The 283,414-nt window shown below is 44.9% G+C and overlaps 6 protein-coding genes and 3 long non-coding RNA genes across 26 annotated transcripts in view; 4 read left to right on the top strand and 5 right to left on the bottom strand.

The window, feature by feature from the left end:
• Positions 1 to 19,836: 19,836 nt before the first annotated feature.
• Positions 19,837 to 32,808, bottom strand: TM2D1 (TM2 domain containing 1). The gene is made up of 6 exons (XM_053985079.1): positions 32,555 to 32,808; positions 31,211 to 31,280; positions 28,624 to 28,732; positions 24,249 to 24,340; positions 21,990 to 22,063; positions 19,837 to 20,787 (listed from the first exon to the last, which is right to left on the bottom strand). The coding sequence occupies exons 1-6, from the start codon at positions 32,675 to 32,677 to the stop codon at positions 20,677 to 20,679; spliced, it is 579 nt and encodes a 192-aa protein (XP_053841054.1). The 5' UTR covers positions 32,678 to 32,808; the 3' UTR covers positions 19,837 to 20,676.
• A 181-nt stretch (positions 32,809 to 32,989) lies between these two features.
• LOC128811440 (uncharacterized) lies at positions 32,990 to 34,624 on the top strand. Its single transcript, XR_008438349.1, has 2 exons — positions 32,990 to 33,163; positions 33,633 to 34,624. It is a non-coding gene; the product is annotated as an uncharacterized LOC128811440 (long non-coding RNA).
• Positions 34,625 to 34,960: 336 nt separating this feature from the next.
• LOC128811441 (uncharacterized) lies at positions 34,961 to 35,648 on the bottom strand. The gene is made up of 2 exons (XR_008438350.1): positions 35,449 to 35,648; positions 34,961 to 35,336 (listed from the first exon to the last, which is right to left on the bottom strand). It is a non-coding gene; the product is annotated as an uncharacterized LOC128811441 (long non-coding RNA).
• Positions 35,649 to 41,371: 5,723 nt separating this feature from the next.
• PATJ (PATJ crumbs cell polarity complex component) lies at positions 41,372 to 175,325 on the top strand. 2 transcript variants are annotated; one of them, XM_053985055.1, is made up of 43 exons: positions 41,372 to 41,411; positions 41,494 to 41,660; positions 43,234 to 43,416; positions 44,718 to 44,857; positions 46,679 to 46,871; positions 48,564 to 48,692; positions 50,317 to 50,529; positions 53,201 to 53,303; positions 54,087 to 54,178; positions 55,443 to 55,575; positions 60,462 to 60,538; positions 62,882 to 62,938; positions 64,316 to 64,450; positions 67,968 to 68,132; positions 68,924 to 69,052; positions 83,498 to 83,707; positions 84,538 to 84,657; positions 87,447 to 87,821; positions 88,984 to 89,104; positions 89,670 to 89,826; positions 90,836 to 90,907; positions 91,778 to 91,955; positions 92,812 to 92,922; positions 93,672 to 93,749; positions 96,809 to 96,926; positions 118,323 to 118,519; positions 125,967 to 126,058; positions 134,351 to 134,423; positions 137,049 to 137,141; positions 141,236 to 141,307; positions 141,614 to 141,731; positions 142,323 to 142,456; positions 154,173 to 154,256; positions 156,271 to 156,464; positions 158,194 to 158,341; positions 159,379 to 159,465; positions 162,605 to 162,722; positions 164,339 to 164,379; positions 164,641 to 164,763; positions 165,815 to 165,919; positions 169,303 to 169,406; positions 170,919 to 171,042; positions 172,660 to 175,325. In XM_053985055.1, the coding sequence occupies exons 1-43, from the start codon at positions 41,390 to 41,392 to the stop codon at positions 172,804 to 172,806; spliced, it is 5,532 nt and encodes a 1,843-aa protein (XP_053841030.1). In that variant the 5' UTR covers positions 41,372 to 41,389; the 3' UTR covers positions 172,807 to 175,325. The 2 variants fall into 2 exon arrangements, with proteins under 2 accessions (XP_053841030.1, XP_053841029.1); XM_053985054.1 differs by having other exon boundaries at positions 54,090 to 54,178; positions 55,443 to 55,581.
• A 3,395-nt stretch (positions 175,326 to 178,720) lies between these two features.
• On the bottom strand, positions 178,721 to 202,477 carry KANK4 (KN motif and ankyrin repeat domains 4). 4 transcript variants are annotated; one of them, XM_053985340.1, is made up of 10 exons: positions 202,422 to 202,477; positions 191,417 to 191,495; positions 188,312 to 190,096; positions 187,251 to 187,362; positions 185,752 to 185,970; positions 185,155 to 185,242; positions 184,574 to 184,793; positions 183,081 to 183,223; positions 181,066 to 181,266; positions 178,721 to 180,112 (listed from the first exon to the last, which is right to left on the bottom strand). In XM_053985340.1, the coding sequence occupies exons 2-10, from the start codon at positions 191,430 to 191,432 to the stop codon at positions 180,023 to 180,025; spliced, it is 2,874 nt and encodes a 957-aa protein (XP_053841315.1). In that variant the 5' UTR covers positions 191,433 to 191,495; positions 202,422 to 202,477; the 3' UTR covers positions 178,721 to 180,022. The 4 variants fall into 4 exon arrangements, with proteins under 4 accessions (XP_053841315.1, XP_053841317.1, XP_053841314.1 ...); XM_053985342.1 differs by lacking the exon at positions 202,422 to 202,477 and adding an exon at positions 194,400 to 194,522 and having other exon boundaries at positions 184,574 to 184,790; XM_053985339.1 differs by lacking the exon at positions 202,422 to 202,477 and adding an exon at positions 194,400 to 194,522.
• Positions 202,478 to 206,627: 4,150 nt separating this feature from the next.
• On the bottom strand, positions 206,628 to 212,284 carry LOC128811582 (uncharacterized). Of its 2 annotated transcripts, none has more exons than XR_008438394.1 (4): positions 211,914 to 212,284; positions 209,020 to 209,131; positions 207,458 to 207,644; positions 206,628 to 206,834 (listed from the first exon to the last, which is right to left on the bottom strand). It is a non-coding gene; the product is annotated as an uncharacterized LOC128811582 (long non-coding RNA). The 2 variants fall into 2 exon arrangements; XR_008438393.1 differs by having other exon boundaries at positions 206,628 to 206,837.
• Positions 212,285 to 213,349: 1,065 nt separating this feature from the next.
• On the top strand, positions 213,350 to 224,553 carry USP1 (ubiquitin specific peptidase 1). 3 transcript variants are annotated; one of them, XM_053985254.1, is made up of 9 exons: positions 213,350 to 213,447; positions 213,623 to 213,801; positions 214,924 to 215,047; positions 215,370 to 215,477; positions 215,971 to 216,131; positions 216,671 to 217,383; positions 218,499 to 218,669; positions 219,781 to 219,982; positions 223,444 to 224,553. In XM_053985254.1, exons 2-9 carry the CDS (start codon positions 213,656 to 213,658, stop codon positions 224,156 to 224,158), a joined length of 2,340 nt encoding a protein of 779 aa, XP_053841229.1. In that variant the 5' UTR covers positions 213,350 to 213,447; positions 213,623 to 213,655; the 3' UTR covers positions 224,159 to 224,553. The 3 variants fall into 3 exon arrangements, with proteins under 3 accessions (XP_053841229.1, XP_053841230.1, XP_053841231.1); XM_053985255.1 differs by having other exon boundaries at positions 213,351 to 213,447; positions 213,651 to 213,801; XM_053985256.1 differs by lacking the exons at positions 213,350 to 213,447; positions 213,623 to 213,801 and adding an exon at positions 213,971 to 214,075.
• Positions 224,554 to 227,346: 2,793 nt separating this feature from the next.
• The window catches only part of DOCK7 (dedicator of cytokinesis 7), a 95,058-nt gene continuing 38,990 nt past the window's right edge, over positions 227,347 to 283,414 (bottom strand). Inside the window, exons 15-51 of one of the 11 annotated variants that reach the window (XM_053985247.1) lie at positions 270,233 to 270,350; positions 269,439 to 269,509; positions 268,579 to 268,717; positions 268,302 to 268,403; positions 267,961 to 268,047; positions 266,965 to 267,196; positions 265,498 to 265,662; positions 263,832 to 264,001; positions 260,094 to 260,186; positions 258,804 to 258,893; positions 257,684 to 257,779; positions 257,448 to 257,588; positions 257,217 to 257,330; positions 255,953 to 256,123; positions 255,102 to 255,241; positions 251,465 to 251,634; positions 250,506 to 250,660; positions 249,694 to 249,876; positions 249,141 to 249,276; positions 248,018 to 248,114; positions 247,545 to 247,562; positions 245,626 to 245,722; positions 244,701 to 244,835; positions 243,926 to 244,078; positions 243,331 to 243,489; positions 242,961 to 243,061; positions 242,022 to 242,214; positions 241,394 to 241,537; positions 240,491 to 240,622; positions 239,901 to 239,915; positions 234,591 to 234,725; positions 233,658 to 233,747; positions 232,606 to 232,842; positions 231,213 to 231,356; positions 230,324 to 230,430; positions 229,203 to 229,370; positions 227,347 to 227,888 (exon numbers count right to left, since the gene is read on the bottom strand). In XM_053985247.1, coding sequence (XP_053841222.1) covers positions 227,846 to 227,888; positions 229,203 to 229,370; positions 230,324 to 230,430; positions 231,213 to 231,356; positions 232,606 to 232,842; positions 233,658 to 233,747; positions 234,591 to 234,725; positions 239,901 to 239,915; positions 240,491 to 240,622; positions 241,394 to 241,537; positions 242,022 to 242,214; positions 242,961 to 243,061; positions 243,331 to 243,489; positions 243,926 to 244,078; positions 244,701 to 244,835; positions 245,626 to 245,722; positions 247,545 to 247,562; positions 248,018 to 248,114; positions 249,141 to 249,276; positions 249,694 to 249,876; positions 250,506 to 250,660; positions 251,465 to 251,634; positions 255,102 to 255,241; positions 255,953 to 256,123; positions 257,217 to 257,330; positions 257,448 to 257,588; positions 257,684 to 257,779; positions 258,804 to 258,893; positions 260,094 to 260,186; positions 263,832 to 264,001; positions 265,498 to 265,662; positions 266,965 to 267,196; positions 267,961 to 268,047; positions 268,302 to 268,403; positions 268,579 to 268,717; positions 269,439 to 269,509; positions 270,233 to 270,350 — 4,741 coding nt within the window. In that variant the 3' untranslated portion in view covers positions 227,347 to 227,845. The remainder of the gene's footprint in view (positions 227,889 to 229,202; positions 229,371 to 230,323; positions 230,431 to 231,212; positions 231,357 to 232,605; positions 232,843 to 233,657; positions 233,748 to 234,590; positions 234,726 to 239,900; positions 239,916 to 240,490; positions 240,623 to 241,393; positions 241,538 to 242,021; positions 242,215 to 242,960; positions 243,062 to 243,330; positions 243,490 to 243,925; positions 244,079 to 244,700; positions 244,836 to 245,625; positions 245,723 to 247,544; positions 247,563 to 248,017; positions 248,115 to 249,140; positions 249,277 to 249,693; positions 249,877 to 250,505; positions 250,661 to 251,464; positions 251,635 to 255,101; positions 255,242 to 255,952; positions 256,124 to 257,216; positions 257,331 to 257,447; positions 257,589 to 257,683; positions 257,780 to 258,803; positions 258,894 to 260,093; positions 260,187 to 263,831; positions 264,002 to 265,497; positions 265,663 to 266,964; positions 267,197 to 267,960; positions 268,048 to 268,301; positions 268,404 to 268,578; positions 268,718 to 269,438; positions 269,510 to 270,232; positions 270,351 to 283,414) is intronic. The other 10 variants (XM_053985242.1, XM_053985241.1, XM_053985248.1 and 7 more) reach the window with 10 other exon arrangements.
• Positions 275,817 to 283,414, top strand: part of ANGPTL3 (angiopoietin like 3) — a 9,851-nt gene continuing 2,253 nt past the window's right edge. The window contains exons 1-6 of the mRNA XM_053985257.1: positions 275,817 to 276,356; positions 277,444 to 277,554; positions 278,365 to 278,482; positions 279,183 to 279,296; positions 280,452 to 280,547; positions 282,102 to 282,374. Coding sequence (XP_053841232.1) covers positions 275,859 to 276,356; positions 277,444 to 277,554; positions 278,365 to 278,482; positions 279,183 to 279,296; positions 280,452 to 280,547; positions 282,102 to 282,374 — 1,210 coding nt within the window. The 5' untranslated portion in view covers positions 275,817 to 275,858. The remainder of the gene's footprint in view (positions 276,357 to 277,443; positions 277,555 to 278,364; positions 278,483 to 279,182; positions 279,297 to 280,451; positions 280,548 to 282,101; positions 282,375 to 283,414) is intronic.

Genomic DNA, 283,414 nt, shown 5'->3' on the forward strand with positions numbered 1-283,414 from the left:
ATGTCCTATTCTACCCTCACAAAGCATTGCTGCCATTCAGGGCAGCCCCAAAGCCACTCGTTTTTCCAGGCTTTTTTAGATTTTTTACAGGATTTGCTCCAGGAGGGACACAGTGTGTGGGCAGGGGCTGCAGCCCACCCTGTGCCACCGAAATAATCATCTGTGGAGGATGAACGGCAGCTCCCTGCCTTGGGCGGCAAAGAAATTGGAAAATATCCCTATAAATGTGATTCATAGAACACAGCACCTGCCTGCACACTGCATTATCCAAACCCATTAGGGTGAGGGAGACGCAGCCAACTATTTTGGGATATGGGGCTTAATTCCCTCTCCCCATTGTTCCTTATTTCCCCACAGGAATTTCATATCCTGACACCTTTTTCCCCCTTCCAAAATTTTTCATGTTGTTACTGGGTGGAAGAGGCCCAACTTTTAGAGAAACTTCAGCTGGATGTTGCATTTATAAATAAATGTGACAAATTTAATAGGGTAGGATAGGTATTTGAATTATTGATTGTTAAATATTTAAGCTGCAAGTCCCCATCCATCAGCGTGTGTGAGAAGGCTTGGGGCAGATTTATGATGCTGGAGTTTTCCTGGTTAGCTGGCACTTGGCATTTCTATTAATTATAGCCCACACATTCGGGTTTTTTTCAGGATTTGTTAGAAGTATTTATAAAAGATGCCCCTATTATACCATTTAAATATTGTTTGTGCAACTGGAACGTGTTTTCTATTGTGGATTAATACCCTGTTTGATTTAGGGGAAAATTAAATTAGAAGGTGTAAGTCTCGGGAGATAAATGCTTTATTTGAGAAGAGTTTCTACCACTGGAAAGCACAAAGTTTTTCTTTTAGATATAAATATTTTGCTCCAGGTGTTTGACTGGGTTTGCAGGTGGGTGGAAAGGCTTTAAAGTGCCCTTGGCAACAGGGAGTAGGAGAGGAGGCACGTGGTGGGGAGGGGGCAGGATGGAATACATCTTATTTATTAATTTTAAGGGATTTAAGGCCTCCCCCTCTAACTATTTCCCTGGGAAGGATGCGAGCCCTGGGGCAGGAAGGGTCTGTGTGAGGGAGGAAACCGCCCAGGGCCGCCAGGTCAATAACGCGCCTCCGAAAAAAATCCCTCCCGAAGTCTGGAGCTGTGTGATGGATTGTAATTGCTCAAGAAGAGCCATTACAGCCCGTTAGGTCAATACTCTGCATTTCCAAAGTGCTTTAATTAATACATGTTTACATCAGGTACAGCAGGGACTTCTCTGGGCCATGGTACCAGGCCAAGAAAGGCTTCAAACTTTCATAATTTGGGCAGGGGGTGCATGAGTTTAGTCTCTTAGTGCTTTACTGCACCTTATCAAAACACATCTTGATGTCATGAGCAGCAAGAAAATCTTCATCCAGCAAGAGCAACACATCCCCTCTCACTGGGGGTCCCACAGGGCAAGAGAGGCCCCTGAGGCTTCACCAACTCGCCCACCACAACCCCCTCATCCTTCCACTCCTGGTTGCTCTTTTAGAGTCACGAAAAGTTGCCAGCATAAAGATAAATTACTGCTGCTCCAGGGGAGTGAGGGATGCTGCCAGTGGGGAAGGTACTCCAGATTATTTTGGAGAGGGTGAGCCACACCCTCCAAAGCATTTTTAAATCATAACTTCTGTTTTCAAGCCACAAGTCACCCGTCCTGCTCGTGGGACCTCAGGGCTCAGCCACCTCCCTCTGTTGCCCACCTTCCTCCTGGGTGCCGCTGTGATCTTGAACATGCAATTAAGTATATGAAGGATATTAATTAAATTAGAATATAATTAAATATAAGGAGGACGTGGACCTGCTGGAGCGAATCTAAAGGAGGCCACAGAGGTGCTCCGAGGGCTGGAGTTCATCTGCTGTGGAGCCAGGCTGGGAGAGCTGGGGGTGCTCACCTGGAGAGGAGAAGGATCCAGGAAGACCTCGGAGTCCCGTCCCTGACTAGAGGCGCCCCAGGAGAGCTGGAGAGGGACTGGGGACAAGGGATGGGGGGACAGGACATAGGGAATGGCTTCCCAGTGCCAGAGGGCAGGGATGGATGGGATATTGGGAAGGAATTCTGGGCTGTGAGTGTGCTGAAGCCCTGGCACAGGGTGCCCGGAGCAGCTGTGGCTGCCCTGGATCCCTGGAAGTGTCCAAAGCCAGGCTGGAGCAACCTGGGATAGTGGAAGGTGTTCCTGCCCATGGCAAGGGGTGGATGAGCTTTAAAATCCCTTCCAACCCAAGCCATTCTGGGATGCTGCGGCCGCACAGAGCTCGGTCCGGTGTTGGGGTCATCAGGACATCACTCATGGGACACTGATTTACCTGCTGGAGTAATTCCAGCAATTACCTGTGCCTTGGTGTGGGAATCAAAGGTGTTCCATCTCTCCTGAATGTGTAGGACTGGGAGCCTCCCAGCCTGGAGGGGCCAGTGACCAGCAGGTACCTCTAAAAACATAAACTCTACAAGCTTATTGATTTTTTTTTTCCTTTTTTTTTTTTTCCCCCTCCGTGCAACCACAAATTACAACCGGCACTGCTAAAAATCACTGGCCTATCCACAAATTTTAATTAAAACCTAAATAAATCATTTTGGGCGCTGCACTTGCACACAAACAATGCGGGAGATGGCACACTTACAGCGGCCTGTCAGCGGCCGCTGACTAATGAGTCGCTGTGAAAATACAACCCCAAGGGCCGGAATTGAAAGCAGATTCCTCGGCTAACGAAGGGCACATGCGGCCCAGCCGTGGCCATCGTGGCAGAAGGCACCAAAACCAGCTCTGGGGGCTGTGGGGGGAAAGAAAAATTTCGTTAAGGCTGCAGGCCGAGGTTTATTAAATAAAGCGCGGCGGGGAAACGCAATAGCGCAGCTGCAGCCTTTTCGCCCGGCGATGGAGTCATGTTTTCCCCTGTCCTTGCAGCAAACAATAACCATATGCTGGGTTTGTTACCAAATGTTTATTTTATTCCTTCATTAGTACACAACGAGGACTTGGAAAAAAGAGGTTTCGTTGCTGCAAGCGCTCGGGAAGAGCTTTTAACCAGGCCCCAGCTGTGCCACGTGGAGCTCGCGGTGCTGCCCAGCGCTGCTTGCAGCGGGTGCTGCTCAAGGCTGTGCTTTGCCATGTGTCACCCACCACGCGTCCCTGTTGGACCCCTGGACCCGGGGGTCCCGCCCCTGGGCGGAGGAGCCAGGATGGATCCATGAATCACATCATTTCTCCCACCCCAGGGCACGGTGCTGTGGGGAGGGCGGCCAAGTGAGACCCGAAAAAAACCTCTTCAACGCTTCTGTCTCTCAAACAAACTCTTCTCCCGTGTTCTAGAAGCTGTCTCTGTCTGATGTGACAGGGAACACCCGGGCCAGGGGTTATGGCTCAGCAGGAGAGAATTCCTGGCTGAGCACCGGAGCAGAGGCCTTGGCATGTGCTGGTGAAGCCACGAGCCAGCAGGGATGAGATCCTCACAAAACCTCACAAAGATCCCTTTTTGTGGCTGACAAAAAGCCTTGGAAATTAAAGCTAATTTTGTGATGGAGCTGTTCCCTTTCTAAGTGCAGTGGCCTTGGCCCAGCTCTCCTCAGGGCACTCGGACTCACTTGTGGCTACTCCTCCAAGGAGGAGCCCAAGGGACACCACTGGTGCCTTCAGGGATCCTCCCTTCATGGACCCCATCCTCCCTGCATGACCCAACCCCTTCATGCACAGATCACCACAGGAAGGTGTCCTCCCAAGGCCAGCATTCCTCTTCCAACCAGAAAATATCCACAAATATTGGCAAAACCCCATTTCCTCAGGGATCATCTCCACCAAACAGTTAAGGCAGAGCTAAGTTTCAAAGTTTGGGTCTTTCCCTGTGAAAGGACTCAGAGTCTCCAGCCAAGAGCTGCATCTCCCACACAGGCATGGAGCTTGGAGCCACAGTTCCTAAAAAACACCCAACAGGACAACTGTCCCTGCAGCAAATGCTGCATTTCCATGTAGCATCTCCCTGTGGCAAAGCATTTCCAGCAAAGGGCAAGGACTTGTCCTGCTCCCAAAATACCCAAAATTATGCTATTTCCACCAAGAATGATGCTGTTACCACCAAGAATGATGCTGTCTCTACCAAGAATGATGCTATTTCCACAGGAATGATGCTATTTCTACCAAGAACAATGCTATTTCCACTCAAGAAGGATGCTGTTTCCTTGGGGGAATGATAGTAACTCATCCCAAAGCCTCCCAAGCAAGGAAATTCCTGGAAATGGAAGCTGGGCCACCTCACTTGCCTTTGCTTTTGGGGTTTTTTTATCCCTCCCTTAAAGCTGCCTTGTGAAAAGAAAGAAAAATAATATGCTATGTGTATGTTGCTCCTGCAATTCAAAACCTGATCTTGACTGAGGAAAAACTACCAAAAAAAAGAAGGGTAAAAAAAAAATCGAACCTCTCCCAACTGCAGAACACGTTCATGGGAAGATGTGGAGCACATGAGGCTGTCCTGGGGAGAAAGTTTGCTAAAAATAACATATGCAGATTATGTACATAAAATGTCATGAAATATCAGCAGAGAAAGCCGTGTGGAGGTTCAGGCTGTTGCAATCACAGCTGAAATGGGCCAGATGAAGGACAGTGTCTGCAGCAGGACCAGAAGTGAGGCCAGCTCCTCTCTCCAGCCAGAGCTCAGGGACCACATCTGACAGAGCCAAACCAGAGTGGAATGGAGCTTATTTTTATGATTTCCTGGCTAGGGAGGGTCAGCTATAGCCCCTGGGCTGCTCTGAAGCCCTGTACCTGCAAAGGATCTGCTCCGAGATTCTCCTAAATCAGAGTAATTTTGCTTAAATATTTAACAATATTTAATATTAAGTGAAGAAGAGGCAGAGCCTGACCTGAGGTCAGGCTGGGCTCGCCACAGGGGCAACAGCAGCACATCCTGATAGCTCTTACATGAGGACAAATTGCAGAACAAAATCCATATTCCAAAATACATGGAAGTGTGTAGCCAGAGGGAGCACTCCCACCTTTCCCATAGCTGGGGGCTCCTGGAGAACTGCTGTGTTTCCGCTAACAGCAGTCATTATCTTACAAAAAGTGAAGAGAACAGAGGAGACAAATTAAATAAAAGATGAATATTTCATGAAAATTGACAGCTAAGAAGAGTTCATCCATTTGGCAATCAGTGGAAATGGCCCAACACCATTTCTACCAGCACAGAGGGATCCAGCAGGACAGCCAGAGGAAGGAATGCCACTGCCCCCACCGTCCTCTCCCAAAATGCAGGGATGATGGATTCATTGCTGCTGAGCTGTGCATCCCCCCTGACACCCCTGCAGCCCAGCCTTGCTGCCTGGGTACGTATTAAAATGAGTTATGTAGGTCACTGTGTGAAAACAAACAGTGCTGTGGATGCATGCAAATAACACAGCAGAACTCCCAGAAAATTTATATCGCAGCCAGAGGACTAAGGAGGGAGCGTGGAAAATGTCAGCCACGTTTTAATGCCACCCCGAAGGGCTCTGGGGGGTCTGGCAGCCCTCGTTAGTGCCTTGGGGAGCCCTGGGATCCTCCCCTCCACCAGCAGAATGAGTTACTGGGATGGTTCCTCTGGCACAGTAATTGGAAGGGATCTGCTTCACCCGGGTTGAGGGATGAGCTGGGTAAAAAAATCACCTTTTTTCTGTGATTTGCTGCAGAAGCAGAGGTGTGGGTCACAGTCACAGCCCAGGGGAACTTCCACAGCTGGAAATCACAGAATCGTGGAATGGTTTGGAATCATGGTTTGGGTTGGGAGGAGCCTTAAAGCTCATCCAGTGCCACCCCTGCCATGAGCAGGGACACCTTCCACTGTCTCAAAGTGCTCCAAGCTCTGTCCAACCTGGCCTTGGGCACTGACAGGGATCCAGGGGCAGCCACAGCTTCACTGGGCACCTGTGCCAGGGCCTGCCCACCCTCACAGGGAACAATTCCCAACATGATGTCCAATATTCCTGTAGAGGATGAGCATTTTCCCAGTGAGGTTTTGGATGTGGGGCAGGAATGCTGGCAAGGTCTTCCACTCCCTGTGGTTTGGAGAGGAGAGGAAAAGGCTGAAATTATCCCAGGATGCAGCACGGGGATGCTCCAGTGGCAGAGCCTGAAGTGGGATTTGCACCCAGTGCCTTTGGACATGCTTGGGTGGGGCAGGCAGAGGAATGACAGGAGTGCCAAATCCTGGAGCCTGATGCTATTTGGGAGGCTGCAGCAACCAGGAATTCCTGTGGGAAAGGACATTTCTCATCATTTCAGCTGTAGAAGCAAGGCTTGAAAATGCACCCTCTGGAGCCAGGAGACAAGGAAAATCAGATAAAATGTACTTCTGTACGGGATTTTGAGGCGAGACTCATGACTTTTTAATGGACTGGACTGATTTCACTCCCGTTGTGTCCCTGCTGGCTGGTGCAGATCCAGCTTCTTGCTGTCCAGCCAAGCCAAGGATCCTTCCCTGCTGCCACAGGGTGCTCTCCCAGCCAGACTCCCACATTTCAGCCACAGGGAAGGGTACAGGGTTCATCTGGACAGGCAAAACCCTACGTAGTTCAGCCAAGAATACATTTGAACTCCTGAGGTCAGCAGTTCAACGCCGTGCTGTTACACCCATCTCGGATATTCCATTCCCTTCCTGAGTCCTCATCAGGAGACAGGCCAGGCACTGATTGATTTGGGGGATCTCTCCTCGGGTCAAAAAGGACTTTACAGTGCAGACTTTACTGCACTGGAAGAGGGCTGAAGAACACGAGCAGCCTGGAGCATCATCCAGCTCCAAAACCAATGCAGGAGCGACAGTGGTGAGGATGTGAGCTTATGGGAGCAGCAGTCTAAGTCACCCCCGTGCCCCCTCCTTCAAAAACACCCTCAAAAACACTTGGTTTGGGAAAACAGAGGTTTTGGGTGCTGGGGGCACTCAGACTTTACCTTCTTACGTGCACAAAATGATGAGTATCTCCCATCCACTGCACGCACCCAGCTTTGCTGGCTGCTGTGGCACAACAGCTTTTAAGGAGAGTCTCGTCTTTGTTCACCTAGGAGAAAATAATTGGTCAAATTTAATTCAAGGAGGGATCAATTAGAACAGGTTGTGATAGACAGTTAGGTCACCAGCAGCTCCTATAAATCGCGGGTAGAATTTCCTCCTTCACCATCTACCAGTTTGATGTAGGAAATGGCTCATTTGCAAGCTAAAGGTTTAATTAGGAGAAAAAAGAAGGTCAGCAGAGATCAGATGTGAATTGCAAAGTGCTAAAGAAGTTTACTGCAGCAACGTATTTATTGAGAGCCGTGCTATAGATCTGCTCCCTCTCTGTCCAGAATGCTAATAGCACCCCTTTGAATTCTTCCTATCCTCAGAAAATTCATCGATAATATCTGGGATGTTTTAAAGCTGTTTGCCACATGGGGTTTTTTAATGATAATCAAGGCTGCCTTACCCATCTAGTTAATTGTGGATCCTTCTTTCCAGGTCAGGTTTCTAGAATGTGACACCCTTTGGGTTGCTGTTTCCTCTCCCTTCCATGGCAATGTGAGCCTGGCAGAGGGTATTTATTGCTCCCCATCACCAAGGACATAGTGACAATGTAAAATGGGCCAGAAATATCAATATGATGAAAATTCATGGCGTTTCTTCCTCACCTCACTGTACCCTGTGTGGTTTTTATGGATGTGTAAACTGCAGGAATAAAAGAGCTCTGCACAAGCTCTCTTAAAAGCAATGGCAGTGACAGCAACGTGATTACACGAGGTTTTGGCTCAGCGGCAACAGCGCTGAGCTGGCCCAAGGCAGCAGAGCCTAAAGTTAAGCCATGCCATTGGTCTCAGCTCCTGGTCCAGCAGAGAGGGGTCCAGGGAGGTTCTGCATTGGATTGGGCTCTGCAGGTTGGGGGAGGAACAGGCTGTCCCTCCGTGTGCCGTTTTGGACACTGGGATGAGCAGGCCACTGTCAGGCTCTGCTGCAGGGGAGATGAGGGGCACCATCTCTTCATCAGCATCAGCAGCTTTAAGCTGGGACAGAATAGATTTAGACTGGATATTGGAAAGGAATTCTCTGTGAGGGTGGGCAGGCCCTGGCACAGCTGCCCCTGCATCCCTGGAAGTGTCCAAGGCAAGGTTGGACAGGGACAGTGGATATTCCTGAGATAGTGGAAGGTGTCCCTGCCCATGGCAGGGGTGGGACTGGGTAGACTTTATGGTCCCTTTCAACCCAAATCATTCTAGGATTTCATGATGTTGTGGTCTCCAGGAGATCCATGAGTGCTCCTTCCTGCTGTCCCTGTTCCTGTGTCTCTGGGGCTTCCCACTGGAGAGGATTGGCGTCGGTGCTCTGGGTGCAGCCCTTAGCTGGGGCCTCTTCAACAGGCACAGATGCAGCTTCCAGCCTGATCTGCTCTGCAGCTGAGGCTGGGAAGGACTCAAAGTCCAGAATCACCAGGGGTCCAGGCATCCCAAACTGTCATCGTGAACACTGTGATTTGGGGCCCCATTAGATGTCACACATGATTAATGGCTCTGCACAGGATACAGCAGGACAAACCCTGCAGAGGTCCAGGGACAGCCACCAAGGTGGAGAGAAATCAAAATGGCAACTGGGCCTGGCTGGAAAGACAAGAGCAATTTTTCCAGTCACTTCCATTTGTTCCAGTATCACTCAGTCCCCCACCCAGTTTGATGTGAGGCTGCAATTCCGCTCTGTGAGAAAGGACGGCTACAGCAGCTCCAACTGCACACTGATGTAATTAAACAGGCAACGTTAATTCCCAGCACCTGAGACTCCAGTCCTGCGTGCAGGGATGAGAACACTGATTTCAATCATTTCGGCAACGCCAGCAGTAGGAACAGGCGGAGGACAGAGGAGGCTCCTCGCTCTTCTGGAGGATCAGAAACTCACCACAATTATCAGTCAACACTTCCAGCTGTCCGCTAAAGGCTAAAGCAAACACATCCCAGCTCTGAGGTGGGAGGCAGCAGAGCTGTAATTATTTCAAAGTTTAACTGCTGCCTCCATTCCAGACACAGACAGGAGACGATCCCGATGTACCCCGCTTCCACCGACAGCGTGTGATGCTCCCTGTGCAGCAGCTCAAGTGGCTTCTAGGATGCTTCAGACTCAGGTGTGAGGTGTAGAAAGCATTAAATTAACCATTTCCTACCTTCAGCAGGCAAAAGCTGCATTACCTTGGACCAGCCATGTTCCCATTAAAATACCAGCTCCTACGAGCCTCGTGAGAGGGGCGGGAGATTCCCTGGGCTCAGCTGAGCCTCTGGGGGAAATCCAGGTGTTCCAACACCCAGATCATGTTTGACGTCATAGAGACATCAGACAGAGGAGGTGGCAGACCTCGCAGTGCCCCTGAATCACTGACTCACATCTCTGTCTGACCTGGTTTAAAAGTAAGGCCTCCAAAATGGGATCCAGCCAAGGGAGCCGTGTGGGGCTTTATCCCGTGGCCTCTTCTGCGACAGCAACGGTGCAGCTCCACCATGGATATGGCTGGATTTATGAAGTAGTCATTATTTTAATAGCACTCATTGACTTAGGGTCAAAAATCTTTTTCCAGCTTTTTTTTTTTTTTTTTACTTAAGGAAAGAGCCCGTATGTCACAATCTCATGCCTCATCTAATTGGGTAAGTGTTTCCTTTGTCCTTGAAACCGAAAAGTAGATGGCGTATCCAGGAGCTACAGAATGAAAAAGCATCTGCCTTTGGTATTTGGCAGGCCTCAATTAAAAACCTGCTGCCTGGGCTATCACTTTTTCTTTAATTCTGACCAAAGTGCTTCTGCTCGGATTCAAGCGGACAGTTCTGAAGGTTGAGCTATGGGAATGCAAAAAAACCCAAATATTTTGGAATAATAATTAATGTTTTATGTACAACAGGAAAGAGTCCCACATCCAGAGGCCCAGAGTCATGCTGGAAGCATGGAAGGACTCAGATCCCCTCTGAGTGTTTCCATAAGCTCCTGCTGGAGCAGAGCTCAGGTCCACGCTTGAGCCCGCTCCCGGCTCCACAAATCCAGAGCTCAATATGCACAAAACACTTCCATCTTTAAAAAATAATTGAAAAGGTGCACTCTGAAGTTCACTGGATCGATCCCACTGAATTTATTTAGAAGACACTTCATTGTGTCAAAGATTTAACGGCGAGGTTACGATGCCCAGCCTTCAGAATGTCAATGCGCTGCAGCGGGAGCGTTGCAGGGAATGCTAAAACCCTCGGCAGAGCACGCCCGAGCAGAACTGCCAGATTTGTGAAATATGAAAATTATTGCACAGAGTTTAGATAAGATGCAGGCTGCTAGGGGAAAAGCAGCACAGGGGCTGGAACTCTGCGTGTGTCTTATGAGTAGTGGGATGAAATTTTGCAGCCTCCCTGCGGATTCCTTGGCCGGCCCCTTACATCCCTTCGAGCCCTCGCTCCCAGGCTGCCCCTTTGGAAATGTGTGTGTCTGGACATGAGCAGTATTTCCCGGCACACTTGATTAAATACCTCCCCTGGTTATTTATTGCACATTAAACAACATCTCTCCTGCACGTACCTTGCTTGGACAAAAGCTCTTTGCTCTCAAGTGCAGAGCTCAGCATGTCGTAGGCCAGAGCTCTGCAAACCTCCGGCAGCACCCATCAGCATTCCCTGCTTATTAAACACCATCTCTGGAACCTGAGAGTTACCCTGCTTTCCTACAGTTTACATTTCTTGGTGCCTGTGATACAGTTTTAATGCAGAACATACCCAAAGGTTTTTCCTTCTCTCTCTCTCTCTCTCTCTGTCCTTGGGGAATCTCCCTGTTTGGTGCTGCGGGAACAATCCCGATCCACCAAAGGACTCCCAGGCTGTAAAGTTTCAAGTGAAGCGGGAGGGCGGGGGAAGGAATGACAAGTCCTTTTTACTGAAATTCTCTCCCCAAATGGATTTGGCAGAGCCGGGCTCTGCTGATCTTAAAGCAAGGTTTATCATTCGTGCAGGCTGCTGCCTGAAGGGGGAAAAGATCTTTGAAGTTGCTGAATGATGGAAGGGTCTCCCCCCTCCTCTCCCTCGCACACATTTTTTAAGGGTGGTGACTGGGAGATGCTCAACTGCCCTGAGTCAGGAAATTACATGACAAATTAAACAATTATGTGTTTTAGTGCTGAGCTTCTATTTAAACATTTAGCATCAAACAAGCTTTTTAGCATGAATTCCACAGGCATTTATACTTTCCCCACCACCTGTAATTCCACACTGGCTTGTTTTCCCCGCATCTCAAGAGCTCCCCTGGTCCAGTATCTACACCTTGAAGATATTTCTTTATCATTTAACTTTATTACAGAAGGCACTACTGCCTGGACACTGTTGGAGTGACAAGGACTATTTCCTTAATTACTGTACATTGATAATAGCATTTACTCTGGCAGCTCCAGAGCTATTCAATCAAGCAAGATTCAATACAAAAAAGCTGATTTGCCAAAAAAGAGATTAGCATAAGTGCCTACAGTCACATTCTATTTTTGAAGGTAAAGCTACTGTGTCTGTGAGCTTTCTTGTGGGAACTTTATAAAGAGAGATTAATCTAGTTTATCTCCTTCAAAACATATTTGGGGAAATCGCAGAGAGTCACTGTTTAGGCTCTTTTGGCAATAATTTTCTATAAACATGTAAAATAAAGACCTGCAAGGAAAGTGCTAATCAGCAGCAGGAAGGTGTAATTTTTTCACTTACGTGGACGTAGACATTTGTGGTGAAAAGCTCCGTGTTCCCCAGTTTGCTGTTGCTGTTCTTTGTCATTTAATCAAGTGGTGACTGTAGCTGTTGCACTTTAAAATTAAATGCTATTATTTATGGTAGAACTTGTGCTGGTTAAAAGTGCAAAGCTCAGCATTGTGTACGTTTGTAAGCAGAAGGTTAAGCAGGACATTTTAAATGGTAAAGCAAAGGGCTTAATCAAGGCTGAAGAGCAAAATGCAGTGGGATAACAGATACAGTAAATAGGCATTAATCACCATACAGGCTTAATCCAGGTCTTAGGCAGTCTTGGGGCTAATTCGAAGACTCACTTACATAAGAACTCGTTCTACCAAGCCCTCAGTAAGTGAATAACTTTATTCTTAGGAGAAAACTTAGCAGTGCTAAAGGCCCTTGCCCTATCAGGCCCGGGTTATATATTTGTAAAATGATCATCACACAATTATTTTGCCTGAAGGGGCTTTTCTGAGTTAGGAGGCACGTGGAGGGGGGTGGTTCAAGAAGGGAAAAACTTGAATCACCAGAGCATAAGGACTCGCTTTTCCATGTGGTTCCCCCCCCCCCCCCCTTGACACTGTCTCTTACTGTGACATCAAAATCCGAGCTAAGTGCTTCTTGCCAAAGTTGGACCAGATAAAATCACGAAGCCAGTATCATCTCATGAGAGACAGCTCACTGTCTTAGTGCCAAATTTAGTGACTACAAATCCAGGCTTAGAACATAGTCCTTCCCCAGCCATAATCCAGCACTTGCACCCTGGATTTGTGTTTAACTACTGATGACCTAAACTTTGGGGCTTAAGAAGATAATTGCACATCCATAGGTGTGGAGCTCACTGAACAGAAGTTCTTTTATTGGATGCTCAGAAAGATTAAAGTTCTTCCACGTTCAACTTTACATCAGAAATTCCAAATCTTTGTGCAAACAGACACCTCTCATGTACTGGCACAGCAGCACACGAGCCCCAGGGTGGATTTTGGCATCCTGGTCAAGCTTGCTTTAGAATCCTGGAATCATGGAATGGTTTGGGATGGAAAGAACCTCAAAGTTCAGCTCTTTCCACCTCCTTCCATGGGCAGGGACACCTTCCACTAGACCAGGCTGCTCAGAGCCCCTTCCAGGCTGGTTTTGAACATTTCCAGTGTGTTCCAGCCCTGAAGAACAGCAGACTCAGGATTAGCACCACACGGCCTACCCTGAGGAAATGAGGAGGGGATGGAAGTGGGGAACGCAGTAGATGTCCACGGTTTATCTGCTCAAGGAACAGCAAGATGAAAAAAAATCCACAAACCTTTAATTGTGAACGTAGGAGAGGGACAGTGATGTAACTGTTCCCAGGGAACACTATTCTTATTTTGTAGAGGGAGGTGAGCCAAGATACTTAAGCTCTAGAGAACCTTTAACACAGGAAGCTATTTATCATAACAAGCTTGGTTGATACTGCTCCCATACTGAACCAATTAGATTAGCCTATTTCGTCATACTTCATAACTTGGGATGATAGGTTTCCAAGCATGGTACAGTGCAGTAATTGAATTTTGATCAAACACACATGGCCCATAACCCAGTATGTGAAACTTTCAGAACAGTTCACAGCTTTTAAATATCCAGTCAACATGTTGCCAAAAGTACAGGATGTACTTGATGCAAGTGGGAGAGGAGGGGGGGAGCACGAGTCCACGCCGTAACTTGGTACAGCTGTAAAACAAACATTTTTTTGTTCCGATTCTGTTCCTACTTTAGCAAAGGAGCTGGGAGGAAGACAGTGAATGTCAAGTAAGTCGTTTTTCTCCCCAGCCCCCACGCCCCTCAGGCACACATTCCCCTTTTAACATTCTTAGATTACCACAACCTTTTAAATTCACTCTACTGTACTTACATACTGTGTTAGACACACCAGCAATTATGGTTGTTAGCATGACACATCCATTGCCTACACTTAGTTAACAAAATAACTTAAAAGTCGCATGCATCAGCCTCTTAATGGGGCTGTAATCAATGGGACCTTGGAATGAAAGCCCTAAAAATTTACCCCCCACCTCTGCATTCCCCAGGTCTCTGCCTTTGCCAGCACAACCCACATGGTGGGCAGTCTTGTCCAGCTCAAGGTGAACACTCAGTTTTTCAGTTCTCAGTGAACTCTTACATCTTCCTGCCGTATTTTCCCCATGGTAAATTCAAGGAACTTTGAAGAAGACCCTGTAAAGGAAACAGAATACATTAATAAATAGCATTCCTATGGCTTTGCTGGCTTGGGGACAAAGCACCCACTGCAGAGCAGGTTTATGGTATGGGAAATGCTGTGCCAGAGTTTCTTAGTAGCTATCCATATCAAAGCTGCTCCCTGGCCTAAAAGGGAATCTGGCATTCTCCAGCAGTGAAGCAGGGCATCACCAACCTCTTCTTATGGTACTGACAACTTCTTCCTCAGTTTTAGAATCATAGATTGGTTTGGATTGGAAGGATCTTAGAGCTGATCCAGGGCCATCCCCTGCCATGGGCAGGGACACCTTCCACAATCCCAGGGTGCTCCAACGTGGCCTTGGGCACTTCCAGGGATCCAGGGGCAGCCACAGCTTCTCTGGGCACCCTGTGCCAGGGCCTGCCCACCCTCCCAGGGAACAATTACTTGTGTGTCTCTAACCTAAATTTCCCCTCTTTCACTTTGAGCCCACTGCTCCTTGTCCTATCTCAAGTTTTGAACACTTTGACCCAAAGGCAGCCCCAGACACCTCAATGCCCCGAGGGGAGAACCACCAGGGCACCCAATATTCATCGAGGTGGTGGCAAATGACATAAAAGCTGGGAATTCCTGCTCCATCCCCCCAGAGAAGGCAGGCTCTGGGGGTTCACCCCAGCACTGCCTGCCTCGGAGGCGTCTCACACACCTGCTCTGAGCACAGCTGTGCACGAGCAGCAGCCACAGGTTCCAAGGGGAGAAACGGTGCTTCTCCCAGGGAACAAAATGCACAGCTCATTTCGTCCTGCTGTTGGTTGGGGACAGGTATTTCCTGACTGCAGCCACCCCCTGGCAGGACAGGGCACAGAGGACGCGCTGGATCTCGTCTCCCTCCCCGCCCCGCTGCCCACTAAGTTATGATACTGCAGAGAAAAAAAGGGAGAAAAAAAAAAAAATTTGGTGCTCAACTTAATCAGACTTGGACCAAATCTCAGCTCAAACCAAGGTTAAATAGTCCTGTTCTAAGGTAGGATTTATATAGCAATTACAGTAATGGAAACTGAGCTTTATAATTCTTATACTGCCTAAAATTCTGCTGTGTCATATGCATCTGCAGAGCCCGAGGAATGTGCTGCTCGGGGAGCACTGCAGTCCTGAAAGCAGCCATTCAAATGGATCATGGAGAGTTATTGGAGCACGTGGATGGCCGAGATTTTTATGAAGCACAAAGAGTTATAATCAGAAATCCTGGGGAAAGCAAGGAGCGGGTATCCGAGACAAGCAGTATTTTTTTTTTTTTTTTTTTTTAATACTTTATTTTGTTGGGAATGTTGGGAACTAGATCTCCATCAGACACGGTGCAAAAAGCATTGAGGGTGTCCTTTTTATCCTTGGATTTCTTTCCCTTTGCTGCAGTCTTAGATCCACAGTGCAAAATGCGTCTTGGCCAGACAGAATCCTCGCAGCCACTTTCCAGCTCGCTCTGTTGTGCAAGGAAAAATACCGGTGTGCTGAGTCTGTGCTGCGATAAAGAACAACCCGGGAAGATTTGGGGATCTGATAGGGGGTTTGGCTCCACCTTCAGGAAGCAGAAGGCAGAGAGACAACGCGGGGTTGAGTTTCAGACACTTCGTACAGAAATCTGGAGCCTGCCATCATTCCTGCCCCCCAAAAAGGGTCCCTGCTCGGATTTATCACAGCATCCCTGATCTGGTGCTGTGACATTTCTACATGAGTGATGCAGCTCTGGAGAGTCCACCTCCTCCTGGAAGAGCTTGAAGGATTGGGGCAGGACGTCCAAAGGGAGCTGATAAATGGACACAAGGCACCAAAAAGCAGCTTTAAGGTGACAAAAAGTTGGGATACGTGGGATGCCACAGGAGTGCATCAAACACCATTAGCCGTTCACACTGTCAGTGCTGAGGGTCCCCAGCAGAATGTGATTTTCTCTTATACTTCACAGAGATTAGGAAGGTTCTCTGGGTATCACAGATGGATTGAGAGGAAGAAAGTGGGAAGAGTCTTGATCATATTTCAGTCTAGCAAAACACTTAAGCATATGCCTAAAGTTAAGCTATTTTTTCTCCTCGGATTCAGGCAGAAGATGCAAACGGAACAATCTCTTATATTTCACTTTTTGGCAGACTCTGATGCTGAACCCAGAACGAGGTAGCTGGTTAAACAGAATGATTTAAATGAATTTAAACGGTGCGTTTTTTTAAAGAAGCCACACAGTGACCACTTACAATAATGAAAATGACAGGGTAGTTAGGGATGACACTGAGTTTGAAAGTGTGTGAGAGGCGTTACTGAAATAATCAGCAATCACACAATTAGCAACAGTCCCGTGAAGCAATGGAAATGCACGGGTCTTGCCTCTGGAATTTCCCCAGCTGGGTGCTTGAGCACCCAACTTTATTGTATTTAACATCACTTTCAGGAGGAAGCAGGTTTGAAAAGTGCAGAGCAAGCAGCAGTGCAGAGATGGCCTAAACACCTAATGAATCTAAAAATAAAAAAAAAACCTCAAAAACACTGAGAGGAGATGGGAGCAGACTGAATAGACAGAGCTGTGCAAGCAAATATAACTGAATATACTCCTGAGGAACAAAGGAAACAATCCTTGATGGGGTGACAACAGATGTTCTCCAAAAAAAAATTCTGAGGGAGCATTTCAAACACAAAGACCTTCCTGTGGAAGTTTTACTGGCAGACGTACAGGAATACATCTTTGGAAATGGAGTAAAAGCTAACATTTAAGGTGTTATCAGGTCCTGAAAGCAGCAGTGATATCTTCATGTAATAAGTGGTGGGTGGTGGTGGAGAGGGAAACGGTGAGGATAACAAAATGCTGCCACAGGAAGTTGCTGTGGCGGAGTTGTGGTTTAAATCCCAGGAGGAATAATCGGTTTATTCTTAAAAAAACCCCATGAAAAGGAGCTCTAGACACAAGTGAGAGATGCACAAGCTAACCCAGCTGAAGGAATGCAACCCAGAGCCATCTATTAGTACAGTCAGCACACTGAAGTGCCACCACTTCGGCACTGTGGGAGCAAATGTGGAGTGCCCAAAGCTGGATGTTTCTCCCAGCTACGGCTCCTTCAGGTCATGGTTAAGCACACTGCAGAAAATCTCAGATTGGTCGTTAAAATAAAGGGGGAAATAGGACAGCTTGTAGAGTAATTTTTGAAATTACTGAATTGCACTGGTGGTTTGGGAAGATCTGGGTTTAATGCCTGGCCTGGATCTGCAGCATCTTCAGTGAACAGTTTTATCTGAGTTTTTAAAGGCTGGGCACCTCAAACTCTTGTTTTAAACTCTAGCCTTTACTTTTTATGTTCTTTATTTTTACTGATACAGAATAATACTTCTCTGCCTAGTTGGAGTGTTGAAAGGATTCCTGACTATCTGCAAGGCCAGCAGATATCATTTTATCTGGGAATGAGGCAGGAGGACGACATACTACATTGTCTAATTGTTTTCATTGCTTTGCAACTGTTTTGGGGAAAACAACCCCGAGAGAAGATTATTGCAGTGCAATCAGAACTACAGAAAGACTGGGATGGACAACTTGATTGACAGGAGAAGGCTAAAGCAGGCAGCAACACAAAAAATCATCATTGGACAGACATTTTGATAAATATTACTGCAGCCAATTTATTATTAACACAGTGGGACAGCTTTACATCTTGCATCACACTTTTCACAGCCCTTATGGTAAACATGCCATATCTGACAATTACAAGATGAAAACAAAGACCTCACTAAGTGTCTCCTGGCCCTGCAGCTTTATCTGCTTGCTCAGTTAACCCTCTCTCCACTTCAGCTGCGCAGCTAAACGAGCAGATAGAAACATATTATAGATATATTAACATTTCCTGTGTGTTCATATAGAGAACACAACCCCAGCAGCAGCCCATGGAATTCCCAAAGGTTAAGCAATCTATGGCACTCATTCCTAAAACATGGGAGAGGATTGGGGCTGAGGTGGGAAGCTGTCAGGACAAGACAGAGGATCAAAGGGAATCCCTTCTGAAGGGAAGAGAGGTCACCCATGGCTGTGTCCTGGCTGCAGGGACAGCCCCAGTGTGAGCACCCCTGGATCACAATCTGGGCTCCAGCAGGGAGGGATCCCACAGCAAGAAAGGATCCCACAGCAGGGAAGGATCCCACAGCGGGAGAGATCCCACAGCAGGGAGGGATCCCACAGCAGGAAAGGATCCCACAGCAGGAAAGGATCCCACAGCAGGGAAGGATCCCACAGCAGGGAAGGATCCCACAGCAGGGAGAGATCCCACAGCAGGGAGGGATCCCACAGCAGGGAGGGATCCCACAGCAGGGAGAGATCCCACAGCAGGGAGGGATCCCACAGCAGGGAGAGATCCCACAGCAGGGAGAGATCCCACAGCAGGAAAGGATCCCACAGCAGGGAAGGATCCCACAGCAGGGAAGGATCCCACAGCAGGAAAGGATCCCACAGCAGGGAGGGATCCCACAGCAGGGAGAGATCCCACAGCAGGGAGAGATCCCACAGCAGGGAGGGATCCCACAGCAGGGAGAGATCCCACAGCAGGAAAGGATCCCACAGCAGGGAGGGATCCCACAGCAGGGAAGGATCCCACAGCAGGGAGGGATCCCACAGCAGGGAAGGATCCCACAGCAGGAAAGGATCCCACAGCAGGGAAGGATCCCACAGCAGGGAAGGATCCCACAGCAGGGAGAGATCCCACAGCAGGAAAGGATCCCACAGCAGCTCTGGTTTCCTGGCTGACACATCTCCTCCTACACAACCACTGCAGCTTGGACCAGCAGCTCTTTCTCTCTGCTGGCTGCTTGGCTTCTGGGATTAGCAATCTCATGGACCTTGGAAATAAAATCCTATTTTCACCTGATTCACACAAAACAGCTCCTGGAATTTTTTTACAGGTAACGAAGCACAACTTGGATTTCTGAAATCACCAAGTCAAGCCCTCTGCTACTTGAACACCTGGAGACACATTTTAGAATGGAATCCTGTGTGCTAAGTCGCCCAAGGCTATTTTTGTATTATAACACCCATGACATCTCCCTATTTTCATAGCTTCATCATCAGCTTCAGGGTTGGAAAAACAAAAAGCAGACAAGTCACAGGATGATCTTGGGCAGGAGATTTTACTTGATTCAAACATCTAATTTCCATCCGCTTCCTGTCTGTTTTTCAAAGTATTTTAGGGAACAAAACTGATGAGCACAAAGAGCATTCAGTGAGAGAGGGAGCAAAGGGAGACAGAACAAATATCAGGCAAGGGAATGGAGCTGACAGAGTGTTCCTGTCTCTTTGAACCCACAAGGAAAATGCATGGCAGGAAGGATTCCAAAACCACATCTTTCTTGCATGAAGGGAAGAATTAACGTTAAGCACAAAGTATTCCTTGTGGTTTATTCTCATTACGTGACATGTCAGGTTATGCTGATTTGGGTTAAAAACAGGATTTCTTTACAAAGCTCTCTGTGCACTGGGCTTAACGTGGGTTAAAAAGAGCCTAAACCCCACAAATTGTGCTTTCATAAATCCACTTAGGAATCTCGTTCTTGGGAATTCCCTTAAAAGTACAGTTTGTGGATATATTAATGAGGTTTAGTTTCACCTGAAAAACAAAAAAAAATAGGCCAAATTTTTGTAAAAAAAAATTACACTGAAGTTTCTATGGCGTGGGTTTTCCCCTCAGTTAGTGCCAGTTTTCATTAGAAGGTGAAGACAATGCTTAAAATTGGTCAAATAGCATGAAGATTTTGTTGACATGTTTTCTGTCTGTGTGTACATACTTTTCCTGAAAGGAACATCCAGTGAAATCCTGGTTGTCCAAAAGACTTTGGTCAAACAGCTTTGAAAGATACTGAATTTATTGCACTGAAAGACAACTGAAAACCCAAAATAAGAGCCTTTTAAGGGCTTTAATAGCACAAAGAATTCACTCTTTTGACACTCTCTAGCTGTAAAACACACACATCAATTTATTTTCAGGAGAAAAAAGGTATTTATTTCACTATGGGTGGTTGCAAGATAGGAAAGGAAAAAAAAATCAAAATAAGCAGAACAATTACTTGTTTTTCTAACCTCAGGGCACCCCAACATCCACCCTCCTTTTTTTGTGATATGTCATCTATAGTTCTATTTTTCACACATCCATATTTCTACTATTGATCAGCACTTGACCAAATATTGCAACTTGGCCAAAATTTAAATAAATAATTGTTTCAATTAACAGAATTGTACAGGGTACACCAGCCTAAGATTTAGGGCTCTTTGGGTTTTAACAGGATGGAAAAAAAAGGCAGTTTAAAGTTAATTTCCAAACTGCCACATGGACAGACCCCCAAGTGCAATCCCGGCCCATCCATGCTAAAACTCTTACTGATTTCAGTGGAATAAATATCTGCGTATTTATTATGAGCATCTCTCTGTAACACTGTAAATGACACAGACACAACATCAGTGCAAATTGCAACAGTCTGCACGTTTCACAGATGATGTAACTCAGCAACAAACCCTCTGCTCCCAGAAACAGAGCAGTCCCAAAGTTCCACCTCTGAGGTAAACTTGTCCACGTGAGGAACTTTCACATTTTATCATCTTTGTTCACCGCGCATTTAACATTCCGTTCTGACGAGGGGCGATGAGCAAATCCTCAGCAATTCCAGCGGACCACTGGATCCAGCTGTAAAAACAAGCTGCACCTATGGATTTGTGCCGCTCCCTGGCAGAGTTAGGGATATTAGGGATAGGTCTGCATTTTCCTGAAGGTTGCATTGGTGATGCTGAGGCGGGTCAGCCTGGCCCCGTAATAATCGATGATGTAACTGGAGCCGTCGGAAGGGCCAACGATCTGCAACAGAAGAAAAGAACCAAGACTTTTCAATATGAAGTGAAATATATACTTTGTGCTAATGTCTCAATTACTGCTAATTTTCCCATCATAAAATTAGTCATGCTTAATTAGTCAAACAGAAACTAGATTTATTTTGAAGTTATGCTGCAGTTTAACTGTTTTAGCGAGCGCTGTCTCAGAAGGAACATTTCCCCTGGGCTTCTAATCAACCAAATTACACAGCCAGGCACTGGGACTCGGCTAATCCGATGAGGATTTGAGGCACAAAACCAGCCTAACAAATGAGTGGGCTCCAAACCACTTTTCCTGAACAAAGGAAGGTCGGCAGCAGAGAATTAGGCTGATGACAAGTGTCTTTGAAATACTGAACAGGTAAGGAATGAAGAGGAGGAGGAAAGATCATGGAGTTTTTGTTCTGGAAGTGCTAAATTGATGTGGAGTCACCAGGGAGATCAACAAGGAGAGATGAAAGATACTCTCAACTGGATCTGTTAAGTGCTCTGGGGCAGGATCACTGCGAGAGCAGAGAAAGGAGCTTGAAAATGCACACAAAAGACAGATCCAAAGTGCACACTTTTAAAATATTTTCCTACAAACCCACAGAAACAACTCCCATACCCACAATGGATTTTGAGTTCATCATAGCTGATTTGCAATTCATGCTAAATGGCTGCGCCGCTGAATAAAACAATTTGGCAATTTCATGATGTCACAAGATGTCACCCCAGCTGGGGATTTAACCCTCATGAATCCCTCAGTCACAGCTCTCTGCTGATGAGGGACTTGAATTTGCAGGAGAGGTGGAAAATGGAAGTGGCAATGTCTTCTTTCATCAGCGTAAAGCACAGGCAAACACAGAACTTGAGGGTTCTGGGAACAGCAGGACATCCCATGCTGAGTCCAACACTCTGCCTCACATAAAGAGGTTCTGACCACTTGAATTTATGGTGCTGTGGCTTCCAAGATATTCATTGTCCCTATTTATAGATGACTAATTTAAGTTTTAATTCCAACAGCAAATATATTGATATTTTGCGTCTATATTCTACAACATCAATCTACAAACAGAGCCAAAATAAATGCCCTGATTTTTCAATATCCAGTGGTTCTTAAGGCCAAAATGCTAACAAAATGTTAGTAATCAAATCAAAGCTTTAAAAAACACAGATTTGTATCCTGTTGTGAAAGCCCTGACTTACCTGCATTGAAATAAGTATGAAATCAATTAGGCTCCCAATTCCACAAAACCCTACAGTGCAGAACTTTAATAAACCTAAAAAAGAAAAGTAAAATTTAAGGTAGCTTTAAGTAATCCCTGGGATTTCATCACTGTTGGCAATCACATCCAAACTCTCCCCTCACCCCACAAAATGTGTTTATATATATACATCTATCTAGAAGCAGACCTAAAGTTAAACTTCTTTAGTTATTAGAGAAAAAAAAAAAACAAACCACATATTCATCTTTCTATATCCTGAATGCACTTTGAAGATTTTAAATATTAACCATTTTTTTACCATCTAAATACTCTTAAACAAGGAAAGGCAAAAGCTGATAATCAGGTTACTGAAATATTCCTTTCACTGAGGCACAGACAGACACCAAGGTGTCCCACAAAGCACCTCCTCTCCCCCAGGGCTGTTTATGGGGCTGCACAGGGGCCAGAGGAGGGGAGGAACTGCATCCACTGCAGGAAGAGCATCCCACTGCCTGGATTTGTCTCTCATGGAAGAAAAGTCCACGTGCATCCTCCCCTGTGAGGCCCTGGCACAGGTGCCCAGAGAAAGCTGTGGCTAAATCCCTGGAAGTGTCCAGGTTGGATGGAGCTCTGCACAACCTGATCCAGTGAAGGTGTCCCTGCCCCTGGAACATGCCAGCTGGGATTTTAGGAACCCAGCAGATTTCTTACCACTGCTGCAGCTCCACCTTACTTAAGGAATGGATGGAGAACTGTTTCTGAACCTGGCATTTATTTCTGGAGTGCAGGGTAAAGTTGGCTTTTTTTCTTCCTCCTCACTTCCCTCCCTACAAGCAGATCACACTGAGAAAATAAATTGCTCTAAAGCACAGAGGGGAAAAAAATAGTGTTGTTCTACAGTAATAACTCCTGGTTCGGTTCACAGTGTGTGGGAGAGGAAGAGGTTGCCTTCCTGATTTCTTTATACTCAATAGCTTGTTTGTATTTGTGTGCTCTTTAAACAAAAGAGAAGGGGAAAAAAATAAACCAAAGAGCATTTACAGTCTTCGTTACACTTGCAAAAAAGATTTCAATGCTATTAACCTTTCTTAACCATTTTTTGCCAAGGCACAGATGACCTGAGAAATCCCTAATCAGTCACAGTAAAGGAATCCAATGGGTTGATTTTTATTCTTTTCGACTCTTACCTATTTGCTTTTCAAAAGATTGAAAATCTGGCTTTGGAAGAGTTTAATTTTAAATATTAACTCTGACTACTGGGTACAGTATAATCCAGTAGGGTTAAAGCATTAGCCATAAAGAACTTCTACAAAATAATTAAGGATTTATGATTCTATAATACCACAATATATTAAAAATAATTACTGCAAATTATTATTCCAAATCCAGTGGTACAAATAAATAATGCACCTTATTGACTGCTTTCAAAAATGTATCTTTTTGTTACACAGATGGACAAAGGAAATGCTAATTATAGAATCACAGGGATAAAAGACATGGATGTTAATCAAGATCACAGAGAAGGACAGATAATGTCATTAAAAAGAGTTGGAATTTAATGGGCAGAAAATAAAATTTCTGGCTGAAGTGACAGCAACACATACAGCTTTTTCCACATCATTGCTCCATCCTATCTACACTTAAATTCACTCCCTTTGTCCAGCTCAGAAACAAGGCCAGTGAAGGCAGTCCTGTCATAATAAGGTATTTCCATTACTTAAAAGCCAGTGGCACCATCATCCTGGGAATGAGGTCCTAAAAACCAGAGAGAGGGTTTATTAGAAATCCCAGCTTCTGCAGAATTGTTATTAATACCATGAGCTATCTTGAAGGTGTGCATTTGCCAGAATAAATTCCATTTCCCAAAACACCAGGTTTACTGTAAAATCTGTCCACTTTTTTCCTGGTCAAGTCTCATTTAAGGCTGGCACGTGAGGCAAAGCCACTTCTGCTCCAGTGCCTCACAAAAAATGCTGTGATAAAGCATCAATGCAAAGCAAAACTTTGAGTAGCAATAACCACATTTATTTATTAGGATTTTATCTGCTGGACACTACATCTCCATTTGTCACCACTCCAACAGAAGAGCAGGCTGAGGATAATGCAGCACTTTGTCTCACTTGATCAGAAGTAAGGATTCTAGTTTTAAATATTAGAACTGTGACTGTCAGCCTTCATTACACAAAATATGAGTATACACATACAAGTCAGTCATAAGAATAAGATTTACCTCAAAGAAAAAATTAAGGAATAAACTTACCTAATGCAGGATATCCTAGATAAAATCTATCTGCTCCCAACCATCCAAGAAATAAGGACAGAGCCACTGCCACTTTGTAGGAGTATCCATTTCTGCCAAAAGAAACAAGCAATGTAGATAATGACTGCAAAATATATCCACTCATACTTTTGACTGTTAAAGTAGTGACTCATTTTCCTCCTGCTCTGGTTTAAAAAAAAAACAACAGACTTGTTATTTATCTTCAATTAACGGCCAGAGAATTGATAATGTTAAGCTTTCAAACTGGGAAGGCATCCTCCATAAAGGAACCTCAGCTGCTGCAACTCAACTGTACTCTTGCAGAATACAGATTATCCTGAAACTAAATGATGATTTCTTGTCAAGACATAATTCAGTTGCTGAACCGTCCCCAGCTTCACAGAGCAGTTCCTAACAGTTCAGCCCTACTGAGACAAGCCCAGGAAGGCAGGAGGTGTGTGAATACTGTCTGCAGGCATTAGTCTCACACGCAGCCAAATGGAGAGGAACAGGACAGGCAGGTGAGATGTCAGCAGAGACAGTAATTGCCACGAGATCTGAAGGAGAAATCAACCATGGCCACCGGCTGAAGAAGCTGCAGGAAGGATTCAACAAAAAGAGTAAGTAGTGGATTCACTCATTACACTGTAAATGGCACAAAGTCACAATGAAAAGAACTGTTGACAGCACAAAGATGCACGGGGGTAGAGAGGCACTCTCAAGTTAAGCTTCCCATGGTTAGTCATACAAAATAAACAGATAGAACAGACTTTTTCAGACTTATCCTAATTGGAACCATTCTTGCCAACAGCTGGAGCGATGCAGCCACCACACCACCTGTTAGTGCAGTCCCTGCTGGAGAACCTTGCAGTAATAAGGGAGCTAAAAACGTATCGCTCCCAATGCTGGAATTGCTGCCTCGGCGAACAGCGAGCTCCTGAACAGCAAACCCAAATGTAATTAGAACTGAAAAATATTCAGTAATTCACTGTTTTGATACGTGCATCACTATGTGCCAGCAATTATTTAATAGGCCCAAATTAAACTCTTGGTTGACAGTTGAATAAAACAGTCTCAAAAAGACAGTAGCTGACAAAAGTCCAAGCACTTTTATTAAGCTTTTTCAATGCCAAGTAGAGACCTACCTTTTTTGCTTATTATCTAAATTTGCTGACTTTAAAACCTAATGGCAACATTAAGTGATTAAACCATGACTTTTACCTCACTATTTGATACTTGGTGTTTATTAGCAACACAGAACACACAGGGCATTCCTGGAACCTAATGTAACAGAAATTATCATCTTTAGAACTGTCTTGATTCTGCTGTAAAGAACACTAATGGGTTTATTTAAAACTTGAGGTAAACTGTTGGAAATTGTTTATCAACTACAAAGTGTCAACAGCCCTCCAAGGACGCTAAAGCATAAAAAGAGCTGTTATATAAAAAATAGGAACATGGTTTAATTTTGCTCCTGATCACAGCTAGTAATAAACTGAGCCCTTGCCTATGCACTGAGGTGCTTCTGAAAGCACAACAGTTTCTGCAACCTCATCAACATCAAACTGACGGGCAGAAGAAATCCAGTATGAAGGGGAAGCATGAGAACACTGTGACAAACAAGGCTGCATCCACTCTGCTGTTTCCTTTGGCTTACTCCTTCAGACAAAAGCATGCACAGAGAGTAAACCAGTGAGTAGGAAAATGACACATCCCGGGCATCTGAAGGAATTTCTACAATTGGGTAAAAAGATGCAATTTCTTGTCAGTTCCTCTTTTGATTTTCTCTTGCTCCTCAGCCTCATCCAACCTTTATTTTTTCTGCATGTGTTTCTTCCAGCTGCCCCATTAAAAACCTTTCCTCCCAGCTCTTCCACAGCAGTTGACAAGAGCAGGTGCTGCTGTAGGTTGCTCTTTCAGGGTCTCTTGGCTCTGCTCAAAGACCTGTCCACACTGAACCCCATGAATTTCACAGAGAATCACTCCACGGCCTCCTTCCCTGGAATGGCAACACTTGAACAACAGACATTTCAACTCTGCAGCATCAGGGCCTGCACATATTAAGTAAAATATACAATAATGCCAATCTGGGGGATTCTAGAATTTGCCAAAAATAAGATGTACCTCCAAAACATCAGATTAAAGCCAAACCTAAGCAATCTTGACTCCCAATACTTCTTTGTTGGAACAACCTTACAAGCTTTTCCTTGAATTACTACTACTAAGATTACCTGAATTTTAACACATTCACTCACACAAACATGGAACATCTCCTGGTCTTGCTCTAAAATAAATGGACCCCAGAACGTAGCCAGAACTAAATTACAGTTTTGGCTACGGACAACTTGCTGATTTGTCCTTCACAAAAGCTGGGGATGGAGAGTCACCTGCTGTCCCCATGCTGGGACAATCCTGCCATGGGAAGATGCCTTCTCAAACTCATTTTCTGGCTAAATGATGTGCAGTTATTTCTACAGTTACAGTTGCTACCAAACTCAGTAGGATGCTGAAAAATCTCCAAAAACCAGTAGAAAAGGCAGGGCTATTGTTGTAATAGTAAGCTGGAGATTCCTGCTTAAAATAATATTTCTAACACTTAGATAACATTCAAAGTGCCTCATAAAAGGTCTGTCAGTGACTGGACCACTTTTTAAATAAGTGTACAGATGAAGGATGGTGATATTAATCTTGCTGCCATTTTTTACAGGTTTTAGGACATTATGAAGGACACCCTTGTATAACTCTATCTACATTCACAGTTGTATTTTACTGGAATTTTCAGTCCAAAAAGGGTTCTCTTCTCTTTCTGCCATACCAGCAGTTGTGGGGCTGGAAAAGTCACAATGAGTTGTTTTGGCAGTGTAACCATTGATTATTCATTATAAGTAATAGTCATGATCAAGTAAAAAATAGTGTAAGAAGGATGACATTTCTCTGCCAACAGACCTGGATTTTAATAAATAATTGTAAAGAAAAGCTACCTTTAAAAAGTGTTTCTAGAAAATATACTAAACCAAAAATATATGTATACAAAAAACCTCCAAACATAGGAATTACCATCTAATCTAAAGAGGAAGCAATTTCACTAAACTAGTATAGCTCATCTTCTCCTCAGCCCCCATCACAGATGGGACTGAAACACAATTGTTTCTGGACAAAAATGTGACTGACGTCTACTTTGCTGGCATTTAAATCTGATTAGATGTAATAATATGTTTTCTTCAGTTTGCTGAGCTTTGACTGCTGAGAAGACTAAATACAGAGAAAATATTTATGAAACTAAGAGGCAGAGCTGTACTTCTGAGTCAGGCAAATTACTGAGCAGCAAGTAGCACATCAGAGTTATCTGCCCACTAGAGTGATAGGGAGTACCCAGTATTTCTGGAGTTTTAATTTCCAAAGATTCCAGTAGGACAAAAGAGAAAGGTTCCAGTGTGAATCCCAGAAAAAGAGGAAACAAATGGTAGTGACAGGTGCTGGCTGATCATTAGCACTGGCCAGTTGGAACATTTACTGTTATCCAGAGCTCTCCATCACTCACAATGTGCTTTAGAAAAACGAGGTCCACCATTCATGTACCAGAAACAGGCTCTTAAAAGACACAGTGGATTGGATTAAACAGAAAAGTTGTTTCAAAACAGAGAACAGTTTCTCTTCTAGATTTTGGGGGGGAACTGCAGAGATCCTGTAGCTCCCCTAAAATTAATGCATAATAGAAGTTCAGCTGCAGCTACAGGCACACTTTAAACTGGCATGAAGCACTGAGCAGCACAGCCCTGTCCAGCCCTCCTTTGTCCTCTCCGTTTTATCCTTGAGTCACCCTCATCCCTGCGCTGGCACGGGCACTTGAAGCCACTGTACTGTGACTCAAACTGGGGAACTGATCCAAGGCAGCTCCCTGATGTCCTGGGGTCTGTCAGGGAACGGGATGGAGGGTGTCCCCAACAGCTCCTTCCAGCAACTGTGCTGATTTTAAGCACACGTGAAATGTGGCCTCAGCATTTGGAGCAAAATTTTGCCAAGTTATAGTACGAAGTAAAGCGAAGGTAAAAGAATAAGGTAAAGCAAAGACACAAACGTAACTAAACAACAAAGAAAATGTACAGACAGACAGATTTCCCTATAAACATGCACATTTAGAGCGACCTGGTCTAGTGGAAGGTGTCCCTGGCCATGGCAGGGGATGGAATGAGATGGGCTTTAAGGTCCCTCCCAAGCTAACCCTTGCCATGACCCTGTGTTGCATCCCTGTAGTGCTTATTAGAGAACTACTGGGCAAAATGTGCATGGTTCTGCCTTACCTCTCTTTTCCTTCTGCCAAAACATCATACAATTTTGGACAAACTTCAGGTTTTCAGAACCAAAGAGTACTCACACATTGCGACACTCAATAGGCTTGTAAAATCCAACTTCATGTCCCGTAAAGACTTTCTCTATGCCAAGGTGATCTTTGCAAGTAATATTTGGTGCTGGCAGACATTGAACTGAGGACAAAAAATTATTTGATATTAAGGGATAATTGACACTCAGAGCAGTTTTCTGACTACACACAAGTGAAACAAATTAAGTTCTACCGTGCAACAGTCTTGATACAAAGCACAGTTCACACACAATAACTTGTTTAAAATATTTTTTTAAGCCAGTCCTACAACTAACTTGTAGTTTTTCTTCGCTACATTTTAAGCAAAATATACAAACCTAATTGCTGCCCCAATTTTGTTGTAATTTCCACTCTGGCTTCAATATGAGGCAATGAGAAATCTGAAGCTGACATACAGAAAACATTTTCATCATGAGAACGGTCAAATATTGGAACCAGTTGCCCAGGGAAGTCATGCCATCACCATCCCTGGAGGTTTTCAAGGTCTGACTGCACAAAGCCCTGAGCAACCTGGTTGGAATTCAGTGCCAACACTGCTTTGAGCAGGAGGTTGGACTATGCAACCTCCTGAAGGGTCTTTCTACCCAAATTATTCCATTATTCTTGACGCTTCGGGGAATCAAAGTGGAAATCACAGCAGAAAGTCACACCTGCTAAAGTTTGCAATATTTTACCAGAATATTAATCACTCTCCAATGCTGTAGTCTGTTGTTTTAAAGGAAAAAATATCTGTCCTTTACCCACTTTCTATCAGCTTTTAGTTCTTGTGAGTCCTGTTGGTTAATTCCAACAAAACTGCAAGCCAGGTTTAACATTCCTTCCAGATTTTCCAGTAATGCACACAGGCAAGAGATGGATTTTTTTAATGCCTATCTGGATTGCATAGGGCCAAAAAATAAAATAAGATTTGAGTTATGTGTGGACTTAAGTGTTATAAAATCTTACATGGATTTTATAGCCAATCCCTGGAAGTGTCCAAGGTTAAACAGGCTTGGAGCAGCCTGGGATAGTTGAAGTTGTCCCTACCCATGGCAGAAGGTAAAATGAGATGATCTTTCAAGTCCCTTCCAACCCAAATCATTCCATGATGCTACTGATCAATGTGCCTAATCCAAGGCAATTACAAAAATATACATTATTTCTTGTAAAGTAAATTAAGCATGGAAGTTTTTACTGTTGTTAGAAGAAACCCATCACAGTTAAAATATATTGATACAGGAAAGGCCACAGTTTTCTTCTCAGTGTCACTCCAAAGACTCCAAACCTTCTACTCAATGACTCCTCTTTGCTGCTTTGAAATAAACCCTTGTTTGTCTGGGTAAGGGATCGCAGAAAGCGATCAGGAATTGTAGTGCTTCAAGTATGATCCAGAAATTAACTTTTTATTACTTAGGTAGTACTGAAAATAAGCAATTCAAATACTGTGAGGGCAAATCTAAAAACTGGTGTGTGTATAAAAATGCTACACAAAGAAACAGTGTTAATTAATTCAGCAACTTGTTCTACTCTGAAGCTTATCTCCTGTTCCAAAGTGCAGTGTATTAAATATAATCACATGGTAATTAGTTAAACAACTGATAATCTTGAGTTATGATCTATCTCAAACTGTGCAGTATTTTTTCTGGCCTCTGACTGCCCATTTATAGTCAGGGACCCAATGTTAAAATGATGGAAAGAACTGAAAAAAATCTTTTAAAAGGATCCATTGTGCAAAGTATTTACATCCAGTGTCTGAAATTATTTGGAAAATCTTCACTATCCCAGAAGAAAGTCATTCAGCACTTATAGGAAGCAAAATATGAACACACATGAATTTTGTGGACTCCCCATCCCTGGAAGTGTCCAAGGCCAGGCTGGACAGGGCTTGGAGCAGCCTGGGGTAGTGGAAGGTGTCCCTGCTCGTGGCAGGGGTGGCACTGGATGAGGTTTAAGGTCCCTTCCAACCCAAACTGTTCTGTAATTCCATTATTTTAAAACAGGGGTGCACATAAAGCGAACTCGCTGTGCTATCAAACGCAGACCATTTATTTCAATGCCTGGCAACATCAAAGAAGTTAAGCACAAGTAGGAAAATAAGTAATCAAGTTATGAATTTTTTTGTTGTACTGTGAAGTATGTCAGAACTGAACATCAAATAAATGTGCTTTCAAAACAGAGCCTCCTGCACCAAAACCTGGTGATGATGGAAGGCATTATGCTGCCTTAAGAAAAAAACCCTTAAAAATTAGAAGATTTTGAAGGCTGTTCTGTCACATGTCAATTCTTTTAATAATTATATGCAAAATCAGTATGACAGGAATGGTTTGCTTTAATCACAGTAGTGCAGGACAGAGCCTAAAGGGTGTAACATACATTGAAGAGATTTACCAGAAACCTCACTTACAAAAGTACCAATCAGAGACAGTGTATTTATTCCTTTTTAGTAAAGCACCCAATCCACACAAGTGTTTTGGGCTTTCAGACTAATGATATTACTAATCCCATCTTTTATAAAGCTCATCAAGTAGATACACAAATGGGTAAATTGAACACTTCCTTGGAAAAAAAGCAGTTAATCAATATATAAGTTAGAAATCCTTACCATATGCCGTGTGATTTGTGCAATTCATTGGTTCTTGTGTGCTATTGTCTATTTTAGGCTCATCACACATATATGTTCAGGTAATTGAGGAAAACACTTTTCGTATCAAACACTACAACAGGTTTAACAGTAATTTATTCCACCCTCTTTAAACCCCGAGGATTTAAGATGCACCTTGATGTTGGTGCCTCCCCATCCCCCAAAAGAGGAGCAGCGCATTACCATGCAGCAAATCTGCTAATCCAATTTAATACACCAATATATCGCATAAGCCTCGCGTTTAATTAGTGCTGCAGTCAGCACTACCTAAAGGAACTACAATATTTATCAGTCACAGCCTCTGTATTTGGAGGCAACAAGGTAGCACACGCCTCATCTGGTCTTGTTCCCTTATTTAAATACCACAGTGCCTTGAAATTGAGGCATTGGGTTGAGGAAATTTCATCTACGGGAACACACAACGAACACGTAAAAATGAGCATCTGAAACACCAGGAATTTGGTGCAGGAACAAACTGAGAAGGAACTGACTTCCAGAGGTCTCAACTCCCACAGCCAAGTAAAGCAGGAGATGAAGCAAGCTCTTCCAAGACTTGCTCTCCTGACGCTTTTGATCATCAAAAACTGTCAGCTGCCATCAACCAACATGTTCTGGGGAGGGCAAGAGGTGCCTTGGAGAGCCAGGAGCCTCACACCTCCTGCTCCTCGGAGCTGTGCAGGGCACAGAAACATACTATTTCCTGAAAAAATTGGCAAAGTCTCCACATCTCGCTCCTGCAAATAATAAATAAGGCAGAGTGGTGGCAGAGCGAGCTCTCTCATCCCATGGCAATCTCTTTGAAGGACATTCCAAGCACGCGCTGGTGCACACACAGTACCACCAGAAATCACAAAATTAATTAGGTTGGAAAAGCCCTCTGAGACCATCGAATCCAACCTGTGACTGATGCCCACCTTATCACCCAGATCAGAGCACCGAGTGCCACAGTCAGTCGTTCTTTGAACACCTCCAGGGATGGCGACTCTGCCACATGTCTGGGCAGCCCCCTCCAATGCCTAATCACCCTTTTTGCGAAGAAATCCCTCCTGATGTCCAACCTGAACAATCCCCTGGCGCATCTTGAGGCCGTGTCCTCAATTCCCGCACCCTGAGGAGCCCTGTCCCGTTCCTGCCAGCCGAGACCTCCTCGGGGCTCCAAACCTGAGGCTTTCCACGACCCCTCCGCCCTGCCCGGCACCTCACGGTCCCCATCGCCCCTTCCCCTCCCCACAAGCGGTGCCCCCGCCTCGCACCGGGCCCACCGCCACAACAACCGCCCCCGATCCGACCCCGGCCCCGCTCAGGATATTGCCCCAGCCGCAGCTCCTCGCACTTGAGCGGCGGCTCCGAGCCCGCCGCTCCCTCCAGGGCTGAGAACCAGAGGAGAAGCAGGACCAGCGCCTCAGCCGCGCCGCTCCGGGCGGCCATGACGGGACCGCCGCCGCCGTCAGCTGACCCGGGGAGGAGCGGAGCGGCCGCGTCGCGGAGAGAGCCCACGCTGGCTGCGGGAAGAAACGGAGGGGGATCCCGAGGTGTTCGTGGCTTGCTGAGGGTACGGGTTAGGCTTTTGGGTGGGCTTAAGGGGTGTTTTGAGTGGTGGTGGGGGTGACCTCATTAAATATGGCGGGCGAGGCTGCGCTGAGGGCAGAACGCGCCCTCACTCAAGATGGCGCTCGCAGCGCCCGGCCTTGGGACGGACGGGGTGGCGCCCCGAGTAAAGATGGCCGCGCCCGCTGCCAGCCCCGCGCTTGCCCGCACTAAAGATGTCGTGTGTGAGGGCCCGCGGCCCCGGCGCCGTGTGGGGATGGTGGGGACGCGTGAGGAGCCCTGAGGCGGCTCTCGCAGCGGGGCTGCGGCCGCTCCGGGTGCTGGCAGCGCGGGCAGGACTCGCCCTGAACCGAGCGGCGTGGCCGGGTGAGGGAGGAACGTGAGGTGAACCCTCCCCGCTCTAGCACCCACGCTATAGCCTTGGCCTACCTGGCGAAATCGCACCTTTGGGTGTACCCGCTGGTGCCTGGAGTTTACTGGGTACTTGAAAAATGTGTTGAAAAAGCCCAGCAGAAGTTAAAGGCGTGAGCTGCCAAACCTGGTTAACCCAGACTGGTGCATCCCCTGTCATCCAGTTGGGCCTGGTGTGCTGACACTGTCTGGCACACCCACAGCAGTCAGATTAAAGAAATAATTTGAAAATCTATTTTCACATAAAACTGCATTGTTAAAAAAGCTCTTTATTTCAATTTTTAAATGAATACCGAATTCCTGGAGCAGGCAAGCTTTTCATCTGCGTTTGCTCTTCACAAGGTATTTTGTGGTGATTGCAAACCTTTCCCTATTCTCAATAACGTGACAGTTATTTATTGTTTTTCTATTGTGGTTATTTCAGGTTTCTTTGGTGTTTGAAGGCATCAGTTTTCCACTTACGAACTGCTAAGGGATCCTGGAGTGTTTACAGGAGATGGAGAGGTCCTTTGGATTAAACACGCCCAGGAAAGGCAACACCACCGTCCCAAGCTTACATCTATGCAAGATGTTTCCTGAAAAACAAGTAGGGCCCTAAAAACTGGAAAACCAAACCTAAAAAGCTGGAAAAGCAACTCTGAAATAGTACTAAGGAGAACATCATCACTAGCCATCCTTTCTGGAAGTCTTTTGGGTTTTCTGGGCATTATTTTGGTGCATGGTGACTTGTCTGGAGCCTGTCAGTACCAAAGAAGGTACCAGATATTCCGAGAATCCGTGGAAGCGCGGATTTGAAACGTGTGGATGGCTGACAAAGAGCTCAGCCAGCCATGTGAAATATTGCCGTCTAACAGCTTTTTGGGAGATTTCACGTAAACTGAATTGGCAGCGTGGAGTTCAGCAGGCAAAGTATGCAAATGAAAATTGATACTCCTCTCAGCAACTGGAAGCGAAAGGGCAGGGCCGGAGCGCGCTCCGGGATGAACTCAGCCCTCGGAGATGGAGACGGAGGTGCACTGATGGGAAAAGTGCCCGGCTCTTCTGTCTGCGGCGCGTCCCTCGCATGGATAAATACACCACTCGCTGTTCATCACTGTCAGGAAAATTGTCACTTCTCACGAGCGCCACATTAATTAAAAGTGAGAGTTAGGGCCGGGGAGCTGAGCGCTCGGAATCCTTTGGAAGGGGGATGGAGTGGTGCGTTCTGAGCGTGTCGTGCGCTCTGGGGCGACTGCTGCCGCTCCGTGAAACGAAACGGGTGCCAGAATGAGGGGAAATCAATCTGAACTCGTGAGAAATTAATTGATTTCCAAACCTCTTGTAGCCCTTACCCCGTTCAGCCAATGGGGCCATGTAAGGTCAGCAGACGGGCTTGTGAAACTGCGTAGCAGAATAAAAATTGTATTTATCGACTTTGATGCGACTATTTTATGTGTGCATGTATATAATTTTAAGAAGTCAGAAAGCAGGCTGATGTACAGGTTTCAGAAAGCACATGCAGTTCACACAATTAATTTCAACTAAAATGGTGCCTGCTAGCAGGAATATAAATAAATATAAAAATATAAACATAAATATTATGTTATATTTACATCCAGTGTCTGAAATTATTTGGAAAACCTTCACTATCTCAGAAGAAAGTCATTCAGCACTTTTAGGAAGCAAAATATGAACACACATGAATTTTGTGGACTCTAATAACTAAATATATTATTAAACATAAATAAAAATATAAATGTATTTATAGAAATATATAATTGTAAATAAAAAAAATTGTTTTTATTGCCATCCTGAACAACATTCTGTGTCTTGTAAGCCACAGTGACACGGTGTGTTTTGGGGTGCTGTGGGGGAAGTCTTGCAATCCCTTTACTCCATCCGAGTTTTCCTATGTTTTTTTGCCATTCCCTTCTGTGAAGCGGCGGGGGCTGCGCTGCTGAGGCTGAGCAGAGCACATTATAATAAAAATATTATTATACCCATATCATTGTACACACTTCACCCGAGGACGTACACCCCTGTGTCCAAAGGGAACAGAGGCCTCACACCAAGCCGGCTCTACGTGCCCCTCTGTAGGGAGTTCAAAACGTAGAATCACGGAGTATCATTGAGTCTGGACACCGATGTGCTGCAAATAAGTGAAAAACAAGCTTTTCTACAATATTTACACGCGCGGCTCGCCTTCACTGCGGAGGCTGGAGGCCACACGGCAGATCCAAGGTACGGCGGGTCAGGCTCACCTGGAAGCTGACCAAAAAGTTCATTTCGGCTCTGAAGCGCAAGCCCTGCACTTCCCGCGGCGGCCAGAGCCCGTGTCCCGCCGGGGCGCTGCCCCCGCGGCGCCGGGAGGGGCCGAGGCCCGGCCGTCCCTCGGGAGGCGGCTCTCCTGCCGCGCCGCCCCGGCTTCCTGCGCCGCAGGTGAGCCGGGATCGCCCCTCGCTTCCCGCTTCCGCCCAGGTGAGCGCCGGCGGCCATCCCGCCGCTCCCGGCATCCCGAGCTCCCCGCATCCCGCCCCCGGCACCGCCGCCTCCCGCCCGCAGGTACCGCGACCGCCCCGCGAATGGCACGGATGGGGTGGGGTGAGACGGGAGGGGGGGGCACGGGCGGTCGGCGTGGACCGCTGCAGGAGCGAATTCCCCTTCGGACACGGCGGTGTGGATCACCGGGTGAAATGTGCGCGTAAAAATCTAAACCCCGTGTTTATCCCGAGTATTCCAGCCTGCCAAGAGGATGGAGCTGGGCTCTGCCTGGTGGTGCCAATCAATAGTACAAGAGGCAGTGGGTAGAAATTGATGCCCAGGAAGTTCCACCTGGATGTGAGGATGAACTTCTTGCCTGTGCGGGTGACAGAGCACTGGAATTGGTTGTCCAGAGAGTGTGTGGAGTCTCCCTCACTGGGGGCATTCCAGAAGTATCTGGACTCAATCCTGTACCTTGTGCTCAGGGATGGCCCTGCTTGAGCAGATGACCCAACTGTGTTTCCTTCCAACCTGACCCATCCTGGAATTCTCTATGGGTTTCCAACCATCTGCTTCCAGAGCCAGACCCGTGAACAGCAGCTTGGCCAGTCTAGCCGTGGCCAGGGTACCAGCCTGCGCTCATCCAGAGCCCCCCATGTGAAAGCCCTTCTGGCACCAGGGACCTGGACAAGTCCCTGACGCCCCAGTGAAGACAGGGCAGGGCTGTGTGACTCCCGATGGCAGCCAAGGGCTCTCCATGGCACTGGAGTCATCCTGGTGTTGTGGTGTGGTGCAAACAGTTTCCATTGCTCCGAGAGGCTGGCTCAGGGTGAGGAGAGGAGGGAAGTAACACACCTGTTGCAACACTTCCCATCAAGTGCCTGTCAGTCGCAGAGCAGGTTTTTACTTTGTTTACGGGTGGTTAATGGGAAAACAGTTCTTCCGCATTCCTTTTTGACTCGTGACCCTTGGAAGTTCAGCATGGTTCCAGGTCTAACAGCTCTGTTCCCCATGATTTGTTAGTTGTGTACACTGTCATCAAAGTACCTAGGATTTATTGAGGATGACAATATTTAGATACTGGAAACGAGTTTTCCACGAGGACAGGTTTCTGAGACCATGTTTTTGCTTCGTGGAGAGCAGCTTTGCCATGAGCTCTGACTTCTGTCAGACAGCAGAGAACCCACACTGGTGCTTCCCTAGAGGCTGAAGTCCACAGGAATTCAGGTTCTGCTTCCTAAATTTACTATGCCTGGAGAGTGAGTGAGGCTTCTCTTGATCTGCACTAAGACTGGTAATCACAGGTGCAGAGTGGTGTATTTTCTTCACTTTCCTCCCCCTGTAGTCACTATTCGTGTGTAAAACTCAGCCTGCCCACGCAGTATTGTTTTTTTTTCAGCAATATTTAGCTGTGACCCACTGCACCTTGGAGATGTGTGGCGTATCAGCGTTCAGGTACTCACAGAAATATTCCGTTTTTTTCCTTCTTTCAAGTGCCTGGGGCAGGCAGTGTATGCCCAACAGCATTTTTGTAAATCCTGCAGCATTGCACATAGCTGAGGTGGTTTCAGAGGAAAGATGTGTACGTGCTATGCTTGGTCTGACTGAATTTTTCTGTACAGTATAAGTAAAACTGAGCAAAACACGTGTTAGAAAAGTGGCTTTTCACAGTATGGAGTCACTTGATGGTGTGTAAACTATAAAATTTTGGATATCTGAAGTTCAGCTGATGGCATGTTAGGACAATTTAGGATTGAGATCACACTAACAAAAGCTGGTTTCCCTTGCTTTTGCTTTTATCAACTTTTAAACTGAAATTTTCCGAGTCAGAGGTCTCCGTGATGAGGAGGATGATATGCACTGTATTAGTCACTCATGATAACAGGGCCAGGAAAAATTCCAACTGCATTAGTGCAGAAAGGTGACTTTGGATCAGGATGAGCCCTTTGGCTGCTGAGGCTGGTTGTGTTAGAAGCCTTTGAGAAACAGCAGCAGTTAGTTAGGCTTTTTGTGGGTTTTAATATCCCCAAAGGTTCCAGCCAGGCTGAGGGGGGAGAACATCCCATAAGGCTGGACTTTTCCTGGAGGGATGCAGGAAAGGGTTGTTGGAGGCCAGGCTGAAGGACGTGGGGCAGAGGTGGTTGTGGCTGGGTGGGGAAAAACAGGCAGAAGAATCTCTGCTGGCTGAACCGTGTCCTCCTCCAGAGCCCAGCAGCAAAGCCCTCAGTTTCCAGCTTCCAGCAGCCCCTTGTGGAGGGCAGGTGTTTGTCGAGGCTGCTGATGGGATGTTGGGATGCCGTGCTCCCCCGTGGCTCTGGGATGTGCCGGGGCTCAGCGCTCCGTGTCTCCGTGCAAGTGGCAGGGGGTGATGGCAGTGGAAGACTTAAACCTTTCAGCTCTTCTGATGACCCTCTGCTGGCACCAGCATGGGGGAATTCCTTTTTCCTTGTGCTGCTTTTGAAGAAGATCCAAGTCTTGGGATTTCATACAAAACCTTCTGAAGCTTTCCCACTCCCTCGGATGCGTTGAGTTCAGCTCTCAGAAGTGAAGACAGTGGAACCCCAGATGGATGCTGTCCTGGGGTTACAAAACACTTAACCTCCTGAAATTCATAATTTTCTTAATGATTTTATGGTTATGTTGGAAATTGTGACATAAATGTTGAACTGATATTTCCAATAAGATAAATAAGCATCCATAGGAGTTGGAGACTGGAGCTGGGATGTGAAGTGCATGAACTGATTTTAACAGGACAAACCAAAGTGTTTTGGATCATTCTTCAAAATTAATATCTAGGAATGGGCTTTCTAATATATCAGCTGTTTGCTGACACTCTGCCTGGACTTAGAGTGTGTTTGGAAAGTGTTTAATGATAAATTGTTTGGGCTCTTAAACATAGAGATCAATAATACGTGGAGTTATGAGTTTCTCTGGTGCCCAAAAGCAGGTCTTAGAGACCTGTCCTCAATTATCCATGACTTGAAAACTCTAAATTAGTTTGTATTTTCAGGGATCCCTTCACACCAGAAGGAGCTGTTTGCTTTAATTCCCACCCCCCAGCTCTATTATGGAAGAAAGGAGAATAAAGAAATACTAAGTATGGTTTTAGCATATTGCACAAAAAAAAGCAATCACTAAAAAGTGTTGCAAGCTGTCTAGAGGGCAGCTCTGATCACGAGGAACCCCAAAGTGCTGTGTAAACTTGAACTGTTATTCAACCACCTGAGATCCACTTGGGCATCCACTGGCACAAGTGGCTCTTAGGGACACTTGGAGCAGCTCAAGCAAGAAGCTGAAACTTCCTTTAATCTTTTTTTTTTTTTTTCCCTCCTGTTTTGTACCTCCTTCTCCGGGGAACTTCTGCCTCAATGGAGCCAAGATCTCTTACCTATAATTCTTCTCCTAAAATTTAAATCCCCAATTTTCTAGGGTCAGTCCCCATTGGATAATTGCTGTTGTTACACCTTCAGCAAAGGAAAAAAGATTAATTTTGGGGATGGTTAGCTCAGCACTTGGATTGGGCACAAAGCTCACCCCACCAAAATGTGAAGGATTCTTTCTGAGTGTTCAGCTCCCTGTTCCAGCTCACTATAGGATCAGCTGAATGGAAAGTGGAAAGGGAAGAATAAATGCATGAAAGAGGGCTGGGGAGCTGGACCAGCCTCTTTGCTTTGGATCTTGGGTGGGCATGGTGCTGTCAGGTCGTCATTATTTCCTGCCATGCTGGCTTTTTTCTCTGGGTTTAATCTTTTCCTCTCCCCACTGCTGCTTTAAAGGTGTTTCAAGCCACTCTTCCTCACTGGAGTTATTTTCCATCCCTTTCTCATTTTGGTTCTCTCACTTTCCTCTTTTAACTGCTGATGAGAGGTAGAAAAACAGAGGAGGGAAGTTAAACCAGGAAGAAAGAACAAATTTTCATATTCTTTGTCCTGATTTGTTAAGGTTCATGCCATATTTTCAGTCGAGGGAAGTTAAGTTTTGTCTTCTGGGTTTAATGAAGACTCAGGAGTGTGTAAGGAAATTATGTTTTCATCTGCTCTTCAGAATCAGCTCTCAGCACAGAATCAAAGGCTGCTGTGCTCTTTAGAAGTGTTTTACTTCGAATGGAAAAGAAAATAAAGCTGCAGCACTTCCAAAAGTGCAGATGCATTCCTGAAAATCTTTCAGGGGGTTGTATGGCTTTGCTGCTTCAACTCTTGCTATGAGTTTGATTTAAAATGACCTCCTAAATCTGTTAGGAGTCTTGCAAAGAGACTCATTCTGCCTGGCCCTGGGTGGAAACCACACAAACCCACGGAGCTCTGCAGGAATTCCTGCAGGAGCCAAAGCTCCTGGGATATGCACAGGAAAGGGTGCATAAATCTGAAATTGTGGTTTGTGACACGCCTCCCTCCACTTCTTTTTTCCAATTAGGTAAATCAACTTAACCTGACTCTGCAGGAGAAGGAAAGCTACTCACCTGCATCATTAATATTTTGGTAAATATAACAGTGTCCTCCCAGAATTCCAGATGTTTTCAGTGTGAGCAGAGACAGCGTCAGAGGCAGGGCTGAAAGGATCAGAGGTCCTGCTGGGAGAGAACCCCTGGAATGTGCTTACCCTGGTCCACCACATGACCCTTGCTCCTCTTGAACTGCAAGACTAAAAAATAAATAAAAAGCTTTTATATAGAGAGAGGGATACGGCTAGTCTTGTTCCAAAATAATTCCAAGTATATTATTCTGGAATTACACACTTATATACAGGATAGAATTAAAATTATGTAAATTGTGCTGTTAAATGGCTGACGTTTTTCAGAGGAGCTTGTACTAAGTGAAGGAAACTTGTTTGGTAGAGCTGCCTTGATAGATTTCAGAATGACAGGCTCCACATCAACTTAATAACATGCAAGCAAGGGTACAAATTTATCATCTCTGCTAATTGCAAGTCTGTTGTTTTTATACTGCCATCTAGGCCTCAGCCCCTGTTGGAGCCCTGTTCTATTTGGCACTGTGGAGGAGCTTGATAAAGAATATTCTGCTCCTTAAAAGCTTAATAAAGGATATTTTGCTGTTCATGTATGTAGAAAAGAGAAAGGCAAACACCTGCAGGAGAAGAGAACAGGCTTCCTTCACCTGTTGCAAATCAGGCTGTGATTAGAACAGACCTTCCTCAGGAATGTGTTGGAACAGGGATTAATATGCCAAATTTTGGGCTTTAACTCTGTGCTGTCCCATGAGTGAAGTTCACTGTTTTATGGGGAAACACAAAGTTCCATCCAGCTGGGCTGAACAATCATGATAAGAATACTGTCTACAAATGATCAGGTGGAAAGTATCTTCTAAATAACAGGTAGATTTTAGCTCTGTGTATATCTGTGAAGATCACAACTTTAATGTCAATATGCAAAATAATTTGGTTGAACGTGTCTCAGTTTTTCTTTTCAGTTTTTTTTTTTTCATAACCTGCATTTTTATTCATATTTGGAAGAGCTGTTCATATTCCTTCCTGTGTGTGTGAAAGGAAAAACATGGAACAAGATAAAATTTTAGGATGTGCTGAGGCTGTGTCAAGAGCTTTTTAAAATACTTGGGGTAAACAACAGGAGTAGTAGTACTTTTTTTATTAAATTTGTTGTAGTTAGCTTAAACTAATTTGTTTAGATCTATCATTAATTAATTTAATTTTTTTTTTTAATCCTCGGCCAGGTTATTCCGATCAACTCCAAAAACACCCCTCAACATGCCCGAAAATCCAGCAGCAGGTACGTGGTCTGAAAATGATTCCTTTTGCTGAGCACTGAGCAAAGAAGCTCCATTCCTAACCTGGACACGTTTGTGGTGCAGATAAGCAGCAGGTGCTGCAGATCCTGGATCGGCTGCAGGCAAAGCTGCAGGAGAAAAGGGATTCCCAGCACCAGGAAAACCTGACTGTCCTACGGAACACCCTCAGGAGCCCCTTGTTCAACCAGATCCTGACTCTGCAGCAATCCATCAAGCAGCTGAAGGAGCAAGTGAGTGCAAAATTACTGCTGTAGGTGTGATGATAACTCTGGGCGAGTGGAGCTTGGATCAGGACGCGTAGGCGCGTGTTAACGAGGGCGCTCTCATTAATAAGCTGTAACGTGGTGTTAGTGAGTGTTGGGCCTTTTTTTTCCTCTTCTGTGGAGCTGGTGTCTGCAGAGGCACTGCTGAAATGAGAAGTGGTTTTGCAACCAAGAGGTCATGGGGCAACGTGCTTTGAAAGGGATGCAGGACAGGCGGGGTTGTGTTGGAAAAGAACATCTGCAAAAGACATCAGCTCCAGTGTTTGGAGTCCTGAGCAGTGTTGGAACTGGGATCCTTTGTTTTTCACTGAAGCTAAGTGCTGTTGATCAGCTCACTGGCAGCATTTTTTCCTCCCTAAAAAACAGCATCACTTAGTCCCTTCTAATTTTTACAAGAATGCTTAACCTGCTTTGGCAAATAAAGTGTAGAAAACCCAGCCTGAAGATTTGCCAAGCTCTGATGCAGCTGTACCCAAGCGAGTTTTAAAATGACTTGGCTTCAGCAGAGGTTGGAACTTCTGTGGTTTGGTTTATAAAGCCAAGTGACGCTTGATTTTGTGGACATGGGCATGGACAAGTGCCACCCTGCAGCTGAGTTAAAATCTTCAGCAAACTGAAAACCAAGGAGTGACCAGCAGGGTGGGTGTCAGGGGGACAAGGCTGTCCCTTGCCAGGTCTATTGCAGATGTTCCTGCCTGGCTGGCCTGGTGGTGCCTGTGCCATTCATTATCCCTCCTTCCCAAGTTCCCACAGGTGCTGCATCCCTTCCTTCCAAGGCTGTGGATGCACGTCTGCAGTCTATTAAAAAAAAATGTATGAAAATGCAAATGTGTCTAAGAAGTGACTGTGACATAGTGGGGTTTGTATTTGGAATGTTCAGAATTCTCTTATCTAGAAAATTTAGGCTTTCTTGAAGTTCTGTTTAAGCGTGGGCACCTTCTTTCAGGATGGGATTTTCCAGTTTATTTTGTCACACTGGGAATATTTTTCATTTCTTCATTATCAGTGAGGACTAGAAGTGCAAGTTCCAGCAGAGATAACATGTTCAGTGATAGTTTGTACCCTAGGCTCTCTTTGGGGAGGGGATAATACAAACCAGGCCTCAGGCTCCTGAATGACTCAAAATATTTGAATTTTTGTGCCAAAATTCTGTGTGGGTTTCCCTAACAGTTGCAGCAGTGCTTGAGAGCCTCTTTAGTGTTTGGTGCTTTTGCATGTGTTGTTTCTGGAATACCAGGGTGAAAAGAGGATAAGGGGCACGGGCAGGGGAGAAGCATGAAAGAAGCAGGGGAAAATAAGTAGAAACACAGCTGAAACATTCAGGGAACTCCTGAAAAACAGTTTAAATTTGATATGGTAGCTTGGTTATAGATTATATATTAACGCTGCCTGACTTATACAGGTGAATAAATTTGTGTGAATGGGCATATATGAACACAGGTTTTTTGCTCCTTTGGCAGCCTGCACATAAAATGTTATTAGTGGAAAACCCTTCCTTTGTTTTCAATAGCTTTTCCACACCTTTGGTCATTTTCAACAGCTCAATTACATGCCTCCTGACCGCTCGGTGGATTTTGATTTTACCAAGAGGGGGCTGTTGGTGTTTGCTGACAAATCAGTCACTGCTGGGACACCTTGCACTTCACCTGGACCCAGAGCATCAGCCTTCACTCCAAACCTGGCAGCTAATGAATTTAACACGATCATCCAGCAAATGGCAAAGGTAAGGCTCCAAGGTTTAGTGAACCAAACTTTTTTTTTTTTTATTTTGGAGCATTTCACGCTGCTTTTTTTGTTGTGTGTCTGGAAGCGTGGTGCCTCCTAACCAGGGTAGAAGTGTTCAGAACTTTTCCCTCTGGAAGATAATGTCAGCAATAGGAAGTGGCTTGGTAGCTTGTTTTATTTTTTTAACTTCCATTGCCAATTTTCTGTTTTACTTTCTACCAAACACACCAATGTAGTAAGGAAGTTTCAGCTGCCAGAAAACATTTTTGGTATTTGATGACACTTAATTGAAAATTTTTCAGCAGAGAGTTGTTTTGATGGAAGCACTTGTTTATCAAGTACATTTTAAATTGGAAATGTACCAACTTTATGAACAGTGCAAAGGATTAAAAAAAACTAGCATGCAATATTTTATTTAACTCTTTATTTAGTATGTCTTAACTTTGCCAGGCAGATGCAGCTGTACCAAATTCCCTAAGAATTTGTACAGGTGCAGACATCCACCCATGTGGGATTGGCATTTATACCACGAATGCATTGTTCTGTGTTATTTTGAACCATTAATTTAATTGCTTAGTCATGCCTTTCTATATTAAGTAACTGTTGCTAATTGACTACCTTAATGTAGCTGTAATATTTTGAGCATTACTCTTCTCATTAGTGTGTCTTTAACTCATCAGAGATAAGATCTAGCAGTAAAGGCTGCACGTTATTTGGAATAAAAGAGCTGTGATAGCAGTGCATTCTCCCAGTAATATTTCCCAGTAAACAACCCCAGCAATTTTGTATTAGAACCTAAAAAAAAGGCAGTTGCAAAAGCAAACTTTTTTTAGCATTAAGTGTGAAGCTGCAGGGAGGGGGAGGAAATTAACTTCTTTATTTAAAAGCTGCAGCCGTTTGAATGCACACCTAAAAAACCAGCATTAAAAGCAAGGGGAGCCAAAAGACAAGTAATTTCGTTTAGCTATACAGCATTTCCAGAAATCCCAAATATATTGCTCTAGACAGCACTTCGTTCATAGTTTTCATCCAGTTTGGAATTCATCTCATAATGTGAATGAAGTGTGAAAGCAGCTCTTAAATTCCCTGAGGTTTCAGAACCACAGAGTGCTTGCGTATCCAATACGTTGCCATATTAAAAATAATAAATGGGGGAGCTTTTATAGAAATAACATATTCAGTATTTTGCCTTTGTTTATTCTTAGGAGGAGAATAATTCTCCCAGTGTTCATAAATTTTCAACTAGCTCATTCTGTTGCATTGAAAATTAGTAAATCATTTTATCTTCTGTTTTATTAGGGAAGACAAATAGAATCAATAACGATTGATAAACCTTCTGTTGGAGGTCTGGGATTTAGTGTGGTTGCCCTTAAAAATCCCAGCCTGGGAGAAGTTGGTATCTTTGTCAAGGAAGTCCAGCCAGGAAGCATAGCTGACAGGTGAGATCTTCATAATTGTGTTGGAAAGTTCTATTTTCCATGAAGGGAAAAGTCATGACCTTCATGTTGAAAACTCAATCAGAATAACATGTTTGTCTGGGTTATCTGCTGGGGTATTTTGGTGCTGGTATCTTGAATTCAGCTGAAATTCATCATCATTGAATTAATCTTTTCAGCTGAAAGGGGCTCATGTTTTGAGGATCAGGTTTTCATATGAGTTTTAAATATCCGAGCCATTCATAAATGGAATTTCCAGAAATCATGGCTCACTTTAGAGAATCTTGAGTCCTGATTAAAAAAACAAGAGAAAACTCAGAAAAGAATACAATGAAAATAAAAAGTAGATTCCATTTTAATTTTTATGCATTGTGTCCCTGAAAGGTTTTTTTTCCCCCGCCCCCTTTTTCCTTTATTTATGTGCCTCTGACAATGCCCTGTTTATAGTTGGTTTTACTGTTTGTTTCCTGTGTAAATTTAGATCCACTCCTCCCAACAGATCCTTGCACAGATGTCATCATAGAATCGAAGCTTCAGGCAGTTTCTTCCTGTATTGTCTGTGGGTTTTCACCCAACAACAAAAGGCAGAGCAATCCTTTAAAAATAAAACGCGATTGTGAAACCACAAGAGTTGGCATGAGACAAACGCAGTGCTTGGAATTATGTCTCAAGAAAAATGTGTCTAGATTTCAAGTCACTGGTGTCACTTTTTAAATAACACATGTCAGGAAGTGCCAACACAGGATGACAAAAAGAGTGGGGAGAGGTTGGAATGATAATGGCGATGGGCCCGCAGAGAACACACCAGAGAACACTTAAAGAAAAGCATATTAAGGCTCTTTCAAAGTGGAGACAGATGGACTGATCCGGATGTCAAAGGAGGGTGAATATCTCACTTTAGGATTTGATGACCTGCTGCTCACTTTCTTTGATGAGAGAATCTGAAATATGGTTAGTGCTCGAAGAAAGTGATTTCTGGGAAACATCTTAAACGTGGCACGATAAAAAGGAAGTTTCAAATGCCTTAGTTAAGATGTGCACTTATATTGTTTCGGAGTTTATAAATTTCCCCAGCATGCTTCCCGTTTTGCTTCTGAGACAAGATCTCCTGGAGACTTTTTTGGATTCCTACAGAGCTTTGAAGGCAGTGTCTGTCTATGTAACAGTTTGGTCTCGTGCTCGGAATGAATATTTAACAAAGGAGATGAGTGATGGTTTCTCTCTTGTCACAAATCTAAATTCATCACTGGGGTGAATTAACTGTGAAATTTATATTATCTCAAGGTAGCAACTGAACTGCGTGTTGCTCCAAGAAAGTTTCATGTCTGAAGCTTGATACTATAAATTTTAAGTAAACTATAAATATGCAGCACATCAATCTTTAGAATAAATAGTGATACAAAACAGCGTCAAAGCCTGAGATGTGGGTTCTTAGAGATGGCATCATGTAGTGCTAAACATAATGAAGAATAGTTCCTAGTTTATTGTGTAACTTCAAAAATACTTTTTTCTGCTTTGTAGTTCAATATCATCAAGAAAGTATAAGGGAATTGCAATTAAATTCTGCCTAGAAGCAAAGTAAAGAAGTGAGCAAATTTCTGTACCATGACAAAGCTGGAACAAAACGTAGCTGGGCAGTTTGGAACAGTGAGGGTGGAATGTAGTGTGTAAGCTGGTGAAGGCGCCCTAATAAGCAGATTTTTAAAACACATAAACATTTAACCTTGCACGACTGCCTGTTTTGCCTGTTCACATTTCAGTTGCAGGAGCCTGATGTGAAGTCACTGTGCTGCATTAAAAAATTGCTTTCAATGTTTTGTTAAGGGATCAAAGACTGAGGGAAAATGACCACATACTGGCCATTAATTGCACGCCATTGGATCAGAACATTTCCCATCAGCACGCCATTGCCCTCCTCCAGCAATCCACAGGATCCCTGCATCTGGTGGTGGCCCGGGAGCCACTTCAAGGGAACAGCAGAACTGCCTTGTTAAGTGATGTAAATCCACCTGAGACTGTGAGTTGTTGTAATACTTGTCAAAATGAGACTTCGAGCTGGGCTGGATTTCTTTTTTTTTTTTCCCCGTGGCTCTTAAGTGTTTGTGTTAGCAAGTTTAACATAGAGGGGTTTTTTCCTTTAATCAGATTTTATATGGGATGACATTTCATTCAGACTCGCCATGCAGTAAGCACAGAGCTTCCATTGCAAAGCTGCGTGGAGCTGTTATAAAGCAGATCCTGGGTTTTTATGGGATAGCAGAAGCTTTAGTAGATCTCCATATCCTTATCAGCAGGGTCTGTTCAGCACAGGCTGGATGAAGCATTTTATGAGAACACCCAGCTGAAACCTACTTGTGCTCAGCAATTAAAGATGCTCTGATTACCTCTTGAAAGAGAGTAAACATAACCTGCCATGAGCACTGCTTGGAACAGCCCAACCAATTTAAACTGGCACTGCTCACACCAAAAAGCCTTGTCTTTGTTTTAAAAAACAATTTATCAATCCCTGTTTATTTATCAGCTTGGTTTTTTTTGGTGGTTTTTTTGGGTGTTTTTTTTCTTTCCATCTGCAAATTTCAGTGATTGGGAAGCCTTTTGTTTTTGTGACAAAGGAGAGCTTTGTCACTGGGACATGTAATAAACCGGGGCTGAACTTCCATCTGTGTTCCACCCATATGGTCCAGGTGGCTTCCCTGAATTTGGACAACTGCACACCTAAATCCAGGGATTGCAATATTGGAATCTGAATTCATTATGCTAGTAGATTCTGATGAAAATCTGGGTAAAAGCAGTGTTTTTCCTTATTCTTAGCAATTATTTCCCTCATGATTATTACAGAGGTAGTGAAATCTGAAGGGTTTAGTGGATAATCAATATTGTTTATTGCACTGAAAATTTTAAAGAATTAAATTTTAACTGCTTTTTCATTGAAAGATCTGCACTGAACAGACTAACAAAATAAAATACAAATATATATCTCTGCAGGGGGTCTTTAAACTTCTTTTATGATATTTAACTGGCTTTGGCAAAGATTTTCAGTATGCTAATAAATCCTTTATTCACAGAAGACTTAAATCTGCCTGCTTTGCTCCATTTGGGCCTGTATGAGATATTAATCTGACAGAAACATTGGCTGGGTTTGGGTTGCTTAACAGCTTTGTTATTTTCAGATTGTCTTGTAGAACATAAGGTCATGGTAGAGTGTAGCTTGGAAATTTGCTTCCAATCCAGTATGGCAGAATATTGTGCTGTGCTATTAATTCAGTGCTGAATGGGGGTGTTCAGAGTGTGTAAGTGAAATAACAGAAATAAGAATTTGGGCAAGGCTGAGTGAAAACGGGGCCAGTGCAAGCTCCTTGCCTCTGTTTTCCCCTCTTGTTTGCAGTACTCTGGATTTATGAAAAACTAAAAGGATGCTTTTCATTTTGGCAGGAAAACCTTAAAATTGCTTTTTCTTAGTCAAGCTTTTTCCTGGTATCCTGTTACCCTGAAAGTGGAGGACAGAAATGTGTGTTTAAAAACAGATGAGAAATCCCACTGCGTGTTTATGAGGAAATGGAGCTGAGTGAACAAAATCCCACAGTTCTCCAGCATGTGGGGTGGAGACAGAAAATTGCTCTGATTAATTCTCCTCGTTCCTGCTGCACGTGGAAGCGAGAAACGTTAATGATGGTCCGAAATTAAAATCTCCTGTTTTTATTAATTGCAGATTCACTGGGGCCACATTGAAGACGTTGAGCTGATTAACGATGGCTCAGGATTAGGCTTTGGAATTGTAGGAGGAAAGTCGAGTGGAGTAGTTGTAAGAACAATTGTTCCTGGGGGATTAGCAGATCGGGTAATTTGTTATATTTTGTCACTTCTTGTTTGATTGCAAAGTGTAATTAACCGCTTTTGACAGTCTTAAAATAAACTAATATACTTAAACAAAAGGAAGCTGGTAGCATCAAAGTCTGAATGCCAGCACATGCTTCATAAATAAATAAAGGTTGAAGGTATGATTGAGGAAAAAGTCAGCACCTGATATAAATTAAGTTGTTCCCCAGACAAGATTTGGCTTTTGTAACATTGTTGAACATGCAAAAATTCTGAAAAGTTGCCTGATATTTGGTATTTTCAGCCTTTGGTCAGTCTGGGGCAGGACAAATACTCTGTAGAATTTGGCACATTTTGCAACATCTGTGGGGACAAACTCCTCAAGTGTCAAGTGAACTGTCAGGCAAGAAAATCTGCCCTCCCAAAGTCACTGCAATGCAGGATTCAGTTCAGAGATTGAAAATGTCCTATTTTCAGTGGGTTTCAGTGAATGGGGGTTTGATCCCTGCCTTGCAGCCTGACCAGTTCAAGGAGGCTCTTAGGTCTGGTGCAAAGCCTTTTGAAGTTGCACAGGCAGAGTTTGCACCTCTGATTGTTTGTCTTTAGAGGCTCGGTGCTGAGTGTTGCTGCATTTCAGGACTAGAACACTTGCAGTAACAAAACAGATTCAGATTTTCAAGCAAATTTGGTGATAAGTTAAAATATCTGCGGACCAGAACCCCTGCAGACAAAAGAGAGAGGCAAAAGCACTTCCTCTTATACAGGATGGAATAAAAGCTGAAAATTTGGAGAGCTTTGCTGGAAGATGTTGGCTTTTTCTCAGCAGTCTCCCTCTGAACCTCTCGTGTATAAATGAGTATATTTTAATTTTTGTCTAGCACCTGTTTTGCTGTAAGGAATAAAGTGTTTTGGCTACCAATGAAGCATGTAAACTAAGAACTCACCACATCATTCTCAGCTGAATGAGACATCATTAAGAACATGTGAAATAATGAGGCATGTACATGTTAAAATTGGATGAGTTTGTAAATGAGTTTGAGTTGGTTCTGGGAATAACTCTGTGATTGCTGTATCAATCAGTGCACCAAAGGTGGTGGAGCTGTGCTGATCAATACCAGCTCAGAATTTGGTGCTAGAAATTCCTGCTTGTGATGGGAATGATGATGCAGGTCATGAATCATAATTATCAGGTAAAAAATGTGTGGAGTCTTGTTGCCTTCAGTGGATTTACTCACTTGAGCTGGAGCTGGTCACATGAGAAAAAAAATTACCAGGCTAATATAGAAGTATGAGGGAAGAACTCTGTAGAAAACTCCTAAATCAAAATGCTGTGCTTACATTCTAACTCCTACCTGATGAGGAGTATTCTGTGAAACAGAGCACACAACAATCTGTGAGATTATAAAACATTGTTGCTGCCTGTTTTCTTCTAAATGAGCAAAACAGTGGGAAAACCAGCACAAAACTGTGCAAACGAGTCCTTGAGTTATTTAAAATGTTGCCACGGTGGTCATTTTCTTCTGGCATTTTCTCACATTGGTTCTCATGGCCCTGAAGATGCCCCTGCACAGTTTCAGTTTTGTGATGGAACAGATACTTTATGGGTGGACTGGAAACACTTTTTGCCATTTCATTTGCGTTTGAAGGACGGGAGGCTGCAGACAGGAGACCACATCCTGCAGATTGGAGGCACCGACGTGCAAGGGATGAGCAGTGAGCAGGTTGCCCAGGTGTTGAGGAACTGTGGGAATTCTGTCAGGATGATCGTTGCAAGGGACCCCAGGTGTGAATTCATGGAGGCTCCACCAGCTCCCGTGAGCTGGCCAGTCAGCGCATTACCTTCCCTTCCAAATGGAAATGTGAGTATCTGCTGCTTCCTTGGGACGTTTTTAAGTGTGTTTGTGGCTTGTGATCAGAAAGGAAGGAGAGAACAGAGAGTTCTTGGGCCCTAAAGTGCTTCTCCTCTCTTGAGTTTCCAGATATATGCTTGTGTTTAAGTGGTCATTATTACAGCCCTGCCTTCTATAATTTTTCCTTTTTCCCTGTATCTTATTAATACCTATAATCTTGGGATTGGAATGACCAGCTTTACAGAATTTATTTCAGAGTGGCTAATTTAATTACCGAGACCATAAACATTATCGATAAGTGGTACTTTTAGTTCTTCTTCTTAGCTCGTTACATTTTTTTCTAATCAATCATTTGCAAGTGGATTTAAAACTGGACTGTGAATTTCCCTAGTCTGAAATCCAGAGAGCCACGGCCACACCAGAATTATTCAGCACAATCATCTTTTTATGAAACATAAGTGTAATGTTTTCATAGTCTACGCTACTGCCTGTGATAGGAAATATATCTAAAAATTTTGAAACTTGTTTTAGCAAATCTTATCATGGTCATATCAAAGTCTCTTGTTTTTGAAGTCATTCTTTTCAGTTTTGAGTAATTAAAATCAACAAATGCTACACTAAGTGTACAGTAGGTCTCGAAACATAAACAAAGCTGTGCTTGTGTACCATCTGCTACTACTGTGCTGCTTAGATTTAGGTGTAGAATCTGAGTAGCCTTTTCTTTCTTGTTTAGTTTCTTGAATATGAGTGAAGAGAGATTTTTTTTGTTTTTGTTTTTGTTTTTTTTTTTTGAAGCACTGTTTTTAATGTCAGAGTAGAAGTCACTTTGCTCCAAACTCACCCCTTTGCTCACCGGGCACAGTCACTGCAAAGGCAGCTCTGTGTTTTACACCCCTGGGAAAATGCTGTGGCTGTGTCACTCAAGGATTTTGGGTCCTTCTCGAGCTCCTCTTCCCCCCAGGGTTCCCCAGGAGGGATCAGTGCAGCAGGAAATGCAGGGTCCAGGAGATGGGAGGGGTGATCTACTGGGCTTGTCCAATATTTGACAAGAGGCTTTCCAAGGGAATCAGCATTCTTGAGGCCCTTCTTTCCTGACTGGATCATATTTTCCAGGGCCTGTATTAGGGGAAAAATAAATAGATTTTTTTTTTTTTTTTTTGGTAGTGGTCGTAATTTTCTTTCCTCCACAAAATACTGTTTTTCTCTCTTCCTGTTGTCACTGATCAGCCCTGAGCACTGTAAATGCTGCAGCCTCCCTAAAATGTGATTCCTTCTTCGTGCCTTTTCAGTGTCCTCCCTGTTCCTGTTTTGCAGTTTAGAGGGGGAAAATTCATTTTCTGAACTAAATAGTGCCTTCATGTTTAGATCTGAAGAAATTCCTCTTCCTCGTGCCAGGAGAAATTTGCAAAGACAAGATTAGTTGTTAATCTGAATGTATTTATTAATTTAGTGATGATTTCAACGATCCCCATTCAGTTTATGTCAGTTTTATAATGGAACTTATCCCTATAATCTAGTTTTTCTCTGGTTTATGAGTACTTTCACTAGCTGTGAGCTTTGGAGTGGAAAATATTTTCCTTTTCTCTTTTTTGTGAAACCAGCAGAAAGGCATTTTTAATAGTTGGTTAGTTATTTTCAGTTTTATATTAATATTTAATTTTCTTTGAATTTCCTGTGTTAGAGAATAACTGAAACTACTTCTGTGTGTGGGCACAAGAAAACAATCTTATTATCTGTACTGTCCAAGATAGCAACAGCAGTGTGTGTGCTGACTGTATTTAGGACTTTGCAGTTTGATTTTTCTGGACTTCATTTCAATTATTTTGCATTCTAGCAGGAGTGTCACTTAGAGAGAGATGTTTATAACCAGAGCACTGACTCTGAGGAGCTTTTTGATTGTGAAACCAGCCGGGCTCTCAAGGCCACAGCTCCATTCCAGGTGCTGCTGTGGGCTTGCTAATAAGTGACAGCACCCAAACTTATCTCCATCTCCATCAGCCTCTTATGGAGCAAGGGAGTTGGAAGGCATTTAATGAGCTTAATGACTTTGCTGGTGGAGGGAGGTGTGTGTGATAAGGAGATAGTGCCCATCGATTTCCCTTCCATTGAGAAGTGAAATAGGCATGGCTGCAGCTCTGGGCTGCTTTTCATATGGGTCCTTCCAAAGCTGATGCTTGGCACGCATTTGATTGAGCTTCTCTTTTTTCACTCCCTTATGAAATGTTTTCCATTTTCCCAGTCCCTTTTTTGCTGTTGGCAGTGACAGGATCCCTCTTGATTTCATCACTTTAACAGACCTTACTCTCATCATCTTTTTTTGATCTCATTGCTCTGTATCTGATTACAGAAAGAAAACAACTCTATGTATTTCAATTTATCCCTTGCAATCCCAGATTTATGTGCTTGATTGTTTTTCTCTTTTGGTCTCACCAGTGTCTTTACTGTTCCCTGTTTGAACTCTTGCCTTGCAGTTCTGAATTTTACTGCTCAGAGGAGAATTGCACAGACATCCCAGGGCCAGCTTTGTAGGGACTTTACAAATGAATTTACATTGCATTTAAACAAAAGGAAAAACAAAATCACTTCTCGCTTCTGAAGGTCTTAATTAACCTGCAATATTGTAATGGCACTGGGAAATCATGAGAATTTTTTTACACATTGTCTTGTGCTTTATTTATAGGATAATTACAACTTTTTTGACACCTATGACGTTGAACTTATAAAAAAGAATGGGCAAAGCCTGGGAATAACAATTGTTGGATATGCTGGCACATGTGATATGGGTGAGTTGTACAGGATTTAGGAAAATGTTGGTCAAGGGCTTCTCAAATACCTTTTATTCACCATGGGGAAAATGAATGGCTCCTGCCTGTGCTAGGATATGGAGACATGAAATTCACTAGAATTACAGATCAGCATCTCATATTTAGTGGGAGTTTGTGACAGGGCAGTGTTAGTGTTTCAGGCCTTTTAAATTTATTTCTTTGTTTTTATTTCCTTGTTCTCATTGGGAGTTAGAATTAATAATCAAACTGCAAACATGACAAAGGACAGCTTTTCTGATTTCCATGTTTCTCTTCTCTTTTTTTTTTTTTAAAGAAAAATCCTTTTTCATTAAGATTTAAAGTACTAAATTCTTTAGCTGTAAGATGATTGAAGTCCTGATCAAAGTCCTTAAGCACATACTTTACTTTTAGCTTAGTTAGTCCTATTGAAATCAAACGCAGCATGGCTTTAAGTGATTGTGGTTTAAAGCCTGGGTAAGCACAAGGATGAATCCATGGAGGATGTGGCCTTTTGTGAGCCATGTTAAGGAAAAAAATTTGAGGTCAGTGTACAGGTGGTTGTGTCAGTGCTGGGGTTTTTTTTTTTTTTTTTCCACCAGAGATCCTCAGTTTTGTGTCAGGCTGTGGGAGTGGTAACGTGCAGATGGTGGTGGTTTAGAGATTCATCACTTTATGGGCAGAAGGAAGTGTGTGAAAAAGGCTGGAATTAAAAAATCTTAATAAGAAAATAAGCAAATTAGCTTAATGCAGTGACTTGTTTCTCTTCCCCCCCCTCCCCAGCAGAACCTTCAGGGATTTTTGTGAAAAGTATAATACCTGGGAGTGCTGCTGACCACAACGGCCAAATTCACGTTCATGACAAAATTGTTGCTGTAAGTAAAACACTGTGCTTATATCTTGCTGTGGAGCTAATACATTTGACATCTCTGTTAAAAGAACAACATAGTAAAGCCCTCCTAAAATTAATTAAACCTCCTCTGCTCTGCAGAAGAAATAATTTGGAGGTTCGTGTTTGTTTAGGTAGACTTGTGACAGAAATGAGCTTTGGCTTGCTGTGGTTAAAGTATTATTTTATATTCAAAGAAATAGTAAATAGTAGTTAACTGTGAAAGAGGCAAGCATTTGGATTAAAGTGTTTCAGAGTGGAGAATCTTGGCTTTTGGCCTGCAGTAAAGATGAGCAGCATTAACTTCTACTTGAATTGAATGGGACTCGAGGATTGTTAAGATTCTGCAAGATGTGGCACATTGTTTGTGTTCCTTAATGGCTCTGGAGCCTAGATACAATCAAAATGTTAATGGTCACAATTTAGGTTTAAAAGCCCAAGCTTTATGTGTAGAAAAATGGAAAAAACATTGAATAACAGTGAATTGAATAATAGCCAATTTTGCATTCACAGCACAAGCAGGAATGAATTCCACAGTCTTTTTGTTTTAAGAGATAATATTTATAGAGATATGATTTTAAATTACTTTTAAAATGTGTGCCATGCCAGACCTTCCAAAGTCAGCTTCTCCTCTGTGAGAGCAAAAATTAATATAACCTTTTATCTGCAGGAAAGGCCCTATTGATGCATGATCTGACAGCGAGGTGAACAGAGTATTTTGGGTGTAAATTAAAATATCTGATAATCTAAGAATTGGGCTGTTTAGGGTGGATTGTAGAAACAGTTGTTTGTAGAGGCTTGTGTGGGGCATGTTAGAAATCCATGAGAAAACCAGAAGTGATAATGAACTGAACAGAATTCCAGGTTGAATAGTCTGCTTGGAACCTTCATCCACAGTCCTTGTCAAGCTGGTTTTGGTAAGCAAAAAAAAAAAAAAAAATAAAATTAAAGGAAAAAATCTGTGCATACTTGTATCAGGTTAGTAAATTCAGTTTTGTGGTTGTCCCCATGAAAACAGAAAGAAGAAATTACTGCTGTGTTTCCTTTTAAAACGCATTTTGGAAATAAATTCTCATCAGTGAAATGTAACAGATTTAATGAGATTGTTTTGCAAATATTGCTGTCTTGGGAGAGTAACCCTGTAATTCCTGCACTAAATAACGTGGCTGTTGCTTACAGCCTGTACTCCACAACGTAGCCTAAGAATGCAGCACAATTACTGTTATTTGGTACAATTTTCTCGTTTTTAGGTGGATGGAGTCAGCATACAGAATTTTACCAACCAAGAAGTGGTAGAGGCACTGAGAAACACAGGACAGACTGTACGTCTCACCTTGCTTAGAAGGAAACCTTCCTTTGCTATTTCCTCAGAAACACCTTCAGGTAGAGGTAATTCTTTTTTGCTAGCAGCTGATTTTGTTTTTCACTTAGTTTACAGTTACCTCATTTAACAGTTTAGGGCTGGATACCACATGATCCTCAGTTTTTTAAATGGTGCACTGTAGAAAATTAAGATGCTTAAAGGAGGAATGGAAAGGAACTAAAATGAGAGATTCAGGAAAATTCAGTGCAGCCAAAAAAAAAAAAAGAAGGAATTAGTGAGGTGGTGTTATTACTTCCTATATTTTGCAGCATATGATTTGGGTTTTTTTAATCTGTTTCCACAGTGCAGCCATTTGTTCCAATCTTTGTGTTCCCTGGAGCTGTAGGGCCTGAAATTAGTGTGGCCACTAAGAATGAGGGAAAACAAGAGCAGAAGGGTAATCTTCACAATGAAAAGCAGCAGAGTCTGCATCGAGCAGGTAGATAGGATACCTTGCAGTGCCTCTTCTGAGTCTGGTTAAAGGCTACCATATTTAATCCATTTTCAACACTGATGGGTTGGCTTAAAACATCTTTAGTTTTTGTCCTAATGCTTTCTGAATGTAATGCTTTATTTAATGTAATTGCAATGCTTTCTGAAGTAAAGATCTACCTCTTGGATCTAACCAACTCTTTCCACAGTCCACAGGTCTGCTGAGAGTGGGTTCTGTGATATCTCAGGGCCTGTAATTCTCTGTCTCTTCTTCCTTGCATAAAATTTGCCCTTTTCCAGTCAGCAGTGGTCCCCTTTGTTTAGGGAGGGATTTTTTAAGGTGACAGTCAGTGGAGGTGCAGCTCTTTTGGTTCTCAGGAATGACTCTCATTAACTCTGGAGAGCTGAAAGCCTCCAGCTCAGTCATTCCTTTTTGTGGTCCTGGTGCTGCACTGATGACCTGAGGTGTGGAGTTTTGTCCTGGGAGAGACTTTATTTATCATCCTCCTGTGCTGCCAGGGCCCTGCACCAGCCTGCTGGGTGAGCAGCATCAGGAGCTGGAACTCCAGGGAATTCATATTCATTTCCTGATCAGTGTTACCTCAGTCACACCCATCTTCATGGCTGGACTCAATAATCGTAGAGATCTTTTCCTGCCTTAATGATTCTGTGATCTTCTTGCCCTCACACGTCTTAAGTCTCCTGCAGAGTATTTTCATAATATTCTTCTGGTTTCCTTCTAGCACATCTCTGAACATGTTGCAGTTTCCTCTCTTGGCACTGCAGTAGCTTCATTAGAGCTCATGTCTTGGGTGCAAAGACTTTGCTGGAGTTCAGAAAAGGCATTTTTTAAAACAAATGGCGTTCAGGCACAGGGGCAGGTCACAAAGGCATGGGCTGCTCTGGCTTTTAGCTGACTTTGGAACCAAGGCTGGAGGTCTTTCCAGAACCTTCAATTCCCCCACAGATTTCTGGGCTCCTCTACAGGAACTTCTGGGTGAATTTATACAGCTTGTGTTAAAGTCAGCATAAATTATCCTTATGCCTTGTAGTTTCTAAGACATGTAGATGTAATAGAGGATTCTAAATTACGGCTGTCAATGAATAGCAATTTTGCTGTGATTGTTGAAGATCTGTCAGTATTAAAGACAACCTGGAAACGAGAGAAATGTAGCAGTTCCTATATTCCATTCTGTTTTACTTTTCTGTCCAAGCCTCGTAACCAGACATCCTTTGTTGTGACTTTTGCGTGTTCCCAGAAATAGGAAGCCAGAACAGAGGTGGTTGAGTAGCTGAGAGTTGAGGTTCTCAAAGCATTGTTTTGCTATGACAGAGGCTGGAAAAGAGCAACACTTTGTCTGTCCTGTGTCACTTACCCTTTTTTTTTTTTTTTTTTACTGTGGGACTTCTATGCATATTTTACTCCTACAGAAATATGATGTATTGAAATTTCACCTTGGAACAGAATTTAATGGCCAAGTTTAAATTCCAAAGATAGGTGCTTATTTTGGATGTGGTGATGGGCACTTCATTATAATGGTGCTAAGGTAAATACTGCTAATTTAAGGCTCTGACTAAACTCTGGAAATGCTTTTAGAAGTTTAATGTAAAAGGTATGTTTTATAAAATGCGTATTACTTCCCTTTAAGCCCAGTTGTGTGAAATTCTTATTAAATTGTGTTTCCTGGGGAGGTATTAAATAGTAATTCTGGCCAGGCAAAGCCATGCTTAAGCAGTCCTGGTACAAAGGCAGCAGGGTTTGGGCTGCAACGTACACAGAGCCTGAAAATCTGTGCTAGCAGAGTGCAGGCAATGAATTTAACAGCTGCAGCCTCTGCAAGCCTGCAGGCTGGGCAGAGGAGGAGAACTGCTCCATCCTGCCTTGCAGGAGTACTCAGAACCCAGAGGGACAATGTTGGGAGTCAGGAGCTTAAGAGGTGTCTGGGGAAAAAGCCCCAGCAGTAGGGCAGGTAAAGGAAGGGCTTTAATGAAGAGCACCCTTGTGTAGTAACTTTGTGAGAGCAGGAGGAAGCTGTGAGAAAAAAAGATCCCAGTTTTGAAGAAGCTGACAATTTTGACCAGAAAAGAAGATTTTTACAATAGGTTTGTGGTTTCTTCTTTATGCTTGCTAATTAGAAATGAGAAACTGCCTGGAAGCGCAGGCAGAAGGACAGGCTAAATATGCTGAAAAGTTGTTGCTAATGAAAGCTGTCCCTGGAAGTGTTTTCATTTCTGAGGCCTTGCACATTATAGAAGACATGGTACATATGTTAGGTCACGAGGAATTCAGCTGGATGAGAGACTAGAAAGAAATTTCCTATTAGCTGCCATGTGGAAAAAGCTGTTGGGGGAAAAAGGAACATTGTAAGTGAATTGAGTGATGCCACTGGAATTGAATATATTCAATCCAAATCCCTTCAGCCCACATTTCTACACTTCTAAGGAAGTCACAAGCAGAGACTTCAAAGTGTATTTGAAAGAAAGAAAGGGGAAAACTTCAAATGGAGATGTGCATCAGCACCTGCTCTGAACAACTTGAGGATTTTGGTAATGTGTTTTGGAAGTGACAAAAAAATCTGTATTCAGCCAGCTGAACACAGCTTACAGTTGCTGAACTGAACTTTGAGCTTGACCCTGAGATTCATTACTCCTGGTGAACCTTGAAATCTATATTTGGCTGCACAGTGGATTTCAGGTGCTTAGGTCCTCTGTGTTCACACTGCTGTAACTCTGTAATAGCAGAAAAAGAGACTCAGGAATTTCTGTCCCTCTGTTTTTCTGCAGCTGTAAGGAGCAAAAGAATGCACTGGTGTTCTGGTTTTGATACAGTTCAGAAGTAAAGACAGTGATGAGCCTGTGCTTGATCATAAATCACACATTAGAAACTTTAATTTTCAATGAAGTTAAAAAACTTTAGCTAGCACTTGAGAATTTTGGGACAATTTGTCTTCCCATTATTTTTTAAGAAGATAATTTATTTCAGAGACTACTGTGGGCTGTATTTACAAACCCAAGTTTTTAATCATGGTGGGGTGTCATTTTGGGAGCAGAAAATAGTTATCAGGATTGCTGGAATTCTCAGATATCTGTGTCTGCTTGAGCCACAGTAGGTTGAAAATCCTCTGGATATTTCCAAGTGACACCTCAGTTGCTGGGCTCTGAGCAGTGTGGTTCCTCTGTGCAAATCAGACAGAATTTGCCTGTCTGGCATGGCTGAAAGTGAGCTGGAGAGAACAGGGGTGGGCTGTGTTGTCGCAGAAGTAAACTTCAATCTTTGTTTTTATTGAGTGGAAAACTTCAAAGTTACAAAAGCGTGTAATGAGGATTGTATTGCAGAGCTTTATCTTTGCAGTCTGCGAAGGTGCTGAAAGCAGAGGCAGCCTGACAATGCCATTTGTGCAGGGTTTTGCTCTTGGTGGGCTCTGAGCTCCTCGTGGTGCCTTCACAATTCCCCCCCCGCCCCGAGGTATTTTACTCACTGGTTTTATGCAGAACCCGGGCTTGTGCTTTACATTCTGAATTTCAGGGCGACACAGCAGCAACGCCGAGTGGTCTGTGCCTTGTCTAGACATCTGACAAACTACTGCAGCCATTCAGTGGGGGGGGAAAAAAAAAAACAAACCAAACCAGTTTTTGGTAATTCAGCCCCCAGATGCTGCTGCTGTCGCTGCTGGATGGAATTTGCTGTAGAGCTTGATTCTTACCAGTTACACATTGCTCCAGCTTGGAACTTTGGAACTTTATATGTGAGCTGAGCTTCTGGCTGAGGTCAAATGCAGGGCAGCCAGTCATTTTCTGCTGTCTAGCTCTGTCAAATTGTCTTACAGGACTGTAACCAACTGCCTTGGTTGCATAAGTAAGAAAGCTGAAAAGATATAAATGTCAAGATAGCCAAGTTCCCACGGAAGACTGGTTTAGAACTGGAGCTTATATTAAAGCTCATGTTACTTACTGGCCTAATTAAAGTAGACAAGGCTTTATACCTGCCAAATGTATAAATAAAGTCTGTGCCTGCATTGTGCTGACACAGCCCCTCGATAACAGCAATATCTTGTCAGGTGTTTTCCTTCTTAAGGGGGCTCATTTGGGTGGGAGATGATGTTTCCCTGGAGTGGGAAGCGTTTTTACGGCAACAAATGATGAAGTTGTGTGAAATTTGTTTTGCAGCCTGAAAGAATGATTTATTTACACTACTGCATGGTACAGAACTCACATCTCATCACCAAGCATCACCTCTCCTGCCTCTCAGCTGCATAAATCACACTTTTACAGGAGCTGACATTTTGCATTGTTTTCCTAAGAAAGACATTTTTGATTTGTGCCGTTTGATAGACTCAGCTTAATGCGCTTCCCTTTTGGGGATTATTCCCTCTAATCTTTTATTTACACTGAATTTTTATTGGAGTATTTAGAAGTAAATGTACTTCTGAATGTACAATATGCTTGAAAATTTAATATTCGCTTTCATACTTAGGAAGAGTCCCGCTCCCTCCAGCACATGATCTGAAATCCAAGTGGGAAAACCTGCTGGGACCAGAATACGAAGTTATGGTATGTTTTATTTCAATAAACTACATTCATGAATGTTATTTCTTTAAATTACAGATCTGTGAGCTTAGCATCACAGGCTGTTTATAGAACAGTTCAGTGTTTGGAACAGATCAGTAACATCAGATTTTCTTTCCTGCAACGTCAGGGCTGAAATGTATGTTATAATGAGTTGGGGGATTTGCCCTTTTATTTTATTCTGTTTATATAGATACTATTGTTATACAAATACAAGACTGGAACAGTGATTTAAGGAAATCAGCTGTCCTGTTAAATCTGCATCACAGCAGCCACTTAAAATATATGGCATTTTTATAATTTCATTCATGATCTATTTATTTTGCTGGGCACTGAATTAAAAAAAGGCTCAGGATAGAACTTCCGTTTTCAGAAGAATCTTACCATTTTATCTGAAGAATGAAAAAATGATTTTCAAACATGCTGGGAAAATACGAAGTAATTCTCAACAGTGTAACTTTGTGGTGCCAGTGTCTAGTAGATATTTCTTCACTTCATATTAAATAATTGCCTAGCAAAAGATTGTTTTGATGAATTTTCACGAGGAGTTGATGGAAATTGTAATTCACTTGTGCTTTTCAGTGCTGGGTGAGCCAGCCAGTACAGATAAAAGCCTTGGGACAGCGTTCTTTCCGAAGCCTGAAAAAATTCTCACCACCACCAAGAAAATGCCCTGTTTGTCTTTGCAATGCTTGTCCAGTTGATTTAGAGACACTTATTTTTACTACTTGGAGTAGCCATCGTTCCAGTCACTCGCTGGGAGATTTAAAGTAGCTTTAAGAATTGCCTTGAGAAACTCGCTTCCCCTCTTTCCATTAGCACTCCTTTAAGATCTGAAGCTCGTGTGAGATTATGTACATGGTGCAATAAATCTGTTTGGCTGCCCACTTCAAGTTGCTTGGTATTCCCACCCTTACATTTCCAGGGGCTGATACTACCTCCCTGAGCACTCTCACACTTCCCACAGAGGATGAAATCCTGCTTTAGTTGGTGAATCCAACCCTTCCAAATCCTTCTTCAGCCGCCGCCGGTGAAATGCCAGCAGTGAAAATGTTAACCATGGGGCCTCTTGAATAACAGAAGGGAGCTCTCCTGGCATCATCCCATTTTGAAAGTAGTTTTTTGGTTCTGGCTGCCTGTGCCTCCCTCCTGTGTTCAGCAGCAATGTCCAGTTTGAGTGACACGCCAGTCCCTGTGTCACACCATCCTGGCTCAGCCCCCAGGTGCCTACAGGGTTCTCTCAGGAGTCTTTATCTTGAGAGGAAATAGCTGTTTGGAGACAGGGCTTGGTGGCCCTGTGCTGCTGGTCCTTTTTGGTGCCAGAGGAAGGAGCTGAGATCCCGAGCTGGGACCGTGTGGTGTCAGGCTGAGGTGCTGCCAGTCATAAATCCATTTAGTTACGTGCATGGACATGAAATGGGTTCTATCTGTCAGGAAAAACACCCTGAGTACTGCAAAACAACATGCTGGAAGCGCTGTTTAAAATTAATCCAGAAGGAAAGTCTAATCTTTATTTAACTAGAAGTTTTCAAAGAAAAGTTACCTGATTTTTTTGCAAGGCTCTGGTTTTTTTGGATCTACCAAGTGTAGTTTTCCTTTAAACATTCAACTTCAGTGTTCCAGATTCCAACCCTGGGCCCTAGATTGGAACTAAATGATCTTTAAGAGCTCTTCCAACCCAAACCATTCCATGATTTTGTCTTAATTACATTTAAAATTGAAGTAAATAACCTTCTAATATTACAAATAAATCTGTTCCGTTAAGGAGGGACAGTACAAGAAAACTGGTGGTGAGCATAGTCATTTTATTAATCTTAAAAAAAGACACTGAAAGGATTTCCTGTCCCTGGTTTAAATAACCCACTTTCCATTCCCATTTGGTAATTAAAGTTATGTATTTCAAGCCAGAAGTTGGTGGGTTAGTCTGGATGGGAGATGGCTGCACTATAGCCCGAGGTAACAACTTAAGCTGTCATACTTTCAAATTCTGACTGGCAAGTCCGTGTGGGTATTTGTGTCAAACATAATGGCATTTTGTGCTTACACAGGATTACTGAACTTGACTAAAATTGGCATTTGGGCTCCGGGAATAGGATAATATTGGAGTCTGCTAATAGTGCATAATCACCACATTCCTACTTGTAAATGTTCTGTGCCTGAAAGATTTTTCTAACATTTGTTTAAAATTATTTTGCATCAATGTGACATTGTTTAAGTGTGGTGTATTTTGCTCATGAGTTGTTCAGTTTTTTTTGCCAGAATTTCATCGTTCTGGTAAAGTCTTTATTTGTCCCACTGTTGAAAAATGTTCTGATGTCCAATTTTTAGGTTGTGAATGTGGATATGCCCTTTAAAGACGATTCAGAGCTCCAGAAGTACTCGAAGGTAAGGCTTGCATGGTGGTTTCCTTCCTGGTGTATGTTGGCAGAGTAATCCTGGGAGGGCAAGACACAGTTCCAGATGTGTTTCAGGAATTTAGTGGTTTTGTGGCTCTATATTTTCCAGAAAAGGCTGCCAATATTCTGCTTATCTCCTGGACTGATCCAATACCTTTTCATAGCACAGGCAAATGAACCTTTTAACTGTTCATTACCAAACCCCCAAACAACAAAAAAACACCCTCAAACCATGCACATAAACCCTAAATTTTTGAGTACTTAATTGCACAGAATGGAGCATAGCTTGAAACTCTGCTGAACAACTTTTTTGTCCCACAGAGAATTTTACTGTAGTGATCCTGGCTCAGGGAAAGGGATGTGCTCTTAAATTAATTTCACTTCTGAGACATTTTCAAGATACCTGTGTAAATACTGTGGAAAAGAGGTTTTTAGATATGTATTTGTGGGGACACTTCAGTGGGGAAGGGCCATAAAGTCATGATCAGACATGGCTCTAAAGGAATGCTGTGGATCAGTGGATTGCTCCTTTTATTTGAATATCCAGAATAATTTGGGAAGCAGGACAGTCAGTGTTTGAACTCCAGTAATAAAAAGCCAGAAAATGTCCGAACTGAAGGAGCAGCTCCTGCTGATCATCTCTTCTCCCCAGGGTGCCATGATTTCTTCTGCTTTTTCTGGATAGCATATCACTTTTATTCTACTTTTCCTGATATTAGCAAACTTAAGGCACTGAGGGCTGGAGTTTCCCTGGAAAAAAATTCCAAATTAGGGAGTCCCAATGGGAAAAGGCTGACACAAAATCAGTGATTTTCCCTTGCAGAGAAAAGGATGTCAGTTTTAGTAACTACGTACAGAGGACACTTCATGGATATTTTTTCTACCTCAAAGTAGTGTAACTCCCAAAGGAGTAAGACAGCTGATCTTGTGGTGAGATTTTAGGGCAATTATGGAATTTATTTTATTCCTTTATTTATTTTACTTCTGTTTTCCTCCAACCCCATGGAAGAGGGGTTGGAACAGGATGATGTTTAAGCTCCCTTCCAACCCAAACCCTTCTGTGATTTGCTGACAACTCATCTTTTGGGTGGTACTTCTCTCTGTATTTTTCCCATTAAATTTAATAGTTTGAGAGTACAGTTCAAATTGCCTTTTTCCCCCCAAGGAACAGACTGGTTGTTTTAATTGGTGCAAATAGTTTGTAAACAGAAGTTATGGACAGTAGTGCTGTAACACAGGTGAGGTCACTGAATCATCTTACTGTGGGTTTGGTTCCATTTGGTGAGCTACTGAATCCTAAATCTGTTCTTATCCTGGTAGATAAAGATTTAGACTTGAATACATATTTATATTTATCTTTTGGCAGCTGTTACCCATCCACACTCTGAGATTAGGAGTTGAGCTGGACACTTTTGATGGACATCATTATATATCATCCATTGCTTCAGATAGCCCAGCTGCAGCACTTGGTCTTCTGCAACTGGAGGATGAACTTCTGGAGGTAAAAAAATAAAACAGAAAATAAAAATTATGTGTTTCCTGTTTGTTTGACCTTCTTAAAATTCTTCTCTTCAGTTCTAGCTTGGCTGCTGTGTGTGCAATAGTATTATTCCAGATTAGTTGTGGGAGCAGAGTTGTGCTTTGGAATTCATTCATTTTCTTCATTGTTCCCTCTCATATTTATGGACAAAATGTCATATTCTTGTGACCTCTCAGTGACTTCATGGGTATTTTTTTCTGAAATGTTTTAACATGAGTATCAAGAGTTACAGGGGTGAGATAATATTGGTGTTGAATTATTTGTAGTCCTGTTGCTCAGTCTTTTGCACAATTTGGCTTTAGCTTTTGTGGTGGATAATCTTTCTGAATATTTGTCACCCCTAAAACATTTACAGCAGTCTTAGGAACAGTGGTTTCAGTTACACAATAAAACTTTTTTGTGGAGTGTTGAAAGATATTTGTGTGTATGAGCAAATGCATCAGTTTGTTTAAATGTGTGTAAAGAGGTATTGGGGCAGCTTTGGAGTTCTCAGAGCCACACCAGACCTATTTTCTCAGGAAAAATAATTATTTGATAAAATAATTCCTATTTTGCGAGTGTGTGTGTGTACATGGATCCATTGGTATCTCAGCATGCAAGTGAAAAGACATTAATTTCTTATTGCATGCTTACTCCTTGTGGAGTATTTTGATATTGGAACCTTTTTTTAGTGGATGCAAAGAACATTTAATGGAAATGGAATTAGGCCTTCTGAAAGATTGATTTGTTAGGTGTACAGCTATTTTGCTTTTACTTCTTCACCCTCTAACATCAAAAATTCATACTGATATCACTAAGACTTAAAACATTTTCTTATTGCTTAATGGAGGAAATCTTGATTCCTGAAGGAAGGGATTAATGGAATGCTGGAAGTGTCGTTTAAATTGCTTGGCCACTAAACCAAAAAAAATTTATAGAAAAAGCAATAATGCAGTGCTATAGAGTAACTTAGGAAACTTTAATTGTGTATATTTAACAGTTTTATGTATTACTCTGTACTCAGAATTAAGTTCACAGGCATGGCCAGACCTAGTGAGTGTAAATTTTTTGCTGCTCCGTAGTTGGGAAAAAGCCCCCAACAAAATAAAAATGTGCTCTGGGGCTAAAGCTATAAGTGCCAGGTTTAGCCCAGACTGTGTTTTTGCAGCCAAGTTATAAATCCCCTTAAATAGGGGTTTGCAGTGGAAAAAGTGACAGCCCCATTCCCCAAACAAGCAGCCTTACCTGGGCCTGATACATTTGGGATTGAAATATGATCAGCAAGGATTTTTTTTTTTTTCCCCCTTCAATGTACAGTGAGGTTGAATGTTGATTATTTTTAATGATGTGTTTGAATTATGACAGACAGCACAATACCCCTCCCCTGCCCTTCATTTCAGCTAATTCCATTGTGTTCTTTTTCAGGAGTAAATTGCTTTTTTGTGCCCTTTTGTTGTACAATTTCCCTGCTATTTGAGGGCTGGCTGGCTGATGTGCTGAATGAGTGGGTGTAGGGCACCTTGCCTGCTCAGAGGCTGATTTCTGGCAGCTGCAGGAGGAGGAATGGGAGTCCCCAGGTCTGCTGGGGAGGGTGCACAGTAGCTCTTCCCCATCCATCACGGGATGCTGAGAAGTGCTGGGAGCTTTCCACCACGCTGCCACTCTCCAAGCATTAAAAAATCCTTACGTGTGGATCCTTCTGCTTAAATAATTAACTAATGGATGAGGCTGTAATTCTTGCAGAAAAAGCCCAGAGCAGTTTGTCTTGCCGTGGTGGAGGCCAGTTCCACCACTCTCCATTTTTCTGCTTGGCTGGGATGTAGAGTGGGAGAGGAGCTCTGTGTTTCCCAGCAGTCCAAACTATATTTACACTGCAAAAAGCACAAAGTGGGGGAGGGGGAAAAATAGAAGTGATCAGGAAGCAAATGTTGGCTAAAGTGGGATTGCTGTGGAGCCTCGAATAAGATTGAATCCCTCTGATCATCAAGATCTGGGAGGTTTATGGAGAGGCTCTGCCTCGAGTGCACACATACAAAGGTGTGTCCATGTCTGGTGAAGGTTTCCATGCTCTCTTTTCTGGGATCAGGTGTGGGTTCCTTTGCAGTGTGGGTATGGAGGGAAGGGCTGAAGGTAATCCTCAGTTATCCCTGCTTGCTGTGCCTTGGTTCCTGCTGTGGAGTGGCTTGGATGAGGTGCTGGATTCTCAAAATCAGTGGCTGCACTCCAGCGGTTGTGGGAGAGGCTTGAGGCAGCCTAAAAGAAATCCCTGGAGCACATGAGGTGTTGGGATTGAGTCCACAGCAGTAATTGGGTTAAAGCCCTGCTATTTGGGGCTGCAGTGCTGGCTAACACAGGTGATTTATGACACCTGCTGGCATCCTGCTGTCCTCCTATTTAGGGACACCCCTGTGGTGCAGAGAGAGGAACCCTCAGGATATAAAGGTTATAAAATAGGTAAAAGAGGATGAATCCCTCTTTTTTTTTTTTTTTTTTCCTGCAGAAATAGAATCACAGAGTTACAGAATGGTTAGGGTTGGAAGGGACGTTGAAGCCCATCCAGTCCCACCTTTGGGACACCTTCCACTATCCCAGGTTGCTCCAAGCCCAGTCCAGCCTGGCCTTGGACATTTCCAAGGATGGCACAGCTACAAAAAAAGTGCTACTGCAGTATCCCATGTTTAAAGCACCTCTATCTATCTATCTATCTATCTATCTATCTATCTATCTATCTTATCTCTCTATTGTTTTTCTTTTTCAAAGTCTGTGGTTTAGAACATCAATTTACAATGATCTGTTATCACTCACAGTCTTGAGTTTATGGTATGGTAGGCTTTGACCCTTGTCAGGCCTTTCTGGTTAATTGCTTACTGTAGTTGGTTTCTTCCTTACTGTACAAACATTCTCACCTGTTTTCTGTAGGATCTGTTTTAGTTTCTGTCACTTTGTTGCATTTTAAATTGGCAAAGTTAGAATCAGAGAATCATTAAGGTTGGAAAACACCTCTAAGGTTGTTGAGCCAAACTTCAAGCTTGTTGTGGTAGTTCTGACTTCAGGTTTTTTGATCGGAGCTCAGAACCTGTGTTTGCTTAAAATATTGTGGGGAAAATTAATTCTTTTATCTTTTAAAATTCAAACACATAAGCCTAACACTGAAAAAAGATCCCCAGCAAAGAAACAGGTGAGAAAGAAATAAGAATTCTAGGAAAGATTTAGGCTTGGAGAAGTGGTGAGCAGAAAAGAAGTTAGAGGAGGCTAGGGAGACATGATGCAGCAGTCACAAGATCTTGGGGGTGAAGGTTTGCAGTAATGTGTATATTCTTCAGAAGCATATGTTAACAAAACCGTGCAAGCCATGCCAGAATCCCCAGGTAAAATCAGACTTTGAGGCTCGGGCGGGGAAAAATGTACGCCAAAAAAAAAAAAAAAAAAAAAAAATTAAAAAAAATCTGGCAGCTATCCTTTAATTCTCTTTGTGTGGATGTGTGGTCCCATTCTGCAGGTGAACGGGGTGCAGCTGTGTGGGAAGTCCCGGCGGGAGGCTGTCACCTTCCTCAAGGAGGTGCCACCCCCGTTCACCCTGGTGTGCTGCCGGCGGCTCTTCGGCGACGGCACCGAGTCCTTGGTGGACGAGCCCCCCGTGGCAGTGTCCCCTCCAGAGCAGAAGGTAACACTTCTCCTGCCACCCACTTGTGCAGAAGGGCTGTAAGTTTTTTGGGGAAATCCGTGTGTTTCTGGGTTTGCGCGGGCTGGTCTTGAGGAGGTTCATTGTCCTGGGAAGAGACAGGGTAGGTAAATCACGGAGCTGCTTTGCTGACTCTACATCCCATTCATCATCCCCACACTTAATAGGTGAGTGAGAGCTCTGAATTACACTAAATCACGTCCTTGCCACCATTAGCTGATTGCTTCCGTGTTCTGAGTAGGTTTTTATAGAACTGGGAGAGAAAAAAAAAAAAAAGATTGAAACTCAAAAGTTTCTTTCTGTCGCAGGAGCTTTAAAGTCTGAAACTAAAGCTTGACACTTGTGGTTGCTCCTGTTTGCAAAAGTATTTACAGCTTGGCTTCTCATCTTTTCTGATTGCCTGGCCTTTCTATTAGCTGTCTGTGGTTAAATCTTTTATGCTATTTATTTTTTCCTTTATGCGTCTAATGGGACAGCTGAAGTTCATCAACGTGTAACAGGTTAGTAATAATCTAACAATTAATTAGACTAATACACGGGTATTTGTGTGCCAGGTTGGGCTCTGATGCTCAAAACATGTAGGCCTGTGCCCAGGGGAGTGCTCAAGGCAACAAGCTGGAGAAAACTCTATTCATAATGCTCAGTGAAGTTTTAATTCCATAAAAGGTCACATTTTAGGGCATGTATGCACCATTAATAATCAAAATATTGAAGGAATAGTGTTTGTAACGAGCTGAGAGAATGGTATTTGAGCCAGAGCTTTTATTTTCCAGGTGAAACCTGAGGAAGACTTCAATCCTGAGGAGGAAGAAGGGGAATTGGCATTATGGTCTCCTGATGTAAAGGTTGTTGAGCTGGAGAAAGACAAAAATGGTTTAGGATTTAGCATTTTGGACTATCAGGTATACTTTTCTGTATAAACTAAATGCTAAAAATCCCTTTGATCCTTTGTCTTTGCACAGTGTCTTAAAATGTTTTGTGATGTTGATTACTAAGTAATGGACTTGACACTTGGGCCTGGGAATTGCAGGGAAAAGTCATGTAATTTGGGGCCAACTCTATAAAGTGTGGAGTGTTCTAAACCTCTGATTGTTGGACATGATAGAGTGCAAAACCTTTCATCAAGCTGCACCCCATAACTCTGAGTTTAATGACTAAATGTTGGGCAAGGTTTTTTTTTTTTTTTTTTGTATTTTGTTCTAACTTAGAATGACTTTTCAGCTGTCAGAGTGGCAAGCGAAGGTTCTTGGGTATTAGTTGGAGATGATTATGTTCTTAATTGTTAAACTTCTTAGAAATTAACAGACAAGTCTTTAGTTGGAGGGAAATGCTACTAAAATTAATGAATCCTTCTTTCAAAAACACTGGCTTCAATTAAAGATGTAGAAACTCTCAAAATCTGTAGTCAGAATGAAACGTTCTTCATGTTTCTAGTCAACATGATATATTTTTTTAAACCTCCAGTCATCATATTTATAAGGAAATAAAATAGCTGGATCACTCTTTATAATAATATACACATCACATCTGAGTGCTGCCTAAACATTGTCGTTTAATGAAATGTGTTCAACTGTTGTACATAAATGTCAAGTGATATAAAATTCACTTTTTGATACAATAAGGCAGGAATTGGGAATGAATTAGAAGGAAAAAAAATATTTGAAGTATTATGCGAACCCATTAATTCTATATTTTAGGAGTGCGATTTAAGATTACTGAAAATAGATCCTGTTAGTCATTTTAGCTGACACATGTTGTGTTGCAGTGCCAGCTCTGCTCTAGAGTTGCTGGGAGTCTTTACAGAGCAGTAATACACAGATTTGCTTTTAAGTTCTCATATAATCAGAATTAATGAAGGCTTTAATAGCAGGCTTTTTATTTACTTATTCGCAGATGCAAATACACGAGCAATGTTGTGGTACTTTCAGCTAAATTTAAATACATTCTAATCAATTCTAAATGAGTGGTAAACCACTTAATCTCAGATCTTTATAATTTCAAGATATTTATGTATAAAGTGTATAAAGTGTGTTCTTTTGTTTGGGATTTGCCTCTTAGATCTTTTACACTTTTCATCATCTGCAGATTAATTTTTATAGAGAGATATCTGTGGCTGTGTGTGTGTTTATGTAAATACATCCATCACATCCTTGAGTGCAAGGCAAAGAAAATAAATAATTGTCCATGCTACAGTGGAAGCAAGGGAAAAAAAAAAACCAAAAAAACAAAACTGTGTGTGGTTCCTGGGAGAGTGTTTGGAATTCTTAACACAGATTTGCTGGGAAGCACAGAATTGCAGCAGTGTTTAATTGTGCCTTAAAGGACCTGGAGACCCTTCTTTAAAAGATGAAAGGTGTTTTTTTTTTAGGCACATACTCTTTGTTTTACAAGAGCAAAATTCAAGCTTTATAATGGCAAATGATACTGCTTGTGCTGTGTGTCCCCTGCTGATCTTGCTCCATTTGAAGAACACAATTCTAAAAAAATTTTTTAAGTGTTTTTCAATGAAGATGGGTCTTGTCATGGCCCATCTTCATCATCAGTGAGTGACCAGCCTTTCTTGGCTGCCACAGTGTTGATGGAGGTCGGGTGGGGAGGAAAATGCTTTTGAAGGGGAGATTTTGTTGGTAATTAACACACAAGGACTGGCTCTGTCCATTACAGAAGTTCAAGGAAAGTTTGGTGTTGCATACCCAGCTTGGAGGAGGTGATGTGACTGTCCTGGGTTTTTAAGATCCAATTATTTCTGTAGCTGGTGGCTGAAATGACACTTCAGAAATACTGGAAGGGCTTCAGGAAGCTCAGTGGGAGCAGGGAAGTGGCATCAGGGTTAAGCAGTGGTGATGCTCTATTGCCCCACCTGACTTTGCCCCACACAGAAGTGGAGCAGCACCCTTGAAATGGTGGATCCCAGCCCCAGGGTGGGACTGGGGCTGTTCCCTGCAGGGTTTAAGCAGCTCTGGAGTCCTGCTCATCCATTTCTGGCAGTGAGAGATGCCAGACACTGCAGAAGCACAAGAATGCTCAGCAGCTACAGACCAGGCTGCTCCCAGTGCTCTGGAAGTTTCTTCCTACTTGCTTTCCCTCTTAAATTTGGTTGTAGAATTAGATGCTGTGCTGAGCACTCCTGTGGTATATAATTTATAATGTTTGCCAGTTTTTGTTTCTCAAAACTGGCTGCATGCTCAGCATAAAGGATGCTGTGCCTCAGTTGTCCTAAATGCTGTGCTTCCCAAGTCATGCTCTGGAAAACAGAATTAATATAAATTCTTTGTGAGGCAGAATAGGAGTCTGAGTACGTGGAAAACTGAATGCTGAGATCGAGAAAATTATTACGCTGGCATATTAATTTTTAATGGGCTGTCTTTCTAATAATGTTTCATCTATCAAATAAATGATAAGCACATCCCAAGTGACTTGCAGGATATTCCCAGAAATGTACAAGCATAATTTCCAATGCCTATATATTTTAATGAACTAATTACAAATTAATTATACCAATTATGCATAATCAATAGTATTTCTACTTTGTCCTGTGTTTTCTTTTCATTGTCTTTAGGGATTTAAAAGCTTAAAATAGAGCTTGAAACTTCCTTTTTTAATAAGGTTCATAAAACTTTGGGGTAGAGTTACCCCTTTTGCTATGACAGGATAGTATTTATATAGGATATTCTTTGTCTTCCTGTGGTCTCCACATGTATTAAAAAAAACCCATTTTTTTCAGCAACCTTTGAATGCTGTAATTTGTAGTTATGTTGTAGGAAGTGTAAAATTTTTGAGACTACTGCTCTGCTGGCAGCAAGGTCAGTACTTGGCCAGAGGGGAGGTGGATGGGAAGCTGATCCTGTGGATTCTTGAAATGATGGATTTCACTGGATTTTTTTTTTTCTTTCATTTAAATAAGAAACACTGAAGACATCTTAAAATGAAATGTCCTATTTTTTTTTTTTTTTTTTCTGTTGTCATCACTGTGTTGGGACCTGGTGAAAGCTCCTAGGCCAGGCACAGCTTTTTCTTGATGGTGCTGTGATGGGAAGACTGCAGAGGTCTCCTGGCCATTAAAAAGCTGTGCTGCTCAGCCTCCTGGCCAGCTCCTCCGTGGAGTAACGCACTCTGCCTCCCTTCATTTCCTTCTCCTTTCACTTGGAGAGGTTGCTCTGCCTTTCACCTCTTCACTAACCTTTATGTGGTGCTGCTGGCACAGGTAGTGCCAAGTGAGCTCTGGTGGGGAGGGAGGGACCCAGGACCTGCTGGTGGAGTGATTTGGGATCACCTGGGATGGAAAGGGGCTGCAGTGAGTGCATTTCGTGTTCTTTGTCAGCAGAGCTGAAAGTATCCAGCTTAACAGTAAATTTGTCTAGCCTGGAACTGATCACAGAATCCCAGAATGGTTTGGGTTGGAAGGGATCTTAACTCTCATCCAGTTCCAAACCCTGCACCTTCCACTAGACCCAGTTGCTCCAAGCCCCATCCAGCCTCCTGGCAGAGCTAAGCCATTGTTTTTGAGACCAGTCCCTTTTCCTTAGAAAGAAATTGAAATGTACATTATCAAGTTAAAACAGAGAAGAGATGCTGTTTAAAAAACAACTGTGACCCCAGGGCATTTAGAGCAAGAGGAAAGAAAAATCCCAAAAGACTTATAGAGAAAATTAAGAGATCCCAGCAGGATAGAAAGTTCTTTGAGCCCTGAAACAGTGTTTACCAAAGACCTGATGTGTTGCAGGCCAATAGATTCTGTCAGTAATGTTTTACAGAAATATTGGAAAAACCACAGGTAGCTGAATTGCAGATTTCTTGAGGCAGTATTGACCAGAAGGTAACTTGAATGGTCTGATGAGCTTTTATCAAATTAAACAAAAAGCTGAATGGACTTTATGTGGAGCTTAATTTACTGTGCTTTGAAGTCAGAGTCTTTTTAAAGCAGCTGTTTCAGAGTGCATGAAACTGGAGAGGGTGAGGGGTGCAGCGGGGAGGTTTGACATTTTACATAACTCTTGGGAAGGACTGTGAGATGCTGTTCCTCCCTGTCTGTGCTGAGAGATCAGTCCCCAGTGCCTGCTTGCTTTGGCACAGTCCAGCTGCCCTGGAGAGCTGTCTGGCTGGAGGAACTCATGGACTCACCTGCTCCAAGTGAAGCAGAAAGAGTCATTTCAGCACTCAGGAGCTTCAGGTTACCCAGAGCTGGAGGAGCAGCGTGGATTGTGCCTGCCTGGGTCAGTGCTCCAGGGATTTTCCTGTGCTCTAGCAATAGGGACCCCACAGCTGCCTTATTCCTGCCTTCCCTTTATTATGAGCAGCAGTTTTTCGTGCTGTAGAACTGAAGTCTCTTTTGCTGCACATTCAGCAGGTTATGTTTTGTCCTTCTCCCAGGGAGCATGGGAAACAATTGTTTTCTCTTTTCTAACGAAATCACTGCATAGTCATTCACGGCAGGAAGTGAAGCAATTTAAGTGTCTCCAAATATCTTTCCTCTTTTCTTTATGCCCCAAACAGGCTCCAGATGTAGAGTTATAAAAAAAAAAAAAAAAAAAAAAGCAAACTGACTTCTTATTTGTAGAAGGTGGTATTCAAGTAGATTATATATATTTTTTTTACTTTCTCGGTCTGTTCAGCAGTGAGATGCAGGCTGGAATGCTTTGACAAGTTGCTGGCTAAACGTTTGCCCTCTTGTGATAATTTGAGCTTTGTCTATTCTTGTGATAAGTTTGTTATGAACAAAGAAGCATATTCATGTCTTTGTTAAACACATTTTCACCTGGTCATGTGATGGAAACCTGTGGCTTACTGGCAAAAGCTGCACAGCTGTATTAAAAAGCAGTTTTACAATGGCTATCAGCTTGGTACTGGGAAAACTGATAAAGGCAGCTTTTCTCCCATCTCTACAACCCATCCACATTCATTAACATCAAAGTTCTGTAAGCCTCAGTACCAACTGTGTTGGTACTCATCTCACGGAGGATTTGCTTCTCTCCCCCTATGGGAAAGTTCTACATCCTTTAAATCATATTAAGCTGCTTCATGTGTAAAATAATTCTTAATAGTGTGTCATGAATTGAATTTCAGTGTAGCTTTTTGAAAAATTCTCTTGGAGTTCAGCTTAAAAACTACTTTCCAGGACCTAAGAGCCGGTGAATGCAGTTGAGCACATTCCTGGAGAAGTTTCTGAGGTGTTCACGATTAGTGGATTCCAAAACCTGCAGTACTAATGCCTTGGGAGAGCAGAGACCACTTTAATAAGAAATCAAAGAGATTTCTGTGTATCTCACCCAAAGATACACACAGACCCACAGGAAGAGATCTGGAGGCAGGAAGTCATTCTAAAGGGCAAGTTAGGGAGGAATCTCGTAGAATTATTCAGGTTGGGAGAGCCCTCTGAGACCTTTCAGTCCAGCTGTTCCCCAGCACTGCCAAGGCTGCCACTGCCCTGTGTCCCCAAGTCCCACATCCACAGGGATTTTAAATCCCTCCAGGGATGGGGACTCCACCCCTGCCCTGGGCAGCTGTGCCAGGGCTGGACAGCTGTGGAATCCTCTGCTACAGACAGCCTTTCAGGGAAGGAATTTTTCTTTGTAGCCAACCTAAATCTCCCCTGGTGCAATTTGGCCATTCCCTCTCCTCCTGTCCCTGTTCCTGGCAGCACAGCCTGACCCCCTTGGCTGTCCCCTCCTGTCAGGAGTTGTGCAGAGCCACAAGGGTCCCCATGAGGCTCCTTTTCTCCAGGCTGAACCCCCTTTCAGCTCTCTCAGCCCCTCCTGGTGCTCCAGCCCCTTCCCAGCTCTGTTCCCTTCTCTGGACACGCTCCAGCCCCTCAATGTCCTTCTTTTTGTGACCTCAGGATTCCAGGTACCTCAGCACTGCCCAGCACAGGGGACAGACACTGCCCTGGTCCTGCTGCCACAGCAGTGCTGACAAAAGCCAGGTACCATTGGCCTTCTTGGCCATCCAAGCCATGCACAGCCAGGTTTTCCAGGAGAATTCTGTGGGAAACAGCGTCAAAGGCTTCACAGAATTCCAGGCAGACACATCCACGGCCTTTCCCCCATCCACACTAAGCAGGTGTTGTGGTTTTGGCTGGGATGGAGTTAATTTCCCTCCTAAGTAGCTGGTGCAGCGCTGTGTTTTGGATTCAGCATGAGAACAATGTTGATAACAGGGTAATGTTTTAGTTGTTGCTAAGTAGCGATTACTCTGAGTCAAGGACTCCTCCGTTTCCCATGCTCTGCCAGTGAGGAGGAGCACCAGAAGCCAGGAGAGGTGATCTGAACTAGCCAGAGGGATATTCCATAGGATATCATGCTCATGATACATGGTTTATGTGATCTATAAATGGGGGGAGTTGGCCAGGAGGGGTGCATCACTGCTCAGGAACAGGCTGGGCAGCAGCATTTGTGCACCACTTCTTTTTCTCAGGTTTTATTCCCCTCTCTCTTTTTGTTATGTCCCTTTTCATTATATTTATTGGTATTAGCATTGCTATTATCTTTGGCTTTATTCAGTTATTAAAGTGTTCTTCTCTCAGCCATGGGTTACCCCAGCCAAGCCCAGGGCAGCAGATTTTGGCTGAGCAGGACCTGCCTTTCACAAAGCTGTGCTGATCCCCAGATCAGCATTCAGTAAAGGACAGAGATTTTCCTAATCCCTCCTTTTGCTGTCTTCTAGAGCAAACTGTAGGACATGCCTCCTGTCCCTGTGAGCTGCAGCAGCTCTGGACAATACCTGAGTTTGCAGAGAAACTGGAGCATTACTGGAAACATCTGTTTTTCTTTGCTTTGTCGCATATCCACGAAATAAATGCTGAGCAGTATTATTGCTATTAACCTTTAGAAATGTTTTCCCTTCTTCCCCCAAATTCTCCAATCTGGTTGTTCTTTTTCATTTCCTGCTAGAAAGAATAGCTTTTAATAAAAACAAAAAACCCCAAACCAAAGAAATTCATTATTATTCCACAGATGTCTTCTGCCTGCGAGAGAAGGCGAGAATTTAAAGGGACAAAGCTGTAGCTGGATTTTCTGTTAACCACTTGGTAAATCTCAGCCAGGCTGAGATCATGTGGATGAGGCTGGAGGAAGCTGTGCTGGCCTGGCAGTGGGCATGTGGAGATGATGGAGCTGTGGGTGTGGAAGAGCTCAGCCCAGACAGCTCACAATTTGTTCTGAAATGATGAGATTTGAGGTATATGGTGGTGCTGATGGATAAGCATGAAGCATCCTGAAAACTCATGGAAGTTATGAGGTGTTCTGTTTTCTTAGTACCTCACCCTGCTGGAAGATGCTGCTCCCCAAATCCAAGGAATCCTGTTGCACGTGGAATTTTCTGTCTGTTCTCAACGTGATTCACTGTAGCCTTAAAATTCTCTGCAACCTTTCTACCAACCCTCCTGTCTGCTCCTTCATCTGCCCTGTTCCTCATCCCTGGAAGTGTTCAAGGCCAGGCTGGATGGCATTCTGAGCCCCCTGGGATAGTGGAAATTGTCCCTGCCCATGGCAGGGGCTGGAATGAGATGAGCTTTAAGTTCCCTTTCAACCCAACCCAGTCTGGCATTCTGTGATTCTTTGGGCCAAATCACTGTTTGCAGATCCTTGTTGCATAAAACCCAGCCTGTCCTCTGTCCCCACTTTTATTTTGCAGCTTTTTCTGCAGCAAGTCTTCCATAATTCATGTGTTTGCTGTTTGTGAAGCAAGGTTTTCATGCAGAGGAGAGCTCTGGTTTGTGTAAAAACACATCCTGAACTTCCTCAGACTTGGACCAGTGCTGAGGCTGGCTCACCTCGCTGGTGTAAGTGCTGCTGGGCTCTCTGCTTGGATTTTGAGTTCAGGAATCCTTTGAGTCTGAAAGCTGATCAAACCCACAACCTGTGCCAGGGCCCACTGAGCACAGGCTGTGTAGGTGATACCATTTATACTTTTTTTCCCTTGGCTTGTTGGTATTTTTTTCTTCTTTCCCACACATCTCTATCCCTTCTTTATCTCATCACACAGTGGCTTTCCTCCACTTCCTTATGAGTTCAGGGATTTTTTTTTTTTCCTTATCTCCGTGGCATTTCCCTGTAGTCAGCACTCAGTGTGTTTTTTCTGGAGCTGGAAAGTCTGAAAGTCTAAGATATTAAGAGAGTCTAATGAATGTAATCCCTGAGACTTTAGCTCTGTCGAGAGCAAATATGAAAGGCGGATAAAACCTTAGATGGATTGAGAAGTTTGATAAATTAAAAGATAGCGACAGGCACCTGAGTCCACTGCACGGTGACGCCGAGAACGCCCGGAGCCGCTGCCTGTCTTTGATCTTTTTGTTTGGGAAGAGCAGTAGTGTGTGAGGTCTTTCCCCTTGGGGTCCCAGGTCCACAGCAGAGGGGTGGGGACTGTGCTGTGCTCTCCAGCCCTGCCAGACCCACGCGGCCGAGTCACCGCCGGCCACCGTGTTCCTTCTTGCTGGGGGAGGCCGATAGGATTTCAGATCCCACATGATGAAAGCCTGGTGTGGGAAACGCATTGTGCCACCTCCTCCTCCTCCTCCTCTTTATTTTGCTGTTCCCTCTCTTCCTTTGGGTGGGGCTCTTTGTGGTTTGCTGCTGGTTTTTTCCCCTTCCCTGCGAATTCCTGTTTCTTTGCTGACATTTCCCACGACAGAAGTTTTGATTAATGCCGGCTGCACACCAGAGCTTCTGAAATTCATTGCTTTATTCCCTCACTGCAGATCAATAAATAGTAATGTTTTATTTTCAGTGCTTTGCCTTACATCACAGCAAAGTTCAGCGTTCCTCCTTGAATACTGCTCTGTATTTAAGTTTGTGTTGCTTCAGCACATCGGCCTGCAGTTTATTTCTCTGAGGCTGTGCGTTGTGTAATCTCCTTCCTGAGCAGTCCTGCTGACTGCAATCCGAGTGGAAGAGGCAGAAACAGGTCTGAAATGCTTCGAATTTCACTCAGATGCAGTGGATCTAACGAAAACCAGTGGAGCACTTCCTCAGGGATGTTTTTCCAGGCCTTAGAGTGCCTTTGGCAGTTCCTACAGCCAACTGCTGTAAACATGTTGGAGTGAGTGAACAGAAGGTTTGGACCTCGAGTCTCACCCCTAAAGTGAGGCCACCTTAAGGAGGGAATCAGACCTCACTCACAGCTGGCTCTCCCTCTCTTCCCTGTCTGTTGGAGGCACTTTGAGAAGGCACAGAAAAAGGGTGCTTGTCAGTCTTGGCTCTTGCATCCCATTGTGGAGGGTGGCTCTGCAAAGGGAACCAGAGGCACTTCACAAAATGAGAGCATGGATGAGTATTTTGAGTAATTTCACAAGGCTGAGCATGCAGGTACATTACTCATGTGCACTTCTACCTTTGTTCTACATAATAGTGAGACAAACATAAAATGCCTCTGCTTCTTTTCACTGTTGACGGGTGTCTTTTCCTTGTTCAGCATCAAAAGTGTTGTGTCTAAGAGTCTTTCAGCCTGGTATCTTATTCACTGAAGAGTTCAAAATATGGATATATGTGTGTTAGACCTGGAAGTGGTCCCATGCAAAATGTAATGAAGCTGGGCTGCTCTGACCTCTGAGCTCCAAGGCGTTTGTTTTGGCTCCCTCACAGAAACCTGCAGTATACAAATTGGCACTTGTAAAAATGTTCAGATAAATCAAAAAAATGGCACAGGGGGGAAAAAAAAGTTTCAAACTGTTTCTTTTGGGATCCTTGGCCGTGCTATTTTGGATGTGTGTTTTTGTGGCAGCAGGCAGTTTGTTGCTTGAAGAAAGCTGAAATATTCTAGGAAGTCGGGCTAGCTGGATTTAGATCTCAAGTGATGCCAAAACTAATATAGCCTGTAACTAAGTGAGAGTGACTTTGCACAGGGAATGTCAGTCACCCGCAGCTTTGTCTCACATTTTCATAGGAGCCTTTAGAAAAAGCAAAACACAAACAAAACCCCAGCAAACGTGGGAGCTGCTCCCATCCAGTGGAGCTGCAGTTTCAGTGCTCCTCATCCTCAGCCCGGGGAGGGGCTGGCTGGATGGATGGGTTCTCAGAGCAGGGAATGCCTGCGGTGGTGGGAGCTGGGCTGGCCTGGAGTGCCCTCTCTAGGCTGCTGCACACCTCACCTTTTGGGAGGGAGAAGGGAGCAGCCAGCATGGTTTATCACTTTTCTTTCCCAGCAGGATGGGCACAGGTCAGCTGCACTGGGTTCTGTCTCAGGTTTGCTTCCTAAGGCATTCTGAGTGCTGGTGTTCGGTGCCCGTGGCAGTGGAAGCCACAATAAAGTTGCAGCTCCAGCGTTGCACGTGGGGCTCTCTTCGCCCCTGGGACTCTTAACATTTTAGCAGAGCTCAGGTTTTTAAGAGATTTCATACTGCCCCAAACCCAGGGATCCCAGAGGCAGCAACTGCAGTGGCCCCTGCCTGACTCTCCACTGCTAAATGGATCCAGAACAAACGAGGCTCTGAAAATAAGGAGAAAAATTTGACACCTGGACTCCGGGAAACATTTGTGGGTTTTGATGAGGAGCGGCGGGGAGAAGGGAAAAGCTATGGTTCAGCGTAGTTAAATATATGGTGTGCTAAGTATGAATAAATTGTGGCTATTTTAAACAAGCTCCTAGAGTCCGTGGCTGGCTCGGGCACAGAGGGGAGGACGGCAGCTGCAGCACAGGAGTTCCTCAGAGGGGGCTACTGGGGGCCACTGTCCTGGGCTGCTGCTGCTGCATGGCAGGGGGCAGCTCTCAGCGTTTACACAAGTGGCAAACGTTCCAACGTGTGATTCTTCTCTTAAAAATGAGCTTTTGGCTTCAGGGGGTTTGTCTCCTCGCTGCTTTGCAGTCCGATTCTTTTCCTCGTTGCTCGTAAATGATTCGTTGGTGTAAAGGAATCCTTCAGGAAAGGTAAAAGTTCCTCTTTAAATGTGCCGAGGCCTGTTCATGGTGATCTTGGAGGTCTTTTCCAGCCTTAATGTTTCTCTGATTCGTGCTCATTTTAACATGGCTAGTTTGCATGGGATTGTCCATTGCACTCCCCTTGTGCTCTGATACAAAGCCACGTGATAATTTCTTGAAATATTGAAATTGTATCACTTCTGGGTTTGGGGGGAAGAGTTGCAAACTCCATCACAGTAAACGAGCCTTCACTTTAAAGTAGAGGCTGAAATGTGCTCCTGCCTGCTGGTGACTAAAAATCACTTTGAGCCAAGTAAAATGAGTGTAGAGCCTCAGGGTAGGTGTGCAGTCACACTGGTGCTCTTTGGTAACTTGGAATGGTTCTAGCTGCTCTGTTAACGTGGAGGCAGCCCTGACATCCCACTGTGGGAGTGAACTTGCCTTTTAACTGTACTAACTTTATACAAACTGTACCTTTTGCACTTAGTATAGAAGGAAAGGCTCTGTTTTTCATCCTGCTGCAAGCACTGCTTTCTTTCAAAAACAAGACAACAGCCCTCACAGCCCAGTGGCACTCACCATTTAGAAAATGTGGGTTTGGTGTTTGCTGTCTTGTTTCAGCAGGTGGTTCTTTAGGGTGTGCTTGGGGTAAAGGGTAAATCATAAGGCAAGGTTTCAAAGAAATCCCAGTGTTCCTTTGGTTTAGATAAGGAAAGCACGGTGCAACCCACCGTTGTGCTAGAATATTAAATTACTGAGAGAATATGGATATATATGATTACACCTTGAAGTTCAGTGGGTCTGTGCCTTCTTGTGCAGCTTTTGTTACATTCCTTGTGGCAATCACGTCGTGATTCAGCCGCTGGTGAGCCCTGAGGTTCTGAGCACTGCTGGTGCTGCTGCTGAGCTCTCACTGTGCAGCTCATCCCGCTCTCCTCTCCCTGTACAATAGCTCCCTCTGCTTGAAATCAGCAGTGGAATTGTTTCCTACTTGCCTGCACAACAGTTTTTAACGTGGGCCCCCTTTTTTAAGATTTCTGCTGCTCTTCATGAAGCAATTCCTGTGCACGGCTTGTGCTCGTGTGAGTTGTGAAGCAGGGAAAATAACCACATTGTCCTCAAAACTTCTCTGCCTGGAGCTGCTTCTTTGCAGGATCTCTCTTCCTTTTGGAACTCTTCTTTCAGCTAAATCATCTCATACCAAAACATGATGATTTATTGAGCAAAACTGTTTTTATTTCAGTGGTGAGTTGAAACAGGACTGCTTCTCCTCAGAGATGTGGTAGTTAGGCCACTGACCCTGCATAGAAACAGCTGATGGTGAGGTTCCCATGTCCTGCTTAAGTGGTTCTGATCCAGAACCCAGAAAAGAACTGATTTAGACCAGACAGAGCAAGGCTTTGAACCTGGTTCAGCCAGCACTGAAAATACTTGGCCAGTCCTTCACTCACAGAATTTTGTCAGCTTATCTGCATGGATGGGAGTGAGTGCTGGGTTTGTTTCGTTCATTTTTTATCAATATAGCTAAGCCAGCAAAAGTCATATTATAAAAGCTGTTGTGTCAGCAAAGGTGTTGTTTTGCTGAGAGAGCATTCACCCATTCAGGGAACCAGCATAAACCTCCCTGGCCACAGCAAGATGAGCCCATGATAGGAAAACTTGCTGGTTTAGTTCTCCAGCAAAGCCTCCCTCATGTGAACAGTGCCTTGCTTGCTGGGAAGGAGCTGTCTGGATCCTGGGTCTGCAGAGGTGTCCAGAAGGTTATTTCTAATTTGCAGTGGAGCAAACCCCCAGGTTAAAACCAATCTAGAAGTCTGTGCTGGTTCCAGGGTTGTTGGGGTTTGCTGGCAAGAACAAAGGGCAGCAGTAACTTCAGTTTTCTACTTTTTGCCTTCACATTTTGGAATCCCTTTGGATTCCTCTTCTGAACTTGCCGGGCTTTGGTTCATTCCTGGAAATCTCCTGAGGGGATGCTGTTGGAAGCTCAGGGAATCCTCCCTCAGCACCAGGTGCAGCAGGTTTGGGCACAGACAACTCGGGCAGCACGAGCACCTTGGCACAGGAGGCAAACACAGGGAGCCTGCTGGGCTTGGCTGCCAGGACAGGACACTCAGGAGGAAACATCTTGTGTGCACTGCGGATAAACTGTAAAATTATAAAATTGTGAAAGGGCAGGATCGAGCAGAAGAACAGGAGAGAATTGTTGGTAATCTTTATTTACTTGAATCCAGCCCCAGCGTGGCTCTTCCTGCTGAACTCTAATTCCACTTCTCTAATTTCAGCCTTTTACAGATATTACAGGCATTGCCTCATATGTTTGCACATACCTTAAAAAACATGTGCCCTTGGAAAGCAGTGTATAGTCATATAAAAATAAAGAGCTTAAAAAGCATTCCTGTTTTCAAATTAACACTGAGGTGCTGAATTCACGGTGGTCTTTGTGATTTGAATTTTGCCCTTTTTTTATCCCTCCCATGCCCTGAATAAGATGCAAGTCCTGAGGGAAAAACAGTCCATGGTTGTGCATTTAGAGACCCAGTGCATTCAAGGAGCATTCCTGAACTTTATGAGCCTCCAGCAAGGGGGAGAAAGGCTGTAATTGCAATCTTAAAAAAACAAATGAGGAAATAAAATATATATAAAAAAATTAAAACCCCATATGTTTTTCTTAATATCCTTCTACCAGTATATAATAATTTACAATTTTATTCGATTGAGAATATTTTTTTAAATAAGTGAAGGCATGATAGAAATGGTACAGGACACAAAGCAAAGGCTAATACAGGATAAAATATTAAGTGAAGTGGATATCTTTGCACCAGTTTACAATGTGTGTAATATTTCGTGCTTGACACTCTCTGTATCCACCACTGCAGTGTTCCTTCAGTAATAATCTTAGTTACTCTTCTGTTGCTGTCTCCTGTTAAGGTGGAGAAAATGTCACTTCTAAGGTGTCACATGGAGTTGACAGAGCAGAAACGCTGCAGTGACACACCCCACATCAACTGCTATTTCTTCAGTATTTGTGGGTGCCATTTGAACTTAATATTTCGAATTACATTTCTGACGTTGCAGTGGTTCCTTTTGCCTCCCTTTCTGCTGCTCCGAAGCCCTCGGGTGACGTGCAGAGTGGTTATTTTCTGTGGCATTAGCCCGTCCCAGGCTGGATGGAGGCTGGTGGAAGGCTGCCAGCGTTGTTGTTCTATTTGCAGCTCGGCCTGGCTGTGTCTGTGTGTGTAAGGAGAGGGCAGGCGGGCTATCGGTCACCTTTCAGATCTTAACATTTCTTAATGGATTAGGCAAGTGATGGAATATCTTCCTTTTTTCACACTCTGGGCCTTGGCAGTGTTAGCAGACAGCGCTTTTTGAACGTCTCAGCGGGCTTCAGTCCCGTGGCATTAGAGGATGAACGTGCTTGAGCGCTCCTTAACGCACTCCAAACAAACATCATCTTTCAAGGCCTTCACTTGGGGCTGTGTTTTGTTATTTTCCCCCCCCAGGATCCCTTGGATCCAGCAGGGACAGCCATTGTGATCAGCTCCCTGGTGGCCGGTGGCGTGGCCGAGCGCGGGGGGCAGATTTTGCCGGGCGACCGCTTGGTGTTCGTCAATGAGAAACACTTGGATGGTGCCACCTTGGCAGAGGCAGTGGAAGTGCTGAAATCTGTGCCCCCGGGTACAGTTTCCCTTGGAATCTGCAAGCCTTTAGTGGTAAGAACTGATTTTAATTTTTTTCTTTTTCTCATTTCATCCCGTGGCGTTTGTAGGTGGGGTTTGTGGGGAGAATTCCGCGTAGGGCACGTGTGCATTTGGGAAACAGCTGAGCTGCCGTGCCTTGAGAGGGCCAAAAGTCCTGGCAAATGGGCAGCTCAGTGTCCAAAACCAGCATGCTCAAGTTCCTCCTTCAAGAACATCCACGTGGAACTGGGAGATGTGCCTGGGCAGACCCATGTGGGCTGTGCACAGGTTCCAGCGCTTCAGCAGCCCAGTTAAATGTGTGCTGGAGCCCATTTCTCTCTCAGACACTGCTGAGTGCTTGCTTGGGCTCCACTGACATCAAAGAAAGCTACTCTGTTTGAAGTCAAGGCTGTAAATTCAAGCAGAATTTCCCTTTTCTGGAATCAAGGCTTTGGAACAGTAGTGTACTGGGGAATGCTGCAGTATTGTTCATCAAGGGCACCCAGGCAAAATTAATTAAAGCCCCAGTTAACAGAAAGTGCTTGAAATTCTAAGTGGTAGAGGAGTTGTGAAATAGGAGTGTAGGAAGGCTGTTAAATATATTATTTCCTTTTTTGAAAATTGGTATTTTGTTTTTCATAACCTTGTATTTGTCTTCCCTTCCTACACATCTCTTTAGGTCTTAGTGCATCTGAACCAATATGTTCAAAGAATAAAAGCTGTTGACTTCTCCATATTTGACTTTCTATTTTTATAATTCTTTTCCAATAGCCGGTTCTCCTTCTCCCTTTTAATTTTTTGAAAGATGTGGGAATTTTTTTGTTGCTGTTTTCCTGACTCATTGTTTGGATTACCTTTCTTAGGGAGAAAGCAGAGAGGAGGAGAGAATGCACGGTGTGGATAATAACAGCATCAAAAGCAGCCCTGGGTCTCCAGAACCAATAGATAACACAAATTTCTCAGTAATACTTGAAGCCCCACAGGTATTTGGTTACTTTTTTGGTCAAACTCCAGTTTATACAGACAGGAAATGATGTTTAAAAGTAAAAAATACAGTATATTTTTCAGATAAGACCAAAAGTATTGGATTCCTTCTATCAGCAAACTGTGCCAAGTGCATTGGGAGCTCTTAACAATGCAGCTCCCAGACTGCCTTATCAAATTTATTATGTCATTAAAATATCTTGGGTTACCTTGGATATGAAATAGGAATGCTGTGTTGTTATTATAATCAGAAGTGGTGGGCTCAGACAGTAAAGTATGGAAGCAGAATGCTTTTAATTGTCATGAAGCAAAACAAAAAAGTAATTCAGAGTATAAGGCACTCTTGAAATACCTTCTTCTTCATAGCCTTCTAATGTTCTCTGGAGTGATTTCTCTACTCTTGCCTCAACTCTCCTCGTCCTTACTATCTGAGAAATAATTCTGTTTATTGTGGGAGGATGTGGCATTAAGGATAGTGAGAAACTCAGATACCAGGGTAATAGGCAATAATGTTGCAGTTCTCACCAGTGCAGGGCTGGAGAGATGTGGATATCTTGTAACTTTCATCTGTTCTCAAGTGTTTTGCAAAAACACTTGCTGGTAAATGTATTCTTTTTACACCAGAAAATACAACACATAAAGGAGCATGCAGAACTGCAACACAGGAGGAAAAAGAAATTCCAGATTTTCTTGTAGTTGAACATGGGTACCTGTCTCTGGATGCAAACCTGTTTTTAATGCTGAAATGGTAGATTAGAAGCACCAAAAGTAGAAGTATTATAGGGTAGATGTAGGTATACTGTGAAGAAATTATCCTGGATGATGATAAATTATATTTACTGATTTTCACAATGTAAAATGGCATTTGTTGCTTTCTGGGGACATAGGAGGGGTTGCAGGGAATTAGAATTTATCCTCTGGCAGCTCAGATTGGTTTTCTACTTCCTAAATAAAACCAATGTCATTAAGTCATTTTAAAGAAAATATTTTATTTAAAGACCTGAAACTGGAACGATCAATCTGGACAAAACACCCGCAGGGGAAGTTACTTGCATTTTGTTTCACTTCATGTGTGACAGCTTTGGTAGTAGCTAAAATTATTTTTTATTATCTTACCTGCTCACACAGGTAGCCAGGGGTGGTGTGTTCTGCTGGCTCCCACTCTGAGACACGTGCAACCAGAATGTCAACCCCAAAATGATGGAATTTGAGGATTTTATTTGCTTCAGTGTCGTGTTTGCAGCGTTCCCTGTGTGCTGGTGGTGTTCTGGTGCTGCAGTGCAGCAGTCAGGGAGGATGCAGAGCAAACTGCTGGGTCAGGGACACAAACCCTGGGTGGTTCTGGGCAGAGAGAGCTGATTTATGTGCCCTGGACTTGGGGAGGTGTTGGGAGAACGACGCTGCAGGAGCCAAGGGAAATGAAGTGAAAATGGAGAGAATTAGGATCTCTTCAGCCTGGGTGTTTTGTGAGATCGAGGTACACAGATCAAATGGATTCAAGGGACATTTAATGCTAATTGAATTAATAAAATGGGCTAATTTCTGGGTTGCTGGTGTTCTACTCTTGTGCCAGCTATTGGCTGCATTGTTTCCTTGTGCTCCTGCCTCTCTCCTGATTTCTCTCCTGCCTCTCACTTGAACTATACAAACATCTCGGCAGTGTCTGGGGGCTTTCCTTCTGTATTTGTACAAATGTAACAAAACAGGATCCTGACACCGAAGGTCAGAAGTGGTGCAGTGCCGTGGGGAGTCTGGCAAGGGGCAGGAAGCAGAAACAAAAACATTTCTGAGGAAGGAGCCCTGAATCTGTCCATTGGTTTTGGAGTCTGGGGGCTTGGGGTGTTGAGGTTGGGTTTGGGGGTTCTTTGGGCCACAGAGACTTGGTGGCTTGAAGGAAAAAAAAAAAAGGGGAAAGCTCTCAGTGTGTGGCAAAAATTCTGGGATAAGTGCAGGGCAGAAGATCCCAGCTGCCTGTGCAGCCTCACAGTGAGCCAATGAACAGCACCCCATTCCATCTGGGAGAAACAGGAGATGTTGGAAGCTGGGGGAGCACGTGACAAATCCCAGAAAAAGAACTGTTGAGTGACATCTTTCAGAGTGGGTTTTAATACCTTTTCCCTTGGTTTTGTTGGGTTTTTTTGGTTTGTTGCTCTGTGGTTTGATCACTGTTCTCCTTAAAACAGGAAAGTAATGAACAGTCATTTATATACTTTTTTTTGGGGGGGTATGTGGGTCTTCCATTTCCCCTCTGCCCCAGGCAGCTCTGTCCAAGTTAGGGACAAGCAAGTATGTCTTTTATTTGTGTTTTTTGGGGTTTTTTTTTAACTTGCTGACACTGTTGCATAAGCAAACTCTTGGGCTGTTTATTTAGCTGATAGCATTTTAAGAAATGTTCATGCATTCATAAAGCAACAGCAGATATGTGTGAAGCACAGAGATACTTTAACTAGATTTATATGTACTTTTTCCTATGGCTGCTTTAGTGTTAATTAACAATTTCTTTCCCTAACTTCAGTCCAGATTGGTTTTTCCGAATGGCTGCAGCAGCATCTAAGCTGTGCGACTTAAATTTCTTTATGTATTGAAAAAAAATAATTGCACTGTCTACTTTGGGTGTTAAAACCATAAGTCAGAGAGTCTATTTTCTTGTAGAAAATGCAGAATGTAGAAGATTTTCACTTTAAAAATCAGGATGTAGTTTTAATGTGGGCAAAAAATGAAGCATAGCTTTAAAAAAGTGGGGTGGAAACATGGGGTAAAATCTGTGCTCCTTTCATGTTCTTTGCAGGGTTTCAGAGACGAGGTACCTTTTAAAGAAGAACTCGTTGATGAGCCCCATTTGGACTTGGGGAGGTCATTTCAGCTCTCTCAGAAGGATGATGAGTATGGGAAGGAGTCCTGGGAGATGTGTGAGTTTCTGAAAGCCAGAGCAGAGGACGTGGAGGAGGAACGGGAAATGTTGGTGGATGAGGAGTATGAGGAGGATTCAGACTTCCTGAAAGGTGATGATGCACCAGGTGGAGAGAAGGCAGCTTCAGACAGGAACCTGGCTACAGAACGATGGGCAAAGCAGCTGGAGGCTGCTGAAAAACAAGATTTAAGATCCAGTGTTAGCCTAAGTGCCAAAGAGTCCCTGGAATATCCATTCAGGAAAGATCAAATGGTAAGGAATGCTGTGCTGGTCTCCGTGCTGAGCACAGATCCCTCAGGGCAGACTCCAAAACTAAACCCTCAGGACTCTCTCTAGGGTTTTAATGACTAGAATTTAATTCATTAAATTTAGAAATTTGATTTATTTACTTGCGTACCGCTAGCAGACACCAGTCTATCTTTTTGCACATTTTGGAAGGTTTTTTAGGTAACTTATTGTCTGTGTATTTGCCTGCTGGAGTGAAATATGTGATTGGTGTATTTACAGGCATCCTGAGTTTGTCTTTTTACCCAAAATCTTGTGGGTTTGGGTTTTTGGTTTTTTTGGGTTTTTTTTGGAAGCCGTGCTGATATGGGGCATGTCAGGAACAGCAGAATGTCACTTCATGGGTTTGAGAGTCCAGAGGCTTCAGTGAAAGGAACTCCCTCTTTTCCTCATTTTTTTTAAACCCCAATCTGTTCCTTCAGCCAGATTGTGTATTTGAGTAAAAAATGATATGGTGGAAGGAATTGTGGCAAGGATAGTGGTGGATTAAGGAGTAGGAGGAGGCAGGTTCAGGTACATTGCAAAACTCTTATTTATGCATCTTTCTCAAGTACTGAGAATTATTTTTTCCTTCTGATTCTTTGTTCATCCCCTCACCAAACAAAAAAGTGATATTATCAGCCTCCCATGCACCAGCTTCTGAGGCGTGTTTGCTTTTATATGAAAAAAAAATGGAGTGGAAAAGGATCTGACGTCACAACCACGGAGAATTTCAGTTTTGTTTGGCTTGTCCCCTTAAGCAGTATGTGTATAAACAGATAAAATGAAGTTTCTACTGACAGTTTTATACCAGAGTGCACAATATTAAATTTATTTGTTTGTTACTTACAAAAAACAAATGAGCAAGAGTAAAGAAATTTTTGTCTGAATTGCAGGTGAGGAGAAAGATACAGTTGCTTTATATTTCAACTGCATATAACATTCCTCATGCCTCTTCTTAATGCAGTGCATAAATGAGCAGTTAGTATTTAAATGAGCAGTTAGTATTTCATAGTTACCTGAATAAATATGAATGTAGCTGAGGAAATGTGTATGTTTGCTGTAAAAATTAATGTTCCTGTCAAATACCCCTGTATAAGTTAATGCCATTGCTTTCTAACTTTAATTACTTCTTTTCTCCTCTGTGAAGTGTGAAGAGAATGCTGCTATAAGGTCACACTTTTCTGGAACCACACCTCCCAGCAGCTACCAAAAAGACATATTTGATACTGAAACTACCCAGTCAGAAGTGAAAACTGAGATGAATTTAGGTTTGTAAGAAGGTTTCTCTTTATCTCATAATTTCGTATTTACAAATTTCATTTTTTTTTACCAAAACAAAAATACTTTCAAATGAGAAAATATTAAAATCAAGAGTTCTGCAGGCTCAAGACAGTCTGGCATTAAATGGGTTTCACCTTTTTAATCTTGCTTCCTCCTCCAAATCTGACCAGTGATAAATAAATAAAAGAAATAAAGTGACAGGCTCTGGGGGTGACTTCAGCACAACCAGAAATTTGCAAGTGATAGAAAATTGCCTCATATCCTGGGTTTGGGATCTGTGCTCAGATTTCTCCTTGTCAGATGGCCACAGATGGATGGTTAGGGTTTGGTGGATTGAGCAGAGAAGTAAATTTTTCAACCTGCCTGAAGTGGCACTCCATGTTTGGGAGGAAGGAGCTCCGAGCCCTGTCCAACCTGGCTTGAACACATTTGGAACCTGGTGGGATAAAGGCTTTAATTCCTAGGGTGGAATAATTGGTGGGTGCCTGGACAGAGGAAGCAAAAGTTCACATCTTCCCCCTTTTTTCACATCTCCCCCCTTTCTTTCTTCAGGGACAAAGCTTCAGAGTGACTCCAAAGGACCTGAGCTTGCTGTTGATTCAGAAGCAGTTGGAAAGGAAGCACTGAAAGAGGAGAATTATGTTTTTCCCAAGAGCCAGGAATCTGGCAGAGTAACCAGCTTAGCTCAGCCTAGAACAGCATCAGGCAGGTATGGAGGAAGATTTCGGGTTTTGAAAGACATGCATTAAATAATCTTAACAGTCCTCTTGCTTTACTCAGCTGAATCATGATGAAAGGCTGTGTGGAATGCTCAGACAGACACAGAGGTCTGTAGCTTTTACAGGAGATGGAGTTTGGCTTAAAACCTGAAAACTTCCCATGTTTCCTCCCTTGACTGCTGGGACAGAGATGTGCAAGTGGCTCTGCCAGCAGTGCAGTGAGGGGAGTGTGGAGCTGGGCTGGAGGAGAGGGATGTAGCCTTTACTCAGGGCTCCTTAAGGAGCCCTCCTCCTGGTTTTCCCTTCCCTTTGTTCTTCCTTTTGGGAAGAGCAGCATTCAGGCAGGGCTCTCAGGCCTCTGCAGGAAACTTTAGTCCTGCCAGTGGTGCTGAGGAACCTTGAGCTGGCATTGCTGTGGATATTTGCTTTATCTGTCCCAGTCCTTCCCCACCACTTTGGGGTCAGTAGGTAGTGGAGCTTTTGGGGCCTGTTGATTCCAATCCTCAGTGCTCCCCTAATTTCATCTGAAATCCTCTCTCAGAGGGAAAGCAGCTCAAAAATAAGGTGAGAGGATTGTTCTGTAGGGTTTAATGGAACACACAGGATCTGTTCTCCCACTCGGATCATGATCTGCTTACTGGTTTTGGCATGTTTATATCTCTCTCCAAGCATCACAGCATATTTATCAGAAAGTAAATGTTAATTGCTTAAATAGTCATTTCCAATGAGTAAATGCAGTGCAGATTTGTGTATCACAGAGCAGCTTATAAATTTGGTCTGCCCATCATGTTTATTTCTGGAGCATTCCTTAAGTACATTTAAACCTAAATACAAAAATTCCTGTCTGGTCTGTTGACTCTGTACATTTGCTTTAAACTGGGCAGTGTGAGAAGGTGTTGCTGTCTCGCAGCCAGATACAAAATATGTGAGGAATTGTGACCTGGCATGGGTGATGCCTCTTTTATTTTTTATTCCTCCCTCCCCTCTGCCCCAAATTAGTGAATTACCCGAGAGAGAAGAAGGAGAAGGAGAAGAAACTCCAAACTTCAGCCACTGGGGACCACCACGGACGTATGTTCATATAATCATATTATTCCTCCCCATTTACCTCATGTCTTTTTTTTCTGTGAGCCACATGAGTTCTTATTGGGTGTTTTTTTTTTTTTTTTCTCTCTCTCCTCCTCTGCCAATAACTTTAGGGTACCTGTGTACCTTGGGCTTTCCTGAAGACAGGGAATTTTTAACAGATGTTCAGCAGAATTCTGCCTTCTATTTATACAGCTGACTTGGGAGAGCTTGGCTGGTTTAGGTTGTGGATGACCTACAAGTTCTTGGTCATTTAATAACTATTAGGTGTGAACAATGCACATAGTGCTGTGCTGTCTCCCTTTCCATGGGTTCCCTGCTAAACCTCCGTGGCAGGATTCCAAATTGCCAAGCCAACCTTTTTAGCCACATCCTTGTTGTATTGTTAACATTTTTAGGTGAATTGTTTTTATGGTCCCAAGTAAAATATGATCAGAAACTTCCTGCTTGAGCTGATGAATATGCACTGAAGTCAGTGCTCAGAAAGTTGTATGAAATACTTCATTATTTGTCTAAAGTGCCACTTGCAGGGCTTCCCATTCCCAGACACTTTGCTCAAGCTGAAAGAGGATGAGTATTTACTTGAAGATCTGACTTTCTCTAAAATAAAAGCCTCTGCCCAGTGGGCATGGATTGGCAGCAGAACTTTGCTCTTCTTGCGGGGTGAGATCTGCTCAGGGTGAAAACTCAGCTCTGTTGAGAGCATTCTCAGGCTTTTGACTTAATCCCTTTACTCTGTTAAATCTTCTTGAAAGACCAGGAGCTTACCTTTTGCCTTGCAAAGGTAGTTGCATTTGTAGTTAAAAAAAAAAAAAACTGTTTGAAGCTCTTGAAACTACCACGTATTTTTTTCAGTGTTGAGATCTTCAGAGACCCTGATGTGTCTCTTGGAATCAGCATTGTTGGTGGACAAACTGTCATAAAGCGCCTGAAGAATGGAGAAGAACTTAAAGGGATCTTTATCAAACAAGTTTTGGAAGACAGCCCAGCAGGAAGAACAAGGGCTTTAAAAACTGGAGATAAAATACTTGAGGTAAATGGAGATAAACCTTCCTTTTTAGTCTAAGAAATAAAAATTGTCTCAAACAGCTTTGGGTGGAGAGTGGAACAAAATACTGCCACCACTTCATGAGGTATTGGCAACACTTTGTTTTGAAAACCAAAGGAAACCTCTGGTGGTGTTTCTTTTTTTTTTTTTTTTTTTTTTTTTTTAAAGGTCTGACTATGGAGCTCTTTTAACGTTCTCCTCTGTATTTAAGAAAAGATGTGTCCTGGTGTCTGAGGGGGGAGTGAAAAAAATGGGAGTGTCCTCCCCCCGTACAAATGAGGAATAAGTTACAGCATATCTATAAGCATAAATTTAATATATACAAGGACATGGAGTGTTCATACTGAATTATGGGCTGTTATTTTGTGTGTGTGGATTTAGAGTAGTTAACTGATAACCACTGTTTGGGATAAATCCCTGATTCTGGCAGGTGCTGTGGGGGAAAATGTCATTCCTGCCTCTCACTGCTGGTTCATTTTTTTTTACTCATTTTTCTCCAAATTAGTACTTCAGAATCTGGGGTGCCAAGCTGATAGTGCTGTTCAGGTTTAGTTTACAAACAAGTAAAATCTGAAAGAGTTAGATCTAATGTTATGTAACACTGTGACAATCTTGCTCCTTATGTTTTTATCTAGAGGAATTGTTTTGGGCAACATATGGCCATCTTTTAATTATGAATACCAAGTAATACACTTTTCTTTAAACCATCATCGAAACATACTTTACAAATAATTACTCTTGACTGTTTTTGATGCCTTCCTCAGATACACTAATCTCCTGCAAGTGTGTGTGATGCCTTGTAATGACTCTGTACCTAATAAAAATAAACACTGTTTGTCAGGTTTCTGGGGTAGACCTACAAAATGCCACCCACAAGGAAGCAGTAGATGCCATCAAGAATGCAGGAAATCCTGTGGTGTTTGTAGTCCAGAGCTTGGCTAATGTACCAAAAGTAAGTTTATTTCTATTTTTATTCCGAAAGTTAGTAAATGCATAGCATGCATCTTATTTTAAACTTGGCTAAACAACTTTCAGCCAGTTCTATCAATTTTTGTGTCCAAGGATGGATCCTTTCAGTCAGTTACAGAGCAATTGATTGATTGATTACTTCTCTGGTCTAATTGGCAACCTCATTTGTCTAATTTACATGGAGTAGATGTAAATCTGTTGACTAGGTGTTAATTCAACTCTCCCACCTGTGTAGTAGGAGTCTGGCCCTATGCGTTTTAATTTGCTCATGTTTCATAATCTAGAAATAAACTCTGTTATCCAGAGGAGCAAAGCTGTAATTAAAATTAGTCAGATTCACACCAGCAGCTCCTTGTGAAATGTGTCACCAGAGGGACCTGAAACAGGGACCTGAAACAGTGACCTGGGAGCAAGTTAATTTCCAAAAGATCTGAGGCATCTCCTCATCTCTGAGGCCAAGGCAAGAAATTTTTCAAAGCCCTCAGGAAGAGCAGGCATACAATTCTACCTGCCTAAAGTACACACAGAAACTCCAAACTTTTGATGTAAGAATGTAAATCAGTAAATCCAGTGAAAGAATGTAATTTCTGGACTGCACTGCAGTGCCCTTTAACACTGGGCAGAATGCAGAGTGCACTTGGGAGCTTTGTTACTGTCAGGAATTGACTTTGGATGCTTGCTTTGCAGCTAAAATTCTCTCCCTAATGTGGGTGATGTTACATTGGTTTTCAGGTGGTTTCTCCTGCCCAGCCTAAGGGAATCAAAGTCAGCAAAGATCAGGATGCAGACAAAGGAAATAAGAGTGATAAGGTATTTATTCCATTCAGTGCTGTACCCAGGTTTTACTAAATCAAATGGTATAATAGCATGTATTCTAACTCTGTGATAAGCTTCCTCCGAAGTCTGAAATTAAACTTGAAGTGTTTTGTTGAAATATCTTTGATTCTACGACTTTTTGCCAAATTCCTGCCAAGCATTCTGACATTTATTCTGTGGGTGTCTGCTGGGTGCTGAAACCCTGTACTTAGCACAGCTCCTCACTGTCATCTGTCTGAAGTACCTGGTTTGCTCCGTGTGGAGGCAAATTGATTCCCTTTGTTCAGCAGAAACAGAGCAATGGCAACATGTACACAAATAATATCCTCAGTGTGAGGCTGCCTGAAATCCAGTGAAATCACCTTATGGGATGATGAAATCCACAGAGTCTCCTGCATTTCCCGCAGCTGTGTAGAATGAGGAAATGACTGCGGGGTCTGTGGCTGCTCAGCTAATTGGGAGGCAGTTACTGCACTGTGACTTCCAAATAACTTCACAGCAGCTTTAAAAGAGGAAAAAAACTCTGTTTGGTAGAAAACAGGGAGTTTGTGTTAATAAGGGAATACAGGAAAAATTTAATTTTTCATTTTCAGCTGTGTCACTCTCATGGCCTTGGTTTTTTCCTGTGAGATTCGTCCTGACTGAGGAGTGTAGTTCAGGTACTTGGAGGGTGTGAGAGCAGCAGGAGCAGAGACAGAATGAGTGCAGACCATAAGTTTTGCCTGGTGCAGTTTAACTACGAATGGATGAAGTTTCCATTTGATCCGACTCAGCACTCTGGTGTTTGTTGGGTACTTGAGAAGACCCTTTTACCTCCAAAAGTTTTTGTAATGCTCCTTTCAGATCCTGTCAGGGACAGGAGCAGCGAGGCTCAGTTATCAGAAAAGGTGTTGAAGACATGCTTTCATGCCAGAGCATAATACTTCCAATGAAGCACTTACAATCCCCTTTTCTTGTGTCTTTTCTATCTACATTTCTAATCTCAAAAGCTCTCATCCTCTGGCAACGTGCTGCCTTTAATCTCCAGCGCTCCGGTGCGTCGCGTTCTGCGGCGTTCCGAGGTTAAAGAGGGAGCCTAATCTTTTTCAGACCTTTTTCATCTATTGCTGCTATAAACTGGTGGGTGGAATATAGAAGAGCTCCAGTGCATAAATATGTAGCTCCTTTTTGGCTTTGAACGTGGGCTCACAAAGCAGTCGTAGTGCACTTCTGTGGGGCCGTCTCGGAGTTGGAAAGAGTTGCTATTAGTGGATTATTAGTCCACATCCCTATGGGGAATCAGTGATATTTCTAGTCCAGTCTTCAGACAGTCACAAAAGAGTTTGGTTTGAAAGCAGCCACATCCAGCTGGAAAACCTGCCTTTTCCAGTATCTTTTCAAATGCTGGAGGTTTTTCTCTGATTTGTTGGCGTTTATCCTCCTCTATTGATCTGTTTGTTTCAAAATGAACACTTTAATTTATATAAAACCACTTAAAACATTAGTGGACGAGCCAGATGTCGACATTATTTTGTTGGTTGGCTGTGTGAACTGTGCTTTTGCCTCTGTGCTGGTACAAAAACGTGGTGCAATGGAGCAGCCAGGCACAATTTTCTCATCTGGCTTTTCACTGGGACAGGAGGGATAAGAGATATTTGTCCCTCTGAGCCATAGAAAACTGCTGGGTAAGCCTGGGTGCCTCGTGTAATTTCACACAGACTTTCTAACAAACGTTTAAGGTCTTAAAAAAGCCAAAGGGTCAACATTTAGACTGTAAGTTATTACTGAATTACAGCGATAATAAAGTGACTCATTTGTCATAGGCAGCTGAGAGTGAGGCTGCAGATTTTCCATCTTTACCTGCTCAGTAAAGTAGAACCCAAGTCCTCCCTTGCCTCCTGGATCATCTGGATTTTGCACACTTCTGTCTGTGCTGGCTTCAAGAAAAAAGTAGGAGGCACCATTAACTGTTAGATCCTTTTGGAAAACAGCTGTTGTGCTTCCAAGTGCTCTCACTACACACTTTTGCTACTGGTGGGTTGAATTAATTCCATTTATTATTGTGTTCTGCACTCAGTGCAGTACTTTCCTGTTACATTTTTTAAATGGATGAGAAGACAGATATTTTTTGCCTCTCCAAATTTTCCACGTATTGCAGCTCACTACCTTGCACCATTCTATACAAATTCAACTTCAAGAATTTAAAAATCAATACGCAGGTTCAGCTTTCATTGCTCACAGTGAAAAAAAAAATGAAATATTATCCTGGGCTTGATGTGTTTGGGTGTTGTGTCATATTTCCCAGCCACAGGAGGAATTAATTACAGGAATTCTGGGTGCTCTAATGGCATCTGCTCCCTGGTGTTCCCTCTCTAAAGTACATCCTGCTATTAGCCGTGGGCTTGCAGGGGATGCAGCTGAGCATCATTTAGTGGAGTCGTGGTGCAAACCAAGGCAGGACCCAGTTCCTTGGAGCTGTAAAACCAATTGCTGAGCTGAGCCAGTGCCTCTCCAGCCTCAGAGCCTGCTCTGTATTCCTGCCATGCGCCGCTATATGCATCATTATAGGAGCTGCCTGTATTTATGTGAGGTAATAGAATTTTATTGGGAGATATAATTCAAAACCTTTATTAAATTTACGCCAAAACACGGACGGACTGTGATGTTTAAATATTCATGTATGGACTAAGAGGATTGAGTTCTTATTTTATATATTTTTTAAATGGATGTTTATCAGCACCAGATAGTTTTGTTATGGAGGCTTATAAGAAACAGGGTGTAACTCAATGTTTGTTTTTAACCCTTGATTAGTGTTCACACTTTGATGTTTATGACAATACACGAGTGTTTTATCAACAAGTAAATGTGCATGCACAATTGTGTTTTAGTTTCTTTTTCCTGATGTTCAGTGTCACTTCTTGCTCTGCTTTCTTGCACAAAAAGCCTTTGCTGCAGAATTTAGCATTGTAATTAAGTGCTGTGTCTGTGCACATGCAATGCAACAGACAATGGGGTTTTTTTTAATGTTCTCAGAGGTTACAAAACATGTAACTCATTGTCTTTGAATCCATCAGAGAAAATATGGGGCTCCACCTCCCATGAAGCTGCCACCTCCTTACAGAGCCCTCGAAAGGCATCACGCAGAGGAGGCTGCTCTGGGTGAAGAGGAGGATGAGGATGCTTGTGCAGAGGGTGAGTAGTGCTCCAATCATTGCATCAGATCACATTTCTGGGACACACTCAGCTGCTGCTAAGCCTTCATGCCTTTTATTGCCTGTGGGAAGTGGTGCTCAGTGTGGCCACAGCATCAGTCCTCAGCCTGGTTTGTAACTTAGATGGTTCTTCCCCCCAGCCAGATCCCAGAGCTCAGCTCTTCTGAAGAGATACAGGAAGGGCTGAGTTTATTTTCAGCCCCAGAACATCCAGGCTGTGTCTGGAGGAGTTGCTTGGGCAGAGATGTCAGCAGTGACTGGAGGTGTTCTGTTTTACTGCTCTGATTTCAGTGGTAGTCGAGCAGTTGTAGGTTGAGGACCACTGGTGCAAAAAACCAGAAATCCTGGAGCTGATCCCAGGCAATGCTGTTCGAGCAAGATGGGTTCCTTTGAAAAGAAAAACCTGCTGATTTATTGTTTTGGTGCTCTGCTGAAGAAAGGATCCCCTGGCTTTGTAGCACTCTGCATGGGAAGGGCTCTGCAGCTGTCCCATTTTGGGTTTGGCAGTGGTTTGTGGTGGTGCTCCCTCTGTGGAAGAGCAGGGACCTGAGGAGTAGGAAGCAGTGCAAGTGGAGAGCTCCTGGCAGCATGATTTAGATTCCAGCTGCTTTTGAATCACAACTTTTGTTAATTACAACTTTGGTTAAATGGAATATTATTATCCATAGCTTATCTTGCAGTAAAATATTTAGGAATACTGAAGTTACAATTAGGAGTCCTAAATTGCTTTCTAAAATCAGTTACCTTCTATATTTTTTTATCTTTATGCTCCTTTCTACCAAATCAGGATAAGGTGAGATGAGGCCTTGACCCACCTGGTCTAGTGGAAAGTGCCCCTGCCCATGGCAGGAGATGGAATGAGATGATCTTTAATGTCCCATCCATCCCTGTAACATTCTGTGATTCTGTGTGGGCTTTAGTTTGTTCGGGGTTTTTTTTGTTGTTTTGTTTTTTTTTTTTTGTGTTTTTTTGGTTGTGTTTTTTTGTTTGGTTGGTTTTTTTTGTTTGTTTTTTTTTTGTTGTTTTGTTTTGTTTGTTGCTTTTTTTTTTTTTTTGCTACAGTGATTTTTCTCATCATCTGTGAGCTCTCAAACCGACTGGGTAAAGCTCCAATTGTAACAAACTCATTCCAGCTCGTTACTGGAGCTCTAATTCCCAATTAAAGGATAGGTGTGATAAGTAGGCTGACACCTGAGTTATTTAATTAAGATATGCCTCAATCCAAGTGCTTGCTGGGCCTAAGTTAATACTTTGCACAGAAGTAATTCCTTATTCATGGGCTTGGTCATTTTTTAGCTCTCCTGCCATCCCTAATGATATTGCTGGCTGAGGCTGGAAGCTGAAGAGGTAAAGCTGCTGCTGATATTAAATCCATCAATCCTACCAGACTTGGCAGCAGCACACAGATCTGTTCAGGGGAATCTCCTCTCTTTCCTTTCTACTGACTGAAGCTGAATGTTTTGCTGTAGCCATCTTTTCCATGAATCTTGGGAAACAGAGATAAATTCTTCCTCACCTCATTCTTTTCCTTTAAAAATTAAGAACAGGCCAAGGAAGCCTAAACTAAGTTTGTGCCTCAGCCCTTGCAGTAAAAAGCATGTTAGAAATGATCCAACTGTACTTAATGACATAAAGCATCTTGGCAGCTGTGGAATGGCATTTTACAGAGTCCCTGTTCTGTGCTCACTTGAAAAACAAAGTTTTCTCTGCAAATTCCAGTACAGTGTTGTTTCTGTGAGCTGCTTGATGCTCATAATTTCTGTCCTGGTTCTTGAGCACCTTTCCCAGAAATGCCAACCCAGACAAGAACTTGTCTTTCTGAGCTGCCCATTTGTATGTTCATATTGCTCTGTTCCTCACCCACTTATCCAACTCATTCTACTGGCTTTGAAGCTCACTAAAAATATATCAACAGGTGATCTGGATTGATTGTCTTCCTTATTTAGAAAATAAGGTTCCTTCCAAAAGGAAGATGTGGTGTCAGCCCAGGTAAATTCACATCATAACCTCTCTTTTATTTGCTTCCTGTGGTTCTCAATCTCTGTCACAGCATGGAAAGCTTTGGAGGGCATTTTGAGGTGGGACAGCTGTTAAACCTGTCCTCTTGTTTTGCTCCTGATGGATTTTACTTTATTTTTTAGCATTCTTATTAACACAGCTGCAGTGTCAGGAACCTGCTCATCAATTTCTTTCAAACTCTGGAAGTACTTTATTTGCTCTGCTTGACATTTTTTGTCCTTGCTTATCACTTCTTTCAACCCTCCCTCTCATCTTTTGTCTCCACATCCTCCATCATTCCCCAGACTGAAAAAGCAGACCATTGTTAGTCTTCCTGCCATATTTGAGAATTTTTCTTTCCTTTCTGTGCCATCCACCTTGCCTCTCCATGTTTTGTCTATTTTCCCCTTAAAGTGGCTGAATAACCTTTTGGTGTTGATTTAATTTCCCCTAAAATCTAAACCCACTTACCTTTTGACAATGCTCCCTTTTATTTCTGCTTTCCCACTGCTGAAACTGTAGCTCTCATTGCTGACCTGGAACCTGAATTCCTGTTTGGAACAAGCAGTCATTTCTTGTACATGTTCTCCCTTCTGTTTCAACCTTCAAGAGTTGGTTTTGATCCAAAGAGGGCAAATCCTTGTTGGGAATAGAGCTGTGAGGTAGTTTTTGGTTTAGAGGAACTCCAGACATGTCTTCTATGTTTCTGTGGTTTAAGAAGTTTAAAGTTCCAGGTGTTTCATTGTTTGCTTTTTTTTTGTGTTTTTTTTTTTTTTTGTTTGTTTTTGTTTTTGTTTTTTTTTTTAATGTGACTCTTGCACCCAAGACCCTTTAGTTTCAGATCTGCTTCTCCTTTGCTTCATGCCCCCAGTATTTCCAACATCATTTCCCAAGTTCTTAGGTGGTTTTTCCTTGACTTTGAAGGCAAGTTGAAAGTTGTATTTCCTCTTGTTTTATTTCTTCTTCTAGTGGCACTGCCAAATCTTTATCTGTACCCAGCCCTAACCCTGTGTGTTGGGTTTGTTTTCTCTTTGCTTTGAGGTTGCTGTTTCAAGGCTTCCAGTTTATGCATGGAAACAGTTTTGCACAACTTGCAGCGTGTCCATCCTGCTGCAAAAGGAGCTTTCAAAATGCTTCATCCTCCAGACCTGAAACATTTTGGAGTTTTCCTTTCCCACAGAATGGCAGAGCCTGTTTTGGAGAAAGAAGTGGTTTTTTTCTTTAGACTTCCCAAATCTGAAAAACACCGGGTTGTGAATGGGATTTTTTTTTTCTTTTTTTTTTCTTTTTTTTTTTAATCAAAACAAGTAAAAGGAGGGGAAGGCACACAAAGGAGCTGTTTGTGCTTGTGAGCAGCTGTGCTGCAGGCATCAGTAGGCACTGGTGTGTTTTCCTGGAGTGGGGATGGCTGGAGCTGTGCTCCAAGAACCTGCTAATGGACTTGTGTGCACCCTGTGGTGGCTTATTGCCATAATGAGGGGTTGGTAGTAAAAAGAAGCAGAGGAAATGGGTGGGCAGAGCAGTCTGTAATGGAATTTTTGGTGAGGTTTTCCTTGGGGGAACTCCTGGCTGTACAATTTAGATATGCTTTCGCGACCGAGTTGCAGCAAACGTAAATTAGACAGGGCAGAGCTGGAAAACCATTCTAGAAAAACTGAAAGGACAACTGTTGAAAGAACTTGGAATCCTTCATTTCAATTGCTGTTATATCTTTAATGGAATCTTTTGTCAGTTAGTTGACTGGGATCGATCTGGTTGGTTTCAAAAAAGTCTAAAATAGTAAAAATAGATGGTAATAAAAATTTTGTGGAAGGTGGCTTGGATAATGGACTAAGCTACTGCTGTGCTCAGACTTCCTGTCTGCAAGGATATTTAACTGTATCTAATAAGGGGATAATAATGCCCCCTTCCTCTTATTTTGTCTCTAGATAATGTAGAAATCAATGAAGCTGTAAGAAAGCATGATGATTTATCTTCCTAAGATGCATTTCTAAGGAACAGTGGTTTCTCTGCTAAAGCAAGAGATTTTAGAACTTCTCTGGTATTTCGACTTTCCATTCTTGACTCAGAGAGTGGGGAGGCCCTGGCATGGAGAAGTTGTGGATTCCCCATCCCTGGAAGTGTCCAAAGCCAGGTTGGGTGAGCTTTAAGGTCCCTTCCTACCCAAATCATTCCATGGTTCTGTGATCCCCCATTGTGATAAGGGTTGGGTTGGGATTGGGCAGCTCTTAACACACGTGAGGTTTTTGGCAGCATCCAGGTGCCAGTGGTGTCTGTGATCAGTGAGAGCAGAAAAATAAATGATGGGAAAAATGGAATTAAAAAAAAAAAAAAGAGATTCCATTGAAAGATGGGAAAAAAGGAATCCAGTTCAGTTGAGACTTTGAGGAGAGTGTGGTCAGGTTCATGGGGTGGGCAGGAACAGGATCTCTGGCAGAGTCTGTGCACTGCTGTGGGTGAGGATTGGCATTTTGGGAAAATGCCAGGATCGTTAACAAATGACTAAATAAAAGCCAACCCACTCATAATTCCTGGGTATCTCACTGTTTGGAGTCTGGTGTATGCAAAGTTGTGCTGAAACAAAGGAAAAGCAGTCCTAACTTTTCATTTTGGGGGGGGGGGATCTGCTGAAAATGTTGATCTTCAGTGGAGGCAGCTCGTGCAGCCAAGCACTGCCTCTCCAATAGATGTCACTGCAATCAACAGCAAACAGAGATGATGCTCAGAGGGGAAGATGTAGCTTGGAGAAAGGCTTCAAGCTTTATGAAAACAAAACGTTGCAAAAGTAGTAATTGCAAGATTTAATGTTCTTAAATATAGTACCAAGTGTGTTTAATACAGTGGATTTCCTTAGATCAGGCAAGAGCCAGGATTAGACAAACAGAGCAGAGACTTTCATTTTTCAGCTCCGTGTTAATCTCTATTTAATGTGACTCTGTGCTGCTAATCTTCTTTTCCCATTCTTGTTCTGACCCATAATTAGCTCAAATACGTGGGGTTTGTAACCTGCCCTAAGATCAGATCCAGAACGTGCTGGGCAGAGCCACAGAGCTGCCCTGCCACACTGGGATGGGTGAGGGAGGTGCTGTCACTGCACTTTGAGGCTCTTGGGTTCGTTTGGGGTTTTGTTGTCGGGCTGGTTTCTTCACTCTCTTTGTGAGTCACACGCACAGTTATCATCTGATGAAGTATTGCGAGAGGAAATTACATTTTTGATGAAGTAATAGTAAAATTGCAGCTGGGACTTCTTGTGGTTTTTTTACTGTGTGCTTGACATAATGCACTGAACAGATGGCTGTGTGTGTGCTGTGAGACATATTCTAAAGGAAGGACAATGAACTTTAAAAATGAACAAATTAATGATATTAACGAAATAACTGAGTATTTTGAGTTGTTTTAAATGTAGCTTTTGGAAGAGAGAATTAGTAGGACTTCCCAAAATAACTAAGTATGTTTATAAATTCAGAGAGAGATTTTATCTTTGCTTTTTTTTTAATTACTAAATGAAGGATTTTGAGTCTTTTCAGTGTTTCAGTTCAGCATTGATTGCAGCGAAACTTAATATTGCTTGTTTGGGGTTTCAACAAAACACAAGTTATGATGAAGTTTGAGCCTTTTTATGCTCGTAATGACAGATTGGTTTTGTTTTCTGACATTAAAAAAAAAAAACAAAACCCAAAACAAAACAATCAAACCCTATGCCACGAGCACATATCAGCGTTGGGAAACCGCAGCGTCGGAGAACAGCGGATTTAATGAAGCCGTTCGTGGGAGAGAAATTAATTTTTAACCCCCGTAGCTTCACAGGAAGAAGGATGCTCAGATAAATAAGATTATTAACTGCTCCTTTGCCATGCAGTGGGTCATTAAGCAGGAAGGTACCTGCAGCTGCCAGGCACACAAGCCACGCTGGGGGGGGACTCGTGTTTGGGGATGGAGATGTCATTCGGATGCTGGCGGAGCACAAACAGCAGCTGGGAGCATCCGTGGGTCAGATGTGGGAATCCAGGGGATCTGCTGCTCCCTGCGTGCTTCCACAGGCAGCTCTCCTCTGCTGGCAGATGTAACTGGGAGCTTGTGGGCAGCCCGAAATTAATATAATTGATGGCATCTCGTAATAGAAACAGACAGACGGTTTGCCCTTAAGGAGAGAAAAATCTCAGCAAAATAGGCCCAAGGTCGTCAGAAGAAAGACAAGCCCTGAGCCTGTGTGTGATGAGGATTTGAGCTGCTCACAGCCCTGAATGTTTGTCAGGAATGCAGATTTCCTGAGTACATGCTGGTACAGCAATGGTACAAGGGGGTTTCCCAGGTAAGGATTCACATCTATCTCTATGTCGTGTTTGTTTCCAGCAAGTCATTTTTAAACATTTTTAGTGATAATTTAGAACTAGTGAAGTGCTGGAGAAAGAAAATAATAGCAGAGGTATTTTTTTTTTTAATTTTCTTTCCTTCAGTCTGAAGCATGGACAAATAGCATGATTGGAATATTGAATGCATTTAATATCTTCAAAATATTTTCTCATGTGTTTGCTTATAAATCATTGCTTCTGCCTGTGCCAGTGCTCAACATTCTTGTATACAAAACTGACTGGAGCACACAGTGCTTAAAGTATAAGAATTCATAGCATTAAATTTCTTGCTGTATAGAATAATCTACTCTTCCATAACTGTTATTGTAATGCAGAGACAGATGGCTGAATTTTCTTCACTTTGCTTGTTAAGAATGTGTTAGGTAAATGTTTTTAGACTAAAATAAAAAGCTGCTGGGAATCTAAACTGAATATTCAGCATTTTCGTGGTAGAAGGAGGCAAAGCAAGAATAAAGCGATGTGATAGTAAACAAATGAGCTATTTGCAATGAAGGATAATCTAATCTTTAAATATTGCCTGAGATTGCATTTGTTCTTAGGTAAGATCTTTTCTTCCAACACCAGCCAGGTACCCAGAGAATAGCACTGAAATGCTCTGCATGAAATACACTGATTTGATGTTATAAGGTTATTACATTGTCTGGGGCTTGGTGCAGGTGGCTGATGTTGTTTGGGATCTTTGATCTCGCTCCGGTGCTACAGATAAGTAATTTCAGATTGAAGATAATGTCTGTGGTGTAAATCTGTAAACACAGGCACAAACTTGCTAAGAGAGGGTGATCCAAGTGGGTCTTTATATATTGCTCTCACCAAAGTACTCTTAATATCACTGCAATGACTTGCAACTAAAAATATGTTAAAAGGATGTAAATATTTAAATAGGTAAATGAAAGGCAGACTCCAGCTCGTAAAAGGTGGTTATGTGTTTATATTCTTGACTAATAATCTGATTTTTAGATTGGAAGATATCTTTCATCATTACCACCGTAAATGATGTTGCTCCAGTGCACAGAGAAAAAAAAAATTAAAAAGAAAACTCCACAGTGCCTCATGTCTTGCCCAGACTAGCACAGCATTGCTTCTAGTTAGAATACAGAGCAGATTATTTGCATAATAGTTCTGTAACAAAATGATCCGCTCGGTTTACGCAGTAGCTGCTCCCAATGCATAGGGGAAGTAAGGCTCTAACAGAAGGGAAATTAAAAAAATGCTAAATGGCAATAATTTTATTCTTTACAGACATTACCTACTTTTGCACAGTATTGCAGCAATTGAGGCAGCTGTCCAGAATCACTTCTTGAACTGTCAGGAGAAAGTTGAATTTATTTTTTGCTTCTCTGTCTGAAGACTTGATTCTCCCTTATTCCCTGTTGTGCCATCACTTTGAGCAGGTGTGTAATTGCTCTTTATCAGGGTAGGTGGCATTTAAAGAGCAATCCAGAGAATTTATCTCTAGGTGTGCTGGCTACAGTACACTGTGACAGACCAGTGAAAATTTGCTTTCTGCCTTGTAATGGCCACATGTGTATTGAAAACTGATTGCAAGCTAAAGACATTAGGAAGGAAATTTATATGCAGATATATCTGTGTGCTGGCTGCATCAGATGAGCATCTCTATTTTATCACCAAATTCAAAACACTTTTGCCATATTGGCTTTAGAGGAGATGTGGCAGCTGGCTGAAGGGCAGGTGGTTCTTTCTGCTGCCCCAGAAGCAATAATGATCCTTTTGTAATCAGTGTGATGATGTGCATGTCTGTTTTCTTCATCAGTGCTTGGAGATCGTGGCTTGTGCTTCCCTCTCCCTGCTTCCCCAAAAAGTTGTTAGAGGAAATGTTATAATCTGAGGTTGCTCAGGAGAGCTGAGGCTGCCCCTGGATCCCTGGAAGTGTCCAAGGCCAGGTTGGACAGGGCTTGGAGCACCCTGGGATAGTGGAAGTGATGCCTCAGGTTTTAGCTTTTATATTTTCACATTCTGAGCTGCTTTAGTGTGTGGGTCTGAGCTTCACATCAGGGGATGCTGAGCTCTCTGCACAGAGCAGGGACACAAAACAATTCCTGCTCCAGCTGGGCACCAAGGACAAATGACCCAAATCTCAGGCCCAGGAGCACAAACAGCGTGGGCTGCAGAGAGAAAAACAAGCAGGATGGGAGTGCCTGGGCTAAAGCTGGAATGGGACAATGAACTGCAAGGTGCAAATGGAGCAGAGCTGATCCCAGTGAGAGCCCCCGGGAGCGCTCGTGCATTTTGGGACCATTTTGGTTCCTCTTGGCTGCAGCCCTGGCTGGGCTCTGGTGCTGCCCAAGGTGGATCCATGGAGGAGATCCTTTCCATAAATCCCTGCTTTATTCTGTGACTCTGCCCAGCCTCTGCTCTAGATCAGCCTTCTCAAGGCATCACACATCCCTGTCTCATCCCATTTTTCCTCTTCCACTCTTCTCCCAGCCCTTCAGCAATACCTCATCAGGCACCACACTGGCAGGCTGGTCCCTCAGTGGCTTTCTGCCGTTGAAAAACAGTGTTTAAAAAATCACATCTTCTATACAAACAGTATTTTAAAATCACGTGATCTACTCTTCTAAGAACTCAATCCTGAAATGAACTCTTGCTCTAAAATTACAGCATTGTCTGCTTAAATCCATTAATGATGCACAACAAAGTTATACTGTGTTAATCCTTAAATGATCTGTCATCTCCCTAAAAGAATTAACAGGTTACAAAATGGACAGAGGAAATTACAGCCAAACCTTATTGTCCCATTCCAGCTTTAGCCCAGGCACTCCCATCCTGCTTGTTTTTCTCCCTCCAGCCCACGCTGTTTGTGCTCCTGGGCCTGAGCTTTGGGTCATTTGTCCTTGGTGCCCAGCTGGAGCAGGAATTATTTTGTCTCCCTGCTCTGTGCAGAGAGCTCAGCATCCCCTGATGTGAAGCCCAGACCCACACACTAAAGCAGCTCAGAATGTGAAAATATAAAAGCCAAAACCTGAGGCACCATGTGATGGATGAGGGAGCAGGGAGAGCTCTGTGCAAGGCTGAGCACGGGCAGCTTGTGAGTGAGGGCTGGGAAAGAGGTGGGAAGGGATTTTGTGAGGAATGGGGAGCTCAGCAGAGCCTTCTGGGGCCAGAAGGATGTGGCTGCTGTTTGTGTGTGCAGGAGGGATGATGGGGATGGGGATGGGGATGGGCAGGCCTTGCACAGGGACACGGGGATGGGGAAGGTTGTGAGGGTTATAATGAGTGGTGCTGTGAGTACTGCAGCTAATGAAGGTTGATTCCTACAGATTTGTGTAGGAAATTCAACTACTTGGGTGTGGAGGAAGGTGTGGGCTCCACTTTGAGCTTTTCCTGTGGTTGAGGCCTTCCTGAGGCTTTCCCTTGAGAGAACTCTCTGACTTTATGAAAGTGTGAGCTCACACCAAAGCCTTTCCCCCACTCAGGGTATTTATAAGGTTTCTCTCCTGCCTGTTTTCATGAACTTTTTATGGCACCTTTGACACCCCTGAGATTTGCTGCCAGTCCAGAGGTTTGGGGGCAGGAGCTTGGATTGCACGGGGGGCAGTTGCATATGCTGTGCTCCTGTAGAAAAACAGAATAAAATTAGCCACCCTATTGCACCTAAGCTTAATTTCTAATAAGAGACTAAAATATAATCAATAAACACTGGAGCATGGCCCCTGGACTGCCATTGGGAAGACCTGGCATCTCTTTGGTGGGTTGCCATCAGTTGGGTGTCTTGCTTGGCCATCTGTCATCAGAGACGTGAGGCATCTTGAGAGCTGTGGAGCTCCACACCACGGTTCCCAGAGGCCAGGTGGCCATGTAAATTTAAAAATAAAATAAAATAGAAAGCAGGATCCATAGACCTCCAGCTTACCCTAAAGACAGTGTTTATTACTAAGTTGTGGATGCATCTGAATCATCTTATTTGAAGGGTAAATTCCATAAGAGGGGGGGGGGAAAATCAATTGAATATCAAGCCAAAAGAGTTACAGTAAAAATTACCATACCCCACTCTTACTTTTCCCTCAGGCGTTTATTTTTTAGCTTTCTCTTAGTTGATTTCCTCCTCCAGTCAGAGTGGAAAAAGTGAGTATTTAATATAGTAAAGTTTATCCATTTAGCTCTTCCTCCTGGATTAATCCTTGGAGATGGATTTCTTTTGCCAGAAGGAAGATGAGAGAGTGCTTGACATACTGCAAGTCTCTGCTCACATGCATCATCAATTTCCTGATTATAATTTGGTTCATTTCAAAATTGCCCAAAGCTTAAGGCATTAATATCTTTATTTCATTAAATACATTGGAGGAGAAGCTATTTGTTGTCTAATAACATATTTTGGTACTAAAGAAAAAAAACAGAAATCATCTCTTCAAGTACTCCGTTCACTTCTTTGTGATACAATTTTTCTTCTGCAGAAAAATGAATACCTTGCTTAGCACCTCATATTTGAAGGAAGGGTGTCTTTTTTTTTTTACTCTTTTGTGGAAGAGAAAACAGGTCTGCCAGCTCTGTCCTTTGGAGAGCTTAAAAATAATCCGAATAGAATTTCTAATAGAAAATATTGTTTTATTTAATCAAATCTATCAAGTGTTGTGATGTCATAAGTGCAGCGCAAACCTGATTAACTTCTCCAACAGACTCTCAGGACAGCTGATTAAATAAGGTTTATTTAGGCTTATTTAGGGAGAGCATGCAACTGCTTTATGATTTCACAGGATTATTCAGTGGGGGATTTGTGTGGAGAGGAATTGTTATCCCTTCCTCAGTCCAGGTTCCCCTGCCTCACCTGATGGGACAGGAATTTGGCAGCTGTAAATGCAGGAGTGGCTGCCTGACTAACACTAGAAAAAGATCTGTGCTCTCATTAGCACTGGGCACCCACTGATTTTCAATTTATGTCACGTGAGACAGTTGAAAATTCTTCCTAAAACTCTTGCTGTCTCATTTTAGGAAGAGACCTTTGAATTAATTCTTTATTTAGCTGGTGCCTTTCTCTTTTGGAGAAACGTGTTTTCAGCCTGGAAGTTTGTGTTTTAGTGGTTTGTCTACATGAGAAGTGTTCACTTTGTCATCCTCTCTAATGTTCTGCTGAAAACCTCTTCCAGGAAGGAGGAATGGATTTTTTGGAGTCTGGCACGAGAGCTGACATGGACAGAGGAGGGAGGAAGACCCTTCTCCTTCATCTCCATTCTCCTGGGCTAAAACATGATCTAAAATCAGAGTGCTGGGCTGTGATTAACACATCAGACACCACAAATTGGGACATGACAGCTGAAGAAATGGAAATACATAGCAAAAGAATGGTTATTGTGTATTTATGAGCAGACGAAGCCCCAAAGTGGAATTGTAGGGGTGCATTTGTTCTGTTCCAAGGTGCAGAAATCTGCAGCAGTGCCAGGTGTCGCAGTCATTTTTCACTCATGTTTCATTTTACCTCAGCTATCAAAGGCAAGCCATGACATTGGGAAACTCAGGTTTGTACCTAAACAGAGCCTGGATGACTCAAGTACAGTTTGATACCTCAAAACTCAAAAGTGGTCAGGTAGTTTGTAAATGTTTGAGGAGCTGTAATTAGTTTGGTGGAAGACAGAGCAGGTATGAACCTAACAAAGTACTGATAAAATAAATAATAATAGTGATAAAAAATATATTTAAAAAATAATATAAAATATATTTAAAATACTGATATAGATGATAATAATAATATAAATACAGAGATAATAAATACTGCCTAAATTTGAAAAAAAGAAGAGGAGATAAACCACCTGAGCAGCATTGTGGGGCTGGTCAGGTCTTTTCCATAAGTGAACTGTCACCTCATGTCCTCTGAAAGCTAGATATGCAGCTTTTTTAATATTTAGCTGCTTTTTAATTTAAATTGGCTTTGCATTTCATTTAAATTGAACATTTTCTGCTTTTAACACACATTGGAAGTTTTAAAAGGCAATCTGCATAGAGATCTGAGCATACTCTGACCCATTAGCATAATTTTCCTGAATAGCTTTTTTCATGTGAAGTATGTGTGCACCCAGAGAATTGAGAGGAATCTGGACCCAGCACTGACCGTAGTAAAAATCCAGCTTTTGCCTTTTTCCTCAGCAGCCTGAAACAAAGAGCTTTTCTCTTCACAACTCCTTCAGAGGGAATGAAAACAGCTTATCAAACCTGAGCAACTTGTTAGGGGCTGAGAGAGGATATTTTTCTTTGCTGGCCTGCGAATAAAAGCTGGGAGTGTGAAGCTGAGAGTTGTCAGCTGGAGAATTGTGGAAGTGTTTGTGGGGTGGCAGAGCCTCCTCTGAGGTCACTGCACAACGAGCTGTGTGTGAAACCCAGAGACAGAACCCTTGGCAAAGTGGAAATTAGGCCATTAAAAACAGGTTTGATCACCACAGACCCGCCATTATCTGCCAGGAGAATAACAATGCTTCTGTTAAATATCCCAGTTTTAAAGGAAAACATGGCAGTAAGGACATTTTTTTTTTTTTTGTATTAATTATAATTGGTATGTTTGTGTGCAGTGTTTTTATTACGAGGCTGTTTGTGTTTTAATTACATTCTCATGTCTCTCCAAATGCAAACAGTATATGTTGTTAGGAAAAATATAAAATATAGAAGGAAAGCTCTCCATAATATCTGACATGATTAATTAATTAACCAAATGTGTCGTAAATTTTATATTTCCTTAAATGTTTAAATAGCTTCTGTATATACTTAAAATACTTAGATCCCCATAGCAGGCCTAAAAAAGGAACGTGCAATGTTAATGCAATATTTTGGTGCAAGTAAATCTGTTTTTGTAGTAACTAGCTTGACAGCTACAATCAATCTTCAGCAAAACAACTAAAACCTAAAAATAGAAAAGAGGATTTAAATTTGTCATTAAGATTGCCATTGAATTAATTCACAGCTGAAGTAGCTGGTCGTGATCAATCTTCTATGGGGCTTCTTGCTGTTGAGGCTCTCTCTGTAATTCCCAGCCCAGCTCCGTGGGCATTTTCCTGGGCTCTACAGTCCCAGTGATTCATCCAGCTCTAATCTGTTTAATCACTGTCACAGCACATTTAAAAACTGCAGTGCAAGCAAAGTTAAGACTTCTGGGCTGGGGGTTTTTAATCCAAAAGTTTCACGTAGTCGTTGCCAGGTCAGTGTGACGTGGCTTTGTCGTGTCACAGGGCTGTGCTGCCACAGCAAAGGGAGCTTGGCACTCTGCACCATCTCTCATCCCAGTGCCCAGTGTCATTTCCCCCCCTTCACCTGCTCTCCCACAACCAGCTCCCCAGTGGTTTTTTATTTTTATGGCTTGTTAGTGTTGCTGTTCTGATTTTATGTGAAGTTTTACATTGTTGGAGTTTTTCCCTACGTTTCACAGCGCCTGGCAGTTCCCCTGGAGACCTTCCTTGAAGAATGCTGTGTACATCTTTGGGCTCATCAGCACAAGGCTGTGTTTGCTGCTCAGAAAGTCTTTGTTATTAAATCCAAATTTCTCTAGTCCCACTCTAGATGGAGGAGGTTCAGGCTCTTACTGCAGGTTCTTGAATTAAAGGAATTAAATGAATCACTAAGAGAGAAATGTCTCATCACCTCGACTTCTGAGAGGTGTTGTCTGTGCTGCCTCTTGCAGTTACTTACCACTGGTCCCCTAGAAGTTTTCATTAGGTAACAAAGTCTCAGTTTCTAACAAGAGTCTGACATGGTTCTCTTTAATTAGACTCCACGCAGAAAGATTCCAAGATAATGGCTGTGCCCCTCGCGTTGTGGGAACATCATTATTAAAGATGAAACACTGTCAGGATCAGCTTACATTATTCCTGTCAGGGGAGGAAGAATTTGAATGTTCACAATATTCATTTGTTTGCATGGAGACCAAGTGGGGAAAGCAATGGATTAGAATTCCCAATATTCAGGCACATCAAATGAAGGAGCAGCTTTCAAATCCAAATGTAGGGAGCGGGTCGTAGATCCTACGAGAGCAAAGTGAGCAGGAGCAGGGCAGAAAACCTGATCCTACCAGGAGCTGGATGAGCCTTGTGGGTCCCTCCCACCTCCTGTGGTTCTGTGAGAGGAGGTCAGGAAAGACATTTCTGTCCCAGCTGGGAGATACTCTCCAAAAACTGAGGTGTAAAGGGGGTCCTTAAAGCAGCTGGAGTCTGGTGCTGGTGCATCCTTAAGGATCCCTGGTGCTCAGCTGGAATTTCCCTGGGACTTTGCAGTCTTTCCTGATGTTCCAGCCCTGTTCTCACACCCAGCCTTCCGTGAGAGCTGTGGGAGGTAGCAGAAGGGCTGTTTTCCCCGGGGAGCAGAGATAACTGAGCCTTATCTCCAGGATGCTCCCGAGCTGGGGAGCTCTGGAGAGTGCAGGGTGCTGGCTTTGAGTGACTTCAGCTGCACAGTGCCACAAAATACTTTGTGATATTTACATTAGAGTGTTTCTGTGGGATCTGTCTCTTGAAAACGGGGTCTACAGCAGCTGTCATTGGAGCCTACCTCACATTTTAAGGATTTAATTACTCCAAAAATGCCTTCAGTCTGGCATTTTGTGGCCCAGGCATAACCACGACGTGATCTATTTTTACACATCACCATTTATATCCTCACAGTGGATTCTGTCCAAAGTCCTAGTTGCTGTTTGATTGGGTTTAATCAAGCAGTGGCAGGAGTGTGTCTCCTTTCTGGAGGAAACACCCAGAGTCCCAGAATTGCCAGTGCTTTCCTCCAGAGCCTGCAGGACCTCGGGAGCATCAGCTGGAGCAGGGGCACTCCCAGCTCAGCTCCAGTGAGTCACTGATTGCCACAGCACCCAGAGGAGGTCACTTCTGAGGAAACCCAAGTGCTTTCTTGGGGGTTAATGCATCATTGCAAAGGCAAATGAGTGGAAGGATTGTGTGCAAGGGAAGGCAGATTCCCTTATAATCACCAATTATTAGCATGGGATGCTCTATTTACCACAATTCCACTAAATCTCCTTTTAAAAGATAAACATGGGCATGAATAGACTCATCATGGCTTTCTCATCTAATTAAAAAAAGGAAAGCATACAATATCTCTTCCTCAGAGGACTTAAATGTCGTGTAATGGAAGTGCAACCTTAGAATGAAGCTTCGGGCCTGAATAAGGAGAAAAATTGTTGGTAAAAACTCCATTTGTGCAAAATGTTGGTGTGAAATGGTGCAAGCTTTGGAGGTGCTCTCTGGTGTTATGGACCACAGTTTCCCTGGTTTTCAGTCACTTTTCTCCCTGCTGTTGTCTTTGGGGATGCGATGGTTCCCTTGATTTTAGGAAGAAGTAATTAATGGTTAGCAGTTTCTAAAGGCTGAAATGGTACTTAAATCACATTGTGGGGGCTCTCATTACTCCCTTCTTCCTGGGTGGGTTAGCAAGCACCCGCAGAAATTTCCACTTTCTGCTGTGAAAAGTGATGTGAGGGACAGGTGGGATCTAAGGAGAGAAGGAAAGTTTCCTTTTGTGAGCTGAGAGGAGCAAAACACAGTTGGAGCCTGAGCTGGTGGGAGCAGTGAGAAGAAACTTGGACATCCCAAATAAGAGCCCGAATCCTTCTCACAAAACAAGAGGAAAAGAGGGAATCTTCAGCTTAGGGTAAGAATAGTGTCTCAGGAGAGTTTAATGCCTGCTTGTTTTGCACTTGAGGTCAGGTGAGCTGTATCTGTCAGGGTGTGTAGCCCACACCCGGGCTGTTTGTGACACCTGGTGCATGCTCTCTGCCTCATGGGATTTAAAGTAATATTAGAATATTCTGGCTGACAGTATTTTGGGGAAGGAGGGGCCATGGAGCTCTTTTCCTTATCTGGGAGAATTAATTGAAGTCTGCTGAAGGGAAGACAGGAATGCTGAGTTTTGTTCTTCTCTGCAGATCATCACTTCAGGTTTGGGAAATGATTTCCAAATGGTGTAGATGGAGCAAAGTGCTGCCAAAGGGATGTCAGAGGGAGCTTGGAGGGGATTCTGAGTCTCTGGGTGAGGTGGGGAGCTCTCTCTGCCCCCAGGTTTGGAGATAACAGCACTTACAAGGATGTACCTCTCTCATCACCTGAGGGAGGGGGACTGCTGAGAACACCATCTCTGGCCCTTCTATTTAGATTTTTGAATACAACTGCCCTATTTTCCTTGTGCTTGCTGATCACTGAGAGAAGAATTGCAACGATTTAATGGAATTTAGGAAAGCATTACAGAAATACTCTATATTTTTTTTTTCTTTAAGGCTTATGAAAACAGATGAGTGCATCACTTCTGAGATAAGGTTTGAAGAACTGTCTGCCTCCTTCGAGCTGAATAGAAGGCTAGTGGGAAGATTAAAACAATAAGCTTATTATATTATTAGTAGTGGGAGAATTCTAAACCCCATTTGTTCAATTATGGTCCCTTCAATATGCTTATTTAGGTTCTTGTAAATTGTAATCAGTAAATTAGACGTGCTGCCCTCACAGCTCTAGGGTTAGCTTTCAAGGGACTTCCTACATTAATTTTTTTAAATGTTTGTAGTGAAATCAAGAAGGGAATTGGTTGCTTGATATGCTGGGCTGGTTCTGGGCAGGGGATGCTGCCTGCATGCTGATGTCTGTCACTGCCCAGTGAGGAGCAGAGGGCCAGGGCTGGAACCAGGCTTTGTGCTCTGGGGTAAAAATGGGAGATAAATGCATTAGAACGAGCACAGGCTGATAAATGGGATCTCCAAAAGCCAGCATATGCTGCTAATAGAGATCTGAGGTGACACAAGAGGGATGGAAAATCCTCAGCATCGCCTTCTGTATTCAGATATCAGCTGTTGTCTCTCTCTGTGGTCTTTTTCCCCTTTTCTTTATATTTTGCCTTGACATTTTTAATATTGAGCATTTTGGTACTAAACCAAATCACCCTGCTGAGTCATCCAGAGCCTTTTCTTTCCTCTTTTTACCTTTTCTGGATGGACTCTCATTTGCATCACGCAGAGACACCATTTTCCAAAGCAACACCTCTTCCCTTTCAGCTCATTTACCTGGAGATTTCAGCAGGTTTGGGAAACAGGCTCTTCAGCCCTTTGCAACTGCTTTTATGTATCTGTCATTTAAAAAGCCTTTTGCCTTCCTGAGAAGTGGTGTCTGGGTCTGGTGTTGCAGATAAATTGTGTGTTTGTTGCCATACTAGATCATGCAAACTCCAGTATCCTGACCATATTGTCCCCATTTATTTCTTTTATCTCTCTGTTTAATATAATAGGAATAGTGGCTGAGGCAGGGAAACATATGCAGCAGCATAACAGTAGATTGTTTGGGAGCAGTTGTCTTCCATTTCCAGGGTTTCCCTTTGAAATGTAATTGTCTGCTAATATAACTGGGAAATATCATTGCAGGAGTGATCACTAAAGCGTTTACTCGTGCTTTTGGCTCATGCTACATCTGTATGGTATTTTTTAAGAGAAGCTGGCTGCAGTATTAGCTGGTGAAATATCCTTGGTGAGATGTGTTTGCATAAGTTGTGATGGGCATATTGTCTCCGAATGTGGAAACAGCCCCGAGTAGTTGCCAAAACAAGAGGCACCAAGTCCCATGTGCGATGCAGCAACAACAGAATTACAATTGCCTCGTGTAAAGTATCTGGTAATGAAGGCAGATAATGGAATTCTTTGCAAAAGCAGATGCTAACTGGCTCCCCAACCCTAGGCAGCCAGCTGAAAACTGATACCAGCTGGAGGGGAGAAAAAACAGCTGAAAAAGGCATTCAAAAGGAGATGCCTTAGATGCAGGTTTGTTTAAGCAGTAAATACTTGTTTAAAATGATCTTGTGAGATCCTTATTAAGAGGCAAGCTGAGACTACCATGCCAGTGCTGTAGGAAGTCAGCTGGATGCCCAGAGGATATTTGTACGCAGATTGGATGAGTGAGGCAGCGCCGCTGGGAATTTATTGTCACTTATTGCCTGGCCAGGACAGCCCTTCCAAGGGCTGAACTGCAGGAGGTGGGACTGGGGAGAGCCAGAACCTTCTGCTGGCCGGGGAGGAGGCAGCCAGGGCTAGGAGAGGGTTGGTTTTAAAAGCAGGGGTGTCTCTACTTGTCCCTTCTCCAGGACAGCGGTGCCTCCTGCCAGGATGGAAATGGGGCTGGCACGGAGCATCCTCCTGCCTCCCTCCTTCTGTTTTACTCTCAGTCACCTCAGCCATCTCCAACCATGGAATAGTCGCTTTGGAAATGAATGTGATCATTTAGAATCAAGGGTTTAGTCCACACAGAGGCTTCCTTCTGTTGTAAGTAAGAATTTCTTCCAACAAGTAATGCAAGGGGGAAGACACTGGAAAAAACCCAACCAACCAACCAAACAAAAAAGCAACAAAAGAAAACAACCCAGCTCCTGACCAAAGAAAACAGCCAACCCTGGAGTTGGTCTCTGCTTTTTGGCCAGATGAACTTTTTCTTTACCCAAAGATTTGTTCCCACAGTGGGGCATTTTGGCACAGCTGGAGCACAGAGCTGAGGTTCAACTCACCAGGTTTCCAGACCTGGCCCAACATGGGCAGACCAGGAATTTTAGTGGGGCTTTGTCCCCATCCCAGGCAATTGCCCAAACTACTGATTTTTGAAGGACTGAAGCTCACTTTTAGTTCCAGCCCACCTCAGAAAGGAATACACATGTGCTTCTGAACTGCCAACATTTCTCCCATGTGAGAAAACTCATTTTGGGGAGGAAACACTGTGGAATTACAGACTTAGTCACAGAGGCAGTTTGTGTGCAGGCAGAGGCTGGAGCCACGTGTGTTTGCAGTGTCACAGGGCTGCTCGTGCTGGGGAATTTTACTGACAAGCCAGGAATGAGTTTTGAGGCAGTCTCTGAAGATGTGCAGCTTCATCTGCACTGCATTTAAACATGTGTGTGTGTGTTCCCTGCTCCTTCAGCTCCTGTCGGTGCACCCAGCTGTGAGTTGTTAAAATTATGCTTTAGACATGTTCCTTGCTCCTGGCAAGCAGCAGTGAGATGTGTACAACAAGCAGTGCAGGGAGCTGTGGCAGAAGGTGATGGACAGCAGCCCTCCTGCTCCAATTCTTAGTTTTAGCCACAAAAATGCAATCGATAAGAAAAACCCTTTTCTGCTGGTGGCCAGTTCTGGGGTGTGCTGCAGCTCCTTGCTGTGCTGTGCTGAGTTATTTGTCTAATTGTGGTGGGCAGCAAATGCCTTAGAGCTCTTCAGGTCTGGACTTGGCCTCGTGGGCAAAGAAATCAAACCTCAGTGCTGTGAACAAGCTAGGTGTGGCTGTGTGTGGCTGTATCTCCTTTGCTTTCAGAAAACTCAGTTTTTGAGACCCTTCCTGTCTTGCTGTTCCATTACTAAGAAGAGAAAACAGTTTCCAAATCCATGTAGCAAACCACACCTCTAATTACACGTTGACCCCATTAGTTAAGACATACATTAAAGAACCATGCAGCTACACGGATTGCCATTTATTTAACAAAGTTACATGAATTTTTGGGGGCATATAATTGATAGTGACAAATGAGCTTTCTAATTTTTTTTTTTTTTTTTTTTTGGTGATGCTCTGATTTTGTGCAGAGCTCTGTAGGGCTTTAGCAGCTTCCCAGGGATAACATCTCACCCTGACTGTACACCCTGGGGATTTTAGGCTCAGGCACTGGGGATTTTGAGCGTGGCAGGAAAATGTCAGCCTGTAAATGCAGCGAGGGGGGAGCTGGTTGCTCTCAGTGTGGGTAATTCTCTTGGGTGCAGCTGGGGCTGGAGATGGAAAGCTGCTCTCCATGTCCCAGCAGGTTCTGCCAAGGCACAAGGGGCTGCTGCAGCTGGAACAATTACTCAGAAAGGACCCTTGGAGAGAAGAGCCACTGGGAACATCCCATGTGCAGCTAAATCACCCTGACAGCACAGGGGCTGTGGAAGGAACTACCTCATCTTCTTTCTTCTCAGCAGTTTTTGTTCACTTTTGGTTGCCTCCCTCTCACCTTCCCCAGCTCTTTTCCCTCTTTCTCGTTGTCATGGGAACATTCACTACAGCAGTTAAATCATGCTATTAAAATATGTTTCCCCAGGAGAGTGGTAGTAGCTAATATTGATCTAGTTCCTGCTGCTGACTCAGGGATATGGTTGAACATATAATATCCCTTATTTCTCCTTTTTTATGCATAATGCAGCAGTTTCTTTCACCTTGGGCTCTGTGCTAAAGGTGACACCCAGCCACAGGGGTGTGCTTTGACTTGCTCTTTCAAGTGTGTGGCCCAGCTGAAGGGTGCAGGTGGTGCTTTAAACTGGGGAAAGCAGACAGGAAAGAACTGCCCTCCCTAGCAAGGTGATAGATGTTTGTATGCCAGTGGTGAAAAGACACTCAGATTAACCTGTCAGCATCCCCAGCCACGCTGTGTGCTCCGAATAACTTCGTAAATATATCGAGCTCTGTCACAGGAATGCTTGAAATGCAGATGAAAGACAAATAACTACCTTAATATCAGGTGAGGCTGCATTTAAAAATGCAATCACTCATCTCCATTGTCACTGACATCTGCTCTGCCTAATCAGCCCATGGAGTTAAGCAGAGCGTGCTGAGAAGATTCCTGAGTCACCAGGAGGAAGCAGAAGGCTTTGCCTTGAGATGTGAGCTTGCAGTAATGTTTGAGCCATTAAGGGCTTCACTTCCCCGCAGTGGTTAATTAACCAGCTCGAACTTTACGAGAGTTTCCTGAATTTGATAGGTTTTGTAAGGTAAAGGTGCCTCTGGAATTTCCTTGTTTACCCTCCTTTCTGAAAAGTTTTGGTTTGGAACCAGGCTGTTGTGCAAATAATTAAAAACAGTGTGGGTTTCATGTGAACAGTATTTGCAGCTGATGCTTTGTTTTGCTGTGTGACTGATACACACAGAGCAAATGATGTTTTAGAGTCTGTGCTGAAAAGACCTCTGTTAAAAACACTTATTTGCTGAGAAGCCATAAATTTCTGGCATATTTGTGCATGTTGTTGAACATCTGCATGTAACTCATTTTATGTTCTAACTCCCTTTATGTTTTGACCTTCCCAGAAAAAATCAGGCAGAGATATGCAGATCTCCCGGGAGAATTGCACATTATTGAGCTGGAGAAAGACAAGAATGGGCTGGGGCTCAGCCTGGCTGGCAACAAGGACCGCTCCAGGATGAGCATCTTCGTGGTTGGGATCAATCCCGACGGCCCCGCGGGACGGGACGGGCGGATGCACATCGGGGATGAGCTCCTGGAGGTAAAACTCTTCCCTCTTCCTTTGGGGATGAGCTCCTGGAGGTAAAACTCTTCCCTCTTCCTTTGGGGATGAGCTCCTGGAGGTAAAACTCTTCCCTCTTCCTTTGGGGATGAAATCTTTGAGGTAAAACTCCTCCCTTGATACACTTTGGGGATGAGTTTTTTGAGGTAAACTCTTCCCTGGATGCACATTGGGGATGAACTCCTGGAGGTAAAACTCTTCCCTGGATGCACTTTGGGGATGAGCTCCTGGAGGTAAAACTCTTCCCTCTTCCTTTGGGGATGAAACCTTTGAGGTAAAACTCCTCCCTTGATACACTTTGGGGATGAGTTTCTTGAGGTAAAACTCTTCCCTGGATGCACACTGGGGATGAACTCCTGGAGGTAAAACTCTTCCCTCTTCCTTTGGGGATGAACTCCTGGAGGTAAAACTCTTCCCTGGATGCACTTTGGGGATGAGCTTCTTGAGGTAAAATTCTTCCCTGGATGCACTCTGGGGATCAGTTCCTCAGATAAAATTCTTTCCTGAATGCACTTTGAGGATGAGTTCCTCAAGGTAAAAGTCTTCCCTAGATACACTTTGGGGAGGAGTTCCTCAAGGTAAAACTCTTCCCTGGATGCACTTTGGGGATGAAATCTTTCAGGTAAAACTCTTTCCTAGATGTACTTTGGGATGAGCTTCTTGAGGTAAAACTCTTCCCTGGATGCATTTTGGGGATGAGTTCCTTGAGGTAAAACTCTTCCCTAGAGTACTTTGGGGATGAGTTCCTCGAGGTAATTGTTCCCTTCAGCGTGTGCAGAGAGGGAGAGGCATCTTGAACCTTTAAATAAAGCCTGGAAGTGGAATTAGGTGGCTGAGCGAGGAGCTGTGCTGATTTATGCCAACTGAGAACTTGGCCTTTGGCAGGTAAATGTGTTTGCAGTGAAACAAAAATCACTGGCCTGTGAAAAGCAATGTCTTGTCAGCAAAGTCTGTGCTCTCAGCATGTTCACAAGCTCTGCGTGGGGAGGGGCTGTTGAAAGGCAGGAAGGGGACAGTAAATCAATCCTTGGAGTGCATGTGTGGTTTACAGGGAAATTCACACTTTTCGATAAAAAAAAAGCCAAAACCCCCTCAACGTTGCCATATGTGTTTTTACAGATGACAGGGATATTCCCCATCCTGAAAATAAATTTCATGCTATAATCTGTTTTGATCTGTTGCAACTTAAAATACTTATCTTCTGTAGTTGTGTCTGGCACGAGTTCACCCACGAGGCAAGAGAGCTCGTTAGCAAGTGGAGCATTTTGTCTTCACTTTTTCTCCAGTCTCCTTGCTTCACCTTCAGCCTGAAAACACAGCTTTTCCTTCACTTCATCTGGTTCTTGGGCTGTTGCAAAATGACATTTTAGCTGCGGTACCTGCAGTGATTCCCCACGTGGTGATTGCTTCAGTGGTTTAAAAAAATCATCCATCCCTGGGGATCTTCCCCTTGGAGAGACTCTCAGTGAGGAGCAGGGATTTGCTGACCTGCTGCTCTCTGTGGGTGGGGATGCTTTGAACTTTCAGCAACTCTCTGTGCAGTCAGAAAACCTCCTAGTTTTTCACATTTCTTGACTCAAAAAAGAGCAGTTTGGCTGCCTGGGGGGTACCCTGGGAATAGTCAGAATTGTCCAAGCATTTTTCATTGTCTAACAGTTCTGTAATTAGGGAGTTTCAATACACATAGTACAAGAAAGAACTTTTTTTTTTTTTTTTGCTGTAGAAGCACCATCATCTGAAGTTGATTTCATTTTAAGTGTGAGAAAAGGTATGAAGGTCTGGACCATAATGGAGTAGGTTAGGAAAATTGCTTTCTCCTTCAGAATGATGTTTTTTCTATCCCTGACACTGAATTCTAATGGTAAAAAAAAAAAGGGAAATTGTTACATTTTGGGTGTGTTGAAAGAACTGATGGCACTGTTCTCCTGTGCATATCATAGGTAGTTCCTGGTAGAGCAGAGGATCTAAAGTTAAGTACTTGGAAGAGGCACCATGTGGGATTAATCACATGTACCTCAAGGCTGGGTTTTGCATGGATGAGCCACATTATGAGGAGCATTTCCCAAAGTGATGGTGTTGCCATCATTCCTCTCCCTGTTAAGTTGGAAATAATTTTTTTTTTTTTTCCCTTCAGTAGAAGGAAAGTGAGAGTCTCCATCTCAAAAATGCCCAGATTCAAATAAAAATTCAAGGAGGCTTTAGTAACTACCTTGTTAATCCGATTTAAGATGTGCCTTCAGTGGGCAGGAGTACAATTCCTCACAGGAAAGGATAAATTCAAACATCCTGCACTACAAAGGGCTGGGTTGTGCATTAGCCATGTGCAGTGAGACGACAGAGCTCACATCTGGTTCTCACCTAACTGCATGTTTAAGGTACATTTACATCTGCATCTTTAATTACACCTCAGATTTCAGTACTGGAAGGCCTCAGCAAGAGAAGGGATTCACATCTTGGGAAGCCTCTGGCGTTCCTGGGCTGTCCTGGGATGCCCCATTTGGACAGTCATGCTCCATTAAAGCAGAGCATGCCACTGCAGGGTGTGCAGATTATTCCCTGTGGCTTTTGCTGGAGTTCAGGTTAATGGGATGGCCATTTAGACAGATAGATATTACCTGTTCATTTTTCTTGTGAACTGGAGTTTGACTAGATTCAATTGAAGGATGTGGGATGCTGCCAGGCTGCCTCAGCTCCTTATTCATAAAATCTTTAGTTGCTGAACTAATGAAATACCAGCTCACTTTTAGCTTCTGCAAACAACAGTAGCCTTTTGGAGGAATGTTCCTGGCTTGTTTTCACAACCTGACATGGAGGGACATGCAGATCACATAAAAAACCTTCATGTGATCATGATTTTTTAATACCTCTTCAGTGATGTATTTTGAATGGCTGTGTGCTGGAGAAAACAGCTTTTTTGGGGAAGAAGGTCCTTTCATCCTACTTTTATACATGTGGGAAAACTACTTGGGTCAGAATTTGGTCCCTGCACAGGAAAGTTGTTTTTTTTTTTACAGGACACAAGTCTTTTCTGTTCTTTTTCCAAGCTTTTCTGTTCTTTTTCCAAGCAAAGGAACCATCTGTGGTGCTCCTGCCTCGCCCTCGTGCTGGTTTAGTGCAGGTGTCTGCCCTGCTTCGTGTCTTGTTAGGCTGGGCTCAGTGCTGGGGCTGATTGTGCCCAGCATGGCCCTCAGCAGGTTCACCTGGAGCTGTACCTGTGCCTCGAGCCCTGCTGCTCCCAGCTCTGCATGGGCCTGTCCTGTCAGGAGCTTCTGTTCACACTGAATAATCCACCCTGCTATTACCATTATTATTATTATTATTATCATCTCCCCAGGAGAGAGTCAACTCAGTTCTATTAATAAACCAGGCTGCTCAGAGCCCTCTCATGCTGAATTACTGATGTTGGCATGTTCTGCCAGCTCCCCTTCCCTTGCTGAAGATGGGGCAGGATTTGGAAAGAAACTGCTCGTTTGGATGTGGAGCTTTCCCTGCCCATGGTTGGAATGAGCTGACCTTTAAGGTCCTTTCCCACCCAACCCTTTCTGTGTTTTATTCTGTGAGGCCACAGCACCTCTTGAAGGAGTTAAAACTCCTTTGTTTTGACTCTGAAGAGTCAAAAATCACTGTAGAAGTTTTCCTGTTGTCACAGCTCCAAGCCAGAGAGCTTTTGTGCTAAATGCATTTTTATTGCTATTTTATTTTAAGGTGCTTAGATAAACAGAAGTTATGCTGCAATAATATAATAGATACAGCAGTATTTTGCCCAAGTAAATGAGCTCCCCAGCCAAACTCACAATGCCATTTCTGTTCTAAGGTGTGGGGGATTGGCATTTAATTCTCAGTTTATTTATTGTGGGATCACAGAACAGAATCACAGAATGGTTTGGGTTGGGAGGGACCTTAAAGTTCATCTCCTTCCCTGGGCAGGGACGCCTTCCACTATCCCAGGGTGCTCCAAGCCCTGTCCAGCCTGGCCTGGGACACTTCCAGGGATGGAGCTTCTCTGGACAAGCTGCTCCAGTGTCCTTCTGGTCCTTTCAGAAGGATGCAAATCCTTTTTTGGTGTGCTTTGTGTGCAGGCTGGGTTTTTTTGGGTGGTGATTTCCAAGCTGGCAGCAGGTGAGGCTGGCAGGGGGAGGTTGCTGGGCAGGAGGGCACAGGGATCTGTGGCTTCTCAATGTCCTTTCTCCACACTCCCCAGGTGGGGGGCCACAGGGATCAGCTGCCAGCTCAGAGCAGGATATTTTCTGTCCTTACAGATTTTATGCTCTGTTGATCACTTTAGATGATGCACATGTTTAAACATGTGCCCAGCAAGAATTTTGGAGAGGGAAATTCACATTCTAATTAGTTTTTCTCTCCAATTTTTTCCTCATGCTTTAGTCACTTGGGAGCTTGGTGTACTTTATGGGGTTTCAGTATATAAAATTTGACTGATAAAAAAAAGGCTTTGAAACTTTCCCCATTGTTTCAGAGAGTCTGGTTGTATCTTGAAATGCTACAATTCCTGTGGTAAGAAGGAACCCAGTGCATTGTACAAAGAAATAATTATTACAGAAAGCTAAGCCAGTATTTTTACTAGCTTTGGGGTATCATTTAACTTGATTTTCATAAAAATCAGATGATACTAATTTTATGGATTTCCATTACTGCCACACAGTAAAAACAGTGTGGGTTGGTTTTTTGGTTTTTTTTTTTAATATCCGTATCTAATGTTTCTCTTCTGCAAATTAAAGTTTGAGAAGCAAACAATCCTGGAGATTTTTTCCCTCTGAACCCAAGAGCTCGGATTTCAGTGAGTTTGTACTTTCTGCTACTTCAGTGCATGAAACTGTAAACCAAAACTTCTGTAGGTGAAGGCAACAGTACATTTGGGATCTGTGATTAAATCTGCCATAAAGCAATGTGTGATTACTCCAAAGGCTGAACTTGTGTGCTGACCTGACCTCATACCTGCAGCAAGTTTTTATCTTTCTCCGAGCTCTGCTGACTTTCCAAGGACTTATGGAAAGAGACATTTCAAGAAGAGTTGAGGTTGATTTAGATCAGTTTATTTCTTTTGCTTAGTCCAGGCTTTGTTTTTCCTTTCTAATCTCTAATGCAAAAAGTAAAGCACAGATTTATATAGGCTTTGACTCCCAGAGTACTATTTGGTTAATCTGACATGTTACTTTATTTAATTTGAAAGATTTAAAGTGGTGTTTCTTCTGAAATCCTAGATGTTCTCTGTTTTGTTTTATTTAAGTAGGCTTTGGTGTTTTGCTCATCGCTGTGGTATCTGCAGCTAATGAAGCATTAATTTATTTTGCAAAAGAAAGTGTACTTTAAAAAAAAATAAAAGAAAAATTAATACTATGTGTAATAATTCTGTAGGACAGCCCAAAACCTTGTGGAGATAAATTGCTTTGATTATACTTTCATTTTGGAGTAATTAAATAATTATAACTTAGAGACCCAGCTCACAGCTAATTAAATTTTGGACTATTTGATACATGTAGTGAATAGGATTAATTTAGCCAGAGTAAAGACTATAAATTTCAATCTAAGAAGTCTGCTGTTTAGGAAAATTGATGGTAATTTAACTAAATCCAAACAATTTGTAAAGCATTCAGTATTCCCAGGTAACCATTTCTTCTCAAACTCAGAGAAATTAAGTCAACAAACTCACTGAAAATTTCAAGTTGAGCTTGAAGGCAGAATGCAGCTGAGCATTCATTCATTTTTGCTGCTGGATTTTTAAATTGATGTTTGATTAATGAAGGATGACCCAGGACGTTGCTTCTCACCCTGCCTTTTCCACCATGGCAGCTGCAGAGAGAGCCGTATCAACTCTTTGGGAATGGTGATGTTATTTCCTTTTAGACCTTGCTTGGGTCCCTCTTTGTACAATAAAAGACTTGGTAGGTAAAAGTTTTGCACTTCAGTCCCAGTCAGTGACCAATTGTTAGGGGATTTAATCTTGCCCTTGCATTGTCCTTATTTAACCAATGAACTTGCATCATGTTTTGACCCGCTGAAAATAAGATTTGTGAATATTCCTAATGTGTCTGACTAGCCCATATCACAGCAGACTGGAAGACTTGGCCTGTTACTTCTTGTTTGAATGAGAAAAAAAAAATATCCTTCCAAGATCACAAACCCAGAATCCAATACAAACATCTGCAGTAACAAAAATTCCTTCTGTAGTCACCACTGAATTGTTCCTGGGCTCCGTTGTCGTTATTGTTTTAAGCAGCATTGGTATATCAAATGTGAATGTAAATATTATGTTGTAAATTTAGAGTGGGAGGAAAAAAACTGCAGTATTGTTTAGGTTGGAAAAGTCCTCTAGGACACAGAGTCCAACTGTTCCCCCAGCACTGCCAAGGCCACCACTGCCCCGTGTCCCCAAGTGCCACAGGGATTTTAAATCCCTCCAGGGATGGGGACTCCCAACACTGCCCTGGGCAGCTCTGCCAGGCCTGGACAATCCTTTCCATGAAAAAATTTTCCCAAATATCAATCTAAGTCTCCTCTGGTGTAAATTGAGGCCGTTCCCTCTCCTCCTGTCCCTGTTCCTGTGAGCACAGCCCAGCCCCCCCGGCTGTCCCCTCCTGGCAGGAGCTGTGCAGAGCCCCCTGAGCCTCCTTTTCTCCAGGCTGAACCCCTTCCCAGCTCCCTCAGCCTCTCCTGGTGCTCCAGCCCCTTCCCCAGCTCCATTCCCTGCCCTGGACACGCTCCAGCCCCTCAATGTCCTTTTTTTTTTTGACTGTGGACTCCAAAAGTGACCCCAGGGCTGGAGGTGCCTCAGCAGTGCCAGCACAGGGCTTGGCCACACCAGTGCTGACCAGTGCAGGTGCCCTGGCCTTGCTGCCCACCTGGCTCCTGTCGTGGCCAGGCTGTTTTCCCCTGGCAGCTGCAGCATTTCCCTGTGTCCAGAGCAGTGCTCGGCGTCTGCTGCTGTGTGGATCCGTCGCAGCAGAAGTGATGCAGCATCACGTCCTCAAATTGTCCTTCATGTCCCTGACTCCCACTCCTGCTCCCTTCAGCAGAGCTGAGGAGTCAGCACAGTCTTAGCAGCCAGTTTTCCTGACTGGCCAGAGCCTGCAGGCAGAGTGCAGGAATCTAAACATCTGTGCTGTTGTCACATCTGTATGATTCTCCTCAGATCAAGCTGCTTTCCAAAAATCTGGGAATAATCCTTAAAACCCATTCAAGGGATCTGTGGAGGGAAAAAAAAATATATATATATTTCTCTCATTTGTGGTTTACTAATAACAGTGAATTGGCTCTGCATTGGTTCCTGTTTTATGCAGATCAAGATTTGGAGACCACATTTTCTTTGAGTCTTATCTCCTTATCCCACAGTAAACTTGGAAGTCTTGGTGGTATAAATTAGAACAAGGTGTACTCCTCCACTTACATGAAAATCGTTTTCTTTTAACAGATAAACAACCAGATATTGTATGGAAGAAGCCACCAGAATGCTTCTGCAATCATTAAAACTGCCCCATCAAAGGTCAAGCTGGTTTTCATACGGTAAGAACCATTCTCAGCAAAACATTTGTTGCACTTTAGCCTGTTCCATGACATATTTACATATTTAGCCTGCTTTGCACATGCTGAACTTTCTCAGTTCTCTTTGAAGCTGAATAAGCTTTTTCCCTGAGTATTCTTCTTGGAACAGTTGAAGAGTTCTCCATAATAATGGGAAAAAAGATCTAATGGAAATGAATGCTTATTTTAGGGGTGTCTGCTGAAGACTTGAGCTGTTCCTCTTGGGCTTGGGAGCTGCTTCTCCCACAGCTTCCTAAAGTGCTTTGGGATGGTTCTGCACGGGGTTGGAGAGGGTAGCTTGTTCATCCAGCCAGGAGGGAGTGGAGATGGTGCAGAGGCTTGGGATTGCTGGGAGAGGAGCAGGGATGAAGCACAAGGAGCGCAGGCTGGCTGGAAGTCTGAAGGATACTTTTGTGTGGGCATCAAAAGAGGATTTTGAAAGTGAGCAAGGGCTTGTTTGTACAGAGGGGAAGCCTGGCTTTGCCAAGGAGGACTGGGATGGATTGTGTGGGAGGGAATATGCTAAAACATCCTTTCATCTGCATAAAAATTACATGTGGGCATTTTTCTTTCGCTCCGAGCATGAAAATTTTTCCTCTTTGTACACGAATTAAAGACACCTGCGTGCATTCCCTCAGTAGTTCAGGAAGTGTTGTTCTTCTGACCCTGGGCAGGAGGTCTGGGAAAAAGCTGCCTCTTTCCCAGGACTCATACATGCTTTAACAGGCTGGAATTCCATAGATGTGTATTTATGAATAAATTCCAGCTGTGACTTTTGTTGGGGGCGCTTACCCCCATGCCATTTTATAAGGTGCTCTTCCCACCAACACATACATCATACTTGATATTGTTTTATATTCCTGGCTCATCCACAGCCTCCCTGTGAACAATGTAATAATCTGTGGGTGAATGCATATAAACGTGTACGTTCACTGCCACGGCTCTGCCTGGTGCAGCGTGCCCAGAAATGATGGAAGAGCAGCATTAGCACCGTGAGGAATGAGTTGCTATCCTTGGCAACTCAGAGGACCTGGAGGAGATTAATGCTCTTGCCTGTAGCTCCTGTGTTACTTTTCCCCAGCCATTGAAAATTCAACGTCACGTCCCACGGCTCACTCACCATTATTTAATTGCCTGTGGAAAACGTGTCTGGTTGGAAGCTCCAGAGGCAAAACCACGACTTGTGGGAGCCCAAGCCAAGAGTGGGGACTCCTTGCAGCCTGCCCTGGTGCTCCAAGCAGAACTCCAGGGAATGGGCCCTGTCAGAGCCACTTCCATGGGCTGCAGATCCTTGGCGTGTCCTTTGGATCCTTGGCGTGTCCTTTGGATCCTTGGTGTGTCCTTTAAATCCTTGGTGTGTCCTTTGGATCCTTGGTGTGTCCTTTAAATCCTTGGTGTTTCCTTTGGATCCTTGGTGTGTCCTTTGGCCTTTGAGACACAAAGGCCATGTAGGTTCTTAGCTAAAGTTCTCCTTTTCGGATTGTGAGTTTCAAGGCGAAAATTTATCTCCAATATTCAGGAAACACCAGAAAGAGATATTGGAAATACTATTGGGTGATTCTTGTTTCCATCTCAGAGATTTAAAAAAAAAAACAACCCAATTTCTCCTTTGAAATGCTGCTGCTGTGGTTGTAAACTTCCATCTTCCCAAGAGCACATCTTGTCACTGCTCTTGGCCTTACACTGGAAACTGATGGGTTTGTTTGCTCAGCCCAGGCAGGCACTGGAACAGCAATAAAAGGGAATTCTCCCACTGAGAGGATGTCCTCAGTAACTGGAGCATTGCCCCAAACATGGGGAGAAAATTTGTTTTTTGATGTGTGGTTGAGTTCTGGCAAAGGCAAATTAGACTGTCTCTCTTAAATGTGGATTTTAAGGACAAACAAGAATTATTTGCTCTTCTGATGAGCCCAGTCTGTCTTGATGCTTCCCATTCCTCCACCTCAGACCACAAACCCAGTGGATGCTGCTGAGTGAAAACATGAGCTGTGGCCTTTTTGTGCCTCTGGATTTGTTTTGGCTACGTTACACCACAGCTCACCATAGCAAAATGACACAGACTGCAGGAGTTGTGAGAGAAATTAATTTGGTCTCTGTGTTCATAAAAATATGAATATTCTCATTTCACCAGTGAAAAACCTGAGTAGATTATAATTTTGCAGAAACGCATCAATCCACAGCCTAAAAAGGTTCTGACTGAGCTGATTCAGGGCATAAAAGCCAAACTGGTGGAATTTCTGGGCTATTCCAAGTGCCCTCTCTGATACCCTGAGGCCTTTTTTCCCTGAGATTCAGGATGCTGAGTGATAAGCATGCTGCTTTCCACTTGGAAGCAGGAAACAGCATCCAGGTTTTCCTATTCCTGGTGTTTTGGTTCATGTGCAGGGCAGGGGGATGTTTCCATAAACTCCTTAATCAGTTGTGAAAGAAGCCCAGAAATTCCTGGGCACAGAAAAGCCTTTCTGTGAGAGCTGTAATAACTATCATTAAATAACTTCAGAGAATCACAGAATGGTTTGGGTTGGAAGGGACCTTAAAGATTATCCAGCTCCAGCCCCAAATTTATCTCTTTTTCTGGACAAAGATAAAGGATAAAAGGTATCCTCAGCCTTTTTGACTTTTTGCTAAAATCCTGTAAAATTTACCACGTGTGCTGTAAAAGTCTGTTCACACTTTTTTTACACCCAGGTAGTGTTACAATTGGATTCCCACCCTTTCCTGGAATTTTTGCTGATGAGACACAGCTCAGTAGCTGTTGTGAGAATCACAGACACCCCCTTATGTTTGAAGGCCTCTCACTCTGCTTTATGAGCATCTTTTCCTCAATTAAGTTGACGATGATTATTTAAAACAGTTGATTTTGGCCAGATTCCAAAATATAAGTCTTAACACAGCTCTGTTTCCCAGTGGTCTCATTAATTACTTGAGCTTCTAAAAGATTTGCAATTAGAGTGTCACTTTCCTTTTTTTAGGGGCAATAAGGGACGTAATGCCTTAGTTGCCTTTTGAAATGCTTGCTGTGATTCTCCAACAGGAATCAGGCAGGTAATAATATGAGAGAGGGACTCTTTTAGGAGTGTCTGTGCCCCAGTTCCCAAAATAAGATGTGTTTCTACCCCTTGTGGGTTTTGTGTGTTGTAAGTCCATCCCTGTCACATGCATAATCAAACAATATAATCAGATTTTACATCTGGAGTAGGAAATCCAGTTTACATCAGAATGCTCTTTTACAGTGAGAATTTTATGATTCAGCAAATTCAGTGTTTTTTCCCTGCTCACTTAACTGCCTTTAATCTGGTTTGGTGCTTCAGTGTTGGCATAATAAGCAGATCAAATATAGCTGAATGCTTGAATCAAAGTGAATTCCACTGATTTCAAACCATCCTCCCATTGTGTTCTGTGAGTCACTCTTTGGTCTACCTTTATCCCTTAAAAGAAAATCGCCTTGTGCTGTGATGAACCATGAGAAATGCTTTAATAGTGAGGGATTTTTTTTCTGATTTAAATACCATCTGTCATCTGTCCTGAGCCCTCCCACACTGCAGCCACTGCTCTGATATTGTTGCTTCCTGCTGGTGGGATTGTGAAGCCCACAAATCTGTCACCCAACCCCTCCTTCCAGTTCCAGGTGGAATCTCCTGTTATTTATGGTGATGTGCAGAGGAGAGAGATCCTTCTGCTCCAAGGACTGGGGAGTGTCTGGGTTGTTCAACACTCCCCACTGCTGTGACTTTGACTCTTCTTTCAGAGCCTCTAGAAGTGACATCTTATGTTTAGTGCCACTCTCAAACACTGCCATGCTTTAGAAATTATTAGAAATTATTTCTATAATCATTAGAAAATTATTAGAAATTATTGCTATAATAATCAGGAAAATATTAGAAATTATTTCTATAATAATTAGAAAAATATTAGAAATTATTCCTATAATAATTAGAAAATTATTCTAAATTATTTCTATAGTAATCAGAAAATTAGTCTAAATTATTTGTATAATAATTAGAAAATTATTCTAAATTATTTCTTTAATAATTTGAAAATTATTCGAAATTATTTCTATAATAATTAGAGAAATATTAGAAATTATTTATATAATAATCAGAAAATTATTTGAAATTATTTCTATAATAATTAGAAATAATAAGAAATAGAAATTATTTTTACATTTGTTCAAACCTACATAACTGGCCATATTTTAAGGGTATAAACTCCTCTTTTTACTTGCTTTGATTGCTGAGGTTCTTTCATGTGGGAAAGCTTTAAAACGAAGCCCTTGCCAGGCCCTGTGTGTGTGCAAGTTTGAACTTTTCCTGTTTTCTCCAGAGCTGTTTCCTCTTCTCTGTCATACACATGTGGGAACAGGCTCAGGAATGGACCAGGAAGTTCAGTAATTTGGGCTCCTTCAAAACCTTTGATGACCTAAGCTGCAGTTGATATGAACATCAGTTGTTCATTTAAAATACCTCTGTGCCTGTGGCTCCCAAGTAATTGGGGATGGCTGGAAAGGAAGTGCAGAACAAGACTGTTCTTGCTGTTGTGGGAGAGCTTTTTCAGGAAGATGCACAAAGGTCCTGCCTTGGAGGAGAAACCCAGTGTGTCTGCTCAGTGTGCAGCTTTCCTGCAGCTCCTCTTTTCCAAAGGAGCTTCCAGAGGGAAGACAAAGATGAGAAAATACAAGAACCTGATTTGGTTTTTTGTTTTTTTTTTTTTAACTTAATAAGCAGGATATGGACAATATAAGCTTTTGATAATTTGCAAGATTTTATGTCCTGGTGTCACCTTACAGAGGAAACATTTATTCCCTTGTTCTACATTTATTTACACTATTATTGCATTTATTTACACTATTATTTACATATACATTTATAAGCTTTCAATAATCTGCAAGCCTTTATGTCCTGGTGTCACCTTGCAAACATTTATTCCCTTGTTCCACAGCTCTGTTCCATGTAAGATTTTTGTGTCACTTCACACAGGCTGTTGGGTTTTCCTTCTGATTCTTGAGGTATTCCCACAAAAAGCATCCACAGCCCCTCTCAAAGCTGTTGCCAAATGCTCTCTCAGTGTTGATGGCTGCAGATATTTTGGCAGGGGGTTCTTCTCCCTTGGTTTAGACATCCAGAGGACGTCTGGAGGTCTGTGATGAGTCAGGAGTTGTCAGGAGCCCTCAGAGAGCAATTCAGTGTGTCCTGAGATGAATTAAATCACGGAGGTGCTGGGGTTGCCCCTCCAAGTGGGTCTGGTTTGGGATTTCTCTTTGGGATTTTTTGGCCTTACAGCACCCAACTGTGTAGGAATTCCCGTTACATAGTGCAATATAAAAACTACTCAGTGCAAATTCCCAACCAGCCAGTGCAAAACAACAACTAAATAACTATTTAGTGCATCACGACACAACTGCAGCTTCCCTTCAGGCTTCCTTCCTGCACCATGGAATGGGTGCTCCCTTTGGATTTATCTTTGCATGTGCCTCTCTTTGGGCTTCTTTTGTACCAAGTTTTTGTGGTATTTAAGTCAGTAGGAAATGTATTTGCCTTTGCTTAAGCTGCAAAGGTGCAGATGGAGCAGAACATCAGGAGTTTTATTTTTTTGGTCTGCAAGACGGGATGGGGAATGTCCAGAGGTCCTGTTTAGACTAGAAAGAAGTAAAATGTACTAAGGAATGAAGACTTTATCTTCTGAATGTGAAGGTTTAGACACCTTAACCCCAAGCAAGGTTGAGCACCAGCAACTGGGAACAGCTTTTTTGGAGGTGGTTCTGGAGCAACTATTGGCAAATATGTGGAATGTTGTCACTGTAATTGGAATATGATGTTCAGACTTCTAAGATGTCTGCCCCTGCATCAAAAGAAAATGATTGCTCCTTTTAGTCGTAAATAAATTCACATTTTAGTTGAGGACACTTGTGGAAGTGGAGAGCAGAAACAGCAATTTATTATTAGATCTGTCACTTTAAAATATATTCCCACTTTGATTCTGCTTTGAAGCATTCTCCTTTGAAGCAGCATTAAAGTATTTAAATATGTACGAGTCCTAGCAGGGGGAGATTACAAGTTGTGACACTGTGTAACCTTGGGGTTTTTTATATTTTTGCAATTTTTTTTTTTTCCCAGGGGAATTACCATAAGTGTTTTTTTATTGCTTGGAATAAAAATGGCCATCCACTTAAAGCTGCATAAAGATATTTTTTCCCCACTGGTGGAAAAAAATTTAAAGGTGTTTGTGTACGAAATGAAAACTAATTTGGATAATTAATTGCACCCCAGTTTGTCATGCAGCTTCTGTCTAGCAATTTTTGGGGTATTTCTTACAAAAGCTTATATATATATATTCCTCTTTATTTCCATGTTTGCTCCTAATTGCACAGCATGCAGCCTGCATTGTGAGCTGCAGAGTGGGGTTGGCTTTCGTGCTGATTGTACCTCACATAAACTATTGTCAGGAAAACCTCTGCAGTCAAGGCAAAATCACAAAATCACTGGGTGATTTATTCCTGTAGGTTAGAAAAGCACCAAGCATAACGAGATCGATGTCTCACGAAGATAAGAGCAGGGAAAACATCCTTGCCCAATATGCCCTGTGGGGTAAAATGCACTTGGAAATTGTGAAATGCTGATGAAATCCAGGGGCTTGGTTCCGTGCCTGTCCTGGCCCTGTGTCTGCACCAGGATGCTGCTCCCAGGCTGGGTTCTCACTCTTGCAGGGCTCTGAGCAGGGCCAGGAGGAGAGGCTGGGAGCCAGGACAGCTCTGAGCAGCACCCAGCCAGCTCCTTTGAATTGTGTGGCTGTGTGCTTGGAGATAAGTAAATGAATTCACCAACCTTTGCCTGCAGGATTTATCGTTTCAGATGCCTGTGACTCCCATTTGCTGCTGTGCTGAGAGCTGTTGGTTCACAGAGTTATTTCTCAGTGATCAGAACATGCTTGCTCCCTGTCTTTCAACCCTTCAGGGGGAAAACGAGACTTTTTTCTTTCAGGCACTTCCATAAAATGTGTTTAAAACCCATAGTAGTCTAATGGCTTATTCCAGAGATTAAAGAGGAAAAGATTCTGCTCGTGTCACGGTAACAAGGAGTGTAGTAGAGAGGACCAGAAATCAAAGCTGGAGGAGCCATGAGGAGTCACTTCCCTTCATCTAAGAACTGTACCTGTGAAGCAGCAGCATCACAGATAAAGGCTGGAGAAGGGACTTTGTGAAAAGGCACAAAGTGACAGGACAGGAGGGAATGGCTTTAAGATGGCTGGGGTAGATTTAGATTGGATTTTGGGAAAAAATCCCTCCCTGTGAGGGTGGGCAGGCCCTGGCACAGGTGCCCAGAGCAGCTGTGGCTGCTCCTGGATCCCTGGCAGTGCCCAAGGCCAGGCTGGAGCAGCCTGGGACAGTGGAAGGTGTCCCTGCCATGGCAGGGGTGGCACTGGATGGGTTTTAAAGTCCCTTCCCACCCAAATCATTCTGTGATGATTGGCCTTAAGTGATATCACTGAAGTCATCTGTTACCTGGTTTCGTTTTACAGAGGCCAAAAAACCACAGAGCTAATTCCAGAAAACAGATCAGTTCAAATGGCAGTTGAGGAAAAACATCAGCAAGGCAAAATGCTGTTAAAATTAAAAAAAAAAAAAACCAACAAAGTAGTGAAATGTCAGCTTCAGAGGCATTTTAAAGAGAGAGAAAAAGATGCCATACATCATAAGCATTTTGGGAAAATAATTCATTTTATATGTAGGGAGAATCAGTGTTCATCTCCTCTTCTCCCTGCATTTTATAAAATCTCTTCCAGGTTTTTACATTGAATTTTTTAGAAAAGACCACAGCAAAAATGAACAAAAAAAAGAAAAAGCAATCTGTTATATCAAACAGGTGTTGTATTTCAGTAACGTGAATGTGAAACTATAAACAAGCTGTTTACAGATGTAGAGACCATTAAAAGAGCCTAAGTGTAAGCACATCTATGTAACTAAGTGTAAGCACATCTATGGATGTGTAGGGACCATAAACTCCAACTGCATCCTCTGATAATCCACACAAAATTAGATTTCCAAAGGCCATGATGTCAGTGTGTCCCAGATGAGCCTCCTCTGCTCCCATGGAGGATGGGATCTGTTGTGGACCAAGGAACCAGAGCAAAAATGAAGTGATTTTCTGAGCTCTGACTCTGGTAAGGAACAGTTGTCATGCTTTTGAGGGTGTTTTTTTAATGGGCAGAACCAACTCCAATGAAAGGTTTGCCCACCCTGGGTTGGTGGGTAATGTGGTGTTTTGTTTTGTTGTGCAGAAGTGAAGATGCAGTCAACCAGATGGCTGTCACTCCCTTCCCACTGCCTTCAGGCTCCCACTCTGCCATTGAGGTAAGGTTTGTGGGCTGTTGTTTTTAATTACATGCTAAATTGGATAGATTAATCATAATTAGCAGCTCGTGATAAGTTTGAGCACCTTGTCTAATTAAACCCCGGGTCATAAAATGAATTGGGAAGAGACTTGGCCTAATAGGCTTATTTTGCCCTGTCTCTTTTTTTATTGATCTGGTTGTTCCTGACAGACCTGCCTGGCACTAACAGCAGCTATTAAACAGGGCACTCACTGCACAGGAGGAAGAGAGGGCTCCAAACTAAAACCTCACCACCTCCCCCTCATAAAAACCTGCCCTGCTCCTCTTTCAGCTGCTCCGAGGAGTTGTGCTGAGGCAGTTCTGCCTGGAGTAATCTTCCAATGCAAAAACAATCTCAGTGTGGTAATTCTGTGATTTTTGTTGCTGCCTCAGCCCCAGTGCAGACTGATTGCTCCCCTGTGCACCAGGGATCCCTGCAGTCACCGCACTCGTTATCATTCTGACATCCCAATAACGGTGTAACTAAATTTTCTAGACAAACTACACGGTTAGCCTCGCTGTTGCTTTTTTAATTCTATTTCTATCTGAGCTAATAAAGCAAAAGATGTTTTGTAATTCAATTGGGGTTTGGTCTTGCCTCAATAAATCCATGTGCATTGAACTCCTGGTATTTCCACGAGCGTGGCTGGGATCCCTCAGCACGGGGCCACGGGAGGTAAGGCTGGATGCATCTCCTGTTTGCACTCTTGCTGTTGTTCTCCACATTCTGTTACCTCTGGTGGCTGCTCCTTGCAGGCCTGGTGCTGCACAGAGCAAGAACTGCTCATGTTTTGTTTGGATCTGAGTCACTTGTGGACAGTGCTTTGGCTTTTCCTTCTCTCCCCCACACCAGCAGCGCATCCCAGGTGCAGCCGGTGCTTTATAAATTACTCAACAATTCACAGAGTTCATTTTATCTTTAATACCTGCATTTGTTCCCAGCTTTGTTTAATATTTGTGCCTTCAGGAGGAAGCACAAAGCTTTGTTTAGGCACACTGTGTCCTGTGGTCAACTGGCTGTAATTAGACTCTACCCAAGTGTGTCTTTGTTTGCCTTTAGAGGTAGATGCTTGTGGGTAGAGTTTCATGCATTAATGGCAAGTTCTGACTATTTACATTATGTTTGTTTTATAAGTAAATACAGGTTTTTACTTCTAGCTGGTATCTTTTTATTATATAAAATCAGCATAACCAAATATAGTGATGTTATACAGAAGTTTACATTGCTTTCTTTGGCAGCTCTTCCTCTCTTTAAATAAAGAAAAAATAGCCTTATATCTTGAAATGGTATCTTCAAATATCTTTGAAATACCACATAAATATTTAACGTTGTGTGTTACATGCACCCTACATGTAACTTGTCAGATCACATTAAACAGCCTGGCTGGTGGAATGGAATATCAGGGTGCCATAGTCACCGTGGATTAAATGTGTTAGTTTTCTTCAGCTCATCTCGTGATCTTTATCTTATCTCTTTATCTGCAGCTTATCTCTTTATCTTTGTATGAAAAGTGATAAACAGTAAATACACCTTAAATCAGGGTCTTGCAGGACAAGGATAAGACTGTGTTGTGGTGTGATACCGAGGGCAAGCCACCAGAAGCAGAGTATTTTAAATATTAATTGCTGTAAAATATGATTTTAGAAGTTTCAATCACCAGAAAGCCACAGAATGAGGTATTTTTTTTGCAACAGTGAACAGAGGTGCTTTGTCCTCTCAAGTGGTGGTCGAGACATTTGAGTTTACGCTTGCTTAAATGTAAAATGTCTAATGAAAATTCAGAAATAGTTTTGTTTCTAGGCCTAAAGAGTCCAGGGGAGGCCACAGAGCTGCCCCAGGGCTGGAGCCGGGCTGGGAGAGCTGGGGGTGCTCACCTGGAGAGGAGAAGGATCCAGGGAGAGCTCAGAGCCCCTAAAGGGGCTCCAGGAGAGCTGGAGAGGGACTGGGGACAAGGCAGGGAGGGACAGGACACAGGGAATGGCTCCCACTGCCAGAGGGCAGGGATGGATGGGATATTGGGAATCAATTCCCTCCCTGGGAGGGTGAGGAGGGGCTGAGGAGAAGCTGTGGCTGTTCCTGGATCCCTGGAAGTGCCCAAGGCCAGGTTGGAGCACCCTGGGACAGTGGGAGGTGTCCCTGCCATGGCAGGGGTGGCCCTGGATGGGCTTTAGGGTCCCTTCCCACCCAAACCATTCCATGATTTTCCCAAGCTGCTCAGACTGTGTGAAGGAAACTGGGACTCCTTTAAGGTGCTGAGCATGGGACAGAGGGCTGGAGAAAGGCTCTTCCTGCCAAGTCCACAGCTTTCACAATTGGCAGGGATTAGTCTGGCCTTGAGAGCTGCCCCTGAATGCAGTTTTGGGAATATCTTGTGGTGCTTTTGTCAGCCAAGTGGGGACCAAGGTCTGCCTTCCCGGAGTTGCATCCCTCATTCACCCCCTGACACTGGGATTATATCAGCTTTAAGTGGATCTTTCTACCTTGTCATGCTGCCCGTTGTCTAAAAAATACAACAGAAAAGGGTAAAACTGTCCAGTTTTTCTGTTTAGCTGTTATGGGGGCCCCGAGCTCTGTTTAAAAGCTGCTGTCAATCCTTTCTCCCAGGACCACGGTGGCACCGAACCTGCAAGTGGCGAGGAAGACCCGAGTTTGGAAGTTGTCATGAAAAGTTTGACTGATGAGGAATCCAACAAAGCTGTGAGTGATTTAGGGCAATATTTAATGTTGATTAGAGTTCAGAATGTGGAGGCTCACTCAGCTTGATTGGTTTTCTCTGCCTTTTTATTGGAGTGTTGCAGCACTTTTGTCAAATAATATCCAGTACACGTAAAAGCAGAATCAAACTCAGCTTTACGTACCCAGCCTGTTTTCATGAACTGAGCACTCAGTAAAAGTTGTTAAAATACCAAGATAAGAGTCTCCACTTAGCATTTTGGCCCTCTCTTGGGTTCTTGGTGAGTGAGGGGATTGGGTTTCCACTCCTGCCATCCATGTGTGACAAACTTTAGAAAAAGCCTGGTCTGTAAATCATATTCTCATTTATATTCATAGCTTCATAAATTCTAAGGCCAAGATGTCTATTATCATAATCTAGTCTTGCCTCCTGAATAACACAGCTATAGAGTTGCTCTCAGTGATTTCTGCATTGAGGCCATAACTTGTGGTTTAATGTGGTTCTGTCAGTGTGCACGGTAATAAATACTGAACTTCTCATTGACACAGGTGGAGATTTTTGTTGTTTGATAGGTCAGGATCATGCATTATCAGGAATCTGAAAGTCCTTCAGGGTGCAACTCTGATTTCTTCTTCTTGGACGCTGTGTTAAAAATTTAAAATGGAAAACATTAAACATGACTAAGCTTGAGGTACCTCAGAATTTGCTGAGAGAGGCTTTTTGCTGCCTGCTCCAGTTTCAAGGAGTGCAGGACTTGCTGTGTGTCCTCAGCTAAGGAAACCTGACATTTCTGGATGTTTTTCCTCTTAGATGTCTTCTTCCTGCTCCATCATGTCTCTAGCAAGGAGTGTCTTGGGAATTGCAAATATAAATTGAATATACATAATGCTCTGTAGCTAGTAAGTGTTTAATTAATGAGTCTGCAAATTCCAAGAGTTAGGAAGTGTTATGTGCTATTCAAGCATCAGAATTAATCACCCATGGATTGATTTACGTCCCTAATGGATTACTAAAAGGTTGAGTTATTGCTGTTTGGTAGCCCAGTGCAGATTCCTCTGATGGGCTGGAACCTAATCAGAGTTTCCCTCTATGTATTTGCAGGTGTCACTCACCTGGTTTTATTGCAGTTCTTGCTCAGCTTGGCAAGAAATTTTAGAGGGATTGCAAGGTAATAGGAGAAACTGCTTAAAGACTGAAGCAGATAAAAGCACATAAAATATGTTACACAAAAGTGAACTTTTGGTGTAGGCCATGGTGCTGTGCAGGTCTTTGAGTGGTGTTAGGGGAGGGGTGAATTTAGTGGGAAAAAGAAATTGCAGCGATCCAAGGTGGGTGTGGAGGGAAGGTGCCTCTGGAACCACAGGAAACCCAGAATATATTGGCAGCAAGAAAGAAGGGAACTGTGGAGCCAAAGGGCACAAGGTGAAAGGTAAAAGAAAAGAAGGAAAAAGAGTTGTCCCAAACAGAGCAATGGCAGAGAGGTAAGAGAAGGCAAAGCCCTGCCCTCAGAAAAGGGTTGGAATTCCTGCAGACCCAGCTGCTCATTCCATAATGCCTTCAGTTGGGCCAGCCCTTGGTTTAGGGGAATGAGTGGATGGAAAAAAAAATGGGAAAAGGCAGTTTCATAATTTCAGAGTGTTCTTACCATCAGGGTTTAATTCTACCTGGGGAATATTTCTGAGTGGATCTCAGCTTTGGGAGTGTGCTGATGGTTCTGGCCCCAAGGGAGTTTTTTCTTAACTGGCATTAAGAGTTTCACTCTGCACTGCAGCACAACAGAAATTGGTGGTTTTGGGGAGGGAGATTTGTCTTGCAGTCTTCTAGTGAAGCAAAAGGAAGCAGTGCCTCGTTTTTCACAGCATGATGTTGCTACCAGAGCCTCAGTGCTACTTCACCATTGTTACTGAATTTCTCAGTCACGTGTCAGGAGAAATCAGGAATGTAAAAGTCAACAAGTAAGATCAAGTTCACTGAGTAAATAAAAAGCATGTGCTTATCAGCAGAGATCTTCCACAAGTATGTACAGCTCAAAGCATGGGCAGGATGTCTCACCAAGTGACAGCTGTAATAAAAGGAAAGTTAAAAAATTCACATCGTTCTCTGTTCATCTGTTGCTGATAAATTTGTCAGTCTCTCACAACATACTCTTTGTTGGCACCTCATCACTTTAAAAGCTATAAAGTTGTATAATGGACATCATTGTAGGCTTGGATGATAAGAAGGGAGAAGGAAAACAACTTTGTTTCTGAACTGGAGCCAGTGGAAGTGTTAGGCAGAGTCTGTGTGTTTATTAGCTGAGGTTTGAGGTGGCCTCCTGGAAGGTCCTGGGTTTCTGAGGGTTGAAGAAATCTGATTTTCTGTAAGGTGTGCTTGGAAAAGAATTGGTGGAGGGGGCTTTGAGATGCTCCTGGAAGATTTAATCTGACAAAGTGAAAATGGTATGTGAGAATGGATTCATTTGCCTTTAAAGGTTTGAACTTGGAACAATAATCTGTCTTCACAACAGACAGAAAACAAATCCTTGAAACTGGCAAAGAGGAGGGGCTGTGTAAAAGTGCTTTTGGATGGAGCTGAGGGGGTCGAATTTGATTAAACCAGTGGGGCTGCAGGCTTTTGACAAATGCTGAGTTTATTTGGTGCTCATTTTGCTCAGGTACCTCTAGCACAGCCTCAGTTAAAAGATCAGGGAGATGTAAAGGTGGTGCCTGGTGCTTTCTTGTGGTGCAAGATGAAGCTTCAGATTTTAGTCACACATCACAATGAAAAAGGGAAGTATGAAGTAATTTTTCATTGCTCATTAAAACAATCTCTCAGAAAATGACAAAGCAGTCTTCCATTCCTCCCCTGACACCTCTGATAATACAATGAGATCACCCCTTTATCTTTTTTTCCTGTTACCCTTTTGGATAATAGTTGCAGTTGTAGAGTTACAGCAAGATTGGAGAAAAATTCAAGGGAAAAAAAAAAAAGATCCTGTGGGGGTTGGGATCTTTTACCATAATAAAATACCAGCAAACAAGGCCAGTAGTTCCAAGCTGAGTTGACTACAATTCTGTTTACTTTTCTTTAATGTAGAAATTGTCATCTTAATTAGAAATTCTTTCTGAGATGCAGAGTGACTTTTGAATATTTGAAAAAGGTTTGGGGTAATCTTTGGAAGTTGGTACTTAGTTTTTCTGCAGACTAGGCTGTTGATCAGGGGTTTTTAATATGGGATAAGAAAAATAACTCGGATCAAAGTGGCCTGGGTTTAGTGAAGAACTAACAAGGGAAGGCACTGTACCTGTCTGGAAGCAGTTGTAAAAGTAGGAGATAAAAATATATTTTCATGTATTACAAAGGTAGAGAAATAAATTAGGCTACAAGTGGAGCCAGTGATTGAAGTACCATTGTTGGAGATCTTTTTAATGAGGCTGGAGGATGCATTTTAAGCAGTTGCTTTATTTAGGAGAGCCAAAAAAAGGAGGGGGAGGAGAGAGCAGATGACTTGGAACCTCTTCCTGCTGTGGGCACTGAGGGGTCCCTACACAAAGCTTGGGAATTGCTGTCCCAGTCATTCCAGAGCTTCCTGCAGCTCTGGAACAATCCCCAAAAATCCCTGCTGTGCACTGCATGCCCTCAGAGCTGAGGGGTGGGATTTTAATAACTCCTGATACTCCCTGTGCTCACAGCAGCTTTGCCTCTTGTAAGTTTTGGGCTTCAGCTTTAGTTGGTGGTACAAATGGATTTACATGGAGAAATCCTGGAATCCCAGACTGGTTTGGGTTGGGAGGGACCTTAAATTCCATCCCGTGTCACCCCTGCCATGACAGGGACACCTTCCACTGTCCCAGGGTGCTCCAGCCTGGCTTTGGGCACTTCCAGAGATGCAGGGGCAGCCCCAGCTGCTCTGGGCACCCTGTGCCAGGGCCTGCCCACCCTCCCAGGGAACAATTCCTGCCCAATATCCCATCCAGCCCTGCCCTCTGGAAGCCATTCCCTGTGTCCTGTCCCTCCAAAACATCACTGGATTTCTCTAGAATCATCACTCTGAGTTTTGGAGGCTATTTTATTGAAGCTAATGAGACATTTTCAATACACTTTGCTCTTCTTTTTTTTTTTTTTTTTGACTTTTTAGGATGTGAAATGTAAAGCTGACACACCAGTGGTGGCAGATGAGCAGGAGACAGAGGAGCAGCTCCCAGAAAATGTATGTGTGTTCAGGAAAATGTTTGTGTCTTCATGTTAACCAGCAAGGGAGGGTTCTGAGGGCTTGATTTGGTTGAAGGTTGAGTGATTCATGGGGGGAAAGGATTAACTGGGACGGCATTAAAATAATTTTATTGGTGGAGAAGAAAAAATGACTGGCTCCTCTCTAAATGTGTGGAAATTGCTTGTTTTCCTTCTACTGATTTGGAGGATTTAGTGAGGCACAATAATCAGCAGCTGATGACAGTGACCTCACCACATCCCAGTGACTGACAAGTGATCTCTCTTACTTTTGCTTTGCTCTTAGGTCCTCCACCAGATCAAGCAGCCCAAATCTTCCACGAAAGCCCCAGTGAGCTCCCAGGAGGCACCCCTGGAGCCAGCACCTCCTTACCTTTCTCCAGAGGCAGAAGTCACCAGCCGTGGTAGGAACCAGTGATTTTGCCACAATATTGTGTGTTTTTTAGCACCCTAACCCAAAATGGGTGTTTGCATTTTCTTTTCCAGATAACTTCTGCTGAAGTTTTGTTTCTTTCAACGTCCAGCGACCTATTCCGTTATTTCATAATGTGTTTGTATTTTTCTCTCCTGTCACAATTTTTGAGAGCTTGGAGGTGTCTTCAGTTGTTTTTCTTGACTTTCACATACAAAGATGATCTTGTTTTCAATTGAAATAGAAGGAGAGACAATCTGGGACATGCTGTTCATTCCATGGTGCTGGAATATGGCTTTACCTGTCCTGAAAGGAACACCCCTTTCCATCATGATCTGAATTGTAGAGGTTAAAACTGAATTAGATGACCTCACAGGCTTTTACTGGCAGCGTTTATTCCCAGGACTCAAGTCACTCTGGTTTAGAGACTTCAGAAGTGATTCAGAGTGGCCCTCTAGTTCAATTTTATGGAGGAGAAGAGCAAAAAAAAAGCTTAATTAGCTGTTGTCGCACCATTCCTTTGGTGGTTCTCATTTTCTTATTGTTTTGTGTGACTTGTTTCTTGCCCTTTTGATGTTCTCAGGTGTCTTCCCACCTCCACTGCCTGTGGATCCAGCCACTTGTCCCATAGTTCCAGGGCAGGAGATGACCATAGAGATCTCCAAGGGTCGCTCAGGCCTCGGGCTCAGCATCGTCGGGGGCAAAGACACTCCCCTGGTGAGTTTCTGTTAAAATAAATGTTTGCTGCAGACAGGGACAGAGAAAACATGGAAAATAATAATGCCCTTCATAGGTAATTGCTCTAATAAATTGTTGAAGACAGGGAGGATGAGCCAACCATAACCTCCAGTAAAAGACTGGCAATTTTGCCTTGTGTCAGATCAGATGATGCTCCTGTTTAAATTGTTTGTGTTTCAGTAGTTTTCCTGCTGTGGTCAGAGGTTGCAAATGTGTTTTCTTTTTATTTAACCATTGTGAATCAGGAGTTGGAATGGCTGGACTAGAAATTAATGTTGCAGAGGTAGAGCTGTCTCAGCAAGGATAACACCTCTGTCTTGAGAGCAGAAATGCTCAGTAGCTGTTTAAACAAACTGCGATTTATCTGCCTGCCAGCAAAAGCCCTTGCAGAACAGAGGTAAACCAAAGGTAATCTTTTATTGCTTTCTGTGTCTTTTGGCTTAATCTGACTGCTGGATAGGCTGGTTTTTAAAAAAAAATTATCTTCAGATGAATTAAAATGTATCAGTTCAAGCATGAGCTCAGCAAATTAGTGATGCTAAGCCCCATAAACCCTTCTCTGCCTCTGTTCTTGCTGTCTCCTCTCCACTTCCCATTTGAGGGATGCTTTGCTACAGTGTAAGAGAAGCCAGATTGGGTTTTTTTAAATGTCAAATTCAGTCCTTTCAGTAAACAAGTCTCTGTTGCAGAGGTGTCTTTGCTGGGTTCTCCTGAATTCCCTGACACAGAGACTCTTCAGGCAGTGGAACTGCTCTGGTACATGCAGCTTTTCCCCAAAATATCACAGTGGTGCATCATTAGGCATCAAAGTGTCAGCAGGTACAGACAGTTGCAATGTAGCAGTCTTCTTCTAGGGTGGGGAAAAAAAAAAAAAGGAAAAAATTGAAAGGAAATAAGAAAGGAAGTCAAAAGGAAAAAGAAATTTTTGTTTTGCAGAGTGTGGACTGGATCTTTTGCAGCATTAAAGCTGAAATTGGAAAAAGTTCAGGTTTTGGTCCCATTTATCCCAGTCTCCAGTTTTGTGGAGCTGGGATGAATCGCTCTGTTTCCCATGGAGATGGAGCTGGGTCAGTTTTCACTCTTTCCAGCCATGCACAGTTTTGTCCCCAGTCCCCGTTTTTTTGTCAAGCTCCTCAGTGTTGAGTAAATTCAAATAAGTTGCTCAGTGTTAGTCATCTCCCTGCTTTTTCATTTAACTGGAATTTGGAAATAATACATGGCAGTCTGTCAGATGCAATACGGTATGTGTCTTTAATGAGATTTTAATATAAATAAATGAAAATTGTAAATAACTGCTATATAGAACAGATGAGAAAAATGCAAAGGGTTTTATTCTTTAAATTGAGTAAATGGTTTTCGTTAAGTATTATGCTTTCATTAGTTTATTCATTAAAGTGTCCTCCTAGGAGCTGATTTTAAAAGTCTATGCACTGGAGTGCAGTAACAAACCATGAAGGGAGGGAGGTCCAGCTCCCCACTTTTCAGATCCTCAGCTTACAGGACTTACCCAAAATGAGTCCCTGTTTCTTTTCATAATTCTGAATCTGCTCATTGAAAGGCAAGAAACGGTGTTTCATAGGAAACAAGGTGCTTTTGGGAAACCACAGCCTAACCTGATCATTTGCCATGTGCACAGACCCTCTCTGGGAATCTCCATAACTTCCTGCTCCAGAACAGCCCCTTCTCCTCAAGGCAGGAGCTCAGGGCTGTGGCCACAGCCGGTGGGATCACAGAATCCTGGAAGAGTTTGAGTTGGAAACCTTAAAGATCCTCCACTTGCAACCCCCTGCCATGGGCAGGGAACCTCCCATTTTTCTGTCTTCTGATCTTCTCCAAATTACTTTGATGCCTTCTTTTTTTTTTTTTTTTTCTTTTTTTCCTGGAGTCAGAAAACCTTTTGTAAAGAGTTGAAACGAAGTTCACGTGACATAATGAGGAGTAAAAGCAAATACTGCTCAGGGCTGTTGGAAACTTTCTGTCTTTCTGAGTTTCATGGCTTAGAGAGAAAATAAAACAAAACAGCTCCGTGGAGCTGAGTGATGGATGTGTCTTGCTCTCTGTCATTTGGTTTTAACTCAGTTACACAGATGGACATCTTTTGTATTTTAAAAAAGGCAAGATCAAAGGAGTTCATCAGCCCTGGAGGTCTCGTGTGGCAGAAATTTTGTGTCCAAGATTCACTGTTTGGTGCAGTGCAGAGAAATTAGGATGACCTGTAATTGGCTTCAGCAGAAGTGCCTACAAGCCCCTGAAGGACGTGAAGCCCAGCTCTTGGGATCTCAGGAGGAATTTGTCAGCATGGGGGAAGCCTGGAATGCTGCTCAGAACGTGTCAAGTCTAAAATGGACATGGCAAGCCTGTAAGGGCCTCACCCATCTTGTACCAAGATGTTCTTGAGCTAAAAATGCTGAGCTGAGGGTACTCAACAGCAGCTCACATGGGATGGGAAAGCTCTCTCAGAATATTTTATATCCTCCTGGAGCACAAGATGTACAAGGCCCAGCTTTTGGAATAATAAATCTGGCAGCCAGGGACAGGCTGCTTCGAAATGAAATATAGAGTGCAACTTTTAAGTCATAACCTTGGAATCTCATCAGGAATCACCAAGTAGAGACTTGAAAAATACAGCCCATGAGCAGGGAGGTTAATTTGTTCAGGAGGTTGGAAAGTGATGTCTTAACCCCTGTGAAATGTTTTTTGGTGAGGAGATGTCCATCCCCTCAAACTGCAAACCCTTTCCAGTGATGTATTATAAACCAGGGCTGGGGCTCTGTGCTTGGGGAGCAGGAAAGATGTGCTTGCAGGAAAGGCACGGCCAAGGAAGGCTTGTCCTTGGGAGTTGTCTTCATGTTGTTGATCTTCAGACTGCTCTGGAGCACTTCTATTTCATTTCTCTCTAAGTGCTGATTTTTTATAAAGTGGTTTTTTTCTTCACTCACTTTCATTTCACCTTCCCACGTACCCCTGAGAGAGCACAACACATGGCCTCTGCTTTAAAGCAATTAAAGTGCAGAGTGGAGCTGGCTGAAGCACAGGGCTTTCAGTTTGTGAATTTTATTTTTTTTTTTTGGTTGTAGTCCAATCAAACTTGTAAAAGTAACCCCAGAGTGGGAATTTAAAACAGGGGAAAAAAAATAATAAAAAGAAATGTTTTTAGAAACATCCCCAAAATGAAGTTTGAGGCTCCCCAGGACACCCAGGAGATTTTCTTCCTAAATCCTCAGAGAACAGGGCATCAAGGAATTGTTTTAAATTGTACTCATCCAGATGGGATGAGGGCTTTGTCCAGAGAGGCTGTGGGTGCTGAGCAGGGCTTAGATCAGCCTGGCCTAGTGGGAAGTGTCCCATGGCAGGAGATGGAATGAGATGGGCTCTCAGGTCCCTCCCAGCCCAAACCACCCCATGATTCTCTGAAACCCCAGCCCATTATCACCCCAGAGTGGGTGAAAGCTGCCCAGTTAACAACTTGCAATGAATTTCTGTCATCCAGGATAGTGAATTTTCAGGGATTTGATTTCCTGGCAGCACATGGAAGAGGCACTGCTCTAAGCTACAAACATTTTCTTTGCAGGGTGGGGGCACTGCTCTGCTGCCAGCTGAATAATTTAGTGAGGGTCGAGTTGATTACTGGTGGTTATTGACTCTGGCTTTGCTGCCTGGGAGATTGAGACACTCAGACATGCCAGAGGGCATTCAGCAGTTTCAAGGCTGCTTTGGGGATGTTCCTCCACGCAGGGTTAGAGAACCTGGGAGGGACGAGGGCTCAGAGGCTCAGCTGGGGCTGGAAATCACAGCAGCTAATTGCTGAAGGGGCACCTCTGATGTAAAAGAAGATTGCAGGGTCTGTGACTTAGGGCTCTCTGGAGGTGGAGTAGGGGGTGGTCATTATCTCAGCCTTACGCAGAAAGGAAGAAAAATATACTTTGTGCTGTGTGTTTTTTGTTGTAAACAACATCAAGCCTCTTGGGCAGGATTTTTTATGCTGGGTTGTCTGCTTTGAATGTGGTGAATTTTCTTCTTGTCCTTTTGCTTTCAGCTGACTTTAATAAAAAGCATTTTTAAGGCAATTAACAAACGTTAAGGTACTCCATCTGTAAAATAAAGTGATCCACAAAGCCAGGGAATTGGAAAACCAAAAATAACAGAATATTCCTGTGCTCAGCTAACAGGAGTTGGTGAGAGCTGGTAACTCTGGAGCTGGGGATCAAAAATCTTCCCTGATCACCTGGGTAAGCCCAGAGGCTTTTCTGGGGAGCTTCCTCAGGGTGGGATGCAGTTTGACAGAAGAATATTTAGATTCATTCTGTCAGTCCAGGTGAGTCATCCCTTGAATAAACCCCATCTGTTGAGGAAGGGCAAGGGAATAATCAGGAAAACTGTGACTTGAAGCTGCAGCTGTTCAAGCCCCGGTGTTTGCCCCTGGAGCTGCGAGGGATAATTACCCTGTAAGGGCTAATTACCCTGTGAGGGCTCCATGCTGCCAAAACCAGGCTGTTCCTGCTCCAAAGCCGAGCCTAGAGCTCAGCTTTGTGCCCTGCTGCAGTCTGTCAGCAGTGAGGACCTACCTGAGCACGAGGGCTCTGGGACTCCTGCGTCACTGAGCAGGTTCTCCCTTGGCTGAGCTTTCATCCCACCCTCCCCACTTCAGTTATGTTTAAATCCAGGCAAAAAAATGTCTTTATCAGGGGTAGTCAGACAACGTCTGAGTGATTGCTCAGGCAGACATGCAGTGCAGCTAGGACTGAGAGTGTTCTGGTGAAATGTGCTCACCTTGTAACTACAAATGAGAAGGGGGATATTGGCCTCTGGGGAGGTTCCAGCAATCTGTGGGCTGTGGATGCTGCTGCTGCTGCTGTTAAATCCCCCACACAGTGGATGGAACAATGGAATGGAAAAAGGGGAATGGCAGCCCTGAGTTTTTAATCGTGGCTCGGGTATCGCAGAGGGAGAGCCTGCGGTTGGGAGAGGCAAAAATGCAATCCCCCCTAAACCCCTAAACCCTTGCCCACATCCATAAACCAGAAGGCAGTTTAATGACAGGGTGGTAAATGCAGTTAGCTTGAAATTGTGAGGGATGGCTTTGACTCCTGCGTGGATAATGCTGAAATGGAGTTGGTGGATTCATCATCATTCCAGGAGGACACTGGCTTGCAGGAGCATGACAAACCCAAGCTGCTTTGTACATGAGTTGTCACAAAAGGGAATTAGGGCAGTAAGTTTTGCAAATCATGTCTTTGATGGGTCTTTGGCAAGGGTTTAGCTGATGGTAGGGCCTTGCTTGAAGGAGCTGCTGTCTTCCAGGAATGTAAATCAACCATAAAATTTAGGCTAACAATGTACAAAAGCAGCAGGACCTGTCAGGATGGGCTTCAGGAGGATCCTCCTGGCTGCTGCTGGGTGAAACCCCTGGCTTTTGGCTTCCTGTGTCACACACATCCAGGACCTCATGCATTCTTTATAACCTGTGCTATGCTCTGTGCACTGCAAACTCTCTCTTTTTTTTTTTTTTTTTTTTTGTAACTTAATAAAATAATGAGAGTGAGAGAGTTAAGGTTTTAATATGTCATTCTGTGTTTTATTATTCCCTCTAAAATGAGCATGTATACTTTTTTAAAAACTTTGGTTTGCTTTGGCATGTGATTCACAGGAACATAGCTCTTTCTATCATTCTGACTTAAGTCATATATTTTTACACTAAACATCTTATTACCTTAGTTTTATTATTTCAGAATCAAAGGAGAGCTTGCAAATGTCTATGACTGCAGAGCGAAGGAATGTTAATGAATAGTGCCATTGAATTTTCAGGTTTTAGCTTTTCTGATCTTAGAGAATATAACTGTAAGCAAAAATATTATGCAAGCTGAATAAAATTTAAATAAATAAGGACCAGATGTAACTATAGGGGCCTATAAAATGTAATACAAATACTATCCACTTCCTTAAAATAAATCTGTATTTTAGTATGAAAAATTATATTCATATTGATATTGTGGATTAATCTTTTTTATGAAAGTTGGCAAGTGAACACCACCTCTTGCAAGGGCTTGTTCTTAAATGGGAAACAGACCTTTTGTTTTGACCTTGAGCAGGGCAGTCTCTGGGTCTCGTGCAATGTGAGGCATTTCTGCATTAACACAGTAATAGATTTTTACATTCTGCAGCCTGTTTTACTGCAGCAGTGTTTGCCTTAGGATTTGGGGTGCCTGCTAATGGTTTGTGCACGCCAGCAATGGCAAAACCCTGTGGTGCCAGGAGGAGGCATTTGCGTGAGATAAACCCCTCTGAGATGTCCAAGTGACTTGCTTGGGCTTGACCTTCACCCTCCCTTGCTGAAAAGTTATCTTGGAGATTCCATTTGGATCTGCAAATGGAAGATCAGAGATTGTAACTGTTGTCATTTCCTCTGCCTGCAAGTAACCAGCAGCTGAGTTTATTTTAACTACTGAGAGGTTCCTGCATGGGGTTAATTCTCCAGTGAAATTCACTGTGCAACCAGTTGATTTCTGCTTTTATCTGGGGACCAGGCTGTAAAAATGAAATTTTTACAATTTTACTACTCTGGACAAAATATTGTAGAGGTTGAAAAGGAAATAACTAACAGTATTGTGCTTGCCCTGGGAAAGAGATAAATCCCTGATCCTGCACTCAGCAAAACCCCTTGCAGTGTTATTACCCTTAATAATGCTAATTTAGTGTAACATTTGTAGCTTTGTAGGAAATCAGTTGGAAATGCGTAATGTTAGCTTGGGAAAACACAACTTGTCAACTAAATCAGAAAAAAAACATCTTTTCCAGGGCGTGGTTTTTTATGTAGTTTACTTTTTGTCTTCCTCAGGAAAAGTGCTCTGATTCCATGCAGAAAGCTTCATTCCCTACACCAGATTTGTGGTTATGGTTGGTGGTAGGGCTCATTCCCAGTGGTTCTGTGCTGGCTGTTGCAGTCCTCAGTGGGGAGTGGTTCACCTTCCCTCTGCCAGGTTCATTTGGTCCTGCCCAGGTAGTGGCTGGAGCTCGTGGACTGAAACAGCTCGACAAAGACAAGCTCAGAGTTCAGCTCAGTTCAAGCAGTAGCACTTGCAGTAGTGCAGGGCTGTGCAGGAAGATTTTACCACAATCTGGACCTCCTTCCTTGCCAAATCCAGGCAACACCAGGAATATGGAGATTTCTCTGCTCCACTTCTTCTGAAATCACCCCTTTTGCACCCTGATCCACCTTTCTCACAGGGGATGCAACTTCATCAAAATACCCTTGGCACGTAATATTTGGGACTCCTGCATGTCTTGTGTCCTGTTCCTCACTCACCCTCTATTCCCAGCATTCCCAGTAACAGCCTGGGGACTGTTTTTGTGGCTTTTCAGTTGAAAGCTGCTTCTTGTCCTGCTGAAAAACAGCTGCACAGTAGAAAAGAAACGCTGGAGAGAGCTGTAAACTTCCAGGAAACATGTGAGCAGCCCAAGCCTAAAGCCAGCAGCTTGTGAGGCTTTCTCACCATGCTTTATGGTCCTGCAGCCTTTTAAGGATCACTTGGTCAGTGATTTTCCTGAATAGGATGCTGACTTCACCACCTTCCTCCCAAAAGGCTCAGTCAGGGCAGTGCTCTGTGGTCCTTGCCTGGGGTCTCTGCCATACCAGTTCTTGACATTTAAGATACAAAGATTAAGCTGCCAATCTGACTGAATTTAATTCTCAGAATTAAGGTGTCTGTTTGTGCCCTTTGCTGTGGGCTGAGTGTGATATTCTTCCCCTCACGGGTCTCTGCATCGTTACAAAGCAGAAAAATACCCACAGCCTGGGGCAGGAGCTGAGATCCAGCTCCCTGGGAGTTCAGGGCTCTTCCCCTCCCCAGATGAAGGGCAGTGCAGTGCAGATCATGCTGTGCACGTGGTACCAGCTTTATTTTCCAGAGGTGGGTGCTAATTTCTGTCAGGCACCTTGCCCTCACTGTTCATTGTTCGCTCTCCACCAACCTCGCTCTTTGACCAAGAGGCTCCATGAGCTTCTCCTGCTTCTCTGCCTTTACTTCCACAGCCAAACCCTCACTTTCTCACTCCTGTGCCTTCCCTTTGCTCCACAGCTGTGCAGGCACACTGAAATTCTTAATACTCTGCTGGTGAGGGAGCTCCAGCCTGAACCCTACAAAATACCTTCTCTTTGTGGTAGGTTTGGTGACCATTTGTGCTTCTTAACAGGTTTGGGGCACATCATATCCCAACCAGCTGTGCTTTTGCCATATTTGGGAGCCATTCTGGCTTGCAGGTGATTTTTGTGGCCATGCAGTGCTGTGTCAGTGCATTCAGCTTCATTTCCTTGGGCTGCAGGCCCTTCAGCACCAACATATCTGAGCCCAGATGGTAACCTCAGCAGTAGCAGAGAAATTCCCTTCACATCTGTCTTTTTTTCAGTGTTTTCATGGTTGGACAGTCTCAGTTTACACCTGCCAGCGTGGACTTTGTTTAGCATGGAGAAACACAGTTTGCATGGCCCGGCTCATATTCGGCATCCTTCAGTCCCGGGCAAGAACTGCTCAGCTCTGCATTAATTCCCCATTTGTGTAATGGTCCCAGACTGTTCTCTGTCAAAATATACAAAGATTAAAGCCCCAGTTTGTTGAATGGATTTGTAAACTTTATGAAGTATGTGCTTTCAGCAGCTGGGTATCTTTTTTTAAACAAGTGTGTTCTTGATACGGGAGTGTTTTTATTTCCCCTCCTGCACGAACAGTTTTTGTGACTCTGCCAAGCTCCACCATGGAGAGCCATAATCTGTATGAAACTGGTGGTGAAAGGAGGTGGGGAGGGATGGGAAAATCTGTCCAGAGCCACCATGAATTCACAACCTCTAGCTGAACATTGACACCACTTTCTCTTCATCCCTCTTGATTGATTGATTTTGAGCTACGTAGGCTTTGATGTCAAGCACACGTTTAATTTGAACAGGAGATGCAGAAGTCCAGAAACCCAAAACTATCCTTTAAATAAATGTGTTATTTTAGTCATGATAGATTCTGGGCTTTTTCTGAGGGACTGAGAGGGGTGTTCCAGCTTCAATCCATGCCTGTTGATAGAGTCATTGCAGCTTGGGGCAAGTATGACATCTCATCACTGCATAAACTCCTTTAAAATATTGATATGATTAAAAATGCTCACTCACCTCAGTAGTTTGGTTTTAGTGATTTGTCATGGATGATCAAAACTAACAGAGTCTTATGCAGATCCCACTGGATCCAGTGGGAAAAAAAATTACTTCTGGGTTAAGTACTTTGAGCTGATCCCAGGAGTATCAGAGGAAAGATATGTTTGCCATGGTTCATAAGCTAAGGAAAACTATAACTGATATTTATGCCTATGGACTATTTAGAAATCTTTACAGTGCATCGTGGACACGTTGCTCTGTTCTGTTTTAAATCGATTTGATAAGCCTGGTTCAGCTACACTACTTAAAAAAAAAAAAAAAATCCCTGCTTAAGAAAAACAGCGTTTTGGCAGATCAAGGAGATGTTTCCTTCTGCAGGGTAGGCAGAGAGCGAGCAGGAATGTACCTTTTCATGCCATGTGTATTTTTAGTCCTGGGTCTGGCTTCTCACACATGCAGGAACCACAGTGTAATGCTGAAGTGTTGCCTTTTCAAATAGATGATGCAGATTATCCAAACTGATAGCACTCTGGTGGTTCCTGGGTCTGAGCCTTTGGTATGTGCAGTTTTACATTTAATAAAGCAGTGCTGGGAAAACTGCTAACTCCAGGTTGGTGGATGTTCTAAAAGCAGCCACAGATGGGAAACAAACTTAGAGAAATGTGATTGAAAGGTCCTTGCTCAGAGGGGAGGAAATATGAGATTAAATCCAGTCTGAAGAGGTTTAATTTGGCCATCCTCTGTAGGTGCCCAGTGTGCTATTCCATGGCCACACTGCCAGTTGTCTGCCAAACCTCCTGGTCATCCACTGCCCTGGTGTGTCCCAGGTGAATCATGTGCCTTAACAAGCTGGCCATTATTTCGTGTTCTCGCATTGGCCACTTCTCCCAGGCTAAAGTCTCTTGCATTGCTTTGGAGTAACACCATCATTTGTAAAACAAAGGTGAAAAATACCTCAGCCCCAAACCAACCAACCAAAACCCCACAACAACCCAAACCCCACAACAGGGAGAAGATGGACGTGCCTGTGTTGCTTTATTCTGTTAGTATTTGTTGCTTCAGTTACTGAAAAAAAAAAAAAAAAAAAAAAAAAACACCTGCAGTTGCCAGGGGTGTGTGTATATATCTATATTTTATTTTATTTTTTAATCAAACCACTCTTCTGATTTTCTTAATTACTTGGTACACAGCTCATAGTGTTTCCCCTTCATTTATGCAGATTGAAATCTCTTTTTCCCCCATCTGGAACTCTTGTATCAGCTGTAATCCATTTGTGTTTGCAGTCCCCCAGGCTTTTTTCAGGGACTGGTGTCCATGGATCAGAGGGAACCTGTGGGAGTGGTGCTGTGCCTCCAGCAAGTCCCCATCATTAAATAAGCTGTATTGGGAATGAAAGGGAATCGTGCTCTCAGTGTTGTGATCCGAGTGTTACCTGAAGGGCATTGGAGTTTTGTTTTGTTTTTTGTTTCTGTGCTGGGAAAGGATCATGGGGCAGCATGGGCAAGGGATGAGTTGGTGATGAGAGATGTACCCAAGAGTGTTCTCCAAACTTGGAGGGACCTTTTCCCACCCCAGCAGCAACTCCCTGCCCCTGCTCCATCACACAGCGGGGTTCCCATGCTCCAACCTCACCAGCTTTTCTTGGGAGCACTGTGGGAAAGCTCCTCTTTGGCTTGTCCTGCTGGTGAGAGGCTCCACAACAGCAGTTCTGCAGGGGGTGTTTGAGAATGGGTTATCCAGAACCTACGTGTGGAATTAAGGCTCAGCTCTGAGGCTGAGGGTTTGCTGGTGCTGCTGAGGAGAGGAGCAGGGTTGGCACACAAAAAGGAGCATCCCATCCTGCACTGTAGCAGGATGCTCACCTATATTTTTTTTAAAGGAAAAAGAAAAAAAAAAAAAGAAAAAAGAAACAAACAAACCAGAACAATGCAAAGGGAAAGCACCAGCAAGAGAACACTATGTTCTTTGTAATGCTTTTTCTTTGGGGACATCTATTGCTGGCAATAAGATTAAATCACTGAAACCTTCCCTGAAGCTACATCTGCCACTGCCTACATTTTCCAACCTCAGTAATAAACTAACATTTGCCATTGTTCCTTTCTTCTGGATTTCATTTCTTACAGATTTAACCAGTGCTATTTACCACAAGGCATTCAGCCCTTGCTCAAAGCTGAGGTCTATGCCAAGTCCCTAAAAATATTCATAGCTCCAAAGAATCTGGTTTTAAATAATATCATTAAAAGTAGACTATATTAATACTACAGTTCACACTGAGTTCACATGCTGCTGATGCCAATGCATAAAAATGATGGAAGAAGACAAGACTACCCTGAAGTAGAGAGCAAAATCCTTTGTACCTTTATACCAGATTTTGATTACAGAAGTCACTTTCTTATCCCAGAATACTGAAAATTTGAGAAATCTGTGTTACAGTCTTGCTTCTCCTGACTTGGAGTGCTGTGTTTTTAACTGTGGAGCTGGTGGGGAGCGTGGGGTGGGTGGTGCTGGCCAGTTTGGGGGTGTTTGGGAAGCAGGGTTCATGCCTCTGCCTTCTCCCCACAGGATGCCATAGTGATCCATGAAGTTTATGAAGAAGGGGCAGCAGCCCGAGATGGCAGACTTTGGGCTGGTGATCAGATTCTAGAGGTAAATGATATTCTCTGTGTCTGTGTTTGGTTGTGGAGACTTGTTTTCAGTTCAGCAGAGGTCCCTTGTAGGTTGAATAGGTTCCATTCTCGAGGCTTCCCTCCTGTCACTAAGAACATCCTGAAAAATTCATATTTCCTTATATATTCATATAAACTGAAGGTACAAATTGAGAATACATTAAATTTAATTGAGCAAGGCAGTTCTTGAATTACATAGTTCAGCTGTCATGTCCAATAGCTTAGTATTATTCATCTCTTTAATCTTTCATTCGGAGGCCTGCGCTTCCAGCACCGCTCCCGTATCTCTGCTCTGCCTGAAATCCAAATACTGAGCTGGGATAACGTGGGGTGAGGAGGAGAAGGTGGCTGTAGTATCCCTGCCAGTATCCCTGCCAGTATCCCTGTTAGCATCACCCCACAGCATCCCTGTGAGCATCCCTGTAAGCATCCCTGCGAGCATCCCTCCCAGCGTCCCTGCATCCCTGCCAGCTCCCCCAGGCCACACTTCACGCAGCTGGGGAATGGCTGCTGGGAATAAATGTGGTGTTTTTCCCCCAGACAAGCAGGGAGAAGGTGGAGGGAAAGGGTTAAGAGAGAAGTGTTGGTCTGCAAATGAAACTTGCGTCAGGCAGGGGTTCAGCGCAGCTGCTTTGCAGCTCTGCTGTCAGCTCAGGACAAATTCCCAGCATGGCCATTAAGGCCTCGGTGTGTAGGGTTAGGAAAATAGCAAGGGGTACTTGGGGAGTTGTCTTTACAGCTCTTGCACTGCAAATATTTTTGTTAGCGTTGAGGCTGAATGTTGTTTTGGTTTTATAAATAACGGGGTACTAACAGAGCACGATAATTAGGGGGTAAAAATGGAGCAGGTTAATTAATTCTTCTCTGGCCAAACAGGAAAGTGCTAATGTTTGTGAGCCATAATATTGTTATTATTTCAGCTTTTAAAAGCTGAATTAATCAAAAAGATGACCGAATTAGTTTCAGATTAATGGGATAAAGCACACATAGATGCCTGTGTCAAGGAAAATACACACTTATAAATGAATGTGTGCAGAGTTGGTACAAAAGAATATAGAGAATAAGATTAGCCTTAATTATCTTAATGTAAAATTAGATATGATTGTAGTTTTGCACATCTAGAAATTCTGAGAAATCTTTTCATTGCCTTAAAACTCATGGAAGTAGGTTAACATTTGTGGTTATTCTGTTGCAGTTCATGCTGCTTCCTAGAGAGACTTCAAAAACGTCCAAGTATTGATATGGTTTGCTATGAAGAAATAAAAGATGATTTAGTTGACAGAATATTGGCAAACGCCTTAAAGGGCACTTGTGGATCAGGCTTGGCAAAATTAGATTAAGTTTCACGTTCCAATAGGTTTTTTTTTAATGGAACATTTAAGCAGAACTTCTTGTTCTGTCTGACATTACTAAAATGCTGAAACCTCCTCAGGTTTTGGTAAGAGAAGTGTAGCTGGCTGCTCCAGCAGCGGTCTGGTGTGCCATCTATTGGGAAAAAAGGAAAATCACCATTGAATACATCCTGCCTGGGATTCTCTGTGGCCATTTATATGCTGGGATTCTCTGAGGCCATTTATTCTCTGGTGTTTCTGATTCCTTCTGTTTTCATCTTGGTGATGTTACGGAGCTGGGGGAGGAGGGATGTGAGTACTGAGGTACTCAGGGAGCTCAGAGGAGCACATCCCACTTTGTGTAGCTGGAGAAGGAAGCATTGCTTGAGGTTCCAAAGGCTTGAGGTTAAAAAGAAGGGAGGAACACCCAAAACTTCCGAGCCCAAATGTTCTGATTGTTGGGATTTACTGCAGGCAGTGGCACAAAGCTCCGAGCTCACCCTCCATAGGAAACCCAGGATCTCGGCCCTCTGGGAATGGGAAAGCTCAATTAGAGCGCCAAGGGGTGTCAAATTGACAAATGTGTGCTGTCACCCAGGGGCAGGGTGTGATGAAAAGATCATTTATCCGTGCCATTTGGAAAGCAAACACTGATTATTCCAGGTGAACGGGATCGATCTGCGCAGCGCCAGCCACGAGGAAGCCATCACTGCGCTCCGGCAGACACCCCAGAAGGTGCAGCTGGTGGTTTATAGGAATGAGGCACACTACAAGGATGAGGAAAACTTGGAGATTTTCTCTGTAGATATCCAAAAGAAAACGGGCAGAGGACTGGGGCTCAGCATAGCTGGGAAACGGTAAGAGTGCCTCTGTTGTGACAGCGCTTCCAATGGGAAATATTTGGGATTTTGATGTATGAACAACTGTAGCTAATAAATGGAATGTGAAATAAAGGGGGAAAACTCCATAAGGAGCAGAATTTTATATGTAAATATCTTCCAGGATGGAATGGGGCTGTGGTTCTGGCTTCTCTGCTCCTGTGTCAGAGCAGGGCTGAGAAGTGAAGGGTGTTGCTGCCCAGGAGAGCTCCGGGCACAGAGAGGGAATCCCATGCAGAACTGGGGGCTCATCAGGGTAGCTGTGTCTCAGGGCTTTGGAAGCCCCAACCATGGCTTTTCTGGTTTCTAAACTGGGGGATAAACCTATCCTACCTCTTTGCAGAAGGATTTGTGAGTTAGATTGAGCTCATGCTCGGTTCAAAGGGACTGAGGCCAGTGGAGGGTGAGAGGCTGAGTCAGACCCAAACCCTGAGCAGTTCAGGGGACTGTGCCACACTGCAGAGAGCAGTTTGCAGAGCAGAACCTGAGGTACAGAGCCACTGAGACTGGAAAAGCCCTCCAAGGTCACCGACTCCAGCCTTTGACAGCTCTGAATGCCACCTCCAGTCCTTCCCTGGACACCTGCAGGGATGCGGACTCCAAACCTCCCTGGGCAGCCCCTGCCAATGTCTGACCACCCTTTGCACGAAGAAATTCTTCCTGATGTCCAACCCAAACCTCCCCAGAACAACCTGAGGCTGTTTCCTCTTGTCCTGTCCTGGCTCCACCCTCGTGTCAGGGAGTTGTAGAGAGCAATACAGTGGGAAGTAACAGCAGCCTAATAAAATGTGACTTTTTCCAGATACATCTCTAAAACACTGCTGTTAGATCACTCAAACCAGAGCACTGATAGTTTTAATCTTCCTTTGCTAAAAGAGATTTATGGCATGACACTTGTTCAGTGTTGGAGTTGCCATCCTGTATTGCCAAAAATCATTTACTTTTGCAATTACAAAGCACCGTGTCATTATCCTGACTGCCTACGGTCAGTAGAGTTTCTGCAGCAGTTTTTGGGTGGCAGTGTTTAACCCAGGTGTTGTGAGCAGATTGTGGGGTGGGTAATTAATTTAGATTATGTAAATTACCCTGCAGATGGTAATCACAGTCTCCAGCCCTCCTCCCTTTGCTTCCGTGCTGAACTTCCTGTGCTACTCCTGGATCCTTCAGAGTGGGGATCCCCTCCTTAGAAAGAGCCCAATTGCTGAAGTTTGTTAAATGATGCCCAGGTACAATTCAGGGTAGGAAATGTTGTGTGCTTCAGGTGAAGGATAAAGAAATGCCAGATCTTGTCATTGCACCTGGCACCAGCTCACACCACGGAATCACAGAGTCATTTAGGGTGAAAAAGCCCACCAAGATCATTGAGTCCAACCTTTAACCTAACCCTGCCAGCTCCCATCAGGAGATAGTTTAACTCCATTACAGACTAAACCTCAGACTTCTATTCGTATAAATGGTTTTTTCCATAAATCTTTATGTATCCTACAGTCAGAACTAGCAGTTCAAGGGGAAAGACAGCATTAAATATTAGCAAAACATGCTGTGGTTTTAAAACTCATCGATTTTTTACACAGCTGAATGAGGTGTAAAACTGGTTCTTCCTCTGCTCACAGGTTTCTTTTAGTGTCTCTTAAATGCAAGTAATCTAAATTGGTCTCCCAAAGAATATTGGATTGTGTAATTAGCCATATGCTTCTTGCATTGTTAGAAATGGAAGTGGAGTGTTTATCTCTGACATTGTTAAAGGAGGAGCTGCAGACCTAGATGGAAGATTAATTCAAGGAGATCAGATTTTGTCTGTAAATGGGGAGGATATGAGAAATGCCTCACAAGAGACTGTTGCCACTATACTTAAGGTGAGTACAGAATACATTTTGAGATATTGAATTGCAGTTACTGACACTCTGCAAGGTAATTATCCTGAAGTGCTATTTACCACACACAGGACAGCTCCAGCTGATTACCGAGACAAGAATTTCATCTGAAATAACTGGGAGGTTCATTTAAAGTCTGTGTATTTCTAGGAATTGGATGATAGGAAGCAGGAACACAGAGGCATATTTAGTATTTGGGCATTTATTTGAAAATGCAACTGTGTATCTCATGTGTTAGAAAAACACTTGGAAACGGGAGAGGCAACACAAACCAGAACTGAAATAAATCTTTGGCTTTGCTGTACTGACCTGCAGGGATAAAATGACAGCTTAAATCTGTTCCTGCACTGCTTCCCATCCTCCGGGAGTGATTTCACTCTGAAATTCTGGGAGAAGTTGCCTTTTTCCATGGCTGGTTGGGCTGGGGGAGAGGGCAGGGGTGGGATGGCCATCAGTGGATGCTGAAGACCCATTTCCATTCCAAACTGCATCTGCTCCCAGGGCTTTCCCCCTGCCATCCCCACCAGTGTTTCTGCACATGATTTCTTTCATCCTTCAGGGGAAAGACTAATTATTTCCTTGCTTTTTCCATTCAGGGTTGGTACCTTGCCAAAAGTTTACCTATTTAAGAATTGGGAACTGGTGGTGCGAGGGTATTTTGTTACGTGGGATCCATATGGGTTAAATTCACCCTTTTCTGCAGCATTTTGCCTCTGAAGGGTTTTTCAAATGTCTGCTAAAGAGTTTGGGGCTTTTTGTTTCTTTTTCCTGAGTAAGTTGGCCATCAGTTTGCAAGGGGGAGATTCATACTAAATTCAGCAACCAGGAGAAACCTTCAGGACAAGCCTAAATCCACTTTTTGTATTGTCTAAGTACAAGTGTTTGTGTTTTGAGCATTCCTTGTGGCTTTCTTCACGGACTTGTGGTGCTGAATATAAACATATTTCTCTCCAGGAGAGCATGAAATATTATATGTCTACTTAAATTGTACATTGTGGGTTGTTTTTGTTTTTTCCAAGTGTGCCCAAGGTCTGGTGCATCTTGAGCTTGGGAGATTGCGAGCTGGGTCATGGCTGTCATCACGGAAAACATCCCAAAACAGTCAGGTTAGTGACAAATTCCTCTGTTCAAACTGGAGCTGTGGAGGGCAGAGCATGGGGATGGTGCACAGATGTGCACATGAAGCTCATCCTTCCACAGACACTGCTGAGGGTGGGAAACAAAATATTTTATCCCCATAATTTTCTGTGCTGAACTGCAGCTGAAATGCTGAGGGAGCAGAAGAGCTGGTTAATGTATTTATTGCTGAAGGACTGTCTTCCCAAGACACACCAAAAATCTGTAATATCTTTCTCAAGTGATGATGCCCAGAAATTTTGGGTTTGAAGACTTGAAAAAATTGCTTGAATGTATTTTCTGCAGCTGTTTTGTCCATCAAAACGAGCTAATGAAACCAAACTGTATCTCTGCCTATCTTCCAGCAGAACCACAGGAGAGCTGCTTTCCTCTCCAAGAAAACACAGAGCAATTTCCTGCTTCACTTGCTTTTTACCTGAAGCGAGGACAACAATTCATTTTTCAATCAGAGCAGGGCCTTTCCCCTCTCCCTGTGCCCCTCAATCTGCTCAGACACCAATTCTTGGTGTTAAACCTGGAGGATTGCAGGGGAGAGAAACAAGGCACAGTGACTTAGAAAACTTCTTCTTCATGGGATTTCCTTCTGAAAATCGACTGCTTTGCCATTCTATTTAAGGTGCCAATATCTCTAAAAGAGGGGATCACAGCAGGGTGAGGCTGTGGGGGGCTTTGGCCCCTTTCTGCCATGGGGAAGCTGCACATGAGGGGATTCAGCACTGCTAAAAGAAGGGTTTGTTTTTTGGAAACGGAGAGGAGGAGCCATAGGAGGCTTAGGGGAGATGTGAGCTAAAGCAGGAATGTTTCTAAGGAGGTCTGTGAGAGGCCTGTCCATGAACAGCCCCAAAAAGGTGCCAAAATTATCACAGCATGGTGTGATTTCCTCACTTCCTGAAGGCCAGCAGTGGCCCTGGCTGGCTGGAGGTGGTGAGGTGCCAGGAAGGGCTAAAGCCATGTGGGAACAGCTGGGCTTTAAAAATACTGGCTTTGGAGAAACATCTGCAGTGCATGCAGCAGGCAAGGACAAGTGAAGTAACAGAGGGAAATTGCACTGATTGCATTAAGTCAGCAGTCAGGTATTAGATTTTGTTTTGGCCATTGTATCAACATAAAGCCTTAGCAAGAGCAATGTAATCAAAAAGTGACAGCTAAAAGTTACCCACCTGTTTTTACCATGTAAAGCTCAAGCTGAAAAGGAAGCAAAATGCCATAATATCTAACGTGGGTCTAGGTAAAAATTCAGATCCAATGACTTCATCTCCCTTTTTTTGTAGCATAAGAGGCTTTTGCAGGAACCTGGTAAATCCTGCCCTTTTTTTAATACAAGAAATCCTAATCTCCTTGATGCAGAGTCGTTTGAGAGCCTTCATCTCCCTGCTCCGAAGTGACTTGGTGATTTTGAAAACGGAATAAATGTTTCTCACCAAAACCCTTCCAAGCATTATAAAAATCTTGGCAGATGATGCAGCAAACCAGCTTGAGTGATTTGCACAACTGCAAGCGCTGCTTTAGAAGGTGCTGGCCAAGAGCATCCAGACCTTTTGTCCTCACTTGGCTTTTTTCTGGGCCCACTGCATCCCTGGAGCAGTGGAAATGGAAACAGGGATTTCTTTCACATGCATTGCAAATGTTGTTAACTGGGCCATGATTTGGCACCCAGGGGTGGAAACTCTGCTGTGCCTGGTGTTTGTCACTGACAGCTGCACACTGGCCAGTGGGATAAATGTGTCAGGGCTTTTGAGCTGATGAGTTGGGGGGAGAAATCTCTGCTGTGTGTGGACAAGGATGGAGCAGATCTTTGTTTTGGACAAGGCAGCCCAGTTGGAAAGGTCTGGCCCTCAGTGGAGCTGTTCAGATGCACTTCCTAAATTGATGGTTGGGTTTCCTCAAGGGGCAGAGCCTGAAGATGATGCCTCAGGTTTTGGCTTTTATATTTTCACATTCTGAGCTGCTTTAGTGTGTGGGTCTGGGCTTCACATCAGGGGATGCTGAGCTCTCTGCACAGAGCAGGGAGACAAAACAATTCCTGCTCCAGCTGGGCACCAAGGACAAATGACCCAAAGCTCAGGCCCAGGAGCACAAACAGCGTGGGCTGGAGAGAGAAAAACAAGCAGGATGGGAGTGCCTGGGCTAAAGCTGGAATGGGACAATGAACTGCAAGGTGCAAATGGAGCAGAGCTGATCCCAGTGAGAGCCCCCGGGAGCGCTCGTGCATTTTGGGACCATTTTGGTTCCTCTTGGCTGCAGCCCTGGCTGGGCTCTGGTGCTGCCCAAGGTGGATCCATGGAGGAGATCCTTTGAATGAATCCCTGCTTTATTCTGTAACTCTGCCCAGCCTCTGCTCTGGGGCAGCCCCCACAAGGCATCAAAGATAAAAGCCAGAAAAGGAGAGAGGGAAAAAGAGAGAAATGAAAAGGGCAGCAGGAGCAAACTTCTCCCTTTGGAGGCTCTCCTGTGTCAGCTCCCTTGTTCTTCTGGAAATGAGAGGAGGCTCTTGGGCAGATGGAAGGAGCAGGAGCAATTGCAGTGTCTTCAGCTAAAACAGCAAAGATTCCTGCCAGGTGACAGGATGGGTGTCCCTGTTATCCCCCCTTCATGTGAGAGAGCAGCTCTTTGTCCTCCTGGGTGCTCGTGCATGCAGGGGCATCACAGGGAAGGTGTTCATCAGTTCCCCTTCTCCTGAGGTGTGGAGACACCCTGGGAGCAGCTGAGAGGGGGGAACACCTTCTAAAGCTGACCTGAGCAACCCATAAGTGTGGAATACAGTCTGTAGTACTGTGAGCAGCACCACAGGATCACTGAGGTTGGAAAACCCCTCCGAGACCATCAAATCCAACCATTCCCCAGCACTGCCAAGCCCACCACTAACCCCTGTCCTTAGTGCCACGTCCACACATCTGTTAAATCCCTCCAGGGATGGTGACTTCACCTCCACGGGGAGATTTTGGTCGGTTTCCCCTCCCAGAGGGGTTTGCACTTGCGTGGCCAATGTGGCATTTCCAGTGTGGCTGGCACAGAGCACAGCTGCACCCATCTGCTGCAAGGACTGGTTTAAAGTTCACTTTTGGGTTTGACTCACGGGGTTTTTTTTCTTTTCTTTTTTACCCTCAGGCGAGCCAGCAGAGTGTCCACAGCCACTTCCACCCTGCGCTCGCTCCCGTCCTCTCCACCTTGCAGAACTTTGTCAGCACAAAAAGATCCTCAGCAGACACATCCCAGAGAAACTCAGGTACAAACTGGGTGGCTGTCAGAACAGCTGAGTGTGATTTGCTTCATATCCAGGCTGCTTTAAAAGCCAAAGTGAACACTCAAATCTGGCTTTCCTGCCCAGCCTCCCCGAAGACGCCCCACGGATGTTTTTAAGACCCGAACACTTCCCAGAAGATGACATTATTTCTTTGTCTGCTGGAGGAGTAATGGCCCCTCTATTTTAAGAGCAGAATTCCTGTGCCCTGCTATTCCCCCACGCCCTTGTCAGAGGCTTAGCCCAGGCATGGTTCTCGCATTAGGAACAGTTTTCTCAGGGAATAAAGCTGCCACCACTTCATTTATATCTTTGTTGCTCTTGAGTGCATAAAGGGGTGTTCTGTAATGAGAAAGTCACAATGCCCAGTTTGCAATTTGCAGGTTTAGAGAGCGTTAAAAATCCACAACCTGCAGCAGCCTGGGGGGAGTGGCTCCAGGAACTGGGAATCTCTGCTCACATCTGACCATGGGCAGGAGGAGAAGACATTTCTTCTGCTGGTTTGCAGGCACTGCAGGAGCCTGGTGGCTTTTGGGCATCCTTCCTTGTGCTGTCTGGGCAGGCCCTGCAGCTCTGGGCATTTCCTGACCCTGATTTGGGGTCCCCAGGGCTGGGCTTCCCAGTGCCACAGACCTCAGCTGTCCTGGTCCTCCTGCCCAGGCACACCTGTGGCCTGTGTGGATGTGGGGAGTGCTGGTTTTTGGGGGGTAAGAATCATGGAATTTTGGAAGAGATTTACTCTGCCAGCCTTCTGCAAGGCTCTTAAAAGTTTCATTAAAGCTGAAACAATTAGGGGTGGGTGTAGCAGAGCTCAGGACCTGACTACACCATCAGCTTGCTGGGCTGAAAAAGTTGCAGTTTTGAACAATGCCTCTGAAGTTTCTCTGTGCCTTTTTCCTTTACTTTCCATTCTCCTTTCCTCTCTTCCCTTCCCCCTTTCCCCCTTCTCTTTTCCTTGTTCCTTTTTTTCCTCTTCCCCTTTTCCTTTCCCATTCACCTTTATTTCCTTCCCCTCATCCTTATTCCCTTCCCCTTTTCCTTCCCCTTTTCTTTCCCCTTTTCCTTCCCCTTTTCCTTCCCCTTTTCCTTCCCCTTTTCCTTCCCTTTTCCCTCCCCTTTCCCAATATTTTGAGTACTTTTCCACACCCTATGACAGGATACACACCAGCCTGACTTCCTGCCTGTCCATTATTTACCAACACAGCACAAACAGGAAGAGGAGATCCCTGGAACTTGCACCATTCCCAGAGCCCTTTGTGCAAGGACGCTGTGATTTAGGGATAATAAGCCAATCTTTAATTGAGTGGAGGCACAACAGGGCTGTTCTCCAGGCTGGCAGAGTGCTGCTGCTCCACAGATTGTGGCTGGGATACAATGGGAGTCGTGGTGACACCGGAGCCGCAGGGATTACACCGTATTCATCCTTCCTCCTCCTCCTCCTCCTCACATGAGCAGCACTGCCTGCCTTGGCACAGGAAGGCTCCACTCCTGCCTGGTGATAACTCTGCCTAGGCAGCAAGGGACTGTTGTCACCTGACAGTGTTATCTCTTAATTATATTATCTCTTAATTACAGAAGCTAATTGTTTGTTTCTTTATTAGTAGGAGCCGATATGGGCCCGAGGACTGTGGAGATAACAAGGGTCAGTGAGTTGTTTTCTACCCATTCATAAAGCCCACTCCTTCCACTGAAGTTGTTCATCTTTGCAGCATTTCTCACAAGTCAAGCTGCATGATTTGTGTTTGCACTCGGGTGTTGGATGTGTGCCTGTGCTTTGGGTGAGGAGATGTGTGTGTCAAACCCATTTTCTCCCTGTGGCACCAATCAAAGCAGTCAGTTATTGCCATACCCTGAACTCTGCCAGTTGCCCCTGCTGCAGATGTTTGGTTTTGCTGTGTTCCAGGGCCCAAATGATGCCCTGGGTGTCAGCATAGCAGGAGGGAAGGGCAGTCCCTTGGGAGACATTCCCATCTTCATTGCCATGATCCAGGCCAGCGGAGTGGCTGCTCGGACACAAAGGCTCAGAGTGAGTACAGGGGCCCTCAATATTTCCTTTTTCATCTCCCACGTGTCCCTTGAAGCCTCAAACACTTCTGCATCTGCTGTCACTGATAATCTCTCACAGACTGCTCTGCCTCTATTTATATAAATTCAAAACAACAAAAAAAAACCACCCCAAAAAAGCCCAAATCTTCCTTTCTCTTCCCATCTTGGCAATTGCTGCCCATATTGAAAAAGTGATGTAAAGAGAAAGAACTTAAATGCATTTGTAGTGGTCGTGGGGTGTCTGTGTTCATCCAGACCCAGGCAGGGCAGCAAGAAACCCTCTGGAAACCACAGATATTTTGGGAACTCTGGACTGGGCATCATTTAGAGCTCCAACCAGATAGAAACCAGATCAGAAGTGAGAGTTGTTTGGTCTTAAGGCCCCTGTAAATAAACAGCAAAATAAGGCACTTGTGTCAGACCCACAGCACATGTGGGTTTCCAGGTGTGGCCATGGTGAACACTTCCAGTTTTGGAGAGAGTTTCAAGGAATCATGAGGATTGAAAAGAATTTATTATGCAGATCCACGTGCTTTGGCCCATGAGATTCCTTAGGACGTGCTGCTACACTCATGCCTTGTCTCTAATGGAATTAAACAATGGCAGGGTCGAGATCATTTTTGTGTGTAGGAAGAAGAAATCATCCAGGTTAATTGGATTAATATCAGAAGTTCCTTCTCTCCTATACAACATTCAGCATGTGCTTACACGGTCTGGAAGAATATGAACTTGTCTGCACATTCAGACACAAATGAATCCTTTCTGGATGGGAGGACAGCAGTGAAAAATCTCCCTCCCTCTCTGCTTGCAAATAGAAAGAGTAAAATACAACCCATCTTTGTTTCTCTGATCATATTGTTAATGTTAAAAAAAGAATGGGAAATGATCACTGGCAGTGCAGAATCCTCACAAAAGGGATCCCGCAAAAGAGAAGCATGACTGTGCAGTGCCAAGTTCACGAGGAATTTTAAGCATTCTTAATTTTAATTTTCCCTAATGCTGGTAATTTTCCATTACTGTTGTACTTTCAGGTTGGAGATCGGATTGTCAGCATTAATGGGCAACCCTTGGATGGGCTGTCTCATGCAGATGCAGTTAATCTACTAAAGAATGCTTATGGGAGCATTATCCTGCAGGTATGGTGATAAATTGAACATGCAGCTGCAGCAGGGTAGATAAATGGCATTCAGGAAGGGAAAAAAAAAAAAAAAAAACGAAAAAAAAAAAAAAAAAAAAAAACAACCCTGAGCATCCCTGGCATAAGGCATCACAGAATTGCAGGGTGCTTTGCTGGTGGGAATTACACAGAAGGAGAGCAAGAAATCATTTCCATTCAAAAATTCTTTATTGCCATTGACATGGGCGGTGAGCGTGGTTTTATAAAAGCATAACAAAGGGAACAAAATCACTTGTTGCCACACGTGATAAATCAACAAGCTTCCAAGTTGTGGTTTGTTTTTTTTTTTTTTTTTTAATTGGAAGTTAACTAGGAACAAGAAAATGTGCTAGTGATGTAATGAGACAGGGACCCACAGGGTGGTTTCCTTGTCCTTGAAAGAAATTCTAGCAGAATGCAGGAAAAATGATGGCATCATCACTAAGACAGTGCTGCCTGGAACTGATTATTCATCAGGTAAAGGATAAAAACAGTGAAGAGAGAAAACAGTGCTGTCACTGCTGTGTTTCTCTGGTAGCTAAAAGGGACATCTTCTGCCACATTGCTTCTAATTGCTGCCAGCCACTGTGTTGGTGCATAGTTTATTTTTATGTTTACACAGAGAAATGGGGGAAATACTTGCCAGTTGGAATTCAAAATTCTACTCGTTTGCAGAATTATTGCAACAATTGGAAAACAAGCTGAAGGCACCACTAAAATCTACTCTTAACTCTCTTTATCATCACAGCATTTTGGATTGGAACTCATCCTGAGGGATTTTTGCAAGCTTCTTGCTTGTATTATGACACAAATGTGACTATAAAAAACGGGGAGGGTGGGGGGAAGAAAAAAGAGGCAATGAAATGATAATAAACTTAGTTTGAGACTTGCTCATTCTTTGCTTTGTCTGTCCATGAACTGCTGACCCAGTAAGTGATGAGCCAGTTCCAGAGCAGATGGTGTTTTGTGTAGTTCCATTGAAGTCAGAGGAAACACACAGATTTACACCAGCTGAGGATTCTCTGTTAAATTATAGTTATCATATTGTTTCTAACGTTGAGTAATTTCACTTTTCGTGTCAACAGTGTTCCCTGAATAGAAAATGAAAGCTTGCTGCAGAACCCAGAATTGCTCATCTTGAAAGCTGTAATACTGCTCAGTATTGCACCTCTTGATGGATTTAAAAATATTCCTGATGGGGCACTCTGGCACTGGGTCACTCACACAAACAAAGAGGTTCTTCTAGAAATGCCACTGGGTTAAAGAGCTGCTTCTGGAAGTGCCTTTGGGTTTGTCAGTTGGCTGTTTTTCTCCTTCTGAGCATTCTGTCTCAATAAAATGAGCTTGATGCTGTTTACAGATGATAGAGGTTTATTGGGATAGAATAGAGTCTGTTTTCCTCTATCAAAAATCTGCTCTAGGAAGGTGGGGTGCTGTATTTTAACACCTGGAGTGGTGTCAAAGCGTGGTGATGGTTCCCTTCCCCACCAACCACAGGTACCTCTCCACCACCAAACTGCCCTTTTTTTTTTTTTACCAAAACAATCCAAAAGGAGCAGCCCTATCGCTGTGATCATCGTGACTGATGTGCCATTAGGTAATTCTGTTTATTATCAGGGTAGCCCACTTCGTGGCAAACTGCTCTGAAAGGTCAGATAATTGTGTTCAGTGGGGTGGAAAGGCTTATTATGGGAACGTCCTGGGAAGGAGTTTGCAAATGCTGTTTGCAAATGGGAGATTAAGGTCTCAGGGGAACAATCATCCCTCTCAGCTGTTTTGATGCCTTGCTTTAATTTAATTTCTTTTCTGCAGGTGTAGTAATGAGATAAGGGGGAGCTTTTTTACAAGGTTGTTGAACTCTGATATGTTCTTGCTGCCAGCTGAAGATTTTTGAATATAGAGTTGGTTTTACTCTCGTTTTATCGAACAACAACAAAAAAAAAAAAAAAAAACATGACAAATCCTGGCTGGAATTCCTTACTCTGATGCCACAGGAAGGGAACCTTGGTGGGGTCTCTACTGGCTGAGCCAGGTGCTGTTCTCATCTGCTGGACCCCCTTCCTTCGGGGCATCCTGGAACCCGAGTCCTAGGGTGCAAAATTTGTATGGAAACCTCCTGGCTCCATCACCCTCTTGGCTCCAGATGACTGGGGAAGAGGGAAATATTGCTGTGGAAGAATTGCGAGCACTCATTTAAAACAGATTTATAGAACAAATTTCTTTCTTCGAAAAGGGAAGTTTTCCTTAAAGCCAAGTTCACAGCAACAAGTGGAAGAAGTACCTGCTCACTTTGATAAAATAAGGCCATAGCTAGAGGAAATATTGGAATTGTGCTTCCTGGCTGTTTTTCACTGTGTCTGAGCTGAACTCCTATGCTGCAGTAAATGTCAAGCAGAGAAGAATATCTCCTCAGAGGGAGATGGAGTTAGGGGATAACCACAGCGTGTACTTGTTGGGAAATTGATGTCCTTTCAGCTGTAAATACTTCAGACCACTTCATGGTGGTTTCTTTGAAAATATTCCAGAAAAAAAAAAGGGAATAAAAAATCAGCATCAATGAATGAAAAATAAAGTTAATGCCAGGGCCCTCACTACTCTCACAGAAGGAATTCCTTCCCAGTATCCCATCTCTCCCTGACCTCTGGCAGTGGAAGCCATTCCCTGTGTCCTGTCCCTCCATCCCTTGTCCCAAGTCCCTCTCCAGCTCTCCTGGAGTCCATTTGGACACTGGAAGGGGCTCTGAGCTCTCCCTGGAGTTTCCTCTTCTCCAGGTGAACCCCTCCAGCTCTCCCAGCCTAGAGAAAGAAACCTTTCCATAGAAACCTTTTCCATAGAAAGGTGCTCCAGCCCTCAGAGCATCATTCAGGCTGTTTTCAGAATAATAGAGGACCCAGAACTGGGAAGTTGAACCAGTTTGTTTTCATGCTAAGAATTCAGAGAAGTCAAAACCAAGGATTAATTTGTTCCCTGCTCATCAAGCAAACCAGTCTGAGGCATTTCAGGGTTTCTGCCCAGTAGTCCATTGGATCTTGGTGTTCTCTTAAAGGTTATGGTGGTTTCTTTCAAGACCAATCCTGGAGCCCTTGTGTTGGCTCTCTTTCCTTGGAAAAGCAACCTTTTTCTGTGGATTACCCAGAAAGACTCTTCCCCTTTGCTCAGAGCCTGAGTGGGGGTCTTGTGAGAGCAAGAGAAAGCTTCAGAGCAAAATCTGCATTGAACCCCCAGAAAGGTGTCTGCTCTTAACCTGAAAGTGTGGAACGAGTGGAGATTCAAGAGGGTGGGACTTGGCTTTAAAGCTTGCTTGGGGAAAAAAGTCAACAGCTGATTTTCCAAACTGTATTTCCTTGCATGCCTGTTGCCCAGGTGGTGGCTGACACCAACATCAGTGCCATTGCCAGCCAGCTGGAGAGCATGTCCACGGGCTGCAGCCTGAACCTGCCCTCCGAGCATCCCGCCGAGGATCCTGAGTAAGTTCCTGCTCTCCTGCAGAGCTGGGGTGCATTTCTGGGCTCGGGAAAGGGTGCAAGGAGGTCCCTCCCACTGCTTCTCTCTCTACTTTTCCATCACCTTTAAAACGAAAGCTCCGTGACCTTCCCCAGGCTGATGGTGGGCTCGTGTCTGTCTTCGCCTGCTGACAGAAATTGCTTGAGTAAATATGCACAAAATGTGTTTCCAAGCACTGTTTCTGGGTGCTTTTTAAGGAAAAAAGTATCGCTTTTCTTCCTTAATGTTGTCTGACGTGGTGTTTCTGTCCTTGTCCATTGGCTTCCTTGTCTGGAAGGAGTTCTGATCATCGCAATTTGAAATAATTTGCTATTGGCAGACTGATGCCAGAGGTGTTAAAAACACCTTCCAAAAAATGTCCCAGGACCTTGTCTTTTCAATCTTTATGGCTTTATGAGTAAAAAAAAAATCCAGTTAAAATCATTCCTGCTTGCAGCACTTGTGTGTGTGGTGATGGAAGTTGGAGGTCCAACCCTGCCATGCATCATTCTCCATCATGTGATTTTCACATTGTAGCATCCCAGTTACCCTTTTGAAATTAATTTATTCTCCATTTCAGCTCATCATTTTTATTATGTTCTTCATTTTTATTCTGTGGTTCATTCCATTTATTTTAAGAAGTTGCTGCCCTACCTCAGGAGGGTTGAGTGTAAAAGTTGAGCTATTTGTGCTGCATTCTGTGGTCTTAAAATGTGAGATACTGGTTTTATTGCTGCTCCCAAAGGAGAACTGCTTGCTTTACAAAAGGATTTGTATTTTTTTTTTTCCATATCAAAGCAGCAGGGAAATTTGGATGTGAAAATATGAAGCAGAATTAGGTATGTCCTAAAAAATGCATAGATGTTACTCAGCTTGGGCTGCACCTTTAGATAGGTGGAGGATGCCAAATTGTTTCCATAGAATCATGGAATAGTTTAGGCTGGAAAAGCCCTCTCAGATCATCGAGTCCAACTGCCAAGGCCACCACTGACCCATGTCCCCAAGTGCCACATCCACACAGGGCTGGGGACTCCACCACTGCCCTGGGCAGCTGTGCCAACACCTGACCACCTTCCGTCCCCAGCAGTTCTTTCTACACGTGTAGAAATTACTAATTTCAAATTTGAGATGGATAAATTCATATGAGTGGTCTAAATTCCACAAAAAAAAAAAAAAAAAAATCTTCCTTTGCTCAGTGTAGGCAGAAAAAAACCCTGAAGAGTTCAGGTTCCAACTAATGAGCTCTGGAGTTATGAGCACAGGCATGTGGGTATAACACAATACTTAAAAATAATTTTTTTCCACTTGAGGAGCTGGAGCACACAGAGAAGCCTTTGAACTCTGGGCTTTGCAGGAATGTTCCAGTGCAAGGGTCATGGTTTGTGACTGTGTGAAAAAAACCTCATGATAGATAAATGTCTGTGTGAGTGTTCCTTCTGCACAAAGTCCCCAGAGACAGACATTGCTTATCTAAGTGATATTTATTGTGTTTTCAGAGCACCTCAACCTAAGATTATTACTTTGGAGAAAGGCTCTGATGGACTGGGATTTAGTATTGTAGGGGGGTATGGAAGTCCCCATGGAGACCTGCCCATTTATGTCAAGACTATATTTGCCAAGGTATCTTTTATTTTTCGCTTTCTCCCCCTTTTTTTTCTGTATTATCTTTGATAATAAACCTAAGATTGGGCTTGGTTAATATATTATGTAGCAGAAAGCAAAATGTAATGTCTGAGTAGGTTGCTGTGAGTTAGTGGACCCAGAACTCATAGCTGGCTTCTCAGTTTATATTTCATATTACCGATGCCTGAAACAAGACACTTTGTCTCAGCAAAATCGCTCTGTGTACTTGGGAAACTTGGGTTTGTACATTAAAATATTTATAAGGCAGTTTTTTATCTGTAAATCTCCAAGAGATTTACAGGAGGTATTGAAGGCATCTTTTTCTCCCACTCTGCAGGAGTGAGGAAATTGCAGAGATGCTGTATCCTGATGAAAAAACAGGAATTAGCCCATCTCTGGTCCCAGCCCTGAGTTTCTGGGGGGATTGGGGGTCCCTGCCAGGTACAGAGAACTCCAGCCTGTGAGGCTGGGGAAGAGTCCTAATACAGCAAATTACAGGAGGGAGATATGCCCCTTTTCCCACCCATCCCCAAAAATGAGCCAGCAAGACGTGTCAGGCATGGCCACATGAAGGGAGTTGTGGAAATGGAAGGGGAGGGAAGAAAACCAGTGGGAATTAGGGATACTTTCCATGAAATAATTATGAAGTCTGTCACATGCAGCTGCTTGCCCTGTGCCCTGTGTCACTTGTGGCAGGGTGGGTGATGTAGCTGAGAAAACTTTGTCTGAAGGTAAAGGAGGAGCCGTGTCTCCTGCTGTGGCTATTCTGGGGCTCAAACCACAAGCATCTGGTATTTTTACAATTTGCAATTATTAAAATATTGTGCCTTTTAAGTGGTGCTTAGGGTTACAAGTTTCTAGATATGAGCATGACTGAGAAATCCTAAATGGAACCTGAAGTTCCTGCAGTCACTGGTGGGGCAGAAAGAGACGCCGTGAGCCAACCTCTGGGCAGGCAGGGCTTGGGATTTAGGTAACAGAACTTCCCTGACACATCTGGAGGAGAGGAGTCATTTCTAAAGCTCTCGGGAAGCTTTCAGAACTTTTTAGGCTGGAAAAACCCTCTGAGATCACCGAGTCCAGCCATGCCCCCAGCGCTGCCAACCAATGTCCCCAAGTGCCACATCCACATGGCTTTTAAATCCCTCCAAGGATGGGGACTCCACTGGGCAGTCTGCTCCAATGCTTGGCATCTTCTGGTGAACAAAATTATGCTGATGTTCAACCTAAACAACCCGAGGCCATTTCTTCATCTCTGCCTGGGGCTGGGGGCAGTGCCCAGGTTGGTTCCCTTTCCCTCCCCACTTTCTCAGCTCTTTCTCAGCCGTGAGGCATGGAGTACATTTAAATGCTGCTTTAACAAGCCTCTCCACGAGCATAAAATCCAGAACCAGTCTCTACCCAGGCCTTTTAGCAGGGAAGAGCCAACTCTGTCTTCCTGGGCGTGTACCCTGGCAGGGTGGGGAGCGGCGGGCGGCGGCGCTCAGGGGGAGCTCAGCGCTGCCATTTCTCCTGGCCACGAGGGATTCCCAGAGCTCCATCCCTCATTCCAGGCAGCATTCCGGGCTGCAGGAGCCTGGGGGTGCCACGCTGAGCCCCGGTTTGCCGTTGCAGGGCGCGGCGGCCGACGACGGACGGCTGAAGCGCGGGGACCAGATCGTGGCCGTCAACGGGGAGGCCCTGGAAGGCGTCACCCACGATCAGGCCGTGGCCATCCTGAAGCGCCAGAGGGGGACGGTGACCCTGACAGTGCTGTCCTGAGACCAGCTGAGTTATTTTAGGCCATCAGTAGAGCTGTCAAACACTGCCCAGCCCCCAGCAGGGCCTGGATCGGCGTTCCCGCCGCCGCCGGGCGCGGCAGCGCGCATCTCCAGCTTCATTCAGCCTGCCTCGTTTTCTCAGCCTTTCTCCCCGCCCTCCACGACTTCTGGTGGCTTCGGAGGTTCCTCTGGACAAGTTTTAATTAAGGGACTTCAAAGGACAAGACTCGCTGTGCTTTATTTAACACCATCGAGTTGTCCCCGCTGGTCTGAACCCCGGTTGCGACTGCTGAACCTGGAATCAATTCGCACACAAAAGAGAATTCAGATCATCAGCTGATCTCATCTGAGGAGCAGAAATAAATGCCGAGTGACTTGTCATCTCACTCATGATTTACTTATGCTAATTGTTCTTTCAAGTATGCCAGAAAACATTAGCAATGTAATTAAATTACCACTGTTCCAAATGATGAAATATCAAATTCTCCTCTGGGAAATTATTTGTGCTCGGCACAGTAAGTCTGATAGTCAAATGTGAACTTCTCATGTTTATCTCTTTGGGTAGGTCTGTGGAAGTTAGTCAGAGGTAATTACTGTGATGTGTCAATTTGCAGCCTTTAGCATGAAAAATAAACGAGGGGAGAGGGAAATTTATTTTTTTAGGCTTTTAAAATGTTTGAGCCTTTTCAGATATTTAGGCAGCATGAACAACAGCGTAGCTCATTCTATTCTAATTATATTTTTTAAGAAGAAATGTGCTGATCTATGCTAGGCATGTCGCATACAAAGGCAGTTGTTGTCGTGCCAAGCTGCAGCATAATTGTTCATCCTGAAACTTTAATGAAGACAAAAAGTTTGCTTTGGGAATGTGATCCTGTAATTCTAGGAATGATGGTGAGCAGTCCCTCCGGCTCGATGGAGTTCATCCTAAGCACCAAACTGATGTACATTTCCAAGAGTCTGCCCAAGATCAGGTCGTGCAGGAAGAGGCTTTCATGGATCATGGAGGATGCTCCTCTCTTGGGGCTGCCAGAGTCAATTTTGGGTAACACCAGGCACTACCAGGCAGTGCTGGGATCATCTCCCACAGCCAGGTGCAGCAGTCTGGGATGAGGTTCCTCAACCCCCTCCAGCTCAGTTGAATCCCCCAGCCAGTTTTTTGGGGTCTGAAGCCCAAAAGGAGCCTTCCCAAGGCTCTGGGCCAGTCCCACTCTGAAGGTGGGGTGCAGGAACGTTCAGCCAAAACTTCCCAACTGCATTCCCTGTCCCAGCCATCAAGCAGTGATTACGTGAGTGTGGCCTTGGTGATTTAGCAGACAAATTTGGCAGATTCCTGGCAGTGCAAGGCATTGGGGGTTAATCTTTCTATCCAGAGGAGCAGGAGGGGGTTTGGAGGAAGCAGCCCAGTCTGATTTGGAACTATTTGGCATAATTTGTAATGGTGATGTAGCCGGGAGAAATGAAAGAGGGGGCGGGGTCAGAATTGGCTGCTCATTTTGTGTGAAAAATTCCAGGAATTAAATGGAAAGAAGGTTGAAAATCTGCAGTTTAATAACTGAGCAGTGCAGGGAGGTGTTAAAGGTACGGCTGTTCTGTGTCATTTAGTAGAATTTTTCCCCATTTTACATACAGGAACCAGTCCTGAAGCAAGGTGAACTACATTGAGACAGGAATGCTGTGATAAGTTCTCATGGAAAAGGGTTTTCCTTATTTCCTTGGAAAGTTTTCCATAACTTTAGGTAATCACAAAGTGCATTTAGCCTGCTGGAACCATTGGTGGGTATTCCCTTAATAGTGCCTGGAAGAGACTTCTCATTTTCAGTGGATTCCCAGTGTCCTGTTTGATTTGCCAAGTGAGGTGTGAGTGGAATCCTGATGGCAGACGCACAGGAATATCTCCAGATGTAAAAAAAAACCTGGAGAATTCCTAACAAACTGCTTTGGTTGCACAAGTATCTGAGGCATGCAGGAGTTCATGGTGAGGTGTGAGGAGGTACCCTCAGCAGCAGTGTGTGGAATTTATCAACCAAAGGGAATGATTCTTCCGTCCTGTGTTCTTGATAGCCATTGCATTCCGACCCTGAGATGTTGCCACATTTAATCAATGAAGTTGTACACGGCTATTTATTAGCCTGTGAGGCACACACAGTTCATAGACATAAATAATAGAATTTATGGGCTGAGACATTTTGCACTTCTCGTTGCTCAGAAGGAGAGAGAACATTTTCTGCTTCTTGTAATTTGCACTTTGTGTGTTTGAATATATTACTGCCAAAAAAAAAAAAAAATTATATTGCAACTAATTGATAAACCAGTGACCACGCTCCACGTGCAGGGCCAAGGCAGAGAATTCAGTTTGCATCACGCTTGTCTGGGTGGGGGTGTTCTGGTTTGTTTAAAACTTTATTTCTGCGCAAGGGAAGAAGCAATTAAACCTCCTGATTGTATGTTTACGTAGATCAGTAAAATGAGACGTTTTATGACTTCAAAGGTTCTAAATAAAGCTCGGTTGCATAAGTAGTTGTGCATTTGTTTTATTCTGTATTTTAATTTAAGTCAGTGTTGAAAGCTGATGCCTGAGGTGTTGCCCTGATAACCAGTTTGAACCTCCTCTGGGAAAACTTTTCCTCTGTTTCCTCTTGTCCTAAGGGTTCTCCTGCCTTGGTTTGAGGACTCGGGGGGCAGAGCCTTTACTTTAGAAGGGCCATGTGCTGTTCACAGTCCTTCCATCAGCTTCCTCACCTGGAGAGACATGGAATAACCTGCTCTGGGCAGTGGCAGCACCAGGAGCCATCTCAGGGCTCTTGGCATTTCTTGGCCAACTCATAACCAGGTTATGATGTCGTTGGCTGGGCTGGTGGGGCCAGCAGGTCAGCCTGGAGGGGTGAGGGGCTCCACCTCATTGTCCTGCTGATGAGGAATCATTGTAATGCCTCTAAATTCCCTGTAATTAATCCCATGGCAATTACCACCCTGGAAGTGTGACATCCATAGAGCCTGTGGGGGTAAAGTGATTATGCCAGGGTGGAGCAGTTAATGTCCCTCTGCCTGAAAGCACTGGAGTGAATTAATTTAGTGTCACACGTGTATAAAACATCCATTTTTACAGTTGTGCTGAGCGTGGATGCATAATTCCATTATCATCTTTCCCCACAGGGTCACATGTCTGGATATCTGGTTTGATGTCCTGGTTAAACACTGCCACAAGCATTGTTACCCCTCTTAGTGGGGTTTGTTCCCCAAAATGCACCTTCCTGTGGTAGCTGCACCTCCTAGGATGGCAGCAAATCAGAGGGACCTGTGTTCTGCAGCATCCCAAATGGAAAAGGAACAAGGGTCACCCTGACTTTGCTTTTAGCCTTTTCCAGGTGGGCTCTGAGGGCTCTGCTGCCTTCCCAAGGCTGGTGGGGGTGAAGCAGAGTTTACTCCCAATTCCTGCACAAAAAGGGAAAATATGCAGTGGTAGCATAAACTCCTTATTCCCTCTTTATTTAGGATCACAGAATCCCAGAATGGTTTGGGTTGGGACTGACCTTAAAGCTCATCCCATTGCACCCCCTGCCACAGACAGGGACACCTTCCGCTTCCCCAGCTTGCTCCAAGCCTGACCCAACCTAAGGGATTCCTGAGCAGTTAAAGAGCTCAGGAGCGATGTTTTCCAGGGCAGATGTTTCCACATAAAGGTTTATAATCTCATTTAGAGAAGGATATGAGAAAAACAGGGTCAAGATTCCTGGTTCTGGGGCTGCAAGGTAAGCACTGGAGCAGGGCTGGGTGCTGGCACATCCTCGGGGAGCCACTCCAGAGCCCAGGCAGGGAAAGCTGCCCAGGCCCCAGCAGGGCTCTGAGCGTTGTGCTCTGCGTGCTTTTTCTGCTGAAATGGCACTAGATGGAGCAGTTGACAAAATATTGCATTTCTGCAGCCTTCTTGCAGGGCTGGAGGCCCAGCCAGAGGAGCTGCCCACCCAGGGACGCTCTGAGGATCTTCTCAGCCCAGGAAGGACAAACCCCCAAACTGTGAGCTGGCTCTTTCCCTGTGAGCAGGGGGGTGCTGCAAAGAGGACACACCTGGGTACAGTGACAGGAGGTTTCTAGGAAAGGGAATCACGGCCCATGTCACTCCTGCTGATAACTGCCTTCCATCCTGAAAAAAACAGGGCAGGTTGGCCCTTCCACACCGAGCTGTGGGGACAGAACAGGGGCCAGCTTGGCCCACAGACCCCAAAGCAGAGGAGCAGTCAGAGCACTGCCCCTGCAGAAAGAAATCTGCCTTTGCTGCTGGGACTTTTGTTTCTTCTAAGAACATTACATTCTGCTGAGAGCTGCTGCACTGACACTGTCCAAGCTGCTGATGGGCAGGTTCTGGCCGATAATCATCTCAAGAGATGTTTTCCTTTGGATGGATCCTGGAATGGTTTGGGCTGGAAGGGACCTTGGAAGATCATCCAGCTCCATCCCCTGCCATGGGCAGGGACACTTTCTACTATCCCAGGTTGTTCCAGCCTGGCCTGGGACACTTCCAGGGATCAGCTTCTCTGGGCACCCTGTGCCAGGGCCTGCCCACCTCACAGTGAATTTATCCCTGACCTCTGATCTGTCCCTGCCCTCTGGCAGTGGGAAGCCATTCCCTGTGTCCTGTCCCTTGTCCCCAGTCCCTCTCCAGCTCTCCTGGAGCCCCTTTAGGCACTGCAAGGAGCTCTGAGCTCTCCCTGAAGCCTTCTCTTCTCCATCCCCAGCTCTCTCACCTTGTCAAGGCTGAGCAAAGTGGTTTTGCCTGAGCACTGAGGTGCTTCAGATGAGACCCTCAGAGTCCCCTCTCCTCTCCGTGCAGCAAAAGAAAGGGCCACACTGGAAATGCCCATAAGGAGAGTGGAAAAATCGTGTTCAGCCGAGCTCCTCGTCATTCTTTCCCCTCATAGCTGATGGGCTGCTGGATGCTGAGCCTGTGAAGATCATTAGATTAATTCTTTTCCTTGCTGTGACTTAATTGTCTCCATTTGTCCTGCGCAGTGTTCGCACTGGGGGTGTGTTTCTCCTTGCCTATATTTAGTTTGATCTCTACAGTGATATTGGAATATATAAATTAAGGCTGGCTCTGGCTCTTTGTGGCACTGAGATCCCACAGATGATTTTTTTTTGTGCAGCCTGGTACTTTGACAGCAGGAATTTTGGGCACTGGGAGATGCCAGGGGCAGCATCGACCCATCCCTGATCCCTCAGGGTCCACAGCAGCAGAGGAGCTGCTCCAGGGGATCACCCTGGGGGAGCTGCTCCTCCCTGGGGAGATGGTTTGAAGGACAAAGAGGAATTATGAGGCACAGGGATGAAAATCAACGTCCTGTGGATGCAGTTAACCAGCCTGGGCTGCAGGGATGGGAACAGGAGGGAAAGGGGCATTGGAGGGGGCAGGGGAAGGCAGCAAACTCTGTGGTGCCTCCCTGCAGAGCTGCAGCACAGCCCAAAATGAAGTTCCCTGTCCCCAAAGCAGGGGGAGGCAGGCACTTCCCAAAGCCACCCCCATGATTAGCAGAAAATCTCCCACATTTTTTCTGCTGAAATTGGAACTTCCACCTTCCTCAGGGAAGCAGCAGGGAAATTCCTCTCTGCAAGTGTGGATCCAGAGCTGTCAGGGGAAAAAAACTCAGTGAAAACTGTGCAAAAACAGTGCTGTGGCTCTTTTTGTTTGCAGTTGGGCCTGGCAGAGATGCCCGTGCTGGCTTTTGTACACAAGTCGGGGGAATTCCTGCAAAAACTATCCCACCTTGTCACATCTGTGCAGGGACCCCCCTGGGAATGTGGGGGGTGTCGCTGATCTGAAGAAAAACCTCAAAAATAGCTGGTTTGGTGCTGTGCAGGTGTGGGAAGTCACCCCAGAAAAGCCACGGCCATGGGGACAGGAACACACACAGGGAAAGAAAGGTTTAATGTATTTTATTTGTACATAAAGGAGGCATTTTGGGTTATAGATTAAAAAAAAAAATAAAGGCAGATAGAAGTTTGAGATAGTGAATGCTCTGGACTGAAAATGTGAAGAAAGGAAAGAAAATTGAGCAGATGGCAGATTTTCCATGGAAAACAGAGGTCAGGGCTGTTCTCCCCTCCCTGCAAGGATGGGGGCACAAGGCAGCTCAAGAGACATTTTGTCAGGATGTGAACTGACTGAACAACAATCAGAGTAGTCCAGAATTTACTTCTGCTTACAAAAAAAGGAGTAATTAGCTAATCAGGGAGATCTGGGTTTGTTCCACCAAAGCCAAGGGAGAGCACCCACTGGGTCCTGATGCAGCAGAACAAGGATGCTTGGCAAAGTGGGACCTGAGCCCTGCCTCCCTCTCTGTCAGAAGCAGAGGGATTGAAGAAAAAACCCTGACTTGAGGTGATTCTGGGGGAGACCCAATTCCAGCACCTAAATCACAGCTTGGCTTTACAGGAGGAGTTTGGGAATATTAAAATTGAGCAGAGGCAATGCAAGGAGCAAACGCTGCTCCAAAAGGCATCTGCCAGCAAAGCCACTCCACGGAGCTCTTGGACAACATTACCACACCCTGGGATGGGAATCTGCTGGGATCTTCCAGTGTTTGGAATGCCCTGCCCCACCCCACCATGATGCAGAGCCTGTCAATGGGCTGCACTTCCCCGTTAGCTCAAACTTAATTAGGGAAAAATAACAGCCATATGGTAATTCCAAATCCAGGCAAAACAATGTCTGCGTGTTTGGGTCTGGCATACTCAAATATTTTCCTAGAGCATTAATTTTTAATTCTTACATCAGACCCGCATAAGCAAACATAAATAGGATTTTATGCTTTCCATAATCCATCCAGCTTGTGTTTGTTGTTACATACACTGAGTAATCACTGCCTGCCGCTACTTAGAGAAGAGCTGATAATAAATATTAGGACACAAACTTACAAGTTAAATGAGATACAGTTAAGCAGTCGACTAAAAGGACACCCATAACCTCAGGTTACAAAAGACTAAGTATTGCTGCTCTAATGTGCTTTTCTCATTCGTTTTGGGTGCTCACCTGCCAAATCTCCCCAGGGAGGAGCGGACAGGAGAGTCTGGAGTTGTTTGTGGCACCGGGCACAGACCAGGGCTGTGAGTGGGATGAATGAGGAGAATGAGGCACAGGGAGCATTATTCAGATGGTGCAGGGAGGTTCCTGCCCTGTGACCTCCGGGACGAGTGGTGGCTCCCAGCTCCCCGTGCCGGGCTCACACCGGGAGGGACGGGCTGAGCTCGATGTGGGCTCGCAGGAGCGCGGCGACGTCCCCGTGGGCCAGCGACAGCGCCGAGTTCCCGCCCTGCAGGACACAGAGGTGAGACAGCACGGCCAGAATGAATCCCTGCTCCATCCCCAAACCTTCCCTCCCTCCAATCCTCCCTGCCTTGCAGTGAGTCACCATCCCAAACCCCCCCCTTTGGGCCTCAGCCACACCAAACGCAGCCCAGCTGTGCCTCTGCCCGGCCCCGGTGCCCTCCTGCATGTCTCAGATAAAACTGTAGTTTAATTAGAAAACAGTTCCATAATTCCAAACGCAGCCCTGTGGCCCAGCAGGAGGAATTTCCACCCATCTCCATCCCAAACATCCCCATGGAGAGGCTCCGTTCTCAGGGAGGAGTTGATTGTTGATAAGTCCTTGGAGCTGAAGCTCTGCTGATTGCACATGCCCAGGATTTCATCTGGGTATTTTTAGGGTTACACCAATGCTCCTGCTCAGCCTGTGGCTGTCACAGCCACCCCATCCATGGCACAGCAGCACCAAAACCGGGGTACCCTCCTAAAAGCGATGCCCTGATCAGAAAACGGACTGAAATCTCACTTCTTCACTTCAAACCCACCCCTGGGGGATTGCTGCCTGGAACACGAGATGCTGGTCTTGAGCCAGGTCTCCTGGACAGACCTCAGCCCTATCCTTGTACTTTGGATGGATCTTGGGCTCCTGTTTTTCCCCTGGATGGACCTTGCCTCCACCTTTGCCTCCTGGATGGGACCCTTGCAGGCTGTTGGTCCTCAGCCCCAGCTCTGTCCCACCTCCTGACTGAGCTCCCTGGGAGGACCCTGGGCCTCCTTCAGCGTTTGTCACGTCTGGGACTGTCCGCGTCCCCCTGCTCCCTGTGCAGCCATCCCTCATGGGACCAGGGCCCCTTGGCAGGAGCCACTGCCACCCCCTGCCCAAGAGAAGCCCCGGCTGAGCAGAGCGGCCGCTCCTGAGCCTTCCCCCCTGCCCCTGGCGCAGGGCTTGCGGAGCCTCACCTTGTCGGTCAGCGTGACCAGGCAGCCGGGCTGGGCCAGCAGCAGCCGGACGATGTCGGCGTTGCCCTGGCGACAGGCCACCATCAGCGCCGTGGTGCCCTCCTCGTCCTGCAGGTTGACGTCGGCCTGGCAGGCCAGCAGGGCCCGCACCATGTCGTCCCTGTCGTGGCTCACCCCCAGCATCAGCGCGGTCTGGCCGCCCTGCAGGGCCACGGCGACAGGCTGAGCACCCCCTGGCCACCTCCTCACGCAGCCCTGCCCGCTCAGACTGTCAGGGCTGGTGGCAATAATTATACTAATACTAATACTGGTAATAATAATAATAATAATAATAATAATAACTATTATTATATAATAGTAATTATTATTATTATTATTGTTATTATTATTGTTATTATTTAATTATTATTATTATTTAATTAATATATATAATATATAATATATAATATTATATATAATACTAGTTATATTATTATTATATTATATATATAATTATTATATATAATATAGAATATTATATATTATATATAATATTAGTTATAATATAATTACATTATAATATAATTATAATATAATATTATATAATAATATTATATTATAATTTATTATTATTATATATAATTATTATATATAATATAGAATATTATATATTATATATAATATTAGTTATAATATAATTATATTATAATATATTATTATTATTACTATTATTATTACTATTGTTATTGTTATTATTACTACTATTGTATTGTTGTATTATTATTGTTGTTGTTATATTATCATATTATATATTATTTATATAATATATATTACTATAATAATATTATCATCATTATCATTATTATTATATTAAGTAGCATTATATAATAATATTTATAATAATAGTATAACAACAATAATAATTAATCTATAATTACATATATAATAATTATAATAATATTATTATTACGTATATTATATATTATATATATAATTATTCTATATTATATATAATAAATTTAGCTACAATAATTATATATACTATAATATATATAATATATTATATATAATTATAGTTATAATTAATACTTGTATAGTATAATATAATATAATATAATATAATATAATATAATATAATATAATATATGTAATATGTCTATTAGATAATATATCTATTAGATAATATATTATTAGATAATTTTAATAATATAATAACATTTATTATTGTCTATATAATTATCATTAATACAAAATAATAATTATAATAATGATAATTATGATTATAATAATAATGGTTATTGTTGTTGTTGCATGTATAGAATAATTGAATAATTTAGACTGGCAAAGCTCTCTAAGGTCACCGAGTCCAACCATTATCCCAGCACTGCCAAGCCCACCACTGATCCACATCCCATAACCACGTATCACAACAACATGGCATATTAGAATTCCATGGCACATACATGATAATAAATCATATTAATATTGCATGTTATTATCAAATCACTCTGGGGCTCCTCAGCAGGTGTTGGAGAGACCCCTGTTCACCCGTGGAAGGTCCTTGCAGCAGCCTGGCCAAACTGCCCAGCTGCCCCCAAATGTGGGTTCCCCAAATCCTCCTTATTCAGATCTGGACCAGCTTTTACAGCAGTTTGGGAGCAGAGATGGGTGAGGGCATTCTCATCCCTAAACCAAAACGTGTGTCTCCGATGAAGCTCACCAGCAAACCTGGGGCTCCCACACCCTGGGGTTCACCCCTCGCTGCTCCTCCCCGGCGCCACTTCTGATTTTTGCCTCAGAAAAACTTGTTTGCAAAATTTTCAGCCTTTTTTTTTAGTTTCTCCATTTGCCCCAGCTGTCACACACCCCTTCCCAGGGAGCTGCTGGGTGGCCAGGCTGCAACTCAGCCGAGGTTTCTTCTGGAACTTCTGGGAAGCAGCAACTCCCACCCCACACCTGCTGCCGAGCCTCAGCCTGGCGCTGCCACGGAAGGTAAGGAACCCAGATTACACCCCCAGCTGTTCCCTGCCACACACCTGGGCAGCTCTCAGGTTGACATCCCCCTCCTTCAGCAGCCTCATCACCACCTCCATGTCCTGGCGGGTTTCGGGGGCCGCCAGCGGCGTGAGCATCACGGCCGTGTAGCCAGCACGGTTCTGCAGGTCCAGACAGCACATGCCTGCAGGGGATGGATCCAGCCCGTGGTGGATCACCCAGAGGGAACAGAAAGGAAAGAGGGAGTCATACAACGTGTGGCATCTTATATTCCCAGGAAAAGGAGTTATTCCATAATGATACAGGGCGGGGATTTATCTGTTTTGAATATCCAGGCTCGTGAGCAGGCCCCTGGAGCTACAGTTAATTACAACTGTTGAGGTCAACTCAATTAACTTTGAAGACCACAACAAGTAGAAATTAAAGGGGGATAATTAATGCCTCAAGCACATGCTGGTTGGAGCTGTGGGCTGTTTGCTTTGGCTCCCGTGGCAAGGGAGCAGCAGAGAGACGCCCATCACCCAACGGGCTTGGAAAACATCCTGGCCTCGTTTCACTCATTTTTCACTTCAAAGAGCCCATTTCCAGCTCCTCCACGAGGAATGAGCCGTGTCTGAGGGTGAGGGCTGGAGTCCAGCCTCGCCCTGAGGAACCAGCTGCCTCAAACCCTTCCCTCCCTGTGCCTCTGCGGCAACAATCGGGTTATAGATGTGTATGATAATCTGCCATTTCCCAAACATTTCATGGATTGTCCAGCCCATGAAAAAAGGCCAAAGGGCCTCTATTCTCTTGGAGCACGAGCACATTTTTGCCCTGTAACAGGCTCAGCTGAGATTTTTGTTCTTTCATTGCAACACAAGCTGCAAGTTCAATAGTTTAACATGGGAGTTTTTTTGCAGTGCTGGGAGGTTTCTTATGCTCCCAGGGGTCTGATCCTCCTGCCCCAAGCCATGATGTGGCTTTGACTGCTGCAAGAAGCTGAGGAGCCACCCCATCCCACCTGGACTGGGGCCATGAGGGACATCCCTTTGGATACAGCAACCCTGAGCCATCCCCAAAGCCCGGCTGCAAAGCCCTCAAGATGTGTGAGGGCACTAACGAACCTTCATGTCCCTGAGGAGCCTCAGCTGAGACCCCCAACTACATCCACGGGCCCAGAGCTGAGCTATGGGGGAGGATGCTGGTCTTGAGGTCAGCCAGGTCTCCTGGATGGACCTCAACCCTATCCTTGAATTTTGGATGGATCTTGGGCCTCTGGTTTTCCCCTGGATGGACCTTGCCTCCACGTTTGTCTCCTGGATGGGGCCCTTGCAGGTAGGTGGCTGTTGGTCCTCAGCCCCAGCTCTGTCCCACCTCCTGACTGAGCTCCCTGGGAGGACCCTGGGCCTCCTTCCAGCGTTTGTCACCTCTGGGACTGTCCACATCCCCCTGCTCCCTGTGCAGCCATCCCTCATGGGACCAGGGCCCCTTGGCAGGAGCCACTGCCACCCCCTGCCCAAGAGAAGCCCCGGCTGAGCAGAGCGGCCGTTCCTACCCGTGTCCAGCAGGAGCTTTGCAACCTGGAAGTTGGAGTGGGACACGCTGTAGTGGAGAGCCGTGTTGCCATTCCTGTCGGGCAGGTTCACCACGGTCTCCAGGAGCTGGGGCTGGATGTCCCTCAGCGCCTCCAGGTACGCAGCCACCACCTCCGGCCTGGAAGACTTGTGGCTGGACACCTGGAACCACTCCTGGGAGATGGAGCCGAGGGCGTGCTGCTGCGAACACCAAGGTGTCACCGTGAGTGTCCCTGCCCCAGCTCCTGGCCCCGCGTGCTCTGGCACCGCCCAGCCAGCGCTCAGCTTGTGGGTTTGTGATTGCTGCTACAGCTTGAGGGGGAAAGGAATTTCCTGTGGTAACTTGGATGAGTAACCAGACAAAGCCTTCATCTTTCTTTCCCCCCCCCCGCCTTCCTTTCTTCTTGGCTGCTGTAAAACTGACTCAGATGTCACCTCACCCCCCTCTCCTCACGAAGCTGTCCAGAGCACAGCCTGCAATGTGCCACAAGGATAATCTCATCCATTAAAGTGAACAGAGAGCATGAACCGTGTCTGAAACGGGACTGGGAAATATCTGTACCAGATGCTTGTTGCTTCTGCTCCTGATTTCTGGGAGGTGTTCACTGAGGAGCTGGCAGGCAGCAAGGAAATCTTCGGAGGGTTTGCATCTAAAGGGAAAAGACTTTTGTAAATCCACCATGGGACAGGACTTGCAGGAACCAAGTAGGAGAACACAGGCAGATTAGGCTGGAATATGTTCAACACATTTAAGTGTTTAAATTATTGGACACAAGTTGTCCCATTGACTTGATACACATTTTAGGTACAAAGCTAAGCACTTAAGCAGGGCTTTAAGCCCAGAGTCACAGATTTGTGCGGTCAACTTCATCTATCACAAAAATCCTTAAGTTTGGGGGGAAAAAAAAATCTTATTCCTGAACCTGCAAAGAACTTCACCAAAAAACTTTCCATGAGAGGGGAGAAATGAGCTAACTCACCAGACATGACTCAGTGTCGAGTGTCGGGCCTGAATCAATCCCCATTAGGTTCTGTAGTAACTCAGAAAATATTTAGCCCTTTAAAGCCTTTTCCCTTGCCTGCAGAGGTCACCACTGCTGTTCCACCAGAAGTCCCAACCCAGCCCTGCAGCGCGGTCACCACCCGGTGTCCTGGTTACCTGTGAGCCTCGTGCTGAGAGCAGGGTGCTGCTTCTGCTGATGCCTCCTGCTCATCATCCTCCTCCTCGCACTTCTCCCCTGAGGAAGCCTCTCTGCTTTCCCTTCCAGGCTGCTCGGGCTCCACGTCCCCGGCTCTGCCCTCGGCCTCGGTCTCGGTGTCGCCGTCGGACGCGCTGTCCTCGCAGCTGGTGTCTTCTTCGCTTGACGTCGTCTCGTAGCTATTTGAGGACACCACAGGTTACTCCCTCCTTCCCCAGCCGCAGCCACGGGGCCTGACCAGGGCTCATTGACCCCAATGGGCCTGGGGTGAAGCCCAGGGTGACAAGCAGCGAGTTAAAAGGTCTGAGCCGCAGCCGAAGTCGGGGTTAGTCTTTGTTTGGCTCCTTAAGCAGCAGGAGTGTGACAGAAGCAGTTAATGAGCAGCAGGCAAGGTTACTTCAGGGTTTGGAGGGATGTCCATCACACACAGCCCGGGCAGGGGCTGAGAGCTGCCTCCCTGCTGGGAGCTGCTGGCACAGTGGCAGGGTGACAGCAGCACGGCCCCTGTGGCAAGGAGGGACTGGCGGCATCAGCAGCCTCGAGGAGCACAAGACAAAAGCTGTGTTTGCACAGCTTTTGGGCTGGAGTCTTTTGGGCTGAAGTCTTTTGGGCTGCATCCACCAGCAGCCCTGACAGAGATCTCTCCTCTGGTTGTCTAAAAGCATTAATATTAATAATGTCTTCCACAAAACAGAATGTTCACTCTGACGGACCCCAGAACTTTCCTCAAGGCAACCAAGACTCCTCCAGTCCCTACAAGTTGTACCCACTTGGCAGAACCCAGCAGCTGGGAAGTCAGAGGAGCAGGGTGTGAGCAGAAAGCAGCACCCAGACTGGCACACACAGCTGTCTGCCAGCCCAGGGACAGTGACATGTGTCCTGCACTCTTCATGCCACCTCAGCACGAGGTGCTGCCTCTGCTTAGCTCACAGGCCAAGGAGTGTTGGATATTGGACACACCTGGAATGGGGAACACAACCTGAAGTCTCCTTCACCCCAAGGTAATTCCTTATTTACACCAAAAGCCTTTTCCCAGGCCCTGAACCAAGTGCTGTTGGCTTTGCTGGAGCATGGGGGCAGGTTAGTGGCAGCGTGCCTACCCAGGCAGTGCTGGCCTCCCCCAAAGCCCACCAAGGTCAGTGGGAATCTTCCCAGGGAATCTTCCCATGGAATATTCCCACCTTCCCCAGCTGGGTTTTGGATGAAGCCCCAGGAGAAGGGTGTGCAGAGAGTGTCAGTCCCCAGCATGTCCCTGCTGCTCTGAACACTCCACCACCCTTCCTCAACGGGGTTACTCACGGGTTATCAGTGCTGGATTAAAGAAGGGAGAAAAGAGGCTCTATTTCAACTGGCCTTTTAATCAGGAGGGGAAGAGAGGGGGAGAAGGAATGACTTCTCCAGCGATACAGAGGACATTCCACATTAAAAGGCAGTTTTTATCTTCTGAACGGATGCTTACCCACCATTTACCCCAACAAACTGGAGATTCTTTTTGGTCCCATTGCCTCCTGCATGGAAACCATAACCTTTCTTTTTCATGATGGATTTAAGACTTGTGGTTGGAGAGTTTTCTACCAAAATACAAAATAATAGATTAATTAAGCAGATGCGCCATAATTAGCAATAATTATTCCCAACCTCTAGCAACAAGCTACAAATCATAACAGTAAGCATCTTACTTCATCTTATGAGAGTCTTTTGATATCTTGCAAAACTACAGATGCAGCTGGCCACAACCTGAACCTGCCCTGCCACCTTTAATACAGGTCTCAAACATCTCCAGGGTGACTGGGAATATAAAGGAAGTGACTGGGAATTATGTATTTGTCCTATGAATGTAAGTAGATTTTACTTTTGTAATACTGTTTTGGTTTTGGGGGTTTTCCCCCCCAGTAGTAATGCATTGGAAGATTCTTATATAAATCTGCTATAATACTACATGGATGAGTTTTTCCACTGGACTTTGAATAGTGTCTATATATTAAGGAATAAGTCACTCATCTATTTGCAAGTCCCTTCCCTCCCTCCCCCAGAGAATAGGCATTGGATTCCCATCTTCATATAAGCTAAAATTATTTTAGATGAAGGTCTGTGAGTGGGGACAGGTCTTTTCCCAGCCTGGTTGCTGGTAGCTTGACTGGTTTGGGTTCTGGAGAACTCCACACTGATTTACCCCAGATGAGCACCAGCCTCATATTCTTGCAAACTGAGATGTCCAATCTGAATAAAAAGAATGTTTATTTGATGGAAGCAGCCACCAGTGTGGCAGCTTGTGGAAGCTGATCCTGCATATAAATGAGCCACTGCTTTATGAGCTCCTACATCATTTTGTTTGCTTTTTACCATGTCAGATCCATAACTTGTGATGTGCACAGATTTGCCTTTCTCATCATGCTTTGTCGAGACTATTCCTGATCTGACTGACAACAACTATTCCACCACATCCCCCCTGCTCCACGCTGGAATAAATGGGAAAAGATTTGGCCCGGACACATGGAAGCCTGTGCCAATATTATTTACCCAACTGTTGATAGTGCGTGTTGGAATTCTCCTTATCCACGGGCCCTTGCGAGGAGTAGGCAGAGAGCAGGGAGTTTAGGGAATTAACTAATTGGTTCTGGATGGAGCTGAGCTTGGAGGCCGGCTGCTTGATAGCGCTGGCCAGCTCGGGGTACCCGTGCTCCAAGCACAGCCACTGCTCCTGCAGGAGCTCCTGGATCTTTTTTACATATTGGCCAATGGGGTCAACAGCCGGGAGGTCCTCGTGGCCGGGGGCACCTTCCTCTTGCAGCCCTTCCCGAGGTTGATCTTCTCCAAAGCCTGCCGTGCTTTCGGCTGCATTTGGGCCAAGGGAGTTCTGGTGGTTCTGGTTGTCGTCGCCGGGCTGCTCGTGGATCTGCAGCTGGGTGAAGCACGGAGCGGGAAGTCCAGCCTCCACGCTGGCCTCACCAGAACGTCCCTCTGCTCCAGCAGCCGCCAGTCCCTGCTCTCTGCACAGCTCCACGGCCCGTGCGCTGATGTTCTCTGCCCTGTGGGCGCCGCAGCCGATGGATCTGGTGGAGAGTGGGATATTGACGTTGATGCCTTTGTCCTGGGCCTGCCTGAGCCCCGTCACCTGGGAGAGCTCGGTGTTCACCGCAGCATCGAGGCGCCTCCGCTGCTCTGCCTCTTTGGCCTTCTCCTGCCACAGCTGCTCTTCCAGCTGAGCTTTGGAGCTGGCCAGCAGCTTAATGCTTTTCTCCTTCTCCTGGATCTCATGATCCTGCTGCTCCAGCACTGCCCTGACCTGCTCGAGCTCCTCTTTCTTCTTGGCCAGCTGCTCCTCCAGGTCAGCGATCTGCTGCTTCAGCGCCGTGACGCCACCAGGCTCTCCCTGGTCAGGGGCCTGGGGAACGCCGCTCTCCTTGTCCCCTCCAGCCTGGACACGCCTCTCCTCACCTTCCTTCAGCACATTCGCATCCATCTCGCTCACACTTAGCCCCCTTTCCGCAGGGTTCATGTTCTCCTCCGCCAGCCGGAGGGCAGCCGGTGCCGCTGCTTCACCCCTGGCCACGTCGGAGCCATCGGCGGCATCGCCCTCCTCGCCCCCGCTCTCCATCACCACCTGCAGCTGCTGGTTCTGCCAGGGGGGCTGCACGGGGCCCAGCCCCGGCAGAACCCCGCCGGGATGCCCTCCGGAGCCGTCCCGCTCCGAGCCCATCTCCCGCGGCGGGGTTAAGGCGCCGCTGTCCGAGCTGGGGCGGGAGGCGCTTTCGGAGCCGGCCTGGCCGTGGCAGCGCTGCGGAGGGGTCCGGAGGGGCGAGGGTCCCGCCGGGGGGCTCTGGCCGGGGGGCAGCGCCTCGGGCATGCTGGAGGCTCGCAGCAGCTGCGGCCGCGCCCGCAGCGCATCCTGCGGCCAGCCCGGCTCCGCCTGCCGCCGCGTCTCCGCCAGCAGCGCTCTCCGCCGGTAGCTCGGCTCCTCGGCCGCCGCCTCGGCCGGCAGCAGGGCCCGGGGGGGCTCCTCCCCGAGGGAAGCCTTTCGCTGCGGGAAGGAGCAGGTCGAGGTCCAGCTCTTGCTGGGAGCGGCGGTGGAGCAGCCGCGGGAGCCGTTCTCGGGCAGGCTGAAGTTTCGGGGCAGGGTGCTGAATTTGGGCTGCTTGGCTCTGCGGTGGATGTGGACCCTCCTGATGGTGTTGCCTTTCTCGATGTCGTCCACGTACTTCAGGAAGTCCAGGTCCAAGTGGAAGCCGTAGGGTGTCTCCAGGGAGTAGGGGAGGCTGCGGGGCTGCTCCCTGTCCCCGTCGGGTTTGGGTGGCTGGCCATCCGCTGAAACAACCCCCCAGAAAAAGAAGAAATTATTGAATTTGGGGGGAAAAAAAAATCAGAGCAGGGGGGAGATGTTTTTTCTCTTTTCATCTCAGTTTTGGGCAGGCAGGGGCTGCAGCTCATTATCGTGGAGGCTCGTGGTGAAGCTGTGCAGAGACACAGTGACACGCACCAAGCTCTGATCTGGTTTTCCAGAGGTGCATCAGGTAATTGTTGCACTGAGGAAGCCAAAAATTTCCTGAAATCATGGCTCTAATTGGCAATTAAGCAAACAGCAGGTTTTGCAGGCAGAGCTATGTGTCTGTGTAGGTACAGAGAGCTGCCTGGTACATAATAAATCCAGCTCAATAATAGAATGTGGGATCAATCTATGACAATGACATTTTTCAAGGCTTTTGGTCTGGTTTGAACTTTTCAGTGGCATAAACAGTGCACACCGAGCAGGAAAATCATTGCCTTGCTTCACCTGCAACCACCAGGTCACAAATTATTCCTTGAAAATGACGGATCTGAGCAGAGGCTGCTGCTCAGAGCCGCAGCCATGCAGAACACGCATCCCAAGGTGACCGGCTCAGCTCCCAGCACAGCTCCTAATTGAGGTAAATCACCACTAAATGGGTGTCACTGTGTTTGCCCACCCAGCCAGCACAGGCAAACAACAGCTCTCCACCAGAGTCTCCCACTTTAACACAGCCATCTCCAGCCTGCAAACATTCACAGCCCCCAGATTTCCACCTTGAGGGTTAACAGTTGAATTTCTGCACTTTCCTCTAAGTCCCTGAAATCGCAGAGGTTTGGGCTGCTCTGCACCTCCGAGCAAACAAGTTGGGCTCAGTGAGGAGGAGGCACCGGGGCCCGTGGCTGACCCCTTTGTCTCCACCCTGGTGCAGCAGCTGGAGAGGACCAGGACAATTTGGAACAGGTTTTGGTGCTGCTCATCACAGAGCATCACTGAGATGCTGAGGTGCTGCCTGGGTGGGAAGCAGCACGTGGAAGTCAGAGGAAGGACAGAGGGAAGACACCACTGGGGTCATCCCAGGGCACAGGAGCACAGCTGGAGGGTGGGAGCAGGGATCTGTCACAGAGCATGGGGGGACAAATATGTGCTGATCTAGAGCTGGGACCTGCTTTGCTGTGGTTTTTAAGAAATCTGCATAATAATGAATGATGCATTTTTCACCTCTTGGCCCCACATCTACAGAACAGGTTATTTACAGCATTTCTGGCAAGGAAATTACTCCAGGGCTTGGTTGGGTTGTTTTTTTGTTTGTTTTTTTTTAAGGAATAAATGAACAAAAAAACATCCTGTAGGCTCCATACCTTCTGTCTTCTCCATGGTGGGGTCTAACTGGGCTGTCACTTAAGCATCTTCTGACAAGGGCTGAGGAGTCACTTCACCCTTGAAAAAAGAAATGGATACTTCTAATTTAATAAAATAACACACTCAGCCATGTGAACTTCATCTCTCCTTAAAGCCTTACAAGCCTTCCAAGGCCACCCCCCTCCCACTTCCCATCTTCTGCAGCCCAGTGGTGTCCAAGGGCTTTGAAGCTGCTAAAATCAACAGCTCCTTTTCCAGAGACAACAACTTGTGACACAGCCCAGGGAGCTGGTCCTTGTAAAACATCCCCTGCACTACAGAGGGTTTGACTGCCAGCGAGGACAGACAGACATTTGGGATGGCTTGAGATCGATGGCACAGGGATTCTCCACTGACTCCTGTGAGCTGGAGGTATCCAACATGATAAAAGCTCCCTGACAACAGGGGCATAAACTACACACAGAAATGACTGGTTTGCCTTTTTTTTTTTTTTTTTTTTTTTAATCCATAGCAAGCAAAGATTCAAAATTTATGTTGAATCTCGTTCAAATGACAGCCATTACTTCAGAGCACGTCCCTACTGTTAAAAAGAACCTTCACCAAATTGCACTGAACCACAGACAAATTGCTTTCAGCTCAGGGAACAGCTTCAGGTGGAGATCTACCACAGCCAACACTGAGATCTTCACATCATTTCTGGGCTGTGTTACCCTCCAGCTCCTTCCCATCATGTGGACATGGACGAGACTCTCCTGGAGCATGAGAAATTAAGGCTGGGAACAACCAAGAATGGTCCTGGGTGAAACTTCTCACCTCCATATTCTTTAGAAAGGCACAGGGAGGAGGCAGGGAAGGGTGAAGGAGGTTGAGGCAGTTGGGACATCACAGTAGGAGGCTCCCTGGCTTGTGTCAGAAGGACAACAACGCTCTGAGTGAGAAGGTCTGGTTTTAATTTCTGCTACAGAGGATGACGTGGGAGTTTCCTGAACAGTAGGTTGTTTATGATTGTCCTTACAGTATCTAGTTTGGTTCCTGGCCAGAGACGGCCCCACAGCTGCTTGGAAGTCCATCCCTGCTCCTCCAGTGCATCCCTGAGCTATGCAACATTCCCAGGGCAGGACCGAGCCTGTGCTGAGCCAGCCCCAGCTCACACCCATCTCATGGACCAAAACACTCATTTTGAGCCTGAACTCATTTTCTGCGTGCAGAGCTTTGCCTCAGCGACGGCTTTAGCACTTGACCACAGTTCCAGAGCTCCCCACGAAGGGGCTCCAGCTGACCTTTACCAAAGACCAGCTAAAAAATTAAGTCAAATCCTGCTGTATTGTTACCATAGGACATTGCCACATCCCTGGAAGTGTCCAAGGCCAGCTTGGACAGGGCTCTGAGCAACCTGGGATGGTGGAAGGTTGCATTTCATGGAATGAGATGATCTTCAAGGTCCCTTCCAACCCAAGCCATTCTAACAGTCTATAACAAATACTTAGAAAGATCAAAACCTTTTGAAGAAACAATCAGTTGTCAATCACGTGGGCATGTTTATGGTCAATGTAGAGCCTCGATGGGAAGTCAGGAAGGTCCCAGCCCAAGGAGAACATCAAAGCTCTCCAAAGCTCCAGCAGGGCCACAGAGGGTCACGTTGATGCCCACCCAGCACCTTGTGAGCTCCTGGAAAGCTCCTGAAGTGCTCTCCAGTTAACCACACTCCTTCTACAAAGGACAACTCCTTCTGTCTCCTCCTGCCAGCGAACAGCACGTGCCAAAACAAACACCAACCTCTTTCTCAAATGTTGTTTCTTTCCCTTAATTTTCTGACTGCAGCCAATTCCAGCCTGACCAGCTACACTCCACTCTTCTAGGTCATTTATTCAGAAAGGAGGGGGGAAAGCCAGTGCACAGGATGGTTTTTAATATCTAGATAATTACATTTGGATCATTTATGAGCTGGCCAGGTCCCAACTCTGCAGCCCAAATTGATACTACGACTACTCTCCTTTGACCAATCTGCTTCAAAATCGCCTTGTAAAAGGATGCTGAATGTACCCAACCAGCTTGCTGATGTTCTCCTGTCCCCTCCGGGGCAGCTCAGGCATGGAGAAGATGGCTCAGAGCCAAAAATGTGCCTCTTTGGACCCCACAGCTGCTCTCCCATGCCTGTCCCTAAGAAAAATGAGATTAAAACATGAAGTCATCTGCCAGAAGTAGCAGACCCCTACACGCAGGGTCCAGCCCATAATCTGAGGCAGGGTAACAGTTTTAGGTGCATCTCCATCCTGCTAAAACCTGTTAGCCTGACCCTCTGCCAGGTTCTACATTTGCTGAGTTTTCTCTGTTAAATAAAATTGAAGAACATTTCTTTTTCTCCCCATGCATCACTGATTCTTACCTTTGCTACACAGAGAGGCCATGGGGAGGATTAATCCGGATTGGAATTAGGCTGTTTTTCCCAAGGCAGGAATAAATACATACAGAAATGAAAACGGAGAAGCCAAACAAGTGAGAACGCAACAGCACAGAGCGAAGTGGTTTTATTCCCGGGGGCAGCCCGTTTGCAGGGACAATGTGCTGTCTTTTTAACCAGCCTGGACTCAAGCACTGGCTCTTTACACTCACATTTAACCCCTCTTTCACTCCACCCCACTTGCCAGGCAATGTGAGCAGCTCCCCCATCCACCCCAGCCAGCAGAAAGGAGAGCACTATGACTAAATAAAACATTTAAATAACAAATTAACTCAACCACATACCACAAATACCCACAAAATCCATTCTCCCAGCGCGTCTTGCTAGTAATTTTAACTGGGAAACAGTTAACCCCGAGCCTATGAATAACAAGATAATCCACCAGCACGTTAGCACAGCCTTGTTAGCTGTAACACAACATGATGTGAGCTCTGCCTGTCTGTTCTCCTGCACTGCAGCAGCGGCTCCAGCACTTCGTGGTGAAAGGAAAAACTGGTTAGCAAAGCGTTTTGTCAGGTTACCTGCTCACGCTGGCACCTACAAACCCCCCGGGGAGCAGCAGCTCTTGCCTCCCTCCAAAGCATCTTCTCCCATGCCAGAGCCGGCAGCGAAGGGTTCGGAGCAGCGAACGCGGCGTGGCTGGACCCCAGCCTGTTCCAGCAGTTACAAAGTTGGTCAGCTGAGCTGTGACCTTGCTCAGAAAGCAAATACAAGTTTAAACCGAGAAGCACAAAAGAGGGATTGATTTTCCAACAGAGCAGCCCACGGCTCTCAGATGACCTTTGCGAGGACAGTTCAGTCCCGGTGCATAAAACGAGTTACTTTTCCACGGAATAGTTATTTTTCCCGGAAAACACAGAGCACCAAGCGCTGCCTGGGCTGTCGAGGGGGGTGCTCCCTTATCAGGGCTGATAATTGAAGAGAGAGTCAATAATTAACGGCGTTGCTGCTGTACCTGATGCTGCAGCTGCAGCCCTCCGCATGCTGCACCTCCGGGCTGGAGCATTAGCAATTCCACGAGCGCCTCTCCCGAGGAAACGCAGCCGGCTGCCGCCACTCGCAGGAGGCAGCCTGGGGGAAGCTGCAGAAGGGCTCAGCGTCCCTAAATCCTCCCGGCGGAGCCGCGTTCCCACGTGTGGAGCAGGCACAGCCCCTCGTCCCTGCAGCTCCGGCCCCTCTCGCCGCGTCCATCCATCCGCAGCCCCGGGAGATGCCGGACGGGATGGGCGGCACGGGCAGGGGTGTCCCGGTGTCCCCGGGGGGGACAGTGGCACTCTCCGTATCAAACTCTCCAGCCCTTGGCTCTGGGGTTATCCATCCGAGCTTCCAGCTGGCAGCGGGCAAGGCAGGGGTCAGCTGGCAGAGCAGACACGTGGAACAGGCTGCCCGGAGAAGCTCTGGCTGCCCCTGGATCCCTGGAAGTGGCCACGGCCAGGCTGGAGGGGGCTTGGATCACCCCGGGATAGTGGAAGGTAAACCTGCCCATGGCAAGGGGTGGAACGAGATTTGAGGGCTTTAAGATCCCTCCTAACCCAAACCAGTCGGGGATTCTGTGATTTTGGGCAGGGTACTCGTGGCATGTGGCTCCGTGATGGGCAGAGTGCCCATCCCAAGCCCGTCCTGAGCTCCTGCATTGGCATTCCCCTCGGGCATCCTGGATTGCTGCCCCTCCAGGCTGGCAGCAGGGACAAATCCCTCAGTCTCCACACTGAACTTGCAACAACCTCATGCTTGCAAAGGCCGAGGGATTCAGGGCTGCAAAACTCTTCCAGGGCTGGGAAAGAAAATCCTGGGAAGTGGAGACATCCCCTGGGACCTGGGGACTCTGCTGGGGGCTCTCACCAGGGACTCCCATCACAGAGCAGTGCCAGCACCTTTCCCATGGCTGAGCGAGCAGCACAACCCGAATCTCAAGCTAGGGAGGAAAACCACATCTTGTCGCTGTGTGAGAGCAGAGCTGCTGGCGCTGCTCCAGCCGCCTGCAACCCCCAAACGGGGCTTTAACACATTAACTTTGAAGAAAAGCAGACAAGTTTTGCCTTTGCAGGAAGCAGAGTATCTGGACGCACAGAGAACCAGCAGTGTTTGTCCTTTTGCCAGCCCTCCCCGAGGCACGGATGGGTTAAACTTCCTACCCGAGGGATGAAAAATCATTTCAGCAGCCGGTTAAATGCCGCCTTTCCCAAACACTGCCTGTCCCAAACGCCGCCTTTCCCACGCGGCTCCGTCCCACACCGCGCGGGGCCGCGACTCGGTGTCCATGGCTTTCTGCTTTCACAAGCAATTACTGAGCCTGAGGTTCAAAACCAACTCCAGGGCACGCTGGCTCGTTTTCTGCTGAATTCCTCTGCTTTAGTTACGCTCGTGCGTCTTTTCTGAGCACGTTCTGCTGTTTGTGCTCTTCAGGCAAAGCAGCGCGACGGGAAAAACACACGTATTTCTATATGGTGCTGGTTTTAAAGTCGTTCTGAAAGAATTGTTTGGTTTTCCCACTGGACAGACCTAGCAGGAAGCTTTAATTTGGAGCATTTCCTCATTGCAATTACCCACATACGACCTACAGTTGTTCCCACATTTAATCCCTCTGGAACTGAAGAAGTCTGTGACCCCTTAAATAAGCTTTTAATCGGGAGCTACGGAGGGAAAGGAGTCAAAACACGCAAATTAATTAATTATGGGCTGGTGCTTGATGGATTTACATCCAGCCTCTGATAGCTCTGCCCAAGGGGACTGCTGCAGGGTGGGAAGTGGGGAAGGGGTTCACCAAGATTGTCCCCCAAGCATGAGAACTGAGGTCATGGCCTGAAACTGCTGCTGCTTCACATCAGGCACCGCAGCTGCCGGGGGCGTTCTGCTCTGCCGGCTGCTCCCATGGATGAGAGGAACCAGACGGCTCTGAAGTGGCTCAAGAGCCATCCCATCCACCCCTCCTGGCCACCACTGCTGCCTCCCTGGATGCCGGCAGGGCTGCTGCCTTCCCCTCCCCACAAAGAATCCCCGTGGGATGGCAGGTTTGGGCTTCACCCCCTCTCCTCTCCACCACGGGTCTATTCAGGTTGGAAGGGACAACTGAGATCATCCAGGGCCACCTCCCTGCTCCAGCAGGGCCATCCCAGAGCATCCGACTCAGGAGTGTGTCCAGACAGGTCTGGAATATCCCCAGTGAGGGAGACTCCACAGCCTCTCTGGACAATCTGCCCAGGGAAGAAGTTCTGCCTCACGTTCAGGTGGAAATTCCTGGGCATCAGTTTCTGCCCATTCCTTCTGTCCCATTGCTGGGCACCACTGAGCAGAGCCTGGTCCATCCTTGTCCATCTGACACCTCCCTTTGGATACTTATACCCATGGATGGGGTCCCTTCTCAGTCTTCTCTTCTTGAGACTGACCAGGCCCAACTCTCTGAGCCTTTCCTGGGCACGGAGATGCTCCAGGCCCTTCCTCATCTCCACAGCCTCCACTCCAGGAGCTTCATGTCCCTCTTGTCCTGAGGAGCCCGGAGCTGGACACAGCACTGCAGATGTGCCTCACAGGGCTGAGCAGAGAGGCACGATCACCTCAGGGTGACCCACAGACAGAGCTGGCCCTCGGCACCCAAAGGGTTACACCCAAACCTGCTCCATCCAGGCGGTCTGGATTGCACAACAACCCCGCCTGAGCCATGGCTGCAAATGGACATACCAGGAATAAAAATGGCCTCTCGGGGAATATTTGTTGTAGGGATTTTTCAATTCTGTTTTCACTGCAAAGGAAGAAAAATAAGCCACTTCCAGTCTGCTGGGGACATGCACACGGGTGGGATCTCCGCTGTGATCCGCTGCCCGCTGGCACAGCCACGGGAAGGAGTTTCCCTCCAGGAGGAAAAAAAAAAAAAAAAAAAAAGAGGTTTGAAAACTTTGTGGGATTAAATAAATACCTAGTTAAATAAAAGCAGTTTAAAGTCCTGGTTAGCACTGCAAGGAGCTGTCATGAGGTTTCCCAAAGTGAGAGCAAACAGGGTTGCTGCTGGGTGGGAATCTGAATCCCGGGAGCCCACCAGCCACCTTCCCACCTGTGTCTGGCATCACAAAATCACCACTGCCAGTGGCCCTGTGCCCCACAGCATCCCTTGGAACGGCAGTTTGAGGGGGCAGAAGGCAGCTGAGCAGGCCCAAAATTAAAGTGGGGAGACCAGACAATGCCTGAGCCACTGCTACAAACCCAACAGCACCCAGGAGGAAAAGTTTCCAAGCTGGATCCATCCCAGCCTGCAGCCACACCACACGTGCTGGGCAGGCTTCCCTGAGCTGGTATCACCCACGGCACGTGCTGAGGCAGAGCAGGACTGGATTTAGGATGCAAAACCTGTTACTTACAGGAACTTATGTTACCTGTTACTTCATCCTGGGGCCAGTGGATGGTTTCAGCACATGGCTGATGACAATGGGACCTTTTCACACCCCAAGAAGAAACTCCATCGGCTGCCGCCTGCCCGGAGCATCTCCAGAGCAGAGCTGGGAGCTGGAAGCAATTTGGGAGTGCTGGAGAGGGATGAGCTCTCTCTGCAACCCATCAGCTCGTGGCTGATGATGGAGAGGTCCAGGCTGGCCTCCCACCCCCTCTGCAAAAAAAGCAGCGGAGGAGGAGCGGATGGGGCTGGAGCTGGGGGCTGTGCGCATGGAAAACATCCTGGAGGCGTGTGGGGCCTCCCCGGGGTTTGAAGGAAGCTGAATAATGAACCCAGCACCACTCAATAAAGGAGAGGATCTCTTTCAGCAACCCCTGGGTGTGCAACCCTTGGTACTTAAACAGCCATTTCAGGCCCCTTTCCTTCCCAATGTCTGTACTAAAGCTGTGCGGGTTCTGATTTTATTAAAGCTGCTCGTTGCTGTCTAATAAATGTTATGAGCTTCCTGCCAGCATTTCCATTAGAGACGGGTCAGACCTGGAGGTATCAGATATCCAAACTCTCTCCCTCTTTTCTGGCTTACCAGGAGGGGAAAACGATCACATTCACCCCCTCCTCTGATAACCTCTTTTCTGACTGACCTTCAGCTCATTCCAGCCACAGACTCACAAAAGCCTTGGTCCATTCTCGTGATTTTATCCCGTGCCTTGAAAACTGTGGTGTTTTCCCTAAAGTCTTCTTTCCCAGAGCCAGGTGACCACAAAAAAAAAAAAAAAAAGCACCCAAAGCCCTGAAACAAAAGTGCTCCACAGTCAGAAGGCAGACAAAAATCTGAGGTGCCTCGTTTCTAATGTTTACTCTCTTTGCCTCAATCCCACAAGTTTTGAGGGGAAACAGGGAAGCCCTGCTATGGCTTCTGGTCTCTTCCAAGCTGCTGGTTTCTACCTCCTTGACCTTGGGACAAGTCAAGCTCTGCTGCCACTGATACTGAATAACTCCCACGTGGTCAAAGTGGGAAATTTTAGGTGCTTTTAGGAAAACCCTATTGTCTGCATTTCTCTCCTCCTCCCTGGGCAACCACCGCAATCCCCCATGGAGACATGGAGCCATTTCACATTGATTTCTCACCCAAGCCAACAAGACTCGGATTGATCACACTCCTGACAAGTTTAGAAACCTCCTCACACAGGAACATTTCTTTTTCAGGCCACCTGAAACCACTTTCCTCATTGACTGGGACTGCAGAGAGGGAGGATGTGCCGCCTTCCTCCTCTGCTGGTGATTTCTGTGTGGATAACGGGAGCTGGGAGCCCTGGAGCAGCATTTCCCACCTCTCACCCATTTAGGAAATGGGGATTTTCCTCCAGGTTTTTGACCAAGCCTCAGCCATTTATTGCTGGTGTAGTTTCAGCTTTCTCACTTACACCACATTCAACCCTGATGGGCAGAGGAACCAGCTGAAGAGATGAATTTAAGATATTCTCACTTTGAAGATGGAGACCTCTGTGTCTGGGTAGGTTTTTCACCATATTTCACATTTCTGGCTCCATCAAATTGTCCATCTGGGCAGCGCATTTTCTTAATAATGACACCACCTTCTTTTTCAAGTGCTGTTTAAACCCTGGAACGGGTTCTACCTGAAAGAAGATTTCCACTGAGGTTTAAAATAAACAGGGTTGAAGCAGGAGCTCCATGCAGTCTGTTCCTCCCCACTGCTCTCCCCTGGCATTGTCACTGTGAGGAATTCTGCCCCAAGCCACGGGCTCCTTCACACCCCTGGCGTTGGGGTCAGGGTTTTATTGACCAAAATCTGCATCCCACTGCTCTGGAGCCAGGCAGAGTCACATAACCCCTGTCAAGTGGGGCAACAAATGGAAAATACAATAACTTTCCATATTGACTTTTTTTTTCCCTCATCAATGGGGCCACGCTCATCCCTGTGGCTGTTCCCAAAGCTTCCTTAAAAAGACCCAAGATTTGATGAACTGAGCTGCAACACGCAGTGATGAAAATGCGACTTTAAAAATATTTGGCAGCTGTAAAACCACCAAGGGAGGGACCTGAATTGGCACTGAGCTCGTGAATGAGCCTGTGTTCATCCAGCACCATGTCCCATGATCTCAACACCACTCCTGATTCAAGGAATGCTTTGAGAGCAAACCTCTCCCTCCCAAAAGGTTCCCATGCCAGAGGTTCTTTGATGGGAAGCAATGTCATATTCCTGCTGGGTGGCAAAGAAATATGTGGGAATGGGACAGACCCAGCATTGCATGAGGGGATGATACCCGGGAGATAAAAGCTTCCTCACACAGGATTTCTGGAGAGGAGCAGGATGTGACCATGGTTCTCCTACTCCCAGGAAACTGCACCAGGAGTCTGACAGATCCCACAGCAGCAACAAGCTCCCTGACATCTCATCTTCCAGCTCCAGGGCTGTTTTAATGAATCCATTCACTGATCCCTCCTCAACCACAGATTCCCCAGCCAGGTCCCTGCTCATCAGGCTGACTGTCATTTCAGCAGATACATTTATTTTTTAAACATTACAATCAAAGTGACAAATAACCAATGATTAATGTGAGGTAACAGGTTTCCCCTCCTCCTTTGCCATCTCAGGTATCATTTAAGAGATCAGCTTTTCCCATTTAGCCCATCCAAAATCAAACACAAACCACCTGGAAGACTGCAAAACACGTCCAAAGGCAAATGCTGATTTTTGTCACATTGCTGTGGTTGCTACCCTTGCCCCACATGAGCAATGTTTTTGGGCGTTCACCAATTTCATTTGGGCAACACAGCTGAAATATTTAATATCTGGGGTGGCTCTGGACAAGGGAAGCCCTTCCTGCTGGTGTCACATCGCAGAGCTGTCAGGAAAATGAGATATCCCTGAAGAGCCCAGACCCACTCCCACCACTGCACGGCGAACATCGCACCCAGAGCATCCAGAGCACGACTTCCTCCATCCCGAACTCACGTGAACTTCCAAGCTGACATTATCCAACCCACGCTGTGCCTCCAGCGACCTCCTCGTGGGCCACCCGGCCTCTTCTCCAGCGAGCTCAGCGCTCCCTGTCCCTGATTTCTGCCGGAGCACAGCCCGAGCTCGCAGGCCTGCTGGAGTCCCCAGCTGGCCACTGGGAGCTGAGGAAAGCTGCCCGGGGCACGCCTGGTCCCGGCAGAGTTGGGCTGCTCAGAAATGCCCTGGCAGCGCGCACGGCCGCGGAAAGGCGATGCTGCCTGCGAGGGAGAGGCGCTGCCCGTCCCTCCGCTCCCTCCCTGTCCCTGCGGGACACAGGGAAGCCGAGCACAGCCCCGGCCGGAGCCAGAAATGAGTTACGGTGCCAGGAGCTGCTCCGTCCGGACGGCTGGAACGCCGGCAAGGAAATGGGGAGAGGCTGCGGGCAGCGGGGGGAGACCACGCTCAGCCTGGAGGCTGGGCTGGGGCTTGGCTGAGCCACATCTTCAAGGCTAGGCAGGGTTTTATGGTTCGGCATTGAGGCTAAACACAGCTCTGGGGACTTCCACTGCAATGCCCAGGGCCTGGGGGCCCTTCCCAGCCCTCACACGGTGACCTCTGGGGGTCCCACCGGGGCTCGGAGCTTTCGTGCGCTCTCCCAGCTGCCCAGCCACGCTCAGTGCCCCCATCCCGGAGCCAGGGGTGCTCTGGAACCGCTCCCGTCCCGAGTGAGCCACGGCTGATGCTGGTCCCGGGCAGCCACGCCAGGCGCCAAGAGCCCTGAGCACCCCTGAGCATCCTTGGAGCACCCCCTGAGCATCCTTGGAGCACCCCCTGAGCACCCCCTGAGCATCCTTGGAGCACCCCCTGAGCACCCCCTGAGCATCCTTGGAGCACCCCCTGAGCACCCCCTGAGCATCCTTGGAGCACCCCCTGAGCACTCCCGGAGCACCCTTGGAGCAGACCCAAGAGCACCCTCGGAGCACCCTCCAAAGCGCTCCCACACACTCCCTGAGCACCCCGGGGCATCCCTGAGCGCTTCCAAAACATCCCTCTGAACATCCCGCAGCGCACCCCAGGCGCGAGGCACCCCCGAGCATCCTCCAGCGCTCCCCGCAGTGCCCCCGAGCAGCCCCAGACCCGCTCCCCGAACCAAAGCGCCCCGGGTGCCCGAGCATCCCGCGCCCGGCGCGGCCGTACCTGCCCGGGCAGAGCCAGCGCGGCGATCCCGCTGCCTCCTCCGGGAGGGACCCGAGGCGGACCCGGGGGCGGGGCGGGACCCGGTGCCCTCCCTCGGGCAGCGGGGCCGGGGGCGGCCCGAATGGGCTGCAGGCGGGACAGCGGGAGCCGGGAGGAGCGGCTGCTGTGGGAGGCCGGGACGCTGCTTTTTGGGATGTTGGGGTTTGTTTTTTTTTTTTTAAACTTTCCCTCGTGCCCGCTGAATTCTGTTGAACGCTTTGTTTATACTTTTGTAGCTCATCCTGTTTGCACAGATGCGGATCAAGAGCGGTGGGAAGGAAGGGAAATCTGCGGGGATGGGCTCGGGATGCAGAAGTCGAGCTGTTTTTGCACCAGCTGTTCTCTGGCTCGGCCTTTCAGCCCCGCCCGGTTCACTTCGGGCCCTTCTTCCTCAATGCAATCACATGGAAAAATGCAAAGAAAAGGCAATTTGGGTTTTAGGCTTTGAGCCTCCCCATGTGCCCAATCCCATGTGCTCATCCAGCTGCACCAAGTGGGGACAGGCAGAAATCAGTTTAGTGATGCCAAATAATTCCTTCAACACTAAGTAAAGCTTTGATTTTCCTTGTCTTTGAGGCACAGGGGCAAATCCCAGCCCTGCTCCAGCTGTTCCAGAGCGTGGGAGAGCAGCAGCTCCGGGGATGCTGGGGCAGCACATGATCTCCATCTGGGCCAGGAACTCAGCATCCAGTGGGGATGGATGTGGCCCACTGGGATCCCCCCTTCCTTCCAGAAGAACCCAAAGACCTTTAAACTCTGACTGGGAACCTGACAGGGGGAGATCTGAGGGTTGGGCTCTGGCTGCTGCCCAACCACCCAGTAATTCCAGAGCCCTCCTGGCAGTGCCCAGGCTCCCTGGTAAACAGGGAGGAATAAAATATCCCATTACCCAGTTCAGGAGTGACTGGGGCTCTGCCCGGGGACAGGAGTGACTGAGCCTGTCCTCATTTCCATGTGAGGGGCTCAGGTGCTGAGCGAGAGGAACGCATTTCCTGAGGAGTCTAACAACAAATCAGAGAACTAAAGGGAAAGTGTGGGATCCTTCAGGCTTCCCAGGACAGCCCCCACCTCTGCTGCTCGGGGTATTCTGGATGTGCCTAAAAAGAGGAATCGTGGTACTGGGGGCTTTTTTTTGCTGGTGGAGGTGCGGGGTGATTCTGACATTATTTTCTTCTCTCGATCCTGATCAAGAAACCAACTTTGATGTGCAGCCAAGGCCTCGGAGACACAGCAGCTCTCCTGCTGCTCCTGGGACTGTGCACCTTATCCATTACCCATCCCTTGTGCTCATCCCAAAGCCATGATGATCCCTGAGCCCTACTGACAACAACGAGGCTTTTGCAGCAGGAACTTTGGGCACCAACAGGAAGCTCTTGTGGTCACAGATACTCAGCTGAACTTGCTTTTGTTCTTTTTTCCCCGGGGTTAGATTTAAGTGCTCAAAGGTGTGTGGAGGGGGTAAGAAGCTGTGGTGGCAGCTCAGAGCACACATTTCTGTTAGTGTGCCTCAGAAAAGCACCAGCTACCAAAAACCCCATTTTTTGAGGAAACAGCCAAACCCATTTCCCCTTTTCGGTCACTGAAGTTCTGCTTGCTCAATAGCTGGAGGAAAAAAAGTTTTTTCCATGAGCTGTAGGTGCTTGGAAATGTATACAGAGATGTGGATAACTTGTGTGACCCCTCTTTAACCCCAGAGAATAAATGGTGCTTTCAAACAATCTGGGATAAACAAGGAGAACTTTGCTGTCTGCACAAACGAAACCTGATAATTTGTTTAAAAGTGGATTAGGTGAATTTGGGGAGCGCTCCAAGGTGGCTGATACACACGAATATCAAAGAATCCTCCGAGATGCTGCTTGCCAGGAGCTGGGAGGGGACATCAGGAATGCAACCACAGCCTCTCCCTGCCCATCATCTCCCACTGTGTCCTCCAGCTCCCCGCTCGGGCAGCGTCGGAGGCCGCGCTCCCCGCGCTGAATTTCCATCTTGCAGAGTTCAGCTATTCTTAGGCGAGGTTGTGAGTCATTAAGCACTTTCAGATTGTTTATTTGTCAAGCCACAGGCACTTAGATTTACTTCTGAAGCCAGACAAGCCCCTCCAAGGATTTCTGTGTGCCACAGAAATTACTAGGTGAAATTCCACGGCGGGAGGTCAGCCCCGCCGCCCGGAACGCTGCGCGCCGGATCCGCCCAAGGGCTCCTTTGCAAAGGTCAATAGAAGAGGGGAAAAGAACAACAAGAAGAATGTGGTTTCCTACAGCCTCTCACCACCTGATTTTGCTTTTATGTGTGTTTTTTAAGAGAGGCACTGGGCTTTGCTGGCTGGCTCTAATGCCTCGGAGGGTGGATGGTGGTTTGGATGGGGAAGGGACTCCCTGGGGAAGAAGGTTTCCATAGAGGGGTGGGATTAGACCCTCCTGGAGGCCCTGCAGCTGCCAAGAGCAGCCAGACAGGAGCAGGGAGAGGCTCCTGCCCTGTGCTGGGAGAAAAACAGAGTTATGTTGTGTCCAGAGCCTGCAGTGCCAGGGCAGGGGCTGATGTGATGGAGCCCCTTTGGAAAGGCAGTACAGAATCACTACTGTTCTATAGAATGTCACGTTTGTGCCAACATCCAGTTTTGTAGACTCTCTGCAAACTTGTGCTGTGCTCACAGAGCTGCCTTGTACGGTCTGGGAATGCCAAAACCCTGCCCCAACCACCTGCCAGGCCTGTGGCCTTCCACTTTTGGCTGGCAGCATGAACGGGGCAAAATGCTTCTGCCAGTATCTGGGTGCTGCAGGAATACAAATATCAACCCTACAAAGCAGCTCCATTTGGGAGGCTTTTATGGATCAAGTCATGATTAGCATGAAACTTGACTGTGCATCCCCTTTCACACCCCAAACCCAGCTCCTCCCTACACATCCCAGCCAGCTGGATGCAGGCAGGAAAAATTGTGGAGCTTAGGTACAACCTCTGTCCAGGAACCAACCTGATGCTCATTCAGCCCTGTGCCACCCTGGCTGTGCACATCCTGTGATCCTCAAAGTAAATATGGAAAAGACTTCATTTGCTCATGGCACAGGGATCACCCTTGTGATGCTCACATCAAACCACGTGGGCTTGCCTGGCAAATAAATTTGCTGTAGTTGTGTTCCTAAAAAGAAATTGTTATATTCTTGCAAGTATTTAGGTTGCCTAGAGAAGTTGTGGCTGCCCCTGGATCCCTGGAAGTGTCCAAGGCCAGGCTGGACAGGGCCTGGAGCAACCTGGGATAGTGGGAGGTGTCCCTGCCCATGGCAGGGGGTGGAATGGGATGAGCTTTAAGGTCCCTTCCAACCCAAACCAGTCTGGGATTCTGCAGTGAACAAGAAATGCTGCTGCTCATAGCTCAGGTAGCCCTGGCACAGCCACAGCTGGAATTCACACATCCACTGACAGACTCCAAATCTACTCAAAGGGAATTTCTTTGCTCAGCTGTCCCTTGTAAAGTGGTTCTGATTTTTCCACACATCTCTTGTGGACAGGTGTGTGCTTATGACCTTGGGCTTACTGTGATGCTGCTTCTCTTAGGAGAGGGAATCCATTCACATCACAGAGAGAGGCTCAGCTGTTCTCTGCCTTAGCTTTGGTTTCCTGGAGTTTCACTCATGTGTCATTTGTCCCCCTGCTCCACAGTCTGACTCCCACTGAGTCACCACGCTGGGAGTCCCTGCCCTCCAGCAGTGGTTTAGTGCCTGATGACTCAGGGGCCAAGTTCTCAGTAACCCTCCCCAGAAACTGCACCTAGAGAAGCCCTAGAGATCCCTCCAGTTCCATCCTCCAGGCTGAAGGGTCAAATGTGACCTGTTGGCTTCGCAGGGATAAAGATGTTACCTGTTAGAAAACTGCCAATTCTCTTTAAAAGCCAAGCAAGGCTTTTAAAGGCCTTTAAAGGCTTTTAGTGATGTTCTTGGTGCTGTGAACTCCACAGACTGCAGGAGGAGAAGTTAGTTTTCCTGGACACCCCCCTCCTGTGACCCACTTACAGCCTCTTACAGTGGGGCAGAAGGAGGAACTGATCTGTCCCTGCACACCTCAACGGCACAAATGCTTTCATCAAGTTTCGCTTTCACTTGAGTCACTCATTCACTCACATGATGATGTTTGTAGCTGTAACAAAGGGCTGCGTTTAATTTTTATATATATCAAGTCTCTGGGATAGGCAAGGAATCTGACAGGATCCCATCATTCAGCTGAGATTCCAGCAGGGAGTTCAGAAATTCCCAAGAGGATGGCTCTGTGGTGGGGACAAAACCTGGATGAGGCCAGCACAGGCTCTGCAGTTCCCTGCTCGAGGTGGCTGTGTTGGGATCACTTTGCTGTGTAATTCCTTAAAACCTGGCAGAAATGGCTCTGCTGTGGAGAAAAACAAGTACTCACCTATTGATTCTTTTGCTTCTTTTTTTCTCCTGCCAAGGTGGGGATTAAATGCACAAGACAGAATTTCTTGTTGGGACTCAGATGTTTGTTAGCTCTTATCTCTGTCTCAGTCTCACAAACCCTGAGTTCTGCAGCACTTCACTCTAATAAACTACAAATGGAGCCCCTTCCCTCTCTCTACAAGGCCTTTGAAGGATCAGCTGTCCAATTAAGAAATGACACCTCAATTATTTTTACTTTTAACCCAATAACCAACCACCCGTGCCTGCAATGGGGACTTTTTATCCAATTACACAAAACCACCCAAACCCATGGAGAAGAAGGTGAAGAAGAAGGTGAAGAAGACCAGCCTCCACCCTAAAATCTCCATCTTAACTTTATATATATTACTATATCCTAAAACCTAAAACTCTTAAGTTTTCCACCCTGTGATGTTACACACTTCTATTCAAACTGCACACCCACAATCCCAGTTCTGTCATTCCATTTTGGAAGTTTTCTCCATGGCCTCAGGTCAATGCAGTGTTCTCCTGGGGGTCAGTGCCTGTCAGCACTGAAAATCTAAAATTCTCAGCATGCAGGGTTCCAACACTCACCTGAATCTTAAACCTTTATAACGGTGGACTCGTGTCCCTAAGTGTGGATGAGGAATTCCAGAATCCCTTCTAGGAATGTCTGTCAGCAGAGATGCTGCCAGCAGATGGTGCAAGCATGTGCAGGTCGGGTTTCCTCCTTCCTCTGCTTCCAGGAGTGAGTGACAGCTCTGGGCGATGTTATTCCGACCTGAGAACAGAGATGGGGGGGGATTTTGTGTGCATTTTAATTTTGGTTATGGTTTGCAATGCAGCACCTGCCTTCTGATGTGAATTCCAGCCCCTGGTAGCAAACTGCCTCTGCTACCAGAGAAGCTCTGGATCCATATTTATTTCAAACAGAGCAGCAGGCTGTGAGCTGTGGAAGAAAATCTGCACAGACAGGCAAAAACTGGGGGAAACACCCTTAGGATGCAGCAGCACCACAAACAGAACATCCCCTTTTTTCTGCAGCTTTGCTTTCGGAGAGATCCAAGGAGAAATGTTCTGTTTCAGACCTGGTCACAGAACCCTCTTGGCCTTGGCAGATTTTCAGAACCACACGTTTATATCGTTATGAACGAATTAATCTGCTTTATCTCTACATTATGGGTGCAATTATTGCTATTTTCTGAGCTATCATACATGCACATGTAGCTCTAGGAAGTTCACAGATCACATCCAACTGTGTTTTCTCCTAGGAGGCAGATAAATGAGAGCCAAGGCTGTGCTATCAGTGGCTAAATACCTTCACCTCCAAACCTATAAACTCTCCCACATGGAGGAACTTGGAATGGTTTGTGCACAGACAAGCTCATGGTTTGTGGCTCAGGCCTCCAAGCTGATATTTGCCTTCTGCAGCTGAAATTGAAGGAGCTCCTCGCAGGCTTTCCGTGGAGTTTACAGAACTGCAGCAATTTCTGATTTATTCCTTCCTGCCTCCCCTAAAATCTGTATCTTTATGGATGCCAGAAAACAGCTGGCCACAGAGGTCAAGGTTTTTGGGCCAGGTTTTACTTGGCAGAGGCTGAAGCTGCTGTAAGTCCCCAGGTGGGAATGAGTTGCTCTGTGGCCCAAACTAGGATCTCAGCCCTGACAGAAGACAGTGGCTCTGCTGCTGCCTCAACCCCTCAGTCTGACATCAAATTGCCCAAACTCATCCTGTTTTGTTGCCAGAGCCAGGCACAGCCCTGCAGAGGTGCTGCTCTCACAGGGACTGGAGTTCTGCAGTGGCCAAATTGTTCTCACGTGCCCCGAGGCAGCAGCACGAGGTTAAAGGAAGGGTTCTGAAATGATTTGAGATGCTCTGAAAGCAGATGTAGCTCGTCAAGCAGCGATAATTCAAGGTTTGTGACGTTCCCAGGCTGCTTGCTGTGGGAAGAGTCAGATTTCCTTTCCTGTGGAGTAAAGCAAGTCGGACAATTTGTTCCTGTTTCTGGCTGTGAAAGGGCACAGAGTCTGCATGAACTGTGGGGATCACCAAACAATAAAATCCCTAAATATTCATTTCTGTTCCTTGTGCCTGAAGTCAGTCCTGTCCTGACGTTTTATAGCCAGTATTCTTATTAGTCTGAATGGTTTCTTACCTTTTTCTGTGTGGGGAATTTGACCAACAGTCCTATTCCTCGGGAATAAAATGGGTTTTACCCGGCGTGGGCTGCAGAACTTCCCACCCCGAGGTCCCCGTGTGATCCAAGCCTGCTGAAAGAGCACATTGTCTGCACACAATTTGCACCAAAATTCACAGAATAATTCCAACAATACCAGAGCCCTGACAGATTTATAGACCTATCACTGATAGGGCTGCAGGCTCTGGAAATTGATTTATATGATTCAGCAACAGCTAAAGGTTGGGGAGGTTTTCCCCTGCTGGGAATCGTGCTCTGTACTGGAGTCTGCCTCCAAGACTCCAGAAATCCCATCTCTGGGGAATCTGCTCCTTCCAGGCATTTCATGTGGTTATTTTTGGCTATGCCTGTGAAGATTTCTGGTCTCCCAGCACAGCTATTTTTATAACACATGGCTGTGAAGTCCATAGTGTTGGACATAATTTGATTTTGTACACTGGAGTGCCTCAGGACCCTACGTAAGGAATCACTGCCTCCTGCACCTGCTGCTTCTTTGGCCTGTGCCTGAAACACTCCTTTAGTGTATGGAGTGAAGCTTCAGAGCCTTCTAGACAACAGTTCCTTTATGGATCGTGCTAAGCTGCCATAAATATTTAATTAGGTGTTACTGTGGGTTTGCAGAGATACAGAAAAAAATAATCCCCATTTCCTTACATTTAAACAGAACCTTTTCCTGCTGGAAAAATTTCCCCACGTTAAGCACTGACAGGGAGCTGTATTTTAAGAGGGGGCATAAAAACCTGAGAGGATGAGAGGCTGGTGAAGAGGAGATTTGAGGGAGCTGAGGGTTTTTCCTCAGTGGGAAGGAGCTGCTGGATGGCAGGTTTGAGATGGAGCTGTGTGGGTGTCTCTGAGGCAGCACAGCTCCATGTCAGGCTGGTGGGTGAAGCTTCTTCCCAACCAGGGCAGCTCCTGCTTCCCGAAAATAAATCATGGCTTCAGGGGCATTTTGTAATGAATCAGCAAAGCAGGCTGTCCTGGGCATCCAGGGGGTGCCACTGCCTGGGTTCCTCCCTGTGTCCCAAACTTTTGGATACAAGAACGACCTGGACTGGGATTACAGCTGGTGAACTCATCAGAGAAAGGTGAGAGAGAAGAAAGAAGAGGCAGAAGTGGAACTGTGTTGCCTAATTAAAAAAATCAATCAACTGACAGACCTGCAGCTAAGATTTCACCCCAGTTTTCCGTCCAGGTGGCAGAGGGGAAGCTTAAATATCACTCAGAATGTCTCACAATTATATTGGCTTTGTCTCTCAAAGCCAGAGAGAACTAATTTAGAGTGGAAATTAAAAATGACACATGCATGGTTTGGTCAAAATAACGATGATGGGGAATTAGGGAGCAATTTGTGAGTACATTAAGGGAGAGAAATTATTTAGAGCAGAGTAAGGGTTATATGTAGAAATTACCAGCAGAAAAAGTAAACCAGGAAGTTTTCATTTTAATTTTAAAAATCCAGGAAGCAGACCTGACCCTGAGCCCTGCTGGGCTACACAGCAGCTCAGCACAGACCCCTTTAAGGGGGGGGGGGGGGGGGGGAATTTAATTTGGCTATTAAAACCCCTTTAATTTGGGAATTGTCCCCACACTGTGTGAAAAGAGCAGGTAAAGCTCTTCCAAACGAGTGCTGAGTGAGTATTCTGAGAGGTGTTGGGCTCACCTATGTACTGCTTGGGTGGCAGATGCATTTGTGTCCTAAAATAATGATTATACCTCTGGAAACTGAGCTGGCTGCTTCATTAGCCAAAAGAAAAGTAACACACAGACCAAAGCCCCATAACCACCATGAGAAATGCTGTGTGCACTTCCAGTCCCCCAGATTTGCTCTGCAAACATCCCCCTTCCCTCCTTCCCTCAGGTACTGCCCCTGGAAAGTCAAACCACGAGCCTGGCAATGTCCCCAAGCCTGGCTTTACCCCCAGATCTCAGCTTCCGATGTCACTGATGGCGTTCCTAGGCACGAGCACTCCCGGAGTTCAGCTAACACGAAATGAGGAATTACCTAACGTGGACTTAGACTCTCAGACTGTAAAACCCTTGGATATAAACAGTCTTCCCTCGTGTTTGCTGCAGCAGATTGCACAGCACGCACTGGGCAGGGCAGACCTCAGCTGGGGAGAGCAGCCAGGGTCACAGCACCTCTGGATCACAGCAGCCTGCAGCACCTGGAGCCCTGCCCTCGGAGTTTATTCCAGCCTGGAATCCAGCCCCAAGGCCCAAACGCTCCCAGATTTTCCCCTTACAACCCCGGGTTTGACTGCCCAGCACCTCCCAGCTGCTGCTGAAGTGACTCCTCAGCCAATGCCTCAAACCACTGATGCCTCAGGTTTGGCTTTTATATTTTCCCATTCTGAGCTGCTTTAGTGTGTGGGTCTGGGCTTCCCATCAGGGGATGCTGAGCTCTCTGCACAGAGCAGGGACACAAAACAATTCCTGCTCCAGCTGGGCACCAAGGACAAATGACCCAAAGCTCAGGCCCAGGAGCACAAACAGCGTGGGCTGGAGAGAGAAAAACAAGCAGGATGGGAGTGCCTGGGCTAAAGCTGGAATGGGACAATGAACTGCAAGGTGCAAATGGAGCAGAGCTGATCCCAGTGAGAGCCCCCGGGAGCGCTCGTGCATTTTGGGACCATTTTGGTTCCTCTTGGCTGCAGCCCTGGCTGGGCTCTGGTGCTGCCCAAGGTGGATCCATGGAGGAGATCCTTTCCATAAATCCCTGCTTTATTCTGTGACTCTGCCCAGCCTCTGCTCTAGGGCAGCCCTCACAAGGCATCAGGGGCAGCATCACACAGACTTAATTAATCACTTTATTAATCAGCCAAGCACTTCCAGGACCTCTGGGCACCACCCACCTGGATAAGATCCTTGTCTCACACAAAAGAGCCTCTGTAGTCCTGAGTGTCTATTAACTGCAGGGACCTCGGGCAGTGTTTGTTGAGAGGAGCTAAAGTTCACATGGGCAGAGAGAGCTGCGGGGGAAATCCATCCATCCATGCTCAGTGGGAATGCAGCATCCCAACAGCTTCTGGGGAGCTCTGGGGATCCCACAGGCCAAGGAAATAAATCAATATATTCACCTTGGGAACCTGAGCCCTGCATGTGCGTGGATATTTCACCTGCAAGAGAAATCAAAGGCTGTGCAGGAGCACGGCCGTGACTGCTGGAATATACACAATTCCTTCCATAATTCATACGAGTATTTAGGGATAGTGACCTGCTGTAAGAATTCATTTATGCAGCAGCAAAAAAAAATCTGAAAATATTGCAAGACTGCAAAAAAAAAAAGTTATTTTTGTGGAGTTCAGTTTGCTTTAGTGCTTAACAGGAGTGCCACGGCCAGGGCAGGCAGCAGCAGCTGGTCCTGTGGAACTTCAGCTTTTGAGCGCTCAAATTTGGGGTAATTCACCCCAAAACCCACATCTGGGTATTGCCCAAAGCCAGTTATGCAGTTAACCCTATAAAATATCTCATGTGAATGAACCTTTCAGTTAGAAAACCTGTATGTATGAGCAACGTGCATCCTTTATGTACAGCCGGGAGGTCCTGCAGGGGCCACTTTAAAGAGCAGAACGCAGAAATCCACAGCGTTTTCCCACATTCCGTCTTTCTTTAAGCGTGGCGACCCCTAAGGCGCCGGTTTTGCAGCCGTAACAGCCTCAGCGATAACTGCTGTTCACTGCCCGGTGCACAGGTGTGCTGGCGGAGCCTCTGGGCCGGGAAGCGCTGGGAATTCCCGCTGGAATGTGCGGTTTTTACGGGAAAAGCGCGGGACGGCTCCGCGGGGCCGCTCTCGGGCACTGCGGGCCGGGCCCTCAGGGCGGGGGGGGCGGGAAACGGAACCGCCGCCTCTGATTGGCCGAGCCGCACAGAGGGCGTGGTCACAGCGGGACCAATCCACCTCCCGCCGGCGGGGGGGGGGGGTTAGAGGGCTCTCCCCACGCAAATGGTACAGCCCGAACCCGAGCCCTTTGGCCGGGCCGTTACCAGCGCCCGCGCGCGCCCAGCCAGGACCCACAGCGGGCTGCCCGCCGCGCCGCCTGATGCGGCGGCGGCCTTGCGGGGCCGGTGGCGGCGCCGCGGCGGCGCCCGGCCGCCGCCGGTCCGTCCGCCGGCTCCCGGCCAGCCGCCCCTCCGCCGCTCGGCATGGCTTTGGTCCGCCGGCCCGCCCGGGCGGCGCGTTCGGTTTTTCCGGCGTTCTCGCGGGGCGGCCGCCGGCAGGGCGGGCGGGTGGGGGGGGGGGGGGGTTGCGGCGCGAGGCGGGGCGCGCGCGGGGGGGGGGGGGGGGGGTCCTCGTCGGCGCGCGGAAAAAAACGCGCCAAGTTCGCTGACGGTATCCCCCGCGGTCTCCATGGCAACGGCGCGCGGGAGCGGGGCCGGCATGTAGCGGTGAGTGAGGGGGGAGCGGCCGCACCGCGGCCTCGGGCCCCGCCGGCCGCGGGGAACATGCGGGGGGCGCGGGGGGGCGGCCCGAGCCCGGGACGGGGGGCGGCGGGTCCGCGCTCGGCCCCCTCGGGGAGTAAATGGCGCCTGGTGTGCGCGTGTGTGTGTGTGTGCGCGCCAGGTGTGAGCGCCCCGGCCGCGCCCCGCAGGAACCATGCCCGGCGTCCTGCCCGGCGACAGCGCCAGGGCCAGCCCCTCCAAGAAGAACAGGCTGTCGCTGAAGCTCTTTCAGAAGAAGGAGGCGAAGCGAGTGCTGGATTTCGTCGAGGCGCAGGAAAATGAGCCGAAGGGCGCGGAGATGTGAGTGCTGCCGCGCGGGAGAAGTTTCTGTGGCGATGCTGCGGCTGCGGCTGCTCCGGCCATCGCCGCTCCTTTCGCTTTCGTCTTCTGGCGCAAATAACGCGCTGCAGCACGCGCTAAAGCCAATTAACGTGCGCTGCCGTTAAATTAACGTTAAATTAACCGTCGGGGCGGGTTCGGCAAACCGGGCGAGCTGTAACCAATTTTTTTAAGAAAGCGGCTTTGCCGCACCGGGGATGTTCAGCTGGCACAAACTTTGGGATCGCTTGCCGAAGTTAGTTTTTTAAACCTGTTTAATCACTGTGACCAACTTCTAATAACTCTTTTAAGGGAACATCTTTACTTCTGCTGCAATTTGCCCTTTTGATATTTTGGATTTTTTCTTTTGGTGCTTAGTTGGTACAAACTTTGGGATCTCTCGAAAAACTTGCTTTGCTTCAAGTTAATATAAGTAGTTATTGTGTCGCTGAACTATTTATATTAAAATTTAATTTCTGCAAAGTGAGCTTTAATGAGAATATGTAGGATCTTTAATTGTGGGGTTGGCTTTTCAGGCCCTAAGCAAAACCATTTCATTTCTGATGAGGGGATTTAAGTGGGAAAAAGAAAATTATGGTCAGTTAGAAATAGTTGGAGAGTTTAAAATTTGGTTCTGTTGTGTCATTACAGTGTATTAGTCACTTTTAACAATGTTTAATAATAATGATAATCAGTGTGTAGTGTGTCAGGTTTATTGGTTTCTTTTTCTAGATTTTTTTTTTTCTGGTTTTATGCTTTAGCTTTGCACCCAGAAATGAAGTGATGTGACTGGAGCAGGGGACAATGTAAAAATACATTCTAGGCAACATTTTTTCTGCCTTATGAATGAAGAAAGAACATACAAAATTATTTAAATATGAAATTTTTGATCCATTAGATCAGTCCCCTGCTATTTGATGTGTTGGAACTTGGAGCACATTTTCCTCCTGTGTGGTTTTGGGGGGGTTGCTGAGGACTCAGTGAATTCAGACACACTTTGGCAGGGTTTAGCCCTGCATGTGTCAGTGCTGAATTCCCTTTAGGTGGGGAGAGATGCAGGAGGGGTTTTTCCAGTGTCTCTTAACCCATTTCTCTGTTTCCCAGTGACCAGGTGGTTCCTGCAGCACAGCCCCCCTCCCTTGTCAGCTGTGAGAAAAAAGACAACATGTTGCCTTTTGTGGGCTTGAACAACCTGGGCAACACCTGCTACCTGAACAGTGTCCTGCAGGTGAGGCCGTGTCCAGGGGGGCTCCAGGAGGGAGATTTTGGTCAAGCACAAATGGGTGAAATCAGTTTATTCTGGGTGCACTGTAAAGGGCATCTCATTACAGCAGGGAAATAAAGATGCTGCTGCGGGAAATGTGTGCCCTGTGGTTGTCCTGATTGGGAAATTCTTCAGTTTCCATACTCAGGGCTCCTCCCTGCTGTGAAAAATCCTGGATCTTTGTGTGCCTGGGGAGGTGCAGAGCTGTGTGGATTATAAATGTGCATTTATGTGTGGAATAACTTCTTACTCCAGTTATTCTCGTGTTTTCAACTGTTGCTTTCAGGTATTATATTTTTGTCCTGGTTTTAAAACTGGAGTAAAACATTTATATAACATTATTTCAAAGAAGAGAGAATCTTCAAAGGATGAAGGAGAGCAAAAGGCAGAAAAGGTAACAAATCCCCACGTGTTCTTTATTTGTAACCTTGCAGGCAAGGCTGTCCTGAATGTAGGGAAAATTTAACTGATTTCTGTTCTTAAGAAGCTTTTCAGCATTGTTTTCTACACTGTTACTTAAGGTGAAGATGTATTTGAGTGGTTTTGAACTTCAGCAGAAGTTTTAAAGTCTAACAGAAGAAATTTGAGGAAGATACCTGACCATGCTTCTGGCACAAAGATAATTATGATACAGTGCCTGGAGCTGATGGAAATGGGAGTTTGGACAAGGATGGTTTGGGATTTTATGACTAACTGGGCTTCTATGTTTGTCTCCTACTTGGAAAAAAAAACCAAAATACTGTTTTTTGAAACCCACCTGCCTCCCATAGCAGACAAAAAATCCAGCCAAATATAGAAAACCAAGGGAGGGGAGGAGAGAAAAATGTTAATTTGTGACCAATGTAACTGTGGCAAGTGTTCTTATTCCTTTTACATTGTTATTGCAGGGAAGCTGTAAAGAAGATCCCTTGGCAAGTTACGAGCTCATCTGCAGTTTGCACTCCTTGATCCTTTCAGTTGAGCAGCTTCAAGCCAGTTTTCTCCTAAACCCAGAGAAATACACGGATGAATTGGCCACTCAGCCCCGGAGGCTGCTGAACACCCTCAGGTACAAATCCCCTTCAATGCTGACACAATTCTGTCCTGACATTTCCAGGCCATTACATTGCCCAGCTTTAGAGGGTGGTGCAAGGTAGATGGCCTTAAATTTGACCTTAAATTTTTGATGGCCTTATAGAGGCAGCAAGATTTTTGTACTTATTGTTGGCATTGGAAATTTGAAAATAAATTTGAATTTTGTAAGGCTGTAATGCAGAAGGGGTTTAAAACAGTGCTTAGGTACAGAAGTGTTATTAAATTACAGAGAGGTTTGCGTTGGAAGGGACCTTAAAACTTGTCCAGTTCCACCCCTGCCATGGGTAGGGACACTTGCAGGGATGGGAAGGATTCTCTTGCAGCTGAGGAGCTCCACTGCTGGGTGTAAATCCTTAAGGCAGAACCTTCCCCCAGCTCTGTCACAGAGAGGACTCCTCTGTATGCTTGGAGAAGATCCTCCATGACTTCTAAATCCCTGATTTCAGTCTCAAATCACAGTCCCCAGTTAGCAAAGGATACCAAACCCTCATTCTTTGCTCCTCCTTTGCACAGAGAGCTGAACCCCATGTACGAAGGGTACCTGCAGCACGACGCCCAGGAGGTCCTGCAGTGTATCCTGGGGAACATCCAGGAAACCTGCCAGCTGCTGAAGAAGGAAGAGCTGAACAAACTGCCTCTGGAAGAGCCTGCAGCGAAACTGGAGGAAAAACCCAACCAAAACTCTGAGAGCAATGGGTCTGTCAGCCCTGCTGAAGAGGAGGATCCCACCCTGGGCAGCCACGGCGGAGACATGGCCAAGGAGAAGCTGCTCAAGGCAAACGGGAAAAGGAAAAGCGACGCCGAGGGCGGCAACGCCAAGAAAAAATCCAAAGTATCAAAAGAACAAATTGCAGCAGAAGAAAATCAAAGGCAAACCAGGTCCAAGAGGAAAGCCACGGGAGAAAAGATGGAAAACCAAATGGATGCCATTGCCAAGTGTTCCGGGGAGAGCGAGAGCGCCAAGCCCACGCAGAAAAAGTCGCGCCTTAGGTTAAACTGGTTAAAATCTTCCTGCAAACAGCCCAGTATTCTATCCAAATTTTACAGTCTAGGAAAGTTAACTACAAACTTGGGATCCAAAGAGCCAGGGAAAGAATATGACTGTGAGTTCGAAGAGTCAGCTGTCAAGTGTGAAAATGGTGACAGTAAAGAAGAATATCATGAACCAGCGTCTCCCATGGAAAGCCATCATGGAAAAGGAACTGAAAAAGAACCAAAAAAGGAAGGTTGGTGCACAAGTGGATGGGCTTAAAATTAGTAGGATTAAGAAAGTACAATGCGTGGGAAGTCAGCCTTCAGACTGCACAGCCTGCAGAGCTCTAAACACAAAATTAGATTTTTCAGGAATTGAAGATGATTTTTAGGAAAGATCATTTATTTTTATATGTATGTGTTTGTAGTTTTTTTTCTTTTAGAACTTGACCTGTTTAGCTTAGATCTCGAGGCATTTCTCTTAATATTCTGTAATCATTGTACAATATGTATAAAAAAAGGCTGAATATTACCAGGTTTGTATTTACCACTAATTTTTGTCATCCACAGAAAGAGCAAGTGAATTCAAGACGTAAAGGGATATTTCTGGCAGGAGCAAACAGAACCAAGCCCCACTAGCTATGGTTTTACAAACAGTATCCTCTTTTTCCCTTCCAGTTCCTTAATCTTTCCATATTCCCAACCTTCCCAAGAACCAGGAAGGACTCAGGATGTATTAAAGATCTAATCTATTTAGATCTAATAGATACCAATTAGAAATGCTAATTGGCTGGCAGGTCTGGATTTTGTTTATGTCAATGAAACAAGATACATGTTGAGGGAAGGGCCTCAGTATGAATCCAGTACTTACTAATTTGGAACTTTCCACCCACCAATTTTTTATAAAAAATTGAAGGAATGAAGAGTCTTTTGAGCTGTGCATTTCTTCTGCAGATTTGGCCAAAACTGGCCAATAAATTTAGGAAGGAAATGACTGAGCATGAACAGAAACGAGGCAAACCCACAGTGTGGTGCTCCTTGAGGAGGTCAGCAGTACATGCTAAGGAGTCAGAGCATTGATGACAACCAAATATTCCAAAACGTGATACTGTCACTCTTCAAGTACAAAACAAGGGCCCAATCTTAGAGCAGAAATTAAAATTTGAGGCCCAAGAGACAGAAAGTCCTTATTTACTTACAAGCAGGTGATACCATGGAAACTGCTCGTGATTTGTTTTGCTTTTTAATTCCTGTTGAGCTCTCTAAAAGGCCATGGCTGTAACAGTGATTTTCTGAGGATAAGCAGGTTCTGAAGGGGCTCTGGAATGAAGTGCCCCTTGCTCAGGGATGTGCCGTGTACTCTCTCCAGGTACAGAGCTGGCTGTCTTCGAGCTGGTGGAGAAACTCTTCCAGGGCCAGTTAGTGCTGAGGACGAGGTGCTTGGAGTGCGAGTGCTTCACGGAAAGGAGGGAGGATTTTCAGGACATCAGTGTCCCAGTGCAAGAAGATGAACTTTCTAAAAGTGAAGAGAGTTCTGAAAGTAAGTAATTCCCTCAAAGAAAAAGGGCTGTGAGATGTATTCCTGCCTCAGCCAGCCGTGGGGAAGGACAGTGCTGCAGTTAGGAAGGAACACGGCTCCTGTTTGTGCTGGCTAAAATTAGAGGTTGTTATCTCCTGTCCCGATTTGCTTTAGACTTTGGAAACACGGTGCTGATAATGTTGGCAGATCCAGATAATATTCAAATTGTTCCAGATCTTAACACATAGCATGGACTGCCTACAATCTGTCACTTAGGCACCTGTTTTCCTGCTTATGAATAGGTACTTCCTTTGATTTGAGTCTTCCTTTTTCTTCTGGATAAGAAATTTTGCTGCTTTTTCTTCTTCTTATAAGAAATATTTATATTTTTTCTTAGAAATAAACACAAATCCAGCTTTTTTTTTCTTAGTTACTCTAAAAAAAAAGTAGTATTTTAGATTGTTATTTTAATAACATACATATTATGCTTGTAAATGTTAGTCATGTGGTCTCTTTCACAAATTTTATTGATCTATATGCAGCTTTTTAGCTATTTTCAAAAGGAAGCGTGCCAAAACCACATCTTGAAATGAGAATTTTAAGGGAATTAATTTTAGTTGCCACTGACTTAATTTGGAGCAGCTTTTCCTGCTTTTGCTCCCCGTTTTGCTGAAGGATTCAGAGGAAAATGTGCGGGGTGATGTTCATATGTGAAGTGCTGCCGACAGCGGGTGATCCTGTCAGCAGTGTGAGGGTGGCAGGGGAGGCAAAACGCAAGAAGTGAGAGGGAACTTTCTGGTTATTTTGGGGGTTTGCCTTAATAAGTGAAATTCTGGTCTCATACAAGCTCTCCATTTCCAGACATGGCAACAAAATTGTGCGATCTGAAACGAGCTTTGGAAAAATCCTAATTTTGAGTAACGGTAGCCATTAAGTGATGTTTTCATCCCTTCCTGAAATGCTCCAAAGATTGGAATACATCACATATTTCACACATACTGAGTGTTCTTTGCAGTCTTGCAGGTTTGGAGTGGTCTGAACTTGACATATTTTGTTTTGTTGCTCTTCTGGCGGGATGCGTTGGAAATGTAAATATTGGCATATCGATGAATACAGTGATTTTCTCTTCTAGTTTCTCCAGAGCCAAAAACAGAAACGAAGACTCTGAAATGGGCAATTTCCCAGTTTGCCTCAGTGGAGAGGATTGTGGGAGAGGACAAGTATTTCTGTGAGAACTGCCACCACTACACGGAAGCCGAGCGCAGCCTTTTGTTCGATAAAATGCCCGAAGTGATCACAATTCACTTGAAATGCTTTGCTGCCAGTGGCTTGGAGTGAGTATGCATTGCCTGTCTTACCAAACAGGGTCCTGCAGCCAGGGAAGTCTTACCCCAAGAGGTGGAAATGCTTTGGAATGTTTCCAAAAGATTCCCAGATTGGAATTAAATTGCTGGGATGAAGCCCTCAATACCATAAAGGCTCTGTGTTGTTCCAGGTAGTGGCAGAAATTACTTCCAAAAAAATGGACTTTTGGGAGACTCCTTAACAAAAAGTTTTTAGCTGTACTTTTAGAACATCCTGATATTTCTTAAAACTTTATTTATTTTAAATATCCCCTTATTTAAGGGGATATTTAAGTTGTAAGTAAATAAACTGAGTTCAGAGGCAGTTTTAAGTGCTTTACCAGAACAAGTAACGAGAACAAATCTTCATTTTATGGTCTGATGTTGTCTCTGCCTGAATATGACTACTAAAAAGATTAATGTGAATAGGGAAAAAAAATTAATCAGGAGTTAACACACTTTGAAGAGCCAACACTCATTACCCCAGAATTAACCAATTCCTTTAAGCAGACTTTGGTCTCTACCTGAATGTGAGCACTGATATTTTGGGGGAAAAATAATAATCAGATAAACATTTTAAAGTGCTAATATTAAAAGGAAAAAAAAATCAATTACGTTAAAAACACAGTAGTATCAGCATCATTGATATTCAATTACCAATTAATCAGTTTGGTATTGTAATTGTAGCAATCCTTATGTTTTGAAAGAAGTTGTGGGAGTGTTTGTTTTTTTTTTTTTTAATACTTAGGAATTTAGGGATTTTCTTTGGGATGAGAGAAAACAAAGAAAAGTCCATCCCCACAGCACTGTACAGGAATATCCAGGTTTCTGACAAAGCAGAAAGGAAATCTCTGTGTCTGCAATGACTTTCCATGCAAATCCAGAATCATAACATACTAAATTGTCTTTTCACTGATCTCCACAATATTTACTTAAATACTGATTTATATATACTGACTTACAGCTGCACACTTAAAAATCATCACAGTTGAGTGGGAAACATGAAAATTATCTTCCATTTGCTCCCATATTTCCTATTTTCCTGTTTCCATGAGGAAGGACCTGCAGTTAACCAATCCTCTCCTGCCTCACTCACCCTCTTCTGTCCTGGCCAGCTTCAGGTCCTTGCTCCAAAACACTCAGACCAATTTCCAGGTCAGAGTGAATCCAGTCTCTTGTGGTTTTCCTCATGTGTCCTCTCAGTCATTCCATAAATTTTCTGCCAAGGGCTACCAGTCAGAGATTAAGGAAGTCAGAGTGGAAAACCTGACAGAGAAACCTGTGATGAAGCTGAAACTCTTTAGAATAGAGTTTCTTGATTTTTGGGTTGGATGTTTTGTTTTGGGCAAAACCCTATCATTGCTAAAAGTAGTAACAAAGTCTTCTACTGGCTTTAAACTTAATTTTTTTAAGATAAGAATCTTCAGACAACTTTTAGCTCCCACAACAATTTGGGAATCTGGTCTGCTCAGTTTTCCTCTACTAAGTTCTGTGGTGACTGAGTTATAAATAAATGAGAAGTGAAGGGTACTGTAAATATGCAGTTAATAGGGATTTTATTAATATTTTCTAGATGCTGCTTTGCAAAGTGTTTTGTTTTAAAATAAAGCAGCCAGTTTGAAAATCTCCTTGCCTAGGGAGGAGTCATTCTCTTTGGCAGTTGTTGTGTGGGGAAAAATGCCAGGCCACGTGTGAGCAGGCTGTGAAGCTGTTTAGAAGGAATTTGTTAACTGGTAACATGTAATTAAGCATTTCCACTATAGAAATTTAACAATCTGTGAGAAAATCAGCTTTTTGTCTTGTGAAATTCAGTGCAGTGGGTAAAATGTCACTAATTTATGGTCTCAAAAGATGTGGCTGCAGAAATCAGGTTTGCTGTGTTTGAAGTGCATCAGTCAGAGCAGGCAGAGTACTTGGCATGCAATTTTTCTGTCTTCAGATTCTTATCATTAAGAAGAACAAAAAGCTAATAGGAAAAGATTTCCTCTCTTATTTCCTCCTCTCCAAATCTTTCTGATGCTGGATGTCATTGAGAAGAAAGGTAGAGCCTGCTTTTTCCTGTTTTCTGTGAAAATGATTGTCCCAGTGTGCTTGAGTGGAACTGGATTTGTAATCCAGGGTATCAGCCAGCAGTTCTGTGTTTCTTGACTCTCTTCTGAATATCTCTATTTCTGGCTGCTGCTAATTGGGATTTTCAGAAGATTTTAAGTTTTATTATTTCTGATTCTGTGCTCTTCTGTGTTCTTTTTGGTGGAGTGAAATGTGTATGGTGAGAGAGGTGTGAAGTGAGGTTTCACTGAACTGGAGTGACTGAGGATCTGTGTGTGTGCCACTGTGTTTGTTTATTTCTGTGTCTCAGGGTTCATGGCTCTGAACAGGAGTGAAGCAGAACCAAAATGAAATCCAGGAAAACAATAATCATAACTGCAGTTATGCCATGGCTGCAGTTTCCTTGGATTTAAGTTATTTTTTCCTATGATAAGAGAAATGAGATCTTGGAAAACCTCAGTTTTACAGGGCTTGTCTGTACTCCCCAGTATTTTTCCCTACAACACCCTCACAGTTGAGTAAGACTGAGTCATCCCTGGAATTTATTAGGACATCACAACCTATTGTTAAATAAAGGGGTTAATTGATCTGGGCTGATGCAATGTGTAAGTCATCAAGAGCAGAATCATTCAAGGAGGCTGATGCACAATGAAATCCCAACACTGACTTTCTCTTCAAATTCTGTAGAAGATCCTTATAATGAAAGGACTTTTTCCCTTCCTGGTTAATTTGTGTGCTGTGAACAAAATGTTGAATATTTATGGAATACTAGAGGCTTCTCCAAAGTAAATTAGCTACAGAATTGTTTGAAAAATTAGAATACCATAGGACAGCTAGTGAGGAATCACAGGTGAGCACCACTGGCACAGCTACAGTGCATTGAGGGGAGCTGAGGAAAATTAGTCACAATCTCTAAGTGATACTAAAGCTACTTGAAAGTAAAATAAGTAATGCTTTATTTAGTAAATGACTCTTTCAGGAGGAGAAAAAAACAAACCCAACCCTGCTTGGTTCAGCCTTGGCTGTTGAAGAGGTTTTTGGTTTGTTTTTGAAGAGGATGGTGAGAGAGAGAAAGGGGGTGTTTGTGCAGAAATAGGAGCAGGAGTGATAACAATCAGCTGAACCTTTATCATCATCATTTAAAAATTATCTTCAGCTGATACTTTAGAAAAGGGGGATCTCAGAAATAGTTAAAATTTAGTTTCTGGGCTGTAAGATTTAACATTACAGTCATAAAAATGCCTTTCCTGACCAGGGGTGCTAGTGCTGAGCCAGGGCAGCAGGGAGCAGTTCCCATCATCCGTATCTTTGAGGAGAACGGCTATGGCTGCACCTCTGGGCCACCTGGAGTGGTTTCTGGGAGGTGCTGTGGCACGAGGTGTAAGCTCTGTGTCCCTTGCCAGGTTTGACTGCTACGGGGGCCTGTCCAAGATCAACACGCCGCTGCTGACGCCCCTCAGGCTGTCCCTGGAGGAGTGGAGCACGCGGCCCACCAACGACACCTACGGGCTCTTCGCCGTGGTCATGCACAGCGGCATCACCATCAGCAGCGGCCACTACACGGCCTCGGTGAAGGTCACGGACCTGCAGAGCCTGGAGCTGGACAGGGGCAACTTCCTCCCGGAGCCGGGCTACGCCGCGCTCAAGCCGGAGCCGCTGACGGAGGAGGAGGCGCGGGCCGTGGCCGAGGACTACGACGACGGCGAGGTCTCCTTCAGGCTCAACGGCGCCGCGCCGCCGGGCAAGGTGCTCAGCAAGAAGAACATGGAGGCCGTGGGGCTGCTCGGGGGGCAGAAGAGCAAGGCTGACTGTGAGCTGTGTGCCAGCAAACAGCCCAACCCCGAGAAGCTCCTGAGCCTGGCTCCCGAGCCCCGCAGCGAGCCCAGCGCCGAGCCCAGGGCGGAGCAGGGCGAGCCCCTGGGGCTGGGAGCCAACGGACTGGAGAACAAAGCTCTCTACGTGCTCCAGAGCCTCAAGGAGTACGAGGGGAAGTGGCTGCTCTTCGACGATTCCGAAGTGAAGGTCACAGAGGAAAAGGACTTTCTGAATTCTCTTTCTCCGACATCGTCATCTACATCGACTCCTTACCTACTGTTTTATAAGAAAATTGTAGAGTGATGCTGGACTTGGACTGTAAATATTTGGGATTTGCATACACCTCTGGCTCTGATTTGCATCCAAACTACCTGGAAGCAACGGCTGTTTGTTTTTTGAAGCTACTGATTCTTCATCTTTCTGGTCTTTTTTTCCTTTGGTGTCAAGTGGCTCGACTTGAATTAACAAAACATGACACAGGACTTGACTCACACCATAACTTTTCTGCTGGAGAATAGTGCTCTGACCTTTTAGAAATACCAGTTTGTATAGATTCTAAACAATGCCTACAGCACCCAGTAGTGGTTTTAATGCAGCTCTAGGTCTCAGACATGCCTGTTGTATTATTAGCTTTTTTTTTTCTTTTTTTTACCCTTTTCCTCCCTTTTTTTTTTAAATAAAAGTTATTTGTATTCATACCCTGGAGTAAATGTATATTAACTAGCAAATTTCATCAGAAGTTGTGTATTTTTGTAACTTGGGAAGTAACACTTCATATTTAGTCTTTGGGTAATGGACGTGGTTTATTCTCCTGCTCCCGTTCTTTCCTGCTCCTTGCAACTTGAAGCACAAGGAAAAGAGTCTGGGAACCTTGTCCAGAGCATTGGAGGGAACTGAATTCATGGAAGTGTTTGACTGGTCTAATTTGCATCTTGCTGCATAGTTGTTAATGAGCAAACTGTAAATAGGTGTGATTAATACTACAAACCAGGGGCAGAGTGTAGTGTAATTAAAATAATTTTGTACTTTGAAGAGTGAAGCCCTCGAATCTGCATCTCTGTTTGGGGTGATTGGGAACTTAGTGGTGACCTTCTAACTGAAGTTAATTTGTACCTGGAGCTCACTGAAACGTGGGGGGAAAGGAGAGCATTTGGCTTTGATGCTTTGTTAAGAATGTACATAAGAAATAAAAAAGTTATGATCAGCATCTGAGACAAGCAGATCAGCCTGTTGTGTTTGGAAAGGGGAAAGCAGAAAGGGAAAGGGCTTTGGGAACAGTTACAAAAAGGCTGGGACACTATCTAAAAGAATTAAAGTGCTTTTAGAATACATTCTGTGGCTTTTAGCTGGTTCTTGAACAGTACCTCCTAATTTGAAGGTACTTTTGACTACAGTTGTGAGATTAAGGAAAAACATTGCAAAACCAAAACCATTTGCACTAAATCCTAGAGATGAAAATCCCAAATTGTCTGTCAGAGAATTGAAAGTGACTCCTATAAACTAATAATTAAAATCTTAACAAACATGACTCAGAAAAAGGGGATTGTTCAGTCTGTCCCAGCATGGATGGAATGACATCAAGTGTTACTGCAGGCTTTGAGCATGCCCTGGATATAATTCACCTTTTTCCACTACAAATTAATTTATTTACAGGAAAACACCTAAAAACCTCTGCCTAGTTAATTCTGCAATACTTAATTTTTACTATCTTTTATTATAATGTTGTATAAACATGGAGGTAAAGTCAGGAAAAATCGCTTTTAGTGCATTTTCCATGTTAGGTTTGACCTCTGATTGTTGTACAGGCCTTGATTTCGCAGCATAAAAAATCTGCAATGACAAAATACACTTTCCCTTTTCCAAAGCACTGCATCATAATAATAAATAATTCCAGAGTCTAAACCAAGAAAAAGCTACATTACAAAAATATCAGTAATCTTACCTTGCAAGGGCAGCTCAATCCCATTACAGAATGCAATTTTTTAGGCTTTGCTGAATTTCAGCCTGCAAATGAAAGTTTATTTTTCCACACCTGGCGCAAGACTTTATCTTTTTCATTCAACTGCAGCATCAGGAATGTTCCAAGGAAACAAAATACCATTATTTACACCAAAATAGGATGTCAGGAAGACTCAGCTGCCTTCCATCATCCCAGCACAGCTTGGGAGGAGATTCTTTGTGGCAGCTGAAGAGAAAACAGCTTCAGCTGGAAGATGCTGAATGAAAACCCCTCCTCTGGCACAGGGAGAGGGATTGGGGGTGGATTTTTGGGATATTCACTCAAGCACCACTTGCCACCCCCCTGAACTTGTTGCTTGTGATTCCTGTCCTGGAGTAGGACCGCTGTAAATTAAAGTTTCATCCTTTCACGGCTCCTGGGATTTGTTTGCACTGTGTAAATATTTTTAATGCCTCTTCCTGTAAATCTCTTCCAAAGCCCTTCCCTGCTTCCTTAATATTTTCCATTCTGAGATTCCCTGACTCTTGTAGCACCTCCAAGGCCTTGTCAGCACCCCTGGGCTTTGCAAGAGCCTTGGAATATCCATGAAAAGTTTGGAATTTTCCTTCTGCAGGGAACTCCATGCAGGTGTTCCCATGCTCTGCCCTGTGACACAGAACCAATTCAGGATTATTCTGTTCCAGGGAAGCTTGCAGAGCCTGGCACACATAACACCAACCACTGTGCAGCTGTTGGGATAACAGAGCATGGGAGAAGTCTCCAAGGACCTAAAATAAGTAACAGGAAGGGGAAAAAAAAGACCCTCCCCACCCTAAACCTTCAGTGCTGCTGCAGAAGGGGGCACTTCATGTATAAACCCATTTTCCCTTCTATTTTATATATAAAGAGTATGTTTATCAAATTCAAGTTTTGTGTGTCTATCTGGTTTTTTATGCATATTTAAATATTTATGGAGAGAGAATAAATGTGTTTAATCACACACCACCTCTTCCAGGGGACTTTGTTCACCACAGAGAGGAAAAATAGTAAGGACAAGATTTAGGAGTTGTGGACTCAGCTCCAAATCTGATGTTTCCTCAAAGTGCAGTGTTAGACCTCAAAATATCTGCTGCAAAACACACCTTTCTTCACATAAACAGCAATGCAAAGAATGCTTTGCACCCTTTTAAATTGTGACACCATTTTAGGTGCTTTTGCCCTGTGAAATTAGGCTTTAAATTAAAACATGGACACAAAATGAGTTTAGTTCCATGGACACTGCTAATTCCAGGGGTGAGGAGATGCTGGGACCTCCCAGCTGCTGGAGATGTCCATGAACACACAGAAGTGAAGCTGAAACTTCCCCTGATGGACTGAAGGAGGTGAAGAGGTACCAAGCTGTGCCTGGTACTGTGGAATTATTCTTTGTTTGCAGCAAAAGAACAGGGATAATAAACAATCAGCACTTGGTTAATTAATGGTACCATGACTTACCTTGCTCTGAACCTTTTCCCCAAGGATGCTGAGCCCTGAAGTCCAAATGCACAGGGAATTAAAGTGTAAACATTCACATATTTAATAGTACCATCAAAATAACCATCAGCATCATCACTACATTAAAAACTTCCAAAATGCATTTGCGTATGGTCCTAATATAAATTAAATATAGGAACTAAAAGTAAAATAAATTTAACATTAGGTAATGCTATAAATAAAGGTAAATGCGTTTAGTGTACCTTTGAGTCATAAAAATGCCTTAAAAAACAGGTAAGTTTACAGCTCATCACCAATACTCTGGATACCACTGCCATGATGGTTTTTTTTTTTTCTTTTCAAACATTGAGAAGTCTACATTTGACAATTCAGAATGAATTTTTGGCCACTGAACACTTTGATGGAGGAAGAGGTGTGTGGGATGTCCAGGATGAAGTCCAAGTTTTATTTCACAATAAAACTTCTTTGATTCCCAGCGCTGATAACAAGGCTCTTTTTCTTTTCAAAACCTTAATTTTTTAAGTGCTTTTTTTTTTTTATTTTGGTTTTTAACTCGTTTAGATTTCCATTTTGCGAAGGCTCATCCTGCTGAAGGAGTCTCTGAGGGAGAGAAAATACAATGATGAGCTCAGATTTTCCATGGTGAAATAAGAAACCTCACCAGATGAATGACTCTGAATTGATTTCCAGAATTTCCTAGAACTGGTTACAACAAAAATTAAGTCCACTGGCATTAAAATTCGTTGCTTTTCCAAGGAATTGGGTTTGGGTTTGTATCTGGGATCATCCAGAGCACTGACAGAAAGTTTAATTCCTGTGTATGCACAGAAGCAGCACAAACATCTGCACAACTGAAATCATATTTAGATCTTTCAAACACATCCCTGAAGTGGAATTTGCCAGGAATACTTGGAGTTGGACTCAGTGATCCTTGTGGGATCCTTCCAACTCAGGATATTCTATGATTTTCAGGGTATTTTATGTCATACCTGTATGAGGCTCCCTGCACAGGAAGATGAGATGATAATTACCACACCAAAAGCATTTGTAGGGTTCCTGGCTGGGCAGGGAGGGAAACTCTGCTACTCCCACCATGCCAGCCAGGAAAATTTGCCAGGGAACAGCTGGGACACAGAGGTGGGGAGAGCTCCAGCATCCCAAAGCTGGGAAGGGAGGGAAAGGACCTTCCTGCAGCACTCCCAGCCAGAAACCCCCTGAGTTCATCTCCAGGAACATCCAGCCTTGCCCTGCTGCCAGGGAACTTCACAGGGGTCACAGATTCCTGCTGGGAACCACTCCTGGCCTGTTCTGGGAGCCACAGCCTGGCTGGAAAGTGACTGTACCCAAAATCCCCCTGCTCAGCCATGACCTGCACATGGAGGTTTTGGTCACCCCAAACCTGGAATTTTCCCAGACCACCTGGAGCACCCTGCCCTGGCACAAGGTGTCCATGGCAGGGGGTGGGACTGGATGGTGTTTAAGACCTTTCCAACCCAAACCTTTCTGCGATCCTGTGATTCCCACAGGGATTTTTATGTCCTGTCTCACACAAACCCAATCTCCAGCTTCCTGGTCTTCCAGCACCAACAATTTTCCCCCCCTGGAGCGCCTCATCCCAGTTTCATTGGGAATAAATTCCTGCCATGCTGAGGGTGGTTTTGCATCTAAAAAGAATGGGATGCAGGATGGAAACAAACAAAAAACCCCAACTGTCCTAGCTGAGGAACAGAAGGAACGTTGCAAACACCACCTACCACAGCTGCTGGGAAGGGAACGTGCTCTCAGGAGGGACAGAAGGGAAAAGGGACGGGCTCAGCCAGGAGAGCCTTAAACAAACGGATGACGCAGGATCCCGGGAAGTTCAGAGCCCTCAGTTTCACACCCTGTGCCCCAAGAGGAACCCCAAATATGCACCTGTGGCACGTGACAGGCAGCACTGCCTTGTAGAGCTGTGGGATCTTCCTGTTGATCAGGGGCTGCAGAGCCTCCTTGAGCCGGTGGTAGTTGCGCTCCAGCTCCCGCTGATATTCCTTCTGGTCCGGCCCGATCAGGCTCTTGTTCTTCCTCAGGGCATCCTCACACCTGCAACACAAACCCTGTGAGAGCTGGGCACGCAGGAAGAGCCCCTGGCCACAGGTTTGTTCATCCAATAGTACAAAAACAGCCACTCTGTCCCTCTGGGATCACAGGGAATATCCTTTGTCTTGTCTTTTGGTGATCAGCTGAACCACCTGGTGTCCAGGGGGCAAGGAGAGGGTGTCACATCTCCCATTTCCAGAGTGACAACTCCTTTTTTATTGTCATTTAGCCTCCAGTTACATCTTTCCTCTCTGAAGAGAAATGAAAACTCATTTCCACAGAGCCACTTCCAGTCCCAGAGGATTTAAAGACGGATAGAATCAGGAGAGATTAATAAATAGCAGCCTGGGATGTTCATCAAGAACTCTTCTGCTTGCAAAGATGTAATTTAAATAAAGGGTAGGAAAACAACTGTATCAGCAAAGCCATTTATTTCACAAGGAAAAACTATGCTTCCACTGGATCTATTTGCTCACAGCATTTCAATTATTTTGGTGGTTTTTTAAATTTCTTGGTGCTGTAAAAGATGCTGGGCTGAGCCTGCAGTGTGCATGACTCAAGGAAAGTAAAACAGCCAGCACATTTCTCCAGGGAATTGTGCCAGCATCCCTCCACTCTGCTTGGAGAAATTCACTTCAGAAAGAAATTTCATCTCCTGGCCACTCCAGCAGTTCCTCCTGACCCTGCCAGGCTGGGAGCTCTGGCCTGTTGTGATTTCTGGGACTCTTCACAGCTGAGCTGGGATCAATTCCTTCCTGCTAAAGGACCATGAAGGGCCATGAAGCCAGGGAGCAGCAGCACCAACAGGGAAGGGCTGGGCAGGTGAGGAATGAGCTGCACATGGAACCTGGGCAGGTGGAGGGACACCAGGACAGCCCTGGGTCACTGCACGTGTCCCTGCCTGGGGTGGCAGCAGCCACTGCACCTGGCAGGTGCCCTGGGGACCCTTTCCATACCTTTTGGTGAAGTCCTTGAAGCAGAGGCGGAGTTTGTTGTGGTGTCTGAAGAGCTTTGGATCGTTGGGGATTTCAGACAAGAAAACTTGTGCAACTTCTAATGGTCCCTTTAGGAGAAGAAGGACCACAGTGAGCTTCTGGAAATTGTCTGTCACATCCAATCACTGGAGAAAGTTCAGCCACACAGAAAACATCCACAAAACACAACATTTCCTTACACAAAGCATCCTAAAGAGCTGCAGCTGGGAAATCTGGTGTAAATCACCAACCTCAGTGACAACTGAGTCTCCTTTAGGCCTTGCTTTGTTTTATTTAAAACTCTGCTTTTGGAAAACAGTGTGAGAAACTGCACAGATTCTCCATTTGTTTTCCTTTATAAGGACTCCTGACAAAGTTTGCTCAACTCACAACTGAGGCAAAGTTTAAACAATGCAGATGGAAGCCAGGGAGTGTTTGCCAGCACCACAAACTCAACCCAGCACTCAGAACTCCAGCTGATTTTTATCCAGCTTGTGCACTGTGCTTTACTCAGGCTCCTTCAGCTTTTCCTCAGTTTTTCTCCACTGCTCTCCATTTTGTTAAAAATCCACAGCAGGACACAATCCTGCAGAGCCTGGCTAACAAAGGGAAAGTTTAGGGAAGAGGAGCAGGCAGAAACAACTGCAAGTGCCAGGAAGGAGCAGCAACTGAGGGAGGGATGTTCCTTCCCAGTTTCTTTCCACATTTTCAAGACTCTTACCCAAACAGCAAAATCACAGCTGGCCTAGACCTACCCTTAAGTGACCTTAAACACATCCCACAGACCAAACAGGGAAAAAATTCCAAGGGGATTGAGAAACAAGGCCCAAGGCTGTGCACTCGCAGAGTCCAGCTGGGAAATGATCCTCACCTGATTCACTGTGGTACCTACTGATCCCTGCAGCACCATCTGCAGCATCTTGGGGTCTGCAGGGTCTTGGTGGGTGGCAAAAGCCAATTCCTGGGTTTTCTTCTGCATGTCCTCGATGGCGACTTCGATGGGGGTCAAAATGATCTAAGCAAGAAGCCAGAAGAGGATTTTTGTTATGGCTGAGCTTGGCAACCAGGCACAGACCTCCAGGAACACCACAGTGGGGTGGTGCTGGAACACTGGATGCTGAGAATTTTAGACTTTCTGTGCTGACTAGACACTAACCCCCAAGAGAACACTGCATTTGACCTAAAACCATAAAAAAAGCTTCCAAAATTAAATAATAAAACTAGGATTATAAATATGTAAATTTTAAAAGTATATAACATCACATTATAAAAAAACTTAGAATTTAAAATTTTTAAATCTAATATATTTAAAAAAAAATAAAATTTTTAAACAAAAACTAATCCTTCTTCATAAATTTAATTATATAATTTTAAAAATCCACCTGATAAACTACAAATGTATGAAATGAAAAATAAAAATAATAATATTTATTATTCCTTAATTAAACAATTTATCCTTAAAAAAACATATTAAAAACTACAACTCCATTTTTAATGTATTAAAATACTATAAATTCATAGTATTTATAAAACTATAATAAACAATTATAAACTATTTATAAACAATTATAAAACCATAATATAAATTACGAAATAATAAACATCTTAATCCAAACAAAAAAATAGCATCTCACACATTTAATCCCAACCTTAAGAAACAAAAAAACAAAACAAAACAAAACCAAACAAACAAACAAATAAAAACCCCAAAAAATTCCACAGGGTGACACCACTAAGGGGTGGAGGATACCAAGAGGATCTCAGAAATGCATCATCTTGGCTTGGTGACATCAATAAAAGGTTTGATTTTTAGATGTGTTTCTGGGCACCCAGAGCTGTCTGAGATGTTTCTGAGCAGCACTCGTGTCCCTTTGGGTCGCTGCTCACAGCGTCCCAGTGACCACATCTGATCCTGCCCACCCTTGGAAAATTAACAAACCTCCGTTATCACAGAACCGTGGAATGGTTGGGTGGGAAGGGCTCTTAAAGCTCATCCCATTCCACCCCACCATGGGCAGGACACCTTCCCTAGACCAGGCTGCTCCAACACCAATCCAGCCCGGCCTGCAGAGCTCTCCAAGGACCCCTGCATGTACCAGGTCTGGAGGTGGTGGGGCAGCCACATCCCTAAACCAGTCTGGGCTTAGTTAGGGTTGAACAGCAACGGGGAGAAGTCCCAAGGAGCTCCTAGGGCAAGCTGGAACGGGAGCTGAAGGAGCCTCCCGCAGTGCCAGGCACCGTTTCCCACCCAGCTCCAGCCTCACCTCCTCCTTGTGGATGACGTTGATCCTGGTTTTGATGTAGGGGAAGGCGTGGGAGGTGGTGAGGATGGTCTTGCGCTTGAACTGCTCGTGCAGGTCGCCGTGGGCGCGGCCGTCCAGCGTGAAGGGCGTGCAGTACATGAAGCGCCGCAGGTTGTAGTTCTTGTCGAAGTAGGTGATCCTGTCCTTCATCTCGTACGTGTCGAAGTAGGGCTCCACGTAGGTGATCTGGATGTAGGCCTGCAGGGCCAGCAGGGAATGTGCTCCTCAGCTGAACTGGCCCAGCTGGAGCTGCGTCCTCCCAACACCACTGCACAAACTAGGGCTGGGTTTTGCTTTCAAAAATCCCGCTCACAGCGGAGGGACCGAGGTGCTGCCACCAGTTTGTGAGGTGGGTAAAGCACAGCTCGCTGTCCTTCCCTTCTCATGCCTTTCACATCATGGAATCATGCAATGGTTTGTGTGGAAGGCAGCTTAAAGCCCATCCAGCCCATCTGTACCACAGGCAGGGACACTTTCCCCTAAACCAGGCTGCTCCAGCCGGCCTCGGACACTTCCAGGGATCCAGGGGCAGCCACAGCTTCTCTGGGCACCCTGTGCCAGGGCCTGCCCACCTCACAGTGGATTTCTCCCCAGTATCCAATCTAAACTCTTCCTTGCCCTGCCCTGAGCCACAGTCCTGTTTCCCAGACCTGCTCCTGCTCTTTCTGCTACTCTTAAAGGATGTGGCACAGAGGTGACAAAACGCTGCAGCTGCACAAAAGCCCAGGAATGGCACAGCCCCGCCTTCCTTGCACCCAGCAGAGCAAGGCCAGCACAGCCTCTGTCCTTTCACCTCCTCCCTTCCCACCCACCACTACCAGGGCAGGGAAGGGAATGGTCAATTCTGCATCCCTTGCTGGAATGATTTTCCCAAACTCTCCTCCCAAGCAGTCACAAGATGCTCAGTACGTGGATTTTGTCGCCCACGTGGTGAAATTCAGGGGAGAATTTGTCCCACTGCATTTTCAGCCATTCTACCTGTTCTACCTCCACAGCTGCACTTGTGTCCTTACCTTGTTGGGATCAAGTTTACATTTGTCCACAGGGTTTGAGTCCTTGATCACTTCCAGCACATCTTCCCCAAACCGTTCTCCATAAAACCCCTACAACCAAGGAGAAAGGAAAAAAACATCAAATGCAGCCCTGATGGGGGCTGGGGGGCAAAGGCACACTCAGGGAGGTGAAGCTCCACATGCCTTTGACAGAATGTGATCTGCTGAACCCAGGAGAATTCCAACAGTCACATTCCAGAGGCAATGGGAAAAAACAAGCCCTGGAAAGCAGGAGAGCCTTCCAACAGTGCCTTTGTTCTGAACGAGGCATTTGGGTTTGTTTTGTGTCTGTGTGCAACTAAAATGGGTCATTTTGGGACCCACTGGTATTGGAAATGATAGAATGTTTAAATTTCAGGTAATAATTTACATTAACATTTAAATTAATTGTTTTAATCATAACCTATATATATATATTAATTATAAATACTGCATTACTCTTAAATTACCCTTTGCCAGCATTTAAAAACATTGCCATAACCTACTTTTGTGGGAGCACAGCCTGGGAAAATTAATGAAGCTTTAAGTTTTGATAAACCCACTCTGCTGTGCTTCAATGAACAAAGCCTGAGACAGACAGATGGACTGTTCTGGAAGGCAGAATTTATGGACCACAAGGACATCTTGGAGAAACCAGAAGATAAAGAAGAGACTAACAAAGACTCAGTCTATGCCTTGGGAAGACCCTACTGGAGGAAAAAGGTAATGGGAACACCACAGATTTTCAGGGAGAGTCTCTGATCAGGGAATTCCTCTCCTCCCACAGAGATGGCACCAGCAGGAGGGCAGGGGACACCAGCCCCAGCTCTCAGACACCCAAACTGCTTCTCTGAGGGGCTGTTCCTGTGAAACAACTGATGGGAAGCACTTAAACTTCCAGAGAAACCCTCTCACCTCCAGCCGATGGGAGATTTCAGCCAATTTGGTTATTGCAGGTTCCTTGTAAACAAACTCTTGCTCATCCAGGTCTCCAAACTTAGTTCCATAAAAACCAACTCGGAAGTAGGTGCCAAACATCCTCTTTCCATCCTAGGGATGGAGAAACAAGAGGTTATTTCAGGGTGGAGACATGCACACCCTCAAGCACGGCTGCAGGCAGGCTCCTGAATTTATGCAAAAAATTAAAAGAAATTAAAAAACAAGGGAAAAAAATTAGAAAGAAAGAAGGGAAAGACAAAAAAAAAAAAAAAAAAAACCACACCTAGAACTCAGCATGGATGCATTTAGCAGCAAACACCACAATGGAATTATAAACTAACATGGAATTCTATGGATCAGTTACGACCATTAGCCCAAACCTGCAATGACTTCTCCCAACCCAGGAGGAGCCTGGAGGTGCCATCGTGGAATTATGGAATGGTTTGTGTTGGGAGGGACCTCAAAGCCCATCCAGTGCCACCCCTGCCATGGGCAGAGACATCTCCCACTATCCCAGGGTGCTCCAAGCCCAGTCCAACCTGGCCTGGGACATTTCCAGGGATCAAGGGGCAGCCACAGCTGCGCTGGGAACTTGAGACTCCCCACCCTCACAGGGAACAATTCCTTCCCAATATCCCACCTAAATCTATTCTCTTTCAGCTTAAGAAGCATCAGATGTCTCTGAGAGGCAGCCAAAGGCAAATCCCTTTGTTGGGATCATTATCTGAGGCTCTCCAAAGCCTCTGCAGAGACCCTGCAGGGGTCAGACACCCCTGGGATCACCCAGCATGGATTCCCCCCAAATCCAGCCTCCAGGAATTGCAGGGTTGGGCCCAAGTCAATGTCCAGTTCAGTCACACACACACACACAAGTGCTTTTGAACCAGCATTCCAGCTGGGAGGTGTTACACTCTCTAGGAACTGTCTAGGAGAGAGGGCCAAAGTCACTCCTGGTGAAAGCAGATGCAATCCTGTGCCATGTACCTGCTTCCAGGGGAGCCAGTGGTGAATTTGGCCCCGAAACGCAACAAAAGGAGAGAAACAAGAAAGATTTTTTGCTGGAAAGGCAACGGAGAAAATCTGATTAAAAGAGAGAGAGAGAGAGAGAAGAAAAATGCTTTAAAAATTAAACACACCTTGCTTGTGTTAAAGAACTCACGCTGCATGCACAAACCAGGGATGCCTTTCAGCAAGAAACTCCAAAATGTTCACCTTTACTCTCATGAGAAAGTGTGATGCTGTAAAGGACACAGTGTCCCTGAGCTGGGTTAGGTTTTGGCTTCAAACAGCCCTTACAGGTGTCCTGGCTGCCAGGTTTTATTTTAGTATTTTGCTATGGCAAAACTGATCTCTTGTGGTGATGGTGAACACGATCTATGGAAGGCAAAGAGGATAAATAAGCCAAACTAAAATAAAAAAAATCCTTCAGGTAAACTCCAGACTGCAAAAACCACTGGCATCTCCTGGCTGGAGGAAAGTCTGGAGCATCCCCCTGGAGGTACCTGAGGGCCAAAAACTTCCACTTCAGAGCTGAACTCTGCCCTCCTGAAGGCACCTGGGGTCAGTAGCAGCCCTCATCCCAAAAAAGCAACACCTGGCTGTGCCCAGGCTGCCAGGAGCCTGCTCTAGAGCCTGTCCTTCTGGGAATCCTCCTGCAGAGGGGCTCTTTTCCAGCCCCACTGCCAGGGCTTTCTGCACACCACAGGATCCCAGGAGCCCTCCCAGGGTGGGAACTCCAGCTGCAGAGCTGCTGCTGTTTTACTGATGTTGCCATTCCCTGGACTCCCTGTCTTTGCCCAGTGCCCATCTCTCTGGATCCATGCAGGATTGAGCTACTGAACCCTTTTTTCCTCATCACTACCTTTTCAAAGCCACAGTTTTGGGTAACGTTATCCACACTAAAACCCCTCAACACCCAGCATTTCCAGCTTCCAGCTCACTGTCACAGACAGAAGGTTCTGACTCCAGGGCTCCTTTCTCAAAGTCCTTCCCAAGGCAGCACCTGGTGGAAGGTGGGGCTGGAACCTGATCTCTTTAAGGTATTTTCCAACCCAAACCATTCCATGACTCCGTGCGTGCCTGGGGGGAGCTGCCACATGGATCAGCTCCCCAGGGCCAGCACGAGGCTTGGCCATGCTCCATGGGCAAGTTTGTGGGATCCTGCCCCAAGCCTGGCACTGGGTGGTTGAGGACACACTGATTTCTAATTAATGAGCTTTCTCCTTCCTCCTGGGCCAGGGGTTTCCAGGGTAGGAAGCATTTGCAGAACCAGATCCCTACAAATGAGTTTTTGCCACAGACACCTGCCCAGGCAGCCCCTTGTTACAGGCAGGGTAAAAATGATAAGGGAGGAAGAGAATGCTGTCTGTTGATCAGCAAAAAAATCACTGAGGAGTCCTGCTGGCATGTACCAAAGGCATAAAATAAAGAGTTTTGGAGCACTGGGGAGCCCCAGGAGTGGCAGAGCTCCAGGGAAGCCTGGTGAGATTCCCTGTCCCTGTGTGAGGTCAGCTCCCAGCTCATCCCCATGCTGCTCTGGCTCTCCCTGGTAAATCCAGATGTTGAATCTCTGTTAAAGAGATTCCAGAGGCAGCAGTGAGGAGCACTGTCAGCCCCTGATGTGACTCATGCTGGGAATCTGTCCCTGAAAGCGAGGGAATGGGAGCAAATCCCTTTGGGGGAAACACTTCCAGACCATTCCTGGCCTCCCAGAGATAATCAGGAGCTGCCACTTCCCTGGGATCAGCTCCATGCCTGGCATTAGGGATAGGGATGGCTCTGTACTGGGATCTCAAACTCAGCCAACACCAAACCACTTCCCAGCCACAGCAGGGAAAACTGAACAAATAATTTCATGCTCCGTGGTCTTGTTTCTGGCAAGAGCTAAAAATGCAGATATGAGGGAGGAATTATTAAAAGCATCGTATCTCCTATTATTTTATCAAAAAATAATAGGATTTTGGGAGGAGAAGAGAATGAAGGTGAACACTGAATAGCCATCACACAACTGGCAGAGCAGGTAACAGCCACCATGACTTATGAAGGTTCATGATTTGTTATTATGCATGGTAAATACCTTTTCAAATTGCTGGGAATAAAGTTTTGGGGTTATCTCTTGCACGCACACAAAAAGCTTTGCCAACAAGATTTGGGGGAAAAAAAAAGATAAATCAGGTGCAAGAGGGATCATTGCTTCCTCCACCAGGAGAGCAGCAGCTGCCTGAAGGATGCAGGAACAAAAGCAACTCCTTCAAAATGCAGAATCCAACCCATCTTTACCAAACTTAGCACTGTTATTTTCCTGCTCAATTTTAATCCAAGGTCCTTTGCCGTGTTGCCAACTACTACAGTCTTCCAATATTGATTTTTTGGGAAAGAATCAGCTCCTGGAGCCCTGTTATCCACTGGCAACCTCCCCATGCACAGCTTAAAAAGAGTTTTTAAATTCTCATGGTGCAGTATGAAAAGACTTTTTCTTAATTTTCCTAATTGGAAAGCAAAAAATTAGAATGAATTCAACATTTATTCCATGAATAAGCACACAAAGCCCATCAGTTGGTGTGTTTAAGGAGAGCTCAGGAATGCTCTGGTGCCAGACCCAGGACACTGCAATGCTTGTAGTTGGCAACACAACATTCCTTGTGTCATGAGGGGGGTGCTGCTGTTGGCATAGCTCTTTGCTAAAATGAAATTGGGGGATCCACAGTGTAAAATAAAACGAAACAAAAAAAAAAAAAACAAAAAAGGGGAGGTGGGGGGAAAAGGGGCAGAGAAAGGGAAAAAAAAATTCCACAAGTAGGAACTTACCACAACAGACAATAGTAAGAGTGGGGAGGAGGGTCAGCAACCAGGGCGATAGAGGAGAAAACAGAAAGTATTTAATTAGGGAAATTCCATAAAACAAACAAGCAGCAAATTGGCAGCAAATAAATTTTAAAATTAAAAAAAAAAAAAAAAAAAAAAAGGGGTGAGCATCCATTAAAATATTTAAAATCAGGGCAGGATAAAAAAGGGCAAAACATGCAACAAACCTGAAAGCTACAAAGCACAAAGGTCAGAAAAAGTGTGGCAATGAAGGAGCACGATGACAGACGAGAGCTGAACCCACGGTGTCTTTTACCATGCAGTAAAACATGACCAAGTGGTGTTAGAATCATAACCAATGGCAGGAGTCTCTCCAGGGGTCGATTTAGGGGCAGAATAATAAAATAGATGCTCACAGGCCTTGTTGGCTTGAACACATTTACATAATTTCCACACCTAGCACAGGCTGTCTGCTGGGCTGTGTCTGCCTGGACCTTCCATGGGGACAAGGGGATGACTTCTATGGCCAGCCCTGAAGTGTCAGGGTTTATTTTAAGCTGCTCAATTTCCATTTTTTGCCAGGCTGGAATTGAAACTGACATTCAGACATCACCAGCCTAAATTATGTCCCACAACACCAAAGGTTTTTTTTGTCTCAGCCTCGGTTCAGTAAATGTGTGGTGGAAACCTGGAGGGAGATGGCCCAAAATGAGCTGCCTGATCCATAGAAAAGCAAAAATAAACTGGAAAGATGAAGCCTAAACAAAGAACATCATATTCACAGAGCATTTTAGTGCTTTCTGAGACTTCTCCATGCTCATGCACCCACTGTGCCAACTGGATTAGGGCTGGAGTCAAAGTGGCCCTGCAGATGAATCAATTGCTTTGTCCATTTTTAATCCAAAAGCGTGGTTCTCGTGCTGTGTGTTGCAGAACTGTGAGCACACAGCCTCCTCAAAAACCCAGGCAGCAAAAGTGGCCCCAGTTAACACAACTGAGTCCTTTTACTGCCAGATAAACCCCTACATAAATTGACTGAGAACAGAAGGAAGCAGTTTCTCCTCTGAGATCAAAGGTGCACCTGCAGCAAACCAGGTTTGTGTTTGGTACCTCTGAGCATTGGTGCTTAAATCGACCCCTGTGGGTGGGGTGAAAATATGGTATGGAGGGATGATTTTCTGTGTCAATGCTGATGGAAAGAAATATAAACAAATTATAAAAACAAACTAGTGATGATACAGTGGCTCATTCACCAAAGAACCTCATTAGTGGAACACGTCAGCATCCATGCACTACCTACAGCTGCTTATGAAGAAATTCCTACTACAACCATGGTTTATTGGGATTTCTTTGGTTAATGAATTGTTTTAAACAGCAGACAGCAACAGAAATACCCACAACTAGCACATGTGGGCAAGCGTTGGCGTGAGTCATCTGGAAACTCAATTAGTGTTCTTTGCTAACTAAGATGGAGTTACCTACCTCCCAGCCAGTACTCTGTGTGATAAAAAGTAAAAAGGGCATGTCACAGAAACCAAAAAAAAAAGTTTCAAAGGCCAAAACATGACCAGCAATAAGCCTGCAATGGTTTCAATGGTTCTAAGTCATCATGCATCCAAAGCAGCCTCCTCTGGCCCAGCACAGCCAGGCCCTCACAGCCCTTAATTAAGCTGGTGGCTTTTGCACCATCCAAGTTTGGAAAGGTTCCTTCAATTCTTTAACCACCACATGAACAAATAAACCCCCCAGCATTTCTGGATGTTACCTACCAAGCTAAAGGCAAGGTACAGTGGGTTTTCCCAGCATGCAAAATACAGTTTAAAAGAACATCTGAAAGGGTAAACTGGAATTTTGAAGTCTTGGATAGTTCTGAAGTTATAACAAATCTTGGTACATTATGTTCTCTCATGTTAAATTCCAGAAAAAAAACTGTTGATGATCCTTGTGTTTACTGTGGATCACCATTTGACAATTCTCCTGGAATCTGAGAATAATGGTTTTTCATTTTCCTTGCACTGAGCATTTGAAGTTTCTTCACAATTCACCCTGCAGCTGAAAATTCAAACCATTACCTGGTGAACAATCTTGCTGAATGCTTCCTGCAGTTTACCATGAATAGTAGACAACTTCTTGGCATCTCTGTTGGCTTCATGAATAGGAATAAGGACTTTGTAAACCTCATTAACTGCTTCATACATGCCAGCCTACAAAAATAAGGCCCATCAGATTGCTCCATCAATTCAACAGCCAGAATTACACACACAGCATTTAAATGATAAAACTGCAAAATGAAAAGGTGGCTGAGACTCCACTGTGGGATAATCACATCATTTCTTGAAATGTACCCAGAGATAAATGGAATAAAATCCTCAGTTATCCCTGCAATCAAGAGCCTGGTGCATTACATCTTGCTGTCAGTAATTAGAATCATTAACATAACCAATCCTGGGATATTTTGGATGGACACAGGCACAAGAGCAAAACAGTCTAACAGGATCCTAACCAAATTGATGGGAATCGAATACAGAAAAGCTCAAATGCACATTTCAGCTTTTTCTGTTCAGCACATCTTCAGCCCCTGTGACTTCTGCATCCACTTCTGGCAGCCCAGAAGAGATGGACTTGGGAAGATCCCCAGGATCTCTCTCATGGAGTGGGTCCAGCCCACCGTGGGCAGTCACTGCACAGAGGGGCTTAGCAGGAATTCCAGGTTTTTGCCCTGGATTTATTGCTGCTAGTGCTTAAGCCCATTGAATGACACTTCACGTTCTGTCGTGGGAATTAATCCACTCTTTTTCCTTGGTTTACTCCAGAGGGCAAACCAGGCTGTCTTAAACAATTAAAACTCCAATTGCTCTGTGCAAATTAAGCATTTATAATAGAATTATACACTCAGAGAGAAAACATTTTCCTTCCTACTGCCCAGCAGTGTGAGGTTGCTGGAGAAGGGAGGTAAAGAAATGAAAGTCTTCTACCATGGAGAAAGATGCTGCAGCCTGTTCCAGCAATCCCACCAGACCAGCTTCTGTAAAATACTTCCCAGAACAGATTCCTTCTTCATCTGGGGACACAACATCATCAGAAACTGCTGACTCTTCCAAAACATTGGAAGATATGTTCTGGGGAGATACAAGAGATAAAAATACATTTACTCAATTCAAACAACACTCAACACTTTCAATACTTTGAAAGCTGATTTGCAGTCAAATCCTGGACTTCCTATAGAGGTGGCTTTCTATTTTTGTAGAGTACATATATAAAATATAGCTTTCTATTTTTGTGGAGCATACACATAAAATATGGCTATTTTTATAGAGTATATATGTAAAATATTGCCATTTTCGTAGTGCATATAAAAACATATCTATTTTTGTAGAGTATATGTGTAAAATATTGCAATTCTTGTAGTGTATATATAAAAAACATCTATTTATACATCTATCTGTATAAAACACACATTTCTCTTCTCACAGAGCAGCATTTCATTCATGCAACAAACAGTGAGCACGGTCTGAGGATGTAGGCACAGAACTCCCAGCACATGGAAACACTTTGCAGCTCAGTAGCAAAGCCCAAAAACCCCTTAGAGAGGATGATGCCCACCTGGAATGTCACACAGCCCACAGGGAGGTATTTCCTGTCCTCCAGCATGCTCAGGTACTCGGCCACCAGGGCTGCAGAGTGCACCAGGCACTGGGCAGACTCGGCGTGGTTGCTCCTCTCGGAATGTTTCCCAGCCATGTTCTGCAGCCATGTCAGCCGCAGGTCAGGGGAATTCTGGTAGCCCTTGGCAATCCTAAAGGGAGAGAAAACCTCTGTGATTCCATGGCCTTTCCTTCTGAACCAGCACAGCCCTTCAGCATGGCTTTTTCACACTGTATTTAGTCACTTCTGCTTAAACATCAACCCCCCCTTGGTGCTGTGTGGAAATTCCTGAGACAAGAAGCTGTTGAGATGGGAAGTCACCCATGTGGTGGGTGAGCAGTGGGTGATGCTGAAGCTCCTGACCAAAGCCCATGTTTCACTGAGACTGATGGCAATCCAAAGGTGTGGCACAATCACAGCACACCCACCTGGCTCCCTGCAACAAAACCTCTGCTGGCCACTAAGAAGCCTTCAGGGCCATTTGTGCAGACAGCACCATGAAATTTGGCACTTGGGAGCTTCACTTGGCTCTGGAATATCTTTTGCATATGGACACCGTTGTATGTAAAAAAGCCTTTTGGGCAAGCAGGTGCTGGAAGACCCCCAAGTTTTCCCTGAAGCAAGCAGGGAGAGTTCCCTACTCAGGTGGAAGATGAGATTTCCAGGGATGGCTGGGGAATGAAAACTACTTTTATCCAAGATAAGCTGCTTAAAAGCTGCCTAACAAAACCTCTCAGCACCACATTCAAACACAACAGACAGGCATATATTGCTCTGTCAGCAGTACGACCCAAAACTGCTCCAAAATCAAGTCCTGTAAGTGCCCAAATGTGCAGCATTTGAGCCCAAACCCACGTGGAGCACTGACATCTCCTGTCCCTGCAGTGCCAACTCTACCTGTACATCAGGTCAATCAGCATTTCTGGATCTTCCTGGTGCTCCTTCATTTTAACTGTGTCTGACAGGATCATATGGAGGTTGAACACCAAATCCTGGACCTGGGAAAAATAAGCTGCTGTGAAGAACTGGCAATGGGAAAACTGAGCTACACATTGTTACGTGAGGAAAACGGTCACTCTGAATCTTTGTGTGTTTGCATCTTGTCAGAACTAATCAAAGACCTGAGTTTTATGTGATTAGATGACTAAAAAAACCAAAACCCAAACCCTTTCCAGGGAATGCATGCAAATTCCAGTTCTGGATGGAGGTTTAGGCATAGCCTGTTAATGAAGTACATATTAATTGTCTTGTGGTTTATGTCTTTTACCTGGTCAGGAAACGTTGTCTCCCTGAGTTCCAGATCTTCTTCAGCATATGTCAGAATAGTCTTGAGGGAACGCCGCAGAAATTCTTCATTGAAGTTCTGAGATGTCCCCACCAGGGATGAGAGGGACATGGTCACCTGCATCTTCACTCTGGCAAAGTTCTGCAATATAGATGTTATTATGTTATTTCAGCAGCCTGGAGACAGAGCAATACCAGTGCTTTGGTCATGGCACTCTCCTCCTGACTTGATAATGAAAACTGAAGTTTTACAAGAAAGGCTGTCTCAGAGCAATGATTAGAATAAACCTGGTGCTGCCAGACGTCACAATGTGATGATTATTCAGTTCCAGATAAAGGTTCTCCTGCAAAAATATTAGTGTTGTCTGTTTGTAGCTGGTCTCCTCTCACACATAAAACATCCTTGGTCCCTGTTGGTTTTGGTTTGGTCAAGCCTTAAAATCTGGAATCCCATCATCTTTGCTGTCAATCCCCTCAGAGCCCCAGGCCCAGAACCAGGGTGTGGGGGACTGTACCCAAAGCCAGCAGCCCCCAGCCCCGTTATCTGCAATAACCCAGTGAAGAGCAGCAGGACTCACGTTCCCAATCTCGAAGTTCTGCCTCATGAGGAGGTACAGGGAGGCACTGGCGTGGGACCTGATGGTGTTGACGCTGCTGCTGCAGTGCCTCAGGAGCCTCAGGCACAGGTCTGCACACTGCTCTGTCTCCTCCTCAAACAGCAGCTCAGGGAACTGGAAAACAGCAGGAGAGGAAATCAGTGCTTGGACAGGCAGGAATGAGCACTCAGACAAACAGGCAGCAGTGAGGTTGCACTGCAATTAGAGGGAGCCCAACCCCTCTCTTTTGAGGGGAATGATGCTCATTTCAATCACTTTACAGCAAGGCAAAACTGGCAGCACTGGAAGGCAACTCATTTTACCTTCCCCTCCAGCTTGCTCCTACATCTACACCCTCACACTGATTTACAACACTCCCAAAATCTGAGGCTTAAAACTTTGAGCTTCTCCCTGCACACCTACAGAAACTGGGAAATAAATCCATTTAAAGTGAGATTTGTCCAGCTTAAACCCCACCTGTGCCTTGAGCTCCCCACTGAGCAGATGCCTCTTCCCACCCAGTGCCAGCCAGCAGGAACCCACATCCCATCCAGGGTGCACCTTTTGGTGCAGCCAAGCCCAAAATGCAGAAATGCAGGGAAATGCCCATGAAAACCAGGCCAGGCTACACTGCCTGAAAATTCATACTGCCCAAAATAGTAATTGCTTGGGGAAGTGACCCCATACAAAGGAAGAAACAGTGCCTTCCTCCCTCAGTGCTGCTCAGGGTGGAATTCTGCCCCCCCAGGGGATTCACCTTTGAGACCAAAGCTCTCTGTGTGGCAAAGCAGTGCTGGAGGTAAAGGGCACTTTGGTTGCAGGCCATGCTGTGCAGCAGCACTTTGAGCACCCCGCCGAGGATGCTCTCCTTGGACTCCGTCACGGACACGGTCTGCAAAGGGAAACCAAGACTCCATGAGAAAAATGGGAAACCAAGACTCCATGAGAAAAATGAACCTCCTATGTCCCTGTCCATGTGGGAGAGAGCAAATAGCTCAGAACAAAAGCCCTTTGCATGAGGAAATTACCCCCTTAGCTGGGCCTGCCAAACAGCCCCATTCTGAGGCTGTGAGGAACACCTGATCCGCAGATAAAGCAGGTGGAATTGGGAATTCTTTGTCCTCAGCGAGGCTCTGACTTTTGGGGAAATTGTTCTGCTAGAGGGAAAGCCCAAAGCTGGGCTCTAGCTGGGTTATTAAGGCACAAATTCAATCCCTGGGATTCCTGGGTGTCTCTGCAGATCAGAGGTGGATTTGGGAAGCATGGTCCTGCCTGCTCCCAGTCTGTGCCCAGGTTCAGCTGTACAGAAATCAGGGGACAAAGTGAGTACAGGTCCAGGAGGCTGACCTGGAACTCAGTGATTTGAGGCAGGTTTGGGAAGAACTGGAGGAACTATTTGGGATAGGGTAAGATTTGGAGATTTTTACAGTTCATTCCTGAATAACTATTTCTTATACTACAAGGAAGGGAGAATCTTCAAATTCTCAATTTCAAGACTGAAGGAAGGTATTGGTATATAAAACCAGATTTTTTTTGTTCCAGGCTGGGATTTGGAGAGGCATCACCCCCTTCCTGCTGCAGCTGAACAGCTCTCTCAGCACTGAGGCAGTTTTGTTTAACAAAGTGCTGCCTGGCCAGGTGACTGTAATTCCATTACATCTCCATTTTCTTATCAGCCTCACCTGTACAACTATCTCTAGAGTATCCAAAATTATCAGGTTGGCTTCTGTTGCAAGATTCCCATCGATGAGTGCTTCGTGTTCTATCTCTGCCCTTGACCTGATCAGAGGAAACAAAGAAGTAAAATTACTTCCTGATTAAGGAACAGACCTACATATTTTCCAGTCAAAAATGTTCTCTCACGAGCAAGAAAATCCCAGTTACAGTTTGTATATTTATCACTGGACAACACCACAAAGATATTTCAATGCACCCCCTGAGTGGACAGGAAGGAAAACTCAGTTTTTTACAAGTACAGACTTACAGAGGCTTCACGTTCATCATGCTTGGAGAGCTCACACTGCTCTCTGACACTTCACTGCTCTCCCAGGAACACAACAGCAGGTTAGAAGCCCAGTCCAACCCCGAAGTGGCTCAGCAGCATCGTTAGGCATGCGACAGCACGACCAGGAACAGGACATGTGGCTTTATGCTGCGGACACACGGTGGTGCTACACGAGCTGGGAACCTGCACTCCCACTGGGAGCAGCACAGTGCAGCCTGCCAGGCTGCAATCTTATCTCTCCAAGCTACACTGCATTTCATCATTGAAGCACAACTTCCTCTCTCAGTTAAAGGACAAGGTTTTCGCTGTTCCATGCCAGGCACTCACTTTCCTGGAAAGCCTTGCAAAGTCCAGACACCCACTCACACTTGTGGCTCCAGGAATTCAGGACAATCAGCCCCTTCCAGTGACACCAGCTGCACTAGGCAGAGATCCAGGAATGTAATCAAAGAGCCCAACCCTGGCCTGCCCTGCCATAGGTGCCATCTCTGACAGACTCGTGCCAGGCTAAATCCCAGCAGGAGGGTGATCAAAATCCCAGAAAAACACACAGAAGGAGGGAAAAACGATCTGTCTCCTGGAGCTGTATTGCAGCAGCCCTTCCCTGCCACACTCCACATTCTCTGGGAGCTGGCTCACACCTCCAACATCTCCAGGACAAAAGTTTTGGGACCTGGCCCCACATAAAATAATACCATCTGCATAAAAAGACAGCAGGTGCAAGCTGTGCACAGCCCTTGGAGTGAAAAGTCTTGTTTATGGGGTTTCAAAGGGCCAGGCTCTACCTACACACAGAGGACACAGCAGACCCAGTCACAGCAAACAGGGGTTAGAAAGCAGCTCTAGACAGTTTTATCTAAGCAGCTCATTTTTGTGAGGTAAAACACCATCCTTTGACCATCAAGGAATTACACAGCTGTTAAATGTGAACTTGAGGTCCTTCTGTGAAGGACAGAACTCAGACCCAGTGCTGGCAGTGAACTGCTGAGTCTTTCAGGCCAAATTCTAATCTGGTGTGATTCTGAAATTTATATCTACATCACTGCAGGGTGAAATACCCTGGTCATTTGGCTTTCCCAATGACTCAACAGGACTGGAGCCTTGGACAAAAAGCCATTACTTGTCATAAGGAGAAATTACATTTGTGTGTGGGACAAAACAACTAAAGGCTGTGAAGAATTGCTTTCTACTCCAGGAAGAGTCAACGTCTGCAAGGATAAAATTTGGCCTGATCTCCATCTGGGTCTGAGGACCTCATTCCTCAGTTTCTTCAGAGCTTCACTTGGGCTGAGGTTGCCTCCCTAGGATAAGGAACAATTCTTTTGCTGGGAGATGGAGACTGCAGGTTGCAATTTGAGGAGACAGAAAACGTGCACAGCAAAGCTCAAACACAACTCCTGAGCCCTCTGGATTAAACAACGCCAAGAGAGGGAATTTTCAAGGAAAAGGGTGTAATAAGCCAAAAGAGCTCATTCCAGTCAGTTGCACACACACACTGAGAAGTTCTGCCAAGCATCACAAACAACGCTGTGATGATTGAGTCTGCAGATGTACAAAATGGCAATTTATAAGAACTGCACACCAATGCTACAGTACCTGGCTGGTTTGTGGCTTCTAAAAGCACAGCACATGTGGAAAAACAATCAAAGTGATGGATTAGGACAGGAAAGGAAAGCGAGCTTTGAGAACTCCAGAATGCTCTTATGGAATAAAGGAAATATGACATGAGATATAAATGCTATCTGTGGAAACTCTTAATGGATCTTTCCTCTAAATTACAGCTCAGGGCAGGGTTTTAAGACAGTAATGGATTGTATAAATCTCTTTAAATCTGATTTGGAAGTCTGAGGAAGCAAGGGACAGTGGGAAGGCAAAGAGTTGGGAGGGCAGTGTTGGAGTAAAAGCTATTTGCCTTTTTGTTTTTTGCAATGTCAGCCCTGTGCATCTGAGGGCTCAAACCTGCTGGCACAAGGGCTGAGTGGCTGCTGGCAGTGACCTTCTGTGGGGAGGGGGACCCTGCTCTCACAGGCCTGGCACAGGGGTAGAGCAGAAGGATAAGGCAGAGTTACTTGTCAAGCTTCTCTGTGTTCTGCCGCCAGTGAGTCATATCCTTTCTCCATCTCAGATTCTCTTGACTTCCAAAGGCACTCCCAGAAGGGCTCCTCTCTGCAGGGTAACAGCAAAACAACAGCAGTCAGCTGATGCTCACTTCAGCTGCACGAGCAGCAGCTCCAGATCTGCTCACAAGTGGCAGGTGGCAACAAAGATGATTTTCTAGAGCCTGAGGCTCTGTGGCACTCACCCAGGATGTTTACATGGCCCTAATTCTGTCACTGCTGAGTGGCATGAGACACAGAGAGAAAGCTGAGACACTCACTGGTGAGAGGAGTCCCTTCCTTGGACTGCACAAGGAGCCTGAGTGTGCCAACCCTCAGCATTCCAACACTGCTGTCCTCGACTGGCACCCAGCAATGTTCTCCAGGTGGTGCCAAGACCCCCCTTTCCCACCTGACAATTTTTTGTTCTCATTGCTGCAAGGGCAGGGGAATTTCAAGTAATAAAAGTAATCCGGCCACAGTAAGAAAAAAATAAAGGTTCCCATCTCTGAAGCGATTCCTGAATTATGGCTCTAAACTACTTATCCACCTTAGCCCACAAGGACAGGCTCGTGTGGCAGAGCAGGAGACAAAACCACAGCTCTGATTCTTGTCCTAACCCCTGGGCCACCCTCTGAATTTTGAGTGTTCCTAAAAATTACTGGGTTTTACAAACATTAGAAATCACCAGAAGGTGCCTGTTAGCCCAACTACAGCTACTTCAAGGTTCCTTAAGTCAGCAGAAATGTCCAGGCATTTTCAGAGCTGTCAGAGCAAGTTTGTTTTTCAGGCAGTTTGTTTTTCTCTCTGATCCTTGAACAGGACACTCTAGAAGATGCTACACTGGAAAAAACTAAGGCAAGAACACCCCATAAATGAGATGTGATCTCACTTAAAAAGCCAATCAAGTAGCAAATAAAGTGTCTGCAATTTAGGAAAGGTGTAGAGATTTTGCAGAGCTAGGGAAGGATGCTGCAAACAGCTTTCCTAAGGGCCTCTTTGTATCCCACACCACAGATGGGTGCAAATAATTGTTAGGGATGGGAGGAGCAGCTTTTGGAAAAAAAGGGGTGGCACAGAGGACTCCTTTACTTACCCAGCTGTCCTCTACTTCTTCGGACCATTTCCTGCCTTGCCCCTATGCTGCCCAAAATTGCTTCTTCAAGTTTGGCTCTCATGTCTTTTGACTTCTTAAACGTCAGACTGTTCATTCTTTCAAACACTTTCTTGCCCTGCAAATTCCAAACAAAACCATGAGGGAAGATTCTTTCAATTGGGGATATTTGCTAAGAGTTAACAACTCAAAATATCTGAAGACATGCAGTAAGAAAGGAATACAGATTAAGTTGGTAGGTAGATAAAACACTCAAATTCCAGCATTGCTACAGAAAACTCTCTTTTCAAAGTGACACTGCAGCAGTTCCCAGATGAGGGGCAAGCAGCACAAACTGCTTGAGAAGTGGAACGAGGCACAGACACTCACATGGCTGGGAAGTAAACATGGGAAAAGCCTGGCCTTGGGATTGTGAATACAGGAAATACTTTGGAGAGAGCAGGAAATGCCTTTCTGCAGTCGTGTAAAGGACGGCAGCGTAAAGGTCCTCGGCAGGGCCCAGGAGGGACTCCAGGGGGTTCCAGCCTGGCAGTACCTTGTACTCAAAGCAGGAGACACAGAGATAGAGCAGGTCCAGCAGGCGGTTGAGCTGCAGCACTGACAGGTCAGTGAACCACTTCTGCAGGACGCTCTCGTCCGCGTTCTTCAGCACCCAGAGCAGGCAGATGAGGAGGCTGCGGCTGGACTCTGTTGAGAAGGTGGAGTGCTGCCTGCCACTCTGAAACACAGATCAGGACAGGCCTTCACATTCCATCACCACAGAGTGAGTTTCTTCCCTTGACATAACTGTAATAACCTCAGCAGCTTAGGGGTTAAGCAGAGGGGCTGCATGTTATCTCATGCATCTATCAGTGTCTCACTGAGAGTGCACCTAAACCCCAGCAAAAAGGGGTCATGGTCCTGGAGTAAAGGCAAGAGAAGGCAGAAATGGGAGGGTCTGCTTGCTACCAGAATCAGGATGCCCTCTCTGTGCAGAGAACAGGGAAAATAGCCCCTCCTTGTCTTCAGCCAGGTGGGATTTACCTGGGGTAGAATTTGTTCTTAGGGTTTAAAGCTCATAGTGACTACTGCACTTCACAGAGGTTTTATAAGATTGTTTCAGAACAGAAGAATCTTTATCAGGAAAGAGAATTCTCCCACTTTATGAGGTTTGTTGATTCCTATCCCTCCTTGGCATTTTCTTATGCCCCTCTGATACACACACAGCAACATGCAAACGTGGTTTGTCCCCCTTGTTGCCCCTCTGCACACCAACTGCAAACTGATGTAGGTCCCCACAGAACCTGCTGAATATTTGCTGGTTGACACAGACTGAGGGTCAGGAAATGAGGAGAGAGGGATTTGTACCGAAGAAGGGAGTAGGAAACTGCTGGGCCTGGTGAGCTGGGGGACAGAAGTCCCTGCAATGGCCATGGCCACTGTCTGGTTGATCATGCTGCCACCCTCATTCTCATAATCGTCCACGGCGACACAGCTCGGCCTCCCCCGCTGGTTGTGACTCTCTGCAGAGAAATACACGACTTTAGTCAAGCCCCAAATCAAGGCTTCACCCCCCAGACTCCATCCATAGTGCTGGTCTCACTGAGCTGGGAATGCAAACTGAAAATCATCCCACTTGAGAGGTCCTGCAAAGAACAGGACAATGATTTGAGGCCATGAAAGCAAAGAAAGCAATTCCCAAATGCAACTTACACAACCTCAGTACCTGAAACCCTTCTAACAACAGCCCTTTTGTCCCTTTGAATACTCCAAATCCCTTCCTGCAGCTTTATTGTGTCATGGAACTCAGAGGATGTAGAGGAGAACTTTAAATTCCAAACTATTCCTGACTCCCTGCCCCGATTTGAAATAACTTCTGCTGCTCTTTGGGACACTTTGCAAAGCACCTCTGAAAAAGAACTGCTGATGGAGCACGTGACAGGAGGAAGACGAGGAATTCTGCTTATCCTCTGGAATTAGGAACTCTGCTTATCCTTTGGATTTAGGGACTCTGGTACAGTGTGAGGGGTGACTTTTTAAGCAGGTCAGAGACATAGATGGAAGCTGGCTCTGCATTTACATCAGCCAGTGGGATGTAAACTAAAATGCACTGCTTTATTTTTTTATTTCATGCCAACAAGTGGGCAAATGCTTGAGTGTTAACAGGCATTGAAGGCACATTTTGCAAGTGAAAACAAACACGAAAAAATGCCAAAATCGCAATTCAGAAACAACCTCATCCAACAGCAAAGGCGTTGATAATTCAATTTTTTAACCCAACCACCCATTCTGGCGAGCAGACAGCCAAGGCAGAGAATATCAAATACCTGTGAAGTCATAGAGCTGAGGCACAGTTTCCATGATCACGCCAATCAGAGGTAGATACAGCATTGCCACCCGGGCCTTTACCTGGGGGTCAGAGTACCGTGGGTCCGAGTCGTGGCTGGACAGCAGGTTGTGTACCATGTTGATGACCTTCTTATGCAATCCAAATAAACTGTTAAAAGACAGTTGGGTCACGCACATTAGTTAATATCTTCAAAGCAAACTCTCTTTTGTAACTAAGGGGCTTCAAAAAGGAAGGAAAAAAAGAAAAAAAATCCCGCTTTTTATTTTTAACTTCGTGCGGACTGCCGTTGCATGGGTTTTTTTGATCTCCCATGGATTTTACAGATGGTTGGCTGGTTTTTCACTGTGCCTTGTAAAATGGGCAAAAATATCTCATGGAATGCACACTCAGTATAACGTGAACACTCTCATATATTCCATTAAAAACCCCCAAAGTCCCAGCTACTGCTATGCTGAAGCATTCAACCTACTAAAAACTCTTAGAAAAAACTTAGGAAATTTGGAAAACAGGGAGAGAAACTTGAGAGGACAGTGGGTTTAGTAAAACTATTAATTGTATTCTTTTTTTTTGTTGCTATTTAACACCATTTACACAGAGACAAACCCTCCTAAACCAGAACATTGCTTTAATCAAATGATTAGGAAGTTTCTGCTTCAGCTTCCCACCCTACCCCATGCAATTACTGAACCAAAACAGGAGACTGTAGATCCATAATTCTGAATAAAAAGTGGCAAAGACATGAAGGGATAGAAGGAAAAATAGCCAAAATGGCTTCTGTCATTATTCAGATGCAAACACTGGCAGAGCCCTTCTGTAGAGCACCATGTGTGACTCTCCTTGAAACACAAAAACTCCCCTGCATCTCTCAAGGACTCTGCTCCTTTCAATCCCCTCAGCCACCACGCAGAGGCAAAACTCTCCCAGAGCAAATAGCAGGCTCTCTCTGCAGCTATTTGCTTCTGTAGGCAAACCAGCCAAGAAGACACTTTACCCCATGCATGAAGCAGCCAAGGAAGCTCAGACATTAGGCAGTAGCAAAACATAAGCTGCAATGTTCAGACCTGAGGTATTAAAACAAGTGCTGAATTTCAGGCAGTATCCACTTTACCTGAAAAGTAGAGGTGAGTTCTGGTTAAAAAAAAGAGGCTTTGACTGGATTTTTGGGGGTTTGAAGTTGACTATAAGGCAGCAGTACAGCTTGAAAGGACATGAGCCATTGGAGCTGCAGGTCCTCCCTGTGGCTTTTAATCAAGCCATAATGAGATCCTACAATTGCTTGTTTGTGTAATTAGTGAGAGCCTTAACAACTAGGAAGGAAATGCTTATTTAAGTGACTGGTTCCTTCAGATTAAGGATAAAGAAAAGTCTTTGTACTATTTTGAAGGAGTGCCACCTAAATGGCGTTTTTTAAAATTCAAGGGAAACTATCCCACAGGCCATAAAACTGCAGATAGGGAAAACATCCAAGCAATGCTGCTTAATTCCAACCTAGGGATCCATGGATTTCTTTGTCACTTTCCCAGAGCTGGGTGGGCACTGTGGTGGATCAATTCCTGGTGGAGAGGAGGAAATGCAGCCCCCTGCTCTTCCCGATAAGGCAGCGAATCGATCTCACCTCCCTCCCTCCTCTCCCTTATCTCAGCCCTGGCCTGGATCTCTGTCAACACCCACCCACACCTGTGGCAAAACCGACTCTGACACTGAACTCTGAGGGCTGAATTCTGATTTTCTCACTTCTGGCCTGCACCCTCAGCCAAGATGGGCAGCGTGGGTGCTGTGTGTCATGGCCAAAGCATCCCTGCAGTGTTTGCAGAGACAACTGTGCAGGGCCCAGCAGCTGGGCCCTGTCACGTTCAGCTGGATCCCTTCCCCTGCAAGCTTTGTTTGTCCTGTTTTTCAGGCTGCAGGTGCTCTGCAGGGCTGCTCTGTACCCTGTCACACTGTACCCTGCCACACTGAGGGATGTATCCAACACACACCTCCAGGCACCAGGGAGCTGTCTCCTTCTCTGTCCAACTCAATCCAAGTAGTTCTTATAAATTGAGCTAAAACTAAACATATCCTGCTAATGGAGCAAAAAGAGTAAGGACAGAACACATTTAAGGCTCTGGATTACCTATGAAGGTCTAAAGCAGATCTCTAACACAATAAGCAACTAGATGAACAGCCCTTTCCACTCCTGCTGCAGGATAATGAACTGGGAACAATTCTGAGCTTTCTCCAGTGCTGGCACCAATATTTTATGGAAGGCAAGTGTGAACTCTCTTGTGGTGATCATGTATGACTGTTCAAAGTCTTCACAGCAAGGGAAGAGCAGATCTGAACACACTTGGTTTACTTTATCTGATAGATCTACCAGGAGAAATGCACAGGGTTTGAGCTTGAGAAGTCAACAAACCTGAAACTCCAGGTTTTTCTGGAAAACAGTAAAAAAGTAAATGTTTTACAGGTATACATCTGCCCCCAAATTCAGGAGCTTGGATCAAAATGCATCTCCAGAGCTGAACTGGTACCAGGAGCCTTTTTCTGGCTAGACAAGGCTTGAGAGAGGAGCTGTGTCCCAGGTGGACACCAGCAAGCTCCTCTGTGCAGAGATTACCAACCTGGGCCAGGTTTAAGGGCTTGGTAGGCAGGTAGAGAACAGAAAGTTTGTGAAGAACAAGGGCAGACACACTCAGAGACAGGGCCTGATTTCTAACCAGTGAGCAGGATGCTCCTCTGGCACAAAAAGGATTTCTGCAGACAGCACATACAGGTAAAGATTTGCTGCTTTTTTCATTTCAGGCCAAACAAATGGGACTGCAGTGTGTTATGTATATATACAGGAAAATATTCCAGTTTATGGCATCACTTTCTTCTCCAAGAGGAAACAGAATGAATGTTTAACTCCAGAGACCTCTTGGCAAAGGGGCGGAATTAACCATGAATCATCAGCATTTGTTGACTCGGCTGGTATTTCTGAGTCCACCTTGAGAAAAATGTCTGTGAGGGAACTCAGGACTGTGGAAGCAATCAATAATTTCCATTGCAACCCATTTTAAAGAGGCAAGGCAGAAAACAGCCCTAAATAACACAAGGAACAGACTGGATGTCAGGACTACAGCAGAAAATTATTTGCTGCACAAGCCAGGCGAGTCACTGACAAACTCTGCATGCTTGACTCTATTTGTCTATTTGTGTAACCCACAGGGGCCTCATCAATGCACAATTTACAGTTAAAAAGAGCTGGGAGAACCACAGGCAAAATATATTGTAACATTTAAAACCACCAGCAAGAGAGGCTTCCTAAATGTTGGAAATTATTTTCCTGTTACGTTTGAGAAAAGCTATTTTCCTTTCAGAGCTCCAGCAGTGCCCTGTGGCATGTGGGGGCTCCAGCAGGAACCTCTTTCCCTCTTCTCAGCTGGAAAAATGTGACTGAAATCAGGTTTACAGAGTCTGGGATAAGGAAGAAACAGAAGGGGCAAGAAGAAAGAAGATTCTTAAATCGCTGATTTCTTATCACAGCTTACTAATTTATATAAATTCTGGCCATGCCAGGACTTTCTTTGCATCCACCATTTGCTTGCAATTACAGACAGCTCTTTGAAAAACAAAACTTTGTGAAGATTTACCCTTCTGCATCAGGATCTAGAATGACAGCCAGTTCTGTGAGCACCAGCCCGGCCAGGTAATGCTGCTGGCGGAAAGGCACAGACAACTCAAACATATTTGCAATCTTCTGGTCTTGGACATTGGTGGAGAACCCAGAACTCTGAAAAAATCAAGTTTCAGAAGCTGCATCATGAACAGAGTCAAAGCTTAGGAAACACATATGAAGCAGTTTTCAGAATTAAAGACAACCTCATGCCTTTTCCCTTTTTTGTTTAGATCAAGGCACATCTACACTTAAATTCCATCCCAGCTCAGTAACCCTTCCATTAATTCTGTTTGTTGTGATTGTCTTCCCCTGTTAGGGAAGTTACACCAAATAACCTTTAAAAGTGGATTGGTTAAACTTTCAACTCAAGGATGTTCTTATGCGGGCTGAAGAAGGCTTTAATTGATTTAGTTTATGTGGTTTTGCAACTAATTAATCCACTTGAATGACACACTAATTCAAATTACTTTTTCTGAGCAGGCCAGGACTAAGCTGCAGGGAGCTCAGAAATCCCTTGTGTTGCCAGAAAAGGGCAACTGGACAAAGTATTTTCCTTTATGGCTTATTTGTGTTTGTCCAATACAAGAGGGGACCAGGTCCCTAAGGACAGTGTGTGGTCACTCCCAGGAGAGGGATATGGGCACTCTTTTCTCAATAATAAAAGATCAAAAGCAATCAAAACTTCTGTTGCAGGAAAAACTGATTTCTAACTAAACACTTCCAAAAATATTAGCAAGGGGGATTGAAGGTACAGTGATACAACTGCCTCAGAAGATTTCATTCTCAGCTCCAAGCCCAACTTGTATTTCCCAAATTTCTCAGTACCTGGGAAGTGGCTGAAGACACAGATGGTGATGGAGATGCAGGTGGTGTGAGCAAGCTGCAGGGTAAATTCAAGGTGACATAGTGCTCATGGCTGCAAATGATGCGCAGGAAGTCCAGCTTCAGAGATGCCAGGTTGCTTGGATTTGTTAAGGAATACACCTTTGAAGACACCTGGAAAATCCAGCCCACAGCATTGCAGTCAGCACCAAAAGAGAGTGTAACTTCAAGGTGAGCCCTCCTGGCCCACCCAAAATCACTCCCAGAGCAAGAACTGGAGAGCTTGGTGTCATTAAATGGTCACACCCACATCCACAGCACTTTTTTTGTGCCAGAAATTCAGTTCCTGATGTGCAGGAGCCACACACATCCTAGACATATCTTTCAATCCAAAATCTATACACCAGTTGTATTTAAGTAACCAAATGAAGAACTGTAGACTTCACCTGTTGGGGGGTTGGAACAAGATGATCTTTAAGGTCCTTTCCAACCCAAACCATTCTTTGATTCTGTAATTCCCACATCCTGTTGATTTCAGCAGGGAGTTGTGAGAACCACAGTGTGATGCACTAACAGCTCCAAGATGCAGGTTGGTTTTTATACATATATCTTTTATATATAAAAATATAATTAATGACACATCATATATGTAATATACAGCAGGCAGCTTAAAATCTTAAATGCTCCTGCTGTTCTTCTGCTCCTTACAGAGAATGTTTTAGATTCTAAAGGGAAAACGAGTCCAAGCTTAGTCCCACTTCTCACTGATTCCTCGTTATCTCCTCTGTACACAGTGTCAGAATGGATGCTTGTAGTCAAACAAAACTTAGTGGTTCAGGGTGATTTCCCTGTCACACTGCAAATGAGGTGCCCTCCTTATGGGGAAGAACACGCTGCATGCCCCAAAGGATGGAAGAGGAGCTCAGTGATCAGTATGATCATCCAGGGTCACCGTGTCCTTAAGACACCACAACAGTCTGAGCTCCCTCACAGAACCTCCCACTAATTTTTGATTCAATTACTCTGAATGTGGTGAGCAGAGGGAGTAATTCTCCCTTCCTGCTCCATGTCCATTCACTCCAGGGAGTGACTCCTAATTAACAGTTAAGAGTGTAATCAGAGAGGCGTAAACCCTAAATCACCTCTGAGAATGCCATGCCCTAAGAAGACCTGAACTGTGTCCATATTTTACTGTCTGTCCAGAGAAATTCAACAGTAGCAGGCTCTGCCAGGGCTCAGTTATGCCACAATGTTTATCTGCAATCACCTGTTTGTAGCAGGTCTTAATAAGAGCAAAAACAAATCCTCTGTCCATGATGGACAACAAATCATTGAGGAAAAACGCAAGACTGGTGTTGAGCCGCTCCACCATTTCCGTGTCCTGGAGAGAAGGAAGAGAAAACCAGAAAGCAGATGAGGAACCCTGTGTGTTTTCAAGCAAACAAGAGGCAGGAGGGCTGGTGGCCAAGCTGGGCTCAGTGTAATTGTTTGCCATCACCTTCTGGAAGCGGGAGACTATATCACCAGCAATTGTGCTGACCAGTGCAGACACGTCATCCATGAAGCGCTCTGGGAAACGATTCTTCCTCGGCGCATCCAGTTTGTCAGCAAAATACAGATGATGCACCATGCTCTTCACCTATGGGGATATAAATTACAGCAGGGCCACTTGCAGCTGTTGCTGGTTCTGTTTGAAAGCAGGGGCTGGGAGGTATCAGGGAGGTGTTTGCTCACCATCAGCTCGAAGAAGAACCAGGCCTGCTGCAGGGCCGCCTCCCGCACGCTCCCGCTGCACACAACCCACTGCAGGGCCAGCTCCTCATGGAAAAGCTACAGATCAAACCCAGAGTCAGCCCGAGCCTCCAGAGCAGCTCCCAACACAGCCCCCATGAGAAATGTCAGCACGGTCCGTGGCAGTTATGGCAAACAATGAGTTAAGCAAACTAAATAACTGAGGACATGACAGCAGCGGTGGCATCCCATAAAGAAATCCCCAGCTAACAATGAGGGATGAGGTTATGACATGTGATGTGAGAAACGTTTCACAGCATCTCGCTCCAGGATTGAATCTCAAGTGTCAAAAGAATTTTCCACCCGCCCCCAAGAAATAATAATTAAAAAAAAAAGGTTGGTGCTCAAATTAGTTTAGTTTAAAAAGTCTACCTTTCTGCCTGGTCTGATTTTCGCAGGAAAAAGGAGTAAAAAGTGGACATATAAAGTGATTTGTATAAAAATGTCGATTTACTGTGAGAAAGGACTTAAAACAGTAAGAAAGAAACACAGGGCTCAAACAGCTCTTGGATTTCTTTTCTCGGAAAAGACCAACCCACAGACTGACCGTGGCAGTGGCCACATTTTCTTTACACAAAAGAAAGCTCTGGCATTTTGCCTTTCTGACATTGTTTACGAGGTCCTTATGTCCTCTAAGGGAGTTCACTTTCAAAGTGACTCCCGTTCCCTTTCTGGAGTCTCTCTGGATTAACACCTGGATAAGTGAGCTCAGCATACCGAGCCATCCAACACATTTTCATTTTGCACACAAAATGTATCATTTACGTGTCTAGACAGTGCTATTCATATTTTTTGAAAGCCAGTAATAAACTGGCCCCAAACACTACGGCCATTAAATCAGACAAGCAACTCCTGATCATTTAATTCTTCCCAATTCAACTCCAAATACTTCAAATTCCCTACAGCCTGGATATTCAGAGGTGTTAAGCACCAGCAGTTCCTAATGACCTCAGGGGGAAAAAAAAAAGAATCTGGCTATAAATAAAAGAATAAATTGCATCATGTTTTCAGAATGACTTGACCTCCCTGCCCCACAATATCAATTGTCTCCACTGAAATCTACCTTTTTGGTTGGTAATCGTCCTGTTAATGTTTGTAAGAAACTTGACGTCTCAGTGTGCGAAGACATACGATTACAACTTCGATCCGTAGCCTACGGAGTGGAGATGAATGAATGATGACAGGACATTAAAGTTTGCCGTGGATGGGTTTTGCAGCTCAAGGACAAAGAACGTTTACAAAAATACTCTTCCAACTGTAGGGTTTTTACAGCTTTTTAAGCATTCTCAAACTCTTAGGCATTTACAGATTGGGTCTAAATAAAACGACAGCAATTCTGATTGGTTTTAAGACATATAGGTTATTTAAAGAACTGCATGTTCTGATGTACAAAGACAATGCTGCAAAGCATGAAACTTTTCCATCCTTGCATTTTATCAACATGCACAGGTAATATCTGGAATTTCAGCCCATACCTCTCAATCCACCAGAGGCCAAGTGTGAGGGGATGTACCCACAGCCACGCTGCTGCTGCCACGGGCAAGGGGAAAATCACTCAAGTTCTGCTTCTGATGGAAATAATTTGCCACGAGAGCAAGTGAACTTGAACTAAATATTTTGGGAAGGCTGATAAACTGGGAAGGAGGAGCAGTTGAGAGGTACGTTCAAGGCAACCATGCAGTGGAGAGCAGCAGGCAATGGGGGCTAAATAAACTCTTCCTGACTGAAGCTGCTGTAAAGTTTTCATACTTTGCAACACAGAACAATACAATTGGCCCTGGCAAATCACTGCCTCCAGCACTCAAATTGACATGTTTGAAGAGAGAATTTCATATGTGGCAATCAGTTTGGGTTCACAATATTCCACTCAAACAAGTCATGAAGGATTACTGGACGATGAGTACTAAATGCTTGATGAGAATGGCAAAATGGCTCACGACATCGAAAGGAATGGCAAACATGGACAAAACTATGAAGCTGTGATTAATGTTCCCACTTAGAAATGTGCTCCACCTGAAGCTGAAACTAGTGTGAGAGAAAGAGAAAAAAAAAAAAGAAAACAAAAGCAGTCACAGCATTTACATTTCACAGACCAGCAACCACTGAAATGAAAGGAGGGGACACGTTCACGCGATCAGAGGCTTTTCATGCAGTGTGGTGGGGTGGTGGGGGAGAAGATGAGAATTTATAAAACCAAACTGAAAAGTTTTCAAATAAACAATTACCAAAAAAAAAAAAAAAGAAAAAAAAATAAAAGAAACCACCAAAACTGGAATATGCACTGAAAGGAAGATATTCTACAGGGAAACATCAGGGAAAACAAAGGCAGAAAAACCTCTACCGAAGACACCACCTGTGTTGACTCTGCACTTGGGCTGGGGTTGGATCCCCATGGGGCTGCTTTTGGACCACCAGTGTTTACCCAGGAATTGGAGCGGTCCAAGCCCTGGGCATGTGACAGAAAGCAGTTGGGAAAGGAAAGAAATATTACATGTTGCATGCCATACAGTAGTCAAAGTTCAGTCCTTACAAGCATTCAAAGTGGGTACACTGCAAACACATCAGCACTTAGAACCTGAGTTCTCAGGTGCCTGTCGAGACATCGAGTCCAGAGGATTATTTTATATCTCACATACATACAGAACATTAATCCTGTCAACAGCTCTGGTCTGGCCTGTCCTGTCTGGAATGCTTGACATTCAAAAACTCTCCTCCTCCTGAAAAATCCCACTTGTCCTTTGCTCAGTTTAAACCCATTCCCATGGAGCCAGGTGAGATTTACACTGTGACAGTGAAAAACTGTGCTGAGATGTGAGGATGCTCTCTGAGGTTTCCAGCATCTTCAGGGTAGCCCGGATTTCATAAGCTCTACAATTCTTACAGAAATTCTGAGAAACTGAAGAGGCTGACTGTCAATCCTCACAGGGTGCCCTGCCTATGGAATAGAAGTCCAGCACTGCTGCAGAATTTCACATGGACACTCAGGCATTTCCTCTGGGCACTGTGGCAAAGGGAGGAAAGAGCACGTACCTTTTCTGGAACCAACCTGTTTTGCCAAGCAAAACATTTGAAAAACCATCCTGCTTTTCAAAAGCTCAATCTACCCTGTACTCCAAATTCTACTGCAATGGATCATTTTGGCAAAATTACTGTGGATCCCTCCTCTCTCTGCTCTCTTCTCCTTGAGACTCTCAGAAAGAAGGAAAAATTTAAACTTGTGCTGTCACCCAGGCTGCTCCCAAATCAGGAACATTCAGGGGGATGGACTGGACTTCCCTGGGTCCCAGGAAGCAGCTCTGACAGACACAATTCCTTATAAATACCACACATTGATTTTAACAACCCTCACCTGAGCGAGAGTTTCCATCCTCATTTCTGTGCCAACTTAGGGCTTTTTCCCAATATACAAATCAAAGGTGCAGTCCATTTCATCCCAGTGATCAGCATCAGCTGCAAAGTCCACCAAGCCAAATCATTTATTTCTCTCAGCAAACTAAAATCCACCTCAAGGTTGAACCTGGCGTGAGAGCTGTAACCTGGGATTCAAACCATTAATCCACCGAGCTCCTCGAGGCAGAGCTCAGCAGTGCTGTAATTTTGCTTAAGATGTCCAATAAAAAAAATACTGAACACATAAGGAGAGTGTTTTAATCTCAATTACTTTTTGGCAGGAATAAATCAAAGCCCTGTGCCCTGCTCAGCCCCATAAACATGCTTTATTTTGCTCACAGTGATTTAAAGTCGAAAGGGCTTTGCAGAATGCTGAACTAAGCTCTTGTTTTGTAAAATCAGGACTAATTTTGAACATGCCTTTATCCCCCTCACATTTCTCTCTCAGGGTTTCCTAATCTTGTCGCTCTGGTTCTGAGGATAACAATTAAACACACACTGTGTTTGCAGAAGCAGAAGTCATTTTGTAAAAATCTGAAAGGGAAGGATTCTTTCCTCTTCAGAAAACAAAAAGAGTACAGGAGCTCCTTATTGCTTGAGTCACTCCAAAGTTCACAAAGCTGTTGTTAAATTCTGTGCTGCCCCTGGGGTTCAACCTGCAGCTGGGTCTGTGCAGGAACATGACCCACATCTGTGAAAATCCACTGGCAGAGCAATGGAGCTCCACAACGTCTTCTGGGTTTTTCTCATCTCCAGCATTCCAGGATCACTTTAAACATGTCTTTTTAGACATTTAATAAATTTTCTTTAGTAGGGAATAAAATTTACATGGTTTCAATTCACAAATGATAGCAAAACAAGTGACAGACCTAAGACCTCCTCTGCTGCAACAATAAACAGAAATCTTCCAAATCCTGTACAGAGTTTTCAAAATGAAGTAAGAGGAGATAAGGGAGACTTAAGGGAAGAGGGAGACTTAAAGCACTTATACCAACCACACCCCTAAACACATTACATTAGAATAAAATATAACACAAGACTCGACTTTGAAGACCGCCCTCAAACAACAAAAAAACCCACTATTTGAGTTGTTTTAAAGCAGAAAACTTCCTGTGATAGGGAATCTGCACTTCAAATTAGAATCTATCTATTCCTTAAGCCATTATTTGGAGAAACAACAGGGATTTCTGCACCCTTTCACTCATGTCAGCATCTCAGGAAGTGTCTTATTTTTGTCTATTGATATTAAGAAACAGAAATAATTCTACTCAACCAAAAGTCTGTATAGCCAGACTGAGGTTAATTCCTGATACTCAGACTACCCTAAAGGAAACTTCTCCCTCAATGATTATCCACAGAACAGGTTCTCCTTTAAAACCTCTGGAAGAAAATCTCTCTTTGTTTTCTACTGTGACATTATTCACCAAGCCAGCACACATTAAACTTCTGATAGCCTGGGTAAATTCCATATGCACATCAGTGCCTGTGGCATTTCACAAAAGGTCAGGCTTGTTTAATTAGCAAGATACTGAAGTGGTCTTCAAAATACTTCAAGACTTGTAAGTCCAGACTTTGATGTAAGAAATAATCATTTGCCTACCCACAATTCTTCAGCCTCTTATTTGGTCAGCAAATGATGTCGTCATTCATTTAAAATTGGTAACCTCTTCCTCAAACTGTGTTTTTCTTGCCCTTATAAAACCCAGCATCAGCCATGTCAAACCTGTCTGGTCAGGGTGGTGGCTTTGGTAACAACTTTGCTCCCTAAACTTCCAAAGGAATTTAACAGCTCCCTGAAAGGGCTCAGGAATTCACCTATGCTGGAAGAGTGAAAGGCTGTGGTAGGAAAGAGTCTCACCCTGATGAAGTTATCACAGTTTGAAGAATAAAAAAAAAAAAAAAAAAAAAAAAAGAGAGAGCCCCAAAGCAGCTTGGCAGCCCTCTCAAGGGAGGGAATTACCAACACTGCTTTGTCCTGGCTCATCCCACCTATTTTAGGCACAAAATGAAGGGCTCAGACTGGGACTGTGGTGGTTCTGTGTAGTCAGAAGTCAGCAGGAGGAGATGGATTTATGATCCCTCAAGAGCCAGAGCACAACCATGCTGGATGCTCTGCACCCACGCTGGAATTTCTCTTTCTGGGGTGGGCAGTCAGTGTGGGAGTCAGTCCCCCTGTGCTCAGCTGGCCAGACTGTGCCTCTCACCAAGCATCCCAAATCCTCTCTGGGCCATGCAGGGAGCAGGAATATTCCTGCTGTGTGCAAGACACCCACTCTGGACACGAGGAGTAGAGAAAGCTGAGCAGCTGAACGCAGAGGAGAGGAGGGAGTCTGGGGTTGGGAGGGAAGAGCGGGGGAAGAGGGTGCAAGGTTTGGGGAGACACAACAGAGCTGGGCTCAGGGTTCGGCTGCTGGCCACGCAAAAAGTGAGGGGGAGACAAATCCAGAAGGACTCCTGCCCTCAGCCCCCACACTTGTGGAAGCAGCACTCCAGGATGGCTCCAAAAGCCAGAAACATTTCCAAGGAGCGGCGTTCCTGCGGTGCCAACAGCAACTGCTGGGAGAGGGCTGAGGAGGGGCTGGGACAACCCCCAAGCCCTTCCCTGGTACTCAGGAAGGACTGGGAGGTGCTGGGGCTCTGAGGGGTCCCTGGCAGGACAGGACAGGACAGGACAGGGCAGGACAGGACAGGACAGACGTACCTTGGTGCCGATGATGGAGCGCACCTCGTCGTCGGGCGAGGTGGGGGTGCCGGAGATGTCGGGGTTGCTGTTGCTGAGGCTGCGCGAGCGGTTCAGGTTGAGGCTGGCGGGGCGCACGGCCGACCTGGCCATGGTGGCGTAGTGCACGGACCCCCCCAGGCCGCCGGGACCTGCGGGGACATCCGGTCAGTGCGGCCACCCCTCACCCAGAGCCCCTCTGGACAGCAAGGCCTGCCCAGTCAGTCAGGCCATCCTTTATCACCCAGACCCCCTTAGGACAGCCAGGCCTCTCCTGCCTGGTCACTCTGGCCATCCTCCATCACCCAGATCCCCTCAGGACACCCAGCCCTGCCTGGTCATTCTGGCCTTCCTTCACCCAGATCCCCTCAGGACACCCAGCCCTGCCCAGTCACTCTGGCCATCCTTTATCTCCCAGAGCCCCTCAGGACACCCAGCCCTGCCCAGTCACTCCGGCCATCCTTTATCACCCAGACCCCCTCAGGACACCCAGCCCTGCCCAGTCACTCTGGCCATCCTCCATCACCAGACCTCCTCAGGACAGCCAGGCCTCTCCTGCCTGGTCACTCTGGCCATCCTCCATCACCCAGACCCCCTCAGGACAGCCAGGCCTCTCCTGCCTGGTCAGTCCGGCCATCCTTTATCACCCAGACCCCCTCAGGACAGCCAGCCCTGCCCAGTCACTCCAGCATGGGAATAAAAAGCTATTTTTTATCCACTGGGAAGCAGGAGGCTCCCTGTGGGATTGTCTTTAGCTAACAGGATGTTTTGCAGACCTCACACTCAAAGCCCACCAAAGGTGGGCACAGTTTTAGGTACAAAATCTTCCCAACACCTCTCAGGGCTTCCCCACTCTGTGCATGAACATTCCTTCCAAAACTTGGTTTTCCTTGGCTGTCACTCACGCCACCTCTTTCCCGTCCCTTGCTTTCAGCAAGGCTGGGATTAATTTGCTTCCCTCCTGTACCCAGACATGTGTTTTATAGTATTTTACACTCCTGCTTTAAATATATAATGTCTCTATTTTATATGTATACACAAAAATAAAAGCATGAGTTTTTATATATATATATATATATATATATATATATATATATATATATATACGTATGTATATACGTGTATATATATACACACATGCATTAAAATATGTAAAATATTATATAAATAATAAATTTAATGAATTTAGGCTCTATTTCTGGAATCAGCCCAACTTTGGTCGTCAATTGCAAGTCTTTGTTTAATTGATGGAATAGATACCCTTTGGATACCTATTCCATCCAGCCAGTGTTTAAACTTCTGTTGGAACTTGATTAAAGTATAAAAGTTCTTGTGAAGGAGACTGGGAAACATGACAGGCCAGGAGTGCATCACACCTGTCTCATAGAAAAAACCTTAAACCCCAGTTTTTTGCCATAATTCACAATCCTTCAGCAGTGACACTTATTTAAAATCATCAAATAATTGAATCTCTGACACAACTAACAGTAATTAAACTCATATTTAAGTGGCTACACTGGCGAATTAATAACAGGGCCCTGCAGGGAAGCAGCCACACAGTTGGAACTCAGGAGCCTCTGCCAGCAAGTGGCTTCTGCCTTCTTTTACCAAACTTGAAATAAAATTAAAAAAAAAAAAAAAGAGCTACCTGGTGATGGTGAGTTGGGATAGGTGTTGGGTAGGCGAAAAACATAATAAATATAGGAAGCAAGCAGGCTGTTCCTGCCATGCTGGTCCTGGTTGCCATCCAAGTTCTTGTGAAGTCTGTTTATGATCGATGCCATCGCCTCAAAAGATGCTTGGCCCAGGTTCACTGAAAGCAAAAAGGGAGGAGTTTGGTTTAGACTGCAGCAGCACCCAGGGGAGATCCTAAATGTGCTCTTCATCCACCTCCTACATGGTAAATGGTGGGGCTTCTTAGAGCCTAGCAAGCATTTCTCATCCCAAACTGGTGTTTGAACCAGGTCTGACCAGCCTGAGAGCAGGACAGCTGCTCCAGTGATCAGCTGCCACTTGTATTATTAATAAACATAACAAATTTAGGCTCCATTTCTGGAACCAGCCCAACTTCGGTCATCAATTGCAATGGTAACAACAGCAAGTCTTTGTTTCATTGATGGATATTTATCAGGCTTTTCTTAGTTAATTATTTCTTCTATTTAAGCCTTAGCCAAAATACAAACTGTATCAAATGAACAATTTCATTTTGTTGAGAGAAAAAAGCTGCTCTGAAAATGAGCACAAAAAAAACTACACACAGACTGAAGGCAGATATTCTAGAAAAATTAAGGAAAACGACAGCAGCTAAAGAATGAAAATCTTATTTTAAATAAATCCCATCACTAATGTCCATAATATTCCATGCAAACCGACTAAACCAATACAGAACACTGAAAGAGTGAAAGAACATTAAAATATAAAATAAAAATGCAGGTAAATGCTTCCCCAGAAAGATTAAATAAATAATTTATACAGCTAAGAAAATATTTTAAAAAGTATTTTTAAAACAGTCTTAGATCCTTATATTCCACCATGTCCAAACTCAGGTTTCCTACCAAAAAAAAAAAAAAACAGCAAAAACTGCTATTTTAAATAGTAAGTATCTAATCCTGACTTAAACTTGAGATTTTTTTGTACTGCCAGAGCTTAGCCCTTCACAGGGAGCAAAAGAAGGGATTATTCATGCTGGCAGTATCAAATCCACAACAGGAACATGCAGCATCTGTATTTTCCTACTTCACCTACTTCCAGATTTTCCAAGGTGATTAATAAGGCTGAAATCCCTGCTTTCTGTCAGGATGGAGACAGCTTAACAAGCTCCAGTGCTAAAAACATGCTGAGCATCCAGGAAAATCAGGCTCTTTTTCTCGTGGCTCAATTTGGACACCAAATTCCAAGTCCTTTTTAGAAGCTTTCCATTAAATATTAAATACTGCTGCTGTGTATATCACCCCAGATCTGGATGCCAGCATGTTTTATCTGGGAGACACTTGGTATATTAGTGGCACTAAAATAAAGCATAAAAATGGACTTTTTTACTTCTACATAAATATGATAAAATTGGAAGTGTCAAACTTGCAGCTATGTAATTCTCTATAAAACTTAAATAAAATACCTATTTGGCCTGCAATGACAGGAGGTCTTACTACCAGAAGGATCAGTTTGTCAAGCAGGAGATGAAGAAATCGCACTACCGGCTCCAGTTGAGAGGAATTTAAAGCTGAAATGCTGCTCTTCAGTTCATTTTCCAAGTTGTTTTCCATAATTCTCATGTCTCCTATTCGCACAGGGAACATGTGCTCATCCAGAGCATGGACAAGTGCAAAGAACTTGTCGAGGTAAGGGTCCTACAACATGCAAAAAGCCAGTAATCAGCAAGAATCCCCAAAATATCTTAATTTTCTATGGATTTGTGTCTCATGGATGGGTTCTCACCCTCATTTTTCTATCTGGCCATTTAATCTCACAAAATTAGTAGAAATGGATCATCTTTGAGAGATCTGCCCATATTAAATTCTAATTCTACTTTCAAAGTTATCAAGGCAAAACTAGAGGACCCACAGACTGTGTATTCTTAGAAAAACCAGACAAAAATGCACTAAAATCACATTACTACTTACAGCACAAATAAAATACACACACCCCATCAAAATGACACAGTGGGAATTAATAAAACAAAAGCTGAAATGATTAAACAAAATGATTGTCATCTTTATTTTCAGATCAAAGAGGGAAAATACAGGGAGAAACAAAAGAGGAGGAGGGGAAAGAGAAGAACAAGAAAACAAGAACAAGAAAACAAGAACACAAGAACAAGAAAACATAATTTGCCTGGGCTGTGTTGGAGCTGTTGTATCAAACACAACAGGCTGAAAACACTGTTGGCCATTCACCCCCCTGTGAATAAAGGCCAAACCACTCATATTTTTGAGCAGAGCTTCTCAAATATACTCACAGCAGAATGTGGAAAAAACAGGTGTGCTGGCTCAGAACTGAAAATAAGATTGTAATTTCACTACAAGGGATTGTTACACCCTTCACAGCATCAACTCTGACAGCGTTTCAACTGTCAGAAGATTATTTTATTCCAGTGACTGCTCTTGACACCCACCTGAGTGTGGAGGGATGACACAGCAACAACTTCCACATTGAAAACCCCTTTGTGGTTATCCACCCACTTCATCCCTGGGAGAGGAACCTGCAGGTTGAGGAAGAATGAGAGAGGATGTGGCAGAGAGCAGAGCTTAGGTTCTGCTAATTACAATTTCGTTTATTTTCATTTATTTTGGCCAGATCACACACACATAGCCTCATAAAAACACTAAAATTCTGTCTGAATTTAACGGTTTTTAAGAAATAAATAAATGCACACACAGAGATATGTACACATACATCCTCTCATTTTTTCTCGCATGTATTCTGTTGGTTTCCAGCAGGCAGAATTCAGCTCACCTCTGGAGAAAGCACTGAATAAGCCTGTGGTGGCTTTTCCAATGACACAGGAAGGCAGAACTGACCCGTCTTTAACCGGCCATTCTGCAGCATCGGGATCCACTGCAAAGAGAAGGAAACAACAAAACCACACATTTCTTAAGGCTTCCTTTGAGCTTTTGCCAACTTCCCAAGCTCTCCAACGGGATATGGGTTCACAGGGATGCTAAACAAAGAGCCAGCAAATGCATTTGAATGAATCATGTGCTGAAAAATGTAAGGATGGAAAGGCACTCACGGTGTAGCCGACTGGAGTCTCCAGAGGTGTGTTTTGTTTTTGTTGGCAACTGACGTGGTAGAAAGTAAAAAGCAGGTGGTGGTGGTCTGTCAAAGTGGCTGGAAGCTTAATCTTGATTTCCTCGTGAAAATCAGGAGATCTGTGCGGAGAGCAGAGCCTCAGCTGAGTCACCCACAGTGGTTTGCTACCCTGTGCTCAAGACTGAACCCTTTGAGTTAAAGGATCTGCAGGGAAGGGAGTGTATGGGCTATCCCGAGGGATTAAAGCTCACTTTCTGATCACCAAAGACTGGGAAAACTTCTAATCCATAAAAAAATGGGCACCAGCCTCCTCCTCACACAGGCACTCTAAACCACATGAGCAATAAACTCTTGTCTCAACGTGGACACTGCCACAAGCCCGACCTGCAGGACAGGAATCTCCCCTGGAATACCTCTCCTTGGAACATCTGTCCCTGGCATAGCTGCAAAGCCAGGAAAATGTTCCTGCTGGATTCAGCACCCCTCACCCCAGCTGCAATGGAATTATTTTCAAGACCAAGTAGCTCCAATTTGTACCTAATGTCTAAAAGACTCCATGAAAACAACAGGGGCACCTGCTCCCGTGAGTTTGGAACATAAATCTTCATGACTGCTGACTGGAGTTGTACTTGGAGCATCTGCTGAGCTGGGCTACGTGCTCAGGATCACACAAAGCTGATCTGTACCACAGCAAACAAAGACTCTGTCTCCCAGTTGTCACAAAACTCTAAGGACAGCATCAACTGGCACTGCAGTCACTGTGAGTGCTGTCCAGATGCTGATGTTAAATAATTAACACCAGTCACTGGTGAGTAACTGCACTTCCACACTGTGTTTTACCTGTTGTGATACACCACGGCTGTGTATGCTTCCTTGGAAAACTCAGGACAGCTGGATTTGCCAAAGATGACCTGCAAAAAGAGGAAAGAAACACAGGAACCCCCCTATAAAACTGTGCCAAGAATTTGTTCCATAATCCTGCAGAGACATTTAGAGCTCCATTTATTGTGCATCTGTACAGTTATATCTGCTTGTTCCCTGCCCCTTCACTGACAGGCAGCACTTCACTTAGTCACTGAAAAGGCACAATTTCAACAACTCCAGTGACACATGGACACAGACATGGCAGAAGAACTGCTGGATGGAACCACCCCTGCACAGATCTTCTCTGAGTGGGGATTACCCTGAACAAAGCTGTCACCTTTAATGCTTTTGTCATGGAAGCAAAGCTTCTATTCCAACCATGAGCAGTGTCTGCTGCAAACACAGAATCCCAGAATGGGTTGGGCTGGAAGGGAATTTAAATCCCATCTCAGGAATGACACAGGGACAGCTTCCATTATCTCAGGTTGCTCCAAGCCCCATCCAACCTGACTTCCAGGTTGGAGAATCTCTCTGGGCAACCTCTGCCAGGACCTCACCACCCTTATAATGAATAATCTCAAGTTAAAATTCCAGCTGCTCCACTGCTACCTTGCAAACTCTACACAAATACACTCTTTGCTCTGAAATACCATTTTCTATTCCTCAGAACTTGTTCTTTTGGAATGCATTTCAGTGAGGTTTTAAGACAGGGGTTTCCTGACTGCCAGGAGTGCTCTGCCCTTCCCAAGAGCACAGAGGCCTCCCCTCACCGGCATGGCATTGCTGGGGTCCTCTCCATACATGAACTGCACTTTCACTGTGATGTTCCTGGCAGATCCCTGGCGGTTGGCAAAGTTAAGGCTCTGTGGATACACATAAAGGAGATTCCTGCAAGAGACAAAGGCAGCAGGTGATGAGAGGGGTCACACCTTCCTTAATGCTGTTATTTAAACCTCTGTGGAAAGGCTCACAGTGAAGGGTTTGACACTTTCTGTTCTCTCAGATGCACTGCACACCCAGACAAACAACTTGTCTTTGGTAATGACCCCTTATTTCCTTTTTAAACTCTCATCATATTTTGAAACAGTTCTTGTTTGGAAGGGTACTTGAAAAATCCATCTAAAAATTCCCCAGTGATTCTACAATCTAAGTTCAAGTGGAAAGACAACCTATGAATACAAAAGCTTTATTTACTTCTACTTCATATACTTTATTTGCTCAACACAAAACAGCTGGTTTCTGTTAAATACCTTCCTTCTTGTGGCCTGTCCCTTTTTTTTTTTTCTTTTCTCTTTTAAATCTCTTGACATCAGGATAACTTCAGGTTACATTTCTCCTCTGAAAATGGATTAAATTAAATGGATACATGTAGCTTCAGGTAATGACAACACTCCCAGGTAGCTAAAGAACTGTTTCAAAGTCTGAAGTAATGAAGTGCTCATCACATCCACAGGGAATGCGGCAGGACATAATGGGAGAAAACTTCAGCACAGGAGATTTAGGTGAGGCACAAGGGAAAATGTTCTGGCTGTAAGGAGAGTCAAAGCTGTAGAACAAATTGCCTTGGAGGGTGTGAAACTTCCATTTTCTGGTGGTTTCTCAGGACAAGTGAGGCAGACACTCTTCAGATGGGTTTAAAGACAGCCTCAACCTTCACTGGGCAGGGGACACATTCTGGAAACCCCTTCCAGTCCCATTTCTCCAAGTCTCTGATTATTTTAATATAATAGCCATGAGAGATGCAAAATTCTGCAGTATTTTCTGTCCTCCGAGCCCTGCTGGGCCCTTGCCAAGGTGAAAGTTGGATTCACACTTCATCAGCAAAACTGTCCACTACAAACCCTTACCTGTCCTTTGTGCAAATAATTTAGATCTACACAAAGTTCCTTGATGTTCTTTTAAAGACAAAAAAAAAAACAAAACCCAACATCCCCCACAGACTTTTCCATCTCAAAAATCAGTTATTCAAAGGAAATGAACGTTCTTTTGCTGCCAAACAAGTCTAAATGTATGAATTGTTACACATCTTCTAAAAACCAGCCTGGAAATCCCCATTCCACCTCCCCACACAGCTCTGCCCACCACACCAGCATCATCCTCCTTGGCCAGCCTGGCTCCTGCAGCTCCAGCCAGGGGATGGCCCAAACACTGCAGGACCAGCCCTCTAACAGCCCTGGCTTGTGAGGCAAGAGGAAAAAGAGGTTCCCTTCCCTCTGGGAACTGTTCCGTGGGTCTGAACACAATTTGTGAGTGGTTTCCAACTGTTCCTTGTCCCAGAGAGACAAGAGATGCCAGATGGGCTCAGAGGAGTGAAGTGAGGAGCACAGCAGGACAACTTTTAAGGCGTAATAAAGCAGCTGCTGTTGAGTGCTGGCAGCAGGAGGCTGGTAACAAAAAGACTCTTTTTTGGATTCTCAGGAGGGCAGTAACTCAGGGAAAGTACCTGGTGCCTTTTAGATGCCAGGAGTTTCCAAAACACCTGCACTGGTGGGACGCACTCCTGGAGGAGCAGCTGCAAAGGGAGGCTGTCCTTGGCTGCCTGAAATGGCACTAATGACAAGATTTTGGCCAATGAATCCCACCCAAGGACTTGGTTCTGATGGCAATTCCATCTGCACCCCAAAGAGTCCATCTACACAGCCACAGCTAATGCTGATCCTAAGGAATTCCCTAAGAGCAGTTCAGGGGTATTTGGAGCAGCCTCATGAGCCAGGCTCTGCTTCACCCCTGCAGGCAGAGGAATAAGCTTAGCAGGCAAGTGGGAATTTCTTCCCTCTCAAGTCCTTCATGGTGAATTAAGTTTTGGAATCCCATCCCCACTGGTCACTTTGCCAAATCAATGCTCTCCTACTATTTCAGAGGGGGCCAGGGCCATTTTTGTGACTCTCCTAAATTACTTTGTTCTGCCATGAATACATTTGCTGCTTGATGTTCTTTTAAAATGAAAATGGATATGAAAATTTACTCTAAAATGTACCTTGCTCATAAAACTTTTATTAAGTATTATTAGTGCTTAAGAGAAAGATTTAAGGTATTTGTGAAGCCAGGCTACAGGATCCCTATATTAAAGGCAGGCTTATGCAAAGGATTGATTTATGCTGAGGAAAGAGACAGGTTGTTCCCCTCTCCACTGCTTTTCAAGCCCTCATTAAAGGGCTTTTCACTAGGAAGAAGCTCTTGGTGCTTATGGGATTTGAGATGCATAGATCCCACTGCAATAGGGGACAGGGGGATGTTCCCCCCTGTTCAGGCAGCCGCTCTCCAGAGGGTTTCCTGTTACAGGCATCTTCCCTTTGTGGAAAACTTACATGGAAAGAGGGGAAAAAATGCCCAGCTGGCAAATCAGAATGTGACCCCAAATGGAAAAATCCTGCTTGACCTTACCACAGAATCCCAGACTGGTTTGGGTTGGAAGGGATGTAAAGATCACCTCATTCCATCCCCTGCCATGTCTAGGGACACGTTCCACTGTCCCAGACTGTGCCAAACCCTGTCCCACCTGTCCTTGGACACTTCCTGGGATGGGGCAACCACAGCTGCTCTGGACAAACTGTGCCAGGGCCTCACCACCCATGCAGAAATGAATTTCTTCCCAATATCTAATCTAATCTAAACCTACTCTCTTTCAGGTTAAACCATCACCTCTCATCCTGTCACTCCAGGCCATTGTCCCAAGTCCCTCTCCAGCTGTCCTGGAGTCCCTTTAGGAACTGGAAGGGGCTCTAAGATCTCCCCAGAGCTTTCTCTTCTCCATCCCCAGCTCTCCCAGCCTCTCTTTTACACCACATAACTAAAAACCTCAGATCTTCCTGTCTAAACACAGTTACAGCAGCCATGGAAAGGGACTGATGGCTGAAAAAGTGACAGGAGCATTATAAATGTCTTGATTTCCATCAATAAAAGTTTCAGGCAGGAGCTGTAAACCCAAGGGCTTGGGTTTGGAACTTTTATTAAAATGCTATGCCAAATATATGCAAAGCTTATCCTATTATCTCAAACAGATCTCTGAAGTGCTTTTACTTCCATAAAATAAATTGCTAAAGTGCAAAGGCTTCCCAAGCCATGGAAATAATGGCACTAGGCACTCCTCTAAATATTTATGTAATATCATTGCAGCCATTTTGCAAAATCCTTCACAAAGGTATTAAAACATTAAGAGCTGCTCCTAACTCTTACAATGAAAATTTCTATGAATTAATTTTCTTATTATGAAAATTTCCCTTTTCAGTAAAACCCAGAGACCTTTTTCTTTGCTTTATTCCTACTATAAAAATCATTTAAAGCCCATATAATCAGGGTCACCTAGGTGCATGAAAGATCTTCAGGATCATGTTTGTTATATACATCTTTTCCAGACTGGGCTGACAACTCTCAGAGGCAGGATTCCCTCTCAGGGTTTCCAAAGCTCTTGAATATGGTTTAGTCATGCCAGAAGCTTTTCTCCTCTCTGCTTTCCTGTGTCCCACTTTTCTTCTGGATTCTGGGACTGTTGTGACATCTAGGGGTGCTCTGTAGTGAGTTTAGCACTGCCTGACTTCACTGGCCTTGGCATTAATATGGAAACGTGCTTGGCAGCTAATTAGTGCTTTATTAATATTTGACATCAGGGCCTTCTGGCTGCCTTTTCCCTTTGGAAAACAAACCTTTTCCATAGGTAGTGTCATGCCTGAGCAGCGCCAGCAGCACATGGGACACAAAAGCTGTAGGAACCTGGTAGAATGTCTGATCCCCAGTTGCTATTTCTTCAGTAACTCTCTGGATTTTTCCAAAGACTAAGCCAAGAAGAAAGATTTTTTGGGAGGTGATGGAAGGGGGTTTTTTTGGGGGGTTAGGAAGAATTCAAAATAAACCAGAAAGATTTCTTGCATGAAATAGTTAAAAAAAGAAAATGGTTCATTTGAAACCACATAAAACCACAGCCACTTAAGTACTATGAAGTGGATGGAAGAATGTCTATATGTTTGTATTGTTGGTTTTTTGTTGTTTTTTGGGGTTTTTTTAATTTTACAACCAGTTCTTCAAGTTTTGCAGCCCAAAATCCCTGTGTCAGATGCCAGAGAAACAATTCAGAATTGTTTTTTTGAAGGAATCCCTATTCTGCCCAGAGCTGGGCCTGATCATCTCCCTGCTTCTGATGCTTTTCCATACTTCAGGTACTCCAGTAACTCTGATCCCAATCATACTGGCACAAAATATTCCCCAGCAATTCATCTGAGATCTAAAATACTTTCACAGCATTTAATTGTGAATGGGAAGGTTACTTGCGTATTACCAACCCCTGAGCACAAAAAAAATTCAACATATGAGGTAAAAATTTCTTTTTTTTTAACATTTTTTTCTACAGATGCTTCATATCATACGTGCATATGTACATCAACAACATAACAAAAAGTCCAGGGGAAGAATTTCCAAACATACACAAATTTAGCAAAAACCTGAAAACTCTCCAAAGTACACTGTGCAATGTTTGATTTTGCTTTCTTGGATTGCTATGAATGAGTCCAGAAAGAGAAATATCTTTGACTCACACTGCAATACTACCCAAAAAACCCCACGTTTCCATGCAGAGACCCACTGCAGAACTGGGCATTTATTTCAGAGCACTTGCAGCCTTTCTTTATGCAGTGTGAATCTTAAACAGCAAAAAGAACGGTAAGGTGAGAAATGCAAGCGAGGTATTATTTATCTCACCCACCTCTGCAAAGCAGCTCTTAAAAAATAAGTTTTATATGGTGTAAATTACTGCACAAACCTTAACACAGCAGAATCACATCCAGGCAATCTCTGGACCTAATTCCCTCTTTCTCACTTAATCTGGGCTCCATGACAAGTAAATCCACTACAGCACAATGAGTTACATCAGAAAACGGCCGGAGATGAAAATCAAGTTGTGTGAATCATCTGGGAATATTTTGCCCTTCCACAGCTCATCAAGGAGCTTCACAACCTGAACATCCAGCGCTCTCAAACATGGTAAAACCCTTTCACACTCCTGAGGCAATAAAGGAAACCAAAACAACACAAACAAGGAGCAATTTGAGCCCGTACCGAGATTATGACCCAAAATTAACCTATTGAAAAGAGTTGTGTGAAAAACACCGTGTCATCAATAACATTTTACACCAGAAGGCCCGGCAGATGGAAAAGTTCAGAACCAGTTTAATCAGCAACGTGCCCGTCTCTCAATTTTATCTTCCCAGGTATCAACCTACATTCAGGAGGGGTTACACTCGTTCAAACACACACAGCTTAATGATCAACCCGCTGCTCTGCCTCTCCTAAAATGAAGAGCAGTATAAATAGATCAAGTTCTGCAACCCAGAACGGCCACAGAGCACGAGCTGTCACTGGGAAAAGTCTCTGCATCCTGAGCAAAGAGAACCAAGAGCAGGAAACATGAAGATCATTCCAGTTTTACTATTCCTGGCCCCCCTGGCTCTCCCAGCTGGAGGTGACAAGGATTTTTATTCCGTGGGTTCCGCCGGATCTCCCGAAACGAAATCGAGATTTGCAATGTTGGACGACGTCCGAATCTTGGCCAATGGACTCCTCCAGCTGGGGCACGGCCTCAAAGACTTTGTCCACAAGACCAAGGGGCAGATGAACGACATCTTTCAGAAACTCTACATTTTTGACAGGTCCTTTTACGAGCTCTCCCTGCAAACCAGCGAAATCAAGGAGGAAGAAGAACAGCTCCGGCAAACCACGGCCAGGCTGCAAATCAACAACGAGGAGATAAAGAACCTCTCACAAGAGATGAACCTAAAGATCGAAGACCTCATCCAAAACAAAATCCAGCTGCAGGAGCAAGTGTGGGGACTGGAGGACAAGGTCACCAAACTGGCCATTTTCCAGCCTTCGGTGCAAGAGACAAAAGAAATTTCTTCACTCAAAGTAAGTGACTTGTGAAAAGCCCTGACACAATGAGCCAAAATACACTGCAATGCCATCATCAGTAATTATGCAATAGAAGCTCATGCTTCCCCTTGCTCCTCACTGGAGTACTAGTCTGCATTTTGAGAAAGAAATCACTGTAATAAGCTTAAAAAAATCACTGCCTTACTCTGACACAGTGTTAATTTTGCAGTAAAATTCCCCAGCGAAATCAGTGAAAAACTGTGAAATTATAAAGCTCTGTATTACTTTCAGTATTGATTTGCAAATTGATTTTAAGGAATTTTGTCATCACAATGATAAAAAAGATTTGCAATCGAGAAAATGATGAGATTCCCAAACCCATGGGTTTGTACATCACCAGCTCATCCCAAATCCATGCAGTGGGAACTGCCTGCTCAGTGCAGAAACAGGGAGCTTAAACCTTTAAGAGGGGCATTTATTGCACCTGTAGGACCTCCAGAACCAAACCTCTTACAAGTCTTAATAAAATTAATATGCAAATCATGCAAGCAGTTAGGTGGGTATAAGGTTTTCTATAGAAAAGGAAATACTAACTGTACTTTGCAGAAGTATAAAATGGCCAAGTAATTTGTATGGGAAAATGCTGGATGTTTGTGTCAAAGCAAAAAGATGAATCCTGATCTCTCCAATCCCAAGCTGATATCCTAAATGCTGGCGGATTTTTCCCTTTTTTGATGAGTGCCATCTATCTAGTTTGAATCAAGGGCCAATTCCACAGAACATAATTGTTCTGGATGTGAAAATGGAAGGAAAAGAGCAATTAAAAAAACAGTCTACAAAGCTGCCAGTAGTTTGTCTCCAAAAAATGGGTGCTCACTTCAGAAGCAAAGAAAATTTTCAATTTAGAGGGAAAGCAGGCAAACCTCTGGAGCTGGACTTTGATGATCCTTGTGGGTCCCTTCCAGCTAGGGATATTCTAGGATTCTCTGGAAAAGGGAAGGCAATGTTCAGGGGTTTGTGCCTCTCAAAACTGGCCCCAGGACAAGAGTTACAGAGGCAGCACCACTGCTGAAGGTCTTCTGCTGCTCCTAAGCCTCCTCCATCCTCCTCTCCCTGTCCTCAGGCTTTTGTGGAGCAGCAGGACAACAACATCAAGCAGCTCCTGAGAATCGTGGAGGACCAGCACGTGCAGCTGGACAGGCAGCACAACCAGATCATGGAGCTGGAGGACAAGGTACAGGAACCACCTCTGCTTGTCCTTCCATCTCTCCTGACACTGAGGGAGCTGAGGGTCCAACCCTTGGGGTCAGGCACCCCTTGTTGAGTTTGGGGTGCAGAGGAAGCTGGGGGTCATTTTGAGGCACCTGTTTTGGGGAAAGGCTGCAGTGCTGCCAGGCAGGAGCTACAGCCAACAACAGCTTTGAGATCTTGTCTCTCAGCACCAGGCTGCTGCATTTCCTGACTGCTCATTTGGGGTTTTTTTCTCTTATTATGTATCCCATTATTGCTCTTCCATTGGTCTGGAAGTCTCATTGCTCTCTACCTCTTTCTTAATTTCCAAAATCCACTCCCAGAGTGGAAGTCCAACATGCATCACTGTAATACAGTACAACCAGCATGATCAGGTTTCATTTATTCTGAGAGGAAAATGCATTTCAGTCTAAGGAATTGCAGGTTCTGTCCTCCTTAGCTGTTGGTATTATTGGTCTAAGTGATGTCACCTGAGGAAATAAGTTAAATCTGTTTGCCCATTAAAAATTATTATTAAATAAGTTAAATCTGTTTGCCCTTTAAGGTGCACCACAAGAGAAGAGGTCATTTCCCCCTCTCATGAACCCTACCCTGCCAGAGCAGTAGCACAGCTGGCAGTCCCACTCCTAAAATCCACCAGCGTGGAGCTGCAGTTATTTTTATGTGGTAAATTGGGTATTCCACAGGGTTACACTCTCAAGAAAAATTATTCTCTGCATGACATTGTCTTGATCCATGAACCTCATCACTCCAGAGCCTTGGGAAGTTAACAGTGTGATTATGGCTCTTCCAGCTAAACCACATCGAGCTCCAGGAACTCCTGGAGAATTCCTTCCTGGAGGAGCAGAAGGAAGCAGAGCCCATCCCCTCTGCTCTGCACAGGCCCACGGCTGGGACATACAGAGCTGATGGTGAGACCCCATCTCTGAGATGTGATTACAGCACATGCTGCCTTCCCACCACCCTCTGGGACAGCCTTGGATTGGTTTGTAGGAGCCAAAGACTAAAAGGAGAAGATTTTTATGCTATACACTGGGCTGTGGGAAGGAATTAGATTTCCTTCTTTGGAAAAAATGTCATTATCTATTTAGCCCCACTCCAGCTGTACTTGTCTCTGGGGTGACACACAGGAACAATGTCCAAAAATGCAGTAACAGGATCCATTCCCCTCTTGTAAACATGCTGTGACCACGCTTTTACCCATGTCTATCTTGTGGAGCCTCAACAGAGAACTCATTACTTCACACTGGCTAATTATAAGATTTAGAAGTCCTTTCTTTGAAGTTGAAAGGCACTGATGAATTGTAGCAGTGAGCATGGTATTTACTAGGAACTTTACAAGGGGTAGGAAAGACATTTGCCAGAGTCTAGTCTTAGGCCTTAGAAACTTTCCAAAATCCTCCAGACTGAAGCCCTGCCTAACTTAAAAAACACAGGCAATCCAACCTGTTCACACCTTGGCAGCTGCACTATTATGCCCAAAGCAGTCTGTCCATTCCATGACGTTTATTGTAAAATGAAATTACCAGTATGAACATTCCCATTTCTGTCTTTAGCTCTCAGCTCAGCACACCCCAAGCAGGATTTCTAATGGGCTGTTTGCTTCCCCAGGTGCTGCTGCTGACTGCACTGCTCTCTACCACACTGGGGTGCAGGCCAGTGGGGTCTACACTATTCAGCCCAATGGCTCAGAAGCTTTCAGTGTCTACTGTGAAATGAAATTTGGTAAGAGCTGTGCCAGCAACAGTCTAATTTTCACAGAAATATCTTCCTCTAAGCCAAACAACTTTGTCCCTTCCCGAAGTACAGAAAAACTTGTGATTTATGATCCTCTTGACTTCTCTTAGTGGCCTGTCTGCTCTGAACTCAGGTTTCCCATATCCTGAAATTTCCTTATCACTGCTCCCGTTCTCTACTCCCCTCTTGCTTATACTGAGGAAAGGACATGCAATCATGTGCCACAAATTAAGGATATCCAAATCCCAATCCTTTAGTTGTGGGTAATGAAAATGGTCATTACAAAAGCCATTATAGGGCAACCATGAATGCATTTCCCAAAGAAAAGCAAACCATTTACTTTTACAGAAGAAAAATTTTGTTCATTAATACAGCTTTACACTGAGCTGTGCCAAACACCCAGAGAAGTGAGTCCTGGGATGGGACTGCCACACGTTTGGGTGGCACAGCAGCCAGGAACACAGCTGTCATGTCACCTTCCTAAGGAACCCAAGTTTGTTCCTTTTGCCACCCACAGCTTGGCCAATTCCCTCATGGCCTGGTTTCTCTGCACCCCCAGAGCTGCTCTGTGCCTGTCCCACATCCCCTTCCCGTGCCCTCAAGAGAGCTGGGGAACATGTGGGGCCACCTCACGTGTCTGGATGTGCAAACACAACTCACAGGGCTGCCCTCTGCAAAAAAGCTCCTTTGCTTACATTTGGTGGAGCAGCTGAAGTGAGGGTGTCATGACCTAGGCTCAGGGGAGACCCCCCTGGAGCTGCAGTCTGGACACAACCCCAGCACCTCGTCCCTGCCCCAGAGCTGTGCCAGCAGCCAGCCACTATCAGCAGAGTCTGACCCTCTGAGCCAATGTCTGGGGCTCTTCTTATCTCTTCTTTATCAATTTCTCTGTCTCTCAGCCCTCATAAACAAGTGAAACGCAGTCAAGGCAGCCTAACCGAATAATTCTGTCACAGGAGTCACCCCGGGTGTGGCCAAGGACACTTGAAGGGCCCTGGGCTCTCTCCAGTTGGGCTCATTTGAATCCCCTTGATGAAGACCTCAATTAACTCATTCCACCTGAACATGAGAGCAGCCCAGAGCACACTCAGGGACAGGGAATGAGGCCAAGGCCAAGCTGTGACTTATTTCCCTTTTTCACAGGCACATCCTGGACTGTAATCCAGAAGAGAGTGGATGGATCATTGGATTTCAACCAAACTTGGGATGCCTACACAAATGGTTTTGGTGACCTCAATGGTAAATATTCCTTTCTTGTGTGTCTCTTGGTATCAATTGATTTGAGAAGCTGAATCTTCTTATGGAAAGGAAAGCAGACTAAACCTGCAAAAAACAGCTGACTGATTTATTGGAAATAGCAGGAAGTGCTTGCTAGAACACATAACTCGTGAAATTCTCAAAGACATCCCTTCAAATGTGTGTTTAGAAACTGAATCAAGGCCAGAATGCTTTAAACACCATTTCATCAAGATTTTACTACTTATGAAAGCACCTCTCAGAGCATTTCAAATACACACAGAGGCAAAACCTCACAAAGTTGCTGTCACTACTTTGTTTGAACCTTCCTGCAATCCTGTTACCTTTAAAATCCCATCCATTTTTCCAGCCCCAGGAGAGCCCAAGGCTGTGTGTGCTCCCCTGAGCAAACACCTCAGGCTTCTCCAGAGTGGCCAATCCCCTCCATGGCTGGATAGGGTGAGGAAACACCCACGTTCCCAATGTTAATCATCAACTCCAAAGAATTTGTAGCACCAAGTGCTGCCCAACAGCCTCCTCATCCAGAATCTTCTCCTTGTTTTTCTCGTACAAAACGAGTGACCTCTTGTTTGGGAAACAGTCTGACTTTCTAAGCATAGCACAGATCTAAACCTCACCAAGGTGAGCAGCAATATTGACTTATTTCCACATCTTTTATAATAAAGACCTGCTGTCTCTCAACCTTTCCCTCAGTTTTGGGACAGGAGCTCCCAGCTGAAGTAACTTTCAGCTGTGAAGTTTATCTGATCCTGCTGGATGCTTTAGTGGCTCCTTGATTGGTCTCACAATTCCCAAATATTGCACCAAGATGCAGCAAAATGTTTTCAGTGCTGGGTTTTACAGAGAATTTCACTGCTCTCAGCTATGTCCTACTCAGTGCTCTGCTGCATCTTCTGAGGGGATAAAATAAACCAGGTTACAACTCCTAACCTGGAAATCAGGGAGTATTTTCTTCAAGCATCTTGTGCTCTATGGCTTTAAATGCCAGCTGTGTGCCTGGCACTCACATTCAGCCCCACTCTGTACATGTGGCAATTACCTGCGCTGATAATAAGCTACTTAATGAATATAATATATGAAACCAATTAAACTAATGATCAGAAATTCCAGCAAAAGAAAAATTCCCTTTGTACAGGAGGGTGTTGAAACCCCAGTTTGGTTCTGCAGCTCTTTCCTCCCAAAATGCAACAATTGCCATTAGGTTTTATGTATGTCACCCGCTTCATTTGTCACACACTTCCAATTACACACCTCTTAAATGTCTCCAGCTCCCTCTCAGAGTTCCACACGAGGTGGGAAACTTAAAGGGGGAAGCTCCAGTTCATTTAGAACTCTTGCTTTTATTGATCATCAGTGTGCAATTAAGCAGAGGTAAACAAAAAGAATGTAGCAGCAGACCTCTGCAAAGAGCAACAGTCCCCAAGACTCAAATCACTGATTTAATTAAAGCAATTAATAAAGCCTTTTAAATACTGTATTTTCACAACACTACCTGCAGGTTATCCCTAAAACCATCTCTTCCCTCCAACTTTGCAGAGGAATTCTGGCTGGGCCTGAAGAAGATCTACTCCATCACCCAGCAGGGGAATTACCTGCTGCGGATCGAGCTGCAGGACTGGAGAGGGAACAGGAGGCACATCGAGTACAGCTTCAGCCTGGGGGGCCCCAGCACCAACTTCACCCTGCAGCTGTCCAGGATGTCCGGGAGCATTCCCAACGCGCTCCCGGAGCACGCCAAGCTGCGCTTCTCCACCGCAGACCGCGCCGGGAACGCGGCCAGCGGCTCCAGCTGCCCCCAGAGCCACCCAGGTACGGCCCCAAGGGCACAGCAACTGCTCTGCTCCACACTCACTGCACCACGGAATGGCCGGGCTGGGGAGGGAGCTTAAAGCTCATCCTGGGGGTGCTCAGCCCGGAGAAAAGGAGACTCAGGGTGACCTCAGCACTCTCCACAGCTCCTGAAAGGTGCCTGTGCTCAGCTGGGCTTGGGCTCTGTCTCCAGGCAGCACTGACAGAGCCAGAGCACACAGGCTCAGGCTGTGCCAGGGGAAATACAGGTTGGATATCAGGAAAAAGCTTTTCCAGAAAGGTGATAAAGTTCTGGAATGGCTGCCTGGGGAGGTGGTGCAGTCACCATCCCTGGGAGTGTTTAAAAAGCCTGGATGTGGCACTGGGTGCCAGGGTTTAGCTGAGGTGCTGGGGCTGGGTTGGACTCCATGATCTTGAAGGTCTCTTCCAACCCAGTCATTCTGTGAATTCTGTGAATTCTGTTTCAACCCTGACACCTTCCACTATCCCAGGCTGCTCCAAGCCCTGTCCAGCCTGGCCTTGGACACTTCCAGGGATGGAGAATCCACAGTCTCTCCAAAGACCCTCTGCTAGCCCCTAACCACCCTCACAGGGAAGAATTTCTTCCCAATATCCCACTTAATCCTGCCCTCCTGTGCAAATGACCAACACCAGGAACAGAACAGGCAGCACAGGTTGAAATAACCCCCAGGATTAGATTCCAAACTCTGAAGCAAAGGGCTGTCCCTCCTCTGATGCCTGGTCTGGTGTGACAGCCCCAGGTTGAGTTGTTCAATCCCTTGTTGCAAAAAATCCAAAGAAAAAACTGACTTCTATCTCCTTTTAGGCTAAAACTATAAAGTTAATAATCAGTGAGTTTCCATTCAAAGGCAGATTTTAGGTGCTTGCCATATATACACAATATAATCACTCTCAAAAGAGCAAGAGATGCAAGGCTGAAGCCATTTCTCCTTGGAGATAATTTGGTTAAAGGGTTCTTAATTAAGAACTCTTAAACCCTTTGTAAATCTCTGATTTACAAAGCTTTTATGTTTGCCAGT

Source organism: Vidua macroura, chromosome 9 (assembly GCF_024509145.1).
Source record: "Vidua macroura isolate BioBank_ID:100142 chromosome 9, ASM2450914v1, whole genome shotgun sequence".
In the NCBI taxonomy this organism is placed as follows: domain Eukaryota; kingdom Metazoa; phylum Chordata; class Aves; order Passeriformes; family Viduidae; genus Vidua; species Vidua macroura.

Excerpts from the sequence above, each read along its gene's own strand:
- TM2D1 (XM_053985079.1), bottom strand. The coding sequence starts at position 32,677 with ATGGCCGCCCGGAGCGGCGCGGCTGAGGCGCTGGTCCTGCTTCTCCTC. Across the intron at positions 31,281-32,554 it reads AGCTGCGGCTGGGGCAATAT|ATGTGTGATGAGCCTAAAAT; the intron begins CCTGAGCGGGGC and ends ACCTGAACATAT. Across the intron at positions 24,341-28,623 it reads CCTATTGAGTGTCGCAATGT|AAATGGATACTCCTACAAAG; the intron begins GTGAGTACTCTT and ends TTCTTTTGGCAG.
- PATJ (XM_053985054.1), top strand. The coding sequence starts at position 41,390 with ATGCCCGAAAATCCAGCAGCAG. Across the intron at positions 154,257-156,270 it reads CTGGTGATCAGATTCTAGAG|GTGAACGGGATCGATCTGCG; the intron begins GTAAATGATATT and ends TGATTATTCCAG. Across the intron at positions 164,764-165,814 it reads CTCGGACACAAAGGCTCAGA|GTTGGAGATCGGATTGTCAG; the intron begins GTGAGTACAGGG and ends TTGTACTTTCAG.
- KANK4 (XM_053985340.1), bottom strand. Across the intron at positions 187,363-188,311 it reads CACGCACTATCAACAGTTGG|AAAACTCTCCAACCACAAGT; the intron begins GTAAATAATATT and ends GTATTTTGGTAG. Across the intron at positions 185,971-187,250 it reads TTTGTTGGGGTAAATGGTGG|CTACGAGACGACGTCAAGCG; the intron begins GTAAGCATCCGT and ends GTCCTCAAATAG.
- USP1 (XM_053985254.1), top strand. The coding sequence starts at position 213,656 with ATGCCCGGCGTCCTGCCCGGCGACAGCGCCAGGGCCAGCCCCTCCAAG. Across the intron at positions 215,048-215,369 it reads ACCTGAACAGTGTCCTGCAG|GTATTATATTTTTGTCCTGG; the intron begins GTGAGGCCGTGT and ends TGTTGCTTTCAG. Across the intron at positions 218,670-219,780 it reads AAGTGAAGAGAGTTCTGAAA|TTTCTCCAGAGCCAAAAACA; the intron begins GTAAGTAATTCC and ends TTTCTCTTCTAG.